This window comes from Chiloscyllium plagiosum, unplaced genomic scaffold (assembly GCF_037043375.1).
Source record: "Chiloscyllium plagiosum isolate Xiang-an unplaced genomic scaffold, Cpla_swu_hap1 HiC_scaffold_8, whole genome shotgun sequence".
In the NCBI taxonomy this organism is placed as follows: domain Eukaryota; kingdom Metazoa; phylum Chordata; class Chondrichthyes; order Orectolobiformes; family Hemiscylliidae; genus Chiloscyllium; species Chiloscyllium plagiosum.
Genome location: NW_028270146.1, coordinates 114,671,093 through 114,957,041, shown reverse-complemented (window position 1 = coordinate 114,957,041; position 285,949 = coordinate 114,671,093). Strand labels below are relative to the sequence as shown.

At 49.4% G+C, this 285,949-nt stretch overlaps 3 long non-coding RNA genes across 6 annotated transcripts; 2 read left to right on the top strand and 1 right to left on the bottom strand.

Annotated features, from left to right (window-relative positions):
• Positions 1-141,010: 141,010 nt before the first annotated feature.
• On the bottom strand, positions 141,011-160,370 carry LOC148149520 (uncharacterized). 2 transcript variants are annotated; one of them, XR_015757794.1, is made up of 2 exons: positions 160,262-160,370; positions 141,011-141,582 (listed from the first exon to the last, which is right to left on the bottom strand). It is a non-coding gene; the product is annotated as an uncharacterized LOC148149520 (long non-coding RNA). The 2 variants fall into 2 exon arrangements; XR_015757793.1 differs by lacking the exon at positions 160,262-160,370 and adding an exon at positions 154,758-154,879.
• Positions 160,371-168,535: 8,165 nt separating this feature from the next.
• Positions 168,536-205,152, top strand: LOC148149519 (uncharacterized). Of its 2 annotated transcripts, none has more exons than XR_015757792.1 (3): positions 168,536-168,650; positions 169,627-169,742; positions 205,075-205,152. It is a non-coding gene; the product is annotated as an uncharacterized LOC148149519 (long non-coding RNA). The 2 variants fall into 2 exon arrangements; XR_015757791.1 differs by lacking the exon at positions 205,075-205,152 and adding an exon at positions 176,926-177,054.
• Positions 205,153-205,170: 18 nt separating this feature from the next.
• On the top strand, positions 205,171-283,735 carry LOC148149518 (uncharacterized). Of its 2 annotated transcripts, XR_015757789.1 has the most exons (4): positions 205,171-205,210; positions 236,879-236,990; positions 249,737-249,881; positions 283,280-283,735. It is a non-coding gene; the product is annotated as an uncharacterized LOC148149518 (long non-coding RNA). The 2 variants fall into 2 exon arrangements; XR_015757790.1 differs by lacking the exon at positions 249,737-249,881.
• Positions 283,736-285,949: the final 2,214 nt, after the last annotated feature.

The following is a 285,949-nucleotide window of genomic DNA, read 5'->3' as shown; positions in this document are numbered from 1 at the left end:
AGCACTGAGGGAGTGCTGCACTGTCAGAGGTTCAGTACTGAGGGAGCTCTAAGCTGCTAAAGGTTCAGTACTGAGAGAGTGCTGCACTGCCAGAGTGTCAGCACAGATGGTGTGCTGTACTGTCAGAGGGTCAGTAATGGGAGAGTGTTGCACTGTCAGAGGGTCAGTACTGCGGGAGTGCAACACTGTCAAAGGGTCAGTGCTGAGGGGGTGCTGCACTGTCAGAGGTTCAGTACTGAGGGAGCTCTAAGCTGCAAAAGGTTCAGTACTGAGAGAGTGCTGCACTGCCAGAGTGTCAGCACAGAGGAAGTGCTGTACTGTCAGAGGGTCAGTAATGGGAGAGTGTCGCACAGTCAGAGGGTCATTATGCAGTGAGCACTCCACTGTCAGAGGGTCATTATTGAGGGAGCACCACTCCGTGGAGAATGAGTACTAAGTTAATGTTGCTGTCGGAGGATCAGTATTGAGGGATACCTGCACTGTCAGAGGATCAGTACTGGGGGCACGCAACACTGCCGAACCGTCAGTACTGAGGGAATGCTGCACTGTCAAAGGGTCAGAAAAAAATGAGCGCTGCACTGTTCCAAGGTCATTACTGTGGGAGCACAATACTATCGGAGCGTCAGGACTGAGGGAGCACTACATTGTCAGAGGAACAGTATTGAGGGAATGCCACCCTGTCAGAGGTTCTGTAAGTGAGGAAGTGCTGCATTGTTAGAGGGTCAGTACTGCGGGAGTGCAACACTGTCAAAGGGTCAGTGCTGAGGGGGTGCTGCACTGTCAGAGGGTAAGGACTGAGGGTCTGCTGCACTGTCAGGGGTCAGTACTGAGGGAGCGCCTCATTGTCAGAGCGTCAGTATTGAGGGAGCACTATTGAGGGATTGCCACCCTGTGAGAGGTTCTGTAGTGAGGGACTGTAAAATTGGCAAAGGGTCAGTGCTGAGGGGGCGCAGCACTGTCAGAGGGTCAGTACTGAGGGAGTGCTGCACTGTCAGAGGGTCAATACTGAGGGAGTTCTGCACTGTCAGAGGGTCGGTACCGAGGGAGATCTGCACTGTCAGAGGGTCAGTACAAAGGAAGTGCTGCATTGTCAGAGGGTCAGTACTAAGGGAGTTCTGCACTGTCAGAGAGTCAGTACCGAGGGAGTGCTGCACTGTCATAGGGTCAGTAGTGAGGGAGTGCTGCACTGTCAGAGGGTCGATACTGAGGGAGTGCTGCACTGTCAGAGGGTCAACACTAAGGGAGTGCTGCACTGTCAGAGGGTCAGTACTGAGGGAGTGCTGCACTGTCGGAGGGTCAGAAGTGAGGGAACTTCACTCTGTCAGAATGTCAGCATAGATGGAGTGCTGCACTGTCAGAGGGTTAGTACTGAGTGTGTGCTGCACTGTTAGGGGGTCAGTACTATGGGAGGGCAACAAAGTTAAAGAGTCAGTGCTGAAGGAGTGCAGCATTAGCAGAGGGTCAGCACTGAGGAAACACTGTACTGTCAGAGGGGCAGTACTGAGAAAGTGCTCACTCTCGGTGGGTCAATAATGAAGGAGTGCTGCACTGTTGGTTGGTCAACAAAGAGGGAATGGCGCACTGTTGGAGCAACAGCACTGTGAGAGGTCAGTAACGAGGGAGTTTCACACTGTCAAAGGTTCAGTCCTCAGGGAATGCCACACGATCAGAGGGTCAGTACAGAGAGAGTGCTGCACCATCAGAGGATCAGTAGTGAGGGAGTGCTACACAAACAGAGGGTCAGTACTGTGGGAGTGCTGCACTGTCAGAACATCAGTACTGAGGGAGTGTTGCACTGTCAGAAGGTCAGGCACCGAGGGAGTTCCACTATGTCAGAGGGTCTTCACTAAGTGAATACTGCAATATCAGTGGGTCAGTACTGAGGAAAAGCTGCACTGTCAGAGGTTCATAAATGGAAGAGTGCTGCACTATCAGCGCGTCATTACCAAAGGAGTGCTACATTGTCAGAGGGTCATTACTGACGGAGTGCTGCAACATGAGAGGGTCAGTATTGAGGGAGCACTCCACTGTCACAGGGTCTGTACTGAGGGAGCACTATCCTGTGAGAGAGTCAGTACCGAGGGAATGCTGCACTATCAGAGGGTCAGCACTGAGGCAGTGCTGCACTGTCAGAGGGTCAGTACTGCGGCAGTGCTGCACTGTCAGAGGGTCAGTACTGCGGCAGTGCTGCACTGTCTGAGTATCAGTTCTAGGGAAAGGCCACAGTGTCAGAGGGTCAGTAATGAGGGAGGACCGCACTGTCAGTGGGTCAGTACTGAGTGAGTGCTGTACTGTCAGAGGATAAGTACTGAGTGAGTGCTGTACTGTCAGAGGGTCAGTACAGAGGGAGTGCTGCAATGTTGGGAGGTCATACTGTGGGAGCACTGAATTGTCAGAGGATCAGTATTGAGGGAATGCCACCCTGTCAGAGTGTCTGCACTGAGAAAGCGCTGCACTGTCGGAGAGTAAGTACTGAGGGAAAGCTGCAATGTCGGAGGGTCAGGACTGATGGATTGCTGCACTGTCAGAGGGTCAGCACTGAGGGAGTGCTGCACTGTCAGAGGTTCAGTACTGAGGGAGCTCTAAGCTGCTAAAGGTTCAGTACTGAGAGAGTGCTGCACTGTCAGAGGGTCAGTACTGCGGGAGTGCAACACTGTCAAAGGGTCTGTGCTGAGGGGGTGCTGCACTGTCAGAGGGTCAGTACTGAGGGAGTGCTGCACTGTCAGGGGGTCAGTACTGAGGGAGCGCCTCATTGTCAGAGCGTCAGTATTGAGGGAGCACTATTGAGGGAATGCCACCCTGTCAGAGGTTCTGTAGTGAGGGAGTGTAAAATTGGCAAAGGGTAAGTGCTGAGGGGGCGCAGCACTGCCAGAGGGTCAGTCCTGAGGGAGTTCTGCACTGTCAGAGGGTCAGTACCGAGGGAGATCTGCACTGTCAGAGGGTCAGAACGAAGGGAGTGCTGCACTGACAGAGGGTCAGTACTAAGGGAGTTCTGCACTATCAGAGGGTCAGTACGGAGGGAGTGCTGCACTGTCAGAGGGTCAGTACCGAGGGAGTGCTGCACTGTCAGAGGGTCAGTACTGAGGGAGTGCCGCACTGTCATAGGGTCAGTACTGTGGATCCGTCGGAATGTCGGAGGGTCAGTATGGATGGAATACCGCAATGTCAGAGTTTCATTACCATGCATTACCACACTGTCAGAGAGTCACTACTGAGGGAGTACTGCTCCGTCAGAGGGGCAGTACTGAGGGGAATGTCACATTGTCAGAGGGTCAGTACTGAGGGAGTGCCGCACTGTCAGAGGGTCAGTACTGTGGGAGTGTCGCACTGTCAGAGGGTCAGTACTGAGGGAGTGCTGCACTGTCAGAGGGTCAGCACTAAGGGAGTGCCGCACTGTCAGAGGGTCAGTACTGAGGGAGTGCTGCACTGTCGGAGGGTCAGAAGTGAGGGAACTCCACACTGTCAGAATGTTAGCATAGATGGAGTGCTGCACGTCAGAGGGTTCGTACTGAGTGTGTGCTGCACTGTTAGGGGGTCAGTACTATGGGAGGGCAACACAGTTAAAGTGTCAGTGCTGAAGGAGTGTTGCATTCGCAGTGGGTCAGCACTGAGGAAACACCGTACTGTCAGAGGGGCAGTACTGAGAAAGTGCTCACTCTCGGTGGGTCAAGAATGAAGGAGTGCTGCACTGTTGGTTGGTCAGCAAAGAGGGAATGGCGCACTGTTGGAGCAACAGCACTGTGAGAGGTCAGTAACGAGGGAGTGTCACACTGTCAAAGGTTCAGTCCTCAGGGAATGCCACACTATCAGAGGGTCAGTACAGAGAGAGCGCTGCACCATCAGAGGATCAGTAGTGAGGGAGCGCTACACAAACAGATGGTCAGTACTGAGAGAATGCTGCACTGTCAGAATGTCAGTACTGAGAGAATGCCGCACTGTCAGATGTCAGTACTGAGAGAATGCCACACTGTCAGAATGTCAGTACTGAGAAAATGCTGCACTGTCAGAGTATCAGTGCTTAGGGAATGCCGCACTGTCAGAATGTCAGTACTGTGGGAGTGCTGCACTGTCAGAGTATCAGTGCTTAGGGAATGCCGCACTGTCAGAAGGTCAGGCACTGAGGGAGTTCCACAATGTCAGAAGGTCTTCACTGAGTGACTACTGCAATATCAGTGGGTCAGTACTGAGGAAAAGCTGCATTGTCAGAGGTTCATTAATGGAAGAGTGCTGCTCCACCAGCAGGTCATTACCAAGGGAGTGCTACAATGTCAGAGGGTCATTACTGACGGAGTGCTGCAACATGAGAGGGTCAGTATTGAGGGAGCACTCCACTGTCAGAGGGTCTGTACTGAGGGAGCACTATACTGTGAGAGAGTCAGTACCGAGGGAATGCTGCACTCTCAGAGGGTCAGTACTGAGACAGTGCTGCACTGTCAGAGGGTCAGTACTACGGCAGTGCTGCACTGTCTGAGTATCAGTCCCAGGGAAAGGCCACACTGTCAGAGGGTCAGTAATAAGGGAGGACTGCACTGTCAGTGGGTCAGTACTGATGGAGTGCTGCACTGTCAGAGGATCAGTCTTGAGGGCCCGCTACACTGTCAGACGGTCAGTACAAAACGAGCACTGCACTGTTGGAGGCTCATTATTAAGGGAAGACAGCACTGTTGGAGCATCAGTACTGAGGAAGTGCTGCAATGCCAGAGTGTCAGTACTGAGAGAGTGTTACACTGTTAGGGAGTCAGTACTGAGGGAGCACCTCATTGTCAGAGGGTCAGTACTGAGGAAGCACTGCATTCACAGAGGAACAGTATTGAGGGAATGCCACCCTGTCAGAGGTTCTGTAGTGAGGAAGTTCTGCATTGTCAGATGGTCAGTACTGAGGAAGTGTTGCACTGTCAGATGGTCAGTACTGAGGAAGTGTTGCACTGTCAGATGGTCAGTACTGAGAGAGCGCTGCACCGTCAAAGGGTCATTACTGAGGGAGTGCTACACTGTCAGAGGGTCAGTACTGTGGGAGCGCTGCAGCGTCAATGGGTCAGTAGTGAGGGAGTGCTGCACTGTCAGAGAGTCAGTGCTGAAGGAGTGCTGCATTGTCAGAGGGCAGTACTGAGGCAGTGCTGCACTGTCAGAGGGTCAGACTAAGGGTGTGCTGCATTGTCCGAGGGAGAGTACTGACGAAATGCCTCATTGTCGGAGATTCTGAACTGAGGGAGTGCTGCACTATCAGAGGCTCAGTACTGAGGGAGCGCCTCATTGTCAGAGCGTCAGTATTGAGGGAGCACTATTGAGGGAATACCACCCTGTCAGAGGTTCTGTAGTGAGGGAGTGTGAAATTGGCAAAGGGTCAGTGCTGAGGGGGCGCAGCACTGTCAGAGGGTCAGTACTGAGGGAGTGCTGCACTGTCAGAGGGTCAATACTGAGGGAGTTCTGCACTGTCAGTGGGTCAGTACCGAGGGAGATCTGCACTGTCAGAGGGTCAGTACTAAGGGAGTGCTGCACTGTCAGAGGGTCAGTACCGAGGGAGTGCTGCACTGTCAGAGGGCCAGTACTGAGGGAGTGCCGCACTGTCAGAGGATCAGTACTGTGGGTCCATCGGAATGTCGGAGGGTCAGTATGGATGGAATACCGCAATGTCAGAGTTTCATTACCGTGCAGTTCCACACTGTCAGAGAGTCACTACTGAGGGAGTACTGCTCCATCAGAGGGGCAGTACTGAGGGGAGTGTCACATTGTCAGAGGGTCAGTACTGAGGGAGTGTAACGTTGTCAGAGGGTCAGTACTGAGGGAGTGCTGCACTGTCAGAGGGTCAGTACTAAGGGAGTTCTTCACTGTCAGTGGGTCAGTACTGAGGGAGTGCTGCCCTCTCAGAGGGTCAGTACCGAGGGAGTGCTGCACTGTCAGACGGTCAGTACTGAGGGAGTGCTGCACTGTCAGATGGTCAGTACTGAGGAAGTGTTGCACTGTCAGATGGTCAGTACTGAGGGAGCGCTGCACCGTCAAAGGGTCATTACTGAGGGAGTGCTGCATTGTCAGAGGGTCAGTACTGAGGGAGCGCTGCAGCGTCAATGGGTCAGTACTGTGGGAGTGCTGCACTGTCAGCAGGTCAGTACTGAATTAGTGCTGCACTGTGAGAGGGTCAGTTCTGAGGGAGTGCTGCACTGTCAGAGGTTCAGTGCTGAATGAGTGCTGCATTGTCAGAGGGCAGTACTGCGGCAGTGCTGCACTGTCAGAGGGTCAGACTAAGGGTGTGCTGCATTGTCCAAAGGAGAGTACTGACGAAATGCGTCATTGTCAGAGATTCAGAACTGAGGGAGTGCTGCACTATCAGAGGCTCAGTACTGAGGGAGCGCCTCATTGTCAGAGCGTCAGTATTGAGGGAGCACTATTGAGGGAATTCCACCCTGTCAGAGGTTCTGTAGTGAGGGAGTGTAAAATTGGCAAAGGGTCAGTGCTGAGGGGGCGCAGCACTGTCAGAGGGTCAGTACTGAGGGAGTGCTGCACTGTCAGAGGGTCAATACTGAGGGAGTTCTGCACTGTCAGAGGGTCAGTACCGAGGGAGATCTGCACTGTCAGAGGGTCAGTACTAAGGGAGTGCTGCATTGTCAGAGGGTCAGTACTAAGGGAGTTCTGCAATGTCAGAGAGTCAGTACCGAGGGAGTGCTGCACTGTCAGAGGGTCAGTACTGAGGGAGTGCCGCCCTGTCAGAGGGTCAGTACTGTGGGTCCGTTGGAATGTCGGAGGGTCAGTATGGATGGAATACCGCAATGTCAGAGTTTCATTACTGTGCAGTACCACACTGTCAGAGAGTCGCTACTGAGGGAGTACTGCTCCGTCAGAGGGGCAGTACTGAGGGGAGTATCACATTGTCAGAGGGTCAGTACTGAGGGAGTGTAACGTTGTCAGAGGGTCAGTACTAAGGGAGTGCTGCACTGTCAGAGGGTCAGTACTAAGGGAGTTCTTCACTGTCAGAGGGTCAGTACTAAGGGAGTTCTGCACTGTCAGAGGGTCAGTACCGAGGGAGTGCTACACTGTCAGAGGGTCAGTACTGAGGGAGTGCCGCACTGTCAGAGGGTCAGTACTGAGGGAGTGCTGCACTGTCAGAGGGTCAGTACTGAGGGAGTGCTGCACTGTCAGAGGGTCAGCACTAAGTGAGTGCTGCACTGTCAGAGGGTCAGTACTGAGGGAGTGCTGCACTGTCAGAGGGTCAGAAGTGAGGGAACTCCACACTGTCAGAATGTCTGCATAGATGGAGTGCTGCACTGTCAGAGGGTTAGTACTGAGTGTGTGCTGCACTGTTAGGGGGTCAGTACTATGGGAGGGCAACACAGTTAAAATGTCAGTGCTGAAGGAGTGCTGCATTGGCAGAGGGTCAGCACTGAGGAAACGCCGTACTGTCAGAGGGGCAGTACTGAGAAAGTGCTCACTCTCGGTGGGTCAATAATGAAGGAGTGCTGCACTGTTGGTTGGTCAGCAAAGAGGGAATGGCGCACTGTTGGAGCAACAGCACTGTGAGAGGTCAGTAACGAGGGAGTGTCACACTGTCAAAGGTTCAGTCCTCAGGGAATGCCACACTATCAGAGGGTCAGTACAGAGAGAGTGCTGCACCATCAGAGGATCAGTAGTGAGGGAGTGCTACACAAACAGAGGGTCAGTAATATGGGAGTGCTGCACTGTCAGAACATCAGTACTGAGGGAGTGCTGCACTGTTAGAAGGTCAGGCAACGAGGGAGTTCCACAATGTCAGAGGGTCTTCACTAAGTGAGTACTGCAATATCAGTCGGTCAGTACTGAGGAAAAGCTGCACTGTCAGAGGTTCATTAATGGAAGAGTGCTGCACTATCAGCGCATCATTACCAAAGGAGTGCTACAATGTCAGAGGGTCATTACTGACGGAGTGCTGCAACATGAGAGGGTCAGTATTGAGGGAGCACTCCACTGTCAGAGGGTCTGTACTGAGGGAGCACTATCCTGTGAGAGAGTCAGTACCGAGGGAATGCTGCACTGTCAGAGGGTCAGCACTGGGGCAGTGCTGCACTGTCAGAGGGTCAGTACTGCGGCAGTGCTGCACTGTCTGAGTATCAGTTCTAGGGAAAGGCCACAGTGTCAGAGGGTGAGTAATGAGGGAGGACCGCACTGTCAGTGGGTCAGTACTGAGTGAGTGCTGTACTGTCAGAGGATAAGTACTGAGTGAGTGCTGTACTGTCAGAGGGTCAGTACAGAGGGAGTGCTGCAATGTTGAGAGGTCATACTGTGGGAGCACTGAATTGTCAGAGGATCAGTATTGAGGGAATGCCACCCTGTCAGAGTGTCTGTACTGAGAAAGCACTGCACTGTCGGAGAGTAAGTACTGAGGGAAAGCTGCAATGTCGGAGGGTCAATACTGATGGATTGCTGCACTGTCAGAGGTTCAGCACTGAGGGAGTGCTGCACTGTCAGAGTTTCAGTACTGAGGGAGCTCTAAGCTGCAAAAGGTTCAGTACTGAGAGAGTGCTGCACTTCCAGAGTGTCAGCACAGAGGAAGTGTCGCACTGTCAGAGGGTCATTATGCAGTGAGCACTCCACTGTCAGAGGGTCATTATTGAGGGAGCACCACTCTGTGGAGAATGAGTACTAAGTTAATGTTGCTGTCGGAGGATCAGTATTGAGGGATACCTGCACTGTCAGAGGATCAGTACTGGGGGCACGCAACACTGCCGAACCGTCAGTACTGAGGGAATGCTGCACTGTCAAAGGGTCAGAAAAAAACGAGCGCTGCACTGTTCCAAGGTCATTACTGTGGGAGCACAATACTATCGGAGCGTCAGGACTGAGGGAGTACTACATTGTCAGAGGAACAGTATTGAGGGAATGCCAACCTGTCAGTGGTTCTGTAGTGAGGAAGTGCTGCATTGTTAGAGGGTCAGTACTGCGGGAGTGCAACACTGTCAAAGGGTCAGTGCTGAGGGGGTGCTGCACTGTCAGAGGGTAAGTACTGAGGGTCTGCTGCACTGTCAGGGGTCAGTACTGAGGGAGCGCCTCATTGTCAGAGCGTCAGTATTGAGGGAGCACTATTGAGGGATTGCCAACCTGTCAGAAGTTCTGTAGTGAGGGAGTGTAAAATTGGCAAAGGGTCAGTGCTGAGGGGGCGCAGCACTGTCAGAGGATCAGTACTCAGGGAGTGCTGCACTGTCAGAGGGTCAATACTGAGGGAGTTCTGCACTGTCAGAGGGTCGGTACCGCGGGAGATCTGCACTGTCAGGGGGTCAGTACTAAGGGAGTGCTGCATTGTCAGAGGGTCAGTACTAAGGGAGTTCTGCACTGTCAGAGGGTCAGTACCGAGGGAGTGCTGCACTGTCAGAGGGTCAGTACTACGGGAGTGCTGCACTGTCAGACGGTCAGTACTGAGCGAGTGCCTCACTGTCAGATGGTCAGTACTGTGGGTCCGTCGGAATGTCGGAGGGTCAGTATGGATGGAATACCGCAATGTCAGAGTTTCATTACTGTGCATTACCACACTGTCAGAGAGTCACTACTGAGCGAGTACTGCTCCGTCAGAGGGGCAGTACCGAGGGGAGTGTCACATTGTCAGAGGGTCAGTGCTGAGGGAATGTCACATTGTCAGAGGGTCAGTACTAAGGGAGTTCTGCACTCTCAGAGGGTCAGTACCGAAGGAGGGTTGCACTGTCAGAGGGTCAGTACTAAGGGAGTTCTGCACTCTCAGAGGGTCAGTACCGAGGGAGTGCTGCACTGTCAGAGGGTCAGTACTGAGGAGGTGCTGCACTGTCAGAGGGTCAGTACCGAGGGAGTGCTGCACTGTCAGAGGGTCAGTACTGAGGAGGTGCTGCACTGTCAGAGGGTCAGTACTGAGGCAGTGCTGCACTGTCGGTGGGTCAGAAGTGAGGGAACTCCACACTGTCAGAATGTCAGGATAGATGGAGTGCTGCACTGTCAGAGGGTTAGTACTGAGTGTGTGCTGCACTGTTAGGGGGTCAGTACTATGGGAGGGCAACACAGTTAAAGTGTCAGTGCTGAAGGAGTGCTGCATTGGCAGAGGGTCAGCACTGAGGAAACACCGTACTGTCAGAGGGGCAGTACTGAGAAAGTGCTCACTCTCGGAGGGTCAATAATGAAGGAGTGCTGCACTGTTGGTTGGTCAGCAAAGAGGGAATGGTGCACTGTTGGAGCAACAGCACTGTGAGAGGTCAGTAACGAGGGAGTGTCACACTGTCAAAGGTTCAGTCCTCAGGGAATGCCACACTATCAGAGGGTCAGTACAGAGAGAGCGCTGCACCATCAGAGGATCAGTAGTGAGGGAGCGCTACACAAACAGAGGGTCAGTACTGAGGGAATGCTGTACTGTCAGAACATCAGTACTGAGAGAATGCCGCACTGTCAGAATGTCAGTACTGAGAAAATGCTGCACTGTCAGAGTATCAGTGCTTAGGAAATGCTGCACTGTCAGAAGGTCAGGCACTGAGGGAGTTCCACAATGTCAGAAGGTCTTCACTGAGTGACTACTGCAATGTCACTGGGTCAGTACTGAGGAAAAGCTGCAATATCAGAGGTTCATTAATGGAAGAGTGCTGCACTATCAGCGCGTCATTACCAAAGGAGTGCTACAATGTCAGAGGGTCATTACTGACGGGGTGCTGCAACATGAGAGGGTCAGTATTGAGGGAGCACTCCACTGTCAGAGGGTCTGTACTGAGGGAGCACTATCCTGTGAGAGAGTCAGTACCGAGAGAATGCTGCACTGTCAGAGGGTCAGCACTGGGGCAGTGCTGCACTGTCAGAGGGTCAGTACTGCGGCAGTGCTGCACTGTCAGAGGGTCAGTACCGAGGGAATGCTGCACTGTCAGAGGGTCAGTACTGCGGCATTGCTGCACTGTCTGAGTATCAGTCCCAGGGAAAGGCCACACTGTCAGAGGGTCAGTAATAAGGGAGGACCGCACTGTCAGTGGGTCAGTACTGATGGAGTGCTGCACTGTCAGAGGATCAGTCTTGAGGGCCCGCTACACTGTCAGACGGTCAGTCCAAAACGAGCACTGCACTGTTGGAGGCTCATTATTAAGGGAAGACAGCACTGTTGGAGCATCAGTACTGAGGAAGTGCTGCACTGCCAGAGTGTCAGTACTGAGAGAGTCTTACACTGTTCAGGAGTCAGTACTGAGGGAGCACCTCATTGTCAGAGGGTCAGTACTGAGAGAGTGTTACACTGTTAGGGAGTCAGTACTGAGGGAGCACCTCATTGTCAGAGGGTCAGTACTGAGGGAGCACTGCACTGTTGGAGGCTCATTATTAAGGGAAGACAGCACTGTTGGAGCATCAGTACTGAGGAAGTGCTGCACTGCCAGAGTGTCAGTACTGAGAGAGTGTTACACTGTTAGGGAGTCAGTACTGAGGGAGCACCTCATTGTCAGAGGGTCAGTACTGAGGGAGTGTTACACTGTTAGGGAGTCAATACTGAGGGAGCACCTCATTGTCAGAGGGTCAGTACTGAGGGAGCACTGCATTCACAGAGGAACAGTATTGAGGGAATGCCACCCTGTCAGAGGTTCTGTAGTGAGGAAGTTCTGCATTGTCAGAGGGTCAGTACTGCAGGATTGCAACACTGTCAACGGGTCAGTGTTGAGGGAGTGCTGCACTGTCAGAGGTTCAGTACTGAGGGAGTGCTTCACTGTCGGGTCCAGGACTGTGGGAGTGCCACACTGTCATAGTGTCAGCATAGATGGAGTGCTGCATTGTCACAGGGTCAGTACTGAGTGTGTGCTGCATTGTTGGAGGGTCAGTACTGAGGGAGTGCTGCATTGCCAGAGGGTCAGTGCCAAAGGCACACCGCACCGTCGGAGTTTCAGAACTGAGGGAGTGCTCACTCTGCGAGAGCAAACATGACGGAGCGCCACGCTGTCAGTACTGAGGTAATGCCACACTGTCCGAAGTTTAGTCTGGAGGGAGTGCCGCGCTGTCAGGGGCTCAGTACTGAGGGACTGTTGCACTGTCAGAGGGTCGGTATGGAGTGAGTGATGTGCTGTCAGAGGGTCAGTACTGAGGGAGTGCTGCACTGTCAGAGGGTCAGTCCTGAGGGAGTGCCACACTGTCGGAGGGTCTGTACTGATGGAGCGCTGCACTGTCAGAAGATCAGTACTGAGAGTGCGCTATATTGTCAGAGGGTCAGTACTAAGCGAGCGCTACAATGTCAGAGGGTCATTACCGAGGGAGCACCACACTGTGGAGAGTGATTACTGAGTTAATGTTGCACTGTCAGAGGGTCAGTACTGAGGGAGTGCTGCACTGTCTGAGTGTCAGTCCTAGGGGAAGGCCACACTGTCAGAACGTCAGTAATGTGGGAGTAGCGCACTGTCAGTGGGTCAGTAGTGAGGGAATACCGCATTGTCAGAGGATCAGTCATGAGGGCGTTCTACACTGAGAGACGGTCAGTACAAAACGAGCACTGCACTGTTGAAGGGTCATTACTGAGGGAGAACAACACTGTCGGAGAGTCAATGCTGAAGGAGTGCTGCACTGTCAGAGGGTCAGTACTGAGGGAGTGCTGCACTGTCAGAGAGTCAGTACTGAGGGAGTGCTGCACTGTCAGCGGGTCAGTACTGAGTTAGTGCTGCACTGTGAGAGGGTCAGTACTGAGGGAGTGCTGCACTGTGAAAGGGTCATTACTGAGGGAGTGCTACACTGTCAGAGAGTCAGTCCTGAGGGAGCGTTGCAGCATCAATGGGTCAGTACTGAGGGAGTGCTGCACTGTCAGCGGGTCAGTACTGAGTTAGTGCTGCACTGTGAGAGGGTCAGTACTGAGGGAGTGTTGCACTGTCAGAGGGTCATTGCTGAAGGAGTGCTGCATTGTCAGAGGGCAGTACTGAGGCAGTGTTGCACTGTCAGAGAGTCAGACTGAGGGTGTGCTGCACTGTCAGAGGGTCATTGCTGAAGGAGTGCTGCACTGTGAGAGGGTCAGTACTGAGGGAGTGTTGCACTGTCAGAGGGTCAGACTGAGGGTGTGCTGCATTGTAAGAGGGAGAGTACTGACGAAATGCCTCTTTGTCGGAGATTCAGAACTGAGGGAGTGTTATACTCTCAGAGGGTCAGTCCTGAGGAAGCACCACACTGTCAGTGGGTAAGTACTGAGGGAGCACCACATTGTCAGAGAGTCCATACTGAGGGAGCACCACACTGTCAGGGGGTCAGCGCTGAGTGAATGCTGCACTGTGAGAGGGTCAGTCCTGAGGGAGTGTTGAATTGCCTGAGAATCACTACTGAGGGAGATCTACACTGTGAGAGGGCCAGTACTGAGAGTGTGCTGCATTGCCAGAGGGTCAGTGCCAAAGGCACACCACACCGTCGGAGGTTCAGATCTGAGGGAGTGCTCACTCCGCGAGAGCCAACGTGAGGGAGCGCCACACTGTCAGTACTGAGCTAATGCCACATTGTCCGAAGTTTAGTCTGGAGGGAGTGCCGCGCTGTCAGGGGTTCAGTACTGAGGGAGTGCTGCACTGTCAGAGGGTCAGTACTGAGGGAGCGCTGCACTGTCAGAGGATCAGTACTGAGTGAGCGCTGCACTATCAATGGGTCAGTACTGAGGGAGTGCTGCACTGTCAGAGGGTCAGTACTTAGGGAGTGCTGCACTGTCAGCGGGTCAGTACTGAGTTAGAGCTGCACTGTGAGAGGGTCAGTACTGAGGGAGTGCTGCACTGTCAGAGGGTCAGACTGAGGGTGTGCTGCATTGTCCGAGGGAGAGTACTGACGAAATGCCTCATTGTCGGAGATTCAGAACTGAGGGAGTGCTGCACTATCAGAGGCTCAGAACTGAGGGAGTGTTATACTCTCAGAGGGTCAGTCCTGAGGCAGCACCACACTGTCAGTGGGTAAGTACTGAGGGAGCACCACACTGTCAGAGAGTCCGTACTGAGGGAGCACCACACTGTCAGGGGGTCAGCGCTGAGTGAATGCTGCACTGTGAGAGGGTCAGTACTGAGGGAATGTCGCATTGTCTGAGAATCAGTACTGAGGGATAGCTACACTGTGAGAGGGTCAGTACTGAGAGTGTGCTGAACTCTCAGAGGGTCAGCCCTGAGGGAGCGCTGCACTGTCAAAGGGTCAGTACTGACGGTGTGCTGCACTGTCAGAGGGTCAGTACTGACGGTGTGCTGCACTGTCAGAGGATCAGTACTGAGGGAGTGCTGCATTGGCCGAGGGAGAGAACTGACGAAATGGGCGAGAGCCGCACTGTCTGGTTTTTGTACTGAGGGAGGGCTGTAATGTCAGGAGTTTAGTTCTGAGGCAGGGCCACACTGTCAGGTGTTCAGTTCTGAGCGAGGGCCACACTGTCAGGAGATTAGATCTGAGGGAGGGCCGCCCTGTCAGGAGTTTAGTACTGAGGGAGGGCCGCACTGTCAGGGGTTTAGTACTGAGGGAGGTTCGCCCTGTCAGGAGTTTAGTTCTGAGGGAGGGCCACACTGTCAGGAGTTTATTACTGGGGGAGGGCCACACTGTCAGGACAAAAGTTCTGAGGGAGGGTCGCCCTGTCAGGAGTTTAGTACTGAGGGAGGGCCACACTGTCAGGACAAAAGTTCTGAGGGAGGGCCGTCCTGTCAGGAGTTTAGTACTGAGGGAGGGCTGCACTGTCAGAAGTTTAGTTCTGAGGGAGGGCCACACTGTCAGGAGTTTATTACTGGGGGAGGGCCACACTGTCAGGACAAAAGTTCTGAGGGAGGGCCGCCCTGTCTGGACTTTCCTACTGAGGGAGGGCCGCACTGTCAGGAGTTTAGTACTGAGGGAGGGCCGCACTGTCAAGTGTTTTGTACTGAGGGAGGGCCTCACTATCAGGAGTTTAGTTCTGAGTGAGGGCCACACTGTCAGGAGTTTATTGCTGAGGGACGGCCGCACTGTCAGGAGTTTAGTACTGATTTAGGGCCGCACTGTCAGGACTTTAGTACTGAGGGAGTGCCGCACTGTCAGGATTTTAGTACTGATGGAGGGCCGCACTGTCAGGAGTTTAGTTCTGAGGGTGGGCGGCAGTGTCAGGAGTTTAGTTCTGAGGGAGTGCCGCAGTGTCAGGAGTTTAGTTCTGAGGGAAGGCCGCACTGTCAAGAGTTTAGTACAGAGGGACGGCCGACCTGTCAGGAGTTTAGTTCTGAGGCGGGGCCACACTGTCAGGAGTTCAGTTCTGAGGGAAGGCCGCACTCTCATGAGTTTAGTACAGAGGGAGGGCCGCAATGTCAGGTGTTTAGATCGGATGGAGGGCCACACTGTCAGGAGTTTAATCTGGATGGAGGGCCGATCTGTCAGGAGTTTAGTTCTGAGGCAGGGCCACACTGTCAGGAGTTCAGTTCTAAGCGAGGGTCGCACTGTCAGGAGATTAGTACTGAGGGAGGGCCGCACTGTCAGGACAAAAGTTCTGAAGGAGGGCCGCCCTGTCAGGAGTTTAGTTCTGAGTGAGGGCCGCACTGTCAGGAGTTTAGTTCTGAGGAAGGACGCACTGTCAGGCGTTTGGTATTGAGGGAGGGCCGCAATGTCAGGAGTTTAGTTCTGAGGTAGGGTCGCAATGTCAGGAGTTAGATACTGAGGGAGTGCCGCACTGTCAGGAGTTCAGTTCTGAGGGAGGGCCGCACTGTCAGGAGTTTAGTACTGATTTAGGGCCGCACTGTCAGGACTTTAGTACTGAGGGAGTGCCGCACTGTCAGGATTTTAGTACTGATGGAGGGCCACACTGTCAGGACTTTAGTACTGAGGGAGGGCCGCAATTTCAGAAGTTTAGTTCTGAGGGAGGTCCACACTGTCAGGTGTTTAGTTCTGAGGGAGGTCTGCACCGTCAAGAGATTAGTAGTAAGGGAATGCCGCAGTGTCAGGAGTTTAGTTCTGAGGGAGGGCCGCAATGTCAGAAGTTTAGTTCAGAGGGAGGGACGCGTTTACAGGTGTTTAGTTCTGAGCGAGGGCCGCACTGTCAGGAGTTTAGTACAGAGGGAGGTCCGCACTGTCAGGAGTTTAGTTCTGAGCGAGGGCCGCACTGTCAGGAGTTTAGTACTGAGGGAGGGCTGAAATGTCAGGAGTTTAGTTCTGAGGGAGGGCCGCACTGTCAGGTTTTTGGTACTGAGCGAGGGCTGTAATGTCAGGAGTTTAGTTCTGAGGGAGGGCCACACTGTCAGGAGTTTAGTTCTGAGGGAGGGCCACACTGTCAGGAGTTTAGATCTGATGGAGGGCCACACTGTCAGGAGCATAGTGCTGAGGGAGGGCCGCAGTGTCAGGAGATTAGGTCTGTGGGAGGGCCGCCCTGTCAGGAGTTTAGATCTGATGGAGGGCCGCACTGTCAGGACCTTAGTACTGAGGGAGGGCCGCAGTGTCAGGAATTTAGTTCTGAGGGAAGGCCGCCCTGTCAGGAGTTTAGTACTGAGGGAGGGCCACACTGTCAGGTGTTTGTTCTGAGGGAGGGCCGACCTGTCAGGAGTTTAGTTCTGTGGGAGGGCCACACTGTCAGGAGTTTAATTCTGAGAGAGGGCTGCGATGTCAGGTGTTTAGTACTGAAGAAGGACGCACTGTCAGGCGTTTGGTATTGAGGGAGGGCCGCAATGTCAGGAGTTTAGTTCTGAGGTAGGGTCACAATGTCAGGAGTTAGATACTGAGGGAGTGCCGCACTGTCAGGAGTTCAGTTCTGAGGGAGGGCCGCACTGTCAGGAGTTTAGTACTGAGGGAAGGCCGCACTATCAGTAGTTTAGTACTGAGGGAGGGCCGCACTGTCAAGTGTTTAGTACTGAGGGAAGGCCGCACTATCAGGCGTTTAGTACTGAGGGAGGGCCGCACTCTCAGGTGTTTAGTTCTGAGGGAGGGTCGCACTTTCAGGAGTTTACTACTGAGGGAAGGCCGCACTGTCAGGAGTTTAGTACAGAGGGAGAGCCGCACTGTCAGGTGTTTAGTACAGAGGGAGGGGTGCACCGTCAGGAGTTTAGTTGTGAGGGACGGCCACACTGTCAGGAGTTTAGTTCTGAGGGAGGGACGCGTTTACAGGTGTTTAGTTCTGAGGGAGGGCCACACTGTCAGGAGTTTAGATCTGATGGAGGGCCACACTGTCAGGAGCATAGTGCTGAGGGAGGGCCGCAGTGTCAGGAGATTAGGTCTGTGGGAGGGCCGCCCTGTCAGGAGTTTAGATCTGATGGAGGGCCGCACTGTCAGGACCTTAGTACTGAGGGAGGGCCGCAGTGTCAGGAATTTAGTTCTGAGGGAAGGCCGCCCTGTCAGGAGTTTAGTACTGAGGGAGGGCCACACTGTCAGGTGTTTGTTCTGAGGGAGGGCCGACCTGTCAGGAGTTTAGTTCTGTGGGAGGGCCACACTGTCAGGAGTTTAATTCTGAGAGAGGGCCGCACTGTCAGGTGTTTAGTACTGAAGAAGGACGTACAGTCAGGCGTTTGGTATTGAGGGAGGGCCGCAATGTCAGGAGTTTAGTTCTGAGGTAGGGTCACAATGTCAGGAGTTAGATACTGAGGGAGTGCCGCACTGTCAGGAGTTCAGTTCTGAGGGAGGGCCGCACTGTCAGGAGTTTAGTACTGAGGGAAGGCCGCACTATCAGTAGTTTAGTACTGAGGGAGGGCCGCACTGTCAAGTGTTTAGTACTGAGGGAAGGCCGCACTATCAGGTGTTTAGTTCTGAGGGAGGGTCGCACTTTCAGGAGTTTACGACTGAGGGAAGGTCGCACTGTCAGGTGTTTAGTACTGAGGGATGGCCGCACTGTCAGGAGTTTAGTACAGAGGGAGAGCCGCACTGTCAGGTGTTTAGTACTGAGGGAGGGGTGCACCGTCAGGATTTTAGTTGTGAGGGATGGCCACACTGTCAGGAGTTTAGTTCTGAGGGAGGACCGCACGGTCAGGAGTTTAGTACAGAGTGAGGGCCGCACTGTCAAGTATTTAGTACTGAGGGAGGGCCACACTGTCAGTATTTTAGTTCTGATGTAGGGCTACACTGTCAGGATTTTAGTTGTGAGGGACGGCCACACTGTCAGGAGTTTAGTACTGAGGGAGGGCCGCACTGTCAGGAGTTTAGGACTGAGTGAGGGCCACACTGTCAGGAGTTTAGTACTGAGGGAGGGCCGCACTGTCAGCATTTTAGTTCTGAGGGAGGGCCACACTGTCAGTATTTTAGTTCTGAGGGAGGGCCACACGGTCAGGAGTTTAGTACTGAGGGAGGGCCGCACAATCAGGAGTTTAGTTCTGAGTGAGGTCCGCACTGTCAGGAGTTTAGTACTGAAGGAGGGCCGTAAAATCAGGAGTTTAGTACTGAGGGAGGGCCACCTGGTCCAGAGTTTAGTACAGTGGGAGGGCTGCATTGAAAGGTGTTTAATACTAAGGGAGGGCTGCACTGTCAGGTGCTCAGAACTGAGGGAGGGCTGTAGTGTTTGGAGTTTATTTCTGAGGGAGGGCCGCACTCTCAGGATTTTAGTTCTGAGGGAGTGCCGCACTGTCAGGAGTTTAGTTCTGAGGGAGGGACGCACTGTCAGGAGTTTAGTACTGAGGGCGGGCCGCACTGTCAGGAGTTTAGTTATTAGTGAGGGCCGCACTGACAGGGGTTTAGTACTGAGGGAGTGCCGCACTGTCAGGAGTTGAGTACGGAGGGAGGGCCGCACTGTCAGGTGTTTAGTACTGAGGGAAGGCCGCACTGTCAAGAGTTTAGTACTGAGGGAAGGCCGCACTGTCAGGAGTTCAGAAATGAGGGAGGGCTGCAGTGTCAGGCATTTAGTACTGAGGGAGGACCGCACTGTCAGGAGTTTAATTGTGAGGGAGGGCCACACTGTCAGGAGTTTAGTTCTGAGGTAGGGCCGCAGTGTCAGGAGTTTAGTACGGAGGGAGAGCCGCAGTGTCAGGTGTTTAGTACTGAGGGAGGGCCAGACTGTCAGCAGTTTAGTTCTGACGGAGGGCCAAACTGTTAGGAGTTTAGTTGTGAGGGAGGGCCACACTGTCAGGAGTTTAATTCTGAGAGAGGGCCGCACTGTCAGGTGTTTAGTACTGAGGAAGGACGCACTGTCAGGCGTTTGGTATTGAGGGAGGGCCGCAATGTCAGGAGTTTAGTTCTGAGGTAGGGTCACAATGTCAGGAGTTAGATACTGAGGGAGTGCCGCACTGTCAGGAGTTCAGTTCTGAGGGAGGGCCGCACTGTCAGGAGTTTAGTACTGAGGGAAGGCCGCACTATCAGTAGTTTAGTACTGAGGGAGGGCCGCACTGTCAAGTGTTTAGTACTGAGGGAAGGCCGCACTATCAGGTGTTTAGTTCTGAGGGAGGGTCGCACTTTCAGGAGTTTACTACTGAGGGAAGGCCGCACTGTCAGGAGTTTAGTACAGAGGGAGAGCCGCACTGTCAGGTGTTTAGTACTGAGGGAGGGGTGCACCGTCAGGATTTTAGTTGTGAGGGACGGCCACACTGTCAGGAGTTTAGTTCTGAGGGAGGGACGCGTTTACAGGTGTTTAGTTCTGAGCGAGGGCCGCACTGTCAGGAGTTTAGTACAGAGGGAGGTCCGCACTGTCAGGAGTTTAGTACTGAGCGAGGGCCGCACTGTCAGGTTTTTGGTACTGAGGGAGGGCTGAAATGTCAGGAGTTTAGTTCTGAGGGAGGGCCGCACTGTCAGGTTTTTGGTACTGAGCGAGGGCTGTAATGTCAGGAGTTTAGTTCTGAGGGAGGGCCACACTGTCAGGAGTTTAGTTCTGAGGGAGGGCCACACTGTCAGGAGTTTAGATCTGATGGAGGGCAACACTGTCAGGAGCATAGTGCTGAGGGAGGGCCGCAGTGTCAGGAGATTAGGTCTGTGGGAGGGCCGCCCTGTCAGGAGTTTAGATCTGATGGAGGGCCGCACTGTCAGGACCTTAGTACTGAGGGAGGGCCGCAGTGTCAGGAATTTAGTTCTGAGGGAAGGCCGCCCTGTCAGGAGTTTAGTACTGAGGGAGGGCCACACTGTCAGGTGTTTGTTCTGAGGGAGGGCCGACCTGTCAGGAGTTTAGTTCTGTGGGAGGGCCACACTGTCAAGGAGTTTAATTCTGAGAGAGGGCCGCACTGTCAGGTGTTTAGTACTGAAGAAGGACGCACAGTCAGGCGTTTGGTATTGAGGGAGGGCCGCAATGTCAGGAGTTTAGTTCTGAGGTAGGGTCACAATGTCAGGAGTTAGATACTGAGGGAGTGCCGCACTGTCAGGAGTTCAGTTCTGAGGGAGGGCCGCACTGTCAGGAGTTTAGTACTGAGGGAAGGCCGCACTATCAGTAGTTTAGTACTGAGGGAGGGCCGCACTGTCAAGTGTTTAGTACTGAGGGAAGGCCGCACTATCAGGTGTTTAGTTCTGAGGGAGGGTCGCACTTTCAGGAGTTTACTACTGAGGGAAGGCCGCACTGTCAGGTGTTTAGTACTGAGGGATGGCCGCACTGTCAGGAGTTTAGTACAGAGGGAGAGCCGCACTGTCAGGTGTTTAGTACTGAGGGAGGGGTGCACCGTCAGGATTTTAGTTGTGAGGGACGGCCACACTGTCAGGAGTTTAGTTCTGAGGGAGGACCGCACTGTCAGGAGTTTAGTACAGAGTGAGGGCTGCACTGTCAAGTATTTAGTACTGAGGGAGGGCCACACTGTCAGTATTTTAGTTCTGATGTAGGGCGACACTGTCAGGATTTTAGTTGTGAGGGACGGCCACACTGTCAGGAGTTTAGTACTGAGGGAGGGCCGCACTGTCAGCATTTTAGTTCTGAGGGAGGGCCACACTGTCAGTATTTTAGTTCTGAAGGAGGGCCACACGGTCAGGAGTTTAGTACTGAGGGAGGGCCGCACAATCAGGAGTTTAGTTCTGAGTGAGGTCCGCACTGTCAGGAGTTTAGTACTGAAGGAGGGCCGCAAAATCAGGAGTTTAGTACTGAGGGAGGGCCACCTGGTCCAGAGTTTAGTACAGTGGGAGGGCTGCATTGAAAGGTGTTTAATACTAAGGGAGGGCTGCACTGTCAGGTGCTCAGAACTGAGGGAGGGCTGTAGTGTTTGGAGTTTATTTCTGAGGGAGGGCCGCACTCTCAGGATTTTAGTTCTGAGGGAGTGCCGCACTGTCAGGAGATTAGTTCTGAGGGAGGGACGCACTGTCAGGAGTTTAGTACTGAGGGCGGGCCGCACTGTCAGGAGTTTAGTTATTAGTGAGGGCCGCACTGACAGGGGTTTAGTACTGAGGGAGTGCCGCACTGTCAGGAGTTGAGTACGGAGGGAGGGCCGCACTGTCAGGTGTTTAGTACTGAGGGAAGGCCGCACTGTCAAGAGTTTAGTACTGAGGGAAGGCCGCACTGTCAGGAGTTCAGAAATGAGGGAGGGCTGCAGTGTCAGGCGTTTAGTACTGAGGGAGGACCGCACTGTCAGGAGTTTAATTGTGAGGGAGGGCCACACTGTCAGGAGTTTAGTTCTGAGGTAGGGCCGCAGTGTCAGGAGTTTAGTACGGAGGGAGAGCCGCAGTGTCAGGTGTTTAGTACTGAGGGAGGGCCAGACTGTCAGGAGTTTAGTTCTGACGGAGGGCCACACTGTTAGGAGTTTAGTTGTGAGGGAGGGCCACACTGTCAGGAGTTTAATTCTGAGAGAGGGCCGCACTGTCAGGTGTTTAGTACTGAGGAAGGACGCACTGTCAGGCGTTTGGTATTGAGGGAGGGCCGCAATGTCAGGAGTTTAGTTCTGAGGTAGGGTCACAATGTCAGGAGTTAGATACTGAGGGAGTGCCGCACTGTCAGGAGTTCAGTTCTGAGGGAGGGCCGCACTGTCAGGAGTTTAGTACTGATGGAAGGCCGCACTATCAGTAGTTTAGTACTGAGGGAGGGCCGCACTGTAAAGTGTTTAGTACTGAGGGAAGGCCGCACTATCAGGCGTTTAGTACTGAGGGAGGGCCGCACTGTCAGGTGTTTAGTTCTGAGGGAGGGTCGCACTTTCAGGAGTTTACTACTGAGGGAAGGCCGCACTGTCAGGTGTTTAGTACTGAGGGATGGCTGCACTCTCAGGAGTTTAGTACAGAGGGAGAGCCGCACTGTCAGGTGTTTTGTACTGAGGGAGGGGTGCACCGTCAGGATTTTAGTTGTGAGGGACGGCCACACTGTCAGGAGTTTAGTTGTGAGGGAGGACCGCACTGTCAAGAGTTTAGTACAGAGTGAGGGCCGCACTGTCAAGTATTTAGTACTGAGGGAGGGCCACACTGTCAGTATTTTAGTTCTGATGTAGGGCTACACTGTCAGGAATTTAGTTGTGAGGGACGGCCACACTGTCAGGAGTTTATTACTGAGGGAGGGCCGCACTGTCAGGAGTTTAGTATTGAGGGAGGGCCACACTGTCAGGAGTTTAGTACTGAGGGAGGGCCGCACTGTCAGCATTTTAGTTCTGAGGGAGGGACACACTGTCAGTATTTTAGTTCTGAGGGAGGGCCACACTGTCAGGAGCTCAGAACTGAGGGAGGGCTGTATGTTTGGAGTTTATTTCTGAGGGAGGGCCGCACTCTCAGGATTTTAGTTCTGAGGGAGTGCCGCACTGTCAGGAGTTTAGTTCTGAGGGAGGGACGCACTGTCAGGTGTTTAGTACTGAGGGAGGGCCGCACTGTCAGGAGTTTAGTTATTAGTGAGGGCCGCACTGTCAGGAGTTGAGTACGGAGGGAGGGCCGCACTGTCAGGTGTTTAGTGCTGAGGGAGTGCCGCAATCTCAGGTGCTTAGTACTGACGGAGGGCCGCACTGTCAGGAGTTTAGTACAGAGGGAGAGCCGCACTGTCAGGTGTTTAGTACTGAGGGAGAGGTGCACCGTCAGGATTTTAATTGTGAGGGAGGGCCACACTGTCAGGAGTTTAGTTGTGAGGGAGGACCGCACTGTCAAGAGTTTAGTACAGAGTGAGGGCCGCACTGTCAAGTTTTTAGTACTGAGGGAGGGCCACACTGTCAGTATTTTAGTTGTGAGGGACGGCCACACTGTCAGGAGTTTAGTACTGAGGGAGGGCCGCACTGTCAGGAGTTTAGTACTGAGGGAGGGCCACACTGTCAGGAGTTTAGTACTGAGGGAGGGCCGCACTGTCAGCATTTTAGTTCTGAGGGAGGGCAACACTGTCAGTATTTTAGTTCTGAGGGAGGGCCACACTGTCAGGTGTTTAGTTCTGAGGGAAGGCAGCTCTCTCAGGAGTTTAGTACTGTGGGAGGGCTGCAGTGTCATGATTTTATTTCTGAGGGAGTGCCGCACTGTCAGGAATTTAGTTCTGTGGGAGGGACGCACTGTCAGGTGTTTAGTACTGAGCGAGGGCCGCATGGTAAGGAGTATAGTACAGAGGAAGGGTCGCACTGTCAGGAGTTTAATACTGAGGGAAGGCCACACTATCAGGAGTTTAGAACTGAGGGAGGGCCGCACTGTCAGGAGTTTAGTTCTGAGGGGGGGCCGCAGTGTCAGAAATTTAGTACAGAGGGAGGGCCGCACTGTCAGGTGTTTAGTACTGAGGGAGGGCCACCCTTTCAGGAATTTAGTTCTGATGGAGGGCCACACTGTCAGGAGTTTAGTACTGAGGGAGGGCCGCACTGTCAGGAGTTTGGTACTGAGGGAGGGCCGCACTGTCAAGATTTTAGTACTGAGTTTGGGCCGCACTGTCAGGAGTTTAGTACTGACGTATGGCCACACTGTCAGGAGTTTAGTATTGACGTAGGGCCGCACTGTCAGGTGATTAGTACTGAGGGAGGGCCACACTGTCAGGAGTTTAGTTCTGAAAGAGGGCCACACTCTCAGGAGTTTAGTACAGAGGGAGGGCCGCCCTGTCAGGTGTTTAGGACAGAATGAGGGCCGCACTGTCAGGTGTTTAGTACTGAGGGAGGGCCGCACTCTCAGTAGTTTCGTCCTGAGGGAGGGCCGCATGGTCAGGAGTAAAGTACTGAGGGAGGGCCGCACTGTCAGTATTTAAGTTCTGTGGGAGTGCCACACTGTCAGCAGTTTTGTTCTGAGGGAGGGCCGCACTGTCAGGTGTTTAGTTCTGAGGGAGGGCCGCATTGTGAGGTGTTTAGTACAGAGGGATGGCCGCACTGTCAGGTTTTTGGTACTGAGGGAGGGCTGAAATGTCAGGAGTTTAGTTCTGAGGGAGGGCCGCACTGTCAGGTTTTTGGTACTGAGCGAGGGCTGTAATGTCAGGAGTTTAGTTCTGAGGGAGGGCCACACTGTCAGGAGTTTAGTTCTGAGGGAGGGCCACACTGTCAGGAGTTTAGATCTGATGGAGGGCAACACTGTCAGGAGCATAGTGCTGAGGGAGGGCCGCAGTGTCAGGAGATTAGGTCTGTGGGAAGGCCGCCCTGTCAGGAGTTTAGATCTGATGGAGGGCCGCACTGTCAGGACCTTAGTACTGAGGGAGGGCCGCAGTGTCAGGAATTTAGTTCTGAGGGAAGGCCGCCCTGTCAGGAGTTTAGTACTGAGGGAGGGCCACACTGTCAGGTGTTTGTTCTGAGGGAGGGCCGACCTGTCAGGAGTTTAGTTCTGTGGGAGGGCCACACTGTCAGGAGTTTAATTCTGAGAGAGGGCCGCACTGTCAGGTGTTTAGTACTGAAGAAGGACGCACAGTCAGGCGTTTGGTATTGAGGGAGGGCCGCAATGTCAGGAGTTTAGTTCTGAGGTAGGGTCACAATGTCAGGAGTTAGATACTGAGGGAGTGCCGCACTGTCAGGAGTTCAGTTCTGAGGGAGGGCCGCACTGTCAGGAGTTTAGTACTGAGGGAAGGCCGCACTATCAGTAGTTTAGTACTGAGGGAGGGCCGCACTGTCAAGTGTTTAGTACTGAGGGAAGGCCGCACTATCAGGCGTTTAGTACTGAGGGAGGGCCGCACTGTCAGGTGTTTAGTTCTGAGGGAGGGTCGCACTTTCAGGAGTTTACTACTGTGGGAAGGCCGCACTGTCAGGTGTTTAGTACTGAGGGATGGCCGCACTGTCAGGAGTTTAGTACAGAGGGAGAGCCGCACTGTCAGGTGTTTAGTACTGAGGGAGGGGTGCACCGTCAGGATTTTAGTTGTGAGGGACGGCCACACTGTCAGGAGTTTAGTTCTGAGGGAGGACCGCACTGTCAGGAGTTTAGTACAGAGTGAGGGCCGCACTGTCAAGTATTTAGTACTGAGGGAGGGCCACACTGTCAGTATTTTAGTTCTGATGTAAGGCTACACTGTCAGGATTTTAGTTGTGAGGGACGGCCACACTGTCAGGAGTTTAGTACTGAGGGAGGGCCGCACTGTCAGGAGTTTAGGACTGAGTGAGGGCCACACTGTCAGGAGTTTAGTACTGAGGGAGGGCCGCACTGTCAGCATTTTAGTTCTGAGGGAGGGCCACACTGTCAGTATTTTAGTTCTGAGGGAGGGCCACACGGTCAGGAGTTTAGTTCTGAGTGAGGTCCGCACTGTCAGGAGTTTAGTACTGAAAGAGGGCCGCAAAATCAGGAGTTTAGTACTGAAGGAGGGCCACCCGGTCCAGAGTTTAGTACAGTGGGAGGGCTGCACTGAAAGGTGTTTAATACTAAGGGAGGGCTGCACTGTCAGGTGCTCAGAACTGAGGGAGGGCTGTAGTGTTTGGAGTTTATTTCTGAAGGAGGGCCGCACTCTCAGGATTTTAGTTCTGAGGGAGTGCCGCACTGTCAGGAGTTTAGTTCTGAGGGAGGGACGCACTGTCAGGAGTTTAGTACTGAGGGCGGGCCGCACTGTCAGGAGTTTAGTTATTAGTGAGGGCCGCACTGACAGGGGTTTAGTACTGAGGGAGTGCCGCACTGTCAGGAGTTGAGTACGGAGGGAGGGCCGCACTGTCAGGTACTTAGTACTGAGGGAGAGCCGCACTGTCAAGAGTTTAGTGCTGAGGGAAGGCCGCACTATCAGGAGTTCAGAAATGAGGGAGGGCTGCAGTGTCAGGCGTTTAGTACTGAGGGAGGACCGCACTGTCAGGAGTTTAATTGTGAGGGAGGGCCACACTGTCAGGAGTTTAGTACTGAGGTAGGGCCGCAGTGTCAGGAGTTTAGTACGGAGGGAGGGCCGCAGTGTCAGGTGTTTAGTACTGAGGGAGGGCCAGACTGTCAGGAGTTTAGTTCTGACGGAGGGCCACACTGTTAGGAGTTTAGTTGTGAGGGAGGGCCACACTGTCAGGAGTTTAATTCTGAGAGAGGGCCGCACTGTCAGGTGTTTAGTACTGAGGAAGGACGCACTGTCAGGCGTTTGGTATTGAGGGAGGGCCGCAATGTCAGGAGTTTAGTTCTGAGGTAGGGTCACAATGTCAGGAGTTAGATACTGAGGGAGTGCCGCACTGTCAGGAGTTCAGTTCTGAGGGAGGGCCGCACTGTCAGGAGTTTAGTACTGATGGAAGGCCGCACTATCAGGCGTTTAGTACTGAGGGAGGGCCGCACTGTCAAGTGTTTAGTACTGAGGGAAGGCCGCACTATCAGGCGTTTAGTACTGAGGGAGGGCCGCACTGTCAGGTGTTTAGTTCTGAGGGAGGGCCACACTGTCAGGAGTTTAGTACTGAGGGAGGGCCGCACTATCAGGAGTTTAGTTCTGAGCGAGGTCCGCACTGTCAGGAGTTTAGTACTGAAGGAGGGCCGCAATATCAGGAGTTTAGTACTGAGGGAGGGCCACCCGGTCCAGAGTTTAGTACAGTGGGAGGGCTGCACTGCAAGGTGTTTAATACTAAGGGAGGGCTGCACAGTCAGGTGCTCAGAACTGAGGGAGGGCTGTAGTGTTTGGAGTTTATTTCTGAGGGAGGGCCGCACTCTCAGGATTTTAGTTCTGAGGGAGTGCCGCACTGTCAGGAGTTTAGTTCTGAGGGAGGGACGCACTGTCAGGTGTTTAGCACTGAGGGAGGGCCGCACTGTCAGGAGTTTAGTTATTAGTGAGGGCCGCACTGACAGGAGTTTAGTACTGAGGGAGTGCCGCACTGTCAGGAGTTGAGTACGGAGGGAGGGCCGCACTGTCAGGTGTTTAGTGCTGAGGGAGTGCCGCACTCTCAGGTGATTAGTACTGACGGAGGGCCGCACTGTCAGGAGTTTAGGACTGAGGGAGGGGTGCACCGTCAGGATTTTAGTTGTGAGGGAGGGCCACACTGTCAGGAGTTTAGTTGTGAGGGAGGACCGCACTGTCAAGAGTTTAGTACAGAGTGAGGGTCGCACTGTCAAGTTTTTAGTACTGAGGGAGGGCCACACTGTCAGTATTTTAGTTGTGAGGGACGGCCACACTGTCAGGAGTTTAGTACTGAGGGAGGGCCGCACTGTCAGGAGTTTAGTACTGAGGGAGGGCCACACTGTCAGGAGTTTAGTACTGAGGGAGGGCTGCACTGTCAGCATTTTAGTTCTGAGGGAGGGCAACACTATCAGTATTTTAGTTCTGAGGGAGGGCCGCACTGTCAGGTGTTTAGTTCTGAGGGAAGGCAGCTCTCTCAGGAGTTTAGTACTGTGGGAGGGCTGCAGTGTCATGATTTTATTTCTGAGGGAGTGCCGCACTGTCAGGAATTTAGTTCTGTGGGAGGGACGCACTGTCAGGTGTTTAGTACTGAGCGAGGGCCGCATGGTAAGGAGTATAGTACAGAGGAAGGGTCGCACTGTCAGGAGTTTAATACTGAGGGAAGGCCACACTATCAGGAGTTTAGAACTGAGGGAGGGCCGCACTGTCAGGAGTTTAGTTCTGAGGGGGGGCCGCAGTGTCAGAAATTTAGTACAGAGGGAGGGCCGCACTGTCAGGTGTTTAGTACTGAGGGAGGGCCACCCTTTCAGGAATTTAGTTCTGATGGAGGGCCACACTGTCAGGAGTTTAGTACTGAGGGAGGGCCGCACTGTCAGGAGTTTGGTACTGAGGGAGGGCCGCACTGTCAAGATTTTAGTACTGAGTTTGGGCCGCACTGTCAGGAGTTTAGTACTGACGTATGGCCACACTGTCAGGAGTTTAGTATTGACGTAGGGCCGCACTGTCAGGTGATTAGTACTGAGGGAGGGCCACACTGTCAGGAGTTTAGTTCTGAAAGAGGGCCACACTCTCAGGAGTTTAGTACAGAGGGAGGGCCGCCCTGTCAGGTGTTTAGTACAGAATGAGGGCCGCACTGTCAGGTGTTTAGTACTGAGGGAGGGCCGCACTCTCAGTAGTTTCGTCCTGAGGGAGGGCCGCATGGTCAGGAGTAAATTACTGAGGGAGGGCCGCACTGTCAGTATTTTAGTTCTGTGGGAGTGCCACACTGTCAGTAGTTTTGTTCTGAGGGAGGGCCGCACTGTCAGGTGTTTAGTTCTGAGGGAGGGCCGCATTGTGAGGTGTTTAGTACAGAGGGATGGCCGCACTATCAGGTGTTTAGTACTGAGGGAGGGCCGCACTGTCAGGAGTTTAGTACTGAGGGGGGGCCGCAGTGTCAGAAATTTAGTACAGAGGGAGGGCCGCACTGTCAGGTGTTTAGTACTGAGGGAGGGCCACCCGTTCAGGAATTTAGTTCTGATGGAGGGCCACACTGTCAGGAGTTTAGTACTGAGGGAGGGCCGCACTGTCAGGAGTTTGGTACTGAGGGAGGGCCGCACTGTCAAGATTTTAGTACTGAGTTTGGGCCACACTGTCAGGAGTTTAGTACTGACGTATGGCCACACTGTCAGGAGTTTAGTATTGACGTAGGGCCGCACTGTCAGGTGATTAGTACTGAGGGAGGGCCACACTGTCAGGAGTTTAGTTCTGAAAGAGGGCCACACTCTCAGGAGTTTAGTACAGAGGGAGGGTTGCACTGTCAGGAGCTTAGTTCTGAGCGAGGGCCGCACTGTCAGGTTTTTGGTACTGAGGGAGGGCTGTAATGTCAGGAGTTTAGTTCTGAGGGAGGACCACACTGTCAGGAGTTCAGTTCTGAGGGAGGGCTGCACTATCAGGAGTTTAGATCTGATGGAGGGCCACACTGTCAGGAGCTTAGTGCTGAGGGAGGGCCGCAGTGTCAGGAGATTAGTTCTGTGGGAGGGCCGCCATAGTCAGGAGTTTAGATCTGATGGAGGGCCGCACTGTCAGGAGCTAAGTACTGAGGGAGGGCCGCACTGTCTGCATTTTAGTTCTGAGGGAGGGCAACACTGTCAGTATTTTAGTTCTGAGGGAGGGCCACACTGTCAGGAGTTTAGTACTGAGGGAGGGCCGCACTATCAGGAGTTTAGTTCTGAGCGAGGTCCGCACTGTCTGGAGTTTCGTACTGAAGGAGGGCCGCACTGTCAGGTGTTTAGTACTGAGGGAGGACGCACTGTCAGGCGTTTGGTACTGAGGGAGGGCCGCACTGTCAGTAGTTTAGTACTGAGGGAGGGCCGCAGTGTTAGGAGTTTAGTTCTGAGGGAGGGCCACACTGTCAGGAGTTTAGTTCTGAGGGAGGATCGCACTGTCAGGAGTATAGTACTGAGGGAAGGCCGCACTATCAGTAGTTTAGTACTAAGGGAGGGCCACACTGTCAAGTGTTTAGTACTGTGGGAAGGCCGCACTATCAGGCGTTTAGTTCTGAGGGATGGCCGCACTGTCAGGTGTTTAGTTCTGAGGGAGGGTCGCACTTTCAGGAGTTTAGTACTGAGGGAAAGCCGCACTGTCAGGTGTTTAGTATTGAGGGATGGCCGCACTGTCAGGAGTTTAGTACAGAGGGAGAGCTGTACTGTCAGGTGTTTAGTACTGAGGGAGGGCCACACTGTTAGGAGCTTAGTACTGAGGGAGGGGCGCACAGTCAGGATTTTAGTTGTGAGGGAGGGCCACACTGTCAGGAGTTTAGTACTGAGGGAGGGCCGCACTGTCAGGAGTTTAGTTCTGAGGGTGGGCCGCAGTGTCAGGGGTTTAGTTCTGAGGGAGGACCGCACTGTCAGGAGTTTAGTACAGAGTGAGGGCTGCACTGTCAAGTATTTAGTACTGAGGGAGGGCCACACTGTCAGTAGTTTAGTACTGAGGGAGGGCCGCAGTGTCATGATTTTAGTTCTGAGGGAGGGCCGCACTGTCAGGAATTTTGTACTGAGGGAGGGCCGCACTGTCAGGAATTTTGTACTGAGGGAGGGCTGTACTGTCAGGATTTTAGTTCTGAGGGAGGGCCGCACTGTCAGTATTTTAATTCTGAGGGAGGGCCACACTATCAGGATTTTAGTTCTGAGGGAGGGCCGCACTGTCAGTATTTTAGTTCTGAGGGAGGGCCACACTGTCAGGTGTTTCGTTCTGAGGGAGGGCCGACCTGTCAGGAGTTTAGTTCTGAGGGAAGGTGTCTCTCTCAGGAGTTTAGTACTGAGGGAGGACGACCCTGTCAGGAGTTTAGTACAGTGGGAGGGCTGCACTGTCAGGTGTTTAGTACTGAGGGAGGGCCGCACTGTCAGATGTTTAGTACTCAGGGAGGGCCGCACTGTCATGTGTTTAGTACTGAATGAGGGCCGCACTGTCAGGAGTTTAGTACTGAGGGCGGGCCGCACGCTCAGGAGTTTAGTACTGATGGAGGGCCGCACTGTCAGGAGTTTAGTTCTAATGAAGGGCCGCACTGTCAGGAGTTTACTAGTGAGGGAGGGCCACAATATCAGTAGTTTAGGTCTGAGGGAGGGCCGACCTGTCAGGAGTTTAGTTCTGAGGGAAGGCGGCTCTCTCAGGAGTTTAGTACTGAGGGAGGACCACCATGTCAGGAGTTTAGTACAGTTGGAGTGCCGCACTGTCAGGTGTTTAGTACTGAGGGAGGGCCGCAGTGTCAGGATTTTAGTTCTGAGGGAGGGCCGCACTGTCAGTATTTTAGTTCTGAGGGAGGGCCACACTGTCAGGAGTTTAGTTCTGAGGGAGGGCCACACTGTCAGGAGTTTAGTACTGAGGGAGGGCCGCACTGTCAGGAGTTTAGTTCTGAGGGTGGGCCGCAGTGTCAGGGGTTTAGTTCTGAGGGAGGACCGCACTGTCAGGAGTTTAGTACAGAGTGAGGGCTGCACTGTCAAGTATTTAGTACTGAGGGAGGGCTACACTGTCAGTAGTTTAGTACTGAGGGAGGGCCGCAGTGTCATGATTTTAGTTCTGAGGGAGGGCCGCACTGTCAGGAATTTTGTACTGAGGGAGGGCCGCACTGTCAGGAATTTTGTACTGAGGGAGGGCTGTACTGTCAGGATTTTAGTTCTGAGGGAGGGCCGCACTGTCAGTATTTTAATTCTGAGGGAGGGCCACACTATCAGGATTTTAGTTCTGAGGGAGGGCCGCACTGTCAGTATTTTAGTTCTGAGGGAGGGCCACACTGTCAGGTGTTTCGTTCTGAGGGAGGGCCGACCTGTCAGGAGTTTAGTTCTGAGGGAAGGTGTCTCTCTCAGGAGTTTAGTACTGAGGGAGGACGACCCTGTCAGGAGTTTAGTACAGTGGGAGGGCTGCACTGTCAGGTGTTTAGTACTGAGGGAGGGCCGCACTGTCAGATGTTTAGTACTCAGGGAGGGCCGCACTGTCATGTGTTTAGTACTGAATGAGGGCCGCACTGTCAGGAGTTTAGTACTGAGGGCGGGCCGCACGCTCAGGAGTTTAGTACTGATGGAGGGCCGCACTGTCAGGAGTTTAGTTCTAATGAAGGGCCGCACTGTCAGGAGTTTACTAGTGAGGGAGGGCCACAATATCAGTAGTTTAGGTCTGAGGGAGGGCCGACCTGTCAGGAGTTTAGTTCTGAGGGAAGGCGGCTCTCTCAGGAGTTTAGTACTGAGGGAGGACCACCATGTCAGGAGTTTAGTACAGTTGGAGTGCCGCACTGTCAGGTGTTTAGTACTGAGGGAGGGCCGCAGTGTCAGGATTTTAGTTCTGAGGGAGGGCCGCACTGTCAGTATTTTAGTTCTGAGGGAGGGCCACACTGTCAGGAGTTTAGTTCTGAGGGAGGGCCGCACTGTCAGGTGTTTAGTACTGAGGGAGTGCCGCACTGTCAGGAGTTTAGTTCTGAGGGAGGACCGCACTGTCAGGTGTTTAGTACTGAGGGAGTGCCACGCTTACAGGTGTTTAGTTCTGAGCGAGGGCCGCACTGTCAGGAGTTTAGTACAGAGGGAGGGTTGCACTGTCAGGAGCTTAGTTCTGAGCGAGTGCCGCACTGTCAGGTTTTTGGTACTGAGGGAGGGCTGTAATGTCAGGAGTTTAGTTCTGAGGGAGGACCACACTGTCAGGAGCTTAGTTCTGAGCGAGTGCCGCACTGTCAGGTTTTTGGTACTGAGGGAGGGCTGTAATGTCAGGAGTTTAGATTAGATTAGATTAGATTAGATTACTTACAGTGTGGAAACAGGCCCTTCGGCCCAACAAGGTCCACACCGACCCGCCGAAGCGCAACCCACCCATTCCCCTACATTTACCCCTTTACCTAACACTACGGGCAATTTAGCATGGCCAATTCACCTGACCTGCACATCTTTGGACTGTGGGAGGAAACCGGAGCACCCGGAGGAAACCCACGCAGACACGGGGAGAGTGTGCAAACTCCACATAGTCAATCGCCTGAGTTGGGAATTGAACCCGGATCTCTGGCGCTGTGAGGCAGCAGTGCTAACCACTGTGCCACCGTGCCGCCCAGTTTAGTTCTGAGGGAGGACCACACTGTCAGGAGTTTAGTTATTATTGAGGGCTGCACTATCAGGAGTTTAGATCTGATGGAGGGCCACACTGTCTGGAGCTTAGTGCTGAGGGAGGGCCGCAGTGTCAGGAGATTAGTTCTGTGGGAGGGCCGCCATAGTCAGGAGTTTAGATCTGATGGAGGGCCGCACTGTCAGGAGCTTAGTACTGAGGGAGGGCCGCAGCGTCAGGAATTTAGTTCTGAGGGAAGGCCGCCCAGTCAGGAATTTAGTACTGAGGGACGGCCACACTGTCAGGTATTTAGTTCTGAGGGAGGGCCGACCTATAAGGAGGTTAGTTCTGAGAGAGGGCCGCACTGTCAGGTGTTTAGTACTGAGGGAGGAAGCACTGTCACGCGTTTGGTACTGAGGGAGGGCCGCAATGTCAGGAGTTTAGTTCTGAGGTAGGGTCGCAATGTCAGGAGTTAGATACTGAGGGAGTGCTGCACTGTCAGGAGTTCAGGCCTGAGGGCGCGCCGCACTGTCAGTAGTTTAGTTCTGAGGGAGGGCCGCACTGTCAAGTGTTTAGTACTGTGGAAAGGCCGCACTATCAGGCGTTTAGGTCTGAGGGAGGGCCGCACTGTCAGGTGTTTAGATCTGAGGGAGGGTCGCACTTTCAGGAGTTTAGTACTGAGGGAGGGCCGCACTGTCAGGAGTTTAGTACTGAGGGAGGGCCGCACTGTCAGGAGTTTAGTTGTGAGTGAGGGCCGCATTGACAGGAGTTTAGTACTGAGGGAGGAACGCACTGTCCGGAGTTGAGTACGGAGGGAGGGCCCCACTGTCAGGTGTTTAGTTCTGAGGGAAGGCAGCTCTCTCAGGAGTTTAGTACTGTGGGAGGGCTGCAGTGTCATGATTTTATTTCTGAGGGAGGGCCGCACTGTCAGGAATTTAGTTCTGTGGGAGGGACGCACTGTCAGGTGTTTAGTACTGAGCGAGGGCCGCATGGTAAGGAGTATAGTACAGAGGAAGGGTCGCACTGTCAGGAGTTTAATACTGAGGGAAGGCCACACTATCAGGAGTTTAGTTCTGAGGGAGGGCCACACTGTCAGGAGTTTAGTACTGAGGGAGGGCCGCACTGTCAAGATTTTAGTACTGAGTTTGGGCCGCACTGTCAGGAGTTTAGTACTGACGTATGGCCACACTGTCAGGAGTTTAGTATTGACGTAGGGCCGCACTGTCAGGTGATTAGTACTGAGGGAGGGCCACACTGTCAGGAGTTTAGTTCTGAAAGAGGGCCACACTCTCAGGAGTTTAGTACAGAGGGAGGGCCGCCCTGTCAGGTGTTTAGTACTGAATGAGGGCCGCACTGTCAGGTGTTTAGTACTGAGGGAGGGCCGCACTCTCAGTAGTTTCGTCCTGAGGGAGGGCCGCATGGTCAGGAGTAAAGTACTGAGGGAGGGCCGCACTGTCAGTATTTTAGTTCTGTGGGAGTGCCACACTGTCAGTAGTTTTGTTCTGAGGGAGGGCCGCACTGTCAGGTGTTTAGTTCTGAGGGAGGGCCTCATTGTGAGGTGTTTAGTACAGAGGGATGGCCGCACTGTCAGGTGTTTAGTACTGAGGGAGGGCCGCACTGTCAGGAGTTTAGTACTGAGGGAGGGCCGCACTGTCAGGAGTTTAGTTCTGAGGGAGGACTGCACTGTTAAGTGTTTAGTACAGAGGGAGGGCCACACTGTCAGGTGTTTAGTACTGAGGGAGTGCCACGCTTACAGGTGTTTAGTTCTGAGCGAGGGCCGCACTGTCAGGAGTTTAGTACAGAGGGAGGGTTGCACTGTCAGGAGCTTAGTTCTGAGCGAGGGCCGCACTGTCAGTTTTTTGGTACTGAGGGAGGGCTGTAATGTCAGGAGTTTAGTTCTGAGGGAGGACCACACTGTCAGGAGTTCAGTTCTGAGGGAGGGCTGCACTATCAGGAGTTTAGATCTGATGGAGGGCCACACTGTCAGGAGCTTAGTGCTGAGGGAGGGCCGCAGTGTCAGGAGATTAGTTCTGTGGGAGGGCCGCCATAGTCAGGAGTTTAGATCTGATGGAGGGCCGCACTGTCAGGAGCTAAGTACTGAGGGAGGGCCGCATCGTCATGAATTTAGTTCTGAGGGAAGGCCGCCCTGTCAGGAATTTAGTACTGAGGGACGGCCACACTGTCAGGTATTTAGTTCTGAGGGAGTGCCGCACTGTCAGGAGTTTAGTTCTGAGGGAGGGCCGCACTGTCAGGTGTTTAGTACTGAGGGAGGATGCACTGTCAGGCGTTTGGTACTGAGGGAGGGCCGCAATGTCAGGAGTTTAGTTCTGAGGTAGGGTCGCAATGTCAGGAGTTAGATACTGAGGGAGTGCCGCACTGTCAGGAGTTCAGATCTGAGGGAGGGCCGCACTGTCAGTAGTTTAGTACTGAGGGAGGGCCGCAGTGTTAGGAGTTTAGTTCTGAGGGAGGGCCACACTGTCAGGAGTTTAGTTCTGAGGGAGGATCGCACTGTCAGGAGTATAGTACTGAGGAAAGGCCGCACTATCAGTAGTTTAGTACTGAGGGAGGGCCACACTGTCAAGTGTTTAGTACTGTGTGAAGGCCGCACTATCAGGCGTTTAGTTCTGAGGGAGGGCCGCACTGTCAGGTGTTTAGTTCTGAGGGAGGGTCGCACTTTCAGGAGTTTAGTACTGAGGGAAAGCCGCACTGTCAGGTGTTTAGTACTGAGGGATGGCCGCACTGTCAGGAGTTTAGTACAGAGGGAGAGCTGTACTGTCAGGTGTTTAGTACTGAGGGTGGGCCACACTGTTAGGAGTTTAGTACTGAGGGAGGGGCGCACCGCCAGGATTTTAGTTGTGAGGGAGGGCCACACTGTCAGGAGTTTAGTACTGAGGGAGGGCCGCACTGTCAGGAGTTTAGTTCTGAGGGTGGGCCGCAGTGTCAGGGGTTTAGTTCTGAGGGAGGACCGCACTGTCAGGAGTTTAGTACAGAGTGAGGGCCGCACTGTCAAGTATTTAGTACTGAGGGAGGGCCACACTGTCAGTAGTTTAGTACTGAGGGAGGGCCGCACTGTCAGGAGTTTAGTTCTGAGGGAGGGCCACACTGTCAGGAGTTTAGTACTGAGGGAGGGCCGCACTGTCAGGAGTTTAGTTATTAGTGAGTGCTGCACTATCAGGAGTTTAGATCTGATGGAGGGCCGCACTGTCAGGAGCTTAGTTCTGAGGGAGGGCCGCACTGTCAAGTGTTTAGTACTATGGAAAGGCCGCACTATCAGGCGTTTAGATCTGAGGGAGGGTCACACTTTCAGGAGTTTAGTACTGAGGGAGGGCCGCACTGTCAGGAGTTTAGTACTGAGGGAGGGCCGCACTGTCAGGAGTTTAGTTGTGAGTGAGGGCCGCATTGACAGGAGTTTAGTACTGAGGGAGGGACGCACTGTCCGGAGTTGAGTATGGAGGGAGGGCCACACTGTGGGGTGTTTAGTTCTGAGGGAAGGCAGCTCTCTCAGGAGTTTAGTACTGTGGGAGAGCTGCAGTGTCATGATTTTATTTCTGAGGGAGGGCCGCACTGTCAGGAATTTAGTTCTGTGGGAGGGACGCACTGTCAGGTGTTTAGTACTGAGCGAGGGCCGCATGGTAAGGAGTATAGTACAGAGGAAGGGTCGCACTGTCAGGAGTTTAATACTGAGGGAAGGCCACACTATCAGGAGTTTAAAACTGAGGGAGGGCCGCACTGTCAGGAGTTTAGTTCTGAGGGGGGGCCGCAGTGTCAGAAATTTAGTACAGAGGGAGGGCCGCACTGTCAGGAGTTTAGTACTGAGGGAGGGCCGCACTGTCAGGAGTTTAGTTCTGAGGGAGGACCGCCATAGTCAGGAGTTTAGATCTGATGGAGGGCCGCACTGTCAGGAGCTAAGTATTGAGGGAGGGCCGCATCGTCATGAATTTAGTTCTGAGGGAAGGCCGCCCTGTCAGGAATTTAGTACTGAGGGACGGCCACACTGTCAGGTATTTAGTTCTGAGGGAGTGCCGCACTGTCAGGAGTTTAGTTCTGAGGGAGGGCCGCACTGTCAGGTGTTTAGTACTGAGGGAGGACGCACTGTCAGGCGTTTGGTACTGAGGGAGGGCCGCAATGTCAGGAGTTTAGTTCTGAGGTAGGGTCGCAATGTCAGGAGTTAGATACTGAGGGAGTGCCGCACTGTCAGGAGTTCAGTTCTGAGGGAGGGCCGCACTGTCAGTAGTTTAGTACTGAGGGAGGGCTGCAGTGTTAGGAGTTTAGTTCTGAGGGAGGGCCACACTGTCAGGAGTTTAGTTCTGAGGGGGGGCCGCAGTGTCAGAAATTTAGTACAGAGGGAGGGCCGCACTGTCAGGAATTTAGTACTGAGGGAGGGCCGCACTGTCAGGAGTTTAGTTCTGAGGGAGGACCGCACTGTTAAGTGTTTAGTACAGAGGGAGGGCCACACTGTCAGGTATTTAGTACTGAGGGAGTGCCACGCTTACAGCTGTTTAGTTCTGAGCGAGGTCCGCACTGTCAGGAGTTTAGTACAGAGGGAGGGTTGCACTGTCAGGAGCTTAGTTCTGAGCGAGGGCCGCACTGTCAGTTTTTTGGTACTGAGGGAGGGCTGTAATGTCAGGAGTTTAGTTCTGAGGGAGGACCACACTGTCAGGAGTTCAGTTCTGAGGGAGGGCTGCACTATCAGGAGTTTAGATCTGATGGAGGGCCACACTGTCAGGAGCTTAGTGCTGAGGGAGGGCCGCAGTGTCAGGAGATTAGTTCTGAGGGAAGGCCGCCCTGTCAGGAATTTAGTACTGAGGGACGGCCACACTGTCAGGTATTTAGTTCTGAGGGAGTGCCGCACTGTCAGGAGTTTAGTTCTGAGGGAGGGCCGCACTGTCAGGTGTTTAGTACTGAGGGAGGACGCACTGTCAGGCGTTTGGTACTGAGGGAGGGCCGCAATGTCAGGAGTTTAGTTCTGAGGTAGGGTCGCAATGTCAGGAGTTAGATTCTGAGGAAGTGCCACACTGTCAGGAGTTCAGTTCTGAGGGAGGGCCGCACTGTCAGTAGTTTAGTACTGAGGGAGGGCCGCAGTGTTAGGAGTTTAGTTCTGAGGGAGGGCCACACTGTCAGGAATTTAGTTCTGAGGGAGGATCGCACTGTCAGGAGTATAGTACTGAGGAAAGGACGCACTATCAGTAGTTTAGTACTGAGGGAGGGCTACACTGTCAAGTGTTTAGTACTGTGGGAAGGCCGTACTATCAGGCGTTTAGTTCTGAGGGAGGGCCGCACTGTCAGGTGTTTAGTTCTGAGGGAGGGTCGCACTTTCAGGAGTTTAGTACTGAGGGAAAGCCGCACTGTCAGGAGTTTAGTACAGAGGGAGAGCTGTACTGTCAGGTGTTTAGTACTGAGGGAGGGCCATACTGTTAGGAGTTTAGTACTGAGGGAGGGGCGCACCGTCAGGATTTTAGTTGTGAGGGAGGGCCACACTGTCAGGAGTTTAGTACTGAGGGAGGGCCGCACTGTCATGAGTTTAGTTCTGAGGGTGGGCCGCAGTGTCAGGGGTTTAGTTCTGAGGGAGGACCGCACTGTCAGGAGTTTAGTACAGAGTGAGGGCCGCACTGTCAAGTATTTAGTACTGAGGGAGGGCCACACTGTCAGAAGTTTAGTACTGAGGGAGGGCCGCACTGTCAGGAGTTTAGTTCTGAGGGGGGGCCACACTGTCAGGAGTTTAGTACTGAGGGAGGGCCGCAGCGTCAGGAATCTAGTTCTGAGGGAAGGCCGCCCAGTCAGGAATTTAGTACTGAGGGACGGCCACACTGTCAGGTATTTAGTTCTGAGGGAGGGCCGACCTGTAAGGAGGTTAGTTCTGAGAGAGGGCCGCACTGTCAGGTGTTTAGTACTGAGGGAGGAAGCACTGTCACGCGTTTAGTACTGAGGGAGGGCCGCAATGTCAGGAGTTTAGTTCTGAGGTAGGGTCGCAATGTCAGGAGTTAGATACTGAGGGAGTGCCGCACTGTCAGGAGTTCAGGCCTGAGGGCACGCCGCACTGTCAGTAGTTTAGTTCTGAGGGAGGGCCGCACTGTCAAGTGTTTAGTACTGTGGAAAGGCCGCACTATCAGGCGTTTAGGTCTGAGGGAGGGCCGCACTGTCAGGTGTTTAGATCTGAGGGAGGGTCGCACTTTCAGGAGTTTAGTACTGAGGGAGGGCCGCACTGTCAGGAGTTTAGTACTGAGGGAGGGCCGCATTGACAGGAGTTTTGTACTGAGGGAGGAACGCACTGTCCGGAGTTGAGTACGGAGGGAGGGCCCCACTGTCAGGTGTTTAGTTCTGAGGGAAGGCAGCTCTCTCAGGAGTTTAGTACTGTGGGAGGGCTGCAGTGTCATGCTTTTATTTCTGAGGGAGGGCCGCACTGTCAGGAATTTAGTTCTGTGGGAGGGACGCACTGTCAGGTGTTTAGTACTGAGCGAGGGCCGCATGGTAAGGAGTATAGTACAGAGGAAGGGTCGCACTGTCAGGAGTTTAATACTGAGGGAAGGCCACACTATCAGGAGTTTAGAACTGAGGGAGGGCCGCACTGTCAGGAGTTTAGTACTGAGGGAGGGCCGCACTGTCAAGATTTTAGTACTGAGTTTGGGCCGCACTGTCAGGAGTTTAGTACTGACGTATGGCCACACTGTCAGGAGTTTAGTATTGACGTAGGGCCGCACTGTCAGGTGATTAGTACTGAGGGAGGGCCACACTGTCAGGAGTTTAGTTCTGAAAGAGGGCCACACTCTCAGGAGTTTAGTACAGAGGGAGGGCCGCCCTGTCAGGTGTTTAGTACTGAATGAGGGCCGCACTGTCAGGTGTTTAGTACTGAGGGAGGGCCGCACTCTCAGTAGTTTCGTCCTGAGGGAGGGCCGCATGGTCAGGAGTAAAGTACTGAGGAAGGGCCGCACTGTCAGTATTTTAGTTCTGTGGGAGTGCCACACTGTCAGTAGTTTTGTTCTGAGGGAGGGCCGCACTGTCAGGTGTTTAGTTCTGAGGGAGGGCCTCATTGTGAGGTGTGTAGTACAGAGGGATGGCCGCACTGTCAGGTGTTTAGTACTGAGGGAGGGCCGCACTGTCAGGAGTTTAGTACTGAGGGAGGGCCGCACTGTCAGGAGTTTAGTTCTGAGGGAGGGCCACACTGTCAGGTGTTTAGTACTGAGGGAGTGCCACGCTTACAGGTGTTTAGTTCTGAGCGAGGGCCGCACTGTCAGGAGTTTAGTACAGAGGGAGGGTTGCACTGTCAGGAGCTTAGTTCTGAGCGAGGGCCGCACTGTCAGTTTTTTGGTACTGAGGGAGGGCTGTAATGTCAGGAGTTTAGTTCTGAGGGAGGACCACACTGTCAGGAGTTCAGTTCTGAGGGAGGGCTGCACTATCAGGAGTTTAGATCTGATGGAGGGCCACACTGTCAGGAGCTTAGTGCTGAGGGAGGGCCGCAGTGTCAGGAGATTAGTTCTGTGGGAGGGCCGCCATAGTCAGGAGTTTAGATCTGATGGAGGGCCGCACTGTCAGGAGCTAAGTACTGAGGGAGGGCCGCATCGTCATGAATTTAGTTCTGAGGGAAGGCCGCCCTGTCAGGAATTTAGTACTGAGGGACGGCCACACTGTCAGGTATTTAGTTCTGAGGGAGTGCCGCACTGTCAGGAGTTTAGTTCTGAGGGAGGGCCGCACTGTCAGGCGTTTAGTACTGAGGGAGGATGCACTGTCAGGCGTTTGGTACTGAGGGAGGGCCGCAATGTCAGGAGTTTAGTTCTGAGGTAGGGTCGCAATGTCAGGAGTTAGATACTGAGGGAGTGCCGCACTGTCAGGAGTTCAGATCTGAGGGAGGGCCGCACTGTCAGTAGTTTAGTACTGAGGGAGGGCCGCAGTGTTAGGAGTTTAGTTCTGAGGGAGGGCCACACTGTCAGGAGTTTAGTTCTGAGGGAGGATCGCACTGTCAGGAGTATAGTACTGAGGAAAGGCCGCACTATCAGTAGTTTAGTACTGAGGGAGGGCTACACTGTCAAGTGTTTAGTACTGTGGGAAGGCCGTACTATCAGGCGTTTAGTTCTGAGGGAGGGCCGCACTGTCAGGTGTTTAGTTCTGAGGGAGGGTCGCACTTTCAGGAGTTTAGTACTGAGGGAAAGCCGCACTGTCAGGAGTTTAGTACAGAGGGAGAGCTGTACTGTCAGGTGTTTAGTACTGAGGGAGGGCCATACTGTTAGGAGTTTAGTACTGAGGGAGGGGCGCACCGTCAGGATTTTAGTTGTGAGGGAGGGCCACACTGTCAGGAGTTTAGTACTGAGGGAGGGCCGCACTGTCATGAGTTTAGTTCTGAGGGTGGGCCGCAGTGTCAGGGGTTTAGTTCTGAGGGAGGACCGCACTGTCAGGAGTTTAGTACAGAGTGAGGGCCGCACTGTCAAGTATTTAGTACTGAGGGAGGGCCACACTGTCAGAAGTTTAGTACTGAGGGAGGGCCGCACTGTCAGGAGTTTAGTTCTGAGGGGGGGCCACACTGTCAGGAGTTTAGTACTGAGGGAGGGCCGCAGCGTCAGGAATCTAGTTCTGAGGGAAGGCCGCCCAGTCAGGAATTTAGTACTGAGGGACGGCCACACTGTCAGGTATTTAGTTCTGAGGGAGGGCCGACCTGTAAGGAGGTTAGTTCTGAGAGAGGGCCGCACTGTCAGGTGTTTAGTACTGAGGGAGGAAGCACTGTCACGCGTTTAGTACTGAGGGAGGGCCGCAATGTCAGGAGTTTAGTTCTGAGGTAGGGTCGCAATGTCAGGAGTTAGATACTGAGGGAGTGCCGCACTGTCAGGAGTTCAGGCCTGAGGGCGCGCCGCACTGTCAGTAGTTTAGTTCTGAGGGAGGGCCGCACTGTCAAGTGTTTAGTACTGTGGAAAGGCCGCACTATCAGGCGTTTAGGTCTGAGGGAGGGCCGCACTGTCAGGTGTTTAGATCTGAGGGAGGGTCGCACTTTCAGGAGTTTAGTACTGAGGGAGGGCCGCACTGTCAGGAGTTTAGTACTGAGGGAGGGCCGCACTGTCAGGAGTTTAGTTGTGAGTGAGGGCCGCATTGACAGGAGTTTTGTACTGAGGGAGGAACGCACTGTCCGGAGTTGAGTACGGAGGGAGGGCCCCACTGTCAGGTGTTTAGTTCTGAGGGAAGGCAGCTCTCTCAGGAGTTTAGTACTGTGGGAGGGCTGCAGTGTCATGCTTTTATTTCTGAGGGAGGGCCGCACTGTCAGGAATTTAGTTCTGTGGGAGGGACGCACTGTCAGGTGTTTAGTACTGAGCGAGGGCCGCATGGTAAGGAGTATAGTACAGAGGAAGGGTCGCACTGTCAGGAGTTTAATACTGAGGGAAGGCCACACTATCAGGAGTTTAGAACTGAGGGAGGGCCGCACTGTCAGGAGTTTAGTACTGAGGGAGGGCCGCACTGTCAAGATTTTAGTACTGAGTTTGGGCCGCACTGTCAGGAGTTTAGTACTGACGTATGGCCACACTGTCAGGAGTTTAGTATTGACGTAGGGCCGCACTGTCAGGTGATTAGTACTGAGGGAGGGCCACACTGTCAGGAGTTTAGTTCTGAAAGAGGGCCACACTCTCAGGAGTTTAGTACAGAGGGAGGGCCGCCCTGTCAGGTGTTTAGTACTGAATGAGGGCCGCACTGTCAGGTGTTTAGTACTGAGGGAGGGCCGCACTCTCAGTAGTTTCGTCCTGAGGGAGGGCCGCATGGTCAGGAGTAAAGTACTGAGGAAGGGCCGCACTGTCAGTATTTTAGTTCTGTGGGAGTGCCACACTGTCAGTAGTTTTGTTCTGAGGGAGGGCCGCACTGTCAGGTGTTTAGTTCTGAGGGAGGGCCTCATTGTGAGGTGTGTAGTACAGAGGGATGGCCGCACTGTCAGGTGTTTAGTACTGAGGGAGGGCCGCACTGTCAGGAGTTTAGTACTGAGGGAGGGCCGCACTGTCAGGAGTTTAGTTCTGAGGGAGGGCCACACTGTCAGGTGTTTAGTACTGAGGGAGTGCCACGCTTACAGGTGTTTAGTTCTGAGCGAGGGCCGCACTGTCAGGAGTTTAGTACAGAGGGAGGGTTGCACTGTCAGGAGCTTAGTTCTGAGCGAGGGCCGCACTGTCAGTTTTTTGGTACTGAGGGAGGGCTGTAATGTCAGGAGTTTAGTTCTGAGGGAGGACCACACTGTCAGGAGTTCAGTTCTGAGGGAGGGCTGCACTATCAGGAGTTTAGATCTGATGGAGGGCCACACTGTCAGGAGCTTAGTGCTGAGGGAGGGCCGCAGTGTCAGGAGATTAGTTCTGTGGGAGGGCCGCCATAGTCAGGAGTTTAGATCTGATGGAGGGCCGCACTGTCAGGAGCTAAGTACTGAGGGAGGGCCGCATCGTCATGAATTTAGTTCTGAGGGAAGGCCGCCCTGTCAGGAATTTAGTACTGAGGGACGGCCACACTGTCAGGTATTTAGTTCTGAGGGAGTGCCGCACTGTCAGGAGTTTAGTTCTGAGGGAGGGCCGCACTGTCAGGCGTTTAGTACTGAGGGAGGATGCACTGTCAGGCGTTTGGTACTGAGGGAGGGCCGCAATGTCAGGAGTTTAGTTCTGAGGTAGGGTCGCAATGTCAGGAGTTAGATACTGAGGGAGTGCCGCACTGTCAGGAGTTCAGATCTGAGGGAGGGCCGCACTGTCAGTAGTTTAGTACTGAGGGAGGGCCGCAGTGTTAGGAGTTTAGTTCTGAGGGAGGGCCACACTGTCAGGAGTTTAGTTCTGAGGGAGGATCGCACTGTCAGGAGTATAGTACTGAGGAAAGGCCGCACTATCAGTAGTTTAGTACTGAGGGAGGGCCACACTGTCAAGTGTTTAGTACTGTGGGAAGGCCGCACTATCAGGCGTTTAGTTCTGAGGGAGGGCCGCACTTTCAGGTGTTTAGTTCTGAGGGAGGGTCGCACTTTCAGGAGTTTAGTACTGAGGGAAAGCCGCACTGTCAGGTGTTTAGTACTGAGGGATGGCCGCACTGTCAGGAGTTTAGTACAGAGGGAGAGCTGTACTGTCAGGTGTTTAGTACTGAGGGTGGGCCACACTGTTAGGAGTTTAGTACTGAGGGAGGGGCGCACCGTCAGGATTTTAGTTATGAGGGAGGGCCACACTGTCAGGAGTTTAGTACTGAGGGAGGGCCGCACTGTCAGGAGTTTAGTTCTGAGGGTGGGCCGCAGTGTCAGGGGTTTAGTTCTGAGGGAGGACCGCACTGTCAGGAGTTTAGTACAGAGTGAGGGCCGCACTGTCAAGTATTTAGTACTGAGGGAGGGCCACACTGTCAGTAGTTTAGTACTGAGGGAGGGCCGCACTGTCAGGAGTTTAGTTCTGAGGGAGGGCCACACTGTCAGGAGTTTAGTACTGAGGGAGGGCCGCACTGTCAGGAGTTTAGTTATTAGTGAGTGTTGCACTATCAGGAGTTTAGATCTGATGGAGGGCCACACTGTCTGGAGCTTAGTGCTGAGGGAGGGCCGCAGTGTCAGGAGATTAGTTCTGTGGGAGGGCCGCCATAGTCAGGAGTTTAGATCTGATGGAGGGCCGCACTGTCAGTAGTTTAGTTCTGAGGGAGGGCCGCACTGTCAAGTGTTTAGTACTGTGGAAAGGCCGCACTATCAGGCGTTTAGGTCTGAGGGAGGGCCGCACTGTCAGGTGTTTAGATCTGAGGGAGGGTCGCACTTTCAGGAGTTTAGTACTGAGGGAGGGCCGCACTGTCAGGAGTTTAGTACTGAGGGAGGGCCGCACTGTCAGGAGTTTAGTTGTGAGTGAGGGCCGCATTGACAGGAGTTTTGTACTGAGGGAGGAACGCACTGTCCGGAGTTGAGTACGGAGGGAGGGCCCCACTGTCAGGTGTTTAGTTCTGAGGGAAGGCAGCTCTCTCAGGAGTTTAGTACTGTGGGAGGGCTGCAGTGTCATGCTTTTATTTCTGAGGGAGGGCCGCACTGTCAGGAATTTAGTTCTGTGGGAGGGACGCACTGTCAGGTGTTTAGTACTGAGCGAGGGCCGCATGGTAAGGAGTATAGTACAGAGGAAGGGTCGCACTGTCAGGAGTTTAATACTGAGGGAAGGCCACACTATCAGGAGTTTAGAACTGAGGGAGGGCCGCACTGTCAGGAGTTTAGTACTGAGGGAGGGCCGCACTGTCAAGATTTTAGTACTGAGTTTGGGCCGCACTGTCAGGAGTTTAGTACTGACGTATGGCCACACTGTCAGGAGTTTAGTATTGACGTAGGGCCGCACTGTCAGGTGATTAGTACTGAGGGAGGGCCACACTGTCAGGAGTTTAGTTCTGAAAGAGGGCCACACTCTCAGGAGTTTAGTACAGAGGGAGGGCCGCCCTGTCAGGTGTTTAGTACTGAATGAGGGCCGCACTGTCAGGTGTTTAGTACTGAGGGAGGGCCGCACTCTCAGTAGTTTCGTCCTGAGGGAGGGCCGCATGGTCAGGAGTAAAGTACTGAGGAAGGGCCGCACTGTCAGTATTTTAGTTCTGTGGGAGTGCCACACTGTCAGTAGTTTTGTTCTGAGGGAGGGCCGCACTGTCAGGTGTTTAGTTCTGAGGGAGGGCCTCATTGTGAGGTGTGTAGTACAGAGGGATGGCCGCACTGTCAGGTGTTTAGTACTGAGGGAGGGCCGCACTGTCAGGAGTTTAGTACTGAGGGAGGGCCGCACTGTCAGGAGTTTAGTTCTGAGGGAGGGCCACACTGTCAGGTGTTTAGTACTGAGGGAGTGCCACGCTTACAGGTGTTTAGTTCTGAGCGAGGGCCGCACTGTCAGGAGTTTAGTACAGAGGGAGGGTTGCACTGTCAGGAGCTTAGTTCTGAGCGAGGGCCGCACTGTCAGTTTTTTGGTACTGAGGGAGGGCTGTAATGTCAGGAGTTTAGTTCTGAGGGAGGACCACACTGTCAGGAGTTCAGTTCTGAGGGAGGGCTGCACTATCAGGAGTTTAGATCTGATGGAGGGCCACACTGTCAGGAGCTTAGTGCTGAGGGAGGGCCGCAGTGTCAGGAGATTAGTTCTGTGGGAGGGCCGCCATAGTCAGGAGTTTAGATCTGATGGAGGGCCGCACTGTCAGGAGCTAAGTACTGAGGGAGGGCCGCATCGTCATGAATTTAGTTCTGAGGGAAGGCCGCCCTGTCAGGAATTTAGTACTGAGGGACGGCCACACTGTCAGGTATTTAGTTCTGAGGGAGTGCCGCACTGTCAGGAGTTTAGTTCTGAGGGAGGGCCGCACTGTCAGGCGTTTAGTACTGAGGGAGGATGCACTGTCAGGCGTTTGGTACTGAGGGAGGGCCGCAATGTCAGGAGTTTAGTTCTGAGGTAGGGTCGCAATGTCAGGAGTTAGATACTGAGGGAGTGCCGCACTGTCAGGAGTTCAGATCTGAGGGAGGGCCGCACTGTCAGTAGTTTAGTACTGAGGGAGGGCCGCAGTGTTAGGAGTTTAGTTCTGAGGGAGGGCCACACTGTCAGGAGTTTAGTTCTGAGGGAGGATCGCACTGTCAGGAGTATAGTACTGAGGAAAGGCCGCACTATCAGTAGTTTAGTACTGAGGGAGGGCCACACTGTCAAGTGTTTAGTACTGTGGGAAGGCCGCACTATCAGGCGTTTAGTTCTGAGGGAGGGCCGCACTTTCAGGTGTTTAGTTCTGAGGGAGGGTCGCACTTTCAGGAGTTTAGTACTGAGGGAAAGCCGCACTGTCAGGTGTTTAGTACTGAGGGATGGCCGCACTGTCAGGAGTTTAGTACAGAGGGAGAGCTGTACTGTCAGGTGTTTAGTACTGAGGGTGGGCCACACTGTTAGGAGTTTAGTACTGAGGGAGGGGCGCACCGTCAGGATTTTAGTTATGAGGGAGGGCCACACTGTCAGGAGTTTAGTACTGAGGGAGGGCCGCACTGTCAGGAGTTTAGTTCTGAGGGTGGGCCGCAGTGTCAGGGGTTTAGTTCTGAGGGAGGACCGCACTGTCAGGAGTTTAGTACAGAGTGAGGGCCGCACTGTCAAGTATTTAGTACTGAGGGAGGGCCACACTGTCAGTAGTTTAGTACTGAGGGAGGGCCGCACTGTCAGGAGTTTAGTTCTGAGGGAGGGCCACACTGTCAGGAGTTTAGTACTGAGGGAGGGCCGCACTGTCAGGAGTTTAGTTATTAGTGAGTGTTGCACTATCAGGAGTTTAGATCTGATGGAGGGCCACACTGTCTGGAGCTTAGTGCTGAGGGAGGGCCGCAGTGTCAGGAGATTAGTTCTGTGGGAGGGCCGCCATAGTCAGGAGTTTAGATCTGATGGAGGGCCGCACTGTCAGGAGCTTAGTACTGAGGGAGGGCCGCAGCGTCAGGAATTTAGTTCTGAGGGAAGGCCGCCCTGTCAGGAATTTAGTACTGAGGGACGGCCACACTGTCAGGTATTTAGTTCTGAGGGAGGGCCGACCTGTAAGGAGGTTAGTTCTGAGAGAGGGCCGCACTGTCAGGTGTTTAGTACTGAGGGAGGAAGCACTGTCACGCGTTTGGTACTGAGGGAGGGCCGCAATGTCAGGAGTTTAGTTCTGAGGTAGGGTCGCAATGTCAGGAGTTAGATACTGAGGGAGTGCCGCACTGTCAGGAGTTCAGGCCTGAGGGAGCGCCGCACTGTCAGTAGTTTGGTTCTGAGGGAGGGCCGCACTGTCAAGTGTTTATTACTATGGAAAGGCCGCACTATCAGGCGTTTAGGTCTGAGGGAGGGCCGCACTGTCAGGTGTTTAGATCTGAGGGAGGGTCACACTTTCAGGAGTTTAGTACTGAGGGAGGGCCGCACTGTCAGGAGTTTAGTACTGAGGGAGGGCCGCACTGTCAGGAGTTTAGTTTTGAGTGAGGGCCGCATTGACAGGAGTTTAGTACTGAGGGAGGGACGCACTGTCCGGAGTTGAGTATGGAGGGAGGGCCACACTGTCAGGTGTTTAGTTCTGAGGGAAGGCAGCTCTCTCAGGAGTTTAGTACTGTGGGAGGGCTGCAGTGTCATGATTTTATTTCTGAGGGAGGGCCACACTGTCAGGAATTTAGTTCTGTGGGAGGGACGCACTGTCAGGTGTTTAGTACTGAGCGAGGGCCGCATGGTAAGGAGTATAGTACAGAGGAAGGGTCGCACTGTCAGGAGTTTAATACTGAGGGAAGGCCACACTATCAGGAGTTTAAAACTGAGGGAGGGCCGCACTGTCAGGAGTTTAGTTCTGAGGGGGGGCCGCAGTGTCAGAAATTTAGTACAGAGGGAGGGCCGCACTGTCAGGAGTTTAGTACTGAGGGAGGGCCGCACTGTCAGGAGTTTAGTTCTGAGGGAGGACCGCCATAGTCAGGAGTTTAGATCTGATGGAGGGCCGCACTGTCAGGAGCTAAGTACTGAGGGAGGGCCGCATCGTCATGAATTTAGTTCTGAGGGAAGGCCGCCCTGTCAGGAATTTAGTACTGAGGGACGGCCACACTGTCAGGTATTTAGTTCTGAGGGAGTGCCGCACTGTCAGGAGTTTAGTTCTGAGGGAGGGCCGCACTGTCAGGTGTTTAGTACTGAGGGAGGACGCACTGTCAGGCGTTTGGTACTGAGGGAGGGCCGCAATGTCAGGAGTTTAGTTCTGAGGTAGGGTCGCAATGTCAGGAGTTAGATACTGAGGGAGTGCCGCACTGTCAGGAGTTCAGTTCTGAGGGAGGGCCGCACTGTCAGTAGTTTAGTACTGAGGGAGGGCTGCAGTGTTAGGAGTTTAGTTCTGAGGGAGGGCCACACTGTCAGGAGTTTAGTTCTGAGGGGGGGCCGCAGTGTCAGAAATTTAGTACAGAGGGAGGGCCGCACTGTCAGGAGTTTAGTACTGAGGGAGGGCCGCACTGTCAGGAGTTTAGTTCTGAGGGAGGACCGCACTGTTAAGTGTTTAGTACAGAGGGAGGGCCACACTGTCAGGTATTTAGTACTGAGGGAGTGCCACGCTTACAGCTGTTTAGTTCTGAGCGAGGTCCGCACTGTCAGGAGTTTAGTACAGAGGGAGGGTTGCACTGTCAGGAGCTTAGTTCTGAGCGAGGGCCGCACTGTCAGTTTTTTGGTACTGAGGGAGGGCTGTAATGTCAGGAGTTTAGTTCTGAGGGAGGACCACACTGTCAGGAGTTCAGTTCTGAGGGAGGGCTGCACTATCAGGAGTTTAGATCTGATGGAGGGCCACACTGTCAGGAGCTTAGTGCTGAGGGAGGGCCGCAGTGTCAGGAGATTAGTTCTGAGGGAAGGCCGCCCTGTCAGGAATTTAGTACTGAGGGACGGCCACACTGTCAGGTATTTAGTTCTGAGGGAGTGCCGCACTGTCAGGAGTTTAGTTCTGAGGGAGGGCCGCACTGTCAGATGTTTAGTACTGAGGGAGGACGCACTGTCAGGCGTTTGGTACTGAGGGAGGGCCGCAATGTCAGGAGTTTAGTTCTGAGGTAGGGTCGCAATGTCAGGAGTTAGATTCTGAGGGAGTGCCACACTGTCAGGAGTTCAGTTCTGAGGGAGGGCCGCACTGTCAGTAGTTTAGTACTGAGGGAGGGCCGCAGTGTTAGGAGTTTAGTTCTGAGGGAGGGCCACACTGTCAGGAATTTAGTTCTGAGGGAGGATCGCACTGTCAGGAGTATAGTACTGAGGAAAGGACGCACTATCAGTAGTTTAGTACTGAGGGAGGGCTACACTGTCAAGTGTTTAGTACTGTGGGAAGGCCGTACTATCAGGCGTTTAGTTCTGAGGGAGGGCCGCACTGTCAGGTGTTTAGTTCTGAGGGAGGGTCGCACTTTCAGGAGTTTAGTACTGAGGGAAAGCCGCACTGTCAGGAGTTTAGTACAGAGGGAGAGCTGTACTGTCAGGTGTTTAGTACTGAGGGAGGGCCACACTGTTAGGAGTTTAGTACTGAGGGAGGGGCGCACCGTCAGGATTTTAGTTGTGAGGGAGGGCCGCACTGTCAAGTATTTAGTACTGAGGGAGGGCCACACTGTCAGTAGTTTAGTACTGAGGGAGGGCCGCACTGTCAGGAGTTTAGTTCTGAGGGAGGGCCACACTGTCAGGAGTTTAGTACAGAGTGAGGGCCGCACTGTCAGGTGTTTAGTACTGAGGGAGGGCCGCACGGTCAGGAGTTAAGTACTGATGGAGGGCCGTACTGTCAGGATTTTAGTTCTGAGGGTGGGCCGCACTGTCAGTATTTTAATTCTGAGGGAGGGCCACACTCTCAGGAGATTAGTTCTGAGGGAGGGCCGCACTGTCAGGAGTTTAGTTCTGAGGGTGGGTCGCAGTGTCAGGGGTTTAGTTCTGAGGGAGGACCGCACTGTCAGGAGTTTAGTACAGAGTGAGGGCCGCACTGTCAAGTATTTAGTACTGAGGGAGGGCCACACTGTCAGTAGTTTAGTACTGAGGGAGGGCCGCACTGTCAGGAGTTTAGTTCTGAGGGAGGGCCACACTGTCAGGAGTTTAGTACTGAGGGAGGGCCGCACTGTCAGGAGTTTAGTTATTAGTGAGGGCTGCACTATCAGGAGTTTAGATCTGATGGAGGGCCACACTGTATGGAGCTTAGTGCTGAGGGAGGGCCGCAGTGTCAGGAGATTAGTTCTGTGGGAGGGCCGCCATAGTCAGGAGTTTAGATCTGATGGAGGGCCGCACTGTCAGGATCTTAGTACTGAGGGAGGGCCGCAGCGTCAGGATTTTAGTTCTGAGGGAAGGCCGCCCTGTCAGGAATTTAGTCCTGAGGGACGGCCACACTGTCAGGTATTTAGTTCTGAGGGAGGGCCGACCTGTAAGGAGGTTAGTTCTGAGAGAGGGCCGCACTGTCAGGTGTTTAGTACTGAGGGAGGAAGCACTGTCACGCGTTTGGTACTGAGGGAGGGCCGCAATGTCAGGAGTTTAGTTCTGAGGTAGGGTCGCAATGTCAGGAGTTAGATACTGAGGAAGTGCCGCACTGTCAGGAGTTCAGGCCTGAGGGAGCGCCGCACTGTCAGTAGTTTAGTTCTGAGGGAGGGCCGCACTGTCAAGTGTTTAGTACTGTGGAAAGGCCGCACTATCAGGCGTTTAGGTCTGAGGGAGGGCCGCACTGTCAGGTGTTTAGATCTGAGGGAGGGTCGCACTTTCAGGAGTTTAGTACTGAGGGAGGGCCGCACTGTCAAGATTTTAGTACTGAGTTTGGGCCGCACTGTCAGGAGTTTAGTACTGACGTATGGCCACACTGTCAGGAGCTTAGTATTGACGTAGGGCCGCACTGTCAGGTGATTAGTACTGAGGGAGGGCCACACTGTCAGGAGTTTAGTTCTGAAAGAGGGCTACACTCTCAGGAGTTTAGTACAGAGGGAGGGCCGCCCTGTCAGGTGTTTAGTACAGAATGAGGGCCGCACTGTCAGGAGTTTAGTACTGAGGGAGGGCCGCACTGTCAGGTGTTTAGTACTGAGGGAGGGCCGCACGGTCAGGAGTTAAGTACTGATGGAGGGCCGTACTGTCAGGATTTTAGTTCTGAGGGTGGGCCGCACTGTCAGTATTTTAATTCTGAGGGAGGGCCACACTCTCAGGAGTTTAGTTCTGAGGGAGGGCCGCACTGTCAGGTGTTAAGTACTGAGGTAGGGCTGCACTGTCAGGATTTTAGTTCTGAGGGAGAGCCGCACTGTCAGTATTTTAGTTCTGAGGGAAGGCCACACTGTCAGGTGTTTCGTTCTGAGGGAGGGCCGACCTGTCAGGAGTTTAGTTCTGAGGGAAGGTGTCTCTCTCAGGAGTTTAGTACTGAGGGAGGACCACCCTGTCAGGAGTTTAGTACAGTGGGAGGGCTGCACTGTCAGGTGTTTAGTACTGAGGGAGGGCCGCACTGTCAGATGTTTAGTACTCAGGGAGGGCCGCACTGTCATGTGTTTAGTACTGAATGAGGGCCGCACTGTCAGGAGTTTAGTACTGAGGGAGGGCCGCACTGTCAGGTGTTTAGTACTGAGGGAGGGCCGCACGGTCAGGAGTTAAGTACTGATGGAGGGCCGTACTTTCAGGATTTTAGTTCTGAGGGTGGGCCGCACTGTCAGTATTTTAATTCTGAGGGAGGGGCACACTATCAGGAGTTTAGTTCTGAGGGAGGGCCTCACAGTCAGGTGTTTAGTACTGAGGTAGGGCTGCACTGTCAGGATTTTAGTTCTGAGGGAGGGCCGCACTGTCAGTATTTTAGTTCTGAGGGAGCGCCACACTGTCAGGTGTTTCGTTCTGAGGGAGGGCCGACCTGTCAGGAGTTTAGTTCTGAGGGAAGGTGTCTCTCTCAGGAGTTTAGTACTGAGGGAGGACCACCCGGTCAGAAGTTTAGTACAGTGGGAGGGCTGCACTGTCAGGTGTTCAGTACTGAGGGAGGGCCGCACTGTCAGATGTTTCGTACTCAGGGAGGGCCGCACTGTCATGTGTTTAGTACTGAATGAGGGCCGCACTGTCAGGAGTTTAGTACTGAGGGCGGGCCGCACGCTCAGGAGTTTAGTACTGATGGAGGGCCGCACTGTCAGGAGTTTAGTTCTAATGAAGGGCCGTACTGTCAGGAGTTTACTACTGAGGGAGGGCCACAATATCAGTAGTTTAGGTCTGAGGGAGGGCCGCACTGTCAGTATTTTAGTTCTGTGGGAGTGCCACACTGTCAGTAGTTTTGTTCTGAGGGAGGGCCGCACTGTCAGGTGTTTAGTTCTGAGGGAGGGCCGCATTGTGAGGTGTTTAGTACTGAGGGAGGGCCGCACTGTCAGGAGTTTAGTACAGAGGGATGGCCGCACTGTCAGGTGTTTAGTACTGAGGGAGGGCCGCACTGTCAGGAGTTTAGTACTGAGGGAGGGCCACACTGTCAGGAGTTTAGTTCTGAGGGAGGACCGCACTGTTAAGTGTTTAGTACAGAGGGAGGGCCACACTGTCAGGTGTTTAGTACTGAGGGAGTGCCACGCTTACAGGTGTTTAGTTCTGAGCGAGGGCCGCACTGTCAGGAGTTTAGTACAGAGGGAGGGTTGCATTGTCAGCAGCTTAGTTCTGAGCGAGGGCCGCACTGTCAGTTTTTTGGTACTGAGGGAGGGCAGTAATGTCAGGAGTTTAGTTCTGAGGGAGGACCACACTGTCAGGAGTTCAGTTCTGAGGGAGGGCTGCACTATCAGGAGTTTAGATCTGATGGAGGGCCACACTGTCAGGAGCTTAGTGCTGAGGGAGGGCCGCAGTGTCAGGAGATTAGTTCTGAGGGAAGGCCGCCCTGTCACGAATTTAGTACTGAGGGACGGCCGCCCTGTCAGGAATTTAGTACTGAGGGACGGCCACACTGTCAGGTATTTAGTTCTGAGGGAGTGCCGCACTGTCAGGAGTTTAGTTCTGAGGGAGGGCCGCACTGTCAGGTGTTTAGTATTGAGGGAGGACGCACTGTCAGGCGTTTGGTACTGAGGGAGGGCCGCAATGTCAGGAGTTTAGTTCTGAGGTAGGGTCGCAATGTCAGGAGTTAGATTCTGAGGGAGTGCCACACTGTCAGGAGTTCAGTTCTGAGGGAGGGCCACACTGTCAGGAATTTAGTTCTGAGGGAGGGCCACACTGTCAGGAATTTAGTTCTGAGGGAGGATCGCACTGTCAGGAGTATAGTACTGAGGAAAGGACGCACTATCAGTAGTTTAGTACTGAGGGAGGGCTACACTGTCAAGTGTTTAGTACTGTGGGAAGGCCGTACTATCAGGCGTTTAGTTCTGAGGGAGGGCCGCACTGTCAGGTGTTTAGTTCTGAGGGAGGGTCGCACTTTCAGGAGTTTAGTACTGAGGGAAAGCCGCACTGTCAGGTGTTTAGTACTGAGGGATGGCCGCACTGTCAGGAGTTTAGTACAGAGGGAGAGCTGTACTGTCAGGTGTTTAGTACTGAGGGAGGGCCACACTGTTAGGAGTTTAGTACTGAGGGAGGGGTGCACCGTCAGGATTTTAGTTGTGAGGGAGGGCCACACTGTCAGGAGTTTAGTACTGAGGGAGGGCCGCACTGTCATGAGTTTAGTTCTGAGGGTGGGCCGCAGTGTCAGGGGTTTAGTTCTGAGGGAGGACCGCACTGTCAGGAGTTTAGTACAGAGTGAGGGAGGGCCGCACTGTCAAGTATTTAGTACTGAGGGAGGGCCACACTGTCAGTACTTTAGTACTGAGGGAGGGCCGCACTGTCAGGAGTTTAGTTCTGAGGGAGGGCCACACTGTCAGGAGTTTAGTACTGAGGGAGGGCCGCACTGTCAGGTGTTTAGTACTGAGGGAGGGCCGCACGGTCAGGAGTTAAGTACTGATGGAGGGCCGTACTGTCAGGATTTTAGTTCTGAGGGTGGGCCGCACTGTCAGTATTTTAATTCTGAGGGAGGGCCACACTCTCAGGAGTTTAGTTCTGAGGGAGGGCCGCACTGTCAGGTGTTAAGTACTGAGGTAGGGCTGCACTGTCAGGATTTTAGTTCTGAGGGAGAGCCGCACTGTCAGTATTTTAGTTCTGAGGGAGGGCTACACTGTCAGGTGTTTCGTTCTGAGGGAGGGCCGACCTGTCAGGAGTTTAGTTCTGTGGGAAGGTGTCTCTCTCAGGAGTTTAGTACTGAGGGAGGACCACCCTGTCAGGAGTTTAGTACAGTGGGAGGGCTGCACTGTCAGGTGTTTAGTACTGTGGGAGGGCCGCACTGTCAGATGTTTAGAACTCAGGGAGGGCCGCACTGTCATGTGTTTAGTACTGAATGAGGGCCGCACTGTCAGGAGTTTAGTACTGAGGGAGGGCCGCACTGTCAGGTGTTTAGTACTGAGGGAGGGCCGCACGGTCAGGAGTTAAGTCCTGATGGAGGGCCGTACTGTCAGGATTTTAGTTCTGAGGGTGGGCCGCACTGTCAGTATTTTAATTCTGAGGGAGGGCCACACTCTCAGGAGTTTAGTTCTGAGGGAGGGCTGCACTGTCAGGTGTTAAGTACTGAGGTAGGGCTGCACTGTCAGGATTTTAGTTCTGAGGGAGAGCCGCACTGTCAGTATTTTAGTTCTGAGGGAGGGCCACACTGTCAGGTGTTTCGTTCTGAGGGAGGGCCGACCTGTCAGGAGTTTAGTTCTGAGGGAAGGTGTCTCTCTCAGGAGTTTAGTACTGAGGGAGGACCACCCTGTCAGGAGTTTAGTACAGTGGGAGGGCTGCACTGTCAGGTGTTTAGTACTGAGGGAGGGCCGCACTGTCAGATGTTTAGTACTCAGGGAGGGCCGCACTGTCATGTGTTTAGTACTGAATGAGGGCCGCACTGTCAGGAGTTTAGTACTGAGGGAGGGCCGCACTGTCAGGTGTTTAGTACTGAGGGAGGGCCGCACGGTCAGGAGTTAAGTACTGATGGAGGGCCGTACTTTCAGGATTTTAGTTCTGAGGGTGGGCCGCACTGTCAGTATTTTAATTCTGAGGGAGGGGCACACTATCAGGAGTTTAGTTCTGAGGGAGGGCCGCACAGTCAGGTGTTTAGTACTGAGGTAGGGCTGCACTGTCAGGATTTTAGTTCTGAGGGAGGGCCGCACTGTCAGTATTTTAGTTCTGAGGGAGCGCCACACTGTCAGGTGTTTCGTTCTGAGGGAGGGCCGACCTGTCAGGAGTTTAGTTCTGAGGGAAGGTGTCTCTCTCAGGAGTTTAGTACTGAGGGAGGACCACCCTGTCAGAGGTTTAGTACAGTGGGAGGGCTGCACTGTCAGGTGTTCAGTACTGAGGGAGGGACGCACTGTCAGATGTTTAGTACTCAGGGAGGGCCGCACTGTCATGTGTTTAGTACTGAATGAGGGCCGCACTGTCAGGAGTTTAGTACTGAGGGCGGGCCGCACGCTCAGGAGTTTAGTACTGATGGAGGGCCGCACTGTCAGGAGTTTAGTTCAGATGGAGTGCCGCACTGTCAGGTGTTTAGTACTGAGGGAGGGCCGCAGTGTCATGATTTTAGTTCTGAGGGAGGGCCGCACTGTCAGGAATTTAGTTCAGAGGGAGGGACGCACTGTCAGGAGTTTTGTACTGAGGGAGGGCCACACTGTCAGGTGTTTAGTACTGGGCGAGGTCCGCATGTTAAGGAGTATAGTACAGAGGAAGGGTCGCACTGTCAGGAGTTTGGTTCTGAGGGAGGGCCGCACTGTCGGGCGATTAGTACTGAGGGAGGGCCACACTGTCAGGAGTTTAGTTCTGAAGGAGGGCCACAATCTCAGGAGTTTAGTACAGAGGGAGGGCCGCCCTGTCAGGTGTTTAGTACTGAATGAGGGCCGCACTGTCAGGTGTTTAGTACTGAGGGAGGGACGCACTCTCAGTAGTTTAGTACTGAGGGAGGGCCGCACTGTCAGGAGTAAAGTACTGAGGGAGGGCCGCACTGTCAGGATTTTAGTTCTGAGGGAGGGCCGCACTGTCAGTATTTTAGTTCTGAGAGATGGCCACACTGTCAGGAGTTTAGTTCTGAGGGAGGGCCGCACTGTCAGGTGTTTAGTACGGAGGGAGGGCCGCACTGTCAGGAGTTTAGTTCTGAGGGAGGACCGCACTGTCAGTTGTTTAGTACAGAGGGAGGGCCACACTGTCAGGTGTTTAGTACTGAGGGAGGGCCACACTGTTAAGTGTTTAGTACAGAGGGAGGGCCACACTGTCAGGTGTTTAGTACTGAGGGAGTGCCACGCTTACAGGTGTTTAGTTCTGAGCGAGGGCCGCACTGTCAGGAGTTTAGTACAGAGGGAGGGTTGCACTGTCAGGAGCTTACTTCTGAGCGAGTGCCGCACTGACAGGTTTTTGGTACTGAGGGAGGGCTGTAATGTCAGGAGTTTAGTTCTGAGGGAGGACCACACTGTCAGGAGTTCAGTTCTGAGGGAGGGCTGCACTATCAGGAGTTTAGATCTGATGGAGGGCCACACTGTCTGGAGCTTAGTGCTGAGGGAGGGCCGCAGTGTCAGGAGATTAGTTCTGTGGGAGGGCCGCCATAGTCAGGAGTTTAGATCTGATGGAGGGCCGCACTGTCAGGAGCTTAGTACTGAGGGAGGGCCGCAGCGTCAGGAATTTAGTTCTGAGGGAAGGCCGCCCTGTCAGGAATTTAGTACTGAGGGACGGCCACACTGTCAGGTATTTAGTTCTGAGGGAGGGCCGACCTGTAAGGAGGTTAGTTCTGAGAGAGGGCCGCACTGTCAGGTGTTTAGTACTGAGGGAGGAAGCACTGTCACGCGTTTGGTACTGAGGGAGGGCCGCAATGTCAGGAGTTTAGTTCTGAGGTAGGGTCGCAATATCAGGAGTTAGATACTGAGGGAGGGCCGCACTGTCAGGAGTTTAATTGTGACGTAGGGCCACAGTGTCAGGAGTTTAGTACTGACGTAGGGGCGCACTGTCAGGTGATAAGTACTGATGGAGGGCCACACTGTCAGGCGTTTAGTTCTGTGGGAGCGCCGACATGTCAGGAGTTTCGTTCTGAGGGAAAGCCGCACTGTCAAGTGTTCAGTCAGATGGAGGGCCGCACTATCAGGTGTTTATTACTGAATGAGGGACGCAATGTCAGGTGTTTAGTACTGAGGGAGGGCCGCAGTGTCAGGAGTTTAGTTCAGATGGAGGGCCACACTGTCAGGCGTTTAGTTCTGAGGGAGGGCCGCACTGTCAGGAGTTTTGTTCTGAATGAGGGCTGCCCTGTCAGGTGTTTAGTACTGAGGGAGGGCCACACTGTCAGGAGTTTAGTTCTGAGGGAGATCCGCACTGTCAGTATTTTAGCTCTGAGGGAGGGCCACACTGTCAGGTGTTTAGTACTGGGCAAGGGACCGCATGGTAAGGAGTATAGTACAGAGGAAGGGTCGCACTATCAGGAGATTAATACTGAGGGAAGGTCACACTATCAGGAGTTTAGAACTGAGGGAGGGCCACACTGTCATGAGTTTAGTTCTGATGGAGGGCCACACTGTCAGGAGTTTAGTACTAAGGGAGGGCCGCACTGTCAGGTGTTTAGTACTGAGGGAGGGCCACCCATTCAGGAATTTAGTTGTGATGGAGGGCCACACTGTCAGGAGTTTAGTACTAAGGGAGAGCCGCACTGTCAGGTGTTTAGTACGGAGGGAGGGCCACACTGTCAGGAGTTTAGTACTGAGGGAGGGCCGCACTGTCAGGAGTTTGGATCTGTGGGAGGGCCGCACTGTCAGGAGTTTGGTTTTGAGGGAGGGGGCCGCAATGTCAGGAGTTTGGTTCTGAGGGAGGGCCGCACTGTCAGGAGTTTAGTACTGAGGGAGGGCCGCACTGTCAGGAGTTTGGATCTGTGGGAGGGCCGCACTGTCAGGAGTTTGGTTTTGAGGGAGGGGGCCGCAATGTCAGGAGTTTGGTTCTGAGGGAGGGCCGCACTGTCAGGAGTTTAGTACTGACGTAGGGCCGCACTGCCAGGTGATTAGTAAAGAGGGAGGGCCACACTGTCAGGAGTTTAATTCTGATGGAGGGCCACACTGTCAGGCGTTTAGTTCTGAGGCAGGGCCGACCTGTCAGGAGTTTAGTACTGAGGGAGGGCCGCACTGTCAGGTGTTTAGTTCTGTGGGAGGGCCGCAGTGTCATGATTTTAGTTCTGAGAGAGGGCTGGACTGTCAGGAATTTAGTTCTGAGGGAGGGACGCAATGTCAGGAGTTTTGTACTGAGGGTGGGCCACACTGTCAGGTGTTTCGTACTGAGGGAGGGCCGAACTGTCAGGAGTTTAGTACTGAGGGACGGCCGCACTGTCAGGAGTTTTGTGCTGAGTTTGGGCCGCACTGTCAGGAGTTTATTACTGGCGTATGGCCACACTGTCAGGAGTTTAGTATTGACCTAGGGCCGCACTGTCAGGTGATTAGTACTGAGGGAGGGTCACACTGTCAGGAGTTTAGTTCTGAAGGAGGGCCACACTCTCAGGAGTTTAGTTCTGATGTAGGGCTTCACTGTCAGGAGTTTAGTTGTGAGCGTGGGTCACTCTGTCAGGAGTTTAGTACTGAGGGAGAGCCACCCTGTCAGGTGTTTAGTACTGAGGGAGGACCGCACTCTCAGTAGTTTAGTACTGAGGGAGGGCCGCACGGTCAGTATTTTAGTTCTGAGCGAGTGCCGCACTGTCAGTAGTTTTGTTCTGAGGGAGGGCCGCACTGTCAGGTGTTTAGTTATGAATGAGGGTTGCACTGTCAGGTGTTTAGTACTGAGGGAGGGCCGCACTGTCAGGAGTTTAGTTCTGAGGGCGGACCGCACTGTCAGGTGTTTAGTACAGAGGGTGGGCTGCAGTGTCAGGAGTTTAGTTCTGAGGGAGGGCTGCACTATCAGGCGTTTAGATCTGATGGCGGGCCACACTGTCAGGAGCTTAGTGCCGAGGGAGGGCCGCAGTCTCAGGAGATTAGTTCTGTGGGAGGGCCGCCCTGTCAGGAGTTTAGATCTGATGGAGGGCCGCACTCTCAGGAGCTTAGAACAGAGGGAGGGCCGCAGCGTCAGGAGTTTAGTACTGAGGGAGGGCCACACTCTCAGGATTTTAGTTCTGAGGGAGTACCGCACTGTCAGGAGTTTAGTTCTGAGGGAGGGACGCACTGTCAGGAGTTTTGTACTGAGGGAGGGCCACACTGTCATGTGTTTAGTACTGAATGAGGGCCGCACGCTCAGGAGTTTAGTACTGAGGGAGGGCCGCACGGTCAGGAGTTTAGTTCAAATGAAGGGCCGCACTGTCAGGAGTTTACTACTAAGGGAGGGCCACAATATCAGTAGTTTAGGTCTGAGGGAGGGCCGACCTGTCAGGAGTTTAGTTCTGAGGGAAGGCGGCTCTCTCAGGAGTTTAGTACTGAGGGAGGACCACCCTGTCAGGAGTTTAGTACAGTTGGAGTGCCGCACTGTCAGGTGTTTAGTACTGAGGGAGGGCCGCAGTGTCATGATTTTAGTTCTGAGGGAGGGCCGCACTGTCAGGAATTTAGTTCTGAGGGAGGGACGCACTGTCAGGTGTTTAGTACTGGGCGAGGGCCGCATGGTAAGGAGTATAGTACAGAGGAAGGGTCGCACTGTCAGGAGTTTGGTTCTGAGGGAGGGCCGCACTGTCAGGTGATTAGTACTGAGGGAGGGCCACACTGTCAGGAGTTTAGTTCTGAAGGAGGGCCACACTCTCAGGAGTTTAGTATAGAGGGAGGGCCGCCCTGTCAGGGGTTTAGTACTGAATGAGGGCCGCACTGTCAGGTGTTTAGTACTGAGGGAGGGCCACACTCTCAGTAGTTTAGTACTGAGGGAGGGCCGCACGGTCAGGTGTAAAGTACTGAGGGAGGGCCGCATTGTCAGTATTTTAGTTCTGAGGGTGTGCCGCACTGTCAGTAGTTTTGTTCTGAGGGAGGGCCGCATTGTCAGGTGTTTAGTACAGAGGGAGGGCCGCACTGTCAGGTGTTTAGTACGGAGGGAGGGCCGCACTGTCAGGAGTTTAGTACTGAGGGAGGGCCGCACTGTCAGGTGTTTAGTTATGAATGAGGGTTGCACTGTCAGGTGTTTAGTACTGAGGGAGGGCCGCACTGTCAGGAGTTTAGTTCTGAGGGCGGACCGCACTGTCAGGTGTTTAGTACAGAGGGTGGGCTGCAGTGTCAGGAGTTTAGTTCTGAGGGAGGGCTGCACTATCAGGCGTTTAGATCTGATGGCGGGCCACACTGTCAGGAGCTTAGTGCCGAGGGAGGGCCGCAGTCTCAGGAGATTAGTTCTGTGGGAGGGCCGCCCTGTCAGGAGTTTAGATCTGATGGAGGGCCGCACTCTCAGGAGCTTAGAACAGAGGGAGGGCCGCAGCGTCAGGAGTTTAGTACTGAGGGAGGGCCACACTCTCAGGATTTTAGTTCTGAGGGAGTACCGCACTGTCAGGAGTTTAGTTCTGAGGGAGGGACGCACTGTCAGGAGTTTTGTACTGAGGGAGGGCCACACTGTCATGTGTTTAGTACTGAATGAGGGCCGCACGCTCAGGAGTTTAGTACTGAGGGAGGGCCGCACGGTCAGGAGTTTAGTTCAAATGAAGGGCCGCACTGTCAGGAGTTTACTACTAAGGGAGGGCCACAATATCAGTAGTTTAGGTCTGAGGGAGGGCCGACCTGTCAGGAGTTTAGTTCTGAGGGAAGGCGGCTCTCTCAGGAGTTTAGTACTGAGGGAGGACCACCCTGTCAGGAGTTTAGTACAGTTGGAGTGCCGCACTGTCAGGTGTTTAGTACTGAGGGAGGGCCGCAGTGTCATGATTTTAGTTCTGAGGGAGGGCCGCACTGTCAGGAATTTAGTTCTGAGGGAGGGACGCACTGTCAGGTGTTTAGTACTGGGCGAGGGCCGCATGGTAAGGAGTATAGTACAGAGGAAGGGTCGCACTGTCAGGAGTTTGGTTCTGAGGGAGGGCCGCACTGTCAGGTGATTAGTACTGAGGGAGGGCCACACTGTCAGGAGTTTAGTTCTGAAGGAGGGCCACACTCTCAGGAGTTTAGTACAGAGGGAGGGCCGCCCTGTCAGGGGTTTAGTACTGAATGAGGGCCGCACTGTCAGGTGTTTAGTACTGAGGGAGGGCCACACTCTCAGTAGTTTAGTACTGAGGGAGGGCCGCACGGTCAGGTGTAAAGTACTGAGGGAGGGCCGCATTGTCAGTATTTTAGTTCTGAGGGTGTGCCGCACTGTCAGTAGTTTTGTTCTGAGGGAGGGCCGCATTGTCAGGTGTTTAGTACAGAGGGAGGGCCGCACTGTCAGGTGTTTAGTACGGAGGGAGGGCCGCACTGTCAGGAGTTTAGTACTGAGGGAGGGCCGCACTGTCAGGTGTTTAGTCCTGAGTGAGTGCCGCACTGTGAGTAGTTTAGTTCTGAGGGAGGGCCACACTGTCAGGAGATTAGTACAGTAGGATGGCCGCACTGTCAGCTGTGTAGTACTGAGGGAGGGCCGGACTGTCAGGAGTTTAGTTCTGAGGGAGGGCCGCATTGTCACTTGTTTAGTTCTGAGGGAGGGCCGCAGTGTCAGAAATTTAGTACAGAGGGAGGGCCGCACTGTCAGGTGTTTAGTACTGAGGGAGGGCCACCCTTTCAGGAATTTAGTTCTGATGGAGGGCCACACTGTCAGGAGTTTAGTACTGAGGGAGGGCCTAATGTCAGTAGTGTGGCACTGAGGGAGGGCCGCAGTGTCAGGAGTTTAGTGCTGAGTTTGAGCCGCACTGTCAGGTGTTTAGTATTGACATAGGGCCGCACTGTCAGGAGTTTAGTTCTGAGGGAAGGCCGCACTATCAGGTGTTTAGTACTGAGGGAGGGCCGCACTGTCAGGAGTTGAGTACGGAGGGAGGGCCGCACTCTCAGGTGCTTAGTCCTGAGGGAGGGCCGCAATGTCAAGTGTTTAGTACTGAGGGAGGCCGCACTGTCAGGAGTTTAGTTCTGATGGAGAGCCACACTGTCAGGAGTTTAGTTGTGAGGGAGGGCAGCACTGTCAGGAGTTTAGTACTGACGTAGGGCCGCACTGCCAGGTGATTAGTAAAAAGGGAGGGCCACACTGTCAGGAGTTTAATTCTGATGGAGGGCCATACTGTCAGGCGTTTAGTTCTGAGGGAAGGCCGATCTGTCAGGAGTTTAGTACAGAGGGAGGGCTGTACTGTCAGGAGTTTAGTTCTGAGGGAAGGCCGCACGCACAGGTCTTTAGTACTGAGGGAGGGCCGCACGGTCAGGAGTTTAGTTCTAATGAAGGGCCGCACTGTCAGGGGTTTACTACTGAGGGAGGGCCACAATATCAGTAGTTTAGGTCTGTGGGAGGGCTGACCTGTCAGGAGTTTAGTACTGAGGGAGGACCGTACTGTCAGGAGTTTAGTACGGTGGGAGGGCCGCACTGTCAGGTGTTTAGTACTGAGGGAGGGCCGCACTGTCAGGTGTTTAGTTCTGAGGGAGGGCCGCACTGTCAGGAATTTAGTTCTGAGGGAGGGACGCACTGTCAGGCGTTTAGTTCTGATGGAGGAACGCACTGTCAGGAGTTTTGTACTGAGGGAGGGCCACACTGTCATGAGTTTAGTACTGAGCGAGGGCCGCACGGTAAGGAGTATAGTACAGAGGAAGGGTCGCACTGTCAGGAGTTTAGTACTGAGGGAGGGCCTCACTGTCAGGAGTTTGGTTGTGAGGGAGGGCCACAATATCAGTAGCTTAGGTCTGAGGGAGGGCCACAATATCAGTAGTTTAGGTCTGAGGGAGGGCCGACCTGTCAGGAGTTTAGTACTGAGGGAGGACCGCACTGTCAGGAGTTTAGTACAGTGGGAGGGCCGCACTGTCAGGTGTTTAGTACTGAGGGAGGGCCGCACTGTCAGGTGTTTAGTTCTGAGGGAGGGCCGCACTGTCAGGAATTTAGTTCTGAGGGAGGGACGCACTGTCAGGCGTTTAGTTCTGAGGGAGGGCCGCACTGTCAGGTGTTTAGTACTGAGGGAGGGCCGCACGGTAAGGAGTATAATACAGAGGAAGGGTCGCACTGTCAGGAGTTTAGTACTGAGGGAGGGCCGCACTGTCAGGAGTTTAGTACTGACATATGGCCACACTGTCAGGAGTTTACTATTGACGTAGGGCCGCACTATCAGGTGTTCAGTTCTGAGCGAGGATTAGTACTGAATGAGGACCGCGCTGTGAGGAGTTTAGTTCTGAGGGAAGTCCACACTATGAGGAGTTTAGTACAGAGGGAGGGCCGCACTGTCAGGTGTTTTGTACTGAGGGAGGGCCGACCTGTCAGGAGTTCAGTTCTGAGGGAGGGCCACACTCTCAGGAGTGTAGTACAGAGGGAGGGCCGCACTGTCAGATGTTTAGTACTGAATGAGGGCCGCATGTTCAGGAGTTTAGTACAGAGGGAGGGCTGCACTGTCAGGTGTTTAGTAGTGAGAGAGGGCCACACGGTGAGGAGTTTAGCACTGAGGGAAGATGCACTGTCAGGAGTAAAGTACTGAGGGAGGGCTGCACTGTCAGTATTTTTGTTCTGAGGGAGGGCCACACTGTCAGGAGTTTAGTACTGAGAGAGGGCCACACTGTCAGGTGTTTAGTACAGAGGGAGGGCCGCACTGTCAGATGTTTAGTACTCAGGGAATGCTGCACCATCAGGAGTTTAGTCCTCAGGGAGGGCCGCATTGTTAGGAGTTTAGTACAGAGGGATGGTCGCACTGTCAGGTGTGAAGGACTGAGGGAGGGCCGCATTGTCAGGAGTTTAGTACTGAGGGAGGGCCGCAGTTTCAGGAGTTTAGTTCTGAGGGAGGGCCGTACTGTCAGGAGATTAGTGCAGAGGGAGGGACGCACTGTCAGGTGTGTAGTACTGAGCGAGGGCCGCATGGTAAGGAGTATAGTACAGAGGAAGGGTCGCACTGTCAGGACTTTAATACTGAGGGAAGGCCACACTATCAGGAGTTTAGAACTGAGGGAGGGCCACACTGTCATGAGTTTAGAACTGAGGGAGGGCCTCACTGTCAGGAGTTTAGTTCTGAGGGAGGGCCGCAGTGTCAGAAATTTAGTACAGAGGGAGGGCCGCACTGTCAGGTGTTAAGTACTGAGGGAGGGCCACCCTTTCAGGAATTTAGTTCTGATGGAGGGCCACACTGTCAGGAGTTTAGTACTGAGGGATGGCCGCACAGTCAGGAGTTTGGTACTGAGGGAGGGCCGCACTGTCAGGAGTTTAGTGCTGAGTTTGAGCCGCACTGTCAGGTGTTTAGTATTGACATAGGGCCGCACTGTCAGGAGTTTAGTTCTGAGGGAAGGCCGCACTATCAGGTGTTTAGTACTGAGGGAGGGCCGCACTGTCAGGAGTTGAGTACGGAGGGAGGGCCGCACTCTCAGGTGCTTAGTCCTGAGGGAGGGCCGCAATGTCAAGTGTTTAGTACTGAGGGAGGCCGCACTGTCAGGAGTTTAGTTCTGATGGAGAGCCACACTGTCAGTAGTTTGGTTCTGAGGGAGGGCAGCACTGTCAGGAGTTTAGCACTGACGTAGGGCCGCACTGCCAGGTGATTAGTAAAAAAGGAGGGCCACACTGTCAGGAGTTTAATTCTGATGGAGGGCCATACTGTCAGGCGTTTAGTTCTGAGGGAAGGCTGACCTGTCAGGAGTTTAGTACAGAGGGAGGCCTGCACTGTCAGGTGTTTAGTACTGAGGGAGGGCCACCCTTTCAGGAGTTTAGTTCTGAGGGAAGGCTGCACGCACAGGTCTTTAGTACTGAGGGAGGGCCGCACGGTCAGGAGTTTAGTTCTAATGAAGGGCCGCACTGTCAGGAGTTTACTACTGAGGGAGGGCCACAATATCAGTAGTTTAGGTCTGAGGGAGGGCCGCACTGTCAGGAGTTTAGTACTGAGGGAGGACCGCACTGTCAGGAATTTAGTTCTGAGGGAGGGACGCACTGTCAGGAGTTTAGTTCTGACGGTGGAACGCACTGTCAGGAGTTTTGTACTGAGGGAGGGCCACACTGTCATGAGTTTAGTACTGAGCGAGGGCAGCACGGTAAGGAGGATAGTACAGAGGAAGGGTCGCACTGTCAGGAGGTTAGTACTGAGGGAGGGCCTCACTGTCAGGAGTTTGGTTGTGAGGGAGGGCCACAATATCAGTAGTTTAGGTCTGAGGGAGGGCCGACCTGTCAGGAGTTTAGTACTGAGGGAGGACCGTACTGTCAGGAGTTTAGTACAGTGGGAGGGCCGCACTGTCAGGTGTTTAGTACTGAGGGAGGGCCGCACTGTCAGGTGTTTAGTTCTGAGGGAGGGCCGCACTGTCACGAATTTAGTTCTGAGGGAGGGACGCACTGTCAGGCGTTTAGTTCTGATGGAGGAACGCACTGTCAGGAGTTTTGTACTGAGGGAGGGCCACACTGTCATGAGTTTAGTACTGAGCGGGGGCCGCACGGTAAGGAGTATAGTACAGAGGAAGGGTCGCACTGTCAGGAGTTTAGTACTGAGGGAGGGCCGCACTGTCAGGAGTTTAGTACTGACATATGGCCACACTGTCAGGAGTTTACTATTGACGTAGGGTCGCACTATCAGGTGTTCAGTTCTGAGCGAGGATTAGTACTGAATGAGGACCGCGCTGTGAGGAGTTTAGTTCTGAGGGAAGTCCACACTATGAGGAGTTTAGTACAGAGGGAGGGCCGCACTGTCAGGTGTTATGTACTGAGGGAGGGCCGACCTGTCAGGAGTTTAGTTCTGAGGGAGGGCCACACTCTCAGGAGTGTAGTACAGAGGGAGGGCCGCACTGTCAGATGTTTAGTACTGAATGAGGGCCGCATGTTCAGGAGTTTAGTACAGAGGGAGAGCTGCACTGTCAGGTGTTTAGTAGTGAGAGAGGGCCACACGGTGAGGAGTTTAGCACTGAAGGAAGGGTGCACTGTCAGGAGTAAAGTACTGAGGGAGGGCCACACTGTCAGGAGTTTAGTACAGAGGGAGGGCCACTCTGTCAGGTGTTTGGTACATAGGGAGGGCCGCACTGTCAGATGTTTAGTACTCATGGAGTGCTGCACCATCAGGAGTTTAGTCCTCAGGGTGGGCCCCATTGTTAGGAGTTTAGTACAGAGGGATGGCCGCACTGTCAGGTGTTTAGTACTGAGGGAGGGCCGCATTGTCAGGAGTTTAGTACTGAGGGAGGGCCGCAGTTTCAGGAGTTTAGTTCTGAGGGAGGACCGCACTGTCAGGTGTTTAGTCCTGAGAGAGGGCCACACTGTCAGGTGTTTAGTACTGAGGGAGTGCCGCAGTGTTAGGAGTTTAGTTCTGAGGGAGGGCCGTACTGTCAGGAGATTAGTACAGAGGGAGGGACGCACTGTCAGGTGTGTAGTAGTGAGGGAGGGCCGCACTGTCAGGTGTTTAGTACTGAGGGAGGGCCGCAGTGTCAGGAGTTTAGTTCTGAGGGCGGTCTGCACTCTCAGGAGTTTAATACTGTCGGAGGGCTGCACTGACCGGAGTTTATTACTGATGGAGAGCCACACTGTCAGTAGTTTGGTTCTGAGGGAGGGCAGCACTGTCAGGAGTTTAGCACTGACGTAGGGCCGCACTGCCAGGTGATTAGTAAAAAAGGAGGGCCACACTGTCAGGAGTTTAATTCTGATGGAGGGCCATACTGTCAGGCGTTTAGTTCTGAGGGAAGGCTGACCTGTCAGGAGTTTAGTACAGAGGGAGGGCTGCACTGTCAGGTGTTTAGTACTGAGGGAGGGCCACCCTTTCAGGAGTTTAGTTCTGAGGGAAGGCTGCACGCACAGGTCTTTAGTACTGAGGGAGGGCCGCACGGTCAGGAGTTTAGTTCTAATGAAGGGCCGCACTGTCAGGAGTTTACTACTGAGGGAGGGCCACAATATCAGTAGTTTAGGTCTGAGGGAGGGCCGACCTGTCAGGAGTTTAGTACTGAGGGAGGACCGCACTGTCAGGAGTTTAGTACAGTGGGAGGACCGCACTGTCAGGTGTTTTGTTCTGAGGGAGGGCCGCACTGTCAGGAATTTAGTTCTGAGGGTTGGGACGCACTGTCAGGAGTTTAGTTCTGACGGTGGAACGCACTGTCAGGAGTTTTGTACTGAGGGAGGGCCACACTGTCATGAGTTTAGTACTGAGCGAGGGCAGCACGGTAAGGAGGATAGTACAGAGGAAGGGTCGCACTGTCAGGAGGTTAGTACTGAGGGAGGGCCTCACTGTCAGGAGTTTGGTTGTGAGGGAGGGCCACAATATCAGTAGTTTAGGTCTGAGGGAGGGCCGACCTGTCAGGAGTTTAGTACTGAGGGAGGACCGTACTGTCAGGAGTTTAGTACAGTGGGAGGGCCGCACTGTCAGGTGTTTAGTACTGAGGGAGGGCCGCACTGTCAGGTGTTTAGTTCTGAGGGAGGGCCGCACTGTCAGGAATTTAGTTCTGAGGGAGGGACGCACTGTCAGGCGTTTAGTTCTGATGGAGGAACGCACTGTCAGGAGTTTTGTACTGAGGGAGGGCCACACTGTCATGAGTTTAGTACTGAGCGAGGGCCGCACGGTAAGGAGTATAGTACAGAGGAAGGGTCGCACTGTCAGGAGTTTAGTACTGAGGGAGGGCCGCACTGTCAGGAGTTTAGTACTGACATATGGCCACACTGTCAGGAGTTTACTATTGACGTAGGGTCGCACTATCAGGTGTTCAGTTCTGAGCGAGGATTAGTACTGAATGAGGACCGCGCTGTGAGGAGTTTAGTTCTGAGGGAAGTCCACACTATGAGGAGTTTAGTACAGAGGGAGGGCCGCACTGTCAGGTGTTTTGTACTGAGGGAGGGCCGACCTGTCAGGAGTTTAGTTCTGAGGGAGGGCCCCACTCTCAGGAGTGTAGTACAGAGGGAGGGCCGCACTGTCAGATGTTTAGTACTGAATGAGGGCCGCATGTTCAGGAGTTTAGTACAGAGGGAGAGCTGCACTGTCAGGTGTTTAGTAGTGAGAGAGGGCCACACGGTGAGGAGTTTAGCACTGAAGGAAGGGTGCACTGTCAGGAGTAAAGTACTGAGGGAGGGCCACACTGTCAGGAGTTTAGTACAGAGGGAGGGCCACTCTGTCAGGTGTTTGGTACATAGGGAGGGCCGCACTGTCAGATGTTTAGTACTCATGGAGTGCTGCACCATCAGGAGTTTAGTCCTCAGGGTGGGCCCCATTGTTAGGAGTTTAGTACAGAGGGATGGCCGCACTGTCAGGTGTTTAGTACTGAGGGAGGGCCGCATTGTCAGGAGTTTAGTACTGAGGGAGGGCCGCAGTTTCAGGAGTTTAGTTCTGAGGGAGGACCGCACTGTCAGGTGTTTAGTCCTGAGAGAGGGCCACACTGTCAGGTGTTTAGTACTGAGGGAGTGCCGCAGTGTTAGGAGTTTAGTTCTGAGGGAGGGCCGTACTGTCAGGAGATTAGTACAGAGGGAGGGACGCACTGTCAGGTGTGTAGTAGTGAGGGAGGGCCGCACTGTCAGGTGTTTAGTACTGAGGGAGGGCCGCAGTGTCAGGAGTTTAGTTCTGAGGGCGGTCTGCACTCTCAGGAGTTTAATACTGTCGGAGGGCTGCACTGACCGGAGTTTATTACTGAGGAAGGGCCGCAGTGTCAGGAGTTTAGTTCTGAGGGAGGGCCACACTGTCAGGAGTTTTGTAGTGAGGGAAGGCCTCACTGTCACGAGTTTAGTTCAGAGGGAGGGCCACACAGTTAAGTGTTTAGTACTGAGTGGGGGCCGCACTGTCAGGATTTTAGTTCTGAGTGATGGCCACACTGTCAGGAGTTTAGTTCTGAGGGAGGGTCGCACGCTCAGGAGTTTAGTACTGAGGGAGGGCCGCACTGTCAGGAGTTTAGTAATGACATAGGGCCACACTGTCAGTAGTTTAGTACTGACGTAGGGGTGCACTGTCAGGTGATTAGTACTGAGGGAGGGCCACACTGTCAGGAGTTTAGTTCTGATGGAGGGCCACACTGTCAGGCGTTTAGTTCTAAGGGAGCGCCGACATGTCAGGAGTTTAGTTCTGAGGGAAGGCCACACTGTCAAGAGTTTAGTCAGAGGGAGGGCCGCACTGTCAGGTGTTTAGTACTGAATGAGGGCCACACTGTCAGGAGTTTAGTACTGACGTAGGGCCGCACTGCCAGGTGATTAGTCAAAAGGGAGGGCCACACTGTCAGGAGTTTAATTCTGATGGAGGGCCACACTGTCAGGCGTTTAGTTCTGAGGGAAGGCCGACCTGTCAGGAGTTTAGTACAGAGGGAGGGCCATACTGTCAGGTGTTTAGTCCTGAGGGAGGGCCACCCTTTCAGGAGTTTAGTTCTGAGGGAAGGCCGCACGCTCAGGAGTTTAGTACTGAGGGAAGGGCGCACTGTCAGGAGTAAAGTACAGAGGGAGGGCCACACTGTCAGGAGTTTACTATTGACGTAGGGCCGCACTATCAGGTGTTTAGTTCTGAGCGAGGATTAGTACTGAATGAGGACCGCGCTGTGAGGAGTTTAGTTCTGAGGGAAGTCCACACTATGAGGAGTTTAGTACAGAGGGAGGGCTGCACTGTCAGGTGTTTTGTACTGAGGGAGGGCCGACCTGTCAGGAGTTTAGTTCTGAGGGAGGGCCACACTCTCAGGAGTGTAGTACAGAGAGAGGGCCGCACTGTCAGATGTTGAGTACTGAATGAGGGCCGCATGTTCAGGAGTTTAGTACAGAGGGAGGGCTGCACTGTCAGGTGTTTAGTAGTGTGAGAGGGTCACACGGTGAGGAGTTTAGTACTGAGGGAAGGGCGCACTGTCAGGAGTAAAGTACTGAGGGAGGGCCACACTGTCAGGAGTTTAGTACTGAGGGAGGGCCACACTGTCAGGTGTTTGGTACAGAGGGAGGGCCACACTGTCAGATGTTTAGTACTCAGGGAGTGCTGCACCATCAGGAGTTTAGTCCTCAGGGAGGGCCGCATTGTTAGGAGTTTAGTTCTGAGGGAGGACCGTTCTGTCAGGTGTTTAGTACTGAGGGAGGGCCGCACTGTCAGGTGTTTAGTACTGAGGGAGTGCCGCAGTGTTAGGAGTTTAGTTCTGAGGGAGGGCCGTACTGTCAGGAGATTAGTACAGAGGGAGGGACGCACTGTCCTGTGTGTAGTAGTGAGGGAGGGCCGCACTGTCAGGAGTTTAGTACTGAGGGAGGGCCGCAGTGTCAGGAGTTTAGTTCTGAGGGCGGTCCGCACTCTCAGGAGTTTAATACTGTCGGAGGGCTGCACTGACCGGAGTTTATTACTGAGGAAGGGCTGCAGTGTCAGGAGTTTAGTTCTGAGGGAGGGCCACACTGTCAGGAGTTTTGTAGTGAGGGAAGGCCTCACTGTCACGAGTTTAGTTCAGAGGGAGGGCCACACAGTTAAGTGTTTAGTACTGAGTGGGGGCCGCACTGTCAGGATTTTAGTTCTGAGTGATGGCCACACTGTCAGGAGTTTAGTTCTGAGGGAGGGTCGCACTCTCAGGAGTTTCGTAATGACGTAGGGCCACACTGTCAACAGTTTAGTACTGAGGAAGGGGCCGCAGTTTCTGGAGTTTAGTTCTGAGGGAGGACCGCACTCTCAGGAGTTTAGTTCTGAGGGAGGGCCGCACTGTCAGGAGTTTAGTAATGACATAGGGCCACACTGTCAGTAGTTTAGTACTGACGTAGGGGCGCACTGTCAGGTGATTAGTACTGAGGGAGGGCCACACTGTCAGGAGTTTAGTTCTGATGGAGGGCCACACTGTCAGGCGTTTAGTTCTAAGGGAGCGCCGACATGTCAGGAGTTTAGTTCTGAGGGAAGGCCGCACTGTCAAGAGTTTAGTCAGAGGGAGGGCCGCACTGCCAGGTGATTAGTAAAAAGGGAGGGCCACACTGTCAGGAGTTTAATTCTGATGGAGGGCCACACTGTCAGGCGTTTAGTTCTGAGGGAAGGCCGACCTGTCAGGAGTTTAGTACAGAGGGAGGGCCGTACTGTCAGGTGTTAAGTTCTAATGAAGGGCCGCACTGTCAGGAGTTTGGTTGTGAGGGAGGGCCACAATATCAGTAGTTTAGGTCTGAGGGAGGGCCGACCTGTCAGGAGTTTAGTACTGAGGGAGGACCACACTGTCAGGAGTTTAGTACAGTGGGAGGGCCGCACTGTCAGGTGTTTAGTACTGAGGGAGGGCCGCACTGTCAGGTGTTTAGTTCTGAGGGAGGGCCGCACTGTCAGGAATTTAGTTCTGAGGGAGGGACGCACTGTCAGGAGTTTAGTTCTGACGGAGGAACGCACTGTCAGGAATTTGTACTGAGGGAGGGCCACACTGTCATGAGTTTAGTACTGAGCGAGGGCCGCGCGGTGAGGAGTATAGTACAATGGAATTGTCGCACTGTCAGGAGTTTAGTACTGAGGGAGGGCCGCACTGTCAGGAGTTTAGTCCTGAGGGAGGGCTGCACTGTCAGGTGATTAGTACTGAATGAGGGCTGCGCTGTGAGGAGTTTAGTCCTGAGGGAGGGCTGCACTGTCAGGTGATTAGTACTGAATGAGGGCCGCGCTGTGAGGAGTTTAGTTCTGAGGGAAGTCCACACTATGAGGAGTTTAGTACAGAGGGAGGGCCGCACTGTCAGGAGTTTAGTACAGAGGGAGGTCCGCACTTCCAGGTGATTAGTAAAGAGGGAGGGCCACACTGTCAGGAGTTTAATTCTGATGGAGGGCTACACTGTCAGTTGTTTAGTACTGAGGGAGGGCCACAATATCAGTAGTTTAGGTCTGAGGGAGGGCCGACCTGTCAGGAGTTTAGTTCTGAGGGAAGGTGTCACTCTCAGGAGTTTAGTACTGAGGGAGGACCACCCTGTCAGGAGTTTAGTACAGTGGGAGGGCCGCACTGTCAGGTGTTTAGTTCTGAGGCAGGGCCGACCTGTCAGGAGTTTAGTACAGAGGGAGGGCCGCACTGTCAGGTGTTTAGTACAGAGGGAGGGCCGCACTTCCAGGTGATTAGTAAAGAGGGAGGGCCACACTGTCAGGAGTTTAATTCTGATGGAGGGCCACACTGTCAGGCGTTTAGTTCTGAGGCAGGGCCGACCTGTCAGGAGTTTAGTACAGAGGGAGGACCGCACTGTCAGGTGTTTAGTACTGAGGGAGGGCCACAATATCAGTAGTTTAGGTCTGAGGGAGGGCCGACCTGTCAGGAGTTTAGTTCTGAGGGAAGGTGTCTCTCTCAGGAGTTTAGTACTGAGGGAGGACCACCCTGTCAGGAGTTTAGTACAGTGGGAGGGCCGTACTGTCAGGTGTCTAGTACTGAGGGAGGGACGCACTGTCAGGCGTTTAGTTCTGAGGGAGGGCCGCACTGTCAGGTGTTTAGTACTGAGGGAGGGCCGCACGGTAAGGAGTATAGTACAGAGGAAGGGTCGCACTGTCAGGAGTTTAGTACTGAGGGAGGGCCGCACTGTCAGGAGTTTAGTACTGACATATGGCCACACTGTCAGGAGTTTACTATTGACGTAGGGCCGCACTATCAGGTGTTCAGTTCTGAGCGAGGATTAGTACTGAATGAGGACCGCGCTGTGAGGAGTTTAGTTCTGAGGGAAGTCCACACTATGAGGAGTTTAGTACAGAGGGAGGGCCGCACTGTCAGGTGTTTTGTACTGAGGGAGGGCCGACCTGTCAGGAGTTTAGTTCTGAGGGAGGGCCACACTCTCAGGAGTGTAGTACAGAGGGAGGGCCGCACTGTCAGATGTTTAGTACTGAATGAGGGCCGCATGTTCAGGAGTTTAGTACAGAGGGAGGGCTGCACTGTCAGGTGTTTAGTACTGAGAGAGGGCCACACGGTGAGGAGTTTAGTACTGAGGGAAGGGCGCACTGTCAGGAGTAAAGTACTGAGGGAGGGCTGCACTGTCAGTATTTTTGTTCTGAGGGAGGGCCACACTGTCAGGAGTTTAGTACTGAGAGAGGGCCACACTGTCAGGTGTTTGGTACAGAGGGAGGGCCACACTGTCAGATGTTTAGTACTCAGGGAATGCTGCACCATCAGGAGTTTAGTCCTCAGGGAGGGCCGCATTGTTAGGAGTTTAGTACAGAGGGATGGTCGCACTGTCAGGTGTTTAGTACTGAGGGAGGGCCGCATTGTCAGGAGTTTAGTACTGAGGGAGGGCCGCAGTTTCAGGAGTTTAGTTCTGAGGGAGGGCCGTACTGTCAGGAGATTAGTGCAGAGGGAGGGACGCACTGTCAGGTGTGTAGTACTGAGCGAGGGCCGCATGGTAAGGAGTATAGTACAGAGGAAGGGTCGCACTGTCAGGACTTTAATACTGAGGGAAGGCCACACTATCAGGAGTTTAGAACTGAGGGAGGGCCACACTGTCATGAGTTTAGAACTGAGGGAGGGCCTCACTGTCAGGAGTTTAGTTCTGAGGGAGGGCCGCAGTGTCAGAAATTTAGTACAGAGGGAGGGCCGCACTGTCAGGTGTTAAGTACTGAGGGAGGGCCACCCTTTCAGGAATTTAGTTCTGATGGAGGGCCACACTGTCAGGAGTTTAGTACTGAGGGAAGGCCGCACAGTCAGTAGTGTGGCACTGAGGGAGGGCCGCAGTGTCAGGAGTTTAGTGCTGAGTTTGAGCCGCACTGTCAGGTGTTTAGTATTGACATAGGGCCGCACTGTAAGGAGTTTAGTTCTGAGGGAAGGCCGCACTATCAGGTGTTTAGTACTGAGGGAGGGCCGCACTGTCAGGAGTTGAGTACGGAGGGAGGGCCGCACTCTCAGGTGCTTAGTCCTGGGGGAGGGCCGCAATGTCAAGTGTTTAGTACTGAGGGAGGCCGCACTGTCAGGAGTTTAGTTCTGATGGAGAGCCACACTGTCAGTAGTTTGGTTCTGAGGGAGGGCAGCACTGTCAGGAGTTTAGCACTGACGTAGGGCCGCACTGCCAGGTGATTAGTAAAAAAGGAGGGCCACACTGTCAGGAGTTTAATTCTGATGGAGGGCCATACTGTCAGGCGTTTAGTTCTGAGGGAAGGCTGACCTGTCAGGAGTTTAGTACAGAGGGAGGGCTGCACTGTCAGGTGTTTAGTACTGAGGGAGGGCCACCCTTTCAGGAGTTTAGTTCTGAGGGAAGGCTGCACGCACAGGTCTTTAGTACTGAGGGAGGGCCGCACGGTCAGGAGTTTAGTTCTAATGAAGGGCCGCACTGTCAGGAGTTTACTACTGAGGGAGGGCCACAATATCAGTAGTTTAGGTCTGAGGGAGGGCCGACCTGTCAGGAGTTTAGTACTGAGGGAGGACCGCACTGTCAGGAGTTTAGTACAGTGGGAGGGCCGCACTGTCAGGTGTTTTGTTCTGAGGGAGGGCCGCACTGTCAGGAATTTAGTTCTGAGGGAGGGACGCACTGTCAGGAGTTTAGTTCTGACGGTGGAACGCACTGTCAGGAGTTTTGTACTGAGGGAGGGCCACACTGTCATGAGTTTAGTACTGAGCGAGGGCCGCACGGTAAGGAGGATAGTACAGAGGAAGGGTCGCACTGTCAGGAGGTTAGTACTGAGGGAGGGCCTCACTGTCAGGAGTTTGGTTGTGAGGGAGGGCCACAATATCAGTAGTTTAGGTCTGAGGGAGGGCCGACCTGTCAGGAGTTTAGTACTGAGGGAGGACCGTACTGTCAGGAGTTTAGTACAGTGGGAGGGCCGCACTGTCAGGTGTTTAGTACTGAGGGAGGGCCGCACTGTCAGGTGTTTAGTTCTGAGGGAGGGCCGCACTGTCAGGAATTTAGTTCTGAGGGAGGGACGCACTGTCAGGCGTTTAGTTCTGATGGAGGAACGCACTGTCAGGAGTATTGTACTGAGGGAGGGCCACACTGTCATGAGTTTAGTACTGAGCGAGGGCCGCACGGTAAGGAGTATAGTACAGAGGAAGGGTCGCACTGTCAGGAGTTTAGTACTGAGGGAGGGCCGCACTGTCAGGAGTTTAGTACTGACATATGGCCACACTGTCAGGAGTTTACTATTGACGTAGGGTCGCACTATCAGGTGTTCAGTTCTGAGCGAGGATTAGTACTGAATGAGGACCGCGCTGTGAGGAGTTTAGTTCTGAGGGAAGTCCACACTATGAGGAGTTTAGTTCAGAGGGAGGGCCGCACTGTCAGGTGTTTAGTACTGAGGGAGGGCCGCATTGTCAGGAGTTTAGTACTGAGGGAGGGCCGCAGTTTCAGGAGTTTAGTTCTGAGGGAGGACCGCACTGTCAGGTGTTTAGTACAGAGGGAGGGCCGCACTGTCAGGTGTTTAGTACTGAGGGAGTGCCGCAGTGTTAGGAGTTTAGTTCTGAGGGAGGGCCGTACTGTCAGGAGATTAGTACAGAGGGAGGGACGCACTGTCAGGTGTGTAGTAGTGAGGGAGGGCCGCACTGTCAGGAGTTTAGTACTGGTGGAGGACCGCAGTGTCAGGAGTTTAGTTCTGAGGGCGGTCCGCACTCTCAGGAGTTTAATACTGTCGGAGGGCTGCACTGACCGGAGTTTATTACTGAGGAAGGGCCGCAGTGTCAGGAGTTTAGTTCTGAGGGAGGGCCACACTGTCAGGAGTTTTGTAGTGAGGGAAGGCCTCACTGTCACGAGTTTAGTTCAGAGGGAGGGCCACACAGTTAAGTGTTTAGTACTGAGTGGGGGCCGCACTGTCAGGATTTTAGTTCTGAGTGATGGCCACACTGTCAGGAGTTTAGTTCTGAGGGAGGGTCGCACTCTCAGGAGTTTCGTAATGACGTAGGGCCACACTGTCAACAGTTTAGTACTGAGGAAGGGGCCGCAGTTTCTGGAGTTTAGTTCTGAGGGAGGACCGCACTGTCAGGAGTTTAGTTCTGAGGGAGGGCCGCACTGTAAGGAGTTTAGTAATGACATAGGGCCACACTGTCAATAGTTTAGTACTGACGTAGGGGCGCACTGTCAGGTGATTAGTACTGAGGGAGGGCCACACTGTCAGGAGCTTAGTTCTGATGGAGGGCCACACTGTCAGGAGTTTAGTTCTAAGGGAGCGCCGACATGTCAGGAGTTTAGTTCTGAGGGAAGGCCGCACTGTCAAGAGTTTAGTCAGAGGGAGGGCCGCACTGCCAGGTGATTAGTAAAAAGGGAGGGCCACACTGTCAGGAGTTTAATTCTGATGGAGGGCCACACTGTCAGGCGTTTAGTTCTGAGGGAAGGCCGACCTGTCAGGAGTTTAGTACAGAGGGAGGGCCGTACTGTCAGGTGTTTAGTTCTAATGAAGGGCCGCACTGTCAGGAGTTTGGTTGTGAGGGAGGGCCACAATATCAGTAGTTTAGGTTTGAGGGAGGGCCGACCTGTCAGGAGTTTAGTACTGAGGGAGGACCACACTGTCAGGAGTTTAGTACAGTGGGAGGGCCGCACTGTCAGGTGTTTAGTCCTGAGGGAGGGCTGCACTGTCAGGTGATTAGTACTGAATGAGGGCTGCGCTGTGAGGAGTTTAGTTCTGAGGGAAGTCCACACTATGAGGAGTTTAGTACAGAGGGAGGGCCGCACTGTCAGGAGTTTAGTCCTGAGGGAGGGCTGCACTGTCAGGTGATTAGTACTGAATGAGGGCCGCGCTGTGAGGAGTTTAGTTCTGAGGGAAGTCCACACTATGAGGAGTTTAGTACAGAGGGAGGGCCACACTGTCAGGAGTTTAATTCTGATGGAGGGCCACACTGTCAGGTTTTTAGTACTGAGGGAGGGCCACAATATCAGTAGTTTAGGTCTGAGGGAGGGCCGACCTGTCAGGAGTTTAGTTCTGAGGGAAGGTGTCACTCTCAGGAGTTTAGTACTGAGGGAGGACCACCCTGTCAGGAGTTTAGTACAGTGGGAGGGCCGCACTGTCAGGTGTTTAGTTCTGAGGCAGAGCCGACCTGTCAGGAGTTTAGTACAGAGGGAGGGCCGCACTGTCAGGTGTTTAGTACAGAGGGAGGGCCGCACTGCCAGGTGATTAGTAAAGAGGGAGGGCCACACTGTCAGGAGTTTAATTCTGATGGAGGGCCACACTGTCAGGCGTTTACTTCTGAGGCAGGGCCGACCTGTCAGGAGTTTAGTACAGAGGGAGGGCCGCACTGTCAGGTGTTTAGTACTGAGGGAGGGCCACAATATCAGTAGTTTAGGTCTGAGGGAGGGCCGACCTGTCAGGAGTTTAGTTCTGAGGGAAGGTGTCTCTCTCAGGAGTTTAGTACTGAGGGAGGACCACCCTGTCAGGAGTTTAGTACAGTGGGAAGGCCGTACTGTCAGGTGTTTAGTACTGAGGGAGGGCCGCACTGTCAGGTGTTTAGTACTGTGGGAGGGCCGCAGTGTCATGATTTTAGTTCTGAGGGAGGGCCGCATTGTCAGGAATTTAGTTCTGAGGGAGGGACGCATTGTCAGGAGTTTTGTACTGAGGGAGGGCCACACTGTCAGGTGTTTAGTACTGAGCGAGGGCCGCATGGTAAGGAGTATAGTACAGAGGAAGGGTCGCACTGTCAGGAGTTTAATACTGAGGGAAAGCCACACTATCTGGAGTTTCGAACTGAGGGAGGGCCACACTGTCATGAGTTTAGAACTGAGGGAGGGCCGCAGTGTCAGAAATTTAGTACAGAGGGAGGGCCGCACTGTCAGGTGTTAAGTACTGAGGGAGGGCCACCCTTTCAGGAATTTAGTTCTGATGGAGGGCCACACTGTCAGGAGTTTAGTACTGAGGGAGGGCCGCACTGTCAGTAGTGTGGCATTGAGGGAGGGCCGCAGTGTCAGGAGTTTAGTGCTGAGGTTGAGCCGCACTGTCAGGTGTTTAGTATTGACGTAGGGCCGCACTGTCAGAAGTTTAGTTCTGAGGGAAGGCCGCACTATCAGGTGTTTAGTACTGAGGGAGGGCCGCACTGTCAGGTGTTTAGTACTGAGGGAGTGCCGCAGTGTTAGGAGTTTAGTTCTGAGGGAGGGCCGTACTGTCAGGAGATTTGTACAGAGGGAGGGACGCACTGTCCTGTGTGTAGTAGTGAGGGAGAGCCGCACTGTTAGGAGTTTAGTACTGAGGGAGGGCCGCAGTGTCAGGAGTTTAGTTCTGAGGGCGGTCCGCACTCTCAGGAGTTTAATACTGTCGGAGGGCTGCACTGACCGGAGTTTATTACTGAGGAAGGGCCGCAGTGTCAGGAGTTTAGTTCTGAGGGAGGGCCAAACTGTCAGGAGTTTTGTAGTGAGGGAAGGCCTCACTGTCACGAGTTTAGTTCAGAGGGAGGGCCACACAGTTAAGTGTTTAGTACTGAGTGGGGGCCGCACTGTCAGGATTTTAATTCTGAGTGATGGCCACACTGTCAGGAGTTTAGTTCTGAGGGAGGGTCGCACTCTCAGGAGTTTCGTAATGACGTAGGGCCACACTGTCAACAGTTCAGCACTGAGGAAGGGGCCGCAGTTTCTGGAGTTTAGTTCTGAGGGAGGACCGCACTGTCAGGAGTTTAGTTCTGAGGGAGGGCCGCACTGTCAGGAGTTTAGTAATGACATAGGGCCACACTGTCAGTAGTTTAGTACTGACGTAGGGGCGCACTGTCAGGTGATTAGTACTGAGGGAGGGCCACACTGTCAGGAGTTTAGTTCTGATGGAGGGCCACACTGTCAGGCGTTTAGTTCTAAGGGAGCACCGACATGTCAGGAGTTTCGTTCTGAAGGAAGGCCACACTGTCAAGAGTTTAGTCAGAGGGAGGGCCGCACTGCCAGGTGTTTAGTACTGAATGAGGGCCGCACTGTCAGGAGTTTAGTACTGACGTAAGGCCGCACTGCCAGGTGATTAGTAAAAAGGGAGGGCCACACTGTCAGGAGTTTAATTCTGATTGAGGGCCACACTGTCAGGCGTTTAGTTCTGAGGGAAGGCCGACCTGTCAGGAGATTAGTACAGAGGGAGGGACACACTGTCAGGTGTGTAGTAGTGAGGGAAGGCCGCACTGTCAGGAGTTTAGTACTGAGGGAGGGCCGCAGTGTCGGGAGTTTAGTTCTGAGGGCGGTCCAAACTCTCAGGAGTTTAATACTGTCGGAGGGCTGCACTGACCGGAGTTTATTACTGAGGAAGGGCCGCAGTGTCAGGAGTTTAGTTCTGAGGGAGGGCCACACTGTCAGGAGTTTTGTAGTGAGGGAAGGCCTCACTGTCACGAGTTTAGTTCAGAGGGAGGGCCACACAGTTAAGTGTTTAGTACTGAGTGGGGGCCGCAGTGTCAGGATTTTAGTTCTGAGTGATGGCCGCACTGTCAGGTGTTTAGTACTGAGGGAGGGCCGCACTGTCAGGAATTTAGTTCTGAGGGAGGGACGCACTGTCAGGAGTTTAGTTCTGACGGAGGAACGCACTTTCAGGAGTTTTGTACTGAGGGAGGGCCACACTGTCATGAGTTTAGTACTGAGGGAAGGCCGCACGGTAAGGAGGATAGTACAGAGGAAGGGTCGCACTGTCAGGAGGTTAGTACTGAGGGAGGGCCACAATATCAGTAGTTTAGGTCTGAGGGAGGGCCGACCTGTCAGGAGTTTAGTACTGAGGGAGGACCACACGGTCAGGAGTTTAGTACAGTGGGAGGGCCGCACTGTCAGGTGTTTAGTACTGAGGGAGGGCCGCACTGTCAGGTGTTTAGTTCTGAGGGAGGGCCGCACTGTCAGGAATTTAGTTCTGAGGGAGGGACGCACTGTCAGGAGTTTAGTTCTGACGGAGGAACGCACTGTCAGGAGTTTTGTACTGAGGGAGGGCCACACTGTCATGAGTTTAGTACTGAGCGAGGGCCGCGCGGTAAGGAGTATAGTACAAAGGAATGGTCGCACTGTCAGGAGTTTAGTACTGAGGGAGGGCCGCACTGTCAGGAGTTTAGTCCTGACCTGTGGCCACACTGTCAGGAGTTTACTATTGACATAGGGCCGCACTATCAGGTGTTTAGTTCTGAGCGAGAGCCGCACTGTCAGGTGTTTAGTCCTGAGGGAGGGCTGCACTGTCAGGTGATTAGTACTGAATGAGGGCCGCGCTGTGAGGAGTTTAGTCCTGAGGGAGGGCTGCACTGTCAGGTGATTAGTACTGAATGAGGGCCGCGCTGTGAGGAGTTTAGTTCTGAGGGAAGTCCACACTGTGAGGAGTTTAGTACAGAGGGAGGGCCGCACTGTCAGGTGTTTTGTACTGAGGAGGGCCGACCTGTCAGGAGTTTAGTTCTGAGGGAACGCCACACTCTCAGGAGTGTAGTACAGAGGGAGGGCCGCACTGTCAGATGTTTAGTACTGAATGAGGGCCGCATGTTCAGGAGTTTAGTACAGAGGGAGGGCTGCACTGTCAGGTGTTTAGTAGTGACCGAGGGCCACACGGTGAGGGGTTTAATACTGAGGGAAGGGCGCACTGTCAGGAGTAAAGTACTGAGGGAGGGCCGCACTGTCAGTATTTTTGTTCTGAGGGAGGGCCACACTGTCAGGTGTTTGGTACAGAGGGAGGGCCGCACTGTCAGATGTTTAGTACTCAGGGAGTGCTGCACCATCAGGAGTTTAGTACTGAGGGAGGGCCGCATTGTCAGGACTTTACTACTGAGGGAGGTCCGCAGTTTCAGGTGTTTAGTTCTGAGGGAGAACCGCACTGTCAGGTGATTAGTAAAGAGGGAGGGCCACACTGTCAGGAGTTTAATTCTGATGGAGGGCCACACTGTCAGGCGTTTAGTTCTGAGGCAGGGCCGACCTGTCAGGAGCTTAGTACAGAGGGAGGGCCGCACTGCCAGGTGTTTAGTACTGAGGGAGGGCCACAATATCAGTAGTTTAGGTCTGAGGGAGGGCCACACTGTCAGGAGTTTAATTCTGATGGAGGGCCACACTGTCAGGCGTTTAGTACTGAATGAGGGACGCAATGTCAGGTGTTTTGTACTGAGGGAGGGCCACACTGTCAGGCGTTTAGTTCAGCGGGAGGGCCGACCTGTCAGGTGTTTAGTTCTGAGGGAAGGCCGCACTGTCAAGCGTTTATACAGAGGGAGGGCCGCACTGTCAGGTGTTGAGTTCTGAATGAGGGCTGCACTGTCAGGTGTTTAGTTCTGAGGGAGGGCCGCACTGTCAGTATTTTAGCTCTGAGGGAGGGCAACACTGTCAGGAGTTTAGTACTGAGGGATGGACACACTATCTGGAGTTTAGTTCTGAGGTAGGGCCGCACTGTCAGGAGTTTAGTACTGAGGGAGGGCTGCAATATCAGTAGTTTAGTTCTGAGGGAGGGCCGACCTGTCAGGTGTTTAGTTCAGAGGGTAGGCGGCTCTCTCAGGAGTTTAGTACTAATGGCGGGCCACCCTGTCAGGACTTTAGTACAGTGGGAGGGCTGCACTGTCTGGTGTTTAACGGTGTTTAGTACTGAGGGAGGGCCGCACTGTCAGGTGTTTAGTACTAAGGGAGGACCGCTGTTTTTGGAGTTTAGTACTGAGTGTGGGCTGCACTGTCAGGATTTTAGTTCTGAGGGAGTGCTGCACTGTCAGGAGGTTAGTTCTGAGGGAGGTACACACTGTCAGGAGTTTAGAACTGAGGGAGGGCCACACTGTCAGGTGTTTAGTACAGAGGGAGGGCCGCACTGTCAGATGTTTAGTACTCAGGGAGTGCCGCATGGTCAGGAGTTTAGTCCTGAGGGTGTGCCGCAGTGTTAAGAGTTTAGTTCTGAGGGTGGCCCCACTCTCAGGAGATTAGTACAGAGGGATGGCTGCACTGTCAGGTGTTTAGTACTGAGGGAGGGCCGCACTGTCAGGAGTTTAGTACTGAGGGAGGGCCGCAGTGTCAGGAGCTTAGTTCTGAGGGAGGACCACACAGTCAGGATTTTAATACTGAGGGAGGGCTACACTGTCAGGTGTTTAGTCGTGAGTGCGTGCCGCAGCGTTAGGTGTTTAGTTCTGAGGGAGGGCCGCAATGTCAGGAGTTTAGTACAGAGGGATAGCCGCACTGTCAGGTGTTTAGTACTGAGGGAGGGCCGCACTGTCAGGTGTTTAGTTCTGAGGGAGGGCCACACTGTCAGGAGTTTAGTACTGTGGGAAGGCCTCACTGTCACGAATTTAGTTCAGAGGGAGGGCCACACAGTTAAGTGATTAGTACTGAGTGAGGGCCGCACTGTCAGGATTTTCGTTCTGAGGGAGGGCCACACTGTCAAGAGTTTTGTACTGAGGGAGGGCCACACTATCAGGTGTTTAGTTCTGAGCGAGAGCCGCACTGTCAGGTGTTTAGTTCTGAGGGAGGGCTGCACTGTCAGGTGATTAGTACTGAATGAGGGCCGCGCTGTGAGGAGTTTAGTACTGAGGGAGGGCCGAACTGTCAGTAGTTTAGTTCTGAGGGAGGGCCGCACTGTCAGGAGTTTAGTACTGAGGAAGGGCCGCAATGTCAGGTGTTTAGTACTGAGAGAGGGCCGCACGGTGAGGAGTTTAGTACTGAGGGAAGGGCGCACGGTCAGTGGTAAAATACTGAGGGAGGGCCGCACTGTCAGTATTTTTGTTCTGAGGGAGGGCCACACTGTCAGGAGTTTAGTCCGCAGGGAGGGCCGCATTGGTAGGAGTTTATTTCTGAGGGAGGGCCGCATTGTCAGGAGTTTAGTACAGAGGGATGGCCACACTGTCAGGTGTTTAGTACTGAGGGAGGGCCGCACTGTCAGGAGTTTAGTTCTGAGGGAGGACCGCATTGTCAGGTGTTTAGTACTGAGGGAGGGCTGCACTGTCAGGTGTTTAGTACTGAGGGAGTGCCGCAGTGTTAGGAGTTTAGTTCTGAGGGATGACCGCACTGTCAGGAGTTTAGTTCTGAGTGAGGACCGCACTGTCAGGAGTTTAGTTCTGAGTGAGGGCCGCACTGTCAGGTGTTTAGTACTGAGGGAGGGCCACACTGTCAGGAGTTTAGTTCTGATGGAGGGCCACAGTGTCAGGCGTTCAATTCTGAGGGAGGGCCGACCTGTCAGGAGTTTAGTTCTGAGGGAAGACCGCACTGTCAAGAGTTTATACAGAGGGAGGGCCGCACTGTCAGGTGTTTAGTTCTGAATGAGGGCTGCACTGTCAGGAGTTTAGTTCTGAGGGAGTGCCACACTGTCAGTATTTTAGCTCTGATGGAGGGCCACACTGTCAGGAGTTTAGTACTGAGGGATGGACACACTGTCAGTAGTTTAGTTCTGAGGGAGTGCTGCACTGTCAGGAGTTTAGTACTGAGGGAGTGCCGCACTGTCAGTAGTTTAGTTCTGAGGGAGTGCCGCACTGTCAGGAGTTTAGTACTGAGGGAAGGCCGCACTGTCAGGTGTTTAGTCCAGAGGGAAGGCCGCACTGTCAGGAGTTTAGTTCTGAGGGATGGCCGCACTGTCTGGAGTTTATTACAGAGGGATGGCCGCACTGTCAGGTGTTTAGTACTGAGGGATGGCCGCACTGTCAGGTGTTTAGTCCAGAGGGAAGGCCGCAGAGTTTAGTTCTGAGGGAGGGCCGCACTGTCTGGAGTTTATTACAGAGGGATGGCCGCACTGTCAGGTGTTTAGTACTGAGGGAGGCTGCTCTGTCAGGAGTTTAGTAATGTGGGAGGGCTGCAGTGTCAGGTGTTTAGTTCTGAGCGGGGACCGCACAGTCAGGTGTTTAGTACTGAGGGAGGGCCACACTGTCAGGCGTTTAGTACTGAGGGAGCGCCAACATGTAAGGAGTTTAGTACTGAGGGAGGGCCGCACTGTCAGGAGCTTAGTTGTGAGTGAGGGCCGCACTGTCAGGAGTTTAGTTCTGAGGGAGGGCCACACTGTCAGGAGTTTAGTACTGTGGGAAGGCCTCACTGTCACGAATTTAGTTCAGAGGGAGGGCCACACAGTTAAGTGATTAGTACTAAGTGAGGGCCGCACTGTCAGGATTTTCGTTCTGAGGGAGGGCCACACTGTCAAGAGTTTAGTACTGAGGGAGGGCCACACTATCAGGTGTTTAGTTCTGAGCGAGAGCCGCACTGTCAGGTGTTTAGTTCTGAGGGAGGGCTGCACTGTCAGGTGATTAGTACTGGATGAGGGCCGCGCTGTGAGGAGTTTAGTACTGAGGGAGGGCCGAACTGTCAGTAGTTTACTTCTGAGGGAGGGCCGCACTGTCAGGAGTTTAGTACTGAGGAAGGGCCGCAATGTCAGGTGTTTAGTACTGAGAGAGGGCCGCACGGTGAGGAGTTTAGTACTGAGGGAGTGCCGCAGTGTTAGGAGTTTAGTTCTGAGGGATGACCGCATTGTCAGGAGTTTAGTTCTGAGTGAGGGCCGCACTGTCAGGTGTTTAGTACTGAGGGAGGGCCGCACTGTCAGCTGTTTAGTACTGAGGGCCTGCCGCAGCGTTCAGAGATTAGTTGTGAGGAAGGGACGCACTGCCAGGAGATTAGTACAGAGGGAGGGCCGCACTGTCAGGTGTTTAGTTCTGAGGGAGGGCCACACTGTCAGGCGTTTAGTACTGAGGGAGCGCCAACATGTAAGGAGTTTAGTACTGAGGGAGGGCTGCACTGTCAGGAGCTTAGTTGTGAGTGAGGGCCGCACTGTCAGGGGTTTAGTACTGTGGGAAGGCCTCACTGTCACGAATTTAGTTCAGAGGGAGGGCCACACAGTTAAGTGATTAGTACTGAGTGGGGGCCGCACTGTCAGGATTTTAGTTCTGAGGGAGGGCCACACTGTCAGGAGCTTAGTTGTGAGGGAGGGCCGCACGGTCAGTAGTTTTGTTCTGAGGGAAGGCAACACTGTCAAGAGTTTAGTACTGAGGGAGGGCCACACTATCAGGTGTTTAGTTCTGAGCGAGAGCCACACTGTCAGGTGTTTAGTCCTGAGGGAGGGCTGCACTGTCAGGTGATTAGTACTCAATGAGGGCCGCGCTGTGAGGAGTCTAGTACTGAGGAAGGGCCGCAATGTCAGGTGTTTAGTACTGAGAGAGGGCCGCACAGTGAGGAGTTTAGTACTGAGGGAAGGGCGCACGGTCAGTGGTAAAATACTGAGGGAGGGCCGCACTGTCAGTATTTTTGTTCGGAGGGAGGGCCACACTGTCAGGAGTTTAGTACAGAGGGAGGGCCGCACTGTCAGATGTTTAGTACTCAGGGAGGCCGCACTGTCAGGAGTTTAGTAATGTGGGAGGGCTGCAGTGTCAGGAGCTTAGTTCTGAGGGAGGACCGCACAGTCAGGATTTTAATACTGAGGGAGGGCTGCACTGTCAGGTGTTTAGTACTGAGGGCGTGCCGCAGCGTTAGGAGTTTAGTTCTGAGGGAGGGCCACACTGTCAAGAGTTTTGTACTGAGGGAGGGCCACACTATCAGGTGTTTAGTTCTGAGCGAGAGCCGCACTGTCAGGTGTTTAGTCCTGAGGGAGGGCTGCACTGTCAGGTGATTAGTACTGAATGAGGGCCGCGCTGTGAGGAGTTTAGTACTGAGGGAGGGCCGAACTGTCAGTAGTTTAGTTCTGAGGGAGGGCCGCACTGTCAGGAGTTTAGTACTGAGGAAGGGCCGCAATGTCAGGTGTTTAGTACTGAGAGAGGGCCGCACGGTGAGGAGTTTAGTACTGAGGGAAGGGCGCACGGTCAGTGGTAAAATACTGAGGGAGGGCCGCACTGTCAGTATTTTTGTTCTGAGGGAGGGCCACACTGTCAGGAGTTTAGTCCGCAGGGAGGGCCGCATTGTTAGGAGTTTATTTCTGAGGGAGGGCCGCATTGTCAGGAGTTTAGTACAGAGGGATGGCCACACTGTCAGGTGTTTAGTACTGAGGGAGGGCCGCACTGTCAGGAGTTTAGTTCTGAGGGAGGACCGCATTGTCAGGTGTTTAGTACTGAGGGAGGGCTGCACTGTCAGGTGTTTAGTACTGAGGGAGTGTCGCAGTGTTAGGAGTTTAGTTCTGAGGGATGACCGCACTGTCAGGAGTTTAGTTCTGAGTGAGGACCGCACTGTCAGGAGTTTAGTTCTGAGTGAGGGCCGCACTGTCAGGTGTTTAGTACTGAGGGAGTGCCGCACTGTCAGGAGTTTAGTACTGAGGGAGTGCCGCACTGTCAGTAGTTTAGTTCTGAGGGAGTGCCGCACTGTCAGGAGTTTAGTACTGAGGGAAGGCCGCACTGTCAGGTGTTTAGTCCAGAGGGAAGGCCGCACTGTCAAGAGTTTAGTTCTGAGGGAGGGCCGCACTGTCTGGAGTTTATTACAGAGGGATGGCCGCACTGTCAGGTGTTTAGTACTGAGGGATGGCCGAACTGTCAGGTGTTTAGTCCAGAGGGAAGGCCGCACTGTCAAGAGTTTAGTTCTGAGGGAGGGCCGCACTGTCTGGAGTTTATTACAGAGGGATGGCCGCACTGTCAGGTGTTTAGTACTGAGGGAGGCTGCTCTGTCAGGAGTTTAGTAATGTGGGAGGGCTGCAGTGTCAGGTGTTTAGTTCTGAGGGAGGACCGCACAGTCAGGTGTTTAGTACTGAGGGAGGGCCGCACTGTCAGGTGTTTAGTACTGAGGGCCTGCCGCAGCGTTCGGAGATTAATTGTGAGAAAGGGACGCACTGCCAGGAGATTAGTACAGAGGGAGGGCCGCACTGTCAGGTGTTTAGTTCTGAGGGAGGGCCACACTGTCAGGCGTTTAGTACTGAGGGAGCGCCAACATGTAAGGAGTTTAGTACTGAGGGAGGGCCGCACTGTCAGGAGCTTAGTTGTGAGTGAGGGCCGCACTGTCAGGAGTTTAGTTCTGAGGGAGGGCCACACTGTCAGGAGTTTAGTACTGTGGGAAGGCCTCACTGTCACGAATTTAGTTCAGAGGGAGGGCCACACAGTTAAGTGATTAGTACTGAGTGAGGGCCGCACTGTCAGGATTTTCGTTCTGAGGGAGGGCCACACTGTCAAGAGTTTAGTACTGAGGGAGGGCCACACTATCAGGTGTTTAGTTCTGAGCGAGAGCCGCACTGTCAGGTGTTTAGTTCTGAGGGAGGGCTGCACTGTCAGGTGATTAGTACTGAATGAGGGCTGCGCTGTGAGGAGTTTAGTACTGAGGGAGGGCCGAACTGTCAGTAGTTTAGTTCTGAGGGAGGGCCGCACTATCAGGAGTTTAGTACTGAGGAAGGGCCGCAATGTCAGGTGTTTAGTACTGAGAGAGGGCCGCACGGTGAGGAGTTTAGTACTGAGGGAGTGCCGCAGTGTTAGGAGTTTAGTTCTGAGGGATGACCGCACTGTCAGGAGTTTAGTTCTGAGGGAGTGCCGCACTGTCAGTAGTTTAGTTCTGAGGGAGTGCCGCACTGTCAGGAGTTTAGTACTGAGGGAAGGCCGCACTGTCAGGTGTTTAGTCCAGAGGGAAGGCCGCACTGTCAAGAGTTTAGTTCTGAGGGAGGGCCGCACTGTCTGGAGTTTATTACAGAGGGATGGCCGCACTGTCAGGTGTTTAGTACTGAGGGATGGCCGAACTGTCAGGTGTTTAGTCCAGAGGGAAGGCCGCACTGTCAAGAGTTTAGTTCTGAGGGAGGGCCGCACTGTCTGGAGTTTATTACAGAGGGATGGCCGCACTGTCAGGTGTTTAGTACTGAGGGAGGCTGCTCTGTCAGGAGTTTAGTAATGTGGGAGGGCTGCAGTGTCAGGTGTTTAGTTCTGAGGGAGGACCGCACAGTCAGGTGTTTAGTACTGAGGGAGGGCCGCACTGTCAGGTGTTTAGTACTGAGGGCCTGCCGCAGCGTTCGGAGATTAATTGTGAGAAAGGGACGCACTGCCAGGAGATTAGTACAGAGGGAGGGCCGCACTGTCAGGTGTTTAGTTCTGAGGGAGGGCCACACTGTCAGGCGTTTAGTACTGAGTGAGCGCCAACATGTAAGGAGTTTAGTACTGAGGGAGGGCCGCACTGTCAGGAGCTTAGTTGTGAGTGAGGGCCGCACTGTCAGGAGTTTAGTTCTGAGGGAGGGCCACACTGTCAGGAGTTTAGTACTGTGGGAAGGCCTCACTGTCACGAATTTAGTTCAGAGGGAGGGCCACACAGTTAAGTGATTAGTACTGAGTGAGGGCCGCACTGTCAGGATTTTCGTTCTGAGGGAGGGCCACACTGTCAAGAGTTTAGTACTGAGGGAGGGCCACACTATCAGGTGTTTAGTTCTGAGCGAGAGCCGCACTGTCAGGTGTTTAGTTCTGAGGGAGGGCTGCACTGTCAGGTGATTAGTACTGAATGAGGGCTGCGCTGTGAGGAGTTTAGTACTGAGGGAGGGCCGAACTGTCAGTAGTTTAGTTCTGAGGGAGGGCCGCACTGTCAGGAGTTTAGTACTGAAGAAGGGCCGCAATGTCAGGTGTTTAGTACTGAGAGAGGGCCGCACGGTGAGGAGTTTAGTACTGAGGGAGTGCCGCAGTGTTAGGAGTTTAGTTCTGAGGGATGACCGCACTGTCAGGAGTTTAGTTCTGAGTGAGGACCGCACTGTCAGGAGTTTAGTTCTGAGTGAGGGCCGCACTGTCAGCTGTTTAGTACTGAGGGAGGGCCGCACTGTCAGCTGTTTAGTACTGAGGGCCTGCCGCAGCGTTCGGAGATTAGTTGTGAGGAAGGGACGCACTGCCAGGAGATTAGTACAGAGGGAGGGCCGCACTGTCAGGTGTTTAGTTCTGAGGGAGGGCCACACTGTCAGGCGTTTAGTACTGAGGGAGCGCCAACATGTAAGGAGTTTAGTACTGAGGGAGGGCTGCACTGTCAGGAGCTTAGTTGTGAGTGAGGGCCGCACTGTCAGGGGTTTAGTACTGTGGGAAGGCCTCACTGTCACGAATTTAGTTCAGAGGGAGCGCCACACAGTTAAGTGATTAGTACTGAGTGGGGGCCGCACTGTCAGGATTTTAGTTCTGAGGGAGGGCCACACTGTCAGGAGCTTAGTTGTGAGGGAGGGCCGCACGGTCAGTAGTTTTGTTCTGAGGGAAGGCAGCACTGTCAAGAGTTTAGTACTGAGGGAGGGCCACACTATCAGGTGTTTAGTTCTGAGCGAGAGCCACACTGTCAGGTGTTTAGTCCTGAGGGAGGGCTGCACTGTCAGGTGATTAGTACTCAATGAGGGCCGCGCTGTGAGGAGTCTAGTACTGAGGAAGGGCCGAACTGTTAGTAGTTTAGTTCTGAGGGAGGGCCGCACTGTCAGGAGTTTAGTACTGAGGAAGGGCCGCAATGTCAGGTGTTTAGTACTGAGAGAGGGCCGCACAGTGAGGAGTTTAGTACTGAGGGAAGGGCGCACGGTCAGTGGTAAAATACTGAGGGAGGGCCGCACTGTCAGTATTTTTGTTCTGAGGGAGGGCCACACTGTCAGGAGTTTAGTACAGAGGGAGGGCCGCACTGTCAGATGTTTAGTACTCAGGGAGGCCGCACTGTCAGGAGTTTAGTAATGTGGGAGGGCTGCAGTGTCAGGAGCTTAGTTCTGAGGGAGGACCGCACAGTCAGGATTTTAATACTGAGGGAGGGCTGCACTGTCAGGTGTTTAGTACTGAGGGCGTGCCGCAGCGTTAGGAGTTTAGTTCTGAGGGAGGGCCATACTGTCAGGCGTTTAGTACTGAGGGAGCGCCAACATGTAAGGAGTTTAGTACTGAGGGAGGGCCGCACTGTCAGGTGTTTAGTACTGAGGGAGGGCCGCACTGTCAGGAGTTTCGTTCTGAGGGAGGACCGCATTGTCAGGTGTTTAGTACTGAGGGAGGGCCGCACTGTCAGGTGTTTAGTACTGAGGGAGTGCCGCAGTGTTAGGAGTTTAGTTCTGAGGGAGGGCCGCACTGTCAGGTGTGTAGTAGTGAGGGAGGGCCGCACTGTCAGGAGTTTAGTATTGAGGGAGGGCCGCCGTGTCAGGAGTTTAGTTCTGAGGGCGGTCCGCACTCTCAGGAGTTTAATACTGTTGGAGGGCTGCACTGACTGGAGTTTAGTACTGAGGAAGGGCCGCTGTGTCAGGAGTTTAGTTCTGAGGGAGGGCCACAGTGTCAGCAGTTTAGTACTGAGGGAGGGCCGCTCTGTCAGGAGTTTAGTTGTGAGTGAGGGCCACACTGTCAGGAGTTTAGTACTGAGGGAGGGCCGCACTGTCAGGAGTTTAGTCCTGAGGAGGGCCGCAGTGTCAGGGGTTTATTAGTGAGGGAGGGCCGCACTGTCAGGAGTTTAGTTCTGAGGGAGGGCTGAATTGTCAGGAGTTTAATACTGTCGGAGGGCTGCACTGACTGGAGTTTAGTCCTGAGGAAGGGCCGCTGTGTCAGGAGTTTAGTTCTGAGGGAGGGCCACACTGTCAGGAGTTTAGTTCAGAGGAAGGGGCACACTGTTAAGTGTTTAGTAATGCGTGGGGGCCGCACTGTCAGGATTTTATTTCTGAGTGATGGCCACACTGTCAGGAGTTTAGTTCTGAGGGAGGGTCGCACTCTCAGGAGTTTGGTTCTGAGGGAGGGCCGCACTGTCAGCAGTTTAGTTGTGAGTAAGGGCCACACTGTCAGGAGTTTAGTACTGAGGGAGGGCCGCACTGTCAGGAGTTTAGTTCTGAGGGAGGGCCGCAGTGTCAGGAGTTTAGTTCTGAGGTAGGACCGCACTGTCAGGAGTTTAGTACAGAGGGAGGGCCGCATTGTCAGGTGTTTAGTACTGAGAGAGGGCCTCACTGTCAGGTGTTTAGTATTGAGGGAGGGCCACACTGTCAGGAGTTGAGTACTGAGCTAGGGCCGCACTGTCAGGAGTTTAGTACTGAGGAAGGGTCGCACTTTTAGGAGTTTAGTACTGAGGGAAGGCCGCACTATCAGGAGTTTAGTACTGAGGGAGGGCCGCACTGTCAGGCGTTTAGTACTGAGGGAGGGCCGCACTGTCAGGAGTTTAATTGTGAGGGAGGGCCAAATTGTCATGAGTTTAGTACTGAGGGAGGGCCACACTGTCAGGAGTTTAGTTGTGAGGGAGGGCCGCAGTTTCTGGAGTTTAGTTCTGAGGGAGGACCGCACTGTCAGGAGTTTAGTTCTGAGGGAAGGCCGCACTGTCAGGAGTTTAGTACTGACGTAGGGTCCACACTGTCAGGCGTTTAGTTCTGATGGAGGGCCAACATGTCAGGAGTTTGGTTCTGAGGGAAGGGCACACGGTCAAGAGTTTAGTCAGAGGGAGGGCCACACCGTCAGGTGTTTAGTACTGAATGAGGGACGCAATGTCAGTTGTTTAGTACTGAGGGAGGGCCGCAGTGTCAGGAGTTTAGTTCGGATGGAGGGCCACACTGTCAGGCGTTTAGTTCTGAGGGAAGGTCGACCTGTCAGGAATTTAGTTCTGAGGGAGGGCCGCACTGTCAAGAGTTTATACAGAGGGAGGGCTGCATTGTCAGGTGTTTAGTACTGAATGAGGGCCACACTGTCAGGTGTTTAGTTCTGAAGGAGGGCCGCAAGGTCAGGAGTTAAGTACTGAGGGAGGGCCGCCCTCTCAGTATTTTAGTTATGAGGGAGGGCCGCACTCTCAGGAGTTTAGTTCTGAGGGAAGGCCGCACTGTCAGGAGTTTAGTACTGACGTAGGGTCCACACTGTCAGGCGTTTAGTTCTGATGGAGGGCCAACATGTCAGGAGTTTGGTTCTGAGGGAAGGGCACACGGTCAAGAGTTTAGTCAGAGGGAGGGCCACACCGTCAGGTGTTTAGTACTGAATGAGGGACGCAATGTCAGTTGTTTAGTACTGAGGGAGGGCCGCAGTGTCAGGAGTTTAGTTCGGATGGAGGGCCACACTGTCAGGCGTTTAGTTCTGAGGGAAGGTCGACCTGTCAGGAATTTAGTTCTGAGGGAGGGCCGCACTGTCAAGAGTTTATACAGAGGGAGGGCTGCATTGTCAGGTGTTTAGTACTGAATGAGGGCCACACTGTCAGGTGTTTAGTTCTGAAGGAGGGCCGCAAGGTCAGGAGTTAAGTACTGAGGGAGGGCCGCCCTCTCAGTATTTTAGTTATGAGGGAGGGCCGCACTGTCAGGAGTTTAGTTCTGAGGGATGGACACACTATCAGGAGTTTAGTCCTGAGGGAGGGCCGCACTGTCAGGAGTTCAGTTCTGAGCGAGGGCCGCACTGTCAGGTGATTAGAGCTGAGGGAGGTCTGCACTGTCAGGAGTTTAGTACTGAGGGAGGGCCGCAATATCAGTAGTTTAGTACTATGGGAGGGCTGCACTGTCAGGATTTAGTTGTGAGTGAGGGCCACACTGTCAGGAGTTCAGTTCTGAGGGAAGGCCGCTCTCTCAGGAGTTTAATACTGAGGGAGGCCCACCCTGTCAGGAGTTTAGTACAGTGAGAGGGCTGCAATGTCAGGTGTTTAGTTCTGAGGGAGGGCCGCAGTGTCAGGAGTTTAGTTCGGAGGGAGGGCCGCAGTGTCAGGAGTTTAGTACAGAGGGAGGGCTGCACTGTCAGGTGTTTAGTACAGAGGGAGGGCCGCACTGTCAGTGTTTTAGTTCTGAGGGAGGGCCGCACTGTTAGTAGTTTGTTCCGAGGGAGGGCCGCACTTTCATGAGATTCGTACTGAGGGAAGGCCTCACTGTCACGAGTTTAGTTCAGAGGGAGGGGCACACTGTTAAGTGTTTAGTACTGAGTGGGGGCCGCACTGTCAGGATTTTAGTTCTGAGTGATGGCCACACTGTCAGGAGTTTAGTTCTGAGGGAGGGTCGCACTCTCAGGAGTTTAGTACTGATGGAGGGCCACACTGTCAGGCGTTTAGTTCTGAGGGAGGACCGCAGTATCAGGAGTTTATTTCTGAGGTAGGACCGCACTGTCAGGAGTTTAGTACTGAGGGAGGGTCGCACTGTCAGGAGTTTAGTACAGTGAGAGGGCTGCAATGTCAGGTGTTTAGTTCTGAGGGAGGGCCGCAGTATCAGGAGTTTATTTCGGAGGTAGGACCGCACTGTCAGGGGTTTCGTACTGAGGGAGAGGCTCACTGTCAGTATTTTAGTTTTGAGGGAGGGCCGCACCGTCAGTATTTTAGTTCTGAGGGAGGGCCACACTGTCAGGAGTTTAGTTCTGAGGCAGGGCCGCACTGTCAGGAGATTCGAGCTGAGGGAGGGCCGCACTGTCAGGAGTTTAGTTCTGTGGGAGGGCCGACCTGTCAGGAATTTAGGTCAGAGGGAAGGCCACTCTCTTAGGAGTTTAGTACTGAGGGAGGCCGACCCTGTCAGGAGTTTAGTACCGTGGGAGGGCTGCTCTGTCAGGTGTTTAGTACTGAGGGATGGCCGCACTGTCAAGTGTTTAGTTGTGAGTGAGGGCCGCACTGACAGGAGTTTAGTACTGAGCGAGGGCCGCAATTTCAGGTGTTTCGTACTGAAGTATGCCGCACTCTCGGGAGTTTAGTTCTGAGGGAGGGCCGCAATATCAGGAGTTTAGTACTGAGGGAGGGCCGCACCGTCAGGAGTTTGGTTCTGAGGGAGGGACGCACTGTCAGGTGTTTAGTACAGAGGGATGGCCGCACTGTCAGGTGTTTTGTACTGAGGGAGGGCCGCAGTGTCAGGAGTTTAGTTCTGAGTGATGGCCGCACTGTCAGGTGTTTAGTACTGAGGGAAGGCCTCACTGTCATGAATTTAGTTCAGAGGGATGGCCACACAGTTAAGTGATTAGTACTGAGTGGCGGCCGCACTGTCAGGGTTTTAGTTCTGAGTGATGGCCGCACTGTCAGGAGTTTAGTTCTGTGGGAGTGTCGCATTGTCAGGAGTTTAGTACTGAGTGAGGGCCGCACTGACAGGAGTTTAGTACTGTGGGAGTGCCGCACTGTCAGGAGTTTAGTGCGGAGCGAGGGCCGGAATGTCAGGTGTTTCGTACTGAGGGATGGCTGCACTCTCAGGTGTTGAGTACTGAGTGAGGGCCGCACTGTCAGGAGTTTAGTACAGAGGAAGGGTCGCACTCTCAGCAGTTTAGTACTGAGGGAAGGCCGCACTATCAGAAGTTTAGTACTGAGGGAGGACCGCACTGTCAGGAGTTTAATTGTGAGGGAGGGCCACACTGTCAGGTGTTTAGTACTGAGGGAGGGCCACACTGTCAGGAGTTTAGTTGTGAGGGAGGGCCACACTGTCAGGAGTTTAGTACTGAGAGAGGGCCGCACTGTCAGGTGTTTAGTTCTCAGGGAGTGCCGCATGGTCAGGAGTTTAGTCCTGAGAGAGGGCCGCAGTGTTAGGAGTTTAGTTCTGAGGGAGGACCGCACTGTCAGGAGTTTAGTCCTGAGGGAGGGCCGCACTGTCAGGAGTTTAGTACTGAGGGAGGGCCCCAGTGTCAGGAGTTTAGTTCTGATGGAGGACCGCACAGTCAGGTGTTTAGTACTGAGGGAGTGCGGCACTATCAGGAATTTAGAACTGAGGGAGGGCCGCACTCTCAGGAGTTTAGTACTGAGGGAGTGCTGCACCGTCAGGTGTTTAGTACTGAGGGAGGGCCGCACTGTCAGGTTTTTAATACTGAGGGAGTTCCGCAGTTTTAGGAGTTTAGTTCTGAGGGAGGGCCTCACTGTTAGGAGATTAGTACAGAGGGAGGGCCGCACTGTCAGGTGTGTAGTAGTGAGGGAGGGCCGCAGTGTCAGGAGTTTAGCACTGAGGGAGGGCCGCAGTGGCAGGAGTTTAGTTCTGAGGGAGGTCCGGACTCTCAGGAGTTTAGTACTGTTGGAGGGCTGCACTGATCGGAGTTTAGTAGTGAGGTAGGGCCGCAGTGTCAGGAGTTTAGTTTTGATGGAGGACCACACTGTCAGTAGTCTAGTACTGAGGGAAGGCCTCACTGTCACGAGTTTAGTTCAGGGGGAGGGGCTCACTGTTAAGTGTTCCGTACTGAGTGGTGGCCGCACAGTCAGGATTTTAGTTCTGTGTGATGGCCACACTGTCAGGAGTTTAGTTCTGAGAGAGGGTCGCACTCTCAGAAGTTTAGTACTGAGGGAGGGCCGCAGTTTCTGGAGTTTAGTTATGAGGGAGGACCGCACTGTCAGGAGTTGAGTACAGAGGGAGGGTCGCACTGTCAGGTGTTTAGTACTGAGGGATGGCCTCACTGTCAGGAGTTTAGTCCAGAGGGAGGGCCGCATTGTCACGTGTTTAGTACGGAGGGAGGGCCGCAATGTCGGGTGTTTAGTACTGAGGGATGGCCGCACTCTCAGGAGGTTAGTACAGAGGGAGGGCCACACTGTCAGGAGTTTCGTACTGAGGGAGGGCCACACGATTAGGAGTTTAGTACTGAGGGAGTGCCGCACTATCAGTTTAGTTGTGAGGGAGGGCCGCACGTTCAGGCGTTTAGTACTGAGGGATGGCCGCACTGTCAGATGTTTAGTACTCAGGGACTGCCGCATGGTCAGGAGTTTTGTCCTGAGGGAGGGCCGCAGTGTTAGGAGTTTAGTTCTGAGGGAGGGCCGCACGGTCAGGAGTTTAGTACTGAGGGAGGGCCGCACTGTCAGGAGTTTAGTACTGAGGGAGGGCCGACCTGTCAGGAGTTTAGTACTGAGGGAGGACCGCACAGTCAGGAGTTTAGTACTGAGGGAGAGCCACACTGTCAGATGTTTAGTACTGAGGGAGGGCCGCAGTGTCAGGAGTTTAGTTCTGAGGGAGGGCCGCAGTGTCAGGAGTTTAGGTCTGAGGGAGGACCACACAGTCAGGTGTTTAGTACTGAGGGAGTGCCGCACTGTCAGGAGTTTAGTACGGAGGGAGGGCCGCACTCTCAGGAGTTTAGTATTGAGTGAGGGCCGCACTGTCAGATGTTTAGTACTCAAGGAGTGCCGCATGGTCAAGAGTTTTGTCCTGAGGGAGGGCCGCAGTGTTAGGAGTCTAGTTCTGAGGGAGGGCCACACTGTCAGGAGTTTAGTACTGAGGGAGGGCCGCACTGTCAGGAGTTTAGTACTGAGGGAGGGCCGACCTGTCAGGAGTTTAGTACTGAGGGAGGACCGCACAGTCAGGAGTTTAGTACTGAGGGAGGGCCGACCTGTCAGGAATTTAGCACTGAGGGAGGGCCGCAGTTTCTGGAGTTTAGTTCTGAGGGAGGACCGCACTGTCAGGAGTTTAGTTCTGAGGGAGGGCCACACTGTCATGAGTTTAGTACAGAGGGAGGCCGCACTGTCAGGAGTTTAGTACTGAGGGAGGGCTGCAGTATCAGGAGTTTAGTACAGAGGGAGGGCCGCACTGTCAGGAGTTTCATAATGAGGGAGGGCCGCACTATCAGGAGTTTAGTTGTGAGGGAGGGCCGCATGGTCAGGCGTTTAGTACTGAGGGATGGCCGCACTGTCAGATATTTAGTACTCAGGGAGTGCCGCATGGTCAGGAGTTTAGTCCTGAGGGAGGGCCGCAGTTTTAGGAGTCTAGTTCGGAGGGAGGGCCGCACTTTCAGGAGTTTAGTACAGAGGGATGGCCGCACTGTCAGGTGTTTAGTACTGAGGGAGGGCCGCACTGTCAGGAGTTTAGTACTGAGGGAGGGCCGCAGTGTCAGGAGTTTAGTTCTGAGGGAGGACCACACAGTCAGGTGTTTAGTACTGAGGGAGTGCCGCACTGTCAGGAGTTTAGTACGGAGGGAGCGCCGCACTCTCAGGAGTTTAGTACTGAGTGAGGGCCGCACTGTCAGATGTTTAGTACTCAGGGAGTGCCGCATGGTCAGGAGTTTAGTCCTGAGGGAGGGCCGCAGTGTTAGGAGTCTAGTTCTGAGGGAGGGCCGCACTGTCAGGAGTTTAGTACAGAGGGAGGGCCGCACTGTCAGGAGTTTAGTACTGAGGGAGGGCCGACCTGTCAGGAGTTTAGTACTGAGGGAGGACCGCACAGTCAGGAGTTTAGTACTGAGGGAGGGCCGACCTGTCAGGAGTTTAGCACTGAGGGAGGGCCGCAGTTTCTGGAGTTTAGGTCTGAGGGAGGACCGCACTGTCAGGAGTTTAGTTCTGAGGGAGGGCCACACTGTCATGAGTTTAGTACTGAGGGAGGCCGCACTGTCAGGAGTTTAGTCCTGAGGGATGGCTGCAGTATCAGGAGTTTAGTACAGAGGGAGGGCCGCACTGTCAGGAGTTTCATACTGAGGGAGGGCCGCACTATCAGGAGTTTAGTTGTGAGGGAGGGCCGCATGGTCAGGCGTTTAGTCCTGAGGGATGGCCACACTGTCAGATGTTATGTACTCAGGGAGTGCCGCATGGTCAGGAGTTTAGTCCTGAGGGAGGGCCGCAGTGTTAGGAGTTTAGTTCTGAGGGTGGGCCGCACTATCAGGAGTTTAGTACAGAGGGATGGCCGCACTGTCAGGAGTTTAGTACTGAGGGATGGCCACAATGTTAGATGTTTTGTACTCAGGGAGTGCCGCATGGTCAGGAGTTTAGTCCTGAGGGAGGCCGCAGTGTTAGGAGTTTTGTTCTGAGGGAGGGCCGCACTATTAGGAGTTTAGTACAGAGGGATGGCCGCACTGTCAGGTGTTTAGTACTGAGGGAGGGCCGCACTTTCAGGAGTTTAGTACTGAGGGAGGGCCGCACTGTCAGATGTTTAGTACTCAGGGAGTGCCGCATGGTCAGGAGTTTAGGCCTGAGGGAGGGCCGCAGTTTTAGGAGTCTAGTTCTGAGGGAGGGCCGCACTTTCAGGAGTTTAGTACAGAGGGATGGCCGCACTGTCAGGTGTTTAGTACTGAGGGAGGGCCGCACTGTCAGGAGTTTAGTACTGAGGGAGGGCCGCAGTGTCAGGAGTTTAGTTCTGAGGGAGGACCACACAGTCAGGTGTTTCGTACTGAGGGAGGGCCGCACTGTCACGAGTTTTGTACAGTGGGAGGGCCACACTGTCAGGAGTTTAGTTCTGAGGGAGGGCCGACATGTCAGGAGTTTAGTTCTGAGGGTAGGCCGCACTGTCAAGAGTTTCGTCAGAGGGAGGGCCGCCCTGTCAGGTGTTTAGTACTGAATAAGGGACGCAATATCAGTTGTTTAGTACTGAGGGAGGACCGCACTGTCAGGAGTTTAGTTCTGAGGGAGGACCACAATGTCAGGAGTTTAGTTCTGAGGGAGGGCCGACATCAGGAGTTTAGTTCTGAGGGAGGGCCGCACTGTCAAGAATTTAGTTAGAGGGAGGGCCGCACTGTCAGGTGTTTAGTACTGAATAAGGGACGCAATATCAGTTGTTTAGTACTGAGGGAGGACCGCACTGTCAGGAGTTTAGTTCTGAGGGAGGACCACAATGTCAGGAGTTTAGTTCTGAGGGAGGGCCGACATCAGGAGTTTAGTTCTGAGGGAGGGCCGCACTGTCAAGAGTTTCGTCAGAGGGAGGGCCGCCCTGTCAGGTGTTTAGTACTGAATAAGGGACGCAATATCAGTTGTTTAGTACTGAGGGAGGACCGCACTGTCAGGAGTTTAGTTCTGAGGGAGGACCACAATGTCAGGAGTTTAGTTCTGAGGGAGGGCCGACATCCGGAGTTTAGTTCTGAGGGAGGGCCGCACTGTCAAGAGTTTCGTCAGAGGGAGGGCCGCCCTGTCAGGTGTTTAGTACTGAATAAGGGACGCAATATCAGTTGTTTAGTACTGAGGGAGGACCGCACTGTCAGGAGTTTAGTTCTGAGGGAGGACCACAATGTCAGGAGTTTAGTTCTGAGGGAGGGCCGACATCAGGAGTTTAGTTCTGAGGGAGGGCCGCACTGTCAAGAATTTAGTTAGAGGGAGGGCCGCACTGTCAGGTGTTTAGTACTGAATGAGGGACGCAATGTCAGGTGTTTAGTACTGAGGGAGGGCCACACTGTCAGGCGTTTAGTTCTGAGGGAGGGCCGACCTGTCAGGAGTTTAGCTCTGAGGGAAGGCTGCACTGTCAAGAGTTTATACAGTGGGAGGGCCGCACTGTCAGGTGTTTAGTACTGAGGGAGGACCGCACTGTCAGGAGTTTAATTGTGAGGGAGGGCCACACTGTCATGAGTTTAGTACTGAGGGAGGCCGCAGTGTCAGGAGTTTAGTACACAGGGAGGGCAGCACACTCAGATGTTTAGTACTGAGGGAGGGCCACACTGTCAGGAGTTTCGTTCTGAGGGAAGGTCGCACTCTCAGGAGTTTAGTACTGAGGTTGTGCCGCACTGTCACGAGTTTAGTATTGGGGGGGGCCGCACTGTCAGGTGTTTAGTGCTGAGGGAGGGCCACACTGTGACGTGCATAGTACTGAAGAGGGCCGCACTGTCAAGAGTTTAGTACTGAGCGAGGGCCGCACTGTCAGGAGTTTAGTACAGAGGGAAGGCCGCACTATCAGGAGCTTAGAACTGAGGGAGGGCCGCACTGTCAGGAGGTTAGTACGGAGAGAGGGCCGCACTGACAGGAGTTTAGTACTGAGGGAGTGCCGCACTGTCAGGAGTTGAGTACTGAGGGAGTGCCTGTGGTGTAAAATTCCAAGCAGTGGAATGTGGTGAAACGGTTAAAAATTATGTCCCAATACATGTGTGAATCTAACCGGAATGGAGGTGTTGCTTAGTCCCGTGTGAATCTTATTACACACCTCCCCGTGTGAATCTTCTTATCTGTATGTAACCAGAATGGAATGTGTTTTTTAGCCTTGCTCTGCTGTTATTATCTGTATGTAACCAGAATGGAATGTGTTTTTCTGCTGTTCACATGAATGTTTATATCTGGAAAAGAGTATATCAGCCGGAAAAGTCTCCAGTTCGGTGAGTCTGCTCCGGGGTTACGTTTAACCGCCGAGCGTGGGTTGTTGGCAACCGCTCTACGAGAACTGACGGCTCCCAGTTTTGGTAACATGTAGAGTGAGTATAAGCCAGACCCGTTGTGGCGACGCTGCGGGGAATAAAATGCCCATATTCTAGCAGACTCGCCTCTTGGTCGTTTGTTCTGTGTCAGACTACTCTCCTACGAACCTGACCTTGAGAATTTTTTTAAAACAGTGCCGCACTGTCAGGAGATTAGAGCTGAGGGAGGGTCGCACTCTCAGGAGTTTAGAACTGAGGGAGGGCCACACTGTCAAGAGTTTAGTACTGAGCGAGGGCCACACTGTCAGGAGTTTAGTACTGAGGGAGGGCCGCACTGTCAGGAGTTTAGTTGTGAGGGAGGGCCACACTGTTAAGAGTTTAGTACTGAGGGAGGGCCACACTGTCAGGAGTTTAGTACTGAGAGAGGGCCGCACTGTCAGGAGTTTAGTTGTGAGGGAGGGCCACACTGTTAAGAGTTTAGTACTGAGGGAGGGCCGCACTCTCAGGAGTTTACAACTGAGGGAGGGCCACACTGTCAAGTGTTTAGTACTGAGCGAGGGCCACACTGTCAGGAGTTTAGTACTGAGGGAGGGCCGCACTGTCAGGAGTTTAGTTGTGAGGGAGGGCCACACTGTTAAGAGGTTAGTACTGACGGAGGGCCACACTGTCAGGTGTTTAGTCCTGAGTGAGGTCCGCAGTGTTAGGAGTTTAGTTTTGAGGGAGGGCCACACTGTCAGGAGTTTAGTACTGAGGGAAGGCCTCACTGTCACGAATTCAGTTCAGAGGGAGGGCCACACAGTTAAGTGATTAGTACTGAGGGAGGGCCGCACAGTCAGGATTTTAGTTCTGAGTGATGGCTGCACTGTCAGGAGTTTTGTTCTGAGGGAGGGTCGCACTGTCAGCAGTTTAGTACTGAGGGAAGGCCGCACTGTCAGGAGTTTAGTTGTGAGTGAGGGCCACATTGACAGGAGTTTAGTACTGTGGGAGTGCCGCACTGTCAGGAGTTTAGTACTGAGGGATGGCCGCACTCTCAGGAGTTTAGTACTGATGGAGTGCCGCACTGTCAGGTGTTTAGTGCTGAGGGAGTGCCACAATGTCAGGTGCTTAGTACTGAGGGAAGGCTGCACTATCAGGAGTTTAGAACTGAGGGAGGGCTGCACTGTCAGGAGTTTAGAACTGAGCGAGGGCCGCACTGTCAGGAGTTTAGTACGGAGGAAGGGTCGCACTGTCAGGAGTTTAGTACTGAGGGAAGGCCGCACTATCAGGAGTTTAGAACTGAGGGAGGGCTGCACTGTCAGGAGTTTAGAACTGAGCGAGGGCCGCACTGACAGGAGTTTAGTACTGAGGGAGTGCCGCACTGACAGTAGTTTAGTCCGGAGGGAGGGCCGCAATGTCAGGTGTTTAGAAATGAGGGATGGCCGCACTGTCAGGAGTTTAGTACTCAGGGAGGGCCACACTGTCAGGTGCTTAATACTGAGGGAGGGCCGCACTGTCAAAAGTTTAGTACTGAGGGAAGTCCGCACTATCAGGTGTTTAGAACTGACGGAGGGCCGCACTGTCAGGAGTTTAGTACTGAGGGAGGACCGCACTGTCAGGAGTTTAGTACTGAGGGAGTGCCGCACTGTCAGGAGTTTAGTTCTAAGGGAGGGCCGCACTGTCTGGTGTTTAGTACTGAGGGTAGGCTGCCCTCTGAGGAGTTTAGTACTGAGTGAGGGCCGCACAGTTAGGTGTTTAGTACTGAGAGAGGGCCGCACTGTCAGGGGTTTAGTATTGAGGGAAGGCCGCTCTATCAGGAGTTTAGCACCGAGAGAGGGTCGCACTGTCAGGAGTTTAGTTCTGAGGTAGGGCCGCAGTGTCAGGGGTTTAGTTCTGATGGAGATTCACATTGTCAGGAGTTTAGTTGTGAGGGAGGGCCACACTGTCAGGAGTTTAGTACTGAGGGAGCGCCGCACTATCCGGAGTTTAGTACTGACGTAGGGCCGCACTGTCAGGTGTTTAGTACTGAGGGAGGGCCACACTGTCAGTATTTTAGTTCTGAGGGAGGACTGCACTGTCAGTATTTTAGTTCTGAGGGAGGACTGCACTGTCAGTATTTTAGTTCTGAGGCATGGCCATGCTGTCAGGAGTTTAGTACAGAGGGAGGGACACACTGTCAGTATTTTAGTTCTGAGGGAGGACTGCACTGTCAGTATTTTAGTTCTGAGGCATGACCATGCTGTCAGGAGATTAGTACAGAGGGAGGGACACACTGTCAGTATTTTAGTTCTGAGGGAGGACTGCACTGTCAGTATTTTAGTTCTGAGGCATGACCATGCTGTCAGGAGTTTAGTACAGAGGGAGGGCCGCAGTGTCAGTATTTCAGTTCTGAGGGAGGACTGCACTGTCAGTATTTTAGTTCTGAGGCATGGCCATGCTGTCAGGTGTTTAGTACAGAGGGAGGGACACACTGTCAGTATTTTAGTTCTGAGGGAGGACTGCACTGTCAGTATTTTAGTTCTGAGGCATGGCCATGCTGTCAGGAGTTTAGTACAGAGGGAGGGACACACTGTCAGTATTTTAGTTCTGAGGGAGGACTGCACTGTCAGTATTTTAGTTCTGAGGCATGACCATGCTGTCAGGAGTTTAGTACAGAGGGAGGGCCGCAGTGTCAGTATTTTAGTTCTGAGGGAGGACTGCACTGTCAGTATTTTAGTTCTGAGGCATGGCCATGCTGTCAGGAGTTTAGTACAGAGGGAGGGACACACTATCAGGAGTTTAGTTCTGATTGAGGGCCACACTGTCAGGTGTTTAGACCAGAGGGAGGTCCACACTGTCAGGAGTTCAGTTCTGAGGGAAGGCCACATTGTCAGGAGTTTAGTACAGAGGGAGGGCCGCACTGTCAGGTGTTTAGTGCTGGGGTATGGCCGCACTCTCAGGAGTTTAGTACTGAGTGAGGGCCGCACTGTCAGGTGTTTAGTGCTGAGGGATGGCCACACTGTCATGTGCTTAGTACTGAGGGAGGGCCGCACTGTCAGGAGTTTAGAACTGAGGGAGGGCCACACTGTCATGAGTTGAGTACTGAGGGAGGGCCGCACTGTCAAGAGTTTAGTTCTGAGGTAGGACGCAGTGTCAGGAGTTTAGAGCAGAGGGAGGGCAGCACTGTCAGGTGTTCAGTGCTGAGGGAGGGCCACACTGTCAGGAGTTTAGTTCTGATGGAGGGCCACACTGTCAGGAGTTTAGTTGTGAGAGAGGGCCACACTGTCAGGAGTTTAGTACTGAGGGAAGGCCGCACTGTCAGGAGTTTAGTTCTGGTGGAGGGCCACACCATCAGGAGTTTATTCCTGAGGGAGGGCCGGAGTGTTAGGAGTTTAGTTCTGAGGGAGGGCCGCACTGTCAGGAGTTTAGCACAGAGAGATGTTCGCACTGTCAGGTGTTTAGTACTGAGGGAGGGCCGCACTCTCAGGAGTTTAGTACAGAGGGAGGGCCGCAGTGTCAGGAGTTTAGTTCTGAGGGAGGACCGCACAGTCAGTTGTTTAGTACTGAGGGAAGGCCTCACTGTCACAAATTTAGGTCAGAGGGAAATCCACACAGTTAGGTTATTAGTACTGAGTGGGGGCCGCACTGTCAGGTGTTTAGTACTGAGGGACGGCCGCTCTCTCAGGAGTTTAGTTCTGAGGGAGGGCTGCACTGTCAGGAGTTTAGTACTGAGGGAAGGCCGCACTATCAGGAGTTTAGAACTGAGGGAGGGCTGCACTGTCATGAGTTTAGTACTGAGGGAGGCCGCACTGTCAGGAGTCTAGTTCTGAGGTAGGGCCGCAGTCTCAGGAGTTTAGTACAGACGGAGGGCCGCATGTCAGGAGTTTAGTACTGAGGGAGGGCCGCATGTCAGGAGTTTAGTACTGAGGGAGGGCCGCACAGTCAGGAGTTTAGTACTGAGGGAAGGCCGCACTATCAGGAGTTTAGAACTGAGGGAGGGCTGCACTGTCATGAGTTTAGTTCTGAGGTAGGGCCGCAGTCTCAGGAGTTTAGTACAGAGGGAGGGCCGCATGTCAGGAGTTTAGTACTGAGGGAGGGCCGCACTCTCAGGAGATTAGTACTGAGGGTGGGCCGCACTGTCAGCTGTTTAGTGCTGATGGAGGGCTGCACTGTCAGGATTTTAGTTCTGGGTGATGGCCGCACTGTCAGTAGTTTAGTTCTGAGGGAGGGTCGCACTGTCAGGAGTTTAGTACTGAGGGAAGGCCGCACTATCAGGAGTTTAGTACTGAGGGAGGGCCGCACTGTCAGGAGTTTAGTACAGAAGGAGGGCCGTACTGACAGGAGTTTAGTACTGAAGGAGTGCCGCACTGTCAGGAGTTTAGTTCTAAGGGAGGGCCGCACTGTCAGTTGTTTAGTACTGAGGGAAGGCCGCACTATCAGGAGTTTAGTACTGAGGGAGGGCCGCATGTTAGGAGTTTAGTACTGAGGGTGGGCCGAACTGTCAGCTGTTTAGTGCTGATGGAGGGCTGCACTGTCAGGATTTTAGTTCTGGGTGATGGCCGCACTATCAGTAGTTTAGTTCTGAGGGAGGGTCGCACTGTCAGGAGTTTAGTACTGAGGGAGGGCCGCACTGTCAGGAGTTTAGTACAGAAGGAGGGCCGTACTGACAGGAGTTTAGTACTGAAGGAGTGCCGCACTGTCAGGAGTTTAGTTCTAAGGGAGGGCCGCACTGTCATTTGTTTAGTACTGAGGGAAGGCCACACTAACAGGAGTTTAGCACTGAGGGAGGGCCGCACTGTCAGGCGTTTAGTACTGAGGGAGGGCCGCACTGTCAGGACTTTAGTACTGAGGGAGGACCGCACTGTCAAGAGTTTAGAACTGAGGGAGGGCCGCACTGTCAGGAGTTTAGTTCTGACGTAAGGCCGCAGTGTCAGGAGTTTAGTACAGAGGGAGGGCAGCACTGTCAGGTGTTTAGTACTGAGGGAGGGCCACACTGTCAGGAGTTTAGTTCTGAGGGAGGGCCACACTGTCAGGAGTTTAGTACTGAGGGAGGGCCGCACTGTCCGGAGTTTAGTTGTGAGGGAGGGCCACACTGTCAGGTTTTTATTATTGAGGGTGTGCCGCACTGTCAGATGTTTAGTACTCAGGGAGTGCCACACAGTCAGGAGTTTAGTCCTGAGGGAGGGCCGCAATGTTAGGATGTTAGTCCTGCGGGAGGGCCTCACTGTCAGACGTTTAGTACAGAGGGATGGCCGCACTGTCAGGAGATTAGTACTGAGGGAAGGCCTGACTGTCACGAATTTAATTCAGAGGGAGGGACACACAGTTAAGTGATTAGTACTTAGGGAGGGCCGCACTGTCAGGATTTTAGTTCTGAGTGATGGCTGCACTGTCAGGAGTTTAGCTCTGAGGGAGGGCCGCACTGTCAGGAGTTTAGTACTGAGGGAGGGCCGCACTGTCAGGAGTTTAGTTGTGAGTGAGGGCCGCACTGACAGGAGTTTAGTACTGAGGGAAGACCGCACAGGCAGGTGTTTAGTACTGAAGGATGGCCGCACTCTCAAGAGTTTAGTACTGAAGGAAGGCCTCACTGTCACGAATTTAGTTCAGAGGGAGGGCCACACAGTTGAGTGATTAGTACTGAGGGAGGGCCGCACTGTCAGGATTTTAGTTCTGAGGGAGGGCCTCACTGTCAGGGGTTTAGTACTGAAGGAGGGCCGTACTGACAGGAGTTTAGTACTGAGGGAGTGCCGCACTGTCAGGAGTTTAGTTCTAAGGGAGGGCCGCACTGTCAGGTGTTCAGTACTGAGGGATGGCCGCACTCTCAGGAGTTTAGTACTAAGTGAGGGCCACACAGTTAGGTGTTTAGTACTGAGGGAAGGCCGCACTGTCATGAGTATAGTACTGAGCGAGGGCCGCACAGTTAAGTGTTTAGTACTGAGGGAGGGCCGCACTGTCAGGAGTTTAGTACTGAGGGAGGACCACACTGTCAGGAGTTTAGAACTGAGGGAGGGCCGCACTGTCAGGAGTTTAGTACTGAGGGAGGACCGCACTGTCAGGAGTTTAATTGTGAGAGAGGGCCACTCTGTCATGAGTTTAGTACTGAGGGAGGCGGCACTGTCAGGAGTTTAGTTCTGAGGTTGGGCCGCAGTGTCAGGAGTTTAGTTGTGAGTCAGGGCCGCACTGACAGGAGTTTAGTACTGAGGGAAGACCGCACAGTCAGGTGATTAGTACTGAGGATGGGCCGCACTGTCAGTTGTTTTGTGCTGATGGAGGGCCGCACTGTCAGGGTTTTAGTTCTGAGTGATGGCCGCCCTGTCAGTAGTTTAGTTCTGAGGGAAAGTCGCACTGCCAGGAGATTAGTACTGAGGGAAGGCCTCACTGTCACGAATTTAGTTCAGAGGGAGGGCCACACAATTGAGTGATTAGTACTGAGTGGGGGCCGCACTGTCAGGCGTTTAGTTCTGAGGGAGGGCCGCACTGTCAGGATTTTAGTTCTGAGTGATGGCTGCACTGTCAGGAGTTTAGTACAGAAGGAGGGCCGTACTGACAGGAGTTTAGTACTGAGGGAGTGCCGCATTGTCAGGAGTTTAGTTCTAAGGGAGGGCCGCACTCTCAGGAGTTTAGTACTGAGTGAGGGCTGCACAGTTAGGTGTTTAGTACTGAGAGAGGGCCGCATCGTCAAGAGTATAGTACTGAGTGAGGGCCGCACTATCAGGAGTTTAGTACAGAGGGAAGGCTGCACTATCAGGAGTTTAGCACTGAGGGAGGGCCGCACTTTCAGGAGTTTAGTACTGAGGGAAGGCTGCACTATCAGGAGTTTAGTACTGAGGGAGGGCCGCACTGTCAGGTGTTTAGTACTGAGGGATGGCCGCACTCTCAGGAGTTTAGTACTGAGGGTGGGCCGCACTGTCAGCTGTTTAGTGCTGATGGAGGGCCGCACTGTCAAGATTTTAGTTGTGAGTGATGGCCACACTGTCAGTAGTTTAGTTCTGAGGGAGGGTCGCACTGTCAGGAGTTTAGTACTGAGGGAGTGCCGCACAGTCAGGAGTTTAGTTCAAAGGGAGGGCGGCACTGTCTGGTGTTTCGTACTGAGGGATGGCCGCACTCTCAGGAGTTTAGTACTGAGTGAGGGCCGCACAGTTAGGTGTTTAGTACTGAGGGAGGGCCGCGCTGTCAAGAGTATAGTACTGAGCGAGGGCCGCACTGTCAGGAGTTTAGTACAGAGGAAGGGTCGCACTGTCAGGAGTTTAGTATTGAGGGAAGGCCGCTCTATCAGGAGTTTAGCGCTGAGAGAGGGCCGCACTGTCAGGAGTTTAGTACTGAGGGAGGCCGCACTGTCAGGAGTTTAGTTCTGAGGTAGGGCCTCAGTGTCAGGAGTTTAGTTCTGATGGAGATTCACACTGTCAGGAGTTTAGTTGTGAGGGAGGGCCACACTGTCAGGAGTTTAGTACTGAGGGAGCGCCGCACTATCCGGAGTTTAGTACTGACGTAGGGCCGCACTGTCAGGTGTTTAGTACTGAGGGAGGGCTGCACTGTCAGTATTTTAGTTCTGAGGGAGGACTGCACTGTCAGTATTTTAGTTCTGAGGCATGGCCATGCTGTCAGGAGTTTAGTGTCAGGAGGGCCGCAGTGTCAGGAGTTTAGTTCTGAGGGAGGACCGCACAGTCAGTTGTTTAGTACTGAGGGTGGACCGCACTGTCAGGTGTTTAGTACTGAGGGAAGGCCTCACTGTCACGAATTTAGGTCAGAGGGAGATCCACACAGTTAAGTTATTAGTACTGAGTGGGGGCCGCACTGTCAGGTGTTTAGTACTGAGGGACGGCAGCTCTCTCAGGAGTTTAGTACTGAGTGAGAACAGCACAGTCAGGTGTTTTGTGCTGAGGGAGGGCCACACTGTCAGGAGTTTAGTACTGAGGGAGGGCTGCACTGTCAGGTGTTTAGTACTATGGGATGGCCGCACTGTCAGGAGTTTAGTACTGAGGGAGGGCCGCACTGTCAGGCGTTTAGTACTGTGGGAGGGCCGCACTGTCAAGAGTTTAATTGTGAGGGAGGGCCGCAGTGTCAGGAATTTAGTTCTGATGTGGGCCGCACTGTCAGGAGCTTAGTTGTAAGGGAGTGCCACGCTGTCAGGAGTTTAGTACTGACGTAGGGCCACACTGTAAGGTTATTAGTAAAGAGGGAGGGCCACACTGTCAGGCATTTCATTCTGTGGGAGGGTCGACCTGTCAGGGGTTTAGTTCTGAGGGAAGGACGCACTCTCAGGAGTTTAGTACAGATGTAGGGCTGCAATGTCAGCTGTTTAGTACTGAGGGAAGGACACACTATCAGGAGTTTATGTCTGAGGGAGGGCCACACTGTCAGGAGTTTAGTTCTGAGGGAGGGCCAAACTGTCAGGAGTTTAGTACTGAGGGAGGGCCGCAAAATCAGTAGTTTAGTTCTGAGGGAGGGCCGACCTGTCAGGAGTTTAGTTCTGAGGGAAGGCCACCCTCTCAGGAGTTTCGTACAGTGGGAGGGGCACACTGTCAGGTGTTTACTAGTGAGGGTGGGCCGCACTGTCATGTTTGTAGTACTGAGGGCGTGCTGCAGTGTTAGGAGTTTATTTCTGAGGGAGGGCCATACTGTCAGGATTTTATTTCTGAGGGAGGGCCGCACTGACAGGAGTTTAGTACTGATGGAGGGCCACACTGTCAGGAGTTTTGTACAGAGGGAGGGCGGCACTCTCAGGTGTTTAGTACTGAGGGAGGGCCACACTGTCATTTGTTTAGTATTGAGGGAGGGCCGCACTGTCAGATGTTTAGTACTCAGGGAGTGCCGCACGATCAGGAGTTTAGTTGTGAGGGAGTGCCGCAGTGTTAGCAGTTTAGTTCTGATGGAAGGCCGCACTGTCAGCAGATTAGTACAGAGGGAAGACTGCACTGACCGGAGTTTAGTACTGAGGAAGGGCCGCAGTGTCACGAGTTTAGTTCTGAGGGAGGGCCACACTGTCAGGTGTTTTGTACTGAGAAAGGGCCTCACTGTCAGGTGTTTAGTACTGAGGGAGGGTCACACTGTCAGGAGTTTAGTACTGAGCAAGGGCCGCACTGTCAGGGGTTTTGTACAGAGGGAGGGCCGCACTGTCAGGTGTTTAGTACTGAGGGAGGGATGCACTGTCAGGAGTTTAGTACTGACGTAGGGCCACACTGTCAGGTGATTAGTAAAGAGGGAGGGCCGCAATGTCAGGTGTTTAGTTCTGAGGGTGGGCCAAACTGTCATCAGTTTAGAACTGAGGGAGGGCCGCACTGTCAGGAGTTTAGTTCTGACGGAGGTCCGCAGTGTCAGGAGTTTAGTTCTGATGGAGGGCCACACTGTCAGGAGTTTAGTACTGAGGGAGGGCCGCACTGTCAGGAGTTTAATTGTGAGGGAGGGCCACACTGTCAGGAATTTAGTTGTGAGGGAGGGCCGCACTGTCAGGAGTTTAGTACAGAGGGAGGGCCGCACTGTCAGGTGATTAGTAAAGCGGGAGGGCCACACTGTCAGGAGTTTAGTTCTGATGGAGGGCCACACTTTCAGGAGTTTAGTACTGAGGGAGGGCTGCACTGTCAGGAGTTTCGTTCTGAGGGAGGACAGCACTGTCAGGAGTTGAGTACTGAGGGAGAGCCCTGCGCTGTCAGGCGTTTAGTACTGAGAGAGTGCCGCAGTGTTAGCAGTTTAGTACTGACGTCGGGCCGCACTGTCATGTTATTAGTACAGAGGGAGGGCCGCACTGTCAGGAGTTTAGTACTGAGGGAGGGCCGCACTGTCAGGAGTTCAGTACTGAGAGACGGCCGCAGTGTCAGGAGTTTAGTTCTAAGGGAGGTCCACACTTTCAGAAGTTTATTACTGAGCGAGGGCCGCAATGTCAGGAGTTTAGTACTGAGGGAGGGCCGCACTGTCAGACGTTTGGTACTGAGGGAGGGCCGCACTGTCAGGAGTTCAGTTGTGAGGGAGGGCCAAACTGTCATGAGTTTAGTACTGAGGGAGGGCCACACTGTCAGGTGTTTAGTACTGACGGAGTGCTGCACTGTCTGATGTTTAGTACTCAGGGAGTGCCTCACTGTCAGGGGTTTAGTCCTGAGGGAGGGCCGCAGTTTTAAGAGTTTAGTTCTGAGGGAGGGACGCACTGTCAGAAGTTTAGTACAGAGGGATGGCCGCACTGTCAGGTGTTTAGTACTGAGGGAGGGCCGCAATGTTAGGAGTTTAGTTCTGAGGAAGGACCGCACTGTCAGGAGATTAGTACAGAGGGAGGGCCACACTGTCAGGAGTTTAGTTGTGAGGGAGGGCCACGCTGTCAGGAGTTTAGTTCTGAGGGATGGTCGACCTCTCAGGAGTTTAGTTCTGAGGGAAGGCCGCACTCTCAGGAGTTTAGTACAGATGGAGGGCCGCAATGTCAGGAGTTTATTTCTGAGGGAGGGCCACATTGTCAGGTGTTTAGTACAGAGGGAGGGCCGCACTGTCAGGAGTTTAGTTCTGAGGTAGGGCCGCACTGTCAGGAGTTTAGTACTGAGGGAGGGCCACCCTCTCAGGAGTTTAGTACAGTGGGAGGGCCGCACTGTCAGGTGTTTAGTAGTGAGGGATGGCCGCACTGTCATGTATTTAGTACTGAGGGAGGGCTGCAGTGTTAGGAGTTTAGTTCTGAGGGTGGGCTGCACTGTCAGGAGTTTAGTACTGAGCGAGGGCCGCACTGTCAGAAGTTTAGTTCTGAGGGAGGGCCGCACTGTCAGGAGATTAGTACAGAGAGATGGCCGCACTGTCAGGTTTTTAGTACTGAGGGAGGGCCACACTGTCAGGTGTTTCGTACTGAGGGAGGGCTGCAGTGTTAGGAGTTTAGTTCTGAGGGAGGGCTGCACTGTCAGGAGTTTAGTACTGAGCGAGGGCCGCACTGTCAGGAGTTTAGTTCTGAGGGAGGGCTGCACTGTCAGGAGTTTAGTACTGATGTAGGGCTGCACTTTCAGAAGTTTAGTTCTGAGAGAGGGCCGCACTGTCAGGAGATTAGTACAGAGAGATGGCCGCACTGTCAGGTTTTTAGTACTGAGCGAGGGCCACACTGTCAGGGGTTTAGTCCTGAGGGAGGGCCGCAGTGTTATGAGTTTAGTTCTGAGCGAGGGACGCACTGTCAGAAGTTTAGTACAGAGGGATGGCCGCACTGTCAGGTGTTTAGTACTGAGGGAGGGCCGCAATGTTAGGAGTTTAGTTCTGAGGAAGGACCGCACTGTCAGGAGATTAGTACAGAGGGAGGGCCACACTGTCAGGAGTTTAGTTGTGAGGGAGGGCCACGCTGTCAGGAGTTTAGTTCTGAGGGATGGCCGACCTGTCAGGAGTTTAGTTCTGAGGGAAGGCCGCACTCTCAGGAGTTTAGTACACATGGAGGGCCGCAATGTCAGGAGTTTATTTCTGAGGGAGAGCCACATTGTCAGGTGTTTAGTACAGAGGGAGGGCCGCACTGTCAGGAGTTTAGTTCTGAGGGAGGGCCACCCTCTCAGGAGTTTAGTACAGTGGGAGGGCCGCACTGTCAGGAGTTTAGTTCTGAGGGAGGGCCGCACTGTCAGGAGTTTAGTACTGAGGGAGGGCCACTATCTCAGGAGTTTAGTACAGTGGGAGGGCCGCACTGTCAGGTGTTTAGTAGTGAGGGATGGCCGCACTGACATGTATTTAGTACTGAGGGAGGGCTGCAGTGTTTGGAGTTTAGTTCTGAGGGAGGGCCGCACTGTCAGGTGTTTAGTTCTGAGGGAGGGACGCACTGCCAGGAGTTTAGTACTGATTGAGGGCCACACTGTCAGGGGTTTAGTACTGAGGGAAGGCTGCACTATCAGGAGTTTAGCACTGAGGGAGGGCCGCACTTTCAGGAGTTTAGTACTGAGGGAAGGCTGCACTATCAGGAGTTTAGCACTGAGGGAGGGCCGCACTGTCAGGAGTTTAGTTCTGAGGGAGGGACGTACTGTCAGCAGTTTAGTACTGAGGGATGGCCGCACTCTCAGGAGTTTAGTACTGAGGGAGGGCCGCACTGTCAGGTGTTTAGTACTGAGGGATGGCCGCACTCTCAGGAGTTTAGTACTGAGGGTGGGCCGCACTGTCAGCTGTTTAGTGCTGATGGAGGGCCGCACTGTCAAGATTTTAGTTGTGAGTGATGGCCACACTGTCAGTAGTTTAGTTCTGAGGGAGGGTCGCACTGTCAGGAGTTTAGTACTGAGGGAGTGCCGCACAGTCAGGAGTTTAGTTCAAAGGGAGGGCGGCACTGTCTGGTGTTTCGTACTGAGGGATGGCCGCACTCTCAGGAGTTTAGTACTGAGTGAGGGCCGCACAGTTAGGTGTTTAGTACTGAGGGAGGGCCGCGCTGTCAAGAGTATAGTACTGAGCGAGGGCCGCACTGTCAGGAGTTTAGTACAGAGGAAGGGTCGCACTGTCAGGAGTTTAGTATTGAGGGAAGGCCGCTCTATCAGGAGTTTAGCGCTGAGAGAGGGCCGCACTGTCAGGAGTTTAGTACTGAGGGAGGCCGCACTGTCAGGAGTTTAGTTCTGAGGTAGGGCCTCAGTGTCAGGAGTTTAGTTCTGATGGAGATTCACACTGTCAGGAGTTTAGTTGTGAGGGAGGGCCACACTGTCAGGAGTTTAGTACTGAGGGAGCGCCGCACTATCCGGAGTTTAGTACTGACGTAGGGCCGCACTGTCAGGTGTTTAGTACTGAGGGAGGGCTGCACTGTCAGTATTTTAGTTCTGAGGGAGGACTGCACTGTCAGTATTTTAGTTCTGAGGCATGGCCATGCTGTCAGGAGTTTAGTGTCAGGAGGGCCGCAGTGTCAGGAGTTTAGTTCTGAGGGAGGACCGCACAGTCAGTTGTTTAGTACTGAGGGTGGACCGCACTGTCAGGTGTTTAGTACTGAGGGAAGGCCTCACTGTCACGAATTTAGGTCAGAGGGAGATCCACACAGTTAAGTTATTAGTACTGAGTGGGGGCCGCACTGTCAGGTGTTTAGTACTGAGGGACGGCAGCTCTCTCAGGAGTTTAGTACTGAGTGAGAACAGCACAGTCAGGTGTTTTGTGCTGAGGGAGGGCCACACTGTCAGGAGTTTAGTACTGAGGGAGGGCTGCACTGTCAGGTGTTTAGTACTATGGGATGGCCGCACTGTCAGGAGTTTAGTACTGAGGGAGGGCCGCACTGTCAGGCGTTTAGTACTGTGGGAGGGCCGCACTGTCAAGAGTTTAATTGTGAGGGAGGGCCGCAGTGTCAGGAATTTAGTTCTGATGTGGGCCGCACTGTCAGGAGCTTAGTTGTAAGGGAGTGCCACGCTGTCAGGAGTTTAGTACTGACGTAGGGCCACACTGTAAGGTTATTAGTAAAGAGGGAGGGCCACACTGTCAGGCATTTCATTCTGTGGGAGGGTCGACCTGTCTGAGGGAAGGACGCACTCTCAGGAGTTTAGTACAGATGTAGGGCTGCAATGTCAGCTGTTTAGTACTGAGGGAAGGACACACTATCAGGAGTTTATGTCTGAGGGAGGGCCACACTGTCAGGAGTTTAGTTCTGAGGGAGGGCCAAACTGTCAGGAGTTTAGTACTGAGGGAGGGCCGCAAAATCAGTAGTTTAGTTCTGAGGGAGGGCCGACCTGTCAGGAGTTTAGTTCTGAGGGAAGGCCACCCTCTCAGGAGTTTCGTACAGTGGGAGGGGCACACTGTCAGGTGTTTACTAGTGAGGGTGGGCCGCACTGTCATGTTTGTAGTACTGAGGGCGTGCTGCAGTGTTAGGAGTTTATTTCTGAGGGAGGGCCATACTGTCAGGATTTTATTTCTGAGGGAGGGCCGCACTGACAGGAGTTTAGTACTGATGGAGGGCCACACTGTCAGGAGTTTTGTACAGAGGGAGGGCGGCACTCTCAGGTGTTTAGTACTGAGGGAGGGCCACACTGTCATTTGTTTAGTATTGAGGGAGGGCCGCACTGTCAGATGTTTAGTACTCAGGGAGTGCCGCACGATCAGGAGTTTAGTTGTGAGGGAGTGCCGCAGTGTTAGCAGTTTAGTTCTGATGGAAGGCCGCACTGTCAGCAGATTAGTACAGAGGGAAGACTGCACTGACCGGAGTTTAGTACTGAGGAAGGGCCGCAGTGTCACGAGTTTAGTTCTGAGGGAGGGCCACACTGTCAGGTGTTTTGTACTGAGAAAGGGCCTCACTGTCAGGTGTTTAGTACTGAGGGAGGGTCACACTGTCAGGAGTTTAGTACTGAGCAAGGGCCGCACTGTCAGGGGTTTTGTACAGAGGGAGGGCCGCACTGTCAGGTGTTTAGTACTGAGGGAGGGATGCACTGTCAGGAGTTTAGTACTGACGTAGGGCCACACTGTCAGGTGATTAGTAAAGAGGGAGGGCCGCAATGTCAGGTGTTTAGTTCTGAGGGTGGGCCAAACTGTCATCAGTTTAGAACTGAGGGAGGGCCGCACTGTCAGGAGTTTAGTTCTGACGGAGGTCCGCAGTGTCAGGAGTTTAGTTCTGATGGAGGGCCACACTGTCAGGAGTTTAGTACTGAGGGAGGGCCGCACTGTCAGGAGTTTAATTGTGAGGGAGGGCCACACTGTCAGGAATTTAGTTGTGAGGGAGGGCCGCACTGTCAGGAGTTTAGTACAGAGGGAGGGCCGCACTGTCAGGTGATTAGTAAAGCGGGAGGGCCACACTGTCAGGAGTTTAGTTCTGATGGAGGGCCACACTTTCAGGAGTTTAGTACTGAGGGAGGGCCGCACTGTCAGGAGTTTCGTTCTGAGGGAGGACCGCACTGTCAGGAGTTGAGTACTGAGGGAGAGCCCTGCGCTGTCAGGCGTTTAGTACTGAGAGAGTGCCGCAGTGTTAGCAGTTTAGTACTGACGTCGGGCCGCACTGTCATGTTATTAGTACAGAGGGAGGGCCGCACTGTCAGGTGTGTAGTACTGAGGGAGGGCCGCACTGTCAGGAGTTTAGTACTGAGGGAGGGCCGCACTGTCAGGAGTTCAGTACTGAGAGACGGCCGCAGTGTCAGGAGTTTAGTTCTAAGGGAGGTCCACACTTTCAGAAGTTTATTACTGAGCGAGGGCCGCAATGTCAGGAGTTTAGTACTGAGGGAGGGCCGCACTGTCAGACGTTTGGTACTGAGGGAGGGCCGCACTGTCAGGAGTTCAGTTGTGAGGGAGGGCCAAACTGTCATGAGTTTAGTACTGAGGGAGGGCCACACTGTCAGGTGTTTAGTACTGACGGAGTGCTGCACTGTCTGATGTTTAGTACTCAGGGAGTGCCTCACTGTCAGGGGTTTAGTCCTGAGGGAGGGCCGCAGTTTTAAGAGTTTAGTTCTGAGGGAGGGACGCACTGTCAGAAGTTTAGTACAGAGGGATGGCCGCACTGTCAGGTGTTTAGTACTGAGGGAGGGCCGCAATGTTAGGAGTTTAGTTCTGAGGAAGGACCGCACTGTCAGGAGATTAGTACAGAGGGAGGGCCACACTGTCAGGAGTTTAGTTGTGAGGGAGGGCCACGCTGTCAGGAGTTTAGTTCTGAGGGATGGTCGACCTCTCAGGAGTTTAGTTCTGAGGGAAGGCCGCACTCTCAGGAGTTTAGTACAGATGGAGGGCCGCAATGTCAGGAGTTTATTTCTGAGGGAGGGCCACATTGTCAGGTGTTTAGTACAGAGGGAGGGCCGCACTGTCAGGAGTTTAGTTCTGAGGTAGGGCCGCACTGTCAGGAGTTTAGTACTGAGGGAGGGCCACCCTCTCAGGAGTTTAGTACAGTGGGAGGGCCGCACTGTCAGGTGTTTAGTAGTGAGGGATGGCCGCACTGTCATGTATTTAGTACTGAGGGAGGGCTGCAGTGTTAGGAGTTTAGTTCTGAGGGTGGGCTGCACTGTCAGGAGTTTAGTACTGAGCGAGGGCCGCACTGTCAGAAGTTTAGTTCTGAGGGAGGGCCGCACTGTCAGGAGATTAGTACAGAGAGATGGCCGCACTGTCAGGTTTTTAGTACTGAGGGAGGGCCACACTGTCAGGTGTTTCGTACTGAGGGAGGGCTGCAGTGTTAGGAGTTTAGTTCTGAGGGAGGGCTGCACTGTCAGGAGTTTAGTACTGAGCGAGGGCCGCACTGTCAGGAGTTTAGTTCTGAGGGAGGGCTGCACTGTCAGGAGTTTAGTACTGATGTAGGGCTGCACTTTCAGAAGTTTAGTTCTGAGAGAGGGCCGCACTGTCAGGAGATTAGTACAGAGAGATGGCCGCACTGTCAGGTTTTTAGTACTGAGCGAGGGCCACACTGTCAGGGGTTTAGTCCTGAGGGAGGGCCGCAGTGTTATGAGTTTAGTTCTGAGCGAGGGACGCACTGTCAGAAGTTTAGTACAGAGGGATGGCCGCACTGTCAGGTGTTTAGTACTGAGGGAGGGCCTTAATGTTAGGAGTTTAGTTCTGAGGAAGGACCCGACTGTCAGGAGATTAGTACAGAGGGAGGGCCACACTGTCAGGAGTTTAGTTGTGAGGGAGGGCCACGCTGTCAGGAGTTTAGTTCTGAGGGATGGCCGACCTGTCAGGAGTTTAGTTCTGAGGGAAGGCCGCACTCTCAGGAGTTTAGTACACATGGAGGGCCGCAATGTCAGGAGTTTATTTCTGAGGGAGAGCCACATTGTCAGGTGTTTAGTACAGAGGGAGGGCCGCACTGTCAGGAGTTTAGTTCTGAGGGAGGGCCACCCTCTCAGGAGTTTAGTACAGTGGGAGGGCCGCACTGTCAGGAGTTTAGTTCTGAGGGAGGGCCGCACTGTCAGGAGTTTAGTACTGAGGGAGGGCCACTCTCTCAGGAGTTTAGTACAGTGGGAGGGCCGCACTGTCAGGTGTTTAGTAGTGAGGGATGGCCGCACTGACATGTATTTAGTACTGAGGGAGGGCTGCAGTGTTTGGAGTTTAGTTCTGAGGGAGGGCCGCACTGTCAGGTGTTTAGTTCTGAGGGAGGGACGCACTGTCAGGAGTTTAGTACTGATTGAGGGCCACACTGTCAGGAGTTTAGTACTGAGGGAGGGCCACAGTGTCAGGTGTTTTGTACTGAGGGAGGGTCGCACTGTCATATGTTTAGTACTCAGGGAGTGCCGCACGGTCAGGAGTTTAGTTTTGAGGGACAGCCGCTGTGTTAGGAGTTTAGTTCTGAGTGAGGGCCGCACTGTCAGGTGTTTAGTGCTGAGGGAGTGCCGCAGTGTTAGGAGTTTAGTTCTGAGGGAGGGCCGCATTGTCAGGAGATTAGTCCAGAGGGTGGGCCACACTGTTAGGTGTTTAGTACTGAGGGAGGGCCGCACTGTCAGGAGTTTAGTTCTGAGGGAGGGCTGCACTGTCAGGAGTTTAGTTCTGAGGGAGGGCCGTACTGTCAGGAGGTTAGTACAGAGAGATGGCCGCACTGTCAGGTTTTTAGTACTGAGGGAGGGCCACACTGTCAGGTGTTTCGTACTGAGGGAGGTCTGCACTGTCAGGAGTTTAGTACTGAGCGAGAGTCGCACTCTCAGGAGTTTAGTACTGAGGAAGTGCCGCACTGTCAGGTGTTTAGTACTGAGAGAGGGTCTCACTGTCAGGTGTTTAGTACTGAGAGAGGGCCGTACTGTCAGGAGTTTAGTTCTGAGGGCGGGCCGCACTGTTAGAAGGTCAGCACTAAGGTAATCTTGCACTATCGTTGGGTCAATACTGAGGCTATGCTGCACTGTCAGCAGTTTACTTCAGAGGGAGTTCCACACTGTCAGAGGGTCAATGGTGATGGAGCTTCACACTGTCAGTGGGTCTGTACTGAGGGTGTGCTGCACTGTCAGTGGGTCAGTACAGAGGGTGTGCTGCACTGTCAGTCGGTCAGTGCTGAGGGATCACTGCATTGTCAGTGTGTCAGTACTGAGGGAGTGCTGCACTGTCAGTCGGTCAGTACTGAGGGATCACTGCATTGTCAGTGTGTCAGTACTGAGGGAGTGCTGCACTGTCAGTGGGTCAGTACTGAATGAGCACTACTGTTTGAATTAGTCAGTACTGACAGTGTCACTGTTGGAGAGTCAGTACTGCTGGATCGCTGCACTGTCAGAAGGTCAGGACTGAATGTGCATTCCATTGTCAGAGGATCAGTATTGATGGAGCGCTGCACTGTCAGAGGTTAGGACTGACATACTGCACCAATGCCAGAGGGTCAGTACTGAGGGAACACAGCAATGTCAGACAGTCAGTACTGCGGGTGTGTGTAGTCTAAGAGGATTATCTAGAATTACAGAACATAGAACATAGAAAAGTACAGCACAGAACAGGCCCTTAAGCTTATGATGTTGTGCCAAGGATTAGAACATAGAACATTACAGTGCAGTACAGGCACTTCAGCCCTCGATGTTGCGCTGACCTATCATACCAATCTGAACCCATCTAACCTACACTATTCCATGTACGTCCATGTGCTTGTCCAGTGCCGACTTAAATATACTTAAAGTTGGTGAATCTACCACCGTTGCAGGCAAAGCATTCCATACCCTTACTACTCTCTGAGTAAAGAAACTACCTCTGACATCTGTCCTATATCTTTCACCCCTCAATTTAAAGCTATGCACCCTCGTGCTTGCCGTCACCATAGTTGGAAAAAGGCTCTCTAACCCTCTGATTATCTTATATGTCACCTCTCAACCTTCTTCTCTCTAACGAAAACAGCCTCAAGTGTCTCAGCCTTTCCTCGTAAGACCTTCCCTCCATACCAGGTAACATCCTAGTAAATCTCCTCTGCACCCTTTCTAAAGCTTCCACATCTTTCTTATAATGCGGTGACCAGAACTGTACACAATACTCCAAGTGCAGCTGCACCAGAGTTTTGTGCAGCTGTAGCATAACCTCATGGTTCCAGAACTCGATCCCTCTATTATTAAAAGCTAAACCACTGTATGCCTTCTTAACAATCCTGTCAACCTGGGTGGCAACTTGCAAGGATCTTTGTACGTGGACACCGAGATCTCTCTGCTCATCTACACTACCAAGAATCATACCATTAGCCCAGTACTTTGCATTCCGGTTACTCCGACCAAAGTGAATCACCTCACACTTGTCCGCAATAAACTCCATTTGCCACCTCTCAGCCCAGCTCTGCAGCTTATCTATGTCTCTCTGTAACCTACAACATCCTTCGTCACTATCCACAACTTCACCGACCTTGGTGTCGTCTGCAAATTTACTAACCCACCCTTCTACACCTCATCCAGGTCGTTCATAAAAATGATGAACAGCAGTGGACCCAACACCGACCCTTACGGTACACCACTGGTAACTGGATTCCAGGATGAACATTTCCCATCAACCACCACCCTCTGTCTTCTTTCAGCAAGCCAATGACTGATCCAAACTGCTATATCTCCCACAATTCCATTCCTCCGCATTTTGTACAATAGCTGACTGTGGGGAACCTTATCGAACGCCTTGCTGAAATCCATATACACCACATCAACTGGTTTACTCTCATCTACCTGTTTGGTCACCTTCTCAAAGAACTCAATAAGGTTTGTGAGGCACGACCTACCCTTCACAAAACCGTGCAGACTATCCCTAATCAAATTATTCTTTCCTCGATGATTATAAATCCTATCTCTTATAAACTTTTCCAACACTTTACCAACAACTGAAGTAAGGCTCACTGGTCTATAATTACCAGGATTTTTTCTACTCCCCGTCTTGAACAGGGGAACCACATTTCCCAACCTGCAATCTTCGGGAACTATTCCTGTAGACAATGATGATTTAAAGATCAATGCCAAAGGCTCGGCAATCTCCTCCCTGGCTTCCCAGAGAATCCTAGGATAAAACCCATCTGGCCCAGGGGACCTACCTATTTTCACACTCTGCAGGATTTCTAATACCTCTTCCTTGTGAACCTCAATCCCACCTAGCCAAGTAGCCCGTATCTCAGTAATCTCCTCGACAACACTGTCGTTTTCTAGAGTGAATACTGATGAAAAATATTCATTTAGTGCTTCCTCTATCTCCTCTGACTCCACACACAACTTCCCACTACTATCCTTGATTGGTCCTAATCTTACTCTCGTCATTCTTTTATTCCTTAAATACCTATAGAAAGCCTTAGGGTTTACCCTGATCCTATCCGCCAACAACTTCCCATGTCTTCTCCTGGCTCTTCTGAGCTCTCTCTTTATGTCTTTTCTGGCTACCTTGTCACCCTCAAGCGCCCTAACTGCGCCTTCACATCTCATCCTAACATAAGCCTTCTTCTTCCTTTTGACCAGAGATTCCACTTCCTTCATAAACCGCGGCTCCCGCGCTCTACAGCTTCCTCCCTGCCTGACAGGTACCTACTTATCTTGGACACACAGGAGCTTTTCCTTGATTAAGCTCCACATTTCTAACTGCCCATCCCCTGCAGTTTCCTTCCCCATCCTATGCTTCCTAAATCTTACCTAATCGCATCGAAATTGCCTTTCCCGCAGCTATAACTCTTGCCCAGTAGTATACACCTATCCCTTTCTTTCACTAAAGTAAACATAACAGAATTGTGATCGCTGTCACCAAAGTGCTTACCTCCTTCCAAGTCTAACACCTGGCCGGACTCATTACCCAGTACCAAATCTAATGTGGCTTCGCCCCTTATTGGCCTGTCTACATCCTGTGTCAGGATGCCCTCCTGCACACACTGGACAAAAACTGACCCACCTATAGTACTTGTACTATTGTGATCCCAGTTAATATTTGCAAAGTTGAAGTCCCCCATGACAACTACCCTGCCTCTCTCACTCCTATCGAGAATCATCTTTGCTATCCTTTCCGCTACATCTCTGGAACTATTCGGAGGGATGGGTTCTAAATGCTGGCCAAGCCAGTGACACTAACATCACACAAAAGGAATATTTTAAAAAAAGCCTGCAAGATGAAAATGGCTCCACACTGTCCGAACTGCCATCTCTGCCTCTTCTTATAGAGGAAGACAAAAGAATCTCACCTTACCTTTCCCATGTTCACCTTTCTCACCAAAGCCCAGTATTCACCCCAGCCCTCACTTATACCAACCAGCAGCACTGCCACCACCAACACAGCAGCCCCTCTCAAAATCTCTTGCCAGTAATTTTTTATTAACTGGTTTACTTCAATTATAATGCAATCTCTACAATCAGACTAAGTACCATTTTGGCGACAACCAATTTTCGAACAGATTTTCTCGATTTGTCTCCTTTTTTGGTTAGAGGGAGGGAGGGAGATGGAAACACAACAGTAATGTAAGATATATGTATTACAGTGAGACAGGAAAGCTAGTATGACTCATCTTGTCTCTTAGACACCTTAGAGTGAAGCAACACATTCATTGCATTATAAACATAACACAACATTTCAACCCCACTCACACCTGGCGTGACAGAAATAAAATGCGGATCGGTTGGACAGGTTGGGTTTGTTTCAGCTGGAGTTTGGGAGAGTGAGGGCTGATATCACTGAAGTGTCTAAGATCCTGAATGATTTGATAAGGAGGATGTGGTAAGGAAGTTTCCTCTTGTGGGCCATTCCTGAACGAGAGGGAACTGTGTTAAAATTGTGTTCACTATTTCAGGACAGATATCAGATTTGTTTCCAATCAGAGAGCAGTGCAACTTTGGAACTCTCTGCCCTAGAAGGTGGGCTCACTGAGTATTTGAAGATACAGGTTGATAGATTCTTGTTAAGGGACTTTGGGGGGAGATGGAATACAAATCACAAACAGGTCAGGCCTGGTCTTATTGAATGGTGGAGCCGAATGGTCACCTTCTGCTTCTTTCTCACATGATCCCAGGACTGAGGGCTTTGTTTAAAATTCATTCACTGGATGTAGGTGCCACTGGCTATGGGCAAAATTATTACCCAGAGGGCAGGTAAGAGCCAACCACATTGCTGTGGGTCAGGAATCACATGTAGGCCAGATCAGGTAAAGTTGGCAGCTTCCTTCCCTAAAGGACATCAGTGACCCAGATGGGTTTTTCCTGACAATCGAGAATAATTTCATCAATAGACTCATAATTCTAGATGAGTCTCTGAATTAACAGTTCAGCAATGGTACTATGAGGCTGTTACCGAACTACAAAGGGAGAGTTTTAAGGGTGTAAACCAAATCCTTGATCAAACAAGTATAAATTAAGGAGAGCCTATAGAATGGAGGAGAGTTGAAGGGAATGGGGGAAGAGAATTACCAAGTTTAGGTTCAAGACAGCTGAATCTAAAGCCACCAACAGGGAGGAGAATAAAATAAGAAACTGTCATGCAGCTAGAATTGGATAAGTGCAGACAGTTTAGGGAGGTGTGGAACTACGCAGGGAGGACAGGGTGAAGGCACGGGTAGGTTGAAAAGCAGTGAACCAAATTTTAAAAGGATGTTGATCAGGTTAAGACTAAGGTCGATGTCTTATGGGACTTGCTGCAAGGACACAGACATTAGAATTTGAGGTGATCATGAGTATATGAAGGTAGAATGTGGGAGACAAGCTGGGACTGTATTGGAGTAGTTACGGTGAAAGGGAACAAATGCTGGATGGAGGGTTTCAGCAGCTGATGGACTGACGCTGAGGTGAGCCATTGGAAACTGAGCAAGTGACCATCATCTAATAGGACAGAGAAACTGATCCATCAGCCTGAAACTTACTGACCATGTGGCTGTCAGTGACTCCAACACAAGTGAATGGAAACATTGCTCAGAGCCTGTTTCTGTAACATTCAACACAACCAGGAAATGGAAAGTGAATAATGAGCTGAAAACAAGGCCACTGCTCTGTTAGAGTCAAAATCATTTAACATTAAGTTAGTGAACATTACTGATTTTCAGAATATTAGAATCTTCAGAAAGCAATCTCCCAGAATCACAGTAAAAGGGGAAAGTAAACAACATTCTTGGCAAAGACAGAATGAACCAACTGCTTGTATAAAAACAGCTCAGAACAAAGGGGCTGAATCCTCCTCAAACTTACAAACACAGATACCATCAGATTTGTAGACAGAGATTGGAATTCTTTAGGAAAAAAACCTTCCCTGCTGATGGTGTGTGCTGGAAACCATTCGCACTGTGATCTACTACTTATTTCCTTTGGAAATAATCTCTGTTTCCACAAAGAAAAGCAGGTGTTTCCCTCACTGGCTGCTTGATTCACAGACAAAGGAAACCTGATCGGGGTCTCTCAGATAAATTAGGTTACTAGCGATATTGCACATAACAAGAGCTTAGACCAAAACAGGTTCTAGTGAAACCAACAATGCAATGAAAAAGGTGAAATAGTCTTTATAATCAGCAGCCTCTCTCATTCAAATAATTCGGTCAACTGCTAAACATTTTTAAACTATTAATACCAATGTATACATATTAATTTCCTTTCCTAATTTCCTCCAAAAAATGTATCTGATTATTCTCTTGAAAATATATTTTAAATGGTCAATTCATAATCACAGTTCACTTCAAACTATTCTTAGTGCAGAACATCTTGCAAATTAGAACAAGTTTCTTATCAATGATGACACTATATATCAAACAGTTTCCAGTTCAACCATCTGTCCAAACATTGCTTTGGTTCATTATTGCAGGGAAATTACAGTTTTTTTGAGATCCTTCCATTACTTTATTCCTTAATAACAATGCATGGTGTAATAGGTGACAAGCATTAAAATAAAGTTAAATCTTCAATGCAAGAAATACTACAAATAATCACATATCATTCAGTTCATTCATTGTCATTGATTTCCAGAGTTATTTTCAGTGTATGATCAAGTTAAATTTGCTTAAATAATCACAGTACAATTTTCACCTCTGTAGATACGTAAAGTGAATGTCAAATTATTCACATTTTGTTCTGTTTTATTCCAGGAATGATGGAATGTGTTACATTATTATGGGAAACAGGAACAAGTGAAGGTGGTGCCTCTCAGACGTGAGGCCTTAAAGCCAAAGGGCCAGGTGGTAGTTACAGTGGGGGAGGTACCTAGTGCCCCGCTCTCCTTAGAAGGCAGTGGGATGGTGACACTGACTGGAACGGGTTAGATGGCGAAGCGCCCACGTATGGACAGAGGGACGGCAATGGATGGGATGACCCACCGCCCTGTAAGACCCAGAAGGCCGTGTCTATGGCACTGCTGGGCATCAAAGCTAAACTTGGACAGACAGGAGGGGCAACAGATGTTGGTGATGAACACCCAGCCTGACAGAGAAATGGTAATAATGGGCCTTATTGGGTGAATATGGATGAATTAGGTGAGCTGCACAGTCTCTCTGACATTGATGTACATATCTTCCCTCAGGCCAAGATGCCCTGATGTGTACAGCAGAACCTGTTCCTGCAATGAGAGGGTGGGGGTGTGAGCCGGTTCCCCCCAGTGCACAGCCGATCAGTACCTCCAGGCATTTACAGATATTACAGGGAAACACTGGGGAGGGGACAGGCTGAATGGGCTAAAATAACCTTGGTGACTCAGGGACCCAAGGGTAATATCGAGGATCATACAGAGAGGAAGTCTGAGGTGTGTAGGACCACGGGGGGTTACCAAACCCCAACCTGTGATGATGAAATCGGTTTGATGTATTTAAAATGGGACCACATTTAACTGTAATTATAAGCATGGGACTCCCAGTGGGAGTCTAACCACATTCTGAATTGGGCCATGAGAGCTGAGGCAAACTTAGAAACACAGGGGAATAGGTGCAGTACAGAGAGGGATACCAGACCCACAATGTTACAAGGGAAGCAGGAAAGGGTACATAGCCTAGTAACGTAGGCAGAGAGAGGGAGATAGATGTTCAAATTATGTGTGGCCTGTGTTCACGTGTGCACATGCATAGCCCAGGAACCTTTCTTGATGCACTGTTTGGGATCAACAGCACATGATGTTAATACAGGAGCATCCACGTCAGTTACGGATATGGATTTACCCCTAATCCCCACAACTATAAAAAGAGAGCAGTCGGAGGGGGATCTGAGGAAGCTAGATGAAGCGAACCTGTCCCGATGCAGGGTCACGGATATAACAAAATGTATTCAGATATGGGAGTGTGAAACTGAGAAAGGGACCATTCTGGAATTTGCCAGTTTAGAACAGTTAGGAGCAACTATTGATGTAGAGACACGAACTGTAACATGGGAACAACCTGGCCAGGCCCGGGACAGGAAGCAAAGGAGGCGACATGTCCAGAGTAGCTCAATTGCAGGGAGTCTGGGACAGTCACTGAATCTGGGAGTGATAGCTAGGACCCTCTCAGCGGTGAGGGTAACTCAAACAGGAATGTGGGTTATTATCTGTAGATCCTATAAAGATCAAGGACCCTCTCACTCCCCACACAAACAGGATCCCATTAAAGCTGGGGCTGAGGAGGCAGTAATTATGACAGTAACAGATTGAGAGAAGCAGGAAGTAGTCAGACCGACAGTATCCCAGGCTAATTCACAGAAGCTGGAGGGCTCATGCCACCTCACTATTGAGTATACCTCCCTCAGTAAATCCGCCACTAAAGAGTATCCTACAGTAGCGAACCACACCACTGTATTTAATGGGTTGAAATCGCAACAGGATATAGTCTCAGCCCATGATATTGTGAATGGGGTCTAGTCCATACCTGTGGACCTGGAATGGCAGAATAAGCTGGTGCTTAAACAGTACACCTGGATCCAGTGACCTCAGGGATCCCATAATATTCCAGTATATCCCACCGATGTATGGCTGATGGAGTTAGTCACATTGATCTTACCAACACCTCATCACCTCATTTGGCGAGAAAGAACATATCCAAATATTAAACAGAGTATTGGGAATGGTCACGCAGGCTGGACTTAAAATTAACCCACAGAGAGTGGGAAGGTAGGGAGTGACGTACCTGGACATCATATCAGGGAGATCAAATCAGGAATGGAGAGGGGACAATCCCAGTGGAACGAAAGACCATGATTTTAAAACTATCCACCCGCACACCGTGAAGGGGGTAAGGCAAACTTTGGGATTGTTTAATTATTGGAGGAATTTTGTGGAGAATTATCCGGAATTGGCAGAACCATCATAAGCCCTGACAGAAGCAGGGAGTCAGCATATACACAGACAGTCAGCATGCCTTTGGTATTGTTCATGAGCATATGTTGGCCTGGGCTCCGTGAGGGTACATCACCCTGTCTGGGGTCACATAGAGCATGAAGTACAGGTCAGAGAGTTAGTGAAAGCAGCTAACTTTCCCAGTGAAATAGCAATAATGAAGATTAGAGTTCACAGGAAAGTAGAAACAATGGGGTAGTATGTGTGTAAGGCAGGTAAAATACTGACTGAAACAGTGCACACATTTGGGGAAGTTGCAGTGACAGTAGCTGCAGGAGCGAGAAAGGAAAGTTTGAATAAATTTCCAGAAGTACTCCCACAACAGGAGAAACAGGAATGGGAAAGGGGTGGGGCAGTAATAGGACAAGTGGTGCTGGAAGAGCACAGCAGTTCAGGCACATCTGAGGAGCAGTAGTTACTGCTCCTGAACTGCTGTGCTCTTTCAGCACCACTAATCCAGAATCTGGTTTCCAGCATCTGCAGTCATTGTTTTTACCTAGTAACAGGACAAGGCAGAGTCTGGATGATCCAGCAGTGCCACTACACTGTCAAAGACAAACATTATTAAAAATATATCAGGGGCAGGTCTATATTGGGCAGGATAAAATGCAATATCAGATGATCCACTACCGGGGTGGCCTGGAACAGGGAGAGATACAGCAAGTTTTTGTCGAAGTGTGTAGTTTGTACACAGTGTGAGCCAGGGAAAGTAGTTAACATAAAATAGAGGCAGCGGCAGGGACCCAGGGGCCCATGGGAACAAATACTGATCGATTTTACCCACACCCCCATCCCCATCCCAGGGAAGGAAATCTTGCTCGGTCTTAATAAACAGGCTTACTCAGTGGGTGGAAGCATTCCCCTGCAGATTCTGACCAAGCGAACGTAGTTAAACAGCTATTTTGTTTATCCTGTTTAATACTGAACAGAAATCTCATCCCCCATACCATTCGCAGAGCTCAGGTACAGTAGAAGGAATGAAGCAAACACTGAAAGCCTGTCTGACTAAGGCCCTGACAGAGACAGGCAGGGATGGGTTAGTGTACTCTCCACCATCCTATTGAAACTGAGGTCCGGTATAAATATATTTAGAAATATGTTTATAAATTTATAAATATATTTGTAAATATATACCTTGCTGCATCTCTAGATATATTTATAAATTTATAAATACCTAACATCTGTTAGGTATTTCTGCATTTTTGAATCCTTTTTTTCAAAGTGTTCAGGTTTTGATGTATTTGTAAAACAAATGGTCCCAATTCAGGAAGGATTTTAAGCTTAGAAAGAACACAAACTCCGTTTTATTTATTCATTCTTGGCATCCTTTGTTGCCTACTCTAGCATTTTTTGCCGATCCTTAAAGGCCTGGACAAGGTGACAGTGAGTACCTTCTTGAACTACTGTCATCCTATAGACAACCCGACATTTCTGTGAAGCCATTCCAGGATTTTCACGCAGTGATATCCAAGTCAGGATATTGTGCAACTCGGAGGATGACGTCTCCATGGTCCAGCTGCCATTGTCCTTCCAGGTGGTAGAGATTATAGTTTCGTGAATTGCTTTTGAAGGATTGTGGGGAAGTTGCTGCAATGCATTGTGTTTTTCATACAAACTACTACCACTGTCCACCAATGATGAGTGAAGTGAATGAAGCAGGTGGCTGATGGAGTAAGATTCCCAGGCCGTGCAGTGCATAAGGAAGCCACTTGACCATTGTTTCTGCATCAGCTGTCACCCAGTGCAATCTCCTACCTCCTCTCTCTAACTCCGTACATTGTTCACTGTAAAGAAACAGTCTAATTCCCTGAGTGAATATCTTGATTCATGTACCCAGGTTATAGGGTCTGCTTTGTGTTTCTTTAGTGTTTTGGAGCTGCACGCATTTAGGAAATATTCCATCATATTCCTGACTGATGTCTTGCGAATAATGCAAAGACACTGAGGAAAACTATTAGGTTTAAATTGAACATGTTTATTTGAAATCATGAACTTCCTGTGGCTGTGTGCTTCCATCCACTTTATCTGACGAAGGAACAGCAAGATGAAAACTTGTGATTTCAAATAAACCTGTTGGATTATAATTTGCTATTGTCTGTCTTTTAACATTGTCCAGCTCTGACCAACACTTGTATCTCCATAATCAGGCTTTGTGGAGTCACTGCAGATTTCCGAGCCTCTGACCCCTTGTAATGACAGAGTTGATGTGGCTGGTCTGGTTCAGGTTACGGATGATGAAAACAACAAGATGTTGACAGTGGATGATTCAATGATGACAATGCCCTTGAATGTCAATGCGAGATGATTAGATTCTCTCCTGTTGTAGATGAAAATTGCCTGGCAATTAAGCGCAATCAGTCCCAGGTTGAATCTTGTGAAGATCTTGCTCCACATGGATATAGACCATTTCGGTGACTGAAGAGTAGTAAATTGTACTGGGTATTGTACAATGATCAGAAAATGTCCCCATCCCCAACCTTCTGATGTTGACAAGTTCATTGATGAAGCAGCTGAAGATGTTTGGGTCTAAGACACCATCCTGAGGGATCCCTGCAGTGATGTTGCAGGGCTGAGATGATTGGACTCCAGTAACCACAATTATCAAGCTTAAGGATGGCTCCAACTATTGACACTGATTGCAATTTTGCTCCTTGATGCAATACTCCATCCAGTGCTGCCTTGATGTCACAGGCAGTTATTTCCCAGCTTTCTCCCAGTGTGACAAAACTGCTGTGCAGTGAGTTGAGATCAGTTTGAACCCAGTCCGACATTGTGCATCTTTTCCTGCAGTCAGAGGAAGGTGAAGTCACTCTCGGCTGTGACCAGTCAGTGAATACCCAGTTCAGATATGAAGACAAGTCTCTCCCATATTCCTCACGTTTCCAGGATTTCCCACCTTTGTCGGTGCATTTTGGTTCTGATAACACTGAATAATTGTCCACGTGACCAGTCTCTGCCCAATGGGAACAATGATTTTTCCCTGCATGTTCAAAATTCAGTTTACTATAAACTAGCTGACTGTCAGATTCTAATCTGCTGTTTGGTTTGCAGTTGGGAAACACAAACCAAATCATAGAATCCCTATGTGCAGAAGGAGGTCACTCGGCCCGTAAGGTTTGCACCAACCCATTGAACAACATCCCAAACAGACCCACAGCCCCCTACCCTCTTCCCATAACCCTGCATTTCCCCCGGCTAATCCACCCAACCTGCCCATCTTTGGACTGCTGGAGGAAACCTACACAGACACGGGGAGACTGTGCAAACTCCACACAGACAATGGTGGGTGGAATCGAACCGGGATTCCTGGTGCTGTGAGATAGCAATGCGTACTGCTGAGGCACCGTGCAACCCCTAAACCCTGCTAATATCCCATGCAGTTTGTTAATCAGATATCAGAAACACCATCAAAGGAATGTGGGAGAACATACAAAAGTTGAAACTTTATTGCTGGAACAGCACAGCAGGTCAGGCAGCATCCAGGGAACAGGAGATTCGACGTTTCGGGCACAGGCCCTTCTTCCTGAAGAAGGGCCTGTGCCCGAAACGTCGAATCTCCTGTTCCCTGGATGCTGCCTGACCTGCTGTGCTGTTCCAGCAATAAAGTTTCAACTTTGATCTCCAGCATCTGCAGACCTCACTTTCTCCTCGAACATACAAAAGCCCAAAGTCATGTTGTGAAATGGAGCTGATTGAAATTGGAAATGTGTGGGGCTGGTTGGAGCAGGAAGTCCTCATGAAAGCTCCTGTATTGTCATTAAAACCCCACCCACCCATTCAATCCCATTGGCTGGAAGACCAAGCACACACCTCATGCACTCCCAATGGCCGGAGGACCAGCTCCATCCTCGTTCGCTCCCATTGGATGGAGGACCTGCCACACCCCTTCAGTCCTCCCACCACACCACACATTCACTCCCAAAGCCTGGAGGACCAGGCCCCACCAGCTCAGTCCTCCAGGCCCACTCCTTATTCACTCTCATTGGCTGGAGGACCAGAACCCACCAACTTGGTCCTCTAGCACTTACCCCCCCCCCCCCACCATCACCTCACCCCTACATTCACTGCCAGTGACTAGAATTCCTAATTCATGGAAATGATGTGGAGGTCATGGTGATGGGAGTGGACAAAATCACACAACAACAGGTTACAGTCCAATTGATTTATTAGGAAGCACAAGCTCCGAGAGCACTGCTCCTTTGTCAGGTAGATACCGGAAGCTACTGCTTCCCAATTAACCTGTTGGACTATAACCTGGTGTTATGTGATTTTTAACTTAAATTGAAGTTTGTCAGGTACTTGGGTGAGCTATGGGGGGAGGGGTTGGTTTGACCACAAAGTGCTGAACTGACTTCTGTAAAAACAAGGACTGCAGATGCTGGAAACCAGAGTCTAGATTAGAGTGGTGCTGGATAAGCACATCAGTTCAGGCAGCATCTGAGCAGCAGGAAGATCGATGTTTCGGGCAAAAGCCCTTCATCAGGAATAGAGGCAGGGTGCCTGCAGAGTGGAGAGATAAATGAGGGGGGGTGTGGGGTGGGGAGAAAGTAGCAAAGAGTACAATAGGTGAATGGGGTGGATATGGAGGTGATAGGTCAGAGAGGAGGGTGGAGTGGATAGGTGAAAAGGAAGATAGGCAGGTAGGACGGGCCATGAGGGCAGTGCTGAGCTGGAAGGTTGGAGCTGGGGTGAGGTAGGGAAAGGGGAAATGAGGAAACTGGTGAAATCCACATTGATGCCCTGGGGTTGAAGTGTTCCGGGGCGGAAAATGAGGCGTTCTTCCTCCAGGCATTGGGTGGTGAGGGAGCGGCGGTGGAGGAGGCCCAGGACCTCCATGTCCTTGGCAGAGTGGGAGGGGGAGTTAAAATGTTGGGCCACAGGGCAGTGGGGTTCATTGGTGTGGGTGTCCCGGAGATGTTGCCTAAAGCACTCTGCAAGGAGGCATCCAGTCTCCCCAATGTAGAGGAGACCACATCGGGAGCAACGGATACAATAAATGATATTGGTGGATGTGCAGGTGAAACTTTGATGGATGTGGAAGGCTCCTTTGGGGCCTTGGATGGAGGTGAGGGAGGTGGTGTGGGCGCAGGTTTTGCAATTCCTGCGGGGGCATGGCAGGGGACCAGGAAGGGAGATTGGGTTTTTGGGGGGCGTGGACCTGACCAGGTAGTCATGGAGGGAACGGTCTTTGCGGAAAGTGGAAATGGGTGGGGAGGGAAATATATCCCTGGTGGTGGGGTCTGTTTGGAGGTGGCACAAATGTCTTCGGATGATGTGGTTTTTGCGAAGTTTGTTAGGGTGGAAGGTGAGCACCAGGGGTGCTCTGTCCTTGTTACGGTTGGAGCGGTGGGGTCTGAGGGCGGAGGTGCGGTATGTGGACGAGATGCGTTGGAGGGCATCTTTAACCACGTGGGAAGGGAAATTGTGGTCTCTAAAGAAGGAGGCCCATCTGGTGTGTTCTGTGGTGGAACTGCTCCTCCTGGGAGCAGATACGGCGGAGGCGGAGGAATTGGGAATACGGGATGGCATTTTTGCTGGAGGTGGGGTGGGAAGAGGTGTAATCCAGGTAGCTGTGGGAGTCGGTGGGTTTGTGAAAAATGTCAGTGTCAAGTCGGTCGTCTCTAATGGAGATGGAGAGGTCCAGGAAGGGGAGGGAGGTGTCAGAGATGGTCCAGGTAAATTTAAGGTCAGGGTGGAATGTGTTGGTGAAGGTGATAAATTGCTCAACCTCCTCGCGGGAGCACGAGGTGGCGCCAATGCAGTCATCAATATAGTGGAGGAAAAGGTGGGGAGTGGTGCCAGTGTAACTACGAAAGATGGACTGTTCTACGTAGCCAACAAAGAGACAGGCATAGCTGGGGTCCATACGGGCTCCTATGTCTACCCCTTTGGTCTGGAGGAAGTGGAAGGATTCGAAGGAGAAATTGTTAAATGTGAGGACCAATTTAGCCAAACGAATGAGTGTCAGTGGAAGGGTACTGTTGGGGACATCGGGAGAGGAAGAAACGGAGGGCTTGGAGGCCCTGGTCATGGCGGATGGAGGTGTAGATGGATTGAATATCCATGGTGAAGATGAGGCATTGGGGGCCGGGGAAACTGAAGTTTTGGAGGAGGTGAAGGGCATGGGTGGTGTCTTGAATATATGTGCGGAGTTCCTGGACTGGGGGGATAGGACAGTGTCAAGGTAGGTTGAGATGAGTTCGGTGGGGTAAGAGCATGCTGAGACAATGGGTCAGCCAGGGTGGTCAGGCTTGTGGATCTTGGGAAGGAGGTAGAACCGGGCAGTGCGGGGTTCTCGGACTATGAGGTTGGAAGCTGTGGGTGGGAGGTCTCCTGAGCTGATAAGGTTCTGTATGTTCTGGGAGATGACGGTTTGGTGATGGGGGATGGGTCATGGTTGAGGGGGCGGTAGGAGCAGGTGTCTTCGAGTTGGCATCTGTCTTCAGTAGTGTAGAGGTCAGTGCGCCAAACTACCACTGCACCCCCTTTATCTGCTGGTTTGATGGTGAGGTTTGGATTGGAGCAGAGAGTGTGGAGGGTGGGAGTTGTGAGGGTGAGAGTTTGGAGTGGGGGAGGGGGTAGACAGGTTGAGGCAGTTAATGTCTCAGCGGCAGTTGGAAATGAAGAGATCGAGACCAGGTAATAGGCCAGCGCAGGGTGTCCAGGTGGATGGAGTGTGTTGGAGGCCGGCAAAGGAGTCCTCGGAAGGTGGGCGGGAGTCCTGATTTTAAAAGTGAGCTCAGAGATGGTGGAAGAAGTTTTCGACATCACGGTGTGTATTAAATTCATTGATGCGTGAGGTGCTATTGTCATGGAGGATGAGCTGAGATTTTATTGAAGTGATAAGATGCTGAGGAATCCAGATCGAGTGGATAGGAAGGAGCTATCCATTAACAGATGGATAGACCATAAGACATAGGAGTGGAAGTAAGGCCATTCATTCCATCGAGTCCACTCCACCATTCAATCATGGCTGATGGGCATTTCAACTCCACTTACCCGCATTCTCCCCGTAGCCCTTAATTCCTTGTGACATCAAGAATTTATCAATCTCTGCCTTGAAGACATTTAGCGTCCCAGCCTCCACTGCACTCTGCAGCAATGAATTCCATAGGCCCACCACTCTCTGGTTGAAGAAATGTCTCCGTATTTCTGTTCTGAATTTACCCCCTCTAATTCTAAGGCTGTGTCCACGGGTCCTAGTCTCCTCGCCTAACGGAAACAGTTTCCTAGCGTCCACCCTTTCCAAGCCATGTATTATCTTGTAAGTTTCTATTAGATCTCCCCTTAATCTTCTAAACTCCAATGAATACAATCCCAGGATCCTCAGCCGTTCCTCATATGTTAGACCTACCATTCCAGGGACCATCCGTGTGAATCTCCGCTGGACACGCTCCAGTGCTAGTATGTCCTTCCTGAGGTGTGGGGACCAAAACTGGACACAGTACTCCAAATGGGGCCTCACCAGAGCTTTATAAAGTCTCACTAGCACATCAGTGCTTTCATATTCTAACCCTCTTGAGATAAATCTTCGAGGAGAAAGTGAGGTCTGCAGATGCTGGAGATCAGAGCTGAAAATGTGTTGCTGGAAAAGCGCAGCAGGTCAGGCAGCATCCAAGGAGCAGGAGAATCGACGTTTCGGGCATAAGCCCTTCTTCAGGAGAAGAAGCTCCTGAAGAAGGGCTTATGCCCGAAACGTCGATTCTCCTGTTCCTTGGATGCTGCCTGACCTGCTGCGCTTTTCCAGCAACACATTTTCAGCTCTTGAGATAAATGACAACATTGCATTCACTTTCTTACTCACGGACTCAACCTGCATGTTTACCTTTAGAGAATCCTCGACGAGCACTCCCAGATCCCTTTGTACTTTGGCTTCATGAATTTTCTCACCGTTTCGAAAGTAGTCCATGCTTGTATTCTTTTTTCCAAAGTGCAAGACCTCGCATTTGCTCACATTGAATTCCATCAGCCATTTCCTGGACCACTCTCCCAAACTGTCTAGATCCTTCTGCAGCCTCCCCACATCCTCAGTACTACCTGCCAATCCACCTAACTTCGTATCATCGGCAAATTTTGCTAGAATGTCCCCAGTCACTTCATCCAGATCATTAATATATAACGTGAACAGCTGCGGCCCCAACACTGAACCCTGCGGGACACCACTTGTCACCGGCTCCATTCCGAAGAAGAACCTTTTATCCCAACTCGCTACCTTCTGCCAGACAGCCAATCCTCAATCCATACCAGTAGCTCACCTCGAACACCATGGGCCCTCACCTTACTCAGCAGCCTCCCGTGTGGCACCTTATCAAAGGTCTTTTGGAAGTTTAGATAGTGCACATCCTCTGGGTTTCCCTGGTCTAACCTACTTGTCACCTCTTCAAATAATTCTAACAGGTTTGTCAGGCATGACCTCCCCTTACTAAATCCATGTTGACTTGTTCTAATCTGACCCTGCTCTTCCAAGAATTTAGAAACCTCATCCTTAATGATGGATTCTAGAATTTTACCAACAACTGAGGTTAGGCTAATTGGCCTATAAATTTCCATCTTTTGTCTTGATCCTTTCTTGAACAAGGAGGTTACAACAGCGATCTTCCAATCATCCGGGACTTTCCCTTACTCCAGTGACTTTTGAAAGATCTCAACCAATACCTCTGCTATTTCCTTAGCCACTTCCCTTAGAACTCTAGGGTGTAGCCCATCAGGGCCAGAAGAATGATCAATTTTAAGACCTTTTAGCTTTTCTAGCACTTTCACTTTTGTAATGGCAACCATAATCATCTCAGCCCCCTGACTCCCTTTAATATTTGGGATATTATTGTGAAGACTGACACAAAGTACTTATTAAGTTCTCCAGCTATTTCCTTATCTCCCATCACGAGGCTTCCAGCATCAGTTTGAAGTGGCCCAATGTCTACTCTTGCCTGTCGTTTGTTTCTTATGTATTGAAAGAAACTATTACTATCATTTCTAATATTACTGGCTAGCCTACCTTCATATTTGATCATCTCCTTCCTTATTTTTCTCTTTGTTATCCTCTGTTTGTTTTTGTAGCCTTCCCAATCTTCTGATTTCCCAGTGCTCTTGGCAACTTTATAGGATCTCTCTTTTTCTTTGATACATTTCCTGACTTCCTTTGTCAGCCATGGCTGTCTAATCCCTCCCCGGATAATCTTTCTTGGGGATGAACCTCTGTACAGTGTCCTCAATTATACCCACAAACTCCTGCCATTTTTGCTCTACTGTCTTCCCTGCTGGGCTCTGCTTCCAGTCTATTTTCGTCAGTTCCTCTTTCATGCCCTCATAATTAATTTATTTAACTGTAACACCATTACATCTGATTTTGCCTTCTCTCTTTCAAACTGCATACTGAACTCTACCATATTATGATTGCTGCTTCCTAAGTGTTCCCTTACTTTAAGATTTTTTATTAAGACTGGTTCATTACATAGCACTAGGTCCAGAATAGCCTGCTCCCTTGTGGGCTCCATGACAAGCTGTTCCAAAAAGCCATCCTGTAAGCATTCCATGAATTCCCTTTCTTTGGATCCACTGGCAACATTATTTACCCAGTCCACCTGCATATTGAAGTCTCCCATGATCACCGTGACCTTGCCTTTCTGACATGCCTTCTCTATTTCCCGGTACATGTTGCGCCCCTGGTCCTGACCACTGTTAGGATGTCTGCACACAACTCCAATTATGTTATTTTTGCCTTTGTGGTTCCTCAATTCCACCCACACAGACTCCACATCATCTGACACTATGTCATTCAGTGCCATAGATTTAATTTTGTTCTTAACTAACAAGGCAACCCCGCCCCATCTGCCCACCTCCCTGTCTTTTCGATAAGTTGTAAATCCTTGGATGTTTAACTGCCAGTCCTGAACCCCCTGCAACCGTGTCTCTGTGATGCCTACCACATCATAATCATTCACGATGATCTGTGCCATTAGTTCATCTCCTTTGTTACGAATGCTACAAGCATTCAGGTAAAGTGACTTAATGCTAACTTTCTTATCATGAGAGATATTGGAAGTCATAAGACGTCCTAAGTTATCCTTCCTTTTTGCTGTATTCCTAGTCTGCCTCAAGCTTAAATCCACCTGCACACACGCTATCCTGCTGCTTATCTTTCCATTTAACTCCATACTCCCTGTCGCTTTAACTTTCCAGTCGCTTTCACTTTCCCTACCCCCCCCCCAACTCAGACGTTTAAAGTCCTACTGACCACCCTATTTATCGCCTTCGCTAGAACATTGGTACCAGATCGGTTCAGGTGGAGACCATCCCAATGGTACAGATTATGACGGAGGATGTGCTGACCATATTGAAAAATCATGAGGATAGATAAGTCTCCTCATCCAGAAAGGATTTAACTAAAGATTGTTATGGGAAACAAGGGAAGGGATTACTGTGTTTTGGCGAAAATCTTTGTATCCTCACTGTCGACTGGAGTCATACCAGATGATTGGACAGTGGCAAACGTTATTCCCTTATTCAAGAAAGGCAATCAAGATAATCCTAGGAATCATCGATGAGTCAGTCTTACGTCAGTTGTGGGCAAATTATTGGAGAGGATTCAGAGAGACATGATTTTTGATTATTTGGAAAAGCATAGATTGATTAGAGATAGTCAGCATGGCTTTGTGAGAGACAGGTTATGCCTCACAAACCTTACTGAATTATATGAGGATGTGACAAACACATTGGTGATGACAGAGCAGTGGATGTGGTGTATATGGATTTTAGCAATGTGTTTGATAAGGTTCCCCATGGTAGGCTTATTCAGAAAGTAATGAGGCATGGGATACAGGGTTATCCTGATATAATTCAATGTTGAGACATTTGTGTCAGAGACTGCAAGGGGAAGTGAGAGAGAAATAATTTTTTAAAAAGCAGAAAGGAAAGGAACTGGTGAGCAGAGGAGCTCCAATTAGCTTCTCACCCTGCCAACTTCGTATTGGGTGAGCTGGAACGCAGACTAGTCGAGCAAAGGCCTGACACAGTTACACGGACAGAATCATAGCTTACAATGTCCTAGACATCATCGTCACTATCCCTGTATGTCCTGTCCCACCGGCAGGACATGGGTGCAACTGAAATGCTGGAACATGCAGGGTTATGGACTAAGGTCTGCAGAATGGGATCATTGTGATTTATTTGACATTTCTCCAGAATATTAAACTCCAGTCTAATTTGAAAATTTATCAACATCATCAGACTTGAACTCCAAATGTCAGAAAAAAAAATCAGAGACTTACAGAGCAGGTGAAGGTCACTTGGCCCATCCTGTATGTGTTGCTTATAATATAACTACCTAGTCATTACAACGTTCTGTACTCACCGATGAGAGCAACTATTTCAGACTGTGTACTCTGCCCTCTATGTTGTTATAATCTATTTTGCCAATGTATTTCTTTGACAGGGGCTCACCTTGTTTCCTGGTTTCTTTCCCAGCCCTAAATCCATTCCCCGTGGCCTTGAGGGACTACCATTTCTGCTATTTAATCTCTCCTGCCTTCCCCCGTGTGACAGACTGTCTTTTTGTCCTTGCCTCACCCCCACCTTGCTCACATCCTGTTACATTTCTGATGGTTCCCAGGCCTCTGTGACTTCACTGCACCCCCTGGGTCAGTGGCACGAATTTTGAATTCTCTTCCTCCAGAAATAATTGGAAATCTTTCTGTCTGCAGTTTCCCCCAGATTTTATTTTGAAAATCAGAGCATTTGTGTCAGAGTCAAGTATTTGTGTGCTTTCATCCACAATTCCGAGCATTTGGATGTAATCTGTGACCTGTCCACAGATGTGCAGCTTCACTGGATTGACCATGTTAGTATGGCCTGTAGTGTGCAGGTTCGGCGGGTTGGGTTAGCCATGATAAATGTGGGGTTATGGGGATATGGTGGGAGAGCAGGTTATTGCAGACTCGATGGGCCAAATAGCCTCCTTCTGCACCTACGGGATTCTGTGATTCTAACTAGTTGTGATTGTCGTCACGTTTTCCTCATGCCATGGTCATTCAGCTCAGGTACATATGCTGCCTTGGTGTTTCTGTGGGTACTCACTCGCTCCTTTCCTTCTGTTTTATAACAATTTCACACTGTATTTGAGGGTGAGAATGAATTTGTAAATACAAATACTTCAACCAAAACCCGGGCAAGTCAGGACCTGTTTCTGCTCTGATGTCGCTCACAGGGAACAGGAAAATAAAGGTTCGGTCATAAATCTTACAAGGTTACAATCAGCAGGAATGGCTAAACAGCTTAAAACTCTTTTCTCAAGAGGAAGCTGAGAGACAACCTGGTACAAGCAGGAAGCTTTATGTCGGGTTTTCAGAGACTTCAGGTTGAAATAATTGAGTTGGAAGCATGTTTCATTGCCCCAGGACATCAAAGGTGCTATCTAAATGTGCATATTTATTTCTGTCTCTCTGTCTGAGTTAACAATCAGATGGACAGGTCAATGTCTGAGTGTTTTCCCAAATCCCTGATTGAATCTGTCTCCCCCACAAACTCAGGTGCCTCACCACTCACTGGGTCATGGAGAAACTCTGCCGTTACAATGAGAACGGTCTTTGCTATCACCGTTCCTCGTGCTTCCGCCTAATCCCCACTTCCCTTCATTAAATCCCAGCTGCCTCTAGTCCACCCACATGGGCATGTTGAAGAGCATGACAGGAGAATGGATTGAAACTGAGAGTTCAATAGCCAGAATGAAAGAGGAAGAAGGAAATAAATGGGGATTTTGAATCCCAGGGGATACAGACTCCAGAATGTCCTTGTGGGCATTCCTGCAGTAACACGAGACAGCATTCCATGATGAGAGTTAAACCCGGGTGGCAGGAGAGGGAGCCACTGAACATGGGCAGGTTTAGTTCAAACACAGGAGGTTTGTTCAGTCAGTAACAGTGTGTTAGACATGGATGTGAAGTGAACAGTGAGGAGAAATGTTGCCACAAGCTGCAGATGGACAACTTTCATTGGCACAGGAGGAGACCATTCAGCCCTTCAACCCTGCTCTGCCATTCAATAGATCGTGGCTGATTTGTGGCCTAACTTGCAATTTTCAAAACTCTCCAAACTCATCAATAAACTCCTCTGCAACAGACAAGATCAATATTCAAAAACGAAACATCTGAAAATGCTGGGAAATCAGGAACAAAAACAGAAATTGCTGGAAAAAGTCAGCAGATCTGGCAGCATCTGTGGAGAGTGAACCTTTGGGTCCAGTGACCGGTCAGGTGACCACCTGCAGCTGACCATTCTGCCTTTTCTGTAACACTCTCTGGAACAGGTTCTGGTGCGAGGGGAATGAGACTGTCAATAATTGAGAAAATAGGACGACGTGCTCAATCAGAATAAAACACATTTTGGTCTTTCACTTTTAATTCAACTATTATTGTTCAATATTATTATTATTATTCAACTACTGCAAAGATTATTCATCATCATTTCAGAAATAAGATAATAGGCCAGAAATCAACTCTTCATGTCATTGGGTCTGGGAAACTGTGTTAATTCTGACCTGGTCCAGCCTACGTGTGAATCCAGACCCTGAGTAATGGGATTGACTCTGAACGATTTCTTGGGCAGTTACAATGGATGACAAATGCTGCCCCGGCAAGTGATGCCGTGATCCCATGAACAAACAAAACAGATCCAATCGCTGTGGATCGTTGTGAACTCGCCGATGTTATTGGAAGAGGACGAATGGGAAGGTTTATGCGGTAAAGGGAGAAGATTGGCATTCGGTGAGGTGATCCTTTGGAGAGCTGATCAGCCAATCAGCCTCTTTTTGCAAAGTAACAATTCAGTGAATATTTCATTCTGAGACATCTAAGGAAATATCAGGGCAGGATTTGTAAAGAGGTCAGATTGAATGAGTGTCTCGGTGAACACAAGTGAGACACAGGTACAGAGAGGTTTTGGGATGGATTAAATTATATTTTATACATTTGCATAGACATCAACATTACAGCAGTTAAAAATGGGAGTGATCAAGAGAGTGGAATTAGAGCAGCAAATAAATCTTAAACATTTATGCAGCTAAAGGGAATGCTGGGTAAAGATACCGTAGTTAGTGCTTATTTTATTCCAGGCACACCAGTCTAGGAGCACATCCTTCCTGTATCTATCCTTTCGAGCTCTTGAAGACTTTTGTTCATTTGAAGTGTTTCATGTTTAGATACTCCAGAGAAGACAGCTTCAAGCTCCTCAATCTCTCCTGCCAGGGCAATGCTGCTGTTAGAATTCAATTCACTGGTGCATGTTACTGGCTGCTTCATGGACTGGAACTGACAATTGAGACTGAAAGGTTACTGTATAAAATATCTTCAATGGTATTGCCAGACGTGAGTGGTTTTAGGAAAATGACCTTGACTACCAGGCATTGAGTGTCAGAGCACTTCCTGTTGTGGGGCATCCTGGTTAGATTCAATCTATTGATAACTATTAGAACTGACTTGCACTGGCTCCAAAGTGGTCAGAGCATTATGGCTGTCATCGAAGCTGGTAACAAATTTCCCATGGGTTAAAAATCGTAAATGATAGAGTAGGTACGAGGTCTGATGGCACTGTTGGAGTATTGATGTTGTTGTTAATCACATTAACTCGGCTGGAGTTGACTCAATTTATATTGTCTCTTTCTGAATCTCAGGATGTCTCTCTGGGCAATAAGTCTCCAATAAACAGCAATGTGACAATGCACAGGGATCATCTGTTTTGATTTAAATTGGAGTCAAGCCTTGGTCAACAGACTGCGTGGAGTTTGCACATTCCCCTATGATTGTGTGGGCCCCCTCCAGGTGCTCTGGTTTCCTCCCACAGTTCAAATATTTGTGGGTTAGGTGGATCAGTTGTGCGAAATTGTCCACAGTGTCCAGGATTGTGCAGACTCGGTGGATCAGCCATGGGAAATGCAGTGTTACAGTGATAGAGTGCTCCAGGTGGGATGCTCTTTGGATAGTTGGTGGGGTTTGATGGGCCAATTCTCTCATGCCACACTGTTGGGATTCTATTCTATGATTGAGGATAAAGGCTATTCTATGATTGAGGATAAAGCAGGGTGTCCTTGGAGAAGGAGCATGTGGTATGTATCAATGCTCTCGATGCCTTTAGATAGAGGTGGGCATCGCAGGGGATACAGTGCTTTATCTCCACTGCTGCCCCCTCACCCCTAACTCTACTTTGATTTGGTCCCTTCCCACTCTGTCATTTGTAATGGTTTGCTTTGCCTGTAATGGGCTTTGTTTGTAAATATTCAATTGGTTACACGGGTGATTTACTGCTGGTGATTATATATTAACAAAACCCAAAACGGCGTAATGATGAACGTGGGAAGGTTGCTCAGCTTCTCCTACCCAGAAGTGAGATAACACTCTGGGTAGGAGAAATGGGGGGAAAAAGTACACTTCACAGGTCACAGAAGGAGAACTGAAAAGCAGTTAAATCAAACCAATGGTTCAGACAGGGAGGGAATATTTCCCTGGAGTTTGAGTAACTGGAAAGTGATGGTGTCCAGGAATAGACAGGATTTTGTTTTACAGGGCGTTTGAAATTTTTAAAAACTGTTATATTCAGATAGTTTCATTTCTTTTCTTTTAGTTTTATTTATTGTGGAATAAATAGTTACAATACTTTAAAACCAAATTCACAAACCTTGTGTTAAAGACAAATGTTAAATAAAATCCATCAAACCAGCCCTCACTGAAAACTGATGTGGAGGTGCAATCTCCTGGAGAATCCCTGCCCTGCCTACTTCTTCCTACCCGGGCTCCATGGCTATATACATACCTGGGAGATAGCAGCAGGAGGCCATTCGGCCTTTCAATCCTGCTCCACTATTCAAGGGGTAACAGCTGACCATCCAGCTCAGTCTCCTGTTCCTGCTGTGTTCCAATCCCCTTTCATGACTTTACCTCAAAGAACTATATCTAAGTCCTCCTTTGGTTTCACTGCCTTTTGTTCCAGTGGCGTTGCTGTGTTACTGTGTGGGTGTAGGCAGGGGTAATGTGATGGTGCTGCCTCCTGGAGGATGCACTCAGCGTCCCTCTTCATCCTGCATTAACATCAATTGCGTTTCAGCAACTCGAGATAGAAACCGTTTCCAGGATATGGGCATCACTGGCTCAGCCAGCATTTATTCCCCATCTCTGGTTACCCTTGAGAAGATGGTAGTGAGCTGCTGTCTTGTACCATTCACAGTCCATTTGGTGCAGATAGACCGACAATGCTGGGAGGGAGAGTGTTGCAGGATTTTGGCCGAGTGATTCTCCATCTTTGGTTCTTCAAATGCTGGTTAACTTTATCACGATCGGCACATGATTTTGAGATTTCAGTCTGCAAATCTTCACCATCTAGCACCCTGTATAAAGGAATATGTACAGATTAGAAATTCAGAACAGACAATTCTCGTTTCTCTGGAAAATCTTTTTCCCCTTTCTTCCCCCAATACTGTAACCCTCCAGCCCACTTACTCTCTCCCATCATTCTGACTCTGCTACCCCCAATGTACACCCTCCACATTCTCATGAATGTTACTGATAAACAGATCCATGCCACTACTTCCCGTCCCTGGTTAGACTCTGCACCCTTTCTGGGTTCACTTCATTTCCCTTCAATTGCTGCAAGTCAATAATGTAACAGCAGAATGAAACAAACAGACAGGGAGGTGGCAGATCCTGGACAGAAGAGGAACCTTCAGTCTGGGAGAATGGGTCAGATCCTTCCTTGTTTCCCATTAGTCAATTCCCAGTGTTATGACAAGTTGCGAATGGAACTTGGTCCCATCTGGGCATAGTGACACTTTGACCCCCCCTAACAGATCAATACTACAAGCAGATGCGTCCCTTCTCCAGCCAATCACAGTGTGAAATGCTTTCCGCTAGCTACCCCAAAGAACATGCTCCAAAACCCTCCCACATTCTGTACATGTACAGTGCTGGGTTTTCCCACACACGTGTGGTCCCTGCCTCAGGGATTGTGGAAGTTGTAGTCCCCATGAAGCCCCTGGAGACCTGTCCCTGGAAAGTGAAATAAAGTGTGGGCTGGAGGGTGTTGTGTATAGGATATCTATTCAGACACACAGGACATGTGGGCTGTCACTGGGATTTACTGAGACATCCGCTTAGACACCCCGATTTCTGACGTAAGGAATATACATTCAGCCAATTTCAGGGTGGGGAGGTTAATAATGGGCAGCAGATTTTAAGCAGAGGTGGCTCAGTGGCTAGCACTGCTGCCTCTCAGCGTCAGGGACCCGGGTTTGATTCCAGCGTTAGGCAACTGTGTGGAGTTTACACATTCTCCCCATGTCTGCATGGTTTTGTTCGGTGCTCCAGTTTCCTCCCACAGTCCAAAGATGTGCAGGTTAGGTGGATTGGTTATGCCAAATTGCCCACAGGGTTCATGCATGAGCCAGTTAGGTAATTAGCAACAGGAAATGCAGGGTTACAGGAAATGGGAAGGTCTGAATGGGATGCTCATTATAGGGTTGGTGTGGAATCGATGGATGAATACCCTGTTTTTGCATTATAGAGACTCTATTCTATTCTCATGAAGAAGAATGTACCTATCTCAATGTGTTCTGAATCTGTGGAATTTCCTACTCAAAATGCAGTGGATGCCAGGACAATGAACAAATTTAATGAAGAGATACAGATGTTTAATTTGCAATGAGTTGAAGGGTGAGAGACAGCAGGTGGGAAAATCCAGCTGAGACCGAGGTGAGCTCAGTCATCATGGTATTAAATGGTGGAGCTGGTTCGAAGGGCTGCATTCTCTCTCCTGTGCCCGGTGATTATCTTCTTACGGTAATAACTGGAAAGCTGAATCCAAAAATCACCAACTTCACCAAAGGAGATTTCTGGAAAATGCAGGATAGTTAAGTGGATTAGCGTTCCAAACTTAGATAGTGAGGAAGCGTGCAGGAGATAATGATTTTGCAGTTTTAAACTGAGGGGAGACAGTGATTTATGGTTCTAGAATGTGTAGGACATTCACAGTGTCCAGAATACTCTGTTGTGAATATCTATCTTATATTTTATTACAAAGCTAAGGTCTCTGACAATGAAGCCCAAAACACCCAGGAAACATTGCCTCCCATCCAATCTGATAAAAAGACTTGTGATAAGTCTGGTTGAATTTAGAACACAGATGGAAAGCAGGAAGATTAAATCCAATCCCAAGATACTGTGCTTAAACAAAGGAGACTACAATAGGATGAGGCAGGAGTTGGCTAATGCAGACTGGAAGCAAAGACTTTACTGTGGGACAGTTGACAGTGGAGGAATATCAAAGCAATTTTTCAAATTTCTCAGCAAAAGTATATATCAGTGAAAAGGAAGGACTGTAGGAAAAGGAGCAATCTGCCATGGGTTGCTAAGGAAATAAAGTAGTCTATCAAATTGAAATAGAAGGCATACAAATTGGCAAAGACCAAGGAGAAATTCGGAGATTGGAAAAACTTCAAAGATCAACAGAAAGCATGATGGAATTGGGGATAAAAAGTGACGAGTAGCTATCCCCAGGGACAGAATAGCAGTTTACCCTGCTAGAGGGAAACCTATTGTTTGGGGAACATATGGCCTCTGTAATTGTTGCAGCACTGAACTGTTACCATAGGGACAATCCTGATCAAGTTAAAAATCACAGCACACCCCAAAAGCTTGCACTGCCAAATAAATCTGTTGGACTATAACCTGGTGATGTGTGGTTTTCAACTTTGTCCACCCCACCCCAACCCTGGCTCCTCCACATCAGAATCCCGATAGAAAGCCCCACTGAAACTGAAGCGCCTGTCAGATACTTGAGGGAGCCATGGGGGTGTGGGGGGGAGGAGTGTGTGGTTTAACCACAAAGTGCTGAACTGAACTGAACTAGACTTTTGAACTGCCATTGCCATGGAGATAACATTGAGAGACCATCTGTATTCAAAGTCACAAACCACAAAAGGTATAAGAATGGGAGCATACACCAGACAGGCGGGGAGTTACCTGATGCTGCCTGAAGGCGTTTTGCATGTACACTATCCAGGTAACTGCCATGTCTCATCAATAAAGACTCAAAGAAGACCTCTCAGAGTTCTGTGCCTAGTTATTCTTCTCCAGCAGGGTTGAAGAATATGATTACACAGCAGTCAGTCTTCACAGTGGTGGATACGAAGAACATGCCAGTAATTGAAAAGGAGACTGAGGAAGGTGAGGACCAAGAAACAATCATTATCACGAAAGTGTTAGAGCTGGGCAAGTTAATGGAGCTAAATGTACACAAGTCTCATTGCCCTGATGGAATACATGCCAGGATACCAACAGACTTAGTGGGAGAAATAGCAAATACACTTACGAGTTGTAGAATCCTACAGCAGAGACAGGCGCTTTGGCCCAAACTGGCCCATACTGACCAGAATGCCCATCCACGCTAACCCCATTTCCCTGCACTGGGCCCATCTGCTTCTGACCCTTTGCTATCCATGTATTTGTCCAAATGCCTTTTACATGTTGTTAATGTACCCACCTCAACCACTTACACTGGCAGCTCATTCCATATACATACCACCCTCTGTATAAAACATTTACCCCTCAGCTTCCCTTTTATTCTTTCTCCTCTAATCATAAACTGATGCCCTCCAGTCCTTAGTTCCCTGGGAAAAAGACTGAGTGCATTCACCTTACCCATGCCTCTCATGATCTTATACACTTCTGTAAAATATTCCCCCTCAGTTTCCACTGCTCTAAACAAAAAGGTCCTCACTTGTCCAACCTCTCCCTGTAACTCAGACCCCCGAGACCTGGCATCATCCTTGTAAATTTCTTCTGCACCTTTCCAGTTTAATAACTGAAACCTACACTGCACTCATCACATTTCCCGTGTTTCCCCACGGTGCTGGAAACGACGTGACAACGCCAATGGATTACAATCCATGATCGATAATTCACTCCATTACAACAATCCCATTTTCACAGCTTCTTCCATGATGCAGGAATCCTTTTGTCTTTCTGGTTTCATGGTAAATTGCCCTCATACAAAACCAATCTGTGGCTTAACTGTTCCTGGGAAATGTGCCATGATTTTTTAGACTTTCAAAAACCAATGAAATCTCTCTCCACAGTCCCCACGCTAACATGGACTTCGCTGTCTCAGTACTTTTTTCCAGCCACACTGACATTTGAAATATTCGCCCACAGACAGAATGCACACCTTTCCATCCGGATGAAAAGGCCAATGATATTCAGATCGGCACGGATCCAGTAACATGAAGTTCAATTTGAATTTCTCAACTACAAATCCCCCCTTTCAGTACTCTACATCAGAGAAAACAAAGTGCTGGAGATCCTCAGCAGGTCCGTCAGCATCTGAAATGGTGACAGAGGCAGGAAACACTGCAGCCTTGAAGAAGTGTTTCAATGATCACACCAGGTATGTGTGCTTGATGACCAGAATGGAGAATATGGAGGCATTGTATTCAACAGTTTTATACCAGAGACTGTGACCCCATTTTATTCCGTATTTCTCCAATATTCCTTCTTCTCAGAAGCAGACAGGAGTGGGAAGCAGTGGAGAATGTAAATGTGTGACCTTCCTAGTGAGAGGATTCGAGTACAGGAGCAGGGATCCCTTTCTGGAAGGGTCTTGGTGAGACCACATCTGGAGTAGTGTGTGTACCTTTGTTCCCCTTTCCCAAGGGGAGCTATCCAGGTTATTGAGAGAGAGTAAAGGTGGGTCATCAGCCTGACTCCTGGGATATGAAGATAGTTGAGGGTTGCAGATCCTGGAAGTCAGGGTCTATACAATGTGGATCTGAAAAAGCGCAGCAGGTCAGGCAATATCAGAGGAGCAGAAAGGTTGATGATTTGGTCAGGACCCTTTGTCAGTCCCAATGAATAGTCCTGACCCGAAACATCAACTTTCCAACCCCATCGTATTCATGCTGATTATCAAGCTCCTATTTACTCTAGTCCCACGTCCTGGCACTCAGCGTGTAACTGATATTATAGTGCTTGGTGTGACTTCTTCAAGGCTGCAGTGTTTCCTGCATCTGTCACCATTTCAGATGCTGCCAGGCCTGCTGAGGATCTCCAGCACGTTTTGGTTTTATTACAGATTTCCACCATTTTGCTGAAGCAAGTGGAGACAGAGAAATATACAACTCCATATTTTGTTGACTCTGATTCCTGGGATGTCAGGACTGATGGATGAACAGGGACTCAATCTTCGTTTAATCCTCCTTTCCTTTGGCTTTCTGAGCTGCTGGCTACATCACTCATATTCTACCTCCCATTCCCTGACCTGAATCTGACCCATCTAAGCCTACACTTTAATTCCCATCCCCCTGCCAGACTAGTTACAACCTCACCAATGGGATTTCTCCCAGCTCTGCCCAGGTGTAACCGCTCAGGCTGGTACAGGTCCCACCCAGAAACAGTCCCAGTGCCTGAAGAATCTAAGGCCTTCTTTGGTACACCATTTCCCCAGCCACATATCCAGCTGATCTGCCCTCTTATTCACGCTCTCACTAGCACATAGCACTGGGTGCAAGTCTCGCGTTATTGCATTTCAGGAGCTACATTTTAATGCATCCCTGATCTCCCTATATCCAGCTTTCAGGCCCTCATCCCTTTGTTTAGCAATGTCATTGGTATCTATGTGTTCCACAACCACTGACTTTACCCTCCAGCTCCAGAATGTCCTGCAGCGGCTCCATGATATCGCGGATCCTAGCTCCAGGAGGTAATGTACCATCCTGGATTCATGTCTGTGGCCACAACAGTGCCCGCCCTAACCCTGAGTATTGAATCCCCTGTCACTATTGCCGTGTTTCCTCTCTTTCCTCCCGCTCTGTGCAGCAGAGCTCTGTGTGGTGTCATGAACCTGGCTGTTGCTGATTTCCCGAGAAGCCACCCCACCCATTCCCACCCTTACAGAGTCCCAGGCAGTATACAGTATCTGTTTGAGAAGGGGATGACCACTGGGGACTCCTACACTCCCTTCCTGAGCCTTTTACTTGATCTGATGGTCACCCATTCCCTTTCTGCCTGTGTAACTCTCGCCTGCAGTGTGACGGACTCACTAAACGTGCTGTCCATAACATTCTCAGTATCGCAGATGCTCCACAGTGAGTCTACTCACAACTCCAACTCTGAAAAGCAGTTTCCCAGTAACTGCAGATGGGAACCCTTCCTGCACACATCGCCGTCAGGGACACTGGAAGCTGCCCTTATTTCCCACATTGTACAAGAGGACCACACCACGGCTCTGAGGTGTCCTGTCACAACATCTCTCTATATTCATCTAGTTACTCCCATTAAGAGAATTTAAATGAGTTAGCAACCTTCCTTCACTTTAAACATGTCTAAGATAATAAAAAAAATTTACTTAAGCTGATATTTCATACTTTAAAAACTTAAATACTCCGCAGGTATTACTGACAAATTGGCTATTCCCATTGGGACTGTGAACTTCTGAAAGGCCTGAAGCTGAAACTCAGTTTTAGTTCACCTTCTCCACGTCTCACCTCACTATTTACACCCAACTCTAAAACACTCTCATTGAGCCAAACAGCACTCTTAGTGCAGCCCTGCCATTTTCATTGTCTGCTCACACCTACACTTCCCTCAGCCTCCTGTACTGTTCCAATGCACCTCAATGGGAGCTCAGGACCAGTATTGCATCTTTCAATTCAGCCCTTTGTAACCCCAGAGTTAAAATGGAATTCAGCAGTTTCTGAATGAATAGACAGTTGTCAGAATCTGGAATGTTCCACCTGAAATGGTGCTGGAATTTGAGTCCACAAGGAATTTCAATGAGAAATTTGCAGAGAATTGGAAGTAGGGAGTTTACAGATTAACATTATAAAGTGGATGATTGTGACTAAATCTGACAGATCCTGCAAAAAGATGAGGTGTAATTTGGATAAATCTGTGCTCTCTCTCAGGCCAATACCTCCTTCCACAGCTGCAGGGCCAAGAATTGAACACATACCCCAAGGGTGATCCAACCATGGACTTGAACATCTTTCTGCTTTTGGCTTGACAAAAATATTGAAGATAATTTCCCACAGACAGAACAGACAAACCTTTCTCATTCCACAATTTAATGCCAATGATATTCAGATCCTGATGACTCCGCTAACTATAGAAACTTGTTTTTTGACATCCCAGTCTCAATTATTCTCAATTAATATCCTATAAAATGAATTCACAAAACAAAGCTCATTGTCAGTGCAAGATGAATAGTGAAGGCAAACACTTCTCTTGGTATGTGTTTGATGTGTAAATGCTCCTCTTCAAATCACCCCCCCCCCCACCCAGGAAGAGGACACGTGCATGCTCCTTGCGGTACCTTACCCCAAGTAAAGATGGCAGCCATAACCCAGGTCCTCTCACTGCCTGAAGCCCAAGCCATCTTCCCCTTTGCTGCAAATGTGGGACCAAGAGTTTCTAATTCAGACTAACGACCTGCACAGAGTGTAACTAAACCCTCCCAGTCTACACTGATACATTTCATCCGGTTTCTGCTGCCACTCTCCCCTTTCTGCCTCCTGCACACACCAAGGGTCATGATGGGTCCAATGCCCCGTCCTCAGAACCGATGACAGCTGGGAAAATTAGAATCACTTCAGGAAACAGGCCCTTCGGCACAACAATTCCACACCCACTCTCCGAAGTTAATCCCACCCAGACCCATTCCCCTATCCTATTACTCTCCATTTCCCCAGACTAATGCACATCCCTGAACACTACGGGAAGTTTAGCTGGGCTAATTCACTTGACCTACACATCTTTGGACTGCAGGAGATAGGGGTTAAAGAGTAACTAATAGGTGGAGACAGAGCCCAAAGAGAGACAGGAATATTTGGAAATGCCTGGAGTGGAGTTGGAAAGCTGTTAATGGAGGAGACAGGAACCTTCTAGCATCTCAGTGGCGGTGGTGGAAATGGTGGCTGATGATCTACACTGTGCCTGCAAAAAAGACGCTGAGCTTCCAGTTGCCTGCTCTTTAACACACAAGACTGTTCCCTGTCCAACATCTCTGTCTCATATTACTGCGGTGTTCCAGTGAAGCTTGATGCAAGCTGGAAGAACACTCCAGAACATACCAAATGGCATCCTATTTCAAGGACTGCAATTTCCCCTCACACGTGGTCAACAATGCCCTCCAGTGTATCTCCTCTACTTCCCACACCACTGCCCTTGAACCCACCCCTCTAAATGCAACAAAGATGGAATCCCACCATCCTCACCTTCCACCCAGATACAACGCATCATCCTCTGCTATTTGCACCATCAGATCCAACTACCTGAGACATATTTCCCTCTCCACCCTTTTCAGCATTCCACAGAGACCATACCCTCTGTGACTTCCACGTTAGATCACGCTCCCCACCAACCCATCCTCCACTCCAGGCACCTTCGCTTGTCACTGCAAGAGGTGGAAAACCTGTGCCCACACCTTCCTCTCACCTCCATCCAAGGCATCACAGGATCCTCCCACATCCAGGCATAGATTTCCCTGCCCACCCAAACACCTCACCGATTGTGTCCTTTGCTCTCAGGACGCCAAATTGTGGAATATTTCAGGGAACATTTCTGGGACACATGCACCAACCAACCCCATCGCCCTGTGGCCGACCACTTCAGCTACCCGCCCCCCACCCCCACCCCCCGCCAACACGCTGCCAAGGACATGCAAGTCCTCCACCACAAAATCCGAGCCACCCGACACCTGGAGGAAGAACACCTTGGGAACTTTCAACCACACGGCATCAAGGTTTCCTTATCTCCCCTCCCCACCTTATCTCAGATTCAACCCTCCAACTCGGCACAACCCTTTTGAACAGTCCCACCTGTCCATCTTCCTTTCCAATTATCCATTCCACCCTCTCACCACTACCCCCATCTACAACTACCTATTGCCTCCCTAGCTCACTTCCCCCAACCCCAAACACCCCTCCCTATTTATCTCTCAGCCGTATTCCACCACCCACATTTCTGATGAAGTGCTGACATGCCCAATACGTCAATTCTCCTGCTCCTTGGATGCTGCCTGACCTGCTGTGCTTTTCCAGCGCCACACTTTAACATAAGCTGGAATAACAACACCTCATACCAGGCCTTGTTATTACGTAGCCTTCCAATTATGTAGCCTTCCATTACACATTACCTATGGTTAGCTACTAGCAGTCCCCATAAACAGCTATTCACCCTCCCCCTCAGATCATTATCCACTCCTTTGTCCAACTGCTCTTATCTCTCTCTTTGGACTCTATCCCCACCTATCATTTACTCCTTAACCCCTACCTTCTGCTTAAAACCGACATTTTTTTCTCAGCAACATCAGTTCCTGAAGAAGCGTCACTGGATCGAAAATGCGAACCGATTTCTCTTCACAGATGCTGCCAGATCTGCTGAGCTTTTCCAGTACCTTCTGGTTGTTGTGTGTGATTTACAGCATCCGCAGTTCTTTTGGTTCTAATTTACTCGGAGTATCTAATTCAGGTCCAGCAGACTGAAACAGTGTTTATCAACCCTCCCAGTCCACACTAACTCCATCTCTCTCCCAGTCTCTGCTGTCTCTCCCACTCCCTTCACACTCACTGAGTCCTCCCTCACAGTGACACTGCGCCTGCAAAGCTGATGATCATGTGTTGGCCTGCTGAACCCACCCCTCATTCACTCCCATTGGCTGGAGGACCACGCCAACTCTCCTATTGGTCAATCAGCCAGGCCCCATTGTGACCGGAATGGTGGGATCCTCCCAGGTGCATCAAAGGCTGAGGGGTGACCTCAGAGGTTTATAAAATCATGAGGGGTATGGGTAGGATAAATAGACAAGGTCGTTTCCCTGGGGTGGGGGAGTCCAGAATGAGAGGACATGGGTTTAAAATGAGAGGGGAAGAATTTAAAATGGATTTGAGGGGCAATTTTTTTTCCCCACTGAGGTTGGTGCGTATATGGAATCTTCTGTCAGGAAGTGAAGGATGTTGGTACAATTATATCATTTGGCATCAGGATGGGTATATGAATAGGAAGGGTGCAGAGATATATGTGCCAAGTGTTGGAAAATGGGTCTAGATTAGGTTGGGATATCTGGTCAGCATGGACCAGTTTAACCAAAGGGTTTATTTTCATGCTGTACATCTCTACAGCTCTGCCCTGTGATGAGCTTCATCATTCACAGTGAATGGGTCAGTATCACAGAGCACAGGGGCTGGGGGATATTCCGCCCATTGGGGCTGTACTCTCTCCCACTGGAGATGTTGCCAGTCAGTCCCAACTTACCTCCCATTTGGACATAGCCCTCCAAATCCTTCCTTAAAAATGTTAAATTTCAAATTTGTTTTGACAATAACTACTGAATCTGCATCCAGCTGTCTTTCAAACTGTCCCAGATGCTCAGAACTTAGTGAGTGAAATAATCTTCACATTTTTCTTTGCATTATTTGCCAGTTCCCTGAAAATAGTTACTAAAAATTGTGACGTTAAAATTTCTCACTCTGTCTCTCTGTAAATGAAATATCCTGGAAACAAATCAACTCCTGGTCGAAATCACTGCTTAACCTTCTCAGCTCCAAGGAGAATTGTCTGACCTTCTGCTAACGCTCCATAAAAGAGAAACCTATCTTAATTTTAATTTATTAGTGCCATAGAGATGTACAGCACAGAAACAGACCCTTCAGTCCAACTTGTCCATGCCGACCAGATATCCTAAATGAATCTCGTCCCGTATGCCAGCACTTGGCCCATAGCCTTCTAAACCTTTCCCAATCACATATCCAATGAGATGCCTTTTAAATGTTGTAACTGTACCAGCCTCCACACTTTCTCTGGCAGCTTATTCCATACACATACCACGTTCAGCTTGAAACTTTGCACCTAATAATCCTTTTCAATCTTTTCCCTCACGCCTGTGCTTTCTAGTTTTGGACTCACCTAAACAGGAATAAGACCCTGGCTGTTCATCCTATTCATGCCCCTAACGATTTTATCAACCTCTATGGTCACCTCTCAGCATCCGATTCTCCAGTGAAAACAGCCTCAGTCTATTCAGCCTCTCCCTATAGCTCAATCCCTCAACCCTGGCAACATCTTAGCATCTTTTCTGAATCCTTTCAAGTTTCACAATATCATTCCAATAGCAGGGAGACCAGGACTGAAAGCAGAATTCCAGAAGTGGCTGAATGAATGTCCTGTACAGCCGCAAAATGTCGTCACAACTCCTGCACTCAATGCACAGATCAATAAAGGCAAGTACACCAAACACTTTCTCCACTACCCTGTCTACCTATGATTCCACTTTCAAGGAACAATGAAACTGCACTCCAAGGTGTCTTTGTTCAGCAACACTCCCCAGGACAGTCCCATTAAGTGTATACGTCCCACCCTAATTTGCTTTTCCAAAATGCAGAAACTCACATATATTGAAATTAAACTTCATCTGCCACTCCTCAGCCCATTTGATTGGAGTCTCATTGTACTCTCAGGTAACTTTGCTGTCCATTGCACCTCCAATTTTGGTGTCTATTGTAAACTTACTCACCATAGCTCCTCTATTCACGTAGAAATCATTTATATAAATGGCAAAAAGCAGTGGACACAGCACCCAGCCTGACAGCATATTGCTCATCACAGGCTTCCAGTCCAAAAAGCACCCTCCACTATGACACTGACTGCTCAGCAAGGTTAGAGCTCATGGAATACAGGGAGAACTAACCATTTGGATACAGAACTGGCTCAAAGGCAGAAGACAGAGGGTGGTGATGGAGGGTTGCTTTTCAGACTGGAGACCTGTGACTAGTGGAGTGTTACAATGATCACTGCTGGATCCACTACCTTTCGTCATTTATATCAATGACTTGGATGTGAACATAGGAGGTATAGTTAGTGAGATGACACCAAAACTGGAGGCGTAGTGGACAGTGAAAAAGATTACCTCAGAGTACAATGGGATCTTGATCAGATGGGTGAATGAGCTGAGGAGTGGCATTTTGGGAAAGCAAATCTTAGCAGGACTTATACACTTAATGGTAAGGTCCTGAGGAGTGTTACTGAACAAAGAAACCTTGGAGTGCAGGTAGATAGGATAGTGAAAGCGGCATGTGGTATGCTTTCCTTTATCGGACAAAGCATTGAGTACAGGAGTTATGAGATCATGTTGCAGCTGTATAGGACATTGGTTAGGCCACTTTTGGAACGCTGCATACAAATCTGATCTCCCTCCTATTGGAAGGATGTTGTGACACTTGAAAGGGTTCAGAAAAGATTTACAAGAACGTTGCCAGGATTGGAGGATTTGAGCTAGGCTGGGGGTTGAATAGAGGTTGAATAGACTGGGACTGTTTTCCCTGCAGCGTCAGAGGCTGAGAGGTGATCTTATCTATGTATATAAAAACATGAGGTGTATGGATAGGATAAATAGACAAAGTATTTGCCCTGTCGTGGAAGATCCCAGCACTAGAGGGCATAGGTTTATGGTACGAGGGGAAAGACTTTAAAGAGACTTGAGAGACAACGTTTTCACACAGAGATTGAGATGTTTTTGATGCAGAGATAGTGGGGTGGTACGTGTATGGAATGAGCTGCCAGAGGAAGTGTTGGAGGCCATTACGATTGCAACATTTAAAAGGCATCTTCATGTGTATATGAATACGAAGGATATGGGCCGGGTGCTGACAGGTGGGACTAGATTGCATTGGGATATCTGATCAGCATGTACTGGTTGGACCGACGGGTCTCTGTTTCTGTGCTGTCCATCTATGACTATTTGACCTTCCAGCCAATTCCGTATCGAAACAGCTAGTTCCACCAGAATTCTATGGCGTTGAACCTGCTAACCAGTGTGTTATGTGAAACCTTGTGTCTTTCTCAAGTCCAAGTTAATGATTTCAGTGCACAAAGCCATGCTGACTCTCCCTCATCATTTCTTGCTTTTCCAATGACATGTAAATCCTGTCCCTGAGAATCCCTTCCAATAACTTCTCTTCCACTGACTTCAGGCTCACTGGTCTATAGTTCCCTGGCTTTTCCTTACCACCTTTCTCAAATAATGGCACCAGTCTTCCAGCACCTCACCTGTGGTGATCGATGATACAAATATTGCAGTGAGGGGCCCAGCAAAAGCTTCCCTAATTACCCACAAAGCTCTGGGATACACCTGATCAGATTCCAGGGATTTATCCACCTTTATGCATTTTAAGACATCCAGTACCTCCTCCTCTGTAATATGTACACTTGCCAAGTTATCACTATTTATTTTTCCAACTTCTCTAACATCCATATCCCCTTTCAGTAAAAACTGACATGAAATACTTACAGAATCTCTCCCACCTCCTGCTGTTCCATAGACAGTCTTGTTGATCTTTAAGGGTCGCTATTCTCTGCCTAGTTATTCTTTTGTCTTTAGTGTATTTGTAGAATCTCTTTGGATTCTCCTTAAACCTATTTCCCAAAGCTATCTCATGTCCCCTTTTTTGCCTCCTGGTTTCCCGCGAGTATATTCCTACTGCCCTTATAGTCCTCTAGGGATTCACACAGTGGTCTGTACCTGCCATATCCTTCCTTCATTTTCTTGACCAGAGCCTCAATTTCGCAGGTCATGCAGCATTCTCGATGCCTCCCAGCCTTGGCCTTAACAGGAATATACTGTCTGTGTACTCTCATTGTCACAGGCCTATGGAGGCAATGGCAGATGAGGACAGAGAAACAATCATTTATCAGTAAAGAGGTAGTGTTGGGAAAGCTAACAACTCATCCTTATCTCAATAATTCCTCTCTAGCCTCAGAACTATCACTATCTCTGCATCAAAAACATCTCAATCTCTGCAACATCCTCCAATCTCTAATCTCCTCCAGTCTCAACACCCTCTCTATCTTTAATCATGTCCGCCCTCACAAATCTCTGTGATGTGCCTTTCTTTAATTCCAGCCTTCAGGATAACCCATTTTTACTTCAGATTCCTGCACCCAGAGCTCCACAATGTCCCGCTTAACCTCTGTCACATTTTCCTCCAAAAAACATTAATCAATCACGTATCATCTATTCTAATATCACCTTCTCTGACCTGGTTTCTATTGTGGCTTGTCATATTCCTATATTATGCGTCTGTGGTCTACATGACAGAAAACGGTTTTGTGGTCCATTGGGTTTCTGCTGTAAAGAAATCTCCCAGCTAACTATTTTAATCCCATTTTCCAGCACAGAGCCCATAGACCTGTCAGCCTTGGCCTTGCAAGTGTGTTCCTAAATAGATTGTAAATGCCATCGAGATTTCTGTCTCTCACTCTCTTCCAGACAGTGAGGTTTAGTGCAACTGTTGCTCTATGCTATCACCCACAGGGTTCAGAGCAGCTGGGTCTGTGCGAACCAGGATGGATCAAGGAATGGGGGATTTTAGTTGCAGAATTTGTGGGGCTTTTTTAACATTAATTGTTCACGTGCAATGTGTGTTGCTAATACATATCAAGAATAACCATCCACAATTAATGGACTCTCCTTTTCAACCTCTCCCCTTGCTTGCGCTGTGGTAATATTCAGGTTAACCACTACCAGACATCTCTCTCTAATGAGAGAGCAGTCCTATGGTCAGATGGACAATACTGACTTGATCTTTTACACAGTGATGTCACTGTACCTCGAGGGTGGGGAGAGGGAATGCTGAAGGTGGTGGATGGGAAACCACTCAGGTACAGTGCTTTATCCTGAGGATGTTCACTTTCTTTAATATTATTGGGAGGGGGGGTGCACTGATGCAGGCAAGTGGAGAATGTTCCAACACAATCTGATGTGTACCTTATAGAAAGCAAACAGACATTGGGGAATCAGCGGTTTGGAAAAACTGAGATTGTTCTCCTGGTAGCAAAGGAAATTTAGGGAGCTGTGACAAAGTGGTTTACAAAAGTTACCCGTTATAATAATAAACCTTACACCCATCAGCTCATTATACAAGGATTACAGGACACATGTTGAAGATTTGGGAAGATCTATTGAGAGGATGGTTTGATTCAAAGGAGAACTTTTCTGCAGCAAATGGGATTGATCTGGAACACAATACTCTCACACAATATGAATATCCAGGTCCTGATGAATGGAGTAATTCTGTCAGAGTTTGGCGTTACAATGACTGAGATTACCATCTGAATATCTGCCTGTAATACAAGTTTATAAAATCCGTCACTGTCAGTTCAAGTTTGAAACTCATACAATCCCCTCCTCCTGGCCCAGGATGACTCTACACATTATCCCTGGTGGAGGTTAGCAGGCACTTCAAGGGCAAATCTATGTGGGTTTCTTTGAGTTTCCACCTTGGGACTTCATGTGACTGAACATAGGACAGAATGTCCCAAGATTCAGTGAGATATGGAGAGCAGGATTTGCTTCCTTTTCTTTCCTTCCGTTCTGCCGCTGTGCCTCCTCAATAAGACATGGGGTGTGAAAGGCTCATGCAGCTTGATGGGCAAGTTGTCTCCATTCTGACCAATGGGCAGCAAGCTCCTCCCAGTCATGAAACAGAGTATCCCTGAAAGATAGCAACTGCGCATGCTACCCACTGCCCAGTGCTCACAGTACATGTTTCGAATAATGAGGGCGGAAATCTCCTAGAAAAGGCATAATAGGAAAGTTCCAAAAGGATTATAAACAGCTTACAGAGAGATATTCACAGGAAACGTGGGCGACAAGTTAGCAAATAGAGTATAACTTGGATAAACTGTAGAAAACTGCACCACAAAGGGACTGGGGGAAAATGAGCAGGAAACACAGAAAGCTAGCACACAATTACAACATTGGATCAGGAAGGGGAATGGAATGCTGTCCCTTATTTCAAAGAGTTTGCCATATAAGAGTTTGGAGTATATACCTTAGGGCAACTAAACAAATGGCGAGTGAGACCACATCTGGAGTAACATGAACAGATTTGGTCGCTTTCGTTAATAAAATAGAGCAGTTTATTGGAGGCATTTCAGAGAAGATCCATTGGGATGATCCCCATTTTGAAAGGATTATCCTGTAAGCAAAGGCTGAATAAGTTGGGAATCTACTCACTGGACTTTGGAAGAATGAGAGGTGATCTCTTTGAAACATACAGGATTCTGTCGAGGTTTGACAGGGTAAATATGGAGAGGATGTGTCCCATTACGGGTGAGTCTTGAACCAGATTGTGGGTCAGTCGCGGAATCAAGGGTTCTGTTTCAGATTTGTCAAGTTAAAGGCAACACCGACAGAGGTTAGGGTTTCAGTAGCAATGGAGCTGGGGTGAGAAGGAGACAAGCAACGTTTTAGAGATTGGAATTCGTGGTTTCTGATTGTGTAGATGTCCGATCAGAAGGTCACCTTGGGGTCAGATATGAAAGCAATATTGTGAATAATGTAGTTCTGCCTCAGACACTTCCCAGTGAGAGGGAGGGACACAGCAGTAAGGGAAATGAATTTGGAATAGCAACTGAAGGCAATGGGTTTAACAATTACAGTGCTTCATTGGAGTGAATTGCAGCTATTCGAAGCATGGTAAGCAGTTTGATAACTGAGTAATAGTGGAGTAATGGAGACGGATGATGGGGAGGGAGAGCTGGACATTGTCAGTGTACATGTGAAACCTAACAGTGCTTTTGGGCGATGTTACCTCCTGGCAGTATGTAGGTGAGAAACAGGACGGACCAAGGATAGATCCTGGAGGGACCCCAAATACAATGAATTCAGAAAGGAAAGGGAGAGTGGAGATGGAGCAGGATTTTTCAATGATGGTGAGGTCAAATATTAGGTTTTAGCAAAATGGGAGAGAAGGACATAACAGACAGACAGATCATGGAACAATATCTGTGAATTGCAAGGGGGGTGGGGAGGGCGGTGACAAGCAGGTGGATGAGACAGAGATTTGGAATGTCCATGATTTAGCTACACTCGGGTAAATGTTCAAGGTGACCTCTAATAAGGCTTGACAAGAGACTCTAGGAAATGCAAGTTTAGGACTAAAATGAGGAGCACCCTTGTGAGGCAGTTTGGCTCGGTGGGCTAGTGGAGAAGGAGCGAAGAAGCAGAGGCAGCTGATCGGATTGTCTCAATGTTATTGACAGAGAAACTCCATGTGCTCTTCACTCTTGTTGTTCGAGGGGAGGATGGAGGAGGCAGGATAATGGACATTTATTTATTTCCAAAACAATAAACACAACCTGTGATAGTGATTCTAAAAATAAGTGAACAAACCTGTCGTATTTATCATTTATCAAGAATATTAAAATATATAACTGAAGTTCAGGTTTGAATCCCAAATTGGTTGAGGGTGGCTCTGAAGTCAAGAAAAAAATAACTGGAATGAAGAATCTACTGTTTACCATGGAACCATTGGGGATGTTTTTCTGCCATTGACAATGTCCTTGAGGAAAAGAAACCCGACAGTGGCCCATCAAATCACTCATTGTATTAATCACTGCACAGTCTCAACAAAGGAATGAAACTAGATGGACCACATTACATCTACCAATGCACGAGCAAATACAACCACACAATCAGCCCTCTTGACCCTGCAACTTCCGCCTCACTGTGGGCCAACAACAGCAGAACTGGACTCCAGCCCAATCTGAAACTCATGGCCTGATATCCCCCACTCAACCATTAACATCAAGCCAGGGGAATCAACCCTGGTTCAATGGTGAATGCAGGAGCAGTACCAGGCATACTTAAAAATCAGGTGCCAACCTGGTGCAGCTACCAAACCTGCATGCCAAACAGCACAAGCAACACCAAATAGAACTAAGTGATCCCATAAGCAATAGATTAGACCTGAGTTCTGCCACTCCTAGTCAATAGTAGTGATGGACAATTAAACAACTCACTGGAGGAAGCATCACAGATATCACCAGCCTTACCGATGGAGGGGTCTCACACATTCATGCAACAGATAAGAGGACAGCATTAGCAGCGATTTTCAGCCAGCAGTGCCAAGTGGATGAGCCTTCTCCATTGGTCCCTGACATCACAGATATGAATCGATTTGGTTGAAAACTCATTTCAAATCAGATCAAGAAATGGATAAGCAGTGTAAAGGTATGGGCCCTGCCAATATTCTGGCAATAATACTGTTGGCTGTGCTCCAGAACCTGCTGCCCACCAAGCCAAATACTGCTCCAGCACCGGCACCTACCGACTTTGTGGAACATTGCTCAGGGATGTTCCAACACAAAAACACAGGGCAGATCCAACTCAGCCAATTCCCCTCCATCAGTCCACACTCGCTCAGCAGTGAAGTGATGGAAGGTGTCATCAACAGTGCTGTCAAATACCTGCTTAGCAGTAACCTGCTCAGCGACGCCCAGTTTGGGTTCTGCCAGGGCCACTCAGTTCCTGAGCTTGTTACAAACTTGATTCACAAACTGACAAACAGCTGAATGAGGGGAGGATGACAGGCCAGACCCCCTCCAAGACCACTATTTCAACTTCAGTGATATCACCTGACCTCACCACAGTCTCAGCTCATTTGCTGAAACTCTCATTCATTCCTTTTGTTAACTCTAGATTTCATCATCTAAACCCACTCCTGGCCAGCATCCCACATTCACCCTCCCGATAATCTCAAGAATTTTGAAAACTCTACTGCCGAAGTGCTCACTTGTACCAAAACTTGCTGATCAATCAAAAGACTCCCATTTATAAGCAACAACAATTTACTTTCGCACCTTTGAATTAATTCCTGGCTGTAATCATTCCTATCTCCCTGCACCACACACCCTTTCATATCTCAATAACTCATTTTAGTTCAGACTCTCAATGATGTGTTTATTTTTGAGTTCACCTGTGTGACTGTTTCTATAGAGTCCAAGGGAACATGGTCTGGAATCCCCACTTTAACCCTCTAAGATCTACTTTCTTCCTTTAAGGCATTCTTGAAAAACTGCTTATTTGGCGATGGTTTTGGTCACTGGACACAATATTCTCCATCTGTAGCCTTATGTCAAAAGTTCTCAATAATATTTTTGTGAAATTAAAACCATGATGATTTGTACAGATATCTTCTGCTCTTCGATATCGCTGAATGAATACTCTGTAATGTCTCTTACCCAACCACATTGTGGGAGCACCTTCACCACACAAACTGCAGCTGTACAAGGAAGTCAAACATCACCCTCTCCACAGGCAACAAGGCTTTGGTATTGATCACTGGTTTCTGTGGAAGGAGAAATACACAGGTGATGTTTCAGGGAGTGCAATATGAATTACAGGGAATAAAAATGGTGCGAATTTGACTGTCAGAAATTGAAGGAAAATGCACTCGCTTATTGGAAAAAAAAATTCTTGACTGTCAAAGATATTGTGGAAAAAAATAACCTGATAATGGAACAGCATATGGTCAGGAGCCGGTCAGCAGTGGACAATTCATTTACGTTCCTGAAGAAGGGCTTATGCCCGAAACGTCGATTCTCCTGCTCCTCGGATGCTGCCTGGCCTGCTGTGTTTTTCCAGCTCTACATTTTTCAATTCATTTACAAAACAGCTGTGAAAGTAATAGTAAAATACTATACAGAGCAAAAATACACCCATGAGAGACTGAGGAAGCTAGATAATGAACAAGTGGACATCAGAGAACCCAGAGGTGAACCAGAGCAGAGTTCACTTTTATGATCCCACAGTCAAAGATGTCTAGCACAGAAACAGACTTCTTCAGTCCAACCTATGCCAACCAGATATCCTAACCTAATCTATCTAAATTAAATCCTATCTGCCACTCCTCAGCCCATTGACCCATCTGATCAATATCCCACTGTACTCTGAGAGAACCTTCTTCATAGTCCACAATACCTCCAATTTTGGTGTCACCTCAAACTTACTAACTATACGGCCTCTGTTCACATCCAAATCATTTAAATGAATGACGAAACAAATCCAGAAGAAAAAAAACATTTCTCTGGGTTTGAATGTGCGCTGTGTAAATCCTGCCCTATGACTCTTTTTACCAGGGAAGGCTGTACATACACCCCTCTGAACTTTGCCCCCTACAAAGCTGGCGGCCGCGCACGTGCCCAGTGAATCATTGCCCCGAATAAAGATGGCGGCGCTTACTCGGGCCGATTATTCAACGATGAAACTTTATTGCTGGAACAGCACAGCAGGTCAGGCAGCATCCAGGGAACAGGAGATTCGACGTTTCGGGCACAGGCCCTTCTTCAGGAATGAGCAGAGAGTGTTCAGCAGGAGAAGATAAAAGGTAGGGAGGAGGGACTTGGAGGAGGGGCGTTGGAAATGTGATAGGTGGAAAGAGGTCAAGGTGAGGGTGATAGGTCGGAGTAGGATGGAGGCAGAGAGGTCAAGAAGAAGACTGCAGGTCAGGAAGGCTTCCTGCCTTTTATCTTCTCCCTCCTCCCTACCTTTTATCTTCTCCTGCTGAACACTCTCTGCTCATTCCTGAAGAAGGGCCTGTGCCCGAAACGTCGAATCTCCTGTTCCCTGGATCCTGCCTGACCTGCTGTGCTGTTCCAGCAATAAAGTTTCAACTTTGATCTCCAGCATCTGCAGACCTCACTTTCTCCCCGATTATTCAACGAGGCATATTCCCGTTTGCTGCAAAAACGGGACTATAAGTTTCAAATTTGTATTTTCCGATGTGCACCAAATGTTTGTAAAACCTCTCAGACCATACCAACACCATTTACCTCCAGCTTCCTGCTGTTTATTTCTTTCCTTACCAACAGCACTCAGCACATACATCCCCAACACCCACGCCCACCGCGAGGTTGATCACGTGGTATAGTCTAGTCCCGCCCTCATTCACTGATTGGTCGGATGATCAACTGCCCCGCCAGGTCCTCCCCTGCCTTTCCATTGGTCCGCCGCTGACATCAATCACTTCTTCGGTCCAACCTGTTTATGCCATCCAGATATCCTAACCTAATCTATCTAAATTAAATCCTATCTGCCTGTCCTCAGCCCATTGGCCCATCTGATCAATATCCCATTGTATTCTGAGATAACCTTCTTCATTGTCCACAATACCAACTGTTGGCTGGAGCATGCGCACTGCTTCGTGGCTTTTGTTGCTGTTTCTCAGTTACAAGAGTGAAGGACAAAGTTAAATATCACACAACCACCTGATGGAGGACCAGCAAAGTTGTGCTTCAAAATAAACCTGTTGGACTATAACTTGGTGTTCTGTGAATTATAATTTTGGCCATCCTAATCCAACATCAGCACCTCCAAGTCACGAGTGATGGAGGCATGCACAACATAAGAACAAAAGAACTAGGAACAGGAGAAGGCCGTCCTGCCCTTCGAGCCGGCTCTACCAATCAATAAAATCATGGCTGATCATTTTGTGGATGCGGAACCATTTACCCACGTTCTCACTGTATTCCTTAATTATTTCTTTCTTTTTTAAAAAAGTAACTTAGCTTTAAAAATGTTCATTGAACTAGCATCAACTAATTCCCTGGGCAATGCACTCCATCGAGGTCAAGACATTCCTTCTCAATTCACTCCTAAATTTGCTGCCTGTAATCATGTGGTGATGCCCTCTTGTCCTAGATTCACCTGCCAGTGGAAACATCCTCTCTACTTCTATTTTATCCATTCCATTCATTATTTTATATCTTTCCATTCTTCTGAATTCCAATGAATATAATCCCAATCTACTCAGTCTCTTAAACCAAACCCCTCACCTCCGGAATCAACATAGTTCACCTCCTCTGCACCCCCCTCTCGTGCCAGTACATTCTTGAGCAAGTAAGGAGATAAAAACTACATGCAGTACTCCAGGTGTGGCCTCACCAGCACCCACTATAGCTGGAACATAACTTCTGCTTTTAAACACAATCCCTTCAGCAATGAAGGACAAAATTTCATTTGCCTTCTGAATTGATTGTTATACCTGGTGACCAACCCTCCTGCAGAAAGATGTTCAGGTGCCTCTGTATAGCAAATAATGCAACTTTTTAAAATTCAAGTAATAATATTTTTATTAATGTTACTCCAACCAAAGAGTATGACTTTACATTTATGATCATAATATTCCACTTGCCAAACCATTGCCCACTCACTCAATGTATCTAGTTTCCACTGCAAAGTTTCCGAGTCCTCCGCACACTTTGTTCTGCTACTCATCTTAGTGTCATATGCAAACTTTGACACCCTACATGTGGTCCCCAACTCCAAATCATCTGTATCAATTCTAAATAATTGCAGTCCCAACACTGATCCTAGAGGCACACTACTAGTTACTGATTGCCATCCAGAATAAGGCTTATTTATCCCCACTCTTTGCTTCCTGTTAGTCAACCAATCTTCTATCCATGCTGATACTCTATCCCATGCACCCTTATATAATGCAACAGCCTCTGGCTCAGCACCTTGTTGAAGGCCTTTTGGAAATCCAGGTACACCGCATCCACTGGGTCCCCGTTGTCCACCTTGCTCGAAATGTCTTCATAGAATTCCAAAAGATTTGTCAAGCATGATCTACCCTTCATGAATCCATGCTGTCTGCCCAATGGGACAATTTCTATCGAGATTCCCTGCTATTTCTTCCTTGATAATAGACCCAAGCATCTTTCCAACCACAGAGAATAAACTAACTTGTGTAGAATTCCCTATCTTTTTGTCCACCGCCTTTTCTTACAGTTCTTCCTTTTCACTGGAATATACCTTTGCTGAGCACTTCCTAAAATGTCTTTGAAAATCTTTCATCAACTGTCCCACCATAAACCTTTGTTTCCAGTCTACTTTATCCAGGTTCTCCCTCATTCTATTTTAGTTGCCCGTGTTCAAGCACAGGACCAAGGTATTAGATTTTATCTTCACACTCTCCATATGAATTCTAACTTCAACCAGACAGTGATCATTTCTTCCAAGAGGATCCCTAACTGTGAGGTTATTAATTATTCCTGTGTCATTGCACAGGGGCCAGATCTTGGATAGATTGCTCCTTGTCGGTGCCATTTCATACTGTTCAAAAAAACTATCATGGATACACTTAATGAACTCCTCAAGGCTACCCTGACAGAGCTGGTTTGAAAAATCTACATGTAGATTAAAATCACCCATGATAATAACCGTACCATTTTTTACAGGCATTAGTTATTCATTCGTTTATTGCCCATCCCAATGTGATGTTATTATTTGGCCTATACACTGCGCCTATCAGTGACTATCTTGTTAGAATTTTGAATGCATCATTCCTGTTTCTCCTAATGTACAGCAATAACAACAACTACTTGCATTGTATGGAAACTTTCACAATGGCAAATCTCCTAAGGTGCTTCATGGATGATCAAAACATTGATTAAAGAGAATGATTTTAAAATACATCTAAAAGGAGGATAGAGAAGGTTAGGAACAGTATTCCACAGACTTCTGCCCTTGACAGCTCCAATTGTGGAGTGATGCAGGTGGGGTGGGTTGGAAAGGGAACATGCAAAGGGGAAATGGAGGAGTGTAGGCAGTGCATAAGGTCTTAAGGACAGAGGAGGTTTCAGACTGAGTCTGTCTGTCATAGACAGTATGGCTGCCTCATGGAGTTTGAAGCACCGCAATGGGCCCATGCATGTCATGTTAGTCAAGGATAGTATAACGGTGGCTGAGAGAACATTTGATGAGGACTTGTCTACTGAAGTAGTGTGGGCTGAGGTTAGAAACAGGAGAGGAGAGGTCACACTGCTTGGATTTTTTATAGGCGCCGCAGAGTTCCAGGGAGGGGGAAGAGAGGATTAGCAAAATTACTCTGGGTAGGAGTGAAAGTAACATGGTGGTCATTATGGGGGACTTTAACTTCCCCAACATTGATTCGAAATGCTATAACTCTAGTACATCAGATGGATCAGTTTTTTGTCCAATGTGTACAGGAGGGTTTCCTGACACAGTATGTTGAAGGGCCGACAAGAGGGGAGGCCACACTGGATCTGGTGCTTGGTCATGAATCGGACTAGGTATTTGATTTAGTTGTAGGTGAGCACTTTGGAGAGAGTGATCATAATTCAGTTATGTTTAGTTTAGCGGTGGAAAGGGATAGGTACATGCCACAGGTGAAGACTTATCGATGGGGCAGTGGCAATTACAATGCGATTCGGCAAGAATTAGGGTGCATAGAATGGGGTGGCAAAATGCAGTGGATGCAGACAATGGAAATGTGGAGCTGGTTTAAGAAACAGATATTGCGTGTCCTTGATAGGTATGTCCCTGTCAGGCAGGGAGGAAGTGATAAGATAAGGGAACCGTGGTTCACCACAGAAATTGCATCTATTGTTAAGAAGAAGTCAGAGGCTTATGTGTTGATGAGGCAAATGGTACAGATGAGGCGATGGAGACTTACAGATCAGCTAGGAAGGATTAAAAGAGAGCTAAGAAGAGCAAAGAGAGTCTTTAGTGAAAAGAATAAAGGAGAACCCTAAAGCTTTCTATAGGTATGTGAAGAATAAAGGATAGGGTAGGAATAGGGCCAATCAAAGATAGAAGTGGGAAGTTGAGTGTGGATACTGTGGAAATCGGAGAGGTGCTAAATGAACATTTCTCATTGGTTTTCACTCAGGAAAATGAGAATATTGCAGACAATAATGAGGTAGAAGATGTTAGACTAGAAAGGATCGAGGTTACAAACAGGTGTTATCAATTCTAGAAGGATTGAAAGTAGATAAGTCCCCTGGGCTAGATGGGATTTATCTGTAGATTGTCTGGGAACCTAGGGAGAAGATAGCAAATACGTCAGCTTTGATATTCAGTTGTCCTTGCCTACAGGTTCAGTACCAGAGGACTGAATGATTGCAAATGTTATGCCCTTGATCAAGAAGGGCAGTAGAGATGACCCAAGTAATTATATACCAGTGAGCCTTACTTCTGTTGTAGGAAAGGTTTTGGAAAGAATTATAAGAGACAATATCTGTAATCGTTTGGCAAACAACAATATGATTTCAGATCGTCAATATGGTTTTGTGTCTCAGAAAGCTCATTGCGTTTTTTGAGATGGTGACCAAGCATATAGATGAGGGTAGGGCAGTTGACATATACATGGACTTCAGTAAAGCCTTTGATAAGTTTCCACATGGTAGGCTGTGAGTGAAAATGCAGCAACATGGAATCGAGTGTGATTTAGCAGGTTGGATTAGAAATTGACTTTCTGAAAGAAGGCAGTGAGTGGTGGATGATGGAAAATAATCAGCCTCCAGTGCGGTTATTAGTGGTATGCCACAAGGATCTGTTTTGGGACCACTGCTGTTTGTCATTTCTATAAAAGTCTTAGACGCAGGCATAGGTGGATGGATTAGTAAATTTGCAGATGACACGAAAGTCAGTGGAGTAGTGGACAGTGTGGAAGAATGTTACAGGTTACAGGGGGACTTGGATAAACTGCACAATTGGGTTGAAGGGTTGCAAATGGAGTTCAATGCAGCTAAATGTGAGGTGATGCACGTTGTGAAGAATAACAGGAAGGCAGATTACTGGGTCAATGGAAGGATTATTGGTAGTGCAGATGGTCAGAGGGATGTTGGAGTCCATGTACATAGATGCCTGAAAGTTGCCACCCTGGTGTACAGTACTGTTAAGGCAGCATACAGTGTGTTAGGTTTCAGTCGTAGATGGATTGAAGTCTGGAGCCACAATATCGTGCTGCAACTATACAAAACACTGGTGCGGCCATATTTGGAATATTGTGTGCAGTTCGGGTGCCCATATTTCGGGAAGGATGTGGAAGCATTGGAAAAGGTGCAGAGGAGATTTACCAGGATGTTGTGTGGTCTGGAGGGAAGGTCTTATGAGGAAATGTTGAGAGACTTGAACGTGTTCTCATTGGCAAGAAGAAGGCTAAGAGAGATTTTGATAGAGACATACAAGATGATCAGAGGCTTAGATAGGGTAGACAGTGAAAGTCTTTTTCCTTGGATGATGACATCAGTGTGTATGAGGGGGCATAACTACAAATTGAGGAGTGATAGATTTAAGACAGATGTCAGAGGCAAGTTCTTTACTCAGAGAGTGTTTAGGGCATGGAGTCCACTATCTACTAATCTAGTTAACTCAGCCACATTAATGAGATTTAAACAATCCTTTAGATAAGCATATGTGTGATTTTGGGATAGTGTAGGGGGACGAGCTGAGAATAGTTCACAGGTCGGCGCAACATCAAGGACCGAAGGGCCTGTTCTGCGCTGTATTGTTCTCTGACTATTGTGCTACAAGAGATTTTTACTGTCTTAAACAAAGTGATGGATCTTGTATTGTGGGCTTACGAAGTGTCACTGATCTCTACCAAACGTGTACGTGGTAGAGAATGCTGCCTGACCTGCTGCGCTTTTCCAGCAACACATTTTTCAGCTCTGATCTCCAGCATCTGCAGTCCTAACTTTCTCCCTGTATGAGGTAGAGTCAGGGCAATAGTAAGATGCTGCAACAGGAGGGGGACAAGTAGCTCCATATAAAATCCGACTCCTTCTCAACTGTTTTCAACACAAAAACCGAGCGCCTTCCAGTAAAGCACCTCTATATCCCACCACAACACTGTGCCCCACAATCGTGGTATCTGGCTGTGCACTTAGAGGAGTGCAACGGTCTGTACTGGGACCCTGAAACGCTTGGTAAGAGTCAAATCATCTGAGCATTGAGAGCCCCACCACATTGCATGCATTTTCTCTTGTTTTCACTCTGTTCCTGACTCCCCTTGGTTTTCCTAATGAACCTGCTAAAAGTTGTTATTACACACACCTGCACAAGCTGTGAATTGAACCCAGGCCTCTCGCTCCAAGTTTAAGGATATTTTCACCGCGTCACAAACATCGACTCGAACTTCCTTTGTCCCCTGCCTGCTAAGTCACGCCTGAATCAACTCTGCAACTGGGAGGAAGAGGCGGAACAGGAGGACCGAGTAGCGGCCAGAGTGCGAGAGGAGAGGGGACAAAGCATTCTCGGGAGTGAACGCTTCAAGATTGGTCAGAGAGCAAACTATTTTGCAGGATTGATCATTCTCACTCCATAGTGGAGCATTAAACCTCTCTCATAAATCAATGTGAGATTTTAAGAAATACTGTAGTTGAAATGTAAATCTGATAACGTACATATTTCAAATCGATTTGCACAACTCGAATAAGAAACTTTTTTTAAAAACTCCCGGAACGATTGGTAATGTACATACCTGGCCGGTATGATTGATTTGGATCGGACAATCTATTTGCATGCTAGACATCGCTATGTCTGTAACTCGACAGAGCAATTGTTAATGACTAATAGTTTACCCATCAGTCTGTGCAGATATGAATATTCTCTATGAACGAACTGATAACCTCAGACACACGCGCAGTTTGGTTTCTATGGAGAGCATGCGCAGTGTCACATTGATCACGACGGAGAGAGCGACATGGAGCTGCTTTCTCCGGCAGCGGCTGCGATCGGCTTCAGAGAGCGGCGCTCAGAGCCAGTGTGTGGGAGCCTCGCTGGGAAAAAGGAGCGGAGAGATTTCACAAATCCCGGATAAAGGTTAAAACAAACTCAAAAAAGACCCTCCAGGCCCGGGTAAGGAGGCGGCGGTCCCTGATCAGGGAAGTGGCCCAGGGTCACGGCCGCCATTTGTTTGAGGGAAGAGGGAGAGCGGGCCTGAGGGACGCCATCTTGAGAAGGTCAAGGTGCAGGAGGGCGGGGCTCTCGGGGTCTGTAGAACAATCAGAGGAAAGGGAAGACCCATTGTTACTGATTAATCTCACGGACACAGCGTCACTGGGCGGTCCCGCAGGAATATCCTCTCTCAGTCCTGCTGGGATGGTTCACCCAGTCAGAACCAGCAGCTCTCCTCCTCTCTCAGCTCCCCTTCTGTCCTTCCTGCAGCATCTGTCCCCTGGGACATTGAGCTGCCTGTCCTGTCCCTCCCTCAGCTGTTGTTTCTGTAATACCTGTGATATCCTAGTCCCACCTTAGATTACTTCACTAAAGACAGGAATGCACCCGATGGATTTTTCTTAACATCAGCAATTGTTTAATACTCACTTACAGGTTTTTAATTACATCGTTTTTGAAGCATTTACTTCACATTCAATCATTTGCAATGGTGGGATTTGGACCTGTGTCCAGAGAAGACTTGCTGAGTTTCTGGATAAATTGTCACACAATAATGCCACTAGGCCATCACTTTGCCTGCTCACAGTTTGTATATCCCAGTGCAACATGAATCAAAACTCTTTCTTCCTGCACAATTGTTTGACCCGGCACTCTGGTGATGTGACTCAGTACCTCTCCACTGTGTGGGTCTAATTGCTGCCTCTGTCAGCGACTCTCACTCTTGAAGCTACTCCAGATCATGAGCCAACAGAATTCTCCACTCCAGAGAGATGAGGCAGCACAGGTCAGGAATGTAGAGTGGGATTTTCCAGATCTCTGTGGGCTCAGTGCCATTCTATATGTGTAATCCTCAAAGCATTAGTCTAATTTCCCATTCTGCCTATTTCTGTGTCTTCTACAGGTACTCATGGAGTTCCTGACTCAATAGACTTGCCAACTGCTGGTTGGGACGATGGTTGGTCAGCCAGAAAGACAAAGTCAGGGAGGTCGGGAGTCTTCAATAAATCCTGTTGCCAGGTAAGGTCATTCCAGTGCACAGAGTAGAAAGTAATAAGGGGGATCCAAACATCAGCTAACAAGACATGACATAGAGAAAGTGCTGGAGGGGGAACACAGTACAAACACACCCAAGGCTCAATCACCACGCCTGCTGCAAGTTTTATTGTAATGAGACAGCATCGGGAGTTCCCAGTTATCAGTTCAGGCCTGTGCTTTCTTAGGGAGCATCAGAACAACTGAGGGGAATGCAGGCCTCCCACGAGAGGGTGGTAATGCTGCCTGGGATCTTTCTGTTCCCTATTCCCTCTCCAACACTGTATCAATGGCTTGTATTGAGGACCAGTGTCTTCAATCATTCTAACTCCTATAACAGTTCCTATCTCTGTCATCTCCTCCCCTCTCACCAATTATTTCACATATTTGAAACCTCCAGTCCAGATGACCATCCATATCGCTGTAACTTGCTTCAGTCTCTACAACATGCCTTGTCACGATAGTCTCCTCCTCCAATAACTAGAGACATCAAATCTGTTTCTGTGCGGCATGAGTCTTTGGCCAAGGTTTCCTAAATGGAATGAGTCACGTTTGCCTGTGTTTGGCTCATATCCCTTCAAACCTTCTCCTTTCCACGTACCTGCCCGAGTGACTCATCCATGTTGTAATTGTACTTGTTTTTACCATTTCCTCTGACAGCCCGTTCCGTCTATGCACCATTCTCTGTGGATAATGTTGCCCCTCAGCTCCCTCTTTAAATCCTTGCTCTCTCACCTCACGTTTATGCCTCTAGCTTTGGACTCACCTACCCTTGGCAATTCACCTTACTTAGACCCTAATTGTTTTCATAAACCTTTATAAGGTCACCCTGTGGCCTCTTCTGCCCAGGAGAAATATTGACGACAGTGTTACCAATATCTCCAACTCATGTACTCAATGCTCTGACCAATGAAGACAAGTGTGCCAATTACTGTTTTCAACACCCTGTCGCCCTGCGATGCCAATCCAAGAAACAATGTAACTGGACCCCTTGGTCTCTCTCTGTTCGACAACACTGTCCAGGGCCCAACCATTACCTGTGTTAGTCCTCCCTGGTTTGTCTGAATTAAATCCAACACCTGAATTAACCTCCATCTTTCATTCCTTCGCCCAGTTGATTAACATCCCCTTCGATAACTATATTCCCTGCCCACTCTTCCACTAATCTTGGTATCCATAAATATACTAACAGGGACTCCTATATTTTCACTCAAATTGTTAATGTAAATGGTGCACAACCGTGGTCCCAGCACCAATCCTTACAGCACACTGCTGATCAGAGGCCTCCAGTCTGAACAAAACCCTCTCCCACCACCCTCTATCTCCCACTGTCATCCCATTTTGTATCCAGTTGGCTAGCTCTCCCTGATCCCTTGTGATTACTAACCAATGTATCATGCTACATCCTGAACAAGGGTTTGCGGAAGCCAGAAACAACGTCTGTTGCTCTGCCTTCGTCTATCTTTTTGGTCACATCTTGAGCAAACTCCAGTCAAGTTTGTGAGACGTGTTTTCCCATGCACAAAGCCATGCTGGCTGTCCGTAATCAGGCCTTATCTTTCCAAATGCATGTAAGGCCTACCTCTCAGAATGACCTCCAACAACTGACCCACCCTGATGTCTCGCTCATCAGTCTGTAGTTCCCTGGCTTTCTCTTGCAGCCTTTCTTAATTAATGACGCAACATTATAATCATAGTCAAGAGTCATACCACACTGTTTGGTTAACGCAAACCATACTCTAAAACGGATCTCATCCCACCTGCCTGTCCCTGGATCATATCCCTTCAAACCTTTCCTATTCATGTACTAATCCAAATGTCTTTTGAACATTGTAATTGTCCCCATGTTCACCCCTTCCTTGGGAAGTTCATTTCACACACAACCCACCCTCTGTGTAACAATGTGCCTCTCATGTGTTTTATTTTATATGTCTCTCCTCTAACTTAAAAATGTAGTGCCTTGTCTTGAAACTCCCCTGTCCATGGGAAAAGACAACTCCCATTAACTCTATCTATCCTCCTCATGATTTTATAAACTTCTATGAGGTCATCTGTCAACATTCAGGTTTCAGTGAAAAATACCAACCTATTCAGCCTTTCTTTATACTGAAGCCTTTCGTACCCAGCCACATCCCAGTAAATCTCCTCCCAACCCTTTCCAGCTTAATAATAATCTTCCTATAACTGGGCGACCAGAACTGGACACAGTATTCCAGAAGAGGACTCACCAATGGCCTGTATAATCTCAATATGACTTCCCAACTCCTATATCCAAAGGACTGAGCAGTGAAAACAAGTGAGGCAAGCACCTTTTTTTAAACTATCCTGTCTCTCCATGTTGCAAACTTCAAAGAATTATGTAACTGAACCCTGAGGTCCCTCTGTTCTACAACACTACCGAAGGTCTTGCCATTAATTGTATAAGCTCTGCCCGTGTTTGTTTACCAAATGCATTACCTCGTATTTATTCAGATTGAACTCCATCGACAGTTTTCAGCCATTCACACATTTCATCAGGATCCCTTTGTAATCTCAGAAAACCTTCTTCACTGTCCACAATGCCACCCTCCAGTCTAACAGCCTATCACATGCAGCTCTCTATGGTACAAATATCTCTGCTAGGGGCCCTACAATTTCTTCACCAGCTTCCCACAATGTCTTGAGATACATTTGATCAGGTCCTGGGGATTTATCTACCTTTGTGTTTTAAAACCTCCAGCACCTCCTTTTCTATCTTGTGGACTCATTTCAAGACGTTGAGTCATAGAGATGTACAGCATGGAAACAGGCCCTTCGGACCAACTCCTGCATGGCATTTCTGGTCGCATTTGCCACAATTTTGCCAATATTCCTCTAAACCTTTGCTATTCATACACCCATCCAGATGCCTTTTAAACGTATTTCTATCAGCCTCCACTATTTGCTCTGGCAGCTTATTCCATCCACTCTGCGGGAGCCAGTTGTCCTTTAGACCCCTTTGAAAAGTTTCCCTCGTCTGGGGAAATGACCTTGTCAATTGACCCTGTCGATGACCATCATGATTTTAAACACCTTTTATCGGTTAACTCCTCAGCTTCCCATGTTCAACTGAAAACAGCCCCAGCCTATTCAGGCTTTTCCCTGAAGCGCAAACCGTCCAACCCTGGCAACATCTTTGGTCATTTCCTCTGAATCCTTTCATGTTCCACGACATCCTTCCGATGGCATTGAGACCAGAATTACACACAGTATTCCAATAGTGGTCAGGCCAAACACTGTTTAGTTCCCTGAGCACCCCAGTCTTTATCCACAGTAAGTTCCAAAGTGAAATATTTGTTTCGGATCCTGTAGTTTCACACATCGTTTGCTTCATTGATCACTAAGGATACCGGGTTTGTCCCGAGCTCTTCTTTTGCTCTTAATACACTTGTAGAACCTCTTTGGATTCTCCTTAACTTTCTCTGCCAAATCTATCTTATGTCCCCTTTTTACATTCCTGATTTCCATCCAAAGTGTATTTCTACTGCCCCGATGCTCCTGAAGGGATTCCCTTGAGTCAGCCAGTTATATCTGACATGTGACCCCTTTTTTTGTTGACCAGAGCCTCGAGACTCAACCAGTGTTTCCCAATTCTGTTAGCATTGAGCTGCACACTAACAGGAGCACGCTGGCGCTGAACGCTCCTTTTATCTCGGTTTTAAAATATTCCTACTTGCCAAACATCCCTTTACCTGCAAATAGCCTCCCCAGATCTACTTTAAAAATTCATGTCTACTACTATCTTGGTCCATTGAATAACTTTAACTTGTGGACCAGGCCTGTCCTTTTCCATCACTACTTTCAAACTAATACAATTGTGGTAACTTTCCAAAGTGTTCCCCCACTAACACCTCAGTGCCGTTCCCTACCTTGTTTCCCAAGGGGAGGTCAGGTTTAGCCCCATTCTCCAGTTGGGCCACTTACATAATGACTGGGAGTTTTCAGAACACACTTAACAAATTCCTTCCATCCAAATGCTTAACTTAGTAGCAATCCCAGTCCAGGTTTGGAAAGGTTAAGATCCCCTATCATTACAACCCTATTATTCTAACAGATATCTGAAATCTCCTGACATATTTGCTCCTTCATCTCCCATTGCCTATCGCTGTAGTCTGACCGTAGAAAACTAATGGCCAATTTTTATTTCTCACTTCCACTACTATCGCTTAACTGGGCGATCCTACATGAATACTCCCTCTAGGTACTGCTGGGATGTTTCCCCCAATCAAAACCACCAGCTCTCCTCCTGTGTTGCCTCCTGTTCTATCCTTCCTGGAGCATCTGTCTCCGGAACATTGAGCTGCTGGTCCTGTTGCTCCCTCAGCTGTGTCTCTGTAATACCTATGGTATCCCAATCCCATGTTCCCATCCACGCTCTGGGTTCATCTGCCTTATCTGTCTGGCCCTTTGCATTGAAATAACTGCAGTTTAAGCCACCAGTTTTCCCTCATTGTCTGCTATGTTCTTGCCTGCCTTGTCTACTTATATTGTTCTCTTGAACATTGTACCAGCCTCAACTTTCTTTCTGGCCTTACGACTCTTTGGGGTCACACAGCCCTGCCAGACGAGTTTAAATCCACTCGAGCAGCTCCAGCAACGCTCCCCACCAGCATGTGGGTCCCCCTCCTGTTCCCAGTTCAGGTGTATTCCCCACCCAGTCTACCTGTGCTGACACCTTCAGACATACAGGGACTTATCCACCAAGGTCCCTGTATTCCTCAGTACTCCAGGAGGACCTACCATTCATGATGTATATCGTTCGTTTATTCGACTTCCCACAGTGCATTACCTCACAGTGATCAGAAGTAAACTCCATCTGCCATTACTCTGCTCAGTTTATCATCTGATCGATATCAGACTGCAGCCTGAGTCCATCCCCCTCACTGTGGACAACACCCTCATGTTACCTGCAAACCTACTAATGTTACCTTTGCTTACACATCCGAGTGATTAATGTCCATAATGAACAGCAATGGTTCCTGCACAGATCCCTGTGGTACACCCGCTGGGCAAAGGCTTTCAATCACAAAAACCAACCCTCCACCGATTGTGGAGCCAATTTGCCAACGTACCTTGGATCCCATGGGATCTTCCCTTTTGGACCAGCCTTCCGTGTGGGACCTTGTCAAAGACCTTAATGAACTCCATATAAACCACATCATCTGTACGGCCCTCATCAATATCAGAGGACAGTCGTCTAGCAAATCCATACAGACAATCCCTAATGAAATTGCGGGGTATCCGTTTTTGGCGAATACATTGTATAGGTGTTCTTCTTCCTCTTTTTGCAGTTCTGGTGTACTGCAGTGTGCTGTGGCCCTTTTGAACAGTGTCTTGATGCAACTTCTTTTGTGTGTGTTGGGGTGGTTGCTTTCGTAGTTTAAGACTTGGTCTGTGTGTGTGTCTTTCATGTATATCTTTGTGGTGAATTCTCCGTTCGGTGTTCTCTGTACCATCACGTCTAGGAATGGGAGTTGGTTGTCCTTTTCTTCCTCTCTAGTGAATCGGATTCCTGTGAGTGTGGCGTTGATGATCCGGTGTGTGTTCTCTATTTCTGTGTTTTTAACGATTACAAAGGTGTCATCCACATATCTGAGCCAGAGTTTGGGTTGAATTTGCGGTAAGACTGTTTGTTCTAATCTTTGCATTACCGCTTCTGCTATGAGTCCAGAGATGGGTGAGCCCATGGGTGTGCCGTTGATTTGTTCATATATTTGGTTGTTGAATGTGAAGTGTGTTGTGAGGCACAGGTCCGGTAGTTTGAGTATGCCGTCTTTGTTGATAGGTTCACCGTCCTGTTGTCTGTTCTGTATGTCCAGCAGGTTGGCTATTGTTTCTCTGGCTAGGGTTTTGTTGATAGAGGTGAACAGTGCCGTTACGTCGAATGAGACCATAGTTTCTTCCTTGTCTATGTGTGTATTTCTGATGATGTCCAAGAATTCCTGTGTTGACTGTATAGAGTGTCTGGATCCGCTGATCAGGTGTTTCAGTTTCTGCTGTAGTTCTTTAGCCAGTTTGTGTGATGGTATCCCTGGTAGTGATACTGTGGGTCTGAGTGGGATGTCTGGTTTGTGCACTTTAGGTAGTTCGTAGAATCTGAGGGTGCTGTTGCTTTCAGTTTTGATTCTCTGTAGGTCAAACCTGGTTATCTGTCCGTTTTTGTTGTAGGTTTCTCAGTGTGTTGTTTATCCTATTGGTGAGCTGTGGGGTGGGGTCAAACTCCACGCAATTTCATTCACAGATGCCTCAGGGAAAGACAACGGAACGAAGACATGACACTACCCAAAGGACTAGCCACACTACCATACATCAAGAACATTTCCGAACTGACAGCCAGACTACTGCGACCACTAGGACTCATAACAGCGCACAAACCAACAGCCACTCAGACAACAACTCACCAGGACGAAGGACCCGATACCCAGCATGAGCAAAACCAACGTAGTGTACAAAATCCCAGGCAAGGACTGCACAAAACACTATATAGGACAAACAGGAAGACCGCTAACGGTCCGCATCCATGAACACCAACTAGACAAGAAAGGACACGACCAGCTATCCTTAGTAGCCACACACGCAGATGACAAGTAACGTGAGTTCGACTGGGACAACACTACTATTATAGGACAAACCAAACAGAGAACAGCCAGGGAATTCCTAGAGGCATGGCACTCATCCACAGTTTCAATCAATAAGCACATCGACCTGGATCGAATATACCGGCCACTGCAGCGGACAGCTGGAACTGACAACCGGAAGGGGCAGATGCAAATCACTATAAATGCCGGAGGAAACATCACAGAAGCGCTTCACAGGAGGCTCCCAAGCACTGAGGATGTCACCTAGACAGGGGACAAAACGTCTGCAACACAAATTCCCAACTCGGCGAACAGAACCACAACAACGAGCACCCGAGCTACAAATCTTCTCCCAAACTTTGAAGCCCTTTAGACTCTACAAAGCTCTGTCATGAACAAGCCACTATTTCCTTTGCCTTCTTCAGTGTCTGCAACTCTCGCTCTAGTAACGTTCTTTAGTCACTGCAGGTCTGCCTAGCTCCCCAGACAACCTGTTTCATCCCCTACAGCTCCCACAATCACTGTAACAGCCTCTGCTCTGTCTAATCCTCCTCTTTCCCACTGCCTTCCAGGCACAACGGCGATCCTGTAAGAGAGCAGTGCGGAATGGGATGTTATAAATCGCAGCTGAGGCTTGATGCCGACCATTACCTGGGAGTCACAAGGGGAGAGAACCTGAGCGAGTGCAGCACAGAGCGGGAGAATATAAATCAGCAGCGAGAGTCAAGGCCGACTGGGACTTGGATTTGGATAAAAAGCAGAGCAGGAGGCTCGAAATCAGCACCGAGTCACAGAGGGAGTGACCGTGTGAGGGAGCAACTTGGAGCAGGAGCATGAGGCTGACTCAGCTGGGAGAATAGAAATCAGCACTGAGGATCGAGGCCTAGTTGTACCTGGGAGTCACAGAGACGGTGACCATGTGAGGGAGCAGACTGGAGTGAGAGCTGGACGATTACACGTCTGAGGAGACACATCACTGTGTGTGCACCTGTCCCTCCATTGTTCTGTGTTTGTGTGTGTTTGTATGCGTGTGTGTCCCCTTCCCTCGCTGTGTGTGTTTGTACCTCCCTCGCTGTGTGTGTTTGTACCTCCCTCGCTGTGTGTGTGCATGTCCCTCCCTCACTGTGTGTGAGCATGTCCCTCCCTCACTATGTCTGTGAGCATGTCCCTCCCTCACTGTGTGTGTGTGTGCGTGTCCCTCCCTCACTGTGTGTGTGTTTATGTGTGCGTATGTCTGCGTGTCACCCTCCCTCACGTGTGTGTGTGTGTGTGTGTGTCCCCTCGTTGTGTGTGTGTGTGTGTCCCCTCTCGCTTTTTGAGCACATGTCCCACCCTCGCTGTGTCTGCGTGTCCCACCCTCGCTGTGTGTGCGTGTGTGTGTATATGTGTGCGCCCCTCTGTTTTAAAAAATTCTCAAGGTCAGGTTCGTAGGAGAGTAGTCTGACACAGAACAAACGACCAAGAGGCGAGTCTGCTAGAATATGGGCATTTTATTCCCCGCAGCGTCGCCACAACCAGGTCTCATACAACGGGTCTGGCTTATACTCACTCTACATGTTACCGGAACTGGGAGCCGTCAGTTCTCGTAGAGCGGTTGCCAACAACCCACGCTCGGCGGTTAAACGTAACCCCGGAGCAGACTCACCGAACTGGAGACTTTTCCAGCTGATATACTCTTTTCCAGATATAAACATTCATGTGAACAGCAGAGCAAGGCTAAAAAACACATTCCATTCTGGTTACATACAGATAAGAAGATTCACACGGGGAGGTGTGTAATAAGATTCACACGGGACTAAGCAACACCTCCATTCCGGTTAGATTCACACATGTATTGGGACATAATTTTTAACCGTTTCACCACACCCTCTTGCTGTGAGTGTGTGTGCACCTCTTGCAGTGTGTGAGGGTGTCCTCCCCTCGCTCTGTATGTGTGTGTATGCATATCACTCACTCACTGTGTGTCTGTGTGTCCCTCCCTCGCTGTGTGAGTGTGTGTGTGCGTGTCTCTCTCTCACTGTGTGCGCGTCGCTCTTGCTGTGTGTGTGTGTCCCTCCCTCGCTGTGTGTGTGTGTGTCCCTCCCTCGCTGTGTGTGTGTGTGTGTCCCTCCCTCGCTGTGTGTGTGTGTGTGTGTCCCTCCCTCGCTGTGTGTGTGTGTGTGTGTCCCTCCCTCGCTGTGTGTGTGTGTGTGTGTGTGTGTGTGTGTGTGTGTGTGTGTCCCTCCCTCGCTGTATGTGTGTGTGTCCCTCCCTCGCTGTATGTGTGTGTGTCCCTCCCTCGCTGTATGTGTGTGTGTGTCCCTCCCTCGCTGTGTGTGTGTGTGTCCCTCCCTCGCTGTGTGTGTGTGTGTCCCTCCCTCGCTGTGTGTGTGTGTGTGTGTCCCTCCCTCGCTGTGTGTGTGTGTGTGTGTCCCTCCCTCGCTGTGTGTGTGTGTGTGTGTGTGTGTGTGTGTGTGTCCCTCCCTCGCTGTATGTGTGTGTGTCCCTCCCTCGCTGTGTGTGTGTGTGTCCCTCCCTCGCTGTGTGTGTGTGTGTGTCCCTCCCTCGCTGTGTGTGTGTGTGTGTCCCTCCCTCGCTGTGTGTGTGTGTGTGTCCCTCCCTCGCTGTGTGTGTGTGTGTGTGTGTGTCCCTCCCTCGCTGTATGTGTGTGTGTGTCCCTCCCTCGCTGTGTGTGTGTGTCCCTCCCTCGCTGTGTGTGTGTGTGTGTCTCCCTCGCTGTGTGTGTGTGTGTGTCCCTCCCTCGCTGTGTGTGTGTGTGTGTGTGTGTCCCTCCCTCGCTGTGTGTGTGTGTGTGTGTGTGTCCCTCCCTCGCTGTGTGTGTGTGTCCCTCCCTCGCTGTGTGTGTGTGTCCCTCCCTCGCTGTGTGTGTGTGTGTGTGTGTCCCTCCCTCGCTGTGTGTGTCCCTCCCTCGCTGTGTGTGTCCCTCCCTCGCTGTGTGTGTCCCTCCCTCGCTGTGTGTGTCCCTCCCTCGCTGTGTGTGTCCCTCCCTCGCTGTGTGTGTCCCTCCCTCGCTGTGTGTGTCCCTCCCTCGCTGTGTGTGTGTGTCCCTCCCTCGCTGTGTGTGTGTCCCTCCCTCGCTGTGTGTGTGTGTGTGTCCCTCCCTCGCTGTGTGTGTCCGTGTCCCTCCCTCGCTGTGTGTGTCCGTGTCCCTCCCTCGCTGTGTGTGTCCGTGTCCCTCCCTCGCTGTGTGTGTCCGTGTCCCTCCCTCGCTGTGTGTGTCCGTGTCCCTCCCTCGCTGTGTGTGTCCGTGTCCCTCCCTCGCTGTGTGTGTCCGTGTCCCTCCCTCGCTGTGTGTGTCCGTGTCCCTCCCTCGCTGTGTGTGTCCGTGTCCCTCCCTCGCTGTGTGTGTCCGTGTCCCTCCCTCGCTGTGTGTGTCCGTGTCCCTCCCTCGCTGTGTGTGTCCGTGTCCCTCCCTCGCTGTGTGTGTCCGTGTCCCTCCCTCGCTGTGTGTGTCCGTGTCCCTCCCTCGCTGTGTGTGTCCGTGTCCCTCCCTCGCTGTGTGTGTCCGTGTCCCTCCCTCGCTGTGTGTGTCCGTGTCCCTCCCTCGCTGTGTGTGTCCGTGTCCCTCCCTCGCTGTGTGTGTCCGTGTCCCTCCCTCGCTGTGTGTGTCCGTGTCCCTCCCTCGCTGTGTGTGTCCGTGTCCCTCCCTCGCTGTGTGTGTCCGTGTCCCTCCCTCGCTGTGTGTGTCCGTGTCCCTCCCTCGCTGTGTGTGTCCGTGTCCCTCCCTCGCTGTGTGTGTCCGTGTCCCTCCCTCGCTGTGTGTGTCCGTGTCCCTCCCTCGCTGTGTGTGTCCGTGTCCCTCCCTCGCTGTGTGTGTGTGTGTCCCTCCTTCGCTGTGTGTGTGTGTCCCTCCCTCGCTGTGTGTGTGTGTCCCTCCCTCGCTGTGTGTGTGTGTGTGTCCCTCCCTTGCTGTGTGTGTGTGTGTGTCCCTCCCTCGCTGTGTGTGTGTGTGTGTCCCTCCCTCGCTGTGTGTGTGTGTCCCTCCCTCGCTGTGTGTGTGTGTCCCTCCCTCGCTGTGTGTGTGTGTCCCTCCTTCGCTGTGTGTGTGTGTCCCTCCCTCGCTGTGTGTGTGTGTCCCTCCCTCGCTGTGTGTGTGTGTGTGTGTCCCTCCCTCGCTGTGTGTGTGTGCGTCCCTCCCTCGCTGTGTGTGTGTGTCCCTCCCTCGCTGTGTGTGTGTGTCCCTCCCTCGCTGTGTGTGTGTGTCCCTCCCTCGCTGTGTGTGTGTGTCCCTCCCTCGCTGTGTGTGTGTCCCTCCCTCGCTGTGTGTGTGTGTCCCTCCCTCGCTGTGTGTGTGTGTCCCTCCCTCGCTGTGTGTGTGTGTCCCTCCCTCGCTGTGTGTGTGTGTGTGTCCCTCCCTCGCTGTGTGTGTGTGTGTGTCCCTCCCTCGTGTGTGTGTGTGTCCCTCCCTCGTGTGTGTGTGTGTGTGTGTGTGTCCCTCCCTCGCTGTGTGTGTCCCTCCCTCGCTGTGTGTGTGTGTGTGTGTCCCTCCCTCGTGTGTGTGTGTGTGTCCCTCCCTCGTGTGTGTGTGTGTGTCCCTCCCTCGTGTGTGTGTGTGTGTGTCCCTCCCTCGTGTGTGTGTCCCTCCCTCGTGTGTGTGTGTGTGTCCCTCCCTCGTGTGTGTGTGTCCCTCCCTCGTGTGTGTGTGTGTGTGTGTGTGTGTCCCTCCCTCGCTGTGTGTGTGTGTGTGTCCCTCCCTCGCTGTGTGTGTGTGTGTGTGTCCCTCCTTCGCTGTGTGTGTGTGTGTGTCCCTCCTTCGCTGTGTGTGTGTGTGTGTCCCTCCTTCGCTGTGTGTGTGTGTGTGTCCCTCCCTCGCTGTGTGTGTGTGTGTGTGTGTCCCTCCTTCGCTGTGTGTGTGTGTGTCCCTCCTTCGCTGTGTGTGTGTGTGTCCCTCCTTCGCTGTGTGTGTGTGTGTGTGTCCCTCCTTCGTGTGTGTGTGTGTCCCTCCTTCGTGTGTGTGTGTCCCTCCTTCGCTGTGTGTGTGTGTGTGTGTGTCCCTCCTTCGCTGTGTGTGTGTGTGTGTGTCCCTCCTTCGCTGTGTGTGTGTGTGTGTGTCCCTCCCTCGCTGTGTGTGTGTGTGTGTGTGTCCCTCCTTCGCTGTGTGTGTGTGTGTCCCTCCTTCGCTGTGTGTGTGTGTGTGTCCCTCCCTCGCTGTGTGTGTGTGTGTGTGTGTGTGTGTCCCTCCTTCGCTGTGTGTGTGTGTGTGTCCCTCCTTCGCTGTGTGTGTGTGTCCCTCCTTCGCTGTGTGTGTGTGTGTGTGTGTCCCTCCTTCGCTGTGTGTGTGTGTGTGTCCCTCCTTCGCTGTGTGTGTGTGTGTGTCCCTCCTTCGCTGTGTGTGTGTGTGTGTCCCTCCCTCGCTGTGTGTGTGTGTGTGTGTGTGTGTGTGTGTGTGTGTGTGTGTGTGTGTCCCTCCCTCGCTGTGTGTGTGTGTGTGTGTCCCTCCCTCGCTGTGTGTGTGTGTGTGTCCCTCCCTCGCTGTGTGTGTGTGTCCCTCCCTCGCTGTGTGTGTGTGTGTGTGTCCCTCCTTCGCTGTGTGTGTGTGTGTGTCCCTCCCTCGCTGTGTGTGTGTGTGTGTGTGTGTGTGTCCCTCCCTCGCTGTATGTGTGTGTGTGTCCCTCCCTCGCTGTGTGTGTGTGTGTCCCTCCTTCGCTGTGTGTGTGTGTGTCCCTCCCTCGCTGTGTGTGTGTGTGTGTCCCTCCCTCGCTGTGTGTGTGTGTGTGTCCCTCCCTCGCTGTGTGTGTGTGTGTGTCCCTCCCTCGCTGTGTGTGTGTGTGTGTCCCTCCCTCGCTGTGTGTGTGTGTCCCTCCCTCGCTGTGTGTGTGTGTGTGTCCCTCCTTCGCTGTGTGTGTGTGTGTGTCCCTCCCTCGCTGTGTGTGTGTGTCCCTCCCTCGCTGTGTGTGTGTGTGTGTGTGTGTGTGTGTGTCCCTCCCTCGCTGTATGTGTGTGTGTGTCCCTCCCTCGCTGTGTGTGTGTGTGTCCCTCCCTCGCTGTGTGTGTGTGTGTTTTCCTCCTTCGCTGTGTGTGTGTGTGTCCCTCCTTCGCTGTGTGTGTGTGTGTCCCTCCCTCGCTGTGTGTGTGTGTGTTTTCCTTCCTCGCTGTGTGTGTGTGTGCGTGTCCCTCCCTCGCTGTGTGTGTGCGTGTCCCTCCCTCGCTGTGTGTGTGCGTGTCCCTCCCTCGCTGTGTGTGTGCGTGTCCCTCCCTCGCTGTGTGTGTGCGTGTCCCTCCCTCGCTGTGTGTGTGCGTGTCCCTCCCTCGCTGTGTGTGTGCGTGTCCCTCCCTCGCTGTGTGTGTGCGTGTCCCTCCCTCGCTGTGTGTGTGCGTGTCCCTCCCTCGCTGTGTGTGTGTGTCCCCCTCCCTCGCTGTGTGTGTGTGTCCCCCTCCCTCGCTGTGTGTGTGTGTCCCCCTCCCTCGCTGTGTGTGTGTGTGTCCCTCCCTCGTGTGTGTGTGTCCCTCCCTCGTGTGTGTGTGTCCCCCTCCCTCGTGTGTGTGTGTCCCCCTCCCTCGTGTGTGTGTGTCCCCCTCCCTCGTGTTTGTGTGTGTGCGGACGTGTCCCTCCCTTGCTGTGTGCGGACGTGTCCCTCCCTTGCTGTGTGCGGACGTGTCCCTCCCTTGCTGTGTGCGGACGTGTCCCTCCCTTGCTGTGTGCGGGCGTGTGTCTCCCCCTCGTTGGGTGTGCGCATGTCCCTCTCTTGCTCTGTCTGTGTGTTTGTGTTTGTGTGTGTCCCTTCCTGGCTGTGTGTTCATGTCCCTCTTTCGCTGTGTATGTCTGTAATTTTGTGCTTGCGCATGCGCGTGTCCCTCCCTCGCTGTGTGTGCATGTCCCCCTCTTGCTGTGAGTATGTGTGTCCCCGTTGCAGTGTATGTGAGTGTCCTTCCCTGGCTGTGTGTGTGTGTATGTGTGTCCCTCCCTCGCTGAGTGTCTGCGTGTATCCCCCTCACTGTCTGTATTTGCGTGTCCCTCCATCGCTGTGTGTGTGTATGTGTGTGTGTGTATATTTGTGCATTTCCCTCCCTTGCTTTGCGTGTGGGTACCCCCTCTCAATTTCTGTGCACATGCCCTCCCCCTCACGGTGTGTGTGCTTGTCCCTCCTCTGTGTGTCCCTCCCTCGCTATGTGTGTGCGTGTCCCTCCCAAGCTGTGTGTCCATGCTCCCTCCCTCGCTGCGTGTCTCAGCGTGTCCCTCCCTCGCTGTGTGTGTGTCCCTCCCTCGCTTTGCGTTTGTGTGTCCGTCCCTTGTGTGTGCGTGTGTGCATGTGCCTCCCTTGCTCTGTGTTTCTGTGTGTGTATGTACGTGTGCGTGACCCTTCCTCGCTTTGTGTGTCCGTCCCTTGTGTGTGTGAGTGCGTGACCCCCCTGCTGTGTGTGCGTGTCCCACCCTTGCCGTGTCTGTGTGTGTCCTCTCTCGCTGTGTGTGCGTGCCCCCCCTCAATTTCTGTGCACATGCCCTCCCCCTCGACATGTGTGTGTACCTTCCTTCGCTGTATGTGTGTGTATCCCTCCCTCGCTGTGTGTCTGCAGGTAACCCCCTCACTGTGTGTGTTTGTATGTCGCTCGCTCGCTGTGTGTGCATGCGTCCGTCCCTCGCTCTGTGTTTGTGTGTATGTATGTGTGCATGTCCCTCCCTCGCTTTGCATATGTGTTCGTCCTTTGTGTGCGTGTGTGCATGTCCCTCCCTTGCTCTGTGTTTGTGTGTGTATGTATGTGTGCGTGTCATTCCCTCGCTTTGCGTGTATGTGTCCGTCCCTTGTGTGTGTGTGTGTGACCAGCTTGCTGTGTGCGCGTGTCCCACCCTTGCTGTGTCTGTGTGTGTCCTCTCTCGCTGTTTGTGTGCCCCTCTCAATTTCTGTGCACATGCTCTCCCCCTCGACATGTGTGTGCTTGTCCCTCCTTCGCGGTGTGTGCGTGTCCCTCCCTTGCAGTGTATGTGTGTGTCCCTCCCTCGCTGTGTGTCTGCGTGTATTCCCCTCACCATAAGTGTGTGTGTTTGTCCCTTCCTCACTCGGTGTGCGCGTCTCTCCCTTGCTCTGTGTTTGTGTGTGTGTATTTGTGCGTGTCCCTCACTCGCTTTGCGTGTGGGTACCCCCTCTCAATTTGTATGCACATGCCCTCCCCCTCACGGTGTGTGTGCGTGTCCCTCCCACGCTGGGTGTGTCCATGCTCCCTCCCTCGCTGGGTGTCTCAGCGTGTCCCTCCCTCGCTCTCTGTGTATGTGCGCGTGCATGTCCTTCCCTCACTGTGTCTGTGTGTGTCCCTTCGCTGCATGTTCCTTCCTCGCTGTGTGTGTCCCCCTTCCTCGCTGTGTGTGTGTGCGTGTCCTCCCTTGCTGTGTGTGTGCGTGTCCCTCCCTTGCTGTGTGTGTGTGTGTCCCTCCTCATTGTGTGTGTGGGGGTGTGTCCCTCCCTCGCTGTGTATGTGCGTGTCCCTCCCTCGCTGTGTATGTGCGTGTCCCTCCCTCGCTGTGTATGTGCGTGTCCCTCCCTCGCTGTGTATGTGCGTGTCCCTCCCTCGCTGTGTATGTGCGTGTCCCTCCCTCGCTGTGTATGTGTGAGTTTCCCCCCTCGCTGTGTGTGTGTGAGTTTCCCCCCTTGCTGTATGTGTGTGTGTGTGTGTGTGTGTGTCCGTCCCTCTTGATATGTGTGCTTGACCCTCCCTCGTTGTGTGAGCATGTGTCTCCCCCTCGCAGTGTGTGCGCATGTCCCTCTCTCACTCTCTGTGTTTGTGTGTGTCCCTCACTGGCTGTGTATGCACGTCCCTCCCTGGCTGTGTGTGTGCGTGTCCCCCTCTCGCTGTATATGTCTGTGTTTGTGTGCTTCCTCATGCGCATGTCGCTCCTCCACTGTATGTGCGTGTCCTTCCCTCGCTGTCTGTGTGTGTGTGCGCGCGTGTCCCTCCCTCGCTGTGTGTGCATGTCCCTCTCTTCCTGTGTGTGTCTGTGTTTGTGTGCTTCCTCATGCATGTGTCGCTTCCTCGCTGTCTCTGTGTGTGTGTGTGTGTCCATCCCTCGCTCTATGTGTGTGTGTGTCTTGCTGTGCATGTGTGTGTGTGTCCCTCCCTCGCTGTGTGTGTGTGTGTGTGTGTGTGTGTGTGTCTTGCTGTGCATGTGTGTCCATGTCCCTCACTGGCTGTGTGTGTGCGTGCCCCTCTCTCGCTGTGTGCTTGGGCATGTGCGTGTTCTTCCCTCGCTGTGTGAACGTGTCCCTCTCTTGCTGTGAGTATGTGTGTCCCTCTTGCAGTGTATGTGAGTGTCCTTCCCTAATGCTGTGTGTATGTGTATGTGTGTGTGTGTATGCATGTGTGTCCCTCCCTCACTGTTTATGTGTCAGTTTCCTGCCCTGTGTTTGTTACTCTTGCTGTGCGTGTGTGTACGTGGCCCTCCCTCGCTGTTTGTGTGCGTGTCCCTCTCTTGCTCTGAGTGTGTGTCCATGTCCCTCCCTGGCTGTGTGTGTGCGTGCACCTCTCTCGCTGTGTGTCTGTGTTTGTGTGCTTGAGCATGCGCGTGTCCATCACTCGCATGGTGTGCGTGTCCCCTCTTGCTGTGAGTATATGTGACCCTTTTACAGTGTATGTGAGTGTCCTTCCCTCACTGTGTGTGTGTGTGTGTGTCCCTCTTGGTATGAGTGCTTGGCCTTCCCTCGTTGTATGCATGTCACTCCCACACTGTGTGTCTGTGTGTATGTGTGCGTGTGCCACCCTTGCTTTGTGCATGTGTGTGTGCGCCTCTTGCTGTGCGTGCGCGTGTTACTCCCTCGCTCTGAGTGTGTGTCAGTCCCTTGTGTGTGTGTTTGTCCCTCCCTCACTGTATGTGCGCGTCTCTCCCTTGCTTTGTGTGTGTGTGTGCGCGCGCGCGCGTGTCCCTCCTCCGCTTTGCGTGTGTCCTCATCCCTCGCAGTGTGTCCCTCCCTCGCCGTGTGTCTGCGTGTAGCCCCCTCACTGTGTGTATTTGCGTGTCCCTCCATCGCTGTGTGTGTGTATGTGTGTGTATATTTGTGCGTGTCCCTCCCTCGCTTTGCATGTGTGTGCCCCCTCTCAATTTGTGTGCACAAGCCCTCCCCCTCGCGGTGTGTGTGCTTGTCCCTCCTTCGCTATGTGTCGCTCCCTTGCTGTGTGTCTCAGCGTGTCCCTCCCTCGCTGTGTGTGTGTTTGTGTGTGTGTGTGTGTCCTTGCTGTGTGTGGGTGTGTCCCTCCCTCGCTCTGTGTGTCCCTCTCTCGTTGTGTGTGGGTGTGTCCCTCCCTCGCTGTGTGTGTGTCCCTCCCTCGCTCTGTGTGTCCCTCCCTCGCTCTGTGTGTCCCTCCCTCGCTCTGTGTGTCCCTCCCTCGCGTGTGTGTGTCCCTCCCTCGTTGTGTGTGTGTGTCCCTCCCTCGTTGTGTGTGTGTGTCCCTCCCTCGTTGTGTGTGTGTGTCCCTCCCTCGTTGTGTGTGTGTGTGTCCCTCCCTCGTTGTGTGTGTGTGTGTCCCTCCCTCGTTGTGTGTGTGTGTGTCCCTCCCTCGCTGTGAGTGTGTGTGTGTGTGTCTCTCTTGCTGTGCATGTGTGTGTGTGTGGCCCTCCCACGCTGTGTGTGCATGTGTCTCCTCCTCGCCGTGTGTACGCGTGTCCCTCTCTTGCTGTGTGTGTGTGTTTGTGTGTGTCCATGTCCCTCCCTGGCTATGTGTGTGCATGCCCCTCTCTCGCTGTGTGTCTGTGTTTGTGTGCTTGAGCATGAGCGTGTCCATCCCTCGCTGTGTGTGCGTGTCCCCTCTTGCTGTGAGTATGTGTGACCCTTTTACAGTGTATGCGTGTGTCCTTCGCTCGCTGCGTGTGTGTGTGTGTGAGTGCATGTGTCCCTCCCTCGTCTTGTCAGTGTGTGCCCCCTCTCACTTTCTGTGCACATTTCCTCCCCTTTGCCGTGTGTGTGCTTGTCCCTCTTTCCATGTGTGTGTGTGTGTGTGTCTCCCTCGCTGTGTGTGTTTGTGTATGACCCTCCATCGCTGTGTGTGTGCATGTCCTTCCCTTGCTGTGTGTGTGTGTCCCTCACTTGCTCTGTGTGTGTGCATGTCCTTCCCTCCCTCGCTGTGTGTGTGTGTGTGTGTGTGTGTATACGTGTACGTTTCACTCCCTCGCTGTTTGTGTGTCCCTCGCTGGCTGTGTGTGTGTGTGTGTGTGTACGTGTGTGTGTGTCCCACTCTCGCTGTGTATGTGTGTGTGTGTCCTACTCTCGCTGTGTATGTGTGTGTGTGTGTGTCCCTCCCTCGCTGTGTGTCAGCGTGTATCCCCTTAACTGTATGTATGTGTGCGTGTCCCTCCCTCACTTTGTGTGTCCATGCCCCCTCCCTCGCTGCGTGTCTCAGCGTGTCCCTCCCTCGCTCTGTGTGTGTGTGCATGTCATTCCCTCACTGTGTGTGTGTGTGTGTTTGTGTGTGTCCCTCCCTCAGTGTGTGTGTACGTTTCACTCCCTCGCTGTTTGTGTGTCCCTCGCTGGCTCTGTGTGTGTCTGTGTGTCCCTCTCTCACTGTGTGTGCATGTCCCTCACTCTCTGTGTGCGTGTCCATCCCTCGCTGTGTGTTTGTGTATGACCCACCATCGCTGTGTGTGTGCATGTACTTCCCACCCTCGCTCTGTGTGTGTGTGTGTGTGTGTGTGTGTGTGTGTGTGTGTGTGTGTCTCACCCTCGCTGTTTGTGTGTGTATGTCCCGCCCTCGCTGTGTGTCTGCGTGTATCCCCTTAACTGTGTGTATGTGTGTGTGTCCGTCTTGCTGTGTGTGTGTGTCCCTCCCTTGCTCTTTGTGTATGTCCCCATTGCTGTGTGTGCGTGCGTCCCTCCCTTGCTGTGTCAGTGCGTGCCCCCTCTCACTTTCTGTGCACATTTCCTCCCCTTCGCCGTGTGTGTGTGTGTCCCTCCTTCCCTGTATGTGTGTGTGTGTGTGTGTGTCCGTCCCTCACTGTGTGTGTGTGTGTCCGTCCCTCACTGTGTGTGTGTGTGTCCGTCCCTCACTGTGTGTGTGTGTGTGTCCGTCCCTCACTGTGTGTGTGTGTGTGTCCGTCCCTCACTGTGTGTGTGTGTGTGTCCGTCCCTCACTGTGTGTGTGTGTGTCCGTCCCTCACTGTGTGTGTGTCCGTCCGTCCCTCACTGTGTGTGTGTGTCCGTCCCTCACTGTGTGTGTGTGTCCGTCCCTCACTGTGTGTGTGTGTCCGTCCCTCACTGTGTGTGTGTCCGTCCGTCCCTCACTGTGTGTGTGTGTCCGTCCCTCACTGTGTGTGTGTGTCCGTCCCTCACTGTGTGTGTGTCCGTCCCTCACTGTGTGTGTGTGTCCGTCCCTCACTGTGTGTGTGTGTCCGTCCCTCACTGTGTGTGTGTGTCCGTCCCTCACTGTGTGTGTGTGTCCGTCCCTCACTGTGTGCGCGTTGTGTGTGTCCGTCCCTCACTGTGTGTGCGTTGTGTGTGTCCCTCCTTCCCTGTGTGTGTGTGTCCCTCCTTTCCTGTGTGTGTGTGTCCCTCCTTCCCTGTGTGTGTGTCCCTCCTTCCCTGTGTGTGTGTGTCCCTCTCCCTCGCTGTGTGTGTGTCCCTCTCCCTCGCTGTGTGTGTGTGTCCCTCTCCCTCGCTGTGTGTGTGTGTCCCTCTCCCTCGCTGTGTGTGTGTGTCCCTCTCCCTCGCTGTGTGTGTGTGTCCCTCCCTCGCTGTGTGTGTGTGTCCCTCCCTCGCTGTGTGTGTGTGTCCCTCCCTCGCTGTGTGTGTGTGTCCCTCCCTCGCTGTGTGTGTGTCCCTCCCTCGCTGTGTGTGTGTGTCCCTCCCTCGCTGTGTGTGTGTGTCCCTCCCTCACTGTGTGTGTACGTTTCACTCCCTCGCTCCCTCGTGTCCTTCACTTGCTGTGTATGTGCATGTCCATCCCTCGCTGTGTGTGCACGTCCCTCCCTCGCAGTGCCTGTGCATGTCCCCCTTGCTTTTGTGTGTGCGTGCACCCTCTCAGTTTCTGTGCACATGCCCTTCCCCTCGACATGTGTCTGCTTATCCCTCCTTCCCTGTGTGTGCGCGTATGCCTCCATCGCTGCGTGTGTGTCCCTTCCTCGCTGTTTGTGTGTACGTGTCACACCGTCACAGTATGTGTTTGTGTGTCCCCCCTTCACTGCGTGTCCCTCACTCGCTGTTTGTGTGTGTCACTCCATCGTGTTGTGTGTATGTGTCTCTCTCTCGCTGTGTGTGTGCGTGTCCCTCCCTAGCTCTGTGTGTGTGTGTGTGTGTGTGCGCGTGTATACGTGCGTGTCCCTCCCTCGCTGTGTGTGTGTGTGTGTGTCACTCTCTGTGTGTGTGTGTACATTTCACTCCCTCGCTGTTTGTGTGTCCCTCGCTCGCTCTGTGTGTGTGTATGTCTGTGTGTGTGTGTCCCGCCCTCGCTGTGTGTCTGCGTGTATCCCTTAACTGCGTGTATGTGTGTGTGTCTCTCTTGCTGTGTGTGCGTGTCACTCCCTCGCTGTGTGTGTGTGTGTGTCCCTCCTTTGCTCTTTGTGTATATCCCCCTCGCTGTGTCAGTGCATGCCCCCTCTCACTTTCTGTGCACATCTCCTCCTCCTCGCCGTGTGTGTGCTTGTCCCTCCTTCCCTGTGTGTGTGCTTGTCCCTCCTTCCCTGTGTGTGTGTGTCCCTCCCTCACTGTGTGTGTGTGTGTCCCTCCCTCACTGTGTGTGTGTGTGTGTGTCCCTCCCTCACTGTGTGTGCGTTGTGTGTGTCCCTCCCTCACTGTATGTGTGTGTGTGTGTGTGTGTCCCTCCCTCACGGTGTGTGTGTGTGTCCCTCCCTCACGGTGTGTGTGTGTGTCCCTCCCTCACGGTGTGTGTGTGTGTCCCTCCCTCACGGTGTGTGTGTGTATGTTTCCCTCCCTCGCTGTTTGTGTGTGTCCCACCCTCGCTCTGTGTCTGTGTGTGTGTGTGTGTGTGTGTGTGTGTGTGTGTGTCTCCCTCACTGTGTGTGTGTGTGTGTGTATGTTTCACTCCCTCGCTGTTTGTGTGTCCCTCGCTCACTGTTTTTGTGTGTGTCCCAACCTCGCTGTGTATGTGTGTGTGTCCCTCACTCACTGTGTGTGCTTGTCCATCCCTCACTGTGTGTGTGTGTGTGTGTGTGTGTGTATGCGCGTGTCCCCCCTCACTGTGTGTGTCCCCCTCTTGCTGTGAGTGTGTGTATCCCTCTTGCAGTGTATGTGAGTGTCCATCCCTCGCTGTGTGTGTGTATATGTATGCGTGTCAATTCCTCACTGTGCTTGTGTGTCCCTCCCACGCTGTGTGAGTGTGTGCGTGTCCCTCCCTCGCTTTGTATGTGTGTGTGTCCCTCTTGCTGTGTGTGTGTCCCTCACTCACCGTGTCAGTGCGTGCCCCCTCTCACTTTCTGTGCACATGTCCTCCCCCTCGCCGTTTGTGTGCTTGTCCCTCCTTCCCTGTGTGTGTGTGTGTGTGTGTGTATGTGTGTCCCTCCCTCGCTGTGTGTGTTTGTGTATGACCCTCCATCACTGTGTTTGTGCATGTCCTTCCCTTGCTGTGTGTGTGTCCCTCACTTGCTCTGTGTGTGCGCATGTCCTTCCCTCCTTTGCTGGGTGTGTGTGTTCCTCCCTCACTGTGTGTGTGTACATTTCACTCCCTCGCTATGTGTGTGTGTGTGTGTGTGTCCCACTCTCGCTGTGTATGTGTGTGTGTGTCCTACTCTCGCTGTGTATGTGTGTGTGTGTGTGTGTGTCCCTCCCTCGCTGTGTGTCAGCGTGTATCCCCTTAACTGTATGTATGTGTGCGTGTCCCTCCCTCACTTTGTGTGTCCATGCCCCCTCCCTCGCTGCGTGTCTCAGCGTGTCCCTCCCTCGCTCTGTGTGTGTGTGCATGTCATTCCCTCACTGTGTGTGTGTGTGTGTTTGTGTGTGTCCCTCCCTCAGTGTGTGTGTACGTTTCACTCCCTCGCTGTTTGTGTGTCCCTCGCTGGCTCTGTGTGTGTCTGTGTGTCCCTCTCTCACTGTGTGTGCATGTCCCTCACTCTCTGTGTGCGTGTCCATCCCTCGCTGTGTGTTTGTGTATGACCCACCATCGCTGTGTGTGTGCATGTACTTCCCACCCTCGCTCTGTGTGTGTGTGTGTGTGTGTGTGTGTGTGTGTGTGTCTCACCCTCGCTGTTTGTGTGTGTATGTCCCGCCCTCGCTGTGTGTCTGCGTGTATCCCCTTAACTGTGTGTATGTGTGTGTGTCCGTCTTGCTGTGTGTGTGTGTCCCTCCCTTGCTCTTTGTGTATGTCCCCATTGCTGTGTGTGCGTGCGTCCCTCCCTTGCTGTGTCAGTGCGTGCCCCCTCTCACTTTCTGTGCACATTTCCTCCCCTTCGCCGTGTGTGTGTGTGTCCCTCCTTCCCTGTATGTGTGTGTGTGTGTCCGTCCCTCACTGTGTGTGTGTGTGTCCGTCCCTCACTGTGTGTGTGTGTGTCCGTCCCTCACTGTGTGTGTGTGTGTGTCCGTCCCTCACTGTGTGTGTGTGTGTCCGTCCCTCACTGTGTGTGTGTGTCCGTCCCTCACTGTGTGTGTGTGTCCGTCCCTCACTGTGTGTGTGTCCGTCCCTCACTGTGTGTGTGTGTCCGTCCCTCACTGTGTGTGTGTGTCCGTCCCTCACTGTGTGCGCGTTGTGTGTGTCCGTCCCTCACTGTGTGTGCGTTGTGTGTGTCCCTCCTTCCCTGTGTGTGTGTGTCCCTCCTTCCCTGTGTGTGTGTGTCCCTCCTTCCCTGTGTGTGTGTGTCCCTCCTTCCCTGTGTGTGTGTGTCCCTCCTTCCCTGTGTGTGTGTGTCCCTCCTTCCCTGTGTGTGTGTGTCCCTCCTTCCCTGTGTGTGTGTGTCCCTCTCCCTCGCTGTGTGTGTGTGTCCCTCTCCCTCGCTGTGTGTGTGTGTCCCTCTCCCTCGCTGTGTGTGTGTGTCCCTCTCCCTCGCTGTGTGTGTGTGTCCCTCTCCCTCGCTGTGTGTGTGTGTCCCTCTCCCTCGCTGTGTGTGTGTGTCCCTCTCCCTCGCTGTGTGTGTGTGTCCCTCCCTCGCTGTGTGTGTGTGTCCCTCCCTCGCTGTGTGTGTGTGTCCCTCCCTCGCTGTGTGTGTGTCCCTCCCTCGCTGTGTGTGTGTGTCCCTCCCTCGCTGTGTGTGTGTGTCCCTCCCTCGCTGTGTGTGTACGTTTCACTCCCTCGCTCCCTCGTGTCCTTCACTTGCTGTGTATGTGCATGTCCATCCCTCGCTGTGTGTGCACGTCCCTCCCTCGCAGTGCCTGTGCATGTCCCCCTTGCTTTTGTGTGTGCGTGCACCCTCTCAGTTTCTGTGCACATGCCCTTCCCCTCGACATGTGTCTGCTTATCCCTCCTTCCCTGTGTGTGCGCGTATGCCTCCATCGCTGCGTGTGTGTCCCTTCCTCGCTGTTTGTGTGTACGTGTCACACCGTCACAGTATGTGTTTGTGTGTCCCCCCTTCACTGCGTGTCCCTCACTCGCTGTTTGTGTGTGTCACTCCATCGTGTTGTGTGTATGTGTCTCTCTCTCGCTGTGTGTGTGCGTGTCCCTCCCTAGCTCTGTGTGTGTGTGTGCGCGTGTATACGTGCGTGTCCCTCCCTCGCTGTGTGTGTGTGTGTGTGTCACTCTCTGTGTGTGTGTGTACATTTCACTCCCTCGCTGTTTGTGTGTCCCTCGCTCGCTCTGTGTGTGTGTATGTCTGTGTGTGTGTGTCCCGCCCTCGCTGTGTGTCTGCGTGTATCCCTTAACTGCGTGTATGTGTGTGTGTCTCTCTTGCTGTGTGTGCGTGTCACTCCCTCGCTGTGTGTGTGTGTCCCTCCTTTGCTCTTTGTGTATATCCCCCTCGCTGTGTCAGTGCATGCCCCCTCTCACTTTCTGTGCACATCTCCTCCTCCTCGCCGTGTGTGTGCTTGTCCCTCCTTCCCTGTGTGTGTGCTTGTCCCTCCTTCCCTGTGTGTGTGTGTCCCTCCCTCACTGTGTGTGTGTGTGTCCCTCCCTCACTGTGTGTGTGTGTGTGTGTCCCTCCCTCACTGTATGTGTGTGTGTGTGTGTGTGTCCCTCCCTCACGGTGTGTGTGTGTGTCCCTCCCTCACGGTGTGTGTGTGTGTCCCTCCCTCACGGTGTGTGTGTGTATGTTTCCCTCCCTCGCTGTTTGTGTGTGTCCCACCCTCGCTCTGTGTCTGTGTGTGTGTGTGTGTGTGTCTCCCTCACTGTGTGTGTGTGTGTGTGTATGTTTCACTCCCTCGCTGTTTGTGTGTCCCTCGCTCACTGTTTTTGTGTGTGTCCCAACCTCGCTGTGTATGTGTGTGTGTCCCTCACTCACTGTGTGTGCTTGTCCATCCCTCACTGTGTGTGTGTGTGTGTGTGTGTGTATATGCGCGTGTCCCCCCTCACTGTGTGTGTCCCCCTCTTGCTGTGAGTGTGTGTATCCCTCTTGCAGTGTATGTGAGTGTCCATCCCTCGCTGTGTGTGTGTATATGTATGCGTGTCAATTCCTCACTGTGCTTGTGTGTCCCTCCCACGCTGTGTGAGTGTGTGCGTGTCCCTCCCTCGCTTTGTATGTGTGTGTGTCCCTCTTGCTGTGTGTGTGTCCCTCACTCACCGTGTCAGTGCGTGCCCCCTCTCACTTTCTGTGCACATGTCCTCCCCCTCGCCGTTTGTGTGCTTGTCCCTCCTTCCCTGTGTGTGTGTGTGTGTGTGTGTATGTGTGTCCCTCCCTCGCTGTGTGTGTTTGTGTATGACCCTCCATCACTGTGTTTGTGCATGTCCTTCCCTTGCTGTGTGTGTGTCCCTCACTTGCTCTGTGTGTGCGCATGTCCTTCCCTCCTTTGCTGGGTGTGTGTGTTCCTCCCTCACTGTGTGTGTGTGTACATTTCACTCCCTCGCTATGTGTGTGTGTGTGTGTGTGTCCCACTCTCGCTGTGTATGTGTGTGTGTGTGTGTCCCTCCCTTGCTTTGTGTGTCCATCCCCCCTCCCTCGCTGCGTGTCTCAGCGTGTCATTCCCTTACTCTGTGTGTGTGTGTGTGTGTGTGTGTCTCCCTCACTGTGTGTGTGTGTACGTTTCACTCCCTCGCTGTTTGTGTCCCTCGCTGGCTGTGTGTGTGTGTCCCACCCTCGCTGTGTGTGTGTGTGTGTGTCCCTCACTCTGTGTGCGTGTCGATCCCTCGCTGTGTGTTTGTGTATGACCCACCATCGCTGTGTGTGTGCATGTCCTTTCCTCCCTCGCTGTGTGTGTGTGTGTGTCCCTCCCTTGCTCTTTGTGTATATCCCCCTCGCTGTGTGAGTGCATGTCCCCCATTGCTGTGTGTGCGTGTGTCCCTCCATCGCTGTGTCAGTGCATGTCCCCTCTCACTGTGTGTGCACATTTCCTCCTCCTCGCCGTGTGTGTGCTTGTCCCTCCTTCCCTGTGTGTGTGTGTGTCCCTCCCTCACTGTGTCTACATTTCACTCCCTCGCTGTTTGTGTATCCCACCCTCGCTGTGTGTGTGTGTGTGTACGTTTCACTCCCTCGCTGTTTGTGTGTCCCTCGCTCGCTGTGTGTGTGTGTCCTTCACTCACTGTGTGTGCTTGTCCATCCCTCGCTGTGTGTGTGTGTGTGCGTGCGCGCGCCTGTCCTTCACTTGCTGTGTATGTACATGTCCATCCCTCGCTGTGTGTGCATGTCCCTCCCTGTATGTGTGTGCGTGTGTCTCTCCATTGCTGTCTGTGTGTGTGTGTCCCTCCCTTGCTCTTTGTGTATATCCCCCTCACTGTATGTGCGCCTCTCCCCTCGGTGTGAGTGCATGTCCCCCCTTGCTGTGTGTGCGTGTGTCCCTCCCTCGCAGTGTCTGTGCGTGTCCGTCTTGCTGTTGTGTGTGCGTGCACCCTCTCAGTTTCTGTGCACATGTTCTTCCCCTCGCCGTGTGTCTGCTTGTCCCTCCTTCCCTGTGTGTGCGCGTGTCCCTTCCTCGCTGTTTGTGTGTACGTGTCACACTGTCACAGTATGTGTTTGTGTGTCCCCCCTTCACTGCGTGTCCCTCACTCGCTGTTTGTGTGTGTGTCACTCCATCGTGTTGTGTGTATGTGTCTCTCTCTCGCTGTGTGTGTGCGTGTCCCCCCCTAGCTCTCTGTGTGTGTGTGTGTGTGTGTGTGTGTGTGTGTGAGTATACACGTGCGTGTCCCTCCCTCACTGTGTGTGTGTGTGTGTGTGTGTCCGTTCCTCTCTCACTGTGTGCATGTCCATCCCTCGCTGTGTGTTTGTGTATGACCCACCATTGCTGTGTGTGTGCATGTCCTTCCCTCCCTCGCTGTGTGTGTGTGTGTGTGTGTGTGTGTGTGTGTGTGTCACTCTCTCACTGTGTGTGTACGTTTCACTCCTTCGCTGTTTGTGTGTCCCTCGCTCGCTCTGTGTGTGTGTGTGTGTGTGTGTGTGTGTGCGTGTCCCGCCCTCGCTGTGTGTCTGCGTGTATCCCCTTAACTGTGTGTATGTGTGTGTGTCCCTCTTGCTGTGTGTGCATGTCACTCCCTCGCTGTGTGTGTCCCTCGCTGTGTGTGTGTCCCTCACTCACTGTGTGTGCTTGTCCATCCCTCACTGTGTGTGTGTGTGTATGCGCGTGTCCCCCCTCACTGTGTGTGTCCCCCTCTTGCTGTGAGTGTGTGTATCCCTCTTGCAGTTTATGTGAGTGTCCATCCCTCGCTGTGTGTGTGTATATGTATGCGTGTCAATTCCTCACTGTGCTTGTGTGTCCCTCCCACGCTGTGTGAGTGTGTGTGCGTGTCCCTCCCTCGCTTTGTATGTGTGTGTGTCCCTCTTGCTGTGTGTATGTCCCTCCCTCACCGTGTCAGTGTGTGTCCCCTCTCACTCTGTGTGCGTGCCCCCTCTCACTTTCTGTGCACATTTCCTCCCCCTCGCCGTGTGTGTGCTTGTCCCTCCTTCCCTGTGTGTGTGTGTGTGTGTGTGTCCCTCCCTCGCTGTGTGTGTTTGTGTATGACCCATCACTGTGTTTGTGCATGTCCTTCCCTTGCTGTGTGTGTGTCCCTCACTTGCTCTGTGTGTGAGCATGTCCTTCCCTCCCTTGCTGTGTGTATGTGTCCCTCCCTCACTGTGTGTTTGTACGTTTCACTTCCTCAATATTTGTGTGTCCCTCCCTCGCTGTGTGCGTGTCCCTCTCTCGATGGGTGTGTTTGTGTATGACCCTCCATCGCTGTGTGTGTGCATGTCCTTCCCTTGCTGTGTGTGTGTGTCCCTCACTTGCTCTGTGTGTGTGCATGTCCTTCCCTTGCTGTGTGTGTGTGTCCCTCACTTGCTCTGTGTGTGTGCATGTCCTTCCCTCCCTCACTGTGTGTGTGTGTGTGTGTGTGTGTCACTCTCTCACTGTGTGTGTACGTTTCACTCCTTCGCTGTTTGTGTGTCCCTTGCTCGCTCTGTGTGTGTGTGTGTGTGTGTGTGTGTCCCTCCCTCGCTGTGTGTCTGTGTGTATGTGTGTGTGTTCCTCCCTCACCTTGTGTGTGTGTCCCTGTTGCTGTGTGTGCGTGTCACTCCCTCGCTGTGTGTGTGTGTGTGTCCCTGCCTTGCTCTTTGTGTATATCCCCCTCGCAGTGAGGGCATGTCCCCCATTGCTGTGTGTGCACGTGTCCCTCCCTTGCTGTGTGTGTGTGTGTCCATCCCTTGTGTGTGTGTGTGTGACCAGCTTGCTGTGTGCGCGTGTCCCACCCTTGCCATGTCTGTGTGTGTCCTCTCTCGCTGTTTGTGTGTCCCTCTCAATTTCTGTGCACATGCCCTCCCCTTCGACATGTGTGTGCTTGTCCCTCCTTCGCGGTGTGTGCGTGTCCCTCCCTTGCAGTGTAAGTGTGTGTCCCTCCCTCGCTGTGTGTCTTCCCCTCACCATAAGTGTGTGTGTTTGTCCCTTCCTCACTGGGTGTGCGCGTCTCTCCCTTGCTCTGTGTTTGTGTGTGTTTGTCCCTCCTTCGCTTTACGTGTGTGTGTCCCCGTCCCTCGCTGTGTGTATGTGCACGTCCCTCCCTCGCTGTGTGTGTCCGTGTCCCTCGCTCGCTTCGTGTGTGCGTGTTCCTCTCTCGCTGCGTGTGTGCGTGTCCCTCTCTCGCTGTATGTGTGTGTCTCTCCCTCGCTATGTGCGTATCCCTCCCTCGCTGTGTGCGTGTCCCTCGCTCGCTTCGTGTGTGCGTGTCCCTCGCTCGCTTCGTGTGTGCGTGTCCGTCGCTCGCTTCGTGTGTGTGTGTGTGTCCCTCTCTTGCTGCATGTGTGTGTGTCCCTCCCTCGCTGTGTGTGTGTCCCTCCCTCGCTGTGTGCGTGTCCCTCTCTTGCTGCATGTGTGTGTGTCCCTCTCTCGCTGCGTGTGTGCGTGTCCCTCCCTCGCTGTGTGCGTGTCCCTCTCTCGCTGCGTGTGTGCGTGTCCCTCCCTCGCTGTGTGTGTGCGTGTCCCTCCCTCGCTGTGTGTGTGTGCGTGTCCCTCCCTCGCTCTGTGTGTGTGTGCGTGTCCCTCCCTCGCTGTGTGTGTGTGCGTGTCCCTCCCTCGCTGTGTGTGTGTGTGTGCGTGTCCCTCCCTCACTGTGTGTGTGTGTGCGTGTCCCTCCCTCGCTGTGTGTGTGTGTGTGCGCGTGTCCCTCCCTCGCTGTGTGTGTGTGTGCGTGTCCCTCCCTCGCTGTGTGTGTGTGTGTCCCTCCCTCGCTGTGTGTGTGTGTCCCTCCCTCGCTGTGTGTGTGTGTCCCTCCCTCGCTGTGTGTGTGTGTCCCTCCCTCGCTGTGTGTGTGTGTCCCTCCCTCGCTGTGTGTGTGTGTCCCTCCCTCGCTGTGTGTGTGTGTGTGTGTGTGTCCCTCCCTCGCTGTGTGTGTGTGCGTGTCCCTCCCTCACTGTGTGTGTGTGCGTGTCCCTCCCTCGCTGTGTGTGTGTGCGCGTGTCCCTCTCTCGCTGTGTGTGTGTGCGTGTCCCTCCCTCGCTGTGCGTGTGCGCGTGTCCCTCCCTCGCTGTGCGTGTGCGCGTGTCCCTCCCTCGCTGTGCGTGTGCGCGTGTCCCTCCCTCGCTGTGCGTGTGCGCGTGTCCCTCCCTCGCTGTGCGTGTGCGCGTGTCCCTCCCTCGCTGTGCGTGTGCGCGTGTCCCTCCCTCGCTGTGCGTGTGCGCGTGTCCCTCCTTCGCTGTGCGTGTGCACGTGTCCCCCCTCGCTGCGCGTGTGCACGTGTCCCCCCTCGCTGCGTGTGTGTGTGTCGCTTCCTCGCTGTGTGTCAGCGTGCATCCCCCTCACTGTGTGTGTGTGCGCATGTCCTTCCCTCGCTGTGTGTCAGCGTGTATCCCCCTCACTGTGTGTGTATGCATGTCCTTCCCTCGCTCTGTGTGTGTGTATGCATGTTTTTCCCTCGCAGTGTGTCTGCGGGTATCCCCCTCACTGTGTGTGTTTGCGTGTCGCTCCCTTGCTGTGTGTGTGTGTCCGTCCAAAATTTGCACCATCAGTGAATTGGCCATCATAAATTGACTGTGGTATTCAGGAATGTGTGGTTTAAGTAAGTTCACCACGAGAAATGCAGGGTTTAATGTACAGGTCGAGGGGTGGGTCTGGGTAGGATGCTCTTCAGAGGTTTGGAATGGCCTGGTTGGGCCGAATGGCCTGGTTGCACACGATGGCGATTCTATTCAGGTTATTGTCCAGCCCTGTCAACCATCCCCGTCTCTTACACCTGGCCTGATCCCCAATGTTCTCCTTAACACTGTCATCTCCTCCAGACTCTAAAACACTCCTTGGCGATGTAACCTTCTCCAGTCCTTACAAAGATCGATATGTCTGTCACCTCTTCCTGCTTTTCGAACCCTCCCTATAACTATTACCATTTGGTACAGCACTCCCAATCATTGTTCCCTCTTGAAACTCCCATAAACATTTGTATCTCTGAAAACTCATCTGGACTGTCTCAACTTCCCTTTAACAGTTATGTGCTGAGACCTGCTCTATATCAGTGAAGTAATTAAGTCTTGGCAACACTCACTGTTATAATCTCCCTCCAGCTTAACGGCACCGAGGATCTGTAGAAGCTCTTTTCAAACCGGCAGCCATGTCTGTGTCTGTAATCTCCTCCACTCCCCATAATACATTCTCTCTGAGCTCCTCTGTCGTCCACTAAACACTCCCTAACACTGTATCAGTGTAACCTTCTCTAAAAACACAACCTTCTCTATCTGTGTAAATCCCTACACCAGTCCCTGTCCCTCTCAGCTCCGTCTAACAATACAACCCTCCATGTCTGTGTATTCACCTTCAGTCCCTACTCACCTCCCTATCTGTGTAACCTTCTCCATGCATTTTTGCTTCAGTCTCTTCAACTGTCCCTGTCGGTGTAACCTCTTCCAGACGCGAAAACCCTCCTCTTTTTGACTTACTCAGACCACACAACCTTCACTATCTATAACCTACTCCTGTCTGAGAAACCTACCTCTGCAAATTGCTCCAACTCTTCAACTCTCCATAAGCTCCTGCAGCTCTTACATCCCTCCCTGTCTACCAAATCTCTTCCATTCCCTAAACAGCCTGTGGAGACCCGACCACCATCCCTATCAGCGTAATCCTCTCCGGTCTCTGCAGTATTCCTGATCTGTCGAACTCATTCCATGCCTGTGCCTCTCCCAATCCAGTCCCTACAAAACCCACTATCTATTTAACACCCTCCTGTCACTATCACCCCCATGTCAATGTAAGCTCCTCCTGTGTCTCCTCCATCTACCCATCTTCATAACCTTGTCCAGCTCTTACACCACTATCTGTTTAAACGTCACCCTCCCCTACAACTTCCTCCTGTTTGTGCTATGCTCCCTTATCTGTGAAACTGTCTCTGACCAAAATTGTTATCCCAATCTCTGAAAATTCCAGATTCCACAGCCTCCATAACCCCCAGAACCTAAGCCTTCCTATGTCTATAAACATCTTCAGTCACGACTACCCTGCATATCTCTGTTTGTTCTTCCAGTTGATACAAACCTCTTTATCTCTGTAATCTGCTCAGCTCCCTAAAACACTCTCTGTCTGTGATCCAGCCATGTCCTACAAACATCCTTATCCCTGTAAACTTCTCTATCCCTCCCAACATTCCCATCTCCATGAGCCCGTCAGCCCGACAGCTCTCCACATTTATGTAACCTCCTGTGGGTCTATGGTCCTCCCTCCCTGTGAAACCACCTCCAGTCCCCACATCCCTCCCAATCTGGGTCCTCTGCTCCAGATCAGACCATTGCTGTCTCTGTAACCACCCCCACTCCGGCCAACTCTTCCCATTTGTGTAACCTCGTTCAGACCCCATACTCTCCAGCTTCCTGAATCCTCTTCCTGCATTGCAACCAAAACCACATGTTTATGTAATATCCACCAGTGCTTACACCCTCCCTAACTCAGTAACCTTTTGCAGTCCTAACAAAGCACCTAAACTGTGAAACCTCTCATTTCCCTACAATCCTCCCTCCCTCCTCAAATGCCTTCATCACCATGAAACCTCACAATTACTTAAGCCTCCTTTTGGCACGGCAACCCTCATAATGTCTGCAAAATTCTCGTGTCCTGATATGCCTCCCTATCTCCGTAACCCCCACCACCCTCCAGTGCCCTTCTGGGGAACATGGCAGAGGAGGGAAGATTTGTAGAGTCTGGACCATATTACGGAGGTAGAATTCTGGGAATTACAGATTTAGTCTAATGTCTGTGAAGTGCAGATTATTGGCGAGGACTCTAAAGACAGGATTTATGACTACTTGGAAAACCATAGTTAAATTAGAGACAGTCAGCATGGGTTTGTGAGGGGTAGGTCATGCCTCACAAACCTTATTGAATTCTTTGAGGATATGACAGAATACATTGATGTTTCATTCAGAAAAGAAGGATGATTGTGATACAGGGAAATCTGTCTGTCTGGATACAGGATCGGATGGCCCAGAGAAGACAGAGGTTGGCAGCAGATGGACAGTATTGAGCCTGGAGCTCAGTGACCAGTGGTGTTCTGTAACAATCAGCTCTGGGACCCTGTTCTCTGTGATTTTTATAAATGACTTGGATGTGGATGTTGGAGAGTGGGTTAGTAAGTTTGCCAATCACACCAAGGTTGGTGGAGTGGTGGGGAACGTGGAGGGCTGTTGTAGGTTGCAATGGGACATTGACAGGACGCAGAGCTGGGCTGGAAGTGGCAGATGGAATTCAATCTGGAAAAGTGTGAAGTGATTCATTCTGGAAGGTCGAATTTGAATACAGAATACAGGGTGAAAGGCAGAATACTTGGCAGTGTGGAGGAACAGTGAGATTGTGGGGTCCGTGTCCATAGATCCCTCAAGTTGCCACACACGTTGATGGGGTTGTTAAAAAGGCATATGTTGTGTTGGCTTTCCTTAGCAAGGGGATCGATTTTAAGAGCCATGAGGTTTTTTTGCATCTTTATAGCATCCCGGTGAGACCACAATTGGAATATTGTGTTCAGTTCTGGTCCCCTGTTTACAGGAAGGATATCCAAGATTTAGAGAGCGTACACAGGAGATTTTCCAGGATGCTGCCTGGAATGGAGGGCATTTCTTATGGAGAAAGGTTGAGGGAGCTAAGGCTTTGCTCATTGGAGTGAAGAAGTAGGTGGGGTGACTTGGTAGAGGTGAACAAGATGATGAGAGGCACAGAGTGAGTGAATAGTCAGAGACTTTTCCTCCTATGGCATAAATGGCTGTTACAAGGGGGTATAATTTTAAGGTGATTGGAGGATGGATAAGAGGATAGAGAATGGTAGGTGGTTGAATGGACTGCTAATGGTGGTAGTAAAATAAGACATATTTGGGACATTTAATAAACTCTTAGACAGACACATGGAGAGGAGTAAAACGAAGGGTATGTAAGTTAGTTTGATCTTACAGTCGGATAAAAAGTTGTCATAGCATCATGGCCGAAGGGTCTTGGGCTGAACTGTTCCGTGTTCTACGTTCTGTATGGTAAACTGGGTAATAAGCTCAGATCAGTGTAAAAGGATATGGCATTCAGGAGGAGCTAGTGAACTGGATACAAAAATTACTTGATGGTAGGAGACAGAGGGTGGTGGGAGACATGTTTTTCTGACTGGAGGCATGGAAACAGCGGTGTAGTGGGTTCCCTGTTGCATGTCATTTGGATAAATGGTTTGGATGGGAGTATTGGTTTCCTGGTAAGTAAGCTTCTTGGGTGTCACTGACATTGTTGGTAAAGTGGTTAGTGGAGAAGATTATCTATGATACAACAGGATGAACAGTCCTGCTGGGATAGTGGGCTGAAGAATAGCAGATGGAGTTTAATTAGATAAAGGTGAAGTGTTCCATTTTGGTGAAACAACCAGGGTGGGACTTGTACAGTTAATGTTCGGGCCCTGAGTAGTGTTGTCAGTCAGTGACCCAGGGATGCAGGTACACAATTCTTTGAATGTGGTGTCACAGGTAGACAGGCTGGTGAAGCAGGCGTTTGGGATGGTTACCTTCATTGGGGAGAGCATTGAGAGGAGGAGTTCGGATGTCATGGTGTATCTGTAAAAGACATTGGTGAGGCTATCATAAAAACATTGTTGTTCAGTAGGAAGAACTCACCTGGTTCACTTGCCTCAGTTAGGGAAGGACATCTGACATTCTAACCTGGTCTGGACATCATGTGACTCCAGATCCACAGCAATATGGCTGATCTGAGCTGCCCTCTGGATAATTACCAGTCGAGTCAAAGAATGTTTGTCCAGGCAATGACACTCACATCCCATGAATGAATAAATAAAAATACATATGTCCCTCCCTCCCTCTGCAAACACCTCCACCTGCAGCAATCTGTACTGGCTTTGTAACACCGTTCAGACCCTGACCACTCTCTGTAACACTCTCACCACCTCCAGCACCTTCACCTCTCCCTGTTCCTATTGTGCCATTAAACCTTGACAATCATTCCCCTTCCCACTGCCATTCTCCTTCTAGCAGACCCTTTGAAATCCATTTAACATTTACACCTAAAGCACTCTCTCACTTCAGGATTTAAGTATTTTGTGGTGATCTTCTCAGCCTCATAATCTAGTATGATCCCTTTTTTCCTGAGTGAGGGACCAGTGGGGATTTCTTGCTGAGGTTTTTACCGTTTCAATGGAATATCCTTTTGTTGAGTGTTTTATACTATTCCATTAAATGTTTTCCACTGTTCATTTACTGACACATGTTTCAGTCTGTTTAGCCTGTTTACCTTGGTCAGTTCTCTCAAACTCACGTAATTGGCTATTTTTGTTTGTAGTTGTAGTTTGTCCTTTCTGTGATTCACTTTAAAACTTTATATTTATTTAAACTGCACTTTATAACAATTTTCCCGAAGGATCTCTGCAGGTGACGTTACTCATTCACTAAGTTTCATCACACGGTCGCTGTGTGATATTTATGTCCCTAGCCAGTTGCACAATGTGTTTTTCAAAGAAACACTGAAAATAAATTAACCGAACTCCTCTTCGAATATCAATGCTGTCCGTGTGATTGACCCCGATTATACGAATATTGAAGTTTCCAAAATTATCATAATGCCTTTGTTAAAATAATTCCAATGAGTTCCTGTTTAATGCAGTGATGAGTCATGCAATACTGTTCGTTGGCTAAAACTATTCTGCTGCTCGTGTCCTTGGCAAGTAGTAGCCAGTATTTACATTCAGACTGACTCGACTTCATGATCTGCGACCAAATGCTTTCTCTGTAATGCCTTTGGAATCCATTATTGTTAGGGTTACCCATTTTGCCTGAGTCTCCGCAAGATTGTGAACCACTGAATATTTTTGTTCACGCTGTATCCATGTCTCCCAGCTGTCTAAATCTCTTTTATCGCTTTGTAATAAGATAGATGGATTTGTGACAGCGACGTTGTCCATTTGAAAAAAAAACAGAACTTACTCTTTCCCACAATTTTCTGTCACAAATCTATTTGCTGATGTACAATTTTAGTTAAACTCTGTCCCATCCTGTTCCTTTCTGCTTGTCTTCAGCCACATTCCCATGCTGTTCCATTGCTTCACCTTTTCCCTTTGGATTTGAAAAGCTCCTTTCACCTGAACCCTGTCCCTGCATCCTCTCTGTCAGTTTCAAACCCTGTCCATAAACCTACCGACATGATCGGCCAGGACCCTGGTCGCAGCACGGTTCCAGTGGGACCATCCGAATGGATTATTGTTGTAAATCAGGTCTGGGATGTGTGTGTCTCTGGCTGACCAGCCTTTCTTACCCAGCCCTAGCTGCTCTTGAGCTGAGTAACTTGCTCGGCCATTTCAGAGGGTCATTGAGAGGCAATCACTTTTCTGTGGGGATGTCGTGCAGACCACGTCAGGATGGGCAGATGTCCTTCTCTAAAGGACAAGTGTTTGGATTTGTTGTACATCAGCACTGGTCTCATACTAATTTGTGGATTGTTAATTATTATTTCTAAAATTATTGATTTCAAATGTCTCCATTTCAGATGGTGAGATTCAAACCTGCCTCCCCTGAACATTAGCTGAGGTTTTGGATACATTCTCTCGCAATAATACCGCTATCCCATTACTTCACCTGCTCACTGGCTGCTCATCCCTGAGCACTGATACCAGAGCATCATGAAGCTAAACCCATTCTTCCAACATGACTGTGTGATCCTGACATCTTCCAGCAATCTGGGACTATTACTTAATATCGCTCCATTTTACAGGTCTCTGTGGGACTCAGTCCCATTCTCCATGTGTAACCCTCACTGCATCTGTTTAATTTTCCATTCTGTCTATTTCTCTGTCTCCTGTAGTTACTCAGGAAGGTCCTGACTCAATAGCCTTCCCAGCTGCGTGGTAGATTGTCCATCACCACATTGAACACAGTTGGTCTGCCAGAGAGAGACAAAGGGAAAGTGATCTGGAGCCTTCAATAAATCCTGTAGTGAGGTAAGGTCACCCACAGTGCACAGAGCAAAGAGCAATGAGAGGGTTCCAAACATCTGTGAACAAGACATGACATTGATACAGTGCTGGAGGGGGAGCACCGTGCACACACACACCCCAGGGTCAGTCACCACCCCTAATGTAAGTTCTGTTGTACTGAGACTCACTACTCTGCAACACTGTATCTATGGCATGTCTTGTGGTCCAGTGTCTTTAATAATTTTTAATTCCTATAACAATTCCTATTTCTGTAACCTCCTCGCTTCCCGATAGCCCCTTCACATATTTGAAATGTACTGCATTCCAGTCTACCATCCCTATCCCTGTAACTTGCTTCAGTATCTGCAACATGCCTTATCTCGGTAGTCTCCTCCTCCAATAAGTAAAAAACAAGGACTGCAGATGCTGGAAACCAGAGTCTAGATTAGAGTGGTGCTGGAAAAGCACGGCAGGCCAGGCAGCATCCGAGAAGCAGGAAAATCGACGTTTCGGGCAAAAGCCTTTCATCAGGAATAGAGGCCGGGAGCCTGCAGGATGGAGAGATAAATGAGAGGGGGGTGGGGAATGGGGGGAAAATAGCATAGAGTACAGTAGGTGAATGGGGGTGGGGATAAAGGTAATAGGTCAGAGATGAGGGTGGAGTGGATATGTGGAAAGGGAGATAGGCCGGTAGGACAGGTCATGAGGGCAGTGCTGAGAAGGAAGGCTGGAGGTGGGGTGAGATGGGGGAAGGGGAAATGAGGAAATTGGTGAAATCCACATTGATGCCCTGGGGTTGAAGTGTTCCGAGGTGGAAGATGAGGCATTCTTTCTCCAGGCACGGGTGGTGAGGATGCGGCGGTGGAGGAAGCCCAGGAACTGCATGTCCTCAGCAGAGTGGGAGGGAGAGTTGAAATGTTGGGACACAGGTTGGTGGGGTTGATTGGTGTGGTTGTCCCAGAGATGTTCCCTAAAGCGCTCTGCTGGGAGGCGTCCAGTCTCCCTAATGGAGAGGAGACCGCATCAGGAGCACTGCTACCAGTACTCAGGGAGGACTAAGCTATTTTATTGGGATAGTCTGGACTCGCCGACCACAGGGAATAAAAACTTTGTCTATTTATGCTATTCATGTCCCTCATAATTTTGTAAACCTCTGTAAGGTCACCCCTCAGCCTCCGACGTTCCAGGGAAAACAACCCCAGCCTGTTCAGCCTCTCCCTGTAGCTCAAATCCTCCAACCCTGGCAACATCTTTGTAAATCTTTTCTGAACACTTTCAGGTTTCACAACATCTTTCCGATAAGGAGACCAGAATTGCACGCAATATTCCAACAGTGGCCTAACCAGCGTCCTGTAGAGCTGCAACATGACCTCCCAACTCTTGTACTCAATACTCTGACCAACAAAGGAAAGCATATCAAACACCTTCTTCACTATCCTATCTACCTGTGAATTCACATTCAAGGAGCTATGAACCTGCACTCCAAGGTCTCTTTGTTCAGTAACACTCACTAGGACCTTACCATTAAGTATTATAAGTTCTGCTAAGATTTGCTTTCCCAAAATGCAACACCTCGCATTTATCTGAAATAAACTCCATCTGCCACTTCTCAGCCCATTGGCCCATCTGGTCCAGATCCAGTTTTAACCTGAGGTAGCCTTCTTCACAAGACATGACATTAATACAGTGCTGGAGGGGGAGCACAGTACACACACACACCCCAGGCTCAATCACCACCCCTAATGTAAGTTCTGTTGTACTGAGACTCACTACTCTGCAACACTGTATCTATGGCATGTCTTGTGGTCAATTGTCTTTAATAATTTTTAATTCCTATAACAATTCCTATTTCTGTAACCTCCTCGCTTCCCGATAGCCCCTTCACATATTTGAAATGTAATGCAATTTTGGTGTAATCTGCAAACTTACTAACTGTACCTCTTATGCTCGCATCCAAATCTTTTATGTTAATGACAAAAGGTAGAGGGCCCAGCACCGATCCTTGTGGCACTCCACTGGTCACAGACCTCCAGTCTGAAAAAACAACCCTCCACCACCACCCTCTGTCTTCTACCTTTGAGCCAGTTCTGTATCCAAATGGCTACTTCTCCCTGTATTCCATGAGATCGAACCTTGCTAACCAGTCTCCCATGGGGAACCTTGTCGAACGCCTTACTGAAGTCCATATAGATCACATCTACTGCTCTGCCCTCATCAATCTTCTTTGTTATTTCTTCAAAAAACTATATCAAGTTTTTGAGACATGATTTCCCACGCACAAAGCCATGTTGACTATCCCTAATCAGTCCTTGCCTTTCCAAATACACGTACATCCTGTCCCTCAGGATTCCCTCCAACAACTTGCCCACCGCTGAGGTAAGGCTCACCCGTCTATAGTTCCCTGGCTTGTCTTTACCGTCCTTCTTAAACATATGGCACCATGTTTGCCAACCTCCAGTCTTCCGGCACCTCACCTGTGACTATCGATGATACAAATATCTCAGCACGAGGCCCAGCAATCACTTGTCTAGCTTCCCACAGAGTTCTCGGGTACAGCTGATCAGGTCCGAGGGACTTATCTACCTTTAACCATTTCAAGACATCCAGCACTTCCTCCTCTGGACATTTTGCAAGATGTCACCATCTATTTCCCTACAGTCTATATCTTCCAAATCCTTTTCCACAGTAAACACTGATGCAAAATGTTCATTTAGTATCTCCCCCATTTTCTGTGGCTCCACACAAAGGCTGCCTTGCTGATCTTTGAGGGGAGAAAGTGAGGTCTGCAGATGCTGGAGATCAGAGATGGAAATGTGTTGCTGGAAAAGCGCAGCAGGTCAGGCAGCATCTAGGGAACAGGAGAATCGAAATTTCGGGCATTAGCCCTTCTTCAGGAATGAGGAAAGTTGGTCCAGCAGGCTAAGATAAAAGATAGGGAGGAGGGACTTGGGGGAGGGGCGTCGGAAATGTGATAGGTGGAAAGATGTCAAGGTGAGGGTGATAGGTCAGACTGGGGTGGGGGCGGAGAGGTCGGGAAGAAGATTGCAGGTTAGGAAGGCGGTGCTGAATTTGATGGATTTGACTGAGACAGGCTGGGGGGAGGGGAAATGAGGAAACTGGTGAAATCCGAGTTCATCCCTTGTGGTTGGAGGGTTCCTAGCCGGAAGATGAGGCGTTCTTCCTCCAACCGTCGTTTCGCTGTGGTCTGACGATGGAGGAGTCCAAAGACCTGCATATCCTTGGTGGAGTGGGAGGGAGAATTGAAATGTTGAGCTACAGGGTGGTTGGGTTGGTTGGTCCGGGTGTCCCAGAGGTGTTCCCTGAAACGCTCCGCAAGTAGGCGGCCCGTCTCCCCAATATAGAGGAGGCCACATCGGGAGCCCCAAAGGAAACTTCCATATCCGCCACAGATTCACCTGTACCTCCACACATATCATCTATTGCATCCTTTGGCCCCAAAGGAAACTTCCATATCCGCCACAGATTCACCTGTACCTCCACACATATCATCTATTGCATCCTTTGGCCCCAAAGGAAACTTCCATATCCGCCACAGATTCACCTGTACCTCCACACATATCATCTATTGCATCCTTTGCACATCATCCGCCGCCATTTCCGCCACCTCCAAACGGACCCCACCACCAAGGATATATTTCCCTCCCCTCCCCTATCAGCATTCCGTAAAGACCACTCCCTCCGTGACTCCCTCGTCAGATCCACACCCCCCACCAACCCAACCTCCACTCCCGGCACCTTCCCCTGCAACCGCAGGAGGTGCAAGACTTGCGCCCACACCTCCCACCAAGGCCCCAAAGGAAACTTCCATATCCGCCACAGATTCACCTGTACCTCCACACATATCATCTATTGCATCCTTTGCATCCGATGTGGCCTCCTCTATATTGGGGAGACGGGCCGCCTACTTGCGGAGCGTTTCAGGGAACACCTCTGGGACACCCAGACCAACCAACCTGTAGCTCAACATTTCAATTCCCCCTCCCACTCCACCAAGGATATGCAGGTCTTTGGACTCCTCCATCGTCAGACCACAGCGAAACGACGGTTGGAGGAAGAACGCCTCATCTTCCGGCTAGGAACCCTCCAACCACAAGGGATGAACTCGGATTTCACCAGTTTCCTCATTTCCCCTCCCCCCAGCCTGTCTCAGTCAAATCCATCAAATTCAGCACCGCCTCCCTAACCTGCAATCTTCTTCCCGACCTCTCCGCCCCCACCCCAGTCTGACCTATCACCCTCACCTTGACCTCTTTCCACCCATCACATTTCCGACGCCCCTCCCCCAAGTCCCTCCTCCCTATCTTTTATCTTAGCCTGCTGGACCAACTTTCCTCATTCCTGAAGAAGGGCTAATGCCCCAAACGTCGATTCTCCTGTTCCCTAGATGCTGTCTGACCTGCTGATCTTTGAGGGGACCTATTCTCTCCCTAGTTACCCTTTTGTCCTTAATATATTTGTGAAAACCCTCTCAATTGCCCTTAATTCTATTTGCCAAAGCTATCTCATGTCCCCGTTTTGCCCTCCTGATTTCCCTCTTAAGTATACTCCTACTTTATTTTTCTCTGCCAAGGATTCACTCGATCTATTCTGTCTATACCTGACATATGTTTCCTTCTTTTTCTGAACCAATCCCTCAATTTCTTTAGTCATCTAGCATTCTATATACCTACCAGCCTTCCCTTTCACCCTGACAGGAATATACTTTCTCTGGATTCTTGTTATCTCATTTCTGAAGGCTTCACATTTTCCAGCCGTCCCTTTACCTGCGAACATCTGCCTTCAGTCAGCTTTCGAAAGTTTAGATTACTTACAGTTTGGAAACAGGCCCTTCGGCCCAACAAGTCCCCACCGACCCAGACCCATTCCCCTACATTTACCTCTGCACCTAACACTATGGGCAATTTAGCGTGGCCAGTTCACCTAAGCTGTGGGACGAAACTGGAGCACCTGGAGGAAACCCACCCAGACACGGGGAGAATGTGCAAACTCCACACAGCCAGTCGCCTGAGGCGGGAATTGAACCTGGGTCTCTTGCGGTGTGAGGCAGCAGTGCTAACCACTGTGCCACCGTGTTGTTCTTGCCTAATACCATAAAAGTGGCCTTTCTCCAATTTAGCACTTCAACTTTTAGATCTGGTCTATCCTTTTCCATCACTATTTTAAAACAAATAGAATTATGGTCGCTGGCCCTGAAGTGCTCCCCCACTGACAGCTCAGTCACCTGCCCTGCCTTATTTCCCAAGAGTAGGCCAAGTTTTGCATCTTCTCTAGTAGGTACATCCACATACTGAATCAGAAAATTGTCTTGTACACACTTAAGAAATTCCTCTCCGTCTAAACCTTTAACATTATGGCAGTCCCAGTCGATGTTTGGAAAGTTAAAATCCCCTACCATACCTACCCTATTATTCTTACACATAGCTGAGATCTCCTTACAAGTTTGTTTCTCAGTTTCCCTCTGACTATTGGGGGGTCGACAATACAATCCCAATAAGGTGATCATCCCTTTCTTATTTCTCAGTTCCACCTAAATAACTTCCCTGGATGTATTTCTGGGAATAGCCTCCCTCAACACAGCTGTAATACTATCCCTTATCAAAAATGCCACTCCTCCTCCTCTGTTGCCTCCCTTTCTATCCTTCCTGTAGCATTTGTATCCTGGAACATTAAGCTACCAGTCCTGCCCATCCCTGAGCCATGTTTCTGTAATTGCTATGATATCCCAGTCCCATGTTCCTATACATGCCCTGTGTTCATCTGCCTTCCCTGTTAGGTCCCTTGCATTGAAATAAATGCAGTTTAATTTATTAGTCCTACCTTGTCCCTGCCTGCCCTGACTCTTTGATTCCCTTCTGTTCTCAGCTGTACCCGTCTCAGATCGAGCTCCCAAAATCCTTCCTGTGATTGTTACCACATCCCATCCCTGCATTCCTTCAAATCCATGTAAAGTCCTCCCATTCCTAAAACCTTCCCTGCACCTGTCACCTGTTCCAGCTTCCACAACCCTCCTATTCTCAGTAAGACACACCCCCGTCCCAGTTACTACAGCCCGCTGCATCACTAAATGCCAGTGGTCACTATAATATCAGAGTAAGGTGTGAAAGCAGGAATACTCTACTGGGTTAGATGATCAGTGGTGCTGGAAGAGCACAGCAATTCAGGCAGCATCCGAGGATAGGCAAAATCGACGTTTCAGGCAAAAGCCCTTCATTCCTGATGAAGGGCTTTTGCCCGAAACGTCGATTTTGCCTATCCTCGGATGCTGCCTGAATTGCTGTGCTCTTCCAGCACCACTGATCCAGAATCTGGTTTCCAGCATCTGCAGTCATTGTTTTTACCTGGGTTAGATGATCAGTCGTGATCATATTGAATGGTGGGACCGACTCTGTGGTCAAATGGTCGATACCTGCACTTCGTTCCTGTTCTTCTCTATAAACTTACTATCTCCATAACCTCCCTCATGTCCCCACAGTCCTCCCTATGTGTGTAAGCCCCTTCAGTTCCCACAGCCCTCCCTATCTCCATAAACTCCTTCAGTCCTCAAGATTTTCCTGTCCATGAAACCTGAATCATTCCCCACAAACATCCCTAACTCCATAACCTCCAAAAGGCCCTACGACCCTCCTTACCTCCATAGTCTCATCCAGACCCGACGTCCCTCCCGTTCAGAGCAACCTCCTTTAATCCCCATGATCCTCCTGATCTGTGCAACCTACTTCAGTCCCAACAGACCTCCAGACCACTTTGGCCTCTTTCAGGCCCCACAACACTCCCTATCTCCATAATGTTCTTCAGTCACCACTGCATTCTCTATGTCCATAATCTCATACAGTCCCCACAGCACTCCCTATCTCCATAATATCCTTCAGTCCCCACGACCCTCCCTATTTCCAAAGCCTCTATTACCTGTTGAACCTCTAAGCTACCTTTTTCAGATTGATAAACAAGAACTTCCATAACCTCTTCTGCTGCCAGTCTGAAACCAAACAGTGTTCGTTAGCCTGACAGTAGGTCGGGAGCTGGAATGTATTAGAAAGGATATGTCAATAAACAATAACTGGACCCTCAGAAACGCAATTAATAAAAAGACAATGTGTTTTTGAGCCTGTTGGATTGTATTTTTATTCGTGTGAATATAAATGGCAGAATAGATACGGGTGTAGGAGTGGTTGTACCGTGGATATGGTTTATTTTAATTTTCAGAAACCTTTACACAAGTTTCAGTTTGGGTTAAGGAGTAACTTGGTAGACAACAGGCATCTTAACTATCAGGATGTGGTTGAGATATTAGACAAAACAATCTTGTCAGAATTTACTGTGGAGAAAGACATAGAAGGTCAGGAACTTGGGGAAATAAATAGTGATGTCTTGGAAAGAATCCACAACAGAGAAGAAAAAGTGCTGGAATCTTAAAACAAATAAAGGTAGCTCAATCCTCAGTAGCTCATTAGGTCTATCCTTGAATATTTTGGGAAGCTAGGGAAGAGATTGCAGTGTCCCTAACAGAGATATTTATATTATCAACAGACACAGTGAGGTACCGGAAGACTGGAGGGTGGCTAATGCTATTTCATCACTAAAGGGCTGCAGGGAAACACCAGGAAATTACAGCCCCGTGATCCCAGTGCTGGGGAGGTTGTTGGAGGAGATTCTGAGAGAAAGGAGCGACATATATTTGGAAAGGCAAGGGCTGATTAGAGATAGTCAGCATGGCTTTGTGAGTGGGAAACCGGGCTTCACACACTGGATTGACTCTTTGAGGAGTTGGCCAAGAAATAGATGAAGGCAGAGCAGTCAATGTTGTCTACATGAAATTCAGCAAAGCATTTGACAAGGTTCCAAGCGATGTAGGACATCTAGTCAAGAGGAAGAAGGAAAATAACTTAACGTTGAGGATCCAAGGATCAGAAGCAGGGATCTAGAGAATTACATGGGCCAGCACAGTGGCTCAGTGGTTAGAACTGCTGCCTCACAGCACCAGGGATGCGATTTCGATTCCAGCCCCAGGCGACTATCTGTGTGGTGTTTGCACATTCTCTCTGTGTCTGTGTGGGTTTCCGACAGGTGCTCTGGTTTCCATCCACAGCCCAAAGATGTGCTGGTTAGGTGAATCAGGCATGCGTTGTTCAAGAAAGGGAATAGAGATATTCCTGGGAATCACAGACCTGTCAGTCTTCTGTCTGTGATGTGCAGTTTATTGGAGAGGACTCGAGGAACCAGGATTTATGATTCCTTGGAAAACCATAGTTTGATTAGAGAAAGTCAGCTTGGCTTTGTAAGGGACAGGTCATGCCTCACAAATCTTATTGAATCCTTTGAGAATGTGACAAAACATTTGTGGCTCATTTAGAAAGTACAGAGTATGGGATACATGGAAACCTGCCTGTCTGGATACAGAATTCCTGCCCCATAGAAGAGAGAGGGTGATGACAGATGGAAATCATTCAGCCTGGAGCTCGGTGACCAGAGGGTTTTCTGCAGGGAGAGGTCAAAAAGTCTCTGCTCTTTGTGATTTCTGGATGACTTGGATGTGTGAGTGGAAGACTGGGTAAGTAAGTTTGCCAATGACACGAAGGTTGGTGGAGTGGTGAATAGTGTGGATGTCTGTTGGAGGTTGCAATGGGACATTGACAGGATGTAGAGCTGGGCTGAGAAGTGGCAGATGAAGTCAAATCTGGAAAAGTGTGAAGTGCTGCATTTTGGAAGGTGAGACTTGAATACAGAATACAGGAGTAAAGACAGAATATTGAATAGTGTGGAGGAACAGATGGATCTTGGATTTCATGAACACGGATACGTCAAATTTACCACCCATGCTGATAGTGTTGTTTAGAAGAAATATGTTGTATTGGCTTTCATTAGCTGGGGGTTTTAAAGCCATGAGGTTATGCTGCAGGTCTATAGAGCCCTGTTTAGACCCCAATTAGAATATTGTGTTCAGTTTTGGTCCCTTTGTTACAGGAAGGATGTGGAAGCTTTAGAGAGGGTAAAGAGGAGATTTACCAGGATACTGCCTGGACTGGAGAGCATGTCTTATGAAGAAAGGTTGAGGGAGCTAAGGCTTTTCTCATTGGAGTGAAGAAGGGTGAGGGGAGACTTGGTAGAGGTTAACAAGATGGTGTGAGGCATAGATAGAGTGAATAGTGAGAGTCCTCTTTATCCCATGGCATACATGGTACAAGGGGGCATAACTTTAAGGTGATTGGAGGATGGGTAAGGGGAGATTTCAGATGTAGGTTCTTTACACAGAGTGGTGGGTGGGTGGAGCGGACATTTAAGAGACTCTTGGATAGGCACATGGATGATAGTAAAATGAAGGTTATGTAAGGTAGTTTGATCTTACAGTCGGGTAAAAAAATAGCATGGCATCATGGCCGAAGGGTCTTGTGCTGTACTGTTCTGTGTTCTACGTTCTGTATGGTAAACTGGGTAATAAGCTCAGATCAATGTAAAAGGATATGGCATTCAGGAGGAGCTAGTGAACTGGATACAAAATTGGGCTTGATGATAGGAGATAGAGGGTGATGGGAGACATGTTGTTTTTCTGACTGGAGGCATGTGACCAGCGGTGGAGTGGGTCCACTGTTGTTTGTCATTTGGATAAATGGTTTGGATGGGAATATTGGTTTTGTGGTAACTAAGATTTTTGAGTGACACTGAAATTGTTGGTAAAGTGGACAGTGAAGAAAGTTATCTGTGATACAACAGGACGAATAGTACACTGGGATAGTAGGTGAAGAATAGCAGATGGAGTTTAATTAGATAATGTGAAGTGTTCCATTTTGGTGAAACTAACCAGGGTGGGACTTGTACAGTTAATGTTCGGGCCCTGGGTAGTGTCAGTCAGAGACCCAGGGATGCAGGTACACACTTCTCTGAAAGTGGTATCACAGGTGGACAGGTTGGTGAAGCAGGTGTTTGGGATGGTTACCTTCTTTGGGCAGAGCATTTAGAGTAAGAGTTGGGATGTCATGTTGTATCTGTACAAGACATTGGTGAGGCCACCATAAAAGCATTGTTGACCAGTAGGAAGTACTCATCTGGTTCACTTGCGTCCTTTAGAGAAGAACATCTGACATTCTAACCTGGTCTGGCCTGCACGTGACACCAGACCCACAGCAATATGGCTGACTCTGTGCTATACACTGGGTAATTAGCAATGGGGCAAAGAATGTTGGTCCAATCAGTGACACCCTTATCCCATGAATGAATAAATAAAAATACATGTATCCCTCCCTACCTCTGCAAACCCCTCCAGCTGCAGCAATCCGTACTGGCTTTGTAACACCGTTCAGGCCCTGGTCACTCTCTGTAACACTCTCACCACCTCCAGCACCTTCAGCTCTCCCGGTTCCTTTTGTGACATAAAACCTTGACAATTATTCCCTCTTCCACCTGGCCTCCTCCTGCGAGCAGACCCTTTGAAATCCCTTTAAAACTTACTCCTAAAACATTCCCTCACTTCAGAATTTTAAGTACTTTTTGGTGATCCTCTAAGCCCGTTAATCTAATATGATCCTTTTTACTTGAGGGAGGGACCGATGGGGATTTCCTGCTGAGGATTTGTCTGTTTCAGTGGAATGTCCTTTTGTTGAGTGTTTTATACTGCTCCTTCAGATGTTTTCCACTGTTCATTTACAGACACATATTTCAGTCTGTTTAGCCTGTTGACCTTGGTCAGTTCTCCTCTCAAACCCATGTAATTGGCTGTTTTTGTTTCTAGTTGTAGCTTGTCCTTTCTGTGATTCACTTTAAAACTTTATATTTCTTTAAACTGCACTTTATCACAATTTCCCAGAGGATCTCTCCAGGTGACATTACTCATTCACTACGTTTCATCACACAACGGTCGCTCTGAGATAGTTACGTCCCGAGCCAGTTGCACAATTTGTTATTCAAAGAAACACTGAAAACTAATTCTCTGAACTCCTCTTCCAATATCACTCTTGCCAGTGTGACTGTCCCAGATTTTGTGAATATTGATGTTTCCCAAAATTATCACAATGTGTTAGTTAAAAAAATTCCAATGCGTTCCTGTGTAATGCAGTGATGAGCAACGGAATGCTGTTTGGTGGCTAAAACTGTTCTACTGCTTGTGTCCTTGGCAAGTCGTAGCCAGAATTTACATTCAGACTGACTCTACTTCATGATCTAAGACCAAATGCTTTCTCTGTCATGCCTTTCTTAGTGTTACCCATTTTGCCTGAGTTTCCGCAAGATTGTGATCCATTGAATATTTATGTCCACCTTTTGTTCACCCTGTAACCATATCTCTCTGGTGTCTAAACCTCTTCTATCTCAGTGTCACACATCCATCTGCCTTATTGATCAGACTTCGTCCATTCAAAAAAAACATAACTTACTCTCTCCCACAATTTCCTGTCACAAACCTATTCCCTGATGTACAGTTTTAGTTAATCGCTGTCCCATCCTGTTCCTTTCTGATTGCCTTCAGCCACATCCCCATACTGTTCCGATGCTTCACCTTTTCTCTTTGGATTTGGAAAGCTCCTTTCACCTGGACCCTGTCCCTGCATTCTCTCTGTCAGTTTAAAGCCCTGCCCATAAACCTACTGACATGATTGACCAGGACACTGGTCCCAGTACGGTTGCGGTGGAACCATCCTATTAGATTTCTTTTAAAATCAGGTAGGGGATGTGGGTGTCTCTGGCTGACCAGCCTTTCTTGCCCAGCCCTAGCTGCCCATGAGCTGAGTAGCTTGCTTGGCCATTTCAGAGGGCAATTAAGAGGCAAACACTTTGCTGTGGGTATGTCGTGCAGACCACGTGAGGATGATCAATCTTGTTGTCGAAAGGACAAGTGGGCGGCACGGTGGCTCAGTGATTAACACTCCTGTATCACAGCACCAGGGTCCCAGGTTCGATTCCAGCCGCGGGCGACTGTATGGAGTTTGCACATTCTCCCCGTGTCTGCATGAATTGCCTCCGGATGCTCTGGTTTCCTCCCACAGTCCCAAGATGCCCAGGTCAGGCGAATTGGCCATGCTAAATTGCCCATAATGTTAGGTGTATTAGGTCGAGGGTGATGAGTCTGAGTGGGTTACTCTTGGGCTGAAAGGCCTGTTTCCACACTGTATGGAATCTAATATAAGGGATTGGGATTTTTGTACATCAGCAATGGTTTCATATTTGTTTATGGATTGTTAATTACTATTTTTAAAACTATTGATTTTGAATTCCACCTTATCTTATGATGGGATTCAAACCTGCCTCCCCTGAACGATAGCAGTGATTTTGGACAAATGCCCTAACAATAATGTTACTAGGCCATCACTTCACCTGCTCACTGGTTGCTCATCCCTGAGCACTGACACATGAAGCTCAACCCATTCTTCCAACATGATTGTGTGATCCTGAAGTCTTCCAGCACTCCGGTGCTATCACTCAGTCTCTCTCCATGTGGTATCCCTCACTGTGTGGGTCTAATTGCTGCCTCTGTCAACGTCTCTCACTCTTGCAGCTACTCCAGATCCTGAGCCAACAGAATTCTCCACTCCAGAGTGACGCAACAGCACAGGCCAGGGATGGAGTTTGGGATTTTTCAGATATCTGTGGGGCTCATTTCCATTCTCCTTGTGTAACCCTCACTGCATCAGTCTAATTTACCATTCTGTCTACTTCTCTGCCTCCTGTAGGTTCTCAGGAAGTTACTGACTCAATAGACTTCCCAATTGCTGTGTGTCTCATCCATCACCTCATTGAAGATGGTTGGTCAACCAGAGAGACAAAGGGCAGGGAGATCTGGAGCCTTCAATAAATCCTGCAGTGAGGTAAGATCACTCACAGTGCACAGAGCAGGGAGCAGTGAGAGGGCTCCAAACATTGGCTAACAAGACATGATATAGATACAGTACTGGATGGGGAGCACAGTATAGACACACGCCATGCTCAATCACCACATCTACTTTAACTTATGTTGCACTGAGACAGCATTGGGAGTTCAGAGTTATCAATCCAGGCCTGCGCTGTCTTAGTGAGCATCAGGACAACAGAGGTTAAAGCAGGCCTCCGATGAGAGGTTGTGAATGCTGCCTGGGATCTTTCTGTTCTGTGTTCTCCCTCGAATACTGTACTAAGACTCATTACTCTGCAACACTGTATCTATGGCACGGCTTGTGCACCAGTGTCTTCAGTCATTTTTAACTCATATAACAGTAATTGCCCCTGTAACCTGCTCCATTCCCGATAGCCCCTCCACATATTTGAAACATACTGCATTCCAGACTACCATCCCTAACGCTGTGACTTGCTTCAGTGTCTACAACGTGCTTTATTTCGGTACTGTAATCCTCTGTAACTGGATGCAGAGTGATATAGCAGGGAAACAGAACCTGTGGTCCAACTCCTCAATGCCGCCCATGTTACCTAAACTGAACGAGTCCTATTTGCCTGCGTTTGGCCCTTATCTCTTCAAACTTTCTCCTCTCAATATACCTCCCCAAATGTCTTTTCCATGCTGTAATTGTTCTTGTTTCTCCCATGTGCCTGAGGCAGTCCGTTCCACCTATGCACCATCCTCTGTGGATAATGTTCCCCCTCAGCTCCCTCTTTAAATCTTTGCTCTCTCACCTCCCGTTTATACCCTCTAGTTTTGGACTCACCTACCCTTGGCTGTTCACCATTCTTAGGGTCACCCCGTGGCCTCCTCTGCCCAAGGGAAATATTTAGGACAATGTTACAAATATCTCCAACGTATGTAACAAAGTGCTGGCCAATGTTGGCAAATGTGCCAAATGTCGATTTCCCCACCCTGTCCACCTGGTATGCCACTTGCAAGAAACAATGTAACTTGCACACCCTGATCTCTCTCTCTCTGTCTCTCTCTCTCTGTTGGACAACCCTGCCAGAGCCCTTCCATTATCTGTGTTAGTCCTCCATGGTTTGTCTTAAAAAAATCCAACACCTGAATTAAACTCCATCTTTCATTCCTTGGTCCACTGGCCCAGTTGGTCACGATCCCCTTTGATAACCGTATTTACTGCCCACGACACCATTCATTTGATCATCAACAAACTTTTGCACAATCACTCCTATATTTTCAACCAAATCGTTTCTGTAGATGATGCACATCAGTGGACCCAGCCCTGATCCTTTCTTCAATAATGGAATAAAACCATATTCTTGTCATGGAGCCATACAGCATGGAAACTGACCCTTCAGTTGATACCCACCATAATCTAAAACTAAGCTCTTCCCAGCTGTCTGAAGATGGCCCATATCACTCCAACCCTTCCCTATTCACCTGTTTATCCAAATATCTTTTAAATGTTGTAATTGTACCCACATCAACCCCTTTCTCAGGAAGTTCATTCCACACTCAAACCACCCTCTGTGTAGCAAATTGCCACATATCTTTTTTTTGAACATCTCTCTCTTCTAACCTTAAAAATGTGGCCCGTCCTCTTGAGACTCCCCCATCCTGAGGAAAAGGCAACTACCATTAAATTGATCTATATACCTCATTTATTTTTATAAACCTTTATAGCATCATGTCTCAACCTCCAGGCTCCAGTGAAAAAAGACTCAGCCTATCCAGCCATTTTTCAGAACTCAAGCCTTCCATATCCAGCAATATCCTGGTAAATCTCTTCTGAATGCCCTGCAGCTTAATAATATCTTCCCTGTTAACTGGGTGACCAGAACTGGACAGAGTATTGCAGAACAAGCATCGCAAATGTCTGTCCAATCTCAACACGACGTCCCAAATCCTACACTCAATGGACTGAGCAATAGTCAGGCATGCCAAGCACCGTCTTATCCATCCTGTGATGCAAGCTTCAAGAATTATGTACCTGAACCCGGAGGTCCCTCTGCTCTAAAACACTAACCGAAGCCTTAACATTAATCGTATAAGCTCTATCCTTGTTTGTTTTACAAAATGCATTACCTCGTATTTATTAAGATTGAATTCCATCTCTAGTTTTTCAGCCCATTCACTCACTTCATCAAGATCCCTTTGTAATCTCAGAAAACCTCCTTCACTGTCCATGATGCCACCCTCCAGCCTGCCAGCCCATCACACATGGCTGTCAGTAGTACACATACCTTTGCTAGGGCTCTACAATTTCTTCCCTAGCATCCCACAGTGTCCTGCGATACACTTAATCAGGTTCTGGGACTTGCCATAGCTTTTTGTTTTAAAACCTCCAGGACCACCTCTTCAATAACATGCACTCTTTTCAAGTCATAGAGATATACAGCATAGAAACAGACCCTTCGGTCCCCAACTCGTCCAGGCTTCCCAGAAGATCTAAATAAATCCATTCCCTTTTCCAGCATTTGGCCCATATACGTCTACACCCTTACTATTCAGATGCCCATCCAGATACCTTTTAAATGTTGTAATTGTATCAGTCTCCATTACTTTCTCTCTCAGCTCATTCCATACACACATCACCATGTATGTGAAGAAGCTGTCCCTTCAGTCCCTCTGTAAACCATTCACCTCTAACCTTAAACTTATGCCCTCTAGTTTTGGACTCCCAACTTCTGGGAAAAGGCCTTGAATGCTTACCGTCTCCATACCGCTCATGTTCATATAAACCTCTATAAGGTCATCCCTCCGTCTCCAATTCTCCAGTGACAGTAACCTCAGCTTATTCAGCAACAACCCGGGGAATATCTTGTTAATCTTTTCTAAGCCCTTTCAAGTTTCACAACATCCTTCCTGTAGCAGAGAGACTGGAATTGCAGAGAACTCCAATTGTGGTCTAACGTATTACTCTTGTTCCCTGAGTTCCCCAGTCTTTCTCCACAGTAAGTTCTGGAGTGAAAAAATTGTTTAGGATCTTAGCAAATATCCTGCAGTTCCACACATCAATGGCCTCATTGATCTTTAAGGGACACTATTGTTCCTGAGTTACTGATGCACTCTAAATATACTGATACAATCACTTTTGGATTCCCCTTTCCTTCTCTGCTGAGGCTATTTCATTTAGCCTTTCTCCATTCCTGTTTTCTACTCAAAGTTTATTCCTACAGCCCCTGTATATCCCTGGATTCCCTTGATCCAGCTGGCTCTACCTGACATGTGCCCCCTTTTCCTTGACCAAACCCTCAATAGACCAATAGACAGCCAGTGATTCCAAATGCTGTCAGCATTGACCTGCACACAAACAGGAACATGTTGGGGGCTGGTCGATCAGTTTATCTCACTTTTAAAATATTCTCACTTGCCAAACTTCCCTTTCCCTGTAAATAATTCCCTTCCCTAATCACATTTTGAAAGTTCCTGGCTAATATGATCAAGATTGGTCAGGCTCCATTTTATAACTTGCACTTGTGGACCAGGCCTGTCCTTTTCCAAAGCTATTTTCAAACTACTAGAACTGTGGTCACTTTGGCAAAACGCTTTCCCACTAACATCTCAGTCCCTTTCCCTACCTTGATTCCCAAGTGGAGGTCAGGTTTTGCCCCTTTCACTTTTCAGGCCATTTACATATTGATTGGGAGTTTTCTGGAACACAATTACCAAATTCCTCCCTTGCAAAAGCTGAACACTGGCAGTCCCAGTCTAGGTTTGGAAAGTTCAAAAACCCTACCATAACAGCCTTATTATTATGGTTGATATTTAAGATGTCCCGACATATTTGTTCCTCAGTCTGCCACAGATTATTCGGGGTCAGCAGTCCGATCGTATCAAAGTGATGACCCATTCTTATTTCTTAATTCCACTAACGTAGCTTCACTGGGCGATCCCACAGGAATATCCTCTCTAAGTACTGCTGTGATGATTCATGCAATCAAAACCCTCCACCACACGTCCTCTCTTGCCCACCCTTCGATGCTTCCTGTAGCATCTATACCTTGAAACAATGAGCTGCCAGTCCTGCTTCTCCCTCAGCTGTGTTTCTGTAATAACTATAATATCCCAGGCCCATGTTACAATCCATGCCTTGAGTTCATCTTCCTTAGCTGTCTGGCCCCTTGCATTGAAATAAATGCAGTTTAATCATCAGTTTTCCCCCATTCCATGCTATGTTCTTGCCTGCCTTGTCTGCTGAAATTGCTGTCTTTAACTCGTGTACCAGCCCCAATCTTCTTTCAAGCCTTACGGCCAACACCCTGCCAGACTAGGTTATATCCTCTCAAGCATCTCTAGCAATTCACCCCATAAGGATGTGGATCCTTCTCCCGCTCCCAGTTGAGGTGCCTTTCCCACCCTGTCTCCCTGTGCTGACACCTTCAGGGATCTATGGACTTGTCCACCAAGGTCCCTGTATTCCTCAGTATTCCGCAAGGACCTACCGTTCATTATGTCTGTCCTTTACTTCTCGTCCCTCCCACAGAGTATTACCTCACTTTAATCAGAACTAAACTCTGCTTAGATTATCATCCGATCGACATCGGACTGCAGATGGAGACCATCCTCCTCACTGTGAACAACACCCTCACCTTTCATGTCATCTGCAAACCGTCTAATGATACCTTCTGCTTTCACATCCGCGTTATTAATGTTCAATGGTTCCTGCACAGATCCCTGTGGTGAAAGTATTCTATCTACCAATTTTGCATCCAATTTGCCAACTTGCCTTGGAACCCAGTCCTTTTGGACCAGCCTTCCATTTTGCATCTTGTCAAAGGACTTATTCAAGTCCATGTAAACCACATCATCTGCACAGCCTTCATCAATATACTTAAGCACCATTTCGAAAAAACTGAACTGAATTCCTCAGACAGTATCTTCCTCTGCCAAATCCGTGATGACTAAACCGAGTTGATCTTTACCTTTGCAAGTGTTGATTCATCCTCACAATTGTTTCCAATAATTTCCCTCCCCCTGCTGTCAGGCTATCTGCTCTGTAATTACCTGGCCTATCCCTGCTGCCCTTCTTGAACAAAGGAACCACATTAGCGATCCTCCAGTCATTCAGCACTTCACCTTTGTCCAGCAAAGTATTATATTTATCCACCAGGGCCCAAGAAATCTCTGGGTAATTAGCATGGGGTCAAAGAATGCTGGTCCAGGCAGTGACACCCACATCCCATGAATGAATAAATAAAAATACATATGTCCCTCCCTACCTCTGCAAACCCCTCCAGCTGCAGCAATTCGTACTGGCTTTGTAACACTGTTCAGGTCCTGACCACTCTCTGTTACACTCTCACCACCTCCAGCACCTTCACCTCTCCATGTTCGTATCGTGTCAATAAACCTTGACAACGTTTCCCCTTCCCATTGCCCTCCTCCTGCTAGCAGACCCATTGCAATCCCTTTAAAACTTACTCTAAAACTCTCTCTCACTTCAGGATTTTAAGTACTTTGTGGTGATCTTCTCAGCCTCATAATCTAATATGATCGTTTTTACTTGAGTGAGGGACCGGTGGGGATTTCTTGCTGAGTTTTTGTCTGTTTCAATGGAACGTCCTTTTGTTGAGTGTTTTACACTGTTCCTTCAAATGGTTTCCACTGTTCATTTACAGACACATGTTTCAGTCTGGTTAGCCTGTTTATCTTGGTCAGTTCTCCTCTCAAACTCATGTAATTGGCTATTTTTGTTTCTAGTTGTAGCTTGCCCTTTCTGTGATTCACTTTAAAACTTTATATTTCTTTAAACTGCACTTGATCACAATTTCCCAGTGGATCTCTCCAGGTGACATTACTCATTCACTAAGTTTTATCACACAACAGTCGCTCTGAGACAGTTACGTCCCGAGCCAGTTGCACAATGTGTTATTCTAAGAAGCACTGAAAGAAATTCTCTGAACTCCTCTTCCAATATCACTGTTGTCAGTGTGATTGTCCCAGACTTTGCGAATATTGACGTTTCACTAAACGTTCATCTTGCCTTTATTAAAAATTCCAAAGGATTCCTATTTATTGCAGTGACGAGCCATGAAATGCTGTTCGGTGGTCTAAAACTGTTCTGCTGCTTATGTCCTTGGCAAGTAGTAGCCAGGATTTACATTCAGACTGACCCTACTTCATGATCTGATGCCAAATGCTTTCTCTGTAATGCCTTTCTGACCCATTATTGTTAGCGTCGTCCATTTTGCCTGAGTTTGCACAAGGTTGTGAACCATTGAATATTTATGTCCCACCTTTTGTTCGCCCTGTAACCACATCTCTCTGGTGTCTAAATCCCTTTTATCTCTGTGTCACAAATCAATCTACCTTGTTGCAGAGAGTTTGTCCATTAATAAAAAAACATAATTTACTCGTTCCCACAATTTCCTGTCACAAATGGATTTGCTGATCTACAGTTTTAGTTAAACTTTGTCCCATCCTGTTCCTTTCTGTTGTCTTCAGTCACATTTCCATGCTGCTCTGATGCTTCACGTTTTCTCTTTGGATTTGGAAAGCTCCTTTTATCTGAAGCCTGTCCCTGCATCCGCTCTGTCAGTTTAAAGCCCTGTTCATAAATCTACCAACGTGATTGGCCAGGACATTGGTTCCAGCACAGTTCCAGTGGAACAATCTGAATGGATTTTTTAAAAACATCAGGTATGGGATGTGGGTGTCTCTGGCTGACTAGCCTTTATTGCCCATCCCTGCTGCCCTTGAGCTAAGCTGCTGGCTCGCCCATTTCACAGGGTAATTGAAAGGCAAACACTTTGCTGTGGGTATGTTGTGCAGACCACATGAGAGTTAACTGTTGTCTTTCTCTGAAGGTCAATTGTTTGGATTTTTATCAATACTTATTTATGGACTGTTAATTCCAATTTTAAAACATATATTCATTTAAAATTCCACATGGTTAGAAGTTAGAGAGAAGAAGGGGGGTGGTCACTTTGTTGGGACTGTATTGTAGACTGTTGTAGACCCAACAGATACCAGAGAGGCAGCTGTGTATAGAGATTGCAGATAACTATAGGAATAATAGAGGAGATTTTAATATTCCCTGTATTGACTGGGCCACCTCTAGTATAAAAAGACCTGGACGGAGGGCAATTTTGCAAATGTGTCCAAGGAAGGTTCCTAAATCAATATGCAGAGGGCCCTACTCTACTCAGGTAGGTGCAACACTGGACCTTCCCTCATTCAGAGAGCACTTTGGGTCCAGTGCCCACAACTGTCTTGGTTTTAACATAGTTATGGAGAAAGATCAGCAGGTCCACAGATTGAAGAGGAAAACTGAAACAGGGCCAGGTTTGGGGCCATTCTGCAGGATTTGGCAGGCGTCAATGCTGTGAATTTAAAATTGCACAACGCCCAGTTATAATCCAACTCGCTTTGAAGCACTGGTGATCACTGTAACAGATGAAAGGCTTAAACTAAATTTGTTTGATATTATATTCCATGACACTGCCATCCTGTTGCTATAAATTCTGTACCTTAGGATTGTGCTCCATAACTACCTGATGAAGAAGCAGTGCTCTGAAAGCTAGTACTTTCAAATAAACCGGTTGGACTGGAACCGAGTGTTGGGTGATTTTTAACTTTGTCCACCCCCAGTCCGACACCGGCACCTCCACATTATGATTCTAATCGATCGGGTGGGTCTGTTTGAAGGAAAAAGAACAACTGGCAAATGGGATGCTTTTCAAAGTGTGATATCAAGAATCCAGGACCCGAATGCCCCATAGGGGTAAAGGGAAAAAACTGGCAGGGTTAGGGATCGTTGGCTGATGTGGGATAATAAGGCTCTGGTCTTGAAATGAAGACTGCATACATTGGGGTTAAGATTTCCGTATCTACATAAACTCTTCTATTCTTAAAGATACGATCAATCTGTGGAGACCCTACAATCCTGTCAGTCCCTGTAACACTCCCAATCTGCAGAAGTCATTCCAATGCCTGTGACTCTTTCAATACAGTTCCTACAAGACCCACTATCTATATGGTATCTTTTCATTGCCAGCACCCACCCTGTCAATGTAAGCTACTCCAGTGTCTCTATCCATTAACTCATTCCCATAATCTTCTCCAGCTCTTACATGTGTAAACATCACCCTCCCCTACAATCCTTCCCACTTCCCAGCGGTGGAAAGGACGATGGATGAAGACTTGCCATCTGAGGTAGTTTGGGCTGAGGTTAGGAATAGGAAAGGTGAGGTCACCCTGTTAGGAGTCTTTTACAGGCCTCCTAATAGTCCTAGAATCATTGAAGAAAGGATTGGGAAGGTGATTCAGGAGATGAGTGACAGTAATAGGGTGGTTGTTATGGGGGACTTTAACTTTCCTGATATTGATTGGGAAAGCTATAGCTCAAGTTCGTTAGATGGGTCAGTGTTTGTTCAATGTGTGCAGGAGAGTTTCCTGACACAATATGTAGACAGGCCAACAAGAGGTGAGGCCATACTGGATTTGGTTCTGGGTAACGAACCAGGCCAGGTGTTAGAATTAAAGGTAGGTGAGCACTTTGGGGATAGTGACCATAATTCGGTGATTTTTACACTCGTGATGGAGAGGGATAAGTGAGTACTACAGGGCAAGAGTTATAGTTGGGGTAAGGGAAATTATGATGCGGTGAGGCATGACTTAGGATGTGTGGCTTGGAAAAGTAGACTCCAAGGCAAGAGTGTAAAGGATATGTGGAACTTGTTCAAGGGACAACTATTGAGTGTCCTTGATAATTATGTACTTGTCAGGCAGGAAGGAAAGGGTCGTGCGAGGGAGCCGTGGTTTAATAAGGAATTGGAATCCCTTGTTAAATGGAAGAGGGCGGCCTATCTCAAGATGAGACGTGAAGGTTCAATTGGGGCGATTGAGAGTTATAGGGTAGCCAGGAAGGACCTGAAGAGAGAGCTAAAAGCAGCAAGGAGGGGACATGAAAGGTCCTTAGTCGATAGGATTAGGGAAAACCCTAAGGCTTTCTATAGGTATGTTAGGAATAAAAGAATGACTAGGGTAGGAATAGGTCCAGTCAAGGATAGTAGTGGGAAGTTGCGTGTGGAGGCGGAAGAGATTGGGGAGACACTGAATGAATACTTTTCTTCAGTATTTACTCAGGAACAGGGCATTGTTGTAGATGAGAATACTGAGTCACAAATAAGTAGAATGGATGGCTTTGAGGTATGTAGAGAAGAGGTGTTGGAAATCCTGGAAAAGGTGAAAATTGATAAGTCCCCTGGGCCTGATGGCATTTATCCTAGGATTCTCTGGGAAGCAAGGGAGGAGATTGCAGAGCCATTGGCCTTGATTTTTATGTCCTCTTTGTCTTCAGGAGTAGTCCCAGAAGACTGGAGGATAGCAAATGTGGTTCCCTTGTTCAAAAAGGGGAGTAGGGATAGCCCTAGTAACTATAGGCCGGTGAGTCTCACTTCTGTTGTGGGCAAAGTCTTAGAGAGAATTGTAAGGGATAGGATTTATGCACATCTGGATAGGAATAATGTGATCAAGGATAGTCAGCATGGTTTTGTGAAGGGCAAGTCGTGCCTCACAAACCTTATTGAATTCTTTGAAAAGGTGACGAAGGAGGTTGATGAGGGGAAAGCGGTAGATGTGGTATATATGGATTTTAGTAAGGCGTTTGATAAGGTTCCCCATGGTAGGCTACTGCAGAAAATACGGAGATATGGCATTGAGGGTGAATTGGAGGTTTGGATTAGGAATTGGCTGGATGGAAGAAGACAGAGGGTAGTAGTTGATGGCAAAGTTTCTTCATGGAGTGCCGTCACTAGCGGTGTTCCGCAAGGATCTGTTTTGGGACCATTGCTGTTTGTCATTTTTATAAATGACCTGGAAGAGGTGTTAGAAGGTTGGGTGAGCAAGTTTGCGGATGATACGAAAGTCGGAGGAGTTGTTGACAGTGAGGAAGCATGTGGCAGGTTACAGCAGGATATAGAGAAGCTGCAGAGCTGGGCAGAAAGGTGGCAGATGGAATTCAATGTAGCTAAGTGCGAGGTGATTCACTTTGGGAAGAATAACAAAAAGATGGGGTACTGGGCTAATGGTCGGATACTTGGTAGTGTGGATGAACAGAGGGATCTTGGTGTCCATGTACACAGATCTCTGAAAGTTGCCACCCAGGTAAATAGTGCGGTGAGGAAGGCATATGGCGTACTGGCTTTTATTGGTAGAGGAATTGAGTTCCGGAGTCCTGAGGTCATGATGCAGTTGTATAAGACTCTGGTACGGCCGCATCTGGAATATTGTGTGCAGTTTTGGTCGCCATACTATAGGAAGGATGTGGAGGCATTGAAACGGGTGCAGAGGAGGTTTACCAGGATGTTGCCTGGTATGGAAGGAAAATCGTATGAGGAAAGACTGAGGCACTTGGGGCTGTTTTCACTAGAGAAAAGAAGGTTTAGGGGTGACTTGATTGAGGTGTACAAGATGATTAGGGGGTTAGATAGGGTAGACAGTATGAACCTTTTCCCGCGTATGGAGTCGGGTATTACAAGGGGGCATAGCTTTAAATTAAGGGGGGGTAGATATAGGACTGATGTTAGGGGTAGGTTCTTCACTCAGCGAGTCGTTAGTTCATGGAATGCCCTGCCAGTAACAGTGGTGGACTCTCCCTCTTTATGGGCATTTAAGAGGGCATTGGATAGGTATATGGAGGATAGTGGGTTAGTGTAGTTTAGGTGGGCTTGGATCGGCGCAACATCGAGGGCCCAAGGGCCTGTACTGCGCTGTATTCTTCTATGTTCTATGTACTTTGACCAAACTCCAGGAGGTTACTAATGCTCCCTTATCTGTGAAAATGTCTCCAACCAAAATTGCTGTCTTTATCACTTGGAAAATCTGTATGATTCCACACCCCCTTTATCTAAATAATCTGCAGAACCTAAGCCTTCCTGTAAATATAAACATCTTCAGTCACGACTACCCTCCATATGTCTATTTGTTTTTCCAATCTGCACAACCCACTTTATCTCTGTACTCAGATCCATTCACCTGAAACATTCCTGTCTGTGTAAAATACCCCATCCTACCAACATCCTTAGCCCTGTAAACTGCACCATTCCTCCCAACCTCCCATCTCCATGAACTCCTGTAGACCCGATAGCTCTCTACATTTCTGTAACCTCCTGTGGGTCTATGCTCCTCCCTCCCTGTGAAAGCACCTCCAGTCCCCACACCCCTCCCAGTCTGGGTTATCTGCTCCAGATCAGACCATTGCTGACTCTGTTACCTCATACAACCTTAGCAACGCCTCCTATTGTGTCACTTCATTCAGATCGCATCCTCTCCTGCTTCCCGAAACCTCTTGCTGCCATCATAACCCTTGCTATTTAGAACATGGAATAGCACATTCCAGTACAAGCCCTTCCGCCCTCAATATTGTGCTGACCTTTTATCCTACTCTGAAGACTAAACTAACCTACATACCTTACATTTTACTATCATTGATGTGCCTATCAAAGAGTTGCTTAGATGTCTGTAATGTGTCTGAATCTACTACCATGGCTGGCAGTCCATTCCACGCACCCACCACACTCTGTGTAAATAGCGTACCAGTCTCTTCCATGCCGACAGGATTTCCCAACCCAATCTCGTCCTACCTGCCAGCACCTGGCCCATAGCCCTCTGATATCTAAGCCAAACCTTTCGCCAATTACCTTAAACTTATGTCTCCTTGTGATAGCCATTTCGCCATGGGAAGTAGTCTCTGGTTATCCACTCTATCTATGCCTCTCTTTCCCCTGTATACCTCTATCATGTCACCATTCTTCCTCCTTCGCTCTGATCAGAAAAGCCCTAGTTTCCACAATCTACCTTCTATGGGCATGCCATCCAGTCCAGGCAGCATCCTGCTAAATCTCCTCTGCACTGTCTTTAAAGCTCCACATCCTTCCTATAATGAAGCGAACAGAACTGTTCACAATATTCGAAGTGTGGTCTAACTGGGGTTCTGTAGAGCTGCAGCAAAATCTCGCATCTCTTAAATTCAATCCCCCTGCTAATGAAAGCCAACACACCATCCGCCTTCTTAACAGCCTGTCAACTTGGGTGGTAACCTGAGGGACACAGGATCCCTTTGTTCCTGCACGCTGCTAAGAATCCTGCCTTTAACCACGTAAAGGTTTTTTGCAGAATCCTCTAATCTAAAACTTTCCCTATCTTTGTAAGTTCCTCCAGTCCCTATAACACTCATAAACTGTGAAACCTCCTAAAGTCCCAATATTCCTAATGTCTGCAAAGTCCTCCCGTCCTGATGTCCCTCCATATCTCTGTAACCCCCACCATCCTCCAGTGCCCTTCTGGGGAACATTGCAGAGGAAGGAGGAGTTGGAGAGTCTGGGCCATGTAAGAGGTATGAAGGGCTGCAGAAACTGGAGGATGGTACAAATGTCGGAAGGGACGTGGGACTTGCAGAAGGTTAGAGGTTCCGGGATTCATTGAACCTGCAGGATGGGACAGGGGATGGCTTGTGGAACCTGGAGGATATTATGATTTGAACCACAGGTAATTTTTGATTGGATCATTCAGCCGATCTAGCATCATAGAGATGTACAGTGTGGAAACAGACCCTTCATTCAAACCCAGCCATGCCGACAGGATATTCCAACCCAATCTAGTCCCACCTGCCAGTACCTGGCCTATCTCCCTCCAAACCCTTTCTATTCATATATCCATCCAAATGCTTCTTAAATGTTGCAATTGTACCATCTGTAAGATTGGCTGAAAGACCCAATCAAACATTACCTGTGGTTCAAATCATAACATCCTCCAGGTTCCACAACCCATTCATGGTCCCATCCTGCAGATCAGATATCCCAACCCAATGTCGGCCCACCTGCTAGCATCCGGCCCTTCTCCCTTTAAACCGTTCCTATTCATATACCCATCCAGATGCCTTTTAACTGTTGCAGTTATACTAGACTCCACCATTTCCTCTGGCAGCTCATTCCATTTACGTACTATCCTCTGCGTGAAAAAGTTACCCCTTTTTATCTTTTATATCTTTCTACTCTCACCGTAAACCTCGCCCTATAATTCTGGACTCGCGCACCCCAGGAGAAAGACTTTGTCCATTTACCTTATCCATGCCCCTCTTGATTTTATAAACCTCCATGAGGTCACCCTCAGCCTCCGACTCTCCAGCAAAAAACAGCCATCACCTGTTCAAACTCTCCCTATAGCTCATTCCTGGCAACGTTGTTGTAAATCTTTTCTGGACCTTTTCAAGTTTCACAAAATCCTTCCGATCGGAAGTAGAACAGAGTTGCATGCAGCATTCCAAAAGTGGCCTAACCACTGTCTCGTACAGCTGCAACATGACCTCCCAACTCCTGTATTCAATACTCTGACCAATAAAGGAATGCATACCAAGCGCCTTCTTCGCTATCCTAACTACCTGTGACCCTACTGTCAAGGAACTCGGTATTTCATTTGAAAATTTGCATAGACAGGTCGAGTGGTCCGAGGTCTTCTGGGTCATGCCAGTTCAGTCTAAGCTGGTAGGCAGAGCCAGTGAAGTATTTGCAGCGCTGTCTGATGAATGGTTGAGAGATAATCCACGTGTCAAACAGGCTATTTTAAGTGCTTATGGATTGCTTATGAAACGGAAGCCACTACAATTCCCTTTACTGTACCATTGCTCCTTCAGGTCTATATCCTCCAAATTGTTGAAATCTGCTGTCACCATTGCAACTCCCATTATTTCCTAACATTGTTGAGTCTCTAAAAGCTTCCCTATCAGGTTAATCTCCTCCACTGCATACAACACTCCTAGCCTGTGTAATCTCTTCAATTCCTTCAGTTCCTATATACCTATGTATAGGTGTGACTGCTTTGTGGCCATTTTATCCTCATTTATATCTGCAAAAGGCTCTGCTCACTGGAGCACATCCTATGCTCATAAGTGAATCTGGTCTCTCACAAGACTCTCTATCACTCTCTCCTCCAGTCTCTACAAGCTTCCCTATCCCTGACGTATCTTGCAGCATGCACACCACTCACTCTCTCTGACATACCTTCCAGTGCATAAATTCATCTCTCCTTCTAACTGTATCCAGTCTACAACTTCCTCCCTGTCCGTACAACATCCTCCAGTCCATATACTCCTCTTTATTGCTGCAGCATTCTCCAGCTTATATCATCTTCCATGTGCTTGCAACATTCTCCAGTCCATACTACCCACCCTTTCCCTGTAATATTCTCCAGTCCATACCATCCTCCCTATCAATGTGATATTCTCCAGATCTCACAACTGTTGTTAAATGTACGACATCCTGGAATCCTGTGAATATTTCTACACCCTGATCAACATAGTCCATGTAACGATCCACAACCCTATACACATCTCTATCTCTGGAATCTAATCAAAGACGCTTTATCTTTCTAACTTCCTCCAAACAATAAAATGTTTTCTCCTGCGAACATTCTGTAGCAACTGTAACTATGTTTAACCCTGCAACATTGTCGCGCCCCCAAACATCTCTCCCAGTCTGTGACCTCTATCCATCCCTCAAAGGCCCTCTCTCGGTGACGCGCGCCATGCATTTGCAACAAGGCAGATGGATTGACAGCCTTAACTGAAGGGAATAGATATATCGAACTGTTATTGTGGAGGTGTGGCTGCAGCATGCCCATGACAGCAATGTGATTATTGAGGGGTTGTAGGGATTTAGGCAGGATCAGCAAAAAACTGAACAAAGTCCCGTTTTGTTGTGAAGAAAGGACGCAGTCAGTGCATTAGTGAGACAGCCAATTTAATCTGGGAATCAAAATATAGAGTCATTTCGAATGGACAGCTTCCAAATAGCAAGAGGGATCTGGAAGATCAAATCACAGTCTCTGCCCGTTGGTAAGTTGGATACAATATTTTCTTGGTGATAGTAGACAGAGGCATGTGGAGTGGTGAATTCTGATTGGACGTCTGTGGCCAATGCTGTATCACAAGGATCAGTGCTGCGGTGTCTGTGTGTAATTTATATCTGTGATTCAGATGGAAAGGTCAGCAGTTTGATTAGTATTTTGCAGACGACATTTGGAAAGGCATGTAATGATTAGGGATAGTTAGGGGAATTGTGGATAGTGAGGAAGAGTGTTCAAGGTTGCAGCAGTGTGTAGATCAGCTGGAACGTTGGGCAGAGATGTGGCAAATTGAATTTCATCGGGACAAATGTGAAGTGATGCATTTACGAAATCAAATGGAAGAGAGAAGTGCAGTAATTGACGAGTTGGAAACATTGATAAACAGAGAGACATTGGAAGCAAATCCATAGCTCCCTAAAAATAACAACCTAACAGGATGTGGTGGGAGAGGGGGAGGATGGTATGCTTACCTTTATTGGGCACAGTATTGAGTACAGACTTTTGCATGTCATGTTGTGACTGAATGAAACTTCATTTAGCCATGTTTGGAAGGTTGCGTGTCGTTCTCATCGACACACCACAGGAAGGGTGTGGAAGTTTTGGGGAGGTTGCAACAGAGGGTTGGCAGAATGTTGCCTCGATGAGAATGTGTTTACTGTAAGGAGGTTGGATGCAGTTGGATTGTTTTGCATGAGTATCGGATGACCGGGTACAGGTATATAGCATTAGGAGAGGCGTGAATAGTGTGGATAGTTGGAATCCTCCTTCCAATGTAGAAATATCAAATACTAAGACGCATCGGTTTAAGGTGAGAGTGAGAAGTTTTAAGTGAGATGAATGAGGCCAGTTGTCTTTACCAAGAGGGTAGAATCTGCTCATGAGGTGGGAGAGATGGCAACGAGAGCAAACATTTGAAGGGCATTTAGACAGAAACATGAACAGGCAGAGAATAGAGGGATATCGCCCATGTGCAGGCAGATGGGATTAGTTTAGAATAGCATCATGGTCAGCATAGCCATGGTGGGCCGAAGGGCCTATTACTGTGCTGTACTGTTCTAGTTTCTAACTTCACAGCATCTAACCTGCCAAAGCCCCTCCGAATCCTGGATGTTTCATTCAATTTCTCTCCCATTCTTCAAAACCCCAATAGGTTCACGGTGAATCTACTCCACCTCTTCTCATTGGAAAATCCCGCCATCTCCAGGATCGGCCGAGTGAACCTTCCCTGGCCTGCCTCCAACACAAGAATGTCTTTCTGTAGGGCACGCATACTATTCATTATAATCTAGGTGTGGTCTGACTTGTACCTTGCATCGTTTTAGCAAGACCTCCCTATTTTTAGACTCCATTCCCTTTGTAATAAATGGCAGCATTTGATCTGCCTTCTCTATTACCTGCTGATCCTGTAAGCTACCTGTTTCAGATTGATTCACAAGGATTCCCAAAACCCTTTGTGCAGTCAGTCTGAAACCAAACGGTGTTAGTCTGACAGTGAGTCGGGAACATGCTGGAATGTGCTATAAAGAATATGACAAAAAATGATAACTAGATACTTAGTAACAATGGGAGATGTATGATTTTATAAATGGGGAATATATTTAAATCTGTTGGATTCTATATTTTGGTGTGACCTTAAATGGCAGCATAGATAAGGGTGGGGGAGGGTAGTTGTAGTAGAGGGATATTTGAAATTTGAAGCATTTTGACAAGTTTCAACAAGGGCTAAAAATGAATTCAGGAGAGAATAGGGCCCCTGAAAGGTCAATGAGGCTGTCAGTGTGGAATCACTGCTGATGGGTGAGATACTGACCAAATATTTTGTGTTCAGATTTACTGTGGAGAAAGACATGGAAGCTCGGGAACTTAGGAAAATACATAGTGATGTCTTGAAAAGAATTCACATTGGAGAACAGGAGGTGCTGGATGTCTTAAAATGATAAAGGTTAGATAAAACCTTGGGACATGATCAGATGTATCCCAGCGCCTTGTGAGAAGCGAGGGAGAAAATTGCAGGGCCCCTCCCAGAGATATTTGCATCATCGACAGCCACTACAGACCAGTGAGACTGATGCAGGGGTGGTAAGTTGTTGGAAGAGATTCTGAGGGAAACGATCATCATTCCTTTGGAAAGGTAAGGACAGATTAACGATCGTCAGCATGCCTTTGTCCATGGGAAATCATGCCTCAAATGTGAGTGTGGAGGGAGATGAGGGAGATGAGTGAGAGATCAAAGCAGAGCAGTACACGATGTCCACATGAACTTTATCAAGGCCTTTGACAAGGTTCTGCATAGCAGAATGGATAGTAAGTTTAGATCACACATAACCAGGGAGCGCTCACTAAATAGATACAAAACAGATTGACGGAAGGTGACAGAGCATGTTCATAGAGGGTTGCCGCTCAAACTGCAGGCCTGTGACCAACGGTGTGCCATGGGGTTCGGTGCTGGGTCACTGTTGTGCATCATTTACAGTTTGGATGATCATACAGGAGCCATGGTTAGCAAGTTTGTGAGTGAGACTGAAATTGGTGATAATGTGGACAGTGAAGAGGGTTATCGAAGAGTATAATGGGATCAACAGTACTGCTGGACCAGTGAGGTGAGGAAGAACAGGTCGAGAAATGCAAGATGTTGTATTGTGGTAAAGCAGACCAGGCTGGACTTGTACAATTAATGTTCGGGCCCTGAGTAGTGTTGTCAATCAGTGACCCAGGGACTCAAGTACACAGTTTTTTGAAAGTAGCAACACGGGTCGACAGGGTGGTGAAGCAGATGTTTGGGACGGTTCCCCTTCATTGGGCAGAGCATTGAGAGTAGGAGTTGGGATGTCATGGTGTATCTGTACAGGACGTTAGTGAGGCCACTGTATAAGCATTGTTGATTATCTGGTAAAAATCAACTTGTTCACGCATGTCCTTTAGGGAGGGACATCTGGCATTCTTGCCTGGTCTGGCTCACATGTGACTCCAGTCCCACAGCAATATGGCTGACTCTGAGCTGCCTCGGGGCAATTAGCACTGGGGTAATGTATGCTGGTCCATCCGCTGACATCCTCAGGCCATGAATGAATCAATGAAAATTCAGATGCCCATCCCTACCTCTGCAAACAGCTCTAGCTGCAGCAATTCGTACTGGCTTTGTAACATTGTTCAGGCCTTTGTCCCTCTCTGTAACACTCTCCCCACCTCCAGCACCTTCACCTCTCCCTGTTCCGATCATCTGATTAAACACTGAACATGTTTCCTCTTCCAACTGACCTCCTCCTGCTCGGAGACTCCCTAGCGATCTCTTTAACAAATGTGTCCACATTTCTAAATGTTGGCTTCTTCAGAATTGATAGTTTTGTTTTCATCTCTTAATCAAATCTGGTAAGTCCTGGACCAAGATCGTCCAAAGTGGGGGAGGAGTATTGGGAAAGTGTCGAGCACCTTGAGACTTTCTGTGGGGAAAATGGGAATCCAGGAGAAATCAGCACAAGGAGCGCATGACCACACCAACGCCCCACCCACCCCATTCCCATGGCCACCTTCTGCAACAGAGTGTAACAGAGTCTGTGGAAAGCCACATCGGTCTGTACAGCCAACTCCAGACCTCCCCCTGCCCACCCCACCCCGAGGGTGGGAGAGAGTCAGCCTCGTCTGTGACCCACCGCCAATGAGATGATGAGATAGGAAGGTTGAATCCCCTCACAATTATCCCAGTGCGTTTGTTATAAATTGAAACAATTCCCTGCTAATGCAGTGTCTAATAATGTGATATCACTCAGTATCTCTCCATGTGGTATCGCTCGCTGTGTAGGTCTATTTGCTGCCTCTGTTAGTATTTCTCCCTCTTAGATCCTGAGTCAACAGAATTGTCCACTCCAGAGAGACGCAGCAGCACAGGCAAGGGATGGAGACTGGGATTTCCGAGATCTCTGCTGGACTCAGTGCCACTCTGCATGGGTTATCCTTATTGCATCAGTCTAATTTCCCATTCTGTCTATTTCTGTCTCGTGCAGGTAATCAGGATGTTCCTAACTCTTGTCTCATCCATCGCCTCATTGAAGCTGGTTAGTCAGCCAGAGAGAGATGGAGAGGGAAATCTGGAACCTTCAGTAAATCCTGCAGCCGGTAAGATCGCTCACAGTAAACAGCACAGGGTGGAGGTAGTAGACTTCTATATTCAGACCTGGAAGACTGGACATAGATGCAGAGCTGGGCAAGGAACAGCAACATTCTAGGCTTCATTCCAACCATCTTGTGAGGGTCCTGCTTTCACCTCTGCTGTACTGGTCCTTGATGCGACAGCACAGGGGATTGCAGGCATCAGTCCTGACCCATGCTGTATTCGTGATCTCTGTAATATCCTCCAGTCCCGATAATCCTTTCTCTGTTTGTAATCTCCTCTCGTCCACACCACACCTCTGTCTTTGTCTTTGTCAGGTTGTCCAGTCCCTAACACACTAATCCCTAAACTTCTCCAGTAGATACTTAATTCCTTCATCCCTATAAACCCTGACAGTCCTATCTATCCCTGTAAGCTCCTCCTACCAATACCACCCTCCGTGTCAATGTATTTGTCTTTAACCTCTCCATCGGTCCCTACCTATGTAATCTTCTCCAGCTCCTACAACCCTTCCTTAGCTGTGAAAAATTTGTAATCTCCTTATCCTTCTCCAACTCTTTGATCTTTATCTTGTTAAATTTCACCCTCAGTCCCGCCACGATACCCCTCCCGACCACAGGAACCTCTTTCAGTTTGTGTAACCCTCCCTATCTGTATAACTGTCTCCAACTCGCCAAACTGGCATTCTCCATTGCCTTCCTATCTCTGTAGCCTCCAGAGCCTACAAGCCTTCTTATATCTGTAAATGTCTTCAGTCACGACAACCTTCCATATCTCTGTTAGTATGCACAATAATCTCCTAGATGAAACAGCCCCGTCTGTGCCTCTCAATCTGCCGACCTCTTCCTTTCTCCATCCCTATCCCTATCTCCAGAATCTAATCCAGCTCCCACTATCTCTGTAAATTCCTCCAATCCCCAAACTCCTTTGTCCCACTGATATTCTTGACCAGGTGTAACTCTGTTTAACTCTAACATCCTCGAGTCCCTGTAAGCCTCCCTATCTCTGTAATCTCTACACATTTGTTCAACCTCCCCACTACTGAGGAATGACTCCCTGTATTCGCTATGAGGCAGATGGAATGACAGTGAATAGATATGATGGAACTGTCATTTAGGAGATTTAGCTGCAGAATGACCATCGCTGGGAGGTAAATACTGAAGGTTTGTTGGGATAGAATCATAGAGTCAGAGAGATGTACAGCATGGAAACCGATCCTTCGGTCCAACCCATCCATGCTGAGCAGATATCCCAACCCAATCTAGTCCCAAAAAACAGACTAGGCAAAAAGCCAACAAGTTGTGAAGGAAGGATGAGGTTAATGCATTAATGAGACAGTCATGTGGATCTGAATATCAAAAGTGGAGCTGAGAATAAGCAAGCAGCAGCAACCGTTAGCAGGTATTATTTTGTAGGCACCAGACAGTGATGGGAATGTCAATATGGTTACAGTCATGACACTGAATATACTTATGGCAAGGGCAGTACAGTAACTGTGTGTGACAGTGGTCTCCATGCCGACTGATACAGCAATGAGTATCAGTGATGTAACGGATAGAATCCTAGATTGTATGTGAGATAGTTTTCTATAACATCATATCATATTTGTAGATCAAATGCTGTGTACTAATAAATATCCAATAATCCCATTGTAAAGGAGTTTTGTGAGCAGTGACCCATAATATTATGCAGGATATATTGAGTTTGTGCTCAGACCACGAGATGTAGGAGGCGAATGTGGCCATTTGGCCCATTGAGTACACTCTGTCCTTCAATCAGATCATAGCTGACCTGATACTCTCCAACTCTACTTTCCTGCCTTTTCCACACAACCCTTGTTTCCCTGATTCATTAAAATCTGCAGGAGGTTACAAAACAGTAGAAGAGTTAGACAGAAGTGGCAAATTGAGTTTAATCTGGACAAGTGAGATGATGTCAAATTCAAGTAGAAAGTTAGGATACTGAGGGACAGAAGGATCTTGGTGCAAGTCTGAAACTTTATTGCTGGAACAGCACAGCAGGTCAGGCAGCATCCAGGGAACAGGAGATTCGACGTTTCGGGCACAGGCCCTTCTTCAGGAATTCCTGAAGAAGGGCCTGTGCCCGAAACGTCGAATCTCCTGTTCCCTGGATGCTGCCTGACCTGCTGTGCTGTTCCAGCAATAAAGTTTCAACTTTGATCTCCAGCATCTGCAGACCTCACTTTCTCCTCTTGGTGCAAGTCAGTAACTCCCTGAAAATGGCAACAGAAGTGTTTCAGATGGGAAAGAAAGCAAATGGAGCACTGGCCTTCATCAGTCACAATGTTGGGTAAAGTGGGTATACATCTGATGTCGTAATTGTATAAAATGTTTGTTTGGCCACATTTGGAGTACTGTGTGCAGGTCTCATCTCCACACAATAGGAAGGATGTGGAGGCTTTGGAGAGGGTACAAAATGCGTTTATCAGCACGTTACCTGTGTTAGGGTTTTTAAGAGTGTGTTAGGTGTAAGAGGAAATTAAACAAAGTTGGATTGTTTTGTGAGAGTATCATAGGCTGACAGGTGACCAGGTGCAGGAATATAACATTTGGAATAGGGATAGATAATGTAGATAGTCAGAATCTTTTTTCCAATGTGTAAGTTTCAAACACTGGAGTGCATAGGTTTAAGGTGAGAAAGAGGAAGTTTAAATGAGATGTGTGAGACAAGTTTTTTTTACGTAGAGTGGATATTACCGAGGGAGTTCGTAGAAGCAGAACTTTGAGTAAACTTTTGAAGTGGGATTTAGATAGAAACATGAACAGGCAGAGAATAGAGGGATATGGACCATGTACAAGCAGATGGTATGAGTTAGAATAGTATCTTGGACAGCATAGACGTGGTGGGCCGAAGGGCCTGCTGCTGTGCTCTACTGTTCTATTTTCTAACTTCCCAGCATCTGCCTGATCAGAGCCCCTCAGAATCTTGGATGTTTCATTCCATTTCTCTCTCATTTTCTAAACTTCAATGGGTTCAACCTTAACCTACTCCACCTCTTCTCATTAGAAAATCCCTCCATTCCCAGAATGAGCCGAGTAACCCTTCTCTGGACTGCCTCCAATGCGACAATATCTTTCTTTTGGGCACTCACACTGTTCAGAGTATTCGAGGTGTGGTCTGACTTGTACCTTGCATAGTTTTATCTAGACCTGCCTATTTTTAGACTCCATTCCCTCTGTAATAAATGCCAGCATTTGACGTACCTTCTCTATTACCTGCTGACCCTGTAAGCTACCTTTTTCAGATTGATAAACAAGAACTCCCTGAGCCCATTCTGCAACCAAATATTGTTAGCCTGACAGTAAGTCGGGAGCATACACGAATTGTTGGAAAGGATATGTCAATATACAACAACTGGCCACTTAGAAACACGTGTGATAAAAGAGAATTTGTTTTTGAGCCTGTTGGATTTAATTTGTTAGTGTGAATATAAATGGTAGAATTGTAAGTTTGCAGGAGGGGTGTAGTGGTATAGGGGATATGGTGTATTTGAATTATCAGAAGCCTTTACGCAAGTTTCAATAAGGGCTAAAGAGTAACTTGGTAGAGAATAGGGCCTCTTAAATATCAATAAGGTCACCCATGTGTGGCACCAGAGAAGGTGGGTGAGATATTAGACAAAATAATCTTGTCAGTATTTACTGTGGCGAAAGACACGGAAGCTCGGGAACTTGGGGAAATAAATAGTGATGTCTTGGAAAGAACCCTCACCAGAGAAGAGAATGTGCTGAAATCTTAAAACAAATAAAGGTAGGTCAATCCTCAGCAGCTCATTAGGTCGATCCTAGAATATTGTAGGAAGATAGGGAAGAGATTGCATTGTCGTCAACAGATATATTTATATTATCAACAGACACAGTGAGGTGTTGGAAGACTGGAGGTTGGCTAATGCTGTTCCATCGCTGAAGAACTGCAGGGAAAAGCCAGGAAATTACAGCCCCGTGAGCCCAGTGATGGGGAAGTTGTTGGAGGAGTTTTTGAGATAAAGGAGCTCCTTATATTTACGAAGGCAAGGGCTGATTCAAGATGGTCAGCATGGCTTTGTGAGTGGAAAACCATGTTGCACAAACCAGATTGACTCTTTGAGGAGGTGGCCAAAGATAGATGAAGGCAGAGCAGTCAACGTTGTCCACATGGACTTTGGCATCTCGTCAAGAGGAAGAATGAGGCTTACTTAAGTTTGAGGAAGCAAGAGTCAGACAGGTTTCGAGAGGGGAACATGGAGCAGCACGGTGTCTCAATCGTTAGCACTCTACCTCATAGCACCACGGACTCCATTTTGATTCCAGCCTCAGGCGTCTGTGTGAAGTTTGCACATTCTCCCCGTGTCTGCGTGGGTTTCTTCCAGGTGCTCTGGTTTCCCCCCACAGCCGGTGACTCAGCCATGCTAAATTACCCATAGTGTTCAGGGATGGGTAGGTTTGGCGCATTAGTCAGGGCAAATGGAGAGTAATAGGCTGGAGGAATGGAGCTGTGTTGGGTACTGTTTGGAGGGTTGATATGGAGTTCTTGGGTCAAATTGCCCGTTTTCACATAGTAGGGATTCTCTGAAGGTACCAGGAAGGAACCAAGGAATGGACTTAGGACAACTAGAAGGGGGCATGAGAAAGCTTTGTTGGGAAGGATAAGGAAAATCGTAAGGCATTCTCCACTTATGCGAGGAACAAGAGGATGTTCAGAGTGAGGATAGGGCCAATCTGGGATAGTGGAAGGAACTTGTGCCTGGAGTCACAGGAGGTAGGGGAGGTCCTTAATGAATACTATGCCTCAGTATTCACTGCTGAGAAGGGTCGTGTCGTTTGTGAGGACAGCGTGAAACAGGCTGATGTACGTGAACAGGTGGATGTTAAGAAGGAGGATGTGCTGAGAAATATGTAAAAGATAAGGATAGATAAGTCACTGAGCCAGACTGGATGCGTCCAAAGTTATCACATGAAGCGAGGGTGTGGATTGCTGTGCACCTGGTGATGACCGTTGCACCCTCACTGTCCACTGGAGTCAGACCACATGATTGGAGGCAGGAAAATATTATTCCCTTGTTCAGTAAAGGGAATAGGGATAATCCTGGGAATTGCACACCTGTCAGTCTTATGTCTGTGGTGTGCAGATTATTGGAGAGGACTCTGGGAGACAGGATTTATTATTCTTTGGGAAACCATAGTTTGATTAGAGATAGTCGGCATGGTTTTGTAAGGGGCAGGTCATGCCTCACAAATCTTATTGAATCTTTTGAGAATGTGTCAAAACATCTTTATGGCTCATTCAGAAAGTACGGAGGCCTGGGATACAGGGAAACCTATCTGTCTGGATACGGAAATACTGGCCCACAGAAGACAGAAGGTGATGATAGATAGAAATAATTCATCCTGGAGCTCAGTGACCAGTGGTTTTCTGCATGGAGTAGTTACATGACCTCTGCTCTTTGTGATTTTATGAATAACTTGGATGTGTGAGTGGAAGAGTTGGTTAGTAAGCTTGCCAATGATACGAAGGTTGGTGGAGTGGTGGATAATGTGGAGGAATGTTGTAGGTCGCGACGGGACATTGACAGGATGCAGATCTGGGCGGAGAAATGGCAGATGGAGTTTAATCTGGAAAAGTGTGAAGTCATTCATGTTGAAGATTGAATTTGAATGCAGAATACGGAGTTAAAGGCAGGATCCTTTGCAGTGTGGAGGAACAGAGGGATCCTGCGTTCCAAGTCCCTAGATCCCTCAAAGTAGCCACGCAAGCTGATACGCTTGTTAAGAAGGAATATATTGTGTGGGATTTCATTAGTTTGGGGATTGAGTTTTAAACCTTTGAGGTTATGCTGCAGCTGTACAGAGCTCTGGTTAGACCCCACTTGGAATATTGTGTTCAGTTCTGGTCCCTTCATTACAGGAAGGATGTGCAAGCTTTAGAGAGGGTAAAGAGGAGATTTACTAGGATGCTGCCTGTAATGGAGAGCATGTCTTATGAAGAAAGGTTGAGGGAGCTAAGACGTTTCTCATTGGAGTGAAGAAGGGTGAGGGGCGACTTGGCAGAAGTGAACAAGGTGACGAAAGTCATAGAGTGAATAGAGAGAGATTTTCTACTCTGACATAAATAGCTATTACAAGGGGGTATAATTTTCGGGTGATTAGCGGATGCTTAAGGGGAGATTTCAGAGGTAGGTTGGTTACATACAGAGTGGTGGCTGAATGGAATGCACTGCCAGTGGTGGCAGTAAAGTTAGATCCATTAGGGACATTTAATATACTCCCGGATAGGCACATGGATGATAATAAAATGAAGTGTATGGAAGTTAGAGTCATAGAGATGTACAGCACGGAAACAGACCCTTCGGTCCAACCCGTCCATGCTGACCCGATATCCCAACCCAATCTAGTCCCACCTGCCAGCATCCGTCCATATCCCTCCAAACCCTTCCTATTCATATACCCATCCAAATGCCTCTTAAATGTTGTAATTGTACCAGCCTCCAACACTTCCTCTGGCAGCTCATTCCATACACATACCACCCTCTGTGTGAAAACGTTGCCCCTTAGGTCTCATTTATATCTTTCCCCTCTCACCCTAAACCTATGCCCTCTAGTTCTGGACTCCCCAACCCCAGGGAAAATACTTAGTCTATTTACCCTATCCATGCCCCTCATAATTTGTAAACCTTTATAAGGTCACCCCTCAGCCTCCGACGCTCCAAGGAAAACAGCCCTAGCCTGTTCAGCCTCTCCCTCGAGCTCAAGTTCTCCAACCCTGGCAACATCCTTGTAAATCTTTTCTGAACCCTTTCAAGTTTCCCAACATCTTTCCGATAGTAAGGAGACCAGAATTGCACGCAGTATTCCAACAGTAGCCTAACCAATGTGCTGTTCAGTCGCAACATGACCTCCCAACTCCTGTACTCAATACTCTAACCAATAAAGGAAAGCATACCAAATGCCTTCTTCACTATCCTATCTACCTGCGACTCCACTTTCAAGGAGCTATGAACCTGCACTCCAAGGTCTCTGTTCAGCAACACTCCCTAGGACCTTACTGTTAAGTGTTTAAGTCCTGCTAAGATTTGCTTTCCCAAAATGCAGCACCTTGCATTTATCTGAATTAATCTCAGTCTGCCACTTTTCTTTTTGATTTTACAGTCGGATAAAAGATTGCCGTATCATCGTGGCCGAAGGGTCTTGTTCTGTACTATTCTGTGTTCTACATGTCGTACGGTAAACTGGGTAATAAGCTCAGATCAGTGTAAAAGGATATGGCATTCAGGAGGAGCTAGTCAACTGGACAGAAAATTAGGCTTGATGGTAGGAGACAGAGGGTGATGGGGACATGTTGTTTTTCTGACTGGAGACATGTGACCAGCGGTGGAGTGGGTCCCCTGTTGTTTGTCATTTGGATAAATTGTTTGGATGGGAATATTGTTAAGGAAGTTAAGTAAGTTTTTTGGGTGACACTGAAATTGGTGGTAAACTGGACAGTGATGAAGTCTGGGATAGTGGGCTGAAGAATAGCAGATGGAGTTTAATTAAATGAATGTGAAGTGTGCCATTTTGGTAAAACAAACCAGGGTGGGACTTGTACAGTTAATGTTCGGGCCCTGGGTGGTGTTGTCAGTCAGTGACCCAGTGATGCAGGTACACAGTTCTTTGAAAGTGGTGTTACAGGGAAACAGGCTGGTGAAGCAGGTCTTTGGGATGGTTACCTTCATTGGGGAGAGCATTAAGAGGAGGAGTTGGGATGTCATGTTGTATCTGTACAAGACATTGGTCAGGCCACCATAAAAGCATTGTTGATCAGTGGGAAGAACTCATCTGGTTCACTGACCTCCTCTTGTGTAGAACATCTGACGTTCTAACCTGGTCTGGCTAACATGTGACTCCAGACCCACTGCAGTATGGCTGACCCTGACCTGTCCTCTGGGTAGTTAGCAAGACACCCACATCCCATGAATGAATAAATAAAAATACATATGTCCCTCCCTACCTCTGCAAACCCCTCCAGCTGCAGCAATCCGTACTGGCTTTTTAACACTGTTCAGGCCCTGACCACTCTCTATAACATTCTTACCACCTCCAGCACCTTCACTTCTCCCTGTTCCTTTTGTGACATTAAACCCTGACAATGTTCCCCTTCCCACTGTCCTCCTTCTGCTAGCAGACCCTTTACAATCCCTTTAACACTTACTCCTAAAACACACTCTCACTTCAGGATTTTAAGTACTTTGTGGTGATCTTCTCAGCCTCATAATCTAATATGATACATTTTGTCCTGAGTGAGGGGCCAGTGGGAATTTCTTGCTGAGGTTTTGTCTGTTTCAATGGAATGTCCTTTTATTGAGTGTTTTACACAGTTACTTCAAATGTTTTCCACTGTTCATTTACAGACACATGTTTCAGTTTGTTTCGCCTCTTTACCTTGGTCAGTTCTCATCTCAAACCCATGTAATTGGCTGTTTTGTTTCTAGTTATAGCTTGTCCTTTCTGTGATTCACTTTAAAACTTTACATTTCTTTAAACCGCACTTTATCACAATTTCCCAGAGGATCTCTCCAGGTGACATTACTCATTCACTAAGTTTCATCACACAACAGTCGCTCTGAGATAGTTACGTCTCTAGCCAGTTGCACAATTTGTTATTCAAAGAAACACTGAAAAAAATTTTCTGAACTCCTCTTCCAATATCACTGTTGTCAGTGTGACTGTCCCAGACTTTGTGAATATTGAAGTTTCCCAAAATTATCACCATGTGTTTGTTAAAAAATTCCAATGAGTTCTTGTTTAATGCAGTGATGAGCAATGGAATGCTGTTCGGTGGCTAAAACTGTTCTGCTGCTTGTGTCCTTGGCAAGTTGTAGCCAGAATTTACATTCAGACTGACTCTACTTCATGATCTGAGGCCAAATGCTTTCTCTGTAATGCCTTTGTTATCCATTATTGTTAGCATTACCCATTTTGCCTGAGTTTCCGCAAGGTTGTGAACCATTGAATCCCCACCCCCCAGAACCCCGAGGGGAACACTACCCCCATTCCCCCCACCATCACACCCACTCCAGGTACTGGCTCCGACCCCACTCCCAGCTCTACACCCACACCAGCTCCCAGCTCCCAGCCCTGCCGAGTTTTCACCATCCCCCCAGACCTCCCCCTCACTGAGGACGAACGATCAGTCCTCAGCAAAGGACTCACCTTCGTCCCCGTCCGTCCACGCATCAATGAATTTAATACACGCCGTGACATCGAACAATTTTTCCGTCGCCTCCGCCTCCGAGCTTACTTTCACAGTCAGGACTCCCGCCCACCTTCCGAGGACCCCTTCGCCCACCTCCAACGCACTGCATCCACCTGGACACCCCGCGCTGGCCTATTACCTGCCCTCGACCTCTTCATTTCCAACTGCCGCCGGGACATTAACCGCCTCAACCTGTCGACCCCCCTCCCCCACTCCAACCTCTCACCCTCACAACGCGCAGCCCTCCAATCCCTCTGCTCCAATCCTGACCTCACCATCAAGCCAGCGGACAAAGGGGGCGCACTGACCTCTACATCGCTGAAGCCAAACGCCAACTCGAGGACACCTCTTCCTACCGCCCCCTTGACCATGACCCCACCCCCCATCACCAAACCATCATCTCCCAGACCATACAGAACCTCATCACCTCAGGAGATCTCCCACCCACAGCTTCCAACCTCATAGTCCGGGAACCCCGCACTGCCCGGTTCTACCTCCTTCCCAAGATCCACAAGCCTGACCACCCTGGCTGACCCATTGTCTCAGCATGCTCCTGCCCCACTGAACTCATCTCTACCTACCTCGACACTGTCCTATCCCCCCTAGTCCAGGAACTCCCCACATACGTTCGAGACACCACCCACGCCCTCCACCTCCTCCAAGACTTCCGTTTCCCCGACCCCCAATACCTCATCTTCACCATGGATATCCAATCCCTCTACACCTCCATCCGCCATGACCAGGGCCTCCAAGCCCTCCGTTTTTTCCTCTCCAGACGTTCCCAACAGTACCCCTCCACCGACACTCTCATTCGTTTGGCCGAACTGGTCCTCACCCTTAACAATTTCTCCTTTGAATCCTCCCACTTCCTCCAGACCAAAGGGGTAGCTATGGGCACACGTATGGGCCCCAGCTATGCCTGTCTCTTCGTTGGCTACGTAGAGCAGTTGATCTTCCGTAATTACACCGGCACCACTCCCCACCTCTTCCTCCGCTACATTGATGACTGCATTGGCGCCACCTCGTGCTCCCGCGAGGAGGTTGAGCAATTCATCAACTTCACCAACACATTCCACCCTGACCTTAAATTTACCTGGACCATCTCTGACACCTCCCTCCCCTTCCTGGACCTCTCCATCTCCATCAGTGACGACCGACTTGACACTGACATCTTCTACAAACCCACCGACTCCCACAGCTACCTGGATTACACCTCTTCCCACCCTACCTCTTGCAAAAATGCCATCCCGTATTCCCAATTCCTCCGCCTCCGCCGTATCTGCTCCCAGGAGGAGCGGTTCCACCATAGAACACACCAGATGGCCTCCTTCTTTAGAGACCGCAATTTCCCTTCCCACGTGGTTAAAGATGCCCTCCAACGCATCTCATCCACATCCCGCACCTCCGCCCTCAGACCCAACCCCTCCAACCGCAACAAGGACAGAACGCCCCTGGTGCTCACCTTCCACCCTACCAACCTTCGCATAAACCAAATCATCCGCCGACATTTCCGCCACCTCCAAACAGACCCCACCACCAGGGATATATTTCCCTCCCCAATCCTCTCCGCCTTCCGCAAAGACCGTTCCCTCCGTGACTACCTGGTCAGGTCCACGCCCCCCTATGACCTACCCTCCCATCCTGGCACTTTTCCCCTGCCACCACAGGAACTGTAAAACCTGCGCCCACACCTCCTCCCTCACCTCTATCCAAGGCCCCAAAGGAGCTTTCCACATCCATCAAAGTTTTACCTGCACATCCACTAATATCATCTATTGTATCCGTTGCTCCCGATGCGGTCTCCTCTACATTGGGGAGACTGGGCGCCTCCTAGCAGAGCGCTTTAGGGAACATCTCCGAGACACCCGCACCAATCAACCAAATCGCCCAGTGGCTCAACATTTCAACTCCCCCTCCCACTCTGCCAAGGATATGGAGGTGCTGGGCCTCCTCCACCGCCGCTCCCTCATCAACAGACGCCTGGAGGAAGAACGCCTCATCTTCCGCCTCGGAACACTTCAACCCCAGGGCATCAATGTGGATTTCAACAGTTTCCTCATTTCCCCTTCCCCCACCTCATCCTAGCTTCTAACCTCCAGAAACTCGATCCCCTGACCTGTCCGGACTTGTCCGACCTGCCCAGCTCCTTTTCCACCTATCCACTCCACCCTCTCCTCCCTGACCTATCACCTTCATCTCCTTCCCCACTGACCTATTGTACTCTATGCCACTCTCTCCCCACCCCCACCCTCCTCTAGCTTATCTCTCCACGCTTCAGGCTCTCTGCCTTTATTCCTGATGAAGGGCTTTTGCCCGAAACGTCGATTTTGCCTGTCCTCGGATGCTGCCTGAATTGCTGTGCTCTTCCAGCACCACTGATCCAGACATTGAATATTTATGTCCACTTTTTGTTCACCCTGTTACCACGTCACACTGGTGTCTAAATCTTTTATCTCTGTTTCACAAATCAATCGACCTTATTGAAGAGACATTACCCATTCCAAAAAAAATCCCACAATTTCCTGTCACAAGCCGATTTCCTGATGTACAATTTTAATTAAACACTGTCCCATCCTGTTCCTTTCTGCTTGTCTTCAGTCACATTCCCATGCTGCTCCCATACTTCACCTTTCCTCTGTGGATTTGGAAAGCTCCTTTCACCTGAATCCTGTCCCTGCATCCTCTCTGTCAGTTTAAAGCCATGTCCATAAACCTACTGACATGACTGGTCAGGACACTGGTACCAGCAGGGTTCCAGTGGGACCATGCCAATGGGTTATCTTTTAAAATCAGGTATGGCATGTGGGTGTCTCTGGCTGACCAGCCTTTCTTGCCCAACTCTAGCTGCCCTTGAGCTGAGTAACTTGCTTGGCCATTTCAGAGGGTCATTGAGAGGCAAACACTTTGCTGTGGGTGTGTCGTGCAGACCACGTGAGGTTGGGCAGATGTCCTTCTTGAAAGGACAAGTGATTGGGCTTTTTTTTTTGGTACACCAGCAATGGTTTCATATGTATTTATCGACTGTTAATGACCTTTTCTTTTAGTTATTGATTTCAAATTTCTGCATTTCTGATGGTGGGATTGAAACCTGCCTCCACGGAACATTTGCTGAGGTTTAGCATACATGCTCTAGCAATAATACTACTAGGCCAGCAATTCACCTGCTCACCGGTTGCTTATCCCTGAGCATTGATACATCATGAAGTGTGTCATGAAGCTAAAGCCGTTTTTCCTACATATTTGTTTGATCCTGAAATCATCCTGAACTCTGGTGATCTCACTCATTATCTCTCCATGTGGTCTCCCTCACTGTGTGGGTCTAATTACTGCGTCTGTCAGTGTCTCTCACTTGCAGCTACTCCACATCCTGAGCCAACAGAATTCTCCACTCCAGAGTGACACAGCACCACATGCCAAGAATGGAGACTGGTATTTTCCAGATCTCTGTGGGATACAGTATCATTCTCCCTGTGTAACCCTCACTGCATATGTCTAATTTCCCAATCTGTCTATCTCTCAGACTCCTGTAGGTACTCAGGAAGTTCCTGACTCAGTAGCCTTCCCAGCTGCTGGGTGTTTCGTCCATCACTTCATTGTCTCTCTGGCTGACCAACCATTTTCAAAGTGCAGGGAAATCTGGAGCCTTCAACAAATCCTGCAGTGAGGTAAGATCACTCACATGCACAGAGCAGAGAGCAATGAGAGGGCTCTAAACATTGGCTAACAAGACATGACACAGATACAGCGCTGGAGGGGGACCACAGTACAGACACACCCCATACTCAATCACCGCCCCTGCTTTAACTTACTTTGTACTGAGTCAGCATTGGGAGTGTCACAGTTATCGATCCATGTCTGTGCTATCTTAGTGAGCATCAGTATAACAGAGGGGAAAGCAGGCTTCCCATGAGAGACTGGGACTGCTGCCTGGATCTTTCTGTTCTGCGCTCCCTCTCCAAAACTGTATCTATGTTATGTCTCCTTGACTAGTGTCTTCAAAAGTGTGTAATTCCTACATCAGTTCCAGTCCCTGTAACCTCCCTTTTCTTCATTCGTCCCTCCACATATTTGAAATGTGCTGCATTCCAGCCTACCATCCCTGTCTCTGTAACTTGCTTCAGTGTCTCCAACATGCCTTATCTCTGTAGTCTCCTCCTCCAATAAACCTTTAGTCCGACTAGTCCATGCTGACCAGGTTTACCAAACTGAACAAATCGCTTCAGCCTGTGTTTGGCCCATATCCCTTCAAATGTTCCCCTCTCCATGTACCTGTCCAAATGTCTTTTCCATGTTGTAATTGTTCTTGTTTCTTCATGTGCCCCTGGCACTTCGTTCCATCAATGCACCACACTCTGTGGATAATGTTGCCCCTCAGCTCCCTCTTTAAATCCTTGCTCTCTCACCTCCTGTTTATACCCTCTAGTTTTGGACTCACCTACCCTTGGCTTCTCACCTTACTCAGGGCCCGCAAGATTTTGTAAACATTGATAAGTTCACCCCATAGCCTCCCCGCCCAAGGGAAATATTTAGGATAATGTTACAAGTGCTGGCCAATGAGGGCAAGTGTGCCAAATGCTGCTTTCTCCAAGCTGTCCACCTGTGATTGCCATTTCCAAGGAACAATGTAACTGCACTCCTTGGTCTCTCTCTGTTTGACAACACTGCCCAGGGCCCTGCCATTAACTATGTTAGTCCTCCCTGGTTTGTCCTAACAAAATCCAACACCTGAATTCAACTCCATCTTTCATTCCTTGGTCCACTGCCCCAGTTGGTCGAGATCCCCTTTGATAACTGTATTCACTGCCCACTACACCATTAATTTGATCATCCATAAAATTACAAACAATGACTCCTATATTCTCAACCAAATCTTTTATGTAGATGATTCACATCAGTGGACCCAGCCCTGATCCTTATGGCACACCGCTGGTCACAGGCTTACAGTCTGAACAACAATCCTCTCCCACCTCCCTCTGTCTCCTACTGTCAAGCCAATTTTGTATCCAATTGGCGAGGTCTCCCTGATCCCATGTGATCTAACCTTACTAACCAGTATATCATGCTAATCCATGTCAAAGGCCCTTCTGACGTTGGTGTAGACAATGTATGGTCACAACTTCAATGAAAGCAATCAAGTTAGTGAGCCCTGACTTTGTATGCACAATGCCCTGCTGTCTATCTTTCATCAATCTTTGCTTTTCCAAATGAATGTGACTCCTGTCTGGCAGAATCACTTTCACAACTTACCCACCACTGACGTTGGGCTAATTAGTCTTAAGTTCCCTGGCTTTCCATTGCAGCCTTTCTTAAATAATAGAATAAAATTATATTCTTGTCATAGAGCCATGCAGCATGGAAACTGATCCTTCAGTTGGTACCAAGCATAACTTAAAACTAAACACATCCCAGCTGCCTGTTGCTGGCCCATATCCCTCTAACCCTTCCCTATTCCTGTACTTAATCAATTGTGTTTTAAACATTGTATTTGTACCCACATTCCCCCCTTCCTCAGGAAGTTCATTCCACTCCCAAACCACCCTCTGTGCAACAATTAGCCCCCATGTCTTTATTTTTAACATATCCCTCTTCTCACCTTAAAAATGTGGCCCTTCCACTTGAGACTCCCCCATCCTGAGGAAAAGGCAACTGCCATTAACTCTATCTATATCCCTCATCTTTTTCATAAAATTCCATCAGGCCATCTCTCATCCTCCAAGCTCCACTTAAAAAAATCTGGCTGGATAGGCTTTTTTTCAGAACCCAAGCCTTCCATACCCAGCCACATTCTGGTAAATCTCTTCTGAACTCCCTGCAGCTTAATAATATCCTCCCTATAACTGGGCGACCAGAACTGGACAGTGTTTTGCAGAAGAGGCTTCACCAATGTCTATACAATCTCAACATGACGTCCCAAATCCTACACTCAATGGACTGAGCAATAGTCAGGCATGCCAAGCACTGTCTTATCCATCCTGTGATGCAAACTTCAAGAATTATGTACCTGAACCCGGAGGTCCCTCTGCTCTAAAACACTAAGCGAGGCCCAAACATTAATTGTATAAGCTCTACCCTTGTTTGTTTTACCAAGTGCACTACCTTGTATTTATTCAGATTGAATTCCATCTACGGTTTTTCAGCCCATTCACCCATATTATCAAGATCCATTTTAGCAAACGTCCTTCACAGTCCACTATTCCACCCTCCAGTCTTCCAGCACATCACACATGGCTGTCAATTGTACAAATACCTTTGCTCGGTGCTCCACAATTTCTTGCCTAACATCCCACAATGTCCTATGATACACTTAATGAGGTCCTGGGGCTGTCCATACCTTTGTGTTTTAAAACCTCCAGCACCACCTTTTCTTTAACATGCACTCTTTTCAAGTCATAGAGATGGATAGCATGGAAGCAGAGCCTCCGGTTCAACTCATCCATGCTGACCAGAAGATCTAAATGCATCCATCCCATTTACCAGCATTTGGCCCAAGTACCTCAAAACACTTGTTATTGATATACCCAACCAGATACCTTTTAAATGTTGTCATTGTATTAGTCTATGTTACTTTCTATCTCAGTTCATTTCATACACGTATCACCATGTGCATGAAAAAGCTGTCCCTTCAGTCCCTTGAAACCTTTCCCCTCTAACCTTAAACCTATGACCTCTAGTTTTGGACTCCTCAACCCCTGGGAAAAGACCTTGAATGTTTACCCAATCCATACACACCATGTTAATATAAACGTCTGTCAGGTCACCCCTCAGTCTCTGATGCTCCAGAGAATATAACCCCAACTTATTCAGCAACAACCCTGGCAACATCTTGTAAATCCTTTCTGAGCACTTTCAAATTTCACAACATCATTCCTAGAGCAGGGATACTGGAATTGCAGAGAACTCCAATTGCGATCTAACATATTACTCTTGTTCCCTGAATTCCCCAGTCATTCTCCACAGTAAGTTCTGGAGTGAAAAAGTTGTTTAGGGTCTTAGGAAATATCCTGCAGTTCCACCCATCAATTGTTTCAATGATCTTTAAGGGCCCTTATTTTGTCTCGAGTTACTCTTTTACTCTTAATATATTTATACAATCACTTTTGGATTCTCCTTATGCTTCTCTGCCGAGGCTATTTCATGTACCCTTTCTGCATTCCTGATTTCCACCCAAAGTGTATTCCTAAAGCCCCTGTGATTTTCGTGGATTCTCTTGATCCACCTGGCTATACCTGACATGTGCCCCCTTTTCCTTGACCAGATCCTCAATTGTCAGCCAGTGTTTCAAAATGCATTCAACATTGACCTGAACACAAATAGGAACATGCTGGCGCTGAACGCTCAATTTATCTCATTTTTAATATATTCTCACTTGCCAGACTTCGCTTTCCCTGTAAATAGACTCTCCAATCACCTTTTGAAAGTTCCTGGCTGATAAGATCAATATTAGTCTGGCTCCATTTTACAACTTGAATAGTAAAATGGCCCTTTTCCGTAGCCATTTTCAAACTAATACAAATGCCTCAGTCCCTTTCCCTACCTTGTTTCCCAAGTGGAGGTCAGGTTTTGCCCATTTCTGTTTTCAGTCTATTTACATATTGATTGGGAGTTTTCTGGAACGCAATTACCAAATTCCTCCCTTGCAAACACTGGCAGTCCCAGTCTCAGTTTGGAAAGTTTAAAAACCCCTGCCATAACATCCGTATTATTGTGATCGATATTTGAGATCTCCTGACATATTTGTTCCTCAGTCTGCAACGGATTATTCGGGGTCAATAGGACAATCGTGTCAGACTGATGACCCATTCTTATTTCTCAGTTCCACTAACATAGCTTCACTGGGCGATACCACAGGAATATCCTCTCTAAGTACTGCCGTGATGATTCTTGCAATCGAAGCCCACCACCACACATCCTCTCTTGCCTCCCCTTCCTGTAGCATCTCTACCTTGAAACAATGAGCTGCCAGTCCTGTCCCTCCATCAGCTTTGTTTCTGTAATAACGAAAATCTCTCAGTCCCATGTTCCAATCCATGCCCTGAGTTCATCTTCCTTAGCTGTCAGGCCCCTTGCAATGAAATAAATGCAGTTTAATCATCAGTTTTCCCCTATTCCCTGCTGTGTTCTTGCCTGCCTTGTCTGTTGAAATTGCTGTCTTTACCTTGTGCAACAGTCTCAATCTTCTTTCTGACTTTGTGACTGTTTAATGTTCAACATCCTGCCAGATTAGATTATATCCTCTCAAGCAGATCTAACAATTCACCCCACCAGGATGTGGGTCCCCCATGCACTCCCAGTTCAGATGCCTTCCACTCCCAGTCCACCTGTGCTGACACCTTTAGGGATATTTGGATTGTCCCCTCAGGTCGCTGTGTTCCTCAGTAGTTGGCAAGAACCAACCATTCATTATGTCTGCGCTTCGCTTATCGTACCTCCCACAGGGTATGACCTCACATTGATCAGAACTAAACTCTGCTCAGATTATCATCTGATCGTCATCAGACTGTAGCGAGAGACCAACCACCTCACTGTGAACAACATCTTCATCTTTCATGTCGTCTGCAAACCTACTAATGATTACTTTTGCTTTCACATCGAAGTTACTATTCGACAGACTGACCGTCGATGGTTCCTGCACAGATCCCTGTGGTACACACGCTGGTGAATGAATTTCAAACACGAAGATGTTTATCCACGAATTTTGTATCCAATTTACCAACTTGCCTTGAATCCCAGTGGCTCTTCCCTTTTGGACCAGCCTTCCATGTGGGACCTTGTCAAAGGCCTTATTCAGGTCCACGTAAACCACATCATCTGCACTGCCCTCATCAATATTTTGAGAGATCATTTAAAAAGAAAACGCAACTGAATTCCTCAGACAAATCCGTGATGACCCAGCCGAGTTGATCCCTGCCTTTTCAAGTGTTTATTCATCCTCAGAATTGTTCCCAGAAATTTCCCTTCACCTGCTGTCAGACTATCTGCTCTGTAATTACCTGGTCTATCCCTGCTGCCCTTCTTGAACAAAGGAACCACAATAGCGATCCTCCAGTCATTCGGCACTTCACCTGTGGCCAGCAAAGTATTAAATATATCCACTAGGGCCCCAGCAATCTCCTCTCTTACCTCCCATAGCAGCCTGGGATACATTTCATTGGGCACTGGGGATTTCTCCACCTTTATGCCTGTGAAGACATTTAATACTTGCTCCTTATTGATCTTAACATGTTGTAGAACCTGAGCATCCCAACTGAAATCCACGGCTACGATGTCTTTCTCCTGTGTGAATACAGATGGGAAGTATTCATTGGATACCTCACCTACTCCCTCTGGCTCCATGCACAGATTATCCCTTTGGTTTCTAACAGGCGCAACTATTTAACTAGTAATCTTCTTCCTCTAACTGTATTGATAAAACACCTTATGGCCTTTTCTTAACAGTATATCCCAAGGGTATTTCAAACCCATTCTTTGCTCCTCATTTTTAAGGACCCCTTGCACTCTCTATACTTTTGAAGTGCTTTGCCTGTTTTCATCGCACTGTGCTTCCTTTATCCAGCTCACGATATCGCTTGACCAGTATTCACTGGAGTTACTGCCGTTGTATTTCACTCTTCTCTTCTGGGAGGACACTAGCCCTAAATTCTCACTGTATCACTTTAAATTTCTTCCTTGATCCGAATATGAACCCAACTGCAAATAGTTCCTCCCAGTCTGTGTTTGCCAGCTCCTGTCTCGTGATAATGATAATGCCCAGTGACAGTAACATTCTAATGATTCGGGGGCTTCTCCAAATTTGGCACCTTCACTTTTGCACTATCCTTATCTCCTTCCAAAATGACTTTGACACTTAGTGTTGTGTCCACTATCCCCAAAACGCCACAAAAATCCTTATGTCTGTCATCCTGTCCAGCACCTACAACCCACTCTGTCTGTAACATCCAGCATCTCCAGCACATGATATCACTGCAACCTTCTCCAGTCCCCCAGCACTTCTCAATCCTTTCATACAGCACCTCTGAATACCTCTCGCTATTCAGAAAGTACAGAGGCATGGGGTACAGGGAAACCTATCTGTCTGGATACAGAATTCCGGCCTATAGAAGACAGAGGGTGATGATAGATGGAAAACATTCAACCTGGAGTTCGGTGACCAGTCGTGTTCAGCCGGGATCAGTTCCCGGAACCAAGCTCTTTGTGATTTTTATACATGACTTGGATATGGGAGTGGAAGATTGGGTTCGTAAGTTTGCCAATGACATAAAGATTGTTGGAGTGGTGGATAGTTTGGAGATCTGTTGCTGGTTGCAACGGGGCATTGACATGATGGGGAGCTGGGCTGAGAGGTGGCGGAAAGGGTACAATCTGGAAAAGTGTGAAGTAATTCGTTTGGAAGGTCGAACTTGAATTCAGTGTATTGGGTTAAAAATAGGATTCTTGGCAGTGTGGAGTAACAATGGGATGTTGGGTTCCACCTCCATAGATCCCTCAAAGTTGCCACCCAAGCTTATAGGGTTGTTGAGAAGGAATACGTTGTGTTGGCTTTCATTTGCTGGGGGATTGAGTTTCAGAGCCGTGAGGCTATGCTGCAGCTCTATAGCGCTCTGCTCAGACCACACTTAGATATTACATTCAGTCCTGGTTCTCTCATTACAGGAAAGATGTGGAATGCTTTAGAGATGGTAAAAAGAAGATGTACAAGGATGCTGCCTGTCCTGGAGAAAATGTCTTATGAAGAAAGGTTGAGGGAGGTAAGGCTTTCCTCATTGGAGTGAAGAAGGATGAGGGACGTCTTGGTAGATGTGAACAAGATAATAAGAGGCACAGACACAGTGAACAGTGAAAGACTTTTTTCCCATGGCAGAAATGGCTGTCACAAGGGAGTATAATAATAAGGTGACTGGAAGAAGGTTTAGGGGAGATTTCAGAGTTTTGTTCTCCAAAGAGTGGTGGGTGCGTCGAATGTACTGCAGTGGTGTTAGTAGAGTTAGATACATTAGGGGCATTTAATAGACTCTTGGAAAGGCACATGGATGGTAGTAAAATGAAATGTATGTAGGTTAGTTTGATCTTGGAGGAGGATAAAAGGTCGGCATAACATTGAGGGCCCAAGGGCCTTATACTGTACTGTTTTATGTTCTCCTTCCATATGGAAAACTGGGTAATACGTTCCGATCAAGGTAAAAGGATATGGCACCCTGGACGAGCTAGTCAACTGGATATACAATTTACCTCATGGTATAAGACAGAGGGCAGTTGGAGACATTTTGTTTTTCTGACTGGAGGTGTTTGTCATTTGGATAATTGATTTGGCTGAGAATATTAGTTTCCTGGTAAATACGTTTGTGGGTGGCACTAAAATTGGTGATATACTGGACAGTGAAGAAGGTTAACTGTGATAAAACAGGATGGACAGTACTGCTGGGATTGTGGGCTGAAGGATAGCAGATGGAGTTTAATTAGAAAAATATGAAGTGTGCCATTTTGGTAAAACAAACCATGGTGGGACGTGTACAGTTAATGTTTGAGCCCTGGGTAGTGTTGTCAGTCAGTGACCCAGGGATGCAGGTACACAGTTCTTTGAGCGTGGTGTCACAGGTACCCAGGCTGGTGAAGCAGGCGTTTGGGATGGTTACCTTCATTGGTCACAGCATTGAGAGTAGGAGTTGGGATGTCATGTTGTGGTGGACACTGGTGAGGCCACCATAAAAGCATTGTTGATCAGTAGGAAAAAGACATCTGGTTCACTTACATCCTTTAGGGAAGGTGATCTGACATTCTAAACTGGTCTGGCTGTCATGTGACTCCAGACCCACAGCAATATGGCTGATTCGGAACTGCCCTCTGGGTAATTAGCAGTGGGGAAAAGAATGCTGGTTCGGGTAGTGACACCCACAGCCCTTGAATGATTAAATTAAAATACATATGTCCCTCCCTACCTCTGTAAACCCCTCCAGCTGCAGCAATTCGTACTGGCTTTGTAACACCGTTCAGGCCCTGATTACTCTCTGTAACACTCTCACCACCTCCAGCACCTTCACCTCTCCCTGTTCCTATCATCTCATAAAACCCTGATAATGATTTCCCTTCTCACTGCCCCCCTCCTGCTAGCAGACAGTTCGCAATCTCTCTAACACTTACTGCATAAACACTCTCTCACTTTAGAATTGTTAGTACATTTTGGTGATCTTCTAAGCCTGATAATCTAATAAGATCCATTTTGTCCTGAGTGAGGGACAGGTAGGAATTCGTTGTTGAGGTTTTGATGGAAATTAAAATGGAATGTCCTTTTGTTGAGTGTTTTACACCATTCTTCAAGTGTTTTTCAACTGTTCATTTACAGACACACATTTCAGTCTGTTCATCCTGTTAATCCTTGGTCAGTTCACTTCTCAAACCCATGTAAATGGGCTAATTTGTTTCCAGTTGTATCTTGTCCATTCTGTGATTCACGTTAAAGCTTTAGACTTAATTAAATTTCAATTTATCCCAGTTTCCCAGAAGATCTCTCTGTGTGACATTACTCATTCCCTTAGCTTCATCAGACAACAGTCGCTCTGAGATAGCTGCGTCCATCGCCAGTTGCACAATGTGATATCTGAGGGAAAAAAAAGTTCTCCTCTTTGAATATCACTGTTGTCAGTGTGATTGTCCCAGATTATGCGAATATTGAAGTTTCCCAAATTTATCTCAGTGCCTTTGTTAAAAATTCCAATGAGTTCCTGTTTAATGCAGTGGTGAGCAATGAAATGCTGTTCGGTGGCTAAAACTGTTCTGCTGCTTGTGTCCTTGGCAAGTAGTAGCCAGAATTTACATTCAGACTGACTCTACTTCATGATCTGAGACCAAATGCTTTCTCAGTAATGCCTTTCTTACCCATTATTGTTAGCGTTGCCCATTTTGCCTGAGTTTCCACAAGGTTGTGAACCATTGAATATTTATGTTCCACCTTTTGTTCGCCCTGTAACAATGTCTCTCTACTGTCTAAATCCCATTTATCTCTGTGTCACAAATCCATTTACCATGTTGAAAATATTTTGTCCATTCCAAAATAAAACATAATTTACTCTTTCCCAGAATCTCCTGTCACAAACCTATTCACTGATGTACAGTTTTAGTTAAACTTTTTCCACCCTGCTCCTTTCTGCTTGTCTTCAGCCACATCCCCATGCTGTTCTGATGCTTCCCTCTTTCTCTTTGGATTTGGAAAGCTCCTTTCACTTGAATCCTGTCCCTGCATCCTCTCTGTCAGTTTAAAGCTCTGTCCATAAACCGACCAGGGTGTCTCTGGCTGACCAGCCTTTCTTGCCCAGCCCTTACCAGCACTCCATTCTCATCATGGTTCCATTGGGTCCCAGTGCAATGGGATTGTTTTTATTTACTTGTGGAATGTGGGTGTCTCTGGCTGACCAGCCTCTCTTGCCCAGCCCTAGCTGCCCTTGTGCTGAGTAGCTTACTCGGCCCTTTCAGAGGGTAATTAAGAGGCAAACACTTTGCTGTGGGTATGTCGTGCAGACCACGTGAGGATAGGCAGATGTCCTTCTCAAAAGAACCAGTGTCTTTTTGATGAACAAAGATTATTTTGGACATCAGCAACGGTTTCATACTTATTCATGAATTGTTAGTTGCATTTTTTGTATTGATTGATTTAAAATTCCCCCCGTTCTGATGGTGGGATTCAAACCTGTCTCCCCTGAACATTAGCTGAGGTTTTTGATACATGCTCTAGCAATAATACTACAAGGCCATCACTTCACTTGCTCACAGGTTGCTCATTCCTGCCCGGTTATACCAGTGCATAATGAAGCAAAACCCGTTCTTCCGACACAATTGTTTGATACTGACATCTTCCAACACTCTGGTGATATCACTCAGTCGCTCTCCATGTGGTATCCCTCACTGTGTGGGTCTAATTGCTGCCTCTGTCAGGGTGTCTCACTCTTGCAGCTACTCCAGATCCTGAGCCAACATAATTCTCCACTCCGGAGAGACGAGGCAGAACAGGCCAAGGATGCAGCCTGGGATTTGCCAGATCTCTGTGTGACTTAGTGCCATTCTCTAAGTGTAACACTCAGTTCATTCGTCTAGCATCCCATTCTGCCCATTTCTCTCTGTTCTGTCTGTATTTAGGTTGTTCCTGACTCAATAGACTTCCCAGCTGCTGGGTGTCTCATCCATCACCACATTGAAGATGGTTGGTCAGCCAGAAAGACAAAGGGAAGGGAGATCTTGAGTCTTCAATAAATTCTGCAGCGAGGTAAGATCGCTCACAGTGCACAGAGCAGAGAGCAATGAGAGGGCTCCAAACATCAGCTAATAGGACATGATATAGATACAGTGCTGGAGGGGGAGCACAGTACGACACAACGCAGGCTCAAACCCCACCCCTGCTGTAAGTTCTGTTGTACTAAGACTCACTACTTTTCAACACTGTATCTGTGGCATGTCTTGTGCACCAGTGTCTTCAATAATGTTTAACTCCTATAACAGTTCCTGTCTCTGTAACGTCTTCTCTTTCCGATAGCCCATCAACATAGTTGAAATGTATTGCACTCCAGACTACCATCCTTATCGCTGTAACTTGCTTCAGTGTCGATCACATGCCTTATCTCGGTCGTCTCCTCCTCCATTAACTGGAGACAGAGCCATGCAGCACAGAAACAGTTCCTTCGATCCAACAAGTCCATGCTGACCAGATTCCCTGAACAAGTCATGTTTCCCTGCACTTGACCCATATCCCTTCAAACCTTCTCCTCTCCATGTACCTGCCCTAATGTCTTTTACATGTTGTTGTTGTATTTTTCTCTACCATTTCCCCTGTAAACCCATTCCATGCCTGCACCCCCCTCTGTGTGGAAAATGTTCTCCTGCAATCCCATCTAAGTCTTTCCTCTCCCATCTTATATTTATGCCCTCTAGAACACAGAACATGACAGTGCAGTACTGGCCTTTCGGCTCTCGGTGTTGTGCCTACCTGTGGAACCAATCTGAAGCCCAAGTAGCCAACACTGGTCCATTCTGGTCCATATAACTAACCAAAGACCATTTAAATGTCCTTAAAGTTGGTGAGTCTACTACTGTTGCAGGCAATGCATACCATGCCTCGACTATTCTGAGTAAAGAACCTACCTCTGGCATCTGTTCCATATCTATTTATTAATATTAGTATCTACCTCAATTTAAAGCTGTCTCCCCTCGCGTTAGGCATCGCCACCCAAGAGAAAAGGCTCTCGCTGTCCAACCCATCTAACTCTCTGACTATCTTTTATGTCTCAATTAATTGGCCTCAAATGTCTTCTTACGAGCAAAAACAGATTCAAGTCCTTCAGCCTTCCTCATAAGACCTTCACTCCAGACTCGGAAAAATCTTAGTAAGTCTCCTCTGAACCCTTTCCAAATCTTTCACATCCTTCCTGTAATGGGGTGATCTGAACCATAGGCAAAACTCCAAATGCAGCCACACCAGAATTTTGTACAGCTGCAGCATTATATCATGGTTCCGAAACTCAATCCCTGTATCAATAAAAGCTCACATGCTGGATGGCGACTTTCAACGGATCCATGTACATAGACACAGTGATGTCTCTGTTCACCTGCATGACCAAGATCTGCTTTAGCCATATCCACCTGTTAGGTCACCTTCTCAAATACGTCAATAAGGTTTGTGAGGCATGACCTACCCTTCACAAAACCGTGCTGACTATCCCTCATCAACTTATTCATCTCAAGATGATTATAAATGTTAGTTTCTTTTACCAGCCTTTCCAACACTTTACCCAGAATCGGAGTATGGCTCACAGGTCTGTAATTACCCAGGGTTGTCTCTACTTCCCTTCTTGATCAAGGGGTTAACATTTGCTGTCCTCCAGCCTTCTGGCACTATTCCTGTACACAATGATGACATAAAGATCAAAGCCAAAGGCTCGGCAATCTCCTTCCTGGCTTACCAGAGAATCCAAGCATCAATCCTATCCACCGCAGGGGACTTATCTATTTTAACACTTTCCAAAATTGCTAACCCCTTCTCCTTCTGCAGTTCAATCCCATCTAGTTATGGACCCCACTACCCTGTGGTAAAGATGTTGGCTAATCAACTTACCTGTACCCCTCATGGTTGTCTAAACCTTTGTAAAGTCACCCCTCAGCCACCTACACCCAATGGAAATGAGAAAGACAATGATATAAATATCCCTGCTCGTGTCCCTGCCACTACATTGTCACAATGTTCTGGGATACGCTTGTTTAGGACCTAGAGCTTTCTCTACCTTTGTGTTCTAAGACCTCCAGCACCACCTCTTCTGTAATAGGGACTCTTTATAAGCCAACACTGTTTATTTCGTTTGTTTCCTAGTCTTTGTTCACAGTCTGTTCTGACATGAAATGCTCATTTAGGCTCTTGCCCATCTCCTATGGTTCCACACATCGATGGCCTTACTGATCTTTGAGGGGCCCTAGTGTCTGTCCATTTGTTTTTTTGTACGTGTGTGCTGTAGAAAACTCTTTGCATTCTCCTTTACCTTATTTGCCAAAACAATCTTATCTCCTCACCCCCATGTTGCTTTCCAGCTTATCCAGCCTCTCCGTTTATGTCACACCCTCCAGTATCAGTAACATCTTCGTCAATCCTTGCAGCATTTACAGTTTCAGAAAATGCTTCCTAAATCAGGCTGATCAGAATTCTACGCAGTACACTAAAGCTGTGCTGACTATCCCTAATCAATCCTTGTCTTTGGAAATACATATAACTCCTATCCCGAGGACCTGTTTCCAACAACGTATGCACCACTGACATCAAGCCAATTGGTGTTGATGTCCCTGGCTTTCCCTCGTAGCCTTTTCTAAGCACTGGCACAGCATTAGCCCCCTCCAGGATCCCTGAAGACACTGATAACCTCTGGCTATCAGTGATAGAGAAATCACTTTATGGGACTCCGCAATTTCTTCCTGAGCTTCCCACAATATCCTGAGATATACTTTATTAGTTCCCAAGGACTTGTCTCCCTTATATGCATTTTAATACCTCCAGTACCTTCTTTTATGTGGAGTCACATTTTTTTCCCCCGACGTCCCCAGTCTTCCTTCACAGTAAGTTCAAACGTGACATTTTCGTTTAGTATTTCAGCCATCTCCTGTGGATGGCCTCATTCATCTTCAAGGAGCCATATTCTGCCCCTAGTTAATCTTGTGTTGTTAACATACATGTAGAATCTCTTTGGATTTTGCTCAGCCTGATCTGCCAAAGCTTCCTGTGGTCCCCTTTTGGCCATCCTGATTTCCCTCTTAAATGTATTACTCCACCCGCAATGTTCTTCAATGGATGCCCTTAATCCAGCTGGCCATAAGTGACATGTGCCCCCTTTTTGATGACCAGAGCCTCAATACCCCCACCTTATCTAATGTTCCCTACTTGTGTCAGCATTGTCATCCACACTAACAGGAAGATGCTGGCCCTGACCTCTCAGTTTATCTCACTTTTAAAGTTTCCCACCTGCCTGATGTCCCTTTACCTGTAACTAGCCTCCAAAATCAATTGTTAAGAGCCCTTGAATAATACCTTCTGAATTGAAGCAAGGCCAGTTTTGATCTTTAACTTGTGGACCTTGTCCTTTTCCATCGCTATTTTAAAACTAATAGAATCGTGATCACTTTGCGAAAGTGTTGCCCCACTAATAACTCAGTCCCTTTCCCTTCCTTGTTTCCCAAGGGGAGGTCAGGTTTTACCCCTTTCTGCAGTCCGACCATTTACATTCTAAGTGAGACAGTTTTCTTAAACGCGACTAACAAATTCCTCGCATCCAAGCTCTGAACACTCTAGCAGTCCGAGTCTAGGTTTGGAAAGTGAAAATCCCCGACCAGTCCATCCCTATCATTCTTACAGATCTCTGAGATCTTCCGACATATTTACTGCTCAAATTCCTACTGACTGTTGAGGGCCTGTAGTACAGTCATATCAAACTGATGACCCATTCTCATTTCTCAGTTGTACCATTATGGCTTCACTGGGCATTCCCAGGAATATCCTCTATAAATCCTGCTGTAATGTTTTCACTGATCAAACAAATCCACTCCCCCTCCTCTATCACCTCCTGTTCTTTCCTTCTTGTAGAATCTGTACCCTGGAACATTGAACTCCCAGTCATGTCCCTCCCTCAGCTGTGTTTCTGTCATGCTATGGTGCCCCAGTCCCATGTTCCCATCCATGCACTGAGTTCATCTGCCTTAACTGTTAGGCCTTTTATTTTGAAATAAATGTACTTTAATTGATCAGTTTTCCCTCTGTTTAAATTCCTGTCTTGAAATTCTGTCCCAGACTCAACCTTCAGACTGTAGCCTGAGACCAACACCCTCACCTTTCATGTCATCTGCAAACTTACTAATGATACCTTCTGCTTTCACATCCAACTCATAAATGTACATAATACTGCACAAAGTAATGAGAGGAATACATAGGGACAATAGCCAGAGACTTTTCCCCAGGCAGGATTGACTGGTACGAGGAGTCATAGTGTGACGATATTAGGAGGAAGGTATAAAGGAGACATCAGGGGACATGTAAGCAACTACTGGCCATGCACATGGATAGCAGTGAGTTGAGGGGTGCGTAGGTTAAGTTACTATATTTTACATTAGGATTAAGTCTCGGCACAATATTGTGGACCTAAGGACCTGTTCTGTGCTGTACTTTTCTACGTTCTATAATAAACAGCAATGGTTGCTGCACAGATTCCTGTAGTACACCCGCTGGTGAAAGAATTTCAAGCACAAACCATACCTCCACTGTTGTGGATCCAGGCAGCCAAATTGCCTTGGATCCCATTGGTCTGTTGGAACAGCGTTCCGTGAGGGTCCTTGTCAAGCGCCTGAATGAACTCCATGTAACCCATATCTTCCGCACTGCCCTCATCAAAATCCTCAATCGTAAATTCAAGCAAAAAGCTCAGCTTAATTTGGGAGAGGATCTTACTCTACCAAATCCATGATGAGTATCCCTAATCAGTTTCTGCCTTTACAAATGTTGTTTCATCCTGTCCCTCAGAATTGTGTCCAATAATTTCCCTGACCCTGCTGTCAGACTATCTGCTCTGTAATTATTTGGCCTATCCCTGCTGCCCTTGCTGAACAAAGGAACCACATTAGCGATCCTCCAGTCATTCGGCACTTCATCTGTGTCCAGCAAAATATTAAGCATATCCGCCAATGCCCCAGCAATCTCCTCCCTTACCTCCCATAGCAGCCTGGGAAGCATTTCGTTGCCCACTGTGGATTTCTCCAACTTTATGCATGTGAAAACATTCAATGCTGCCACATTATTGATCTTAACATGTTTGAGAAACTCGCCATCCCAACTGACATCCTCAGCGATAATGTCTTTCTCCTGTGTGAATACACATGGGAAGTATTCGTTGAAGACCTCACCTACTTCCTCTGGCTCCGTGCACAGATTGTCCTTTTAGATTCTAACAGGCTCCACTCTTTCCCCAGTAATTCTCTTATTCTAACTATACTGCTAAAATACTTTGTGGCTTTTCCTTAACACTTTCTACAAGGATATTTAATGACCATTGTTTGTCCTTCATTTTTCAAGAATCCCCTTGCACTCTCTATACTTTCCTTTGGCTTCACTGGAGTTTATTGCACTGTATTTTCTTTACAAACTCACAATATCACTTGATCAGTATTCGCTGGATATGCTGCCTTTAGTTTTCCCTTATCAGGAGCACACTGGCCCTGAATTCTCACTGTATCACTTTAACATTCTCCCACTTTCCAAATATAGATCCAACTGCAGATAGTCCACCCAGTCTCTGTTTGTCAGATCCTCTGTATTGACAGTGATACTGATAGGAGACTCAATAGTGGGGGACAGGCAGGAGACTGTGTGGCTGCAGAAGAGACCCCAGGATGGTGTGCTGCCTGCCGGGTATCAGGGTCAAGGATGTCTCTGAGCAGTTACAGAACATTCTGAAGTGGCAAGATAAATACCCAGAGGTCATTTTCACATCGGTACACATGACATAGTCACAGGAATGGGATCCTGTGAAATACGTACAGGGAGTGCGGAAAGAAGTTACAAAGTAATGCCTCAAGGGCTGTGATCTCCAGAATACTCCCAATGCCACAAGCCAATGAGGGTAGAAATAGAAAGATCGGTCAGATGGATACGTGGCTGAGGAGCTGGTGGAGGGGGCAGGGTTTTCAGTTCTTGGATCATTGGGATCTCTTCTGTGGTAGAGGTGACCTGAAAAAGGGGGGCGGGTTGAACTTCAACCAGAGAGGCACCAGTATCCCTGGAGGGAGATTTGTTTGTCTTACCCCGGAGGGTTTAAAGTAGTTTGGCAGGGTTTTGGATTCTGAGTAAGAGAGGGCTCATTGATCAGACAAGGGAAAAATGCATCATCCATCGAAAGCATGTTTTCTATCCAGGATATCCAGGGGCACAGTCAAGGGAGGGAAAAGTCTTCTGGTTTAAAGGACATTTATTTCGACACACAAGGTCTGACAGGTAAGGCAGACTAGGTCAAAGCATGGATTGGCTCTGGGGACTGGGATATTATAACTCTGAGGAACAAAGCCCACACACTTAAATAATTGCAATCCGAGAAAAAAATCTGAATCAGTAGTGTCCTTTATTTTACACTTGCAATTGGGTGTGATGCCCAGTGCCTTTAAGGCAGAGGACATACACACCAAATTCAATTCAACTACAATATTTATATAATTTGATTTCTTTTGTTTTACATTGCTCCTCCCCTTCCCTAAGACTGGCCCGATTACTCCTGTTTATCCTGCCTTGTCTGTGACAAAATGCTTTTTTCTGCCCTCACAAGGCCATTTGACCTCATCCCGCTGCAGGTCATTGTTAGGCATATTCTTTCTTCTTCAGTATCTACTCTCTCCATCTGGGCCTCTCCCGAGGTCATGACCTATGACCTCTTTAATTGGGGTTTGTTCCTGTGTCTCCGTAAAAGTGGGAAACAGATGTTTATACCTACTGTTTGTACAGGCGTATCTAGCTTAACTTCATCCCCTCACAACATCTTATCTATTTGCCCATAATATCTACCATTGTTTTGCAATCACGTTTCATGCTGGCATACAGTTTTAGCTAATACAAAAACAATTATATATTTCCTCTACATAGTTTCCATTCTTGTTGACTCAGCTCTTGGCTAAATCAATTACACACTGGTGTGAGTTCATTTACTTTGTATAAGTAAATGGAATTGCAGAACTAACAGTATTTCTCCCACATCCCACAATTTCCCCTTTTTCTTTAATTACCATTTGTTATCTTCTGCAATTTTTCTTTTAAACATCGCCCCCGAAATTCGCAAGCATCATTCCGGAGATTTCATCCATCTTGTTTTCACTCATCTTCTCATTATTTAGTCAATAAAGTTCCTCTGTCTGATTCCCTTTTAGGGGTTCTGTTTCACCAAGGCTGTTTCAATCAGTCTTTGGCTGAGTCCTCATATACAGGGTATGATACAACAGCCAATGGCCACCAATGCCCCGACTACTACTATCAGGGAAGTAAGGATAGAAATCACCACCCCCTTCCATTTTCCAAACCATGATTCAAGCCATCCCGTGAGAGATGTGTCTACTCCTGAATTCTCAGCCAGTTCCTCTCCTAAGGTAGTCATTCCCCTTAAGGCCCGAGTAATTGAACCATCAGGTGCAGTGTTATTAGGAGTAAAGGTACAACAGCTTCCTTCTAACATCACACACACACACCCTTTTTCTGCTAAAATCATATCAAGGGCTATTCTGTTTTCCCATGCCATCCTACTTGTCGCATCCAACTTGTCGCATCAAGCTGTTCTGAAATTCCTTTAACCGCATCTCTTGTATAATTTATAAATCGCTGTTGATTATAGAAGATGTAATTTATCCAATCTACATTTTTATTTATTGTTACCCACCAAAAGAGAGCTGACTCAAAGCCTGCTGCAATCTGGTTACGAGCCTTGAATTCATCAGGTACTCCCTTAGGGACTCCTACCGAATCAAGATAAATTCTGTCATCGAAAGAAGTATCTAACAGTAATCTCTTACCTCTTCCCTTTTTCCCTACTATCTTTTCCTTCTCAAATGCCAGGGTAAATGGAATTTCCAATTGTACAATTGCACATATCCCTCTCCAATCCGGAGGTAGGGTGGGTCTCAATATTTTGCCTCCACATTACCACCACAGATCCGCTCGGGGAACCTTTAGTGCTGAGTAGTTCCCTCCCTTCTCCGTTTCGGTAACATTCTTAATCTCTGTACATAATTTCAGTTCCCCCAAATCTCTCGACCGACTTGTACCTCGTCTACGCACACACGATGTGTGATTTCCAACTGCGGCAGAAAATGTGAGGGGGGGGGGGTGGATCTTGTACATCTTTCTTCTCCAAGGGAGCGAACATCAGAGATAGGGAGGTACAATTCCTATCAGTCCATGCAGTTTCATCCTGAGACATGGCTATCATACATTTCATGCCCTTCCTGTCTCGCTTCCACCCGAGTGGAAAGGGAACCACCTGGGCCACTGGCCTACCGAAGGCACATGCACAGCAATTGCTTTTGTTCAGATGTTTTACAGTATACTTTACCCATTCAATCCAGGCATTTGCATCCCTGTACCCAGTTTCTATTTCGATGGTCTGTTTCAAGTCCTTTACCTCTATAATTTTTACAACTTTAGGATCATCAGGAGGGGGTGAAAGGTTGTATCTTATTACCCTGTAATTCTACCCATTTTCCCTGTCCTACGCTAATTCGAAAACAACAGCCCAAGAAATCCTTCCCATTTGCTTTCGTTTCGATCCGAAATGTTTCATTTAATTGTATCTCATAGGTGCCCCCTCCACCCCCAGAATTGCTTCGTGCCATGTGGTTTTCCTTATTGTTAGGTATATTGGGTTACACTTTTTATCGGGACAATCGCGAGCTGGTCGGAAGGGGCCCAGTGTACTGTGACGAGACCATTATACCAAGTACCATCCCCAAAGGACTTAAGATGTATCTCAGAGCTGCGGTACTGTGTCTGATTATCTACATCCCCACAAGTTACTAAGCTGCATGCATCAGCGTCTATTACTTGTGGATTATCAGACTCCGGAGCTGTTAATACATATGAAAATGATATTTGAAAAAATCCCAACACTAAGAGGGTTAGCATCATAACTCTAAGCATTCCCAGTATTCGAAACATCATGCTGAAGCACAAAAAGACTTAATATACAATCTTCCAGAAATAATCCCGCGCTCGCGTCGCCACTATATAATCAGTTACTCAAAGTCTCTTTAGTCTGAGTTTCAGCGGGTCTTGCGTTGATTCAGCTGTCCAGACTTCTTCCTCAACTGGAGGGTCCACTGGCCCTTTGATCCGAGTATAATGAGTCCAGCCTTTCTCCGCCATCCTTATTGCCGTTTCGGTAGTCAAAAGAGCCTGGTACGGCCCTTCCCAGTCCGACTGGAATTTAGTCTCTATCCATGATTTTACTAAGATCCAATCACCCGGCCAGATGGGGTGAACGGTGAATTCAAGGGGTGGAGTCTGTGCCAATAAACCCTGTTTTCTGAGGAAAGATAAAGAGGAGGTCAAGCCCAGGATATACTTCTTTAAAAACAAATCTTTAGTTTCGGGAATTGGCAATTCTCCATTCGTTCCCAAGTAAGGCAATCCAAATAAGATTTCATAGGGGGATAGTCCCAAATCTTTCCTTGGGGCTGTTCGTACTCGTAAGAGAGCAATTTAGAGAGCTGTCGTTTGAGTGTTTGGTTCGTTCTCTCAACCCTTCCCGATGATGGTGGGTGCCATGGAGCATGAAACTTCCAGAAAATTCTCAACCCTTTCATTACCCCCTGTAACACTTTAGAGGTAAAATGATGTGAGAAACAAAGCTCACACGAGAAACAATTGCAGTCCAAGACAAAAATCTGAATCAGTAGTGTCCTTTATTTTTACACTTGCAAGTTGGTGCAATGTCTAATGCCAAACAAGGCAGAGACAAATACACATCAAATTCAACCAGCTTTCAAAATTTATACAATTTGAGCTTACGTCACTCATTTCCCTAAGACTGATCCCACAACTTCTGTTTATCCGGCCTTGTCCGTTACAAATGCCTATCTCTGGCCCCCTTAAGGTTGTTTGACGTCATGCCACTGCAGGTCATCGTTAGGCATATCCTTTCTTTATCAGCATTTATTCCTCTCCGAAGGCCACTCTGACCTTTATGACCTTTGTTCCTGTGTCTCCGTACAAGTGGGAAAACAGATGTTTTTACCTACTGTTATACAAGTGATTGCATTTTCTTACAACTTCTTATCTATTCGTCCATACATCTACCATTGTTTTGTAATCACGTCTCATGCTGACATACCAGTTTTGGCTGAGATGAAAACAATTATATATTTCCTTTACATAGTCCCCATTCTTGTTGCCTCAGCTCTTGGCTGAAACAATTACACATTGGTGTGAGTTCATTCACCTTGTATCAGAAATTATAATTGCAGAAGTAACATTAATTTACCTATATCCCACAATGAGTTCCTTGGTCAGAATCTATACGGTTCACTAGCCCATATCGGGGAATTATTTGCTCTAATATTGTTTTAGACACCCCACTCGCAGTGGCAGTAGCTAGGGGGTATTCCTCATCCCAATCAGATAAATGATCTACTATGACCAGCATATATTTTAGTCTGCCGACTCTGGGTAGTTCAGTATAATCTACTTGTATACTCTGGGGAGTCTCAATCCTGGGTCTCTTCCTCCCGGGGTCTGTTTTCTCAAGACTTTCTTATTTACCTTTCTGCATATTATACATCCCTCACATATTTGTTTAGCAACTGCATATATTCCTTTACATCCATATTCCCTAAGAACTAATCACACATTGCTTGTACTCCCTAATGACTGCCTTGGTGTAGGACAGCCATAATCTCTCGCGTCATCATTTTGTTTAACATTTCCCTTCCATCAGGTAACTTCCAATGCCCGTCTGCTGTTTTTGCAGCCCCTAAATCTCTCAATTCTTTTTCTTCTCTTTCAGTAAATATAGGAGCTTCCCTAGGACCTGGGATAGTAGGTATTAGGGAATGAATCACCACTTCTTGTGGGTTCAGGGTGGCTTCCCTAGCCACTTCATCGGCTAATCTATTTCCCCTAACTTCTGGTTCATTTCCTTTCTGATGACCATTTACGTGCACTACTGCTATCTCTCGGGGGAGTAATAGGGATTCCAAGACCCGTTTAATCAATTCTTCATGAACTAATTCCTTCCCCCGGCTATTGATCAGTCCTCCTCCCTGCCATATATTTCCAAAAGTGTGCACAACACCAAATGCATATTTAGAGTCAGTGTGTACTGTTCCCTCTTTATTTTCTAATGCCATAAGGGCTCTTTCCAATGCATAGCGTTTGCAGATCTGAGCTGACCACCCATTTGGTAACCTTCCTGCCTCCACCACACTACCGTTTGTCCCATCTACAACTGCTTACTCATTATACCTTTTCCCTTCAGTCACCCAGGATGATCCATCTATAAAAAGTCTAGCCCCTGCATGAAGTGGAACATCTCTCAGGTCCATGCGGACCTTAGTTTGGTATTCTATATTGTCAAAGATGGAAATGTGTTGCTGGAAAAGCGCAGCAGGTCAGGCAGCATCTGGGGAACAGGAGAATCGACGTTTCGGGCATTAGCCCTTCTTCAGAAATGCCCGAAACGTCGATTCTCCTGTTCCCTAGATGCTGCCTGACCTGCTGCGCTTTTCCAGCAACACATTTCCATCTCTGATCTCCAGCATCTGCAGACCTCACTTTCTCCTCATTCTATATTGTCAAGGCAGTCGTGCCCTGGATTCTGAGTAGAGTCTCCTTCCCCTTTCCAAAGAAAGGCAGCTGGATTTAAACAATTGTCCGTGACCAACACGAGATCATCCTTTTCTGTTAATATTGCCTCATATTTCAGAACCCACCAGTCTGCCAACCATAGTCCAGGTTTTTGGTTTAAGATCGCTCTCACTTGGTGTGGAGTGCTTACTATTAGTCCTCCCCCAATTGTAAGCTTCCTGCTTTCCTCCACCGACAGTGCAGTGGCAGCCACGGCCTGCACATACTGAGGCCACCCCCGGGATACTGGATCCAATAGCTTCGAAAGATATGCTACTGGCTGCTTCATTGCTCCACACCTCTGGGTTAATACTCCCAAATACGCTCCCTTATCTACTGTAGCAAAGAGATGGAAAGGTTTATCTAGAGAAGGTAAGGGTAACACGGGGGCATGGATCAGATCTCTTTTGCATTGCTCAATAGTTCTTTTACCTCATCTTTCCATATCAGACACTTTGGTTCCTCCTCCAATAGTTTGAGATATAATTTATTCGTCTTTTGAGCATAAGAATCAATCCACAATCTGCAATATCCTCTTAAACCCCAAAAAATACATAATTCCCGTTTAAGTCCTGGGTAGCGGCATCCCCACTATTCCCTCTATCTGTTCCAGGCTTATCTTTCACTTTCCCTCTCTAACTAAATGGCCCAAGTATTTCATTTCTCTCTCGACATATTGGAGTCTGTTGTTAGATACTCGCAGTCCCTGCTGACCCAGGAAACGCAATAATTCTTTAGTGGCTTCTACTACTCTTTCTCTTCTTTTTCCTGTTACTAAGAGGTCATGTACATACTGCAACAGGGTAGTTCCCTTGAGGCTGCTAACTTTATCCAATATTTGTTCTAACATCTGTCCAAATAAATTTGGGGATTCCGTAAACCCCTGGGGGAGCACGATCCATCGGTATTGTTGTTTCTGTCCTGTCTACTGATATTCTCATTCAAATGCAAACACATTCCTACTTTCCTCTGCCAAGGGACAAGCCCAAAAGGCATCTTTTAAATCTATCACACTAAACCATTTGTGGTCATGAGGGATCTTACTTAATAACATATAGTGATTTGGCCCCACTGGGTGCCTGATCTGTTCTATTTGATTCAATGTTCGCAAATCCTGCACCAAACGTTAAGTTCCATCGGATTTTCGCACTGGTAGAATTCGGATATTGTAAGGAGACATACATGGCTCCAACAGTACATCTCTAGTCCCTCAGTGACTGGCTGCACTCCTCGTTATCCTTCTATGGAAATGGGATACTGTAGCTCATAAATAACGTCCCATTTCCTTTTCCAACTTATTTCTCGGGGAGGGATCTGTATTTTACCACGATTCCCTTCTCTAGCCCATACAACATTGCCATTTTTACAACTTATTCTTTTTCCTGAATTCAAATCTCCAGTCCTAAGAGGGTAATTAAATCACTCCCTAGTAACTTTCTTCCTATATCAGGGATATACAACAGTTCCTCTGTGACTCCAATCCTTAGGACATTCTATCTTCATAGGTTCAAATACTGGAACAGTAAATCCTTCCCCTTTTACCCCGGAAAAAAGTAATTGACCGTGTCGACATTTCTACTTTCTTTTGTTTAAAATTCAGTGATGACCGTGTTGCCCCCGTATCTACCAGGAAGACTATCTCTTCCCTACAGGTCCCACCTTCAAGTTTATCAAGGGTTCCTGCTGTGTCCCCGGGGGCAGGAACACCTGACACCCCTCTTCTTTATCAAAATTCATAAGCGGAATTGCCCTTTCCTCCCTGTGTAGGGAAGAAAACCCCCGCTAAAAAAATATCCTATCATTCCGCAATAATAGCATCCTGACTGTGGAGAGTTCCGTCTCTGATCCTGTCACCCGAACCCGCTATCAAACGCCCCCCGTGTCCGCTCCCTCTTCCTCTCTGTCCTACATGTTGCCACTCGCCACTCCGGTTGCTCACTATTGATTCCATTCTTTTGTTAACTACTTCATCAACCATAGCTACCATCATTTTTGCCTTCTGTTTTTGTGTCTCATCCTCTATCTTTACAAATACTTTCTGTGCCTCTCTTAACAATTCATCCAATGGTTCTTCGCTCCACCCTTCTATCTTCTGTATCTTTCTCTTTATGTCTGGCCATGTCTTTGTCACAAAATGTACTTTCAAAAGACCCTGGCCCACTGGGTCCTCAAGGTTCATTTCAGAGTATTTTACCATTGAGTCTCTTAATCATTGCAAGAAAGCTGAGGGAGTCTCACCTTTCTCCTCTCTAACTTCAAAGGCTTTAGTCAAATTCTGCGACTTGGAACTGCTTCTCTTATTCCTTTTTGAAACAGGTCTTTCAATTCCCTTCTCTATGCTCCAGGTTTTGATTTTCCTACTGGGGCTCTCTGAGGGGAAACTTCTTCTCTCTCTGTCCAGCATCCCCATCCCCAATGGGATGTTCCCTGTTCCATCTTTCAATGGCTGCTCCTCGTATAAGTCCCCTTTCTTCCAAAGTAAATAGTATATTCAAAATAGACTTTAACTCAGTCCACGTATATAATGATCAATTTGTGCAGACAACCCTACCGTATCCTCAACCAAGACCTTGATCTCCTTAAATATTCTGACCTCCCCACTGGCGAGGGGGGCACTTTCTAACCAAATCTGTTTGTTCCCTATTGGTACCTCCCAAAGGGGATAAGTCTAAACGTTCTTACCTTTTTTGTTTTTGTTTCCCCCTTCAGACTTTGGTTTTGATACTCTGGAGGCCTCCTCTACATCTACTTTATCTTCTCTTTATTTTGTTCAGGATTGAGGGTCGGGAAGAACAACATCCCCGTCCACAGCCCCTTCGTCCTCCTCTTGTGGGTCATCCGTTCCCTTTCTCAGTCTCTCAGTTTGTCTCTCCTCCTCTCCCATTTTCACCTAATCTGATTTTATGGTACAGCGGGGGTTGGGGGTTGGGGGAAGCCGCCAAGAGGATGCCAGGGACAGGGTCGAGCAGAGGGGGAATCCCTTGTCTTTACTACCATCATTCTCAAACTGCCGTTCCAACAGGACTCATAGTCCGCCTCTTCTTGACTAAAAGGTTTTTTCTCATTCATATACAAATCTAAATACTAACATACCCATCCTCGTCTGAACCATACTTTGACCAGAAGACAGCCGGACGAAGGATTGGGTCTTTGGTCCATACTAAACAACAATATTTAATCATTTTCTTTTTATGTTTTTCCCTTGTACGAGTGCAACTTGGCCATTCCCGCAACATCCTCCCCAACGGACTTTCAGGAGGAATATTACCAGCGACTTTTTCCTCCTTTACTCTGTGACAGTTCTACTTTCTCTGCCTACCCCCGTTTCTCGGGGCCCTCGCCAGTCCCACAGCGATTACATACCCCTTTTCCCAGCCATCAAGGCAATGCTTAAATGTCAGTTTTCTTATCTTGGTCTGTGCACAGAGTTGCCTGACCCCTTTTTGCCGTATTTTCTTCTGACCTTCTTTCACTGTCTGATTAAGTTGTCTCTCTTGTGGGATTCGTACCAGTCTCGCAAGGCAGCAGACCAAACCGGTACACGAGACCGCTCGTCAATCGGGAACGGTACACGTCTTCCCAGTGTCCAGGGCCAGCCACTAACCCCGGCGATGGAAGAATATCCCAGACAGCCTACAAGTGTGAGAAATGAAGCCTCACTCATTTCAATAATTTCATTGCGAGACAAGATCTGAAGCAATCAGTATGTTTATTATCCGTTTGCAAGCATAGTGCCTGAAATAGTCACCTAGAGTTTAGCAAGTACATATCTTATATAGGATACACTACTCCAAACCCGGTGCCTATTGCTCTTGTTTATCTCTTGCCTTATCCGGCTTTGTGCATAAGAAATTACAAGTTTTACTTTGCAATTTCACCACATCCTGCTGTGGTCCATTGTGAGGTATATCCTCCTTCACTACTATCTATTTCCACCACTTATGACATCTCCTCCCTTTCCCCAACCATATTGATCCTTATGACCTTTTAATTGTTTTTTTTTGCAGAAGTGCGAAAGAGATGCTTATAAGTACTGCTTGTACAAAAATATCTGGCTTAATCTACATCCTCACAGCACCTCATCTATTTATCTGTAACATGTAACAGTGTCTACAGGCACGTTTCATTCTTGTATGCACATTTTAGCTAATGCAAAAACAATTATATATTTCCTTCAAATAGTTTTCATTCTTGTTGACTCAGCTCTTGATTGAAACAATTATACACTGGTGTGAGTTCATTTACCTTGCATGAGTAATTATGTTTGCAGAAGTAACACGACTTTGCCTATATCTCACACGGAGAAAATAAAGCAAGGCTGGAGATGTCACAGAGAAAGGAAACCAAAATTGGAGATGTTGCAAAGATAAGAAAGCAAGGCTGGAAATTTTACAGAAATAGGATAGAAAAGCTGGAAATGTTGTAGTAAAAGGATCGCAAAGCCGGAGATGTTACAGAGACAGTAAAGCAACGCTTGCCATGTTACAGAGACAGGAAAGCAATGCTGGACAGGCTCTAGAGATGGGAATGCAAGGCTGAAAATATCACAGAGGTAGGAAAGAAAGGCTGGAAATGTTGAAGAGATAGGAAGGCAAGGCTGGAGTGTTCACAGATATGGGAAAGTAAGACTGGAGATGTTGCAGAAACAGGAAAACAAGGCTGGGACTGTTAAAAGAGAGATAAAAGCAAGTATGCAGACATTACAGTGACAGGAAAGCAAGGCTGGAGATCTTATAGAGATAGGAAAGCAAGGCTGGAGATGTTACAGAGATATGAATAAAAGGCTGAGATGTGACATAGAAATGAAAGGAAGGCTGCAGATGTTACAGAGACAGGAAAGCAAGGCTGGAGCGGTTACAGAGACTGGAATGCAAGGCTGGAGATGTTGCAGAGACAGGAAGGCAATCCTGGACATGTTACAGACAAGGAAAGCAAGACTGGGCAGGCTCTGGAGATAGGAAAACACGGCTGGAGATGACACAGAGACCGAAAGGAAGACTGGCGATGTAATAGAAATAAGAAAACAAGTCTGGAGATTTTATAGAGTGAGGAAGGCACGACTGGGTATGTTACAGAGACAGGAAAGCAATTCAAGAGATGTTACAGAAAAAAGAAGACAAGGCTGGAGATGTTACAGAGATGCGAAGGTAAGGGTGTGGATGTTATAGAGACATGAAAGCAAGGCTGGAGATGTTACAGAGTAAGGAAAGCAAGGCTGGAGATGATGCAGAAACAGGAATACAAGGCTGAAGGTGTTCAAAATAGTAGACAGCAAGTCTGTAATTTTTGCAGACACAGGAAAGCGAGCGTGGATATGTTACAGAAAGTGGAAAGCAAAGCTCGATATGTCAGAAGAGACAGAAATACAAGGCTGGAAATATTACAGGTATAGGAAAGCAATGCTGGATATGTTACAGGGATAGAAAAGCAAGGCTCGAGATAAGAAAGCAAGGTTGGCAATTTCACAGAGATAGTAAAGCAAGGCTGGAAACGTTATACTGATAGAAAATCAATACTGGAGATGTTAAGGAGATAGGGATGCACGGCTGGAGATGTTACAGAAATAAAAGCAAGACTGTAGATGTTACAGAAATAGGAAAGCAAGGATGGAGTGGTGGCAAAGAGTGGAATGCAAGGCTGGAGATGTTGCAGAGATAGGAGAGTAATGCTGTGCAGGCTGGAGGGTAATGAAAGCACGGCTGAAGATGTCACAGAGATCGGAAAGCAAGGCTGGAGCTGTTACAGAGATTAGAAAGAAGGCTGGAAATGTTAAAGAAACAAACAAACGGCTGGAGATGTTACAGAGAGAGGAAAGCACGACTGGGGATGTCACAGGGACAGGAAAGCAATTCAAGAGATGTTACAGAAATAAGAAATCAAGGCTGGAGTTGTCACAGAGATAGGAAAGAAAGGCTTGAAATTTTACAGGGAGAGGAACGCAGGGCTAGAGATGTTACAGAGACTGGAAATCAAAGCTGAAGATGTTGCAGAGATACATAGGCAAGGCTGTGGATGATACAGCGACACGAAAGCAAGGCTTGAGATAATTCAGCGTTAGGAAAGCAAGGCTGGAGATGTTACAGAGATAAGAAAGCAAAGCTTGCAATCTTACAGAGATAGGAAAGCAAGGCTGGACATGTTATAGTGATAGGAATGCAAGCCTATAGAGGTTACAGACATAGGGATGCATGGCTGGAGATGTTACAGAGATAGGAAAGCAAGGCTAGAGTGGTTACAGAGAGTAGAATGTAAGGCTGGAGATGTTGCAGTGACAGGAAAGTATTGCTGTACATGCTACAGAGAAAGGAAAGCAAGGCTGGACAGGCTCTTGAGATAGGAAAGCACGGATGGAGATGTAACTGAGAGGGGAAAGCAAGGCTGGAGATGATACAAAGACAGGAACGCAAGGCTGGAGATGTGACAGGGAGAGGAAAGCAAAGCTGGAGATGTTATCGCAAAGCAGAAGTGGGCACAGAGAATGGAAAGCAAGGCTGTAGATGTTACAGACAGAGGAAAGAAAGGCTGGGGATGTCAAAGAGTTAGGGAAGAAAGGCTGGACATGTTACAGAGATAGGAAAATAAGGCTGAACAGGCTTTAGAGACAGGAAGACAAGGCTGGAGGTGGCACAGAAAGAGGAAAGCAAGTCTGGACATGTTGCAGAGGAAGGGAAGCAAGGCTAGACAGAAACTTGAGATAGGAAAGCACGGCTGGAGACGTAACAGAGAGGGGAAGCAAGGCTGGAGATGTTACAGAGACAGGAATGCAAGACTGGCATTGTGACAGCGAGAGGAAAGCAAAGCTGGAGATAATGCAGGGAACCGAAAGCAAGGCTGGAGTGGGTACAGAGAATGGATAGCAAGGCTGTAGATGTTACAGACATAGGAAAACAAGGCTGCTGATGTTAGAGAGATCGTAAAGCAAGGCTGGAGATGTTAGAGAAATAAGAAAACATTTCTGGAGATGTTACAGAAAGAGGAAAGCTAGGCTGGAGATTTTACAGAAACAGGAAAGGAAGACTGGAGATGTTAAAAGAAAAAGAAAAGCAAGACTGCAGATAATACAGGGATAGGAAAGAAAGGCTGGAGATGTCACAGAGAGAGGAAAGCAAGGCTGAGATATTAGAGAAACAGGAAAGGAAGACTGGAGATGTTAAAAGAGAAAGAAAAGCAAGATTGCCGATATTACAGGAATATGAAAGCAAGGCTGGCGATTTTACCGAGACTGGAAAGCAAGGCTGGAGATGTTACAGAGATACAAAAGCAAGGCTGGAGATGTTACAGAGATGGGAATGCAAGGCTGGAGATGTTATAGTGGCAGGAATGCACGGCTCGAGATGTGAGAGGTAGAGAAACAAGGCTGGCCATGTTACATAGATAGGAAAGCAAGGTCAGACAAACTCCGGGACAGAAAAGCATGTCTAGAGATGTCACAGAGATAGGACAGCAAGGTTGGAGATGATACACAGATTGGAAAGTAAGTCTGGAGATGTTACAGAGAGAGGACAGAAACGCTGGTGATGTTTCAGAGGTAGGACATTAGGTTTGAAGATGTTACAGAGAGAGATAAGCATGGCTGGGGATGATACCGTGAACAGAACGCAAGGCTGGAGATGTTACATTGAAAGGAAAGTGAATTTGGAGATGTTGCAAAGTTAAGAAAGCAAGGCTGGAAATTTTACTGAAACTGGAAAGAAAGGCTGGAAATATTGTATTGATAGGAATGCAATGCTGGATATGTTACAGAGATAGGGAGGCAAGGCTGGCCATGTTACAGAGACAAGAAGCCTAGGCTGGAAAGTCTCTAGAGCTAGGAAATCAAAGCTGTAAATTGTATAGAGATAGGAAAGCAAAGATGGAAACGTTACAGTGATAGGAACGTAAAGATGGCAATGTCACAGAATGGGGAAAGCAAGCCTGGAGATGTTACAGAGAAAGAAGAGCAAGGCTGGAGATGTTAGAGAGATAGAAAAGCCTGTCTGGTGATGCTACAATAAAAGGAAAGCAAGTTAGGAGATGTTACAGTGAGAGGATAGATAGGCCGGAGATGCTACAGCGAGAGGAAAGCACGTCTGGAGATGTTACAGAGAAAGGAAAGCAAGACTGGAGATGTAACAGAACGGGCAAAGCAAGTCTGGAGATGTTACAGAAAGAGCAAAGCAAGGCTGGAAATATTTTAGTGACAGGAACGCAATGCAGGATATAAGAACAAAGAACAAAGATAGTTTAGAGCTCCGGAACAGGCCCTTCGGCCCTCCAAGCCTGAGCCGATCCAAATGTACTGTCTAAACCTGTCGGTCAATTCCTAAGCATCTGTGTCCCCCTGCTCGCCACCTACTCATTGATCTGTCCAGACGCATCTTAAATGAATCTACCGTGCCTGCCTCCACCACTTCTGCTGGCAACGCATTCCAAATGCCCACCACCCTCTGTGTGAAGTACTTGCCACCTGTATCCCCCTTCAACTTTCCACCTCTCACCTTGAAAGCATGACCTCTCGCTACTGAATCCTTCAAACTGGGAAAAAGCTTGTCTCTATCCACCTTGCCTATACCCTGCATGAGTTTGCAAACCTCAGTCAGTTCCACCTCAATCTACTTTTTTCTAATGAAAATAAACCGAACCAACTCAATCTCTCTTCATAGCTCGTACCTTCCAAACCAGGCAACATCCTCGTAAACCTTGTCTGCACTCTCTCCAAAGCGTTCACATCCTTTTCGTAATGTGGCGCCCAGAACTGTTCACAATATTCTAAATGCGACCGAACCAATATCATGTACAATTTTAACATGACTTGCCATCTCTTATACTCAATATCCAGTCCGATGAAGGCAAGCATAATATTAAACTTCTTGACCACACTATCCACTTGTACAGCAACCTTCAGGGTACAATGTACCTGAACTCCCAGATTTCTCTGCCCATCAACTTTTCGCAAGGCTCTTCCAATCATTCTATAATTCTCTTTAGAATTAGACTTGCCTAAATGAATCACCTCACATTTGCCTAGATTGAAAGCTATCTGCCATTTTTCCGACCAAATCTCCTGTCTATGTATATCGTCCTATATTCTATGAGAGTCCCTTATGCTTTCTGCCACTCCACCAAACTTCGTGACATTTGCAATCTTGGTGATCACACCAACAGTGCACTTTGTAGATCATTTATGTATATTACAAACAACAGTGGCCCAAATACTGATTCTTGTGGAACACCACTGGTCACCTTTCCCCATTTCGAGAAGCTCCGTTCAGCTACCACTCTCGGTCTCTTGTCGCTCAATCAATTCTTTATCCATATACTCCAGAGAAAGGGAAGCAAGTTCGGAATTGTTACAGAGATAGACAAACAAGTCTTGCGATGTTTCAGAGATGACAAATCAAGGTTTAAAATTTTACAGAGATAGGAAAACAAGGCTGGGGATGTTATAGTGATAGGAATGCAATGCTTGAGATGTTACAGAGATGGGGAAGCAAGTCCGCAGATATTAAAGAGATTGGAAGCAAAGCTGGAGTGGTTACAGAGAGAGGAAAGCAAGTCTGGAGATTTTACAGAAACAGGAAAGCAAGGGTAGAGATGTTAAAAGGGAGAGAAAAGCAAGGCTTCAGATATTACAGTGGTAGGAAAGCAAGGCTGGAGATGTCACAGAGATTGGAAAACAAGGCTGGAGATAGAGTCATAAAGTCATAGAGATGTACAGCATGGAAACAGACCCTTCGGTCCAACCCGTCCATGCCAACCAGATATCCCAACCAAATCTGCCAGCACCCGGCCCATATCCCTCCAAAATCTTCCTGTTCATGTACCCATCCAAATGCCTCTGAAATGTTGCAATACTTCTGGCAGCCTTCACCACATCATCTGGCAGCTCATTCCATGCACCTACCACCATCTGCGTGAAAACGTTGCCCCTTAGGTCTCTTCCTTATCTTGCCCCTCTCACCCTAAACCTATGCCTCTACTTCTGGACTCCCCGAAAATACTTTGTCTATTTATCCTATCCATGCACATCATAATTTTTTAAACCTCGATAAGGTCACCACTCAGCCTCCGACGCTCCGAGAAAAACAGCCCCAGCATGTTCAGCCTCTCCCTGTAGCTCAGATCCTCCAACCCTGGCAACATTCTTGTTAAACTTTTCTGAACCCTTTCAAGTTTCACAACATCTTTCGAATAGGAAGGAGACCAGAAGTGCACGCAATATTCCAACAGTGGCCTAACCAATGTCATGGCCGCAACATGGCCTCCCAACTCCTGTCGGAGAAATTGAGGACTGCAGATGCTGGCGATCAGAGCTGAAAATGTGTTGCTGGAAAGGTGCAGCAGGTCAGGCAGCATCCAGGGAACATTTCGGGCATGAGCACGAAGAAGGGCTCATTCCTGAAGAAGGGCTCATGCCCGAAACATTGATTCTCTTGCTCTGTGGATGGTGCCTAACCTGCTGCGCTTTTCCAGCAACACATTTTCAGCTCCCAACTCCTGTACTCAATACTCTGACTAACAAGAGAAAACATAATAAACGTCTTCTTCACTATCCCATACAGCTGCGACTCCACGTTCAAGGAGCTATGAACCTGCACTCCAAGGTCTCTTTGTTCAGCAACACACCCTAGGACCTTACCATGACGTGGAGAAGTCCTATTAAGATTTGCTTTCCCAAAATGCAGCACCATGCATTTATCTGAATTAAACTACATCTGCCACTTCTCAACGCATTGGCCCATCTGGTCCAGATCCTATTGTAATCTGAGGTAACTCTCTTCTCTGTCCATCATAATTCCAATTTTTGTGTCATCTGCAAACTTACTAACTGTACCTCTTAGGTTTGAGAAATAAGAAAACAAGGCTGGAGAAGTCACAGAGATAGGAAAGAAAGGCTTGAAATTTTACAGAGATAGGAAAGCAAAGCAGGAGATGTTACAGAGGTAGGAAAGCACGGCTGGATTTGTTACAGAGAAAGGAAAGTAAGACTGGAAATTTTTCAGGGATAAGAAAGCAAGGCTGGAAATTTTTCAGAGACGGGAAAGCAAGACTGGAGATGTAACAGAAGGGGAAAGGGAGGCTTTAAATGTTATAAATTAGAGTGGTGCTGGAATAGCACAGCTAGTCAGCATGAGAGGAGCAGGAAAATTGACGTTTCGGGAAAAAGCCCTTCATCTGGAATCCTGCTCCTCCTTTCTTTTCCAGCATCCCTCTCGTCTTGACTAGAAGCTCACAGTGTCAGTTCAAGCACTGACACGGAAACTTCCTGCTGACTCATCTCCCTCAACCTCACGGTGTCAGATCAAACACTGACATGGAAACGTCCTGCTGTCCCCACTCTCACAGCCTGCCTGGGTGAGATCAAACACTGGCACAGAAATTTCCTGAATCCCCTCCTTCAGCTTATGTATCAGTGGCCCTCCACATTGAACAACACTTGGAGGAAGCAGTGAGAGAGTGACAAAGCTGGAGAATATATAATGGGTGGGTCATTTCAAAACCAACAATGAGAGGGGCTCAGCAGCAGGATTGCTGATCGAAACGGTTGGTTCCAAAAGGACATGGCTGCTGGACTGGGTTTGCAGTGGGTGGAGAGGGAATGACTGAGAGAGGAAACATGCTTGACCTCAACCTCACCAATCGACAGGCTGCAGACACATTGATCGATGATCATTTTAATAACAGTGAATACTGCATACAGTATGTCTGGTCACAAAGGCTCACCTTTACATTGCGATTTCACTCTGTGTGTGTCACACTGTCACCCTGCTAAACGAAAGAGATTTTGAATCGATCTGGTAACTAATCACTGAGTTGTGTGAGGTGATTCAGGTCATTACCAATAGCAGCAGAATTGTACCCCAGCACAAGTTTCACTGTCACTGCCTGGCGTATCCTCCACGTTACATTGACCATCAGGCCAGGGGATGAACCCTTGTGCAGTGAGGAACACAGGAGACGCCTGCCAAGGTATACCTGAAAATGAGGTAACATTAACAAACAGGATCACTTACACACCAAAGAGTGTAAGCTTCAAGTGATAGACAGATTGAACGAACAAATCCGACCTAATCTCTGCAATTCTGTCGAATGCAGTCTGGGTGAATGTTGGTGGACAAACAAACAACTTACTGGTGGAGGATCCATAAATGTCGCCTTCTCAATAATGAAAGAGCCCAGCACAACGAGAGATGATAAGGTTGAACCATTCCCAACAATGTACAGAAAGAAGAGTCGATGGGATGACTTACTTTAGTTTCCGCTAGATGTCAGTCTTCAGCTAATTTGGTTCATTTTGTGTAGTATTAACAAATGGCCGGTGGTTTTGGATAATGCGAAGTGTGTGTGCCCTGATTACATTCCATTAAAGCTGTTCCTGCTGGGCTACAGCACTGGCATCTACCTGACAATGTGGGAAACTATCCGTGTATTTCCTGTATACACACAGACAAAACATCAAACGATCAATGACTGCCGCATTGCTCTGTTCCTCTGAATACCCACTTGGAGTATATGGGCTTGACGAGATTACAAAGAGAGATCAGAGTGAAGTATGGAGGAGGCAACATAGATCAGAAGGTATTAGTATTTGGAGGAGGTTGCAGAGAATAAAGAGACATTTACATGCTGTGGTAGGTATCAAAGATCGGAAGAGGTATAAGTGCTGATGAAGCATACACAGACAGGGAGGGAGGTGTTGGATAAGGTAACAGGACTAAGAAGGGGGCACGTTCTGGTGAACGTTACAGGTTTAGTGCATAGTTGCAGGTGCTGGATTAGGTTACAGGGAATGGGGGAGGTGTAGGTGCTGGACAATGTTACAGGGATAGGGACGGCGTAGGTCCTGAAGAATGTTACAGGCATAGGGAGAATGTGTAGGTGCTGGAGAATGTTACAGGGAATGGGAGGGGTATAGTTGCTGGATTAGGTTACAGGGATAGGGAGGAGTGTTGGCGCTGCAGAATGGTACACAGATAGGGAGGGGTTGCAGGTGCTGTAGAATGTTAAAGAGATATGGAGGGTGTAGGTGCTGGAGAATGTTTCAGGGATAGAGAGGGGTGTAGGTGCTGGGAATGTTACAGTGATAAGGAGGGATGTCAGGTTGAAGAAGCTTGCGAAGGTTACCTAGATGGGGAGGGCTGAAGAGGCTGGAGTGGGTGACAGATATATGAAAAGTTGAAGCGTCTTAAGAAGTACACAGAGATATGGAAGCTTGAAGGGAATGGAGAAGCTTACAGGGATATGGAGGGTTGAAGAGGACTTTGAAGGTTACAGAGATACGGAGAGTTGAAGCGGCTGGAGAAGGTTACAGAGATGTGGACGGTTGAATAATCTTGAGAAGTTTAGAGAGATAGGAAGGGTTGAAAGGGGTGGAGTATGTGACACAGATACGGAGGGTTGAACGGGCTGGAGAAGGTGACAGAGATGTAGAGGGTTGAACTGGCTGGATAAGGTGACAGCACTGGGGAGCTTGAAGGCGACTAGAGAAGGTGACAGACATGGGTAGGTTGAAGGTTGAACGCGTTTCAAAGTTGGGTTGAAGTATCAAGTGAAGATCGATTACTTTTTTAACAAGGAAAGAATTAAGGGACATGGTGAGAGGGTGGGCAAATGGAGCTGAGTCCATGAAAACATTAGCCATGATCTGATTGAATACCAGAGCAGACTCTCAGGGCCAGGTAGCCTACTCCTGCTCCTACGTTCTTTGGTTCTTACATCCGTATGTATGTGAGGGGCCTGAATGGAGTGAACATGGGGGAGATGTTCCCACCAGTAACAGAGACTAGGGACACAGTTACAGAGCGAAGGAATGATCCTTTAGAATGCAGATATGGAGGAATTTATTCAGCTAGAGGATGATCAATCTGTGGAACT